The sequence below is a fragment of the Epinephelus fuscoguttatus genome, linkage group LG14 (assembly GCF_011397635.1).
Source record: "Epinephelus fuscoguttatus linkage group LG14, E.fuscoguttatus.final_Chr_v1".
Taxonomy (NCBI): domain Eukaryota; kingdom Metazoa; phylum Chordata; class Actinopteri; order Perciformes; family Serranidae; genus Epinephelus; species Epinephelus fuscoguttatus.
In genome coordinates, this window is record NC_064765.1 from 19,415,571 (window position 1) to 19,703,928 (window position 288,358).

Here is a 288,358-nt window from a genome sequence, read left to right on the forward strand (position 1 = left end):
TGGTATCTACAGCCCTGAACATGAGGATCTGAATACAAGACGGATATGAAAACAAATGCTCTTGTGAAGTTTCCTTGAGCAAGGCATTGAATCCCCGCAATCCACTTACTCTGCATGACCTTGACCTTCCTGAAGGACAATACAAGATTATTGAATTTTTTTCCCTACTGACCTCAAACACAGTATTTTAGTTTCCACTCTTTTAAAGCAGAAAAAGTATTTCAGCATCCATAGTTCAGATGTGTTACTGCCACTGCACACATCCTGATGGTTATCAATGAATACATTTAGCAAGACTCGATCTTTTGCATGCCCACATAGCAGTGTGTCTTCTTTAGTGTTAACAGGTTCAAAGGCATCACAAATTCAGCTGCATTAATCTCAAGGCTACTACACTTATGAACTGATCTTCATTACAGATTATGGGTGACTGAAAACATCCTCATCCACTCCAGTAGCCCATAGGTCACAGAGTTCACATTGGCACAGGAACACTGGCAATGGCACTTTCACTGCTGCAGGTCTAGTAGAGTGGATCACACCGATAATCAGCCCAGAGTGGATTTTCCCAAAGAGGAGCGCCACGACAAACATGACTCTAATATTAGACTGTAGCCCTGAGGCACTCGTCTTTCTCAGCTTTCCAAGGGAAGGTTAAAAGTTGGAACCGCACTGGAAAATAATATCAGAGGTTTTTTTATGTTATCTTGAAAAAAAATTGAGACATATAGATCTTATACAGTCTTCAGGGGAAAATACAGTATCTACAAACAAAATTAAAAAACAACAACTTTATTTTGGTATTTACAGTCATAGTTAGGCTATAGGAACTAAATTAGCTCTGTCTACCTGTCTGTCCACTAATATTTACAGTTTATTGAAATAATTTGATGCATCTAAATAGTAGGGCAGCTTGAATTTTTGATGTATTTGTAGAACACAATCACAAATCACCACAAAAGTGGTAATTACTGACTTTACAGAGATTCATGTTTTTTAATTTTTTATATATATAAATACAAAAAATTGCACAAGCAGTAGAGTCCCCACCTGCTGGCAGCAGAATTGAGTGTGTTAGTGGTACTGACTAACTTAGAAATAAAATGGTGTCCGTTAAAACTGATAATGGACACCACGTAAGTAGCTCTGGTGAAACTGTCTGTTCACTATTCCAAATTAATGCACCGGTTACGTAATAGTACCAGCATCTGTAATGTGTTCACAATTAATTTACAACCATAGACTGTAAAAATAACGGACGTGGTTTGTGGACTGCCGTTGTGAAGCCTCGAGTTTGGCGTTTCGGCCGTCGCCATCTTGGATTTCTGGAGCCAGATATGCAAATCTATGCAAATTTTAGAGTAGGGGTCGGGGTCATGGAGGAGTGCGCACGACCACCTACACCGGCAACCTGACTGAACGCTGCACTCGCCAAACCGCTGCTAACAAAGGTAACTTCCATAATTCGAGGCAAACTTTATAGGTAAGTATTAAAATAATGTTAGTAACGTTAGCCAATTGCATACAAATCTACATTTCTACATCTACTCTACAATATTATATACAAGAGGAGTGACGTTAACCTGGTAACGTTAACCTTATTGTAGCGTTAGTTGACGTTACCGTGTGTAGTTAATGTTAGTGTGTGGTGTGAGTTTAGCATAATTGCAATAATATGGTGGTTAAGACGATATGCGTTCTTTCTTTCTCTGTCATAAACGGTAACAGCTGAGAGTAGTCATTCAGTGTCTTATCCTCTGAACACCACAGGAAGGAGACAGCAACACACCCTGCAGGTACTATACCGCCCCTCTGACCTGCAGCTAACGTCCCAACAGCTATTTAACTCTGCCGACAGTTCGTGAAAATTTTGGTATTGATTTGCTAACAGTGACACGGCTGGATAGCTAGCCGGTCTTATTGTGAAACATACTGTCAAATTATATCTACTGTTTGTCAACTATATGCAATGTTATTGACTTTGAATCTTGCTAGCATAACGTTAGCTTTCTGGCTAATAACAGGGCGGACTAGAGTATCTCCCGTTGCTAGGTCGTAACTAAGGTTAGTCCTATTAAGTGGAGAGGTGAATAATGTTTCCATTGCAGAAGAACTTAATGGGGCGGCAATGATTGTTCCAGGTATTAGGTAAACCTTCAGGTGTTACCAAGAAAATTGAGTTAAAACTGTTAGATTTTGACTTCAAAAAAGCATAAAAATATGAATGAATAGTCTTGCTTTTTATTTCTTTGGCAAGTGACCATGGTACCAGCGGGATAATGTCCATGGAGGTGTCCATTAGCGTTAGCTCTTTTTAACGGCCTTCCTGAGGCAGACGGTTCACGCCTCGAAGTCAGCCATTAAAAAGTTATAACTGACACTTTGTCCATTATCCCTTACTTATAATACAACTCAGTAAATATAATAGTTTTAAAATTATAGTTGAAATCACTTGGCTTGAGAGTCACACTGGCAATGACAAGTACATCCAGTGTGGGGTAACACTGTGGGCATGCCCAAGGGCTTTGGCAAGAAAAGCTAACAATTTTGATGCCACTTGAACTGATTGTCTGTTGTCCCTCTGCAACTTGACTGTTTGCCAAGTGCTGTTGTAGTCAATGATTGCCTCATAGTTGGCATAATTATGCAGCCTCGGATGGTCCCATTTTCTGAGTTGGGGGAATGGTTTTTCCCACAGCCGTAAATTTGATCTAAACAGCTCTGGTTTTTCTGAATTTGGTGTGTTCAAGAGCTTTGAGTCACGGTGTGGAAACGACACGGTAGCTACAAAACGTGTTAGATTTTATTACTCAGAGAATTTAAAGAACACATGATAATGAGGTGATTTAGTCCCAGACTTGCTGTTGCACCAGTGTGTCCTCTTAAAGTACTAAAATATTGCTTTACCTGACAGATGCTAATAAATAACTTCTCTAACTATGTAGGACAATCTACACAGACAGCCACTGGTTACAAAATACCATAATACAAATTACATATGAGCAAAAATTTAACATGCAATTATATATGAATTAATAAAAAGTTTCTTACCGTCACCTGAACATTTACTTTTGTCTGCTGTATTTATGCATTTATGGAGTCAATTCCGATTATTCCAACATCACATTAATTCAGGACTAGTATTTCTATGACAGAGGTCACCATGAGCAATGTGGAATATTTTCTACAGCACAAACAAGAAAGTCTGAGTTTTGAAGAAAAATCTGAGGTACAGTAACAAACCTCATGCCCACTAGCTGTGGGATATGGTTTTAATTAAATCAGTGTGCAGATAAAAATATTTAGATTTAATGTGGAGTGGTTCTCCAGTGAAAAAGGGGCTAACTGCTATTTTTTTTTTCTCCTCGTGTTGTATTCAGAGAGGATGGTTCCTGGTCAAGAGCAACCTTTCAGGATCTCAAGCATCTTTCTGAGAGGATTACTAAACATGAAGGCAGCAGTAAAGAGGGCTCAAACTGACAGCGCATACAAACAGGGAACTGAGCAGCACCTTGACGAGAGCAGGTATGTTCCCAGTCTGAATATCACCTGTGGTAAGTAAAGTGTGTGGGGAAAAATGAAATTGTGCTTAAAATATCAATTAGTAAAATGTGTAATTCTGTCTAAAGTCGTTGTAGCCCCACCTAAAAACCCCACTGCACACAAACACGATCTAGCAGCTACAGATCGTGGATATAACAGCAGAGGTGTCTTTTGCTGTGCCAGACTCTGCCAACCAGAGACACCTAGGCTCTGTCCCTAATGAAATAACCTCTTCTGACAGATGGCAAGTACCACTTTCCCTTTGTTGCATAATTAAAACGGACCACTCTAATTGGACAATGATTCAAGTCATCAGGCAGTGGGAGAAGGTCAAGCTTGTCCGAGCAAGATTCTGGTCGAGACTGACAAGGATTTGTTTATTTTGGGAAAAATATCAAAGTGAATATACAGCGAATTTAAGAATGCATTATTAATCTACAAGACTCAGATACAAGATTAGACTGCTGTTATGCATAAGTGATGCTAAAATTCAACAATGATGTTGCATTAGTGTCAGGTTATTTCAGGCTTAAACTTGATAGTAATGCTTAGGGCTGAATGTCAAAGTTTTTTCTTAATCCTCACTCTGAAGCAAAAATCTATGACTTAAGCTTGACCAAGACCGATCTGTGACCCTGACTCTAATCCTGAAAGATATGGGTCAGGGTCACATACCGCAAAGGTCAGGTTTGATTGATTATACAACAGCAAAACATATGCAAAAGAGTGCAAGTGAGGACTCGGCAATCAACACTTTGTTGATACATATATAGTTTAATAGTTAGTTTAATTTACTTGGGGAGGAGAATTTTTGTATGTAAATTTGAAAAGGAGTCCTCTTGAAAAAGACAGTCCTCACAAATGTCAGCGTGGGTGTACTGTGGCCTCTTTCAGTTTATAAATATATGTGAAGATGGTTTTATAATCTTCTCAAATGTGCTGTGATGAGAACAGTCTGTACCTGATGTTACCTTGTCGTCCAGTGCAGAGAGACATTTATTTCTGTGCTTCAGCAGAGTTTGTCTGCTTTTGCAAAATGTCAGTCATGCATTAACTCAATAGATTGATCAAAAGAAAATTTGATGCTATTGATTATATTGTGATCACTTCTCTCATGTCAACTGAGATTATTGTCCCAATAAATGTTTTTTTTTCTGACAGCTATTTTGCATCATGAAATCAAGGTTAATACTGGTACTGTGGAGTTTCTATCAACTGTATTCTACCAGATCCTACCAACTGCGGGAGAGTAAATACCCTGACCACTGACAAACCATTAAGAAGGTAAGCAAATTGTATCCCTTCGTAATCAACACAGAATCACACAAAATATTTATAAATACATTTAAATTTACCATATAATCCTGGATTCGGTGCATGTATTGGCTTTCTGATTTTAAAGGCACATTTAAGGTACATTTTTTAGACTAACAATAATATAAGTTTCCCAGCAGGAGTATATTAACAATAGAAAAGCTGCTCAGGTGCAAAAACATGCAAAAGTTAATTTGCTTGTAATGTACTAACACAATAATTCTTTAATGTAACAGACATGTATACATAAAAATAGCTCTTCAAAGTGGGGCTGGATGATGGGGAGAAAATCAAATATCACAAGGTTTTTGACAAAATATCTCAATTGATATTTTGAAGCTGTTGTAGGGTTGGTGCGTTCGGAACATATTTACACAATGAGATATTTGGATATGAAATCATCAGTAATGTACATATAATTAGGAAGTGGGTAAAGACAAATAATAGAACAGTTAGAACAGTCTAATGAGGTCAGAAAATAACATCACTTTACTGTAATGCAGGCTGTAAAACCAGGAAAAGACAACACTTATGCAATATTATTGATATATCCAAAGTCACAGAGCCCTGACACACAAGGCTGACAGTCAGCTGTTTGTCAATGTCAGGCTGTCAGTGAGTGTTTGTCACCCTAGATTTTGCAGTGTGGAATGTGAGAGAAGCAAACAAACAGCCAAAGTGAGTGAGAATGTGAGATAAACACTTGTTATATGAGGTAAGATTATTTTTTTGTAGCCACTGAGCTCTTTAGCAGGAACGCTTCCTAATGATTTGCATTATTGTTCACTAGTGCTCAGTGAACATTCTTTGTTCTTTCAACATCAGGTTGTGTTGTTAGTGTGCTACTTAGCTAACTAGCATCTTGAATCTGTCCTCTTGGTCTCCTGGTTTCCCTTTTCAAATGACGAATTCAGACTACTACCACCTGCTGGTGTGGAGAGTTATTTCCTCTCAGGCAGGCGTAGAACGTACCTGCCAGTTGGCCGTTGGCTGTAGTCTTTGCATTGTGTTCAAATGCCCTTTTTGGGCTGAGACACAGGCAATGTGAAGCAATGCAGCCATCTACGGCAAAAGTTCTTTGATGTTGGTTTGGCATTTCAGGGCCTTCAGACATGGTACTACTATGTTGCCCGGCCCTAAATCACAGGTTAAAACTCCATTCAGCAAAACTAGCCAACATATAATCTGGATGTGTACATAGGCATTTGTTTGCTAAAATGTTAGCCAGTATAGCTTTTGTCTCCATGTGGCCAAAAAATTGAATAATACAGCTTCAAAATGTGCCACTTGCAATGTAGCCACAATCATTAGTTAAAGGTTCAGATTACTGTGTCAGAACGCAGCCTGGGTGGATTATGTTGCTCTTGAAGAGGCTTATTTACTGCAGCAAATTGTTAACAACCAACAAGCGCAGCTAATCCTCTTCACAGGAAGAGGCAAGGGTGGAGACTAACAACATGGGGCCTTCCCACCCTGATACGCCATAACAGGAGAGGCCACACATGCCTTCACTGTCTCTGCTTACTTCTTCCACCATCTGCAACCACCACCACCTCCAGCACCTAAAAAATAAACTAAAAGAGAAGAGAGGCGATATAGAGGACCAGAGACTTTCCTGATCCTGCTTTTTTCTGCAAAGTCAAATACCTTTGGATGAGAGAAATAGGGAATAAGTGAGCATCAAAAAGACACCTCAGGAAGTGGAGGTGGGTGAATTTTTCCTCCATTTCACAGAAAACCGTGCAAATAGCGGAGGAGGAGGATCAATCAGGTGCATCTACAACAGCCAAAACACAGGGGAAAGGGGGCAGGGTTACATGTAGACACTGCCCTTACAGTCAGAAGAGAGGCCTGAACTTGGCTGTGCAGCTCAAATAGGAATTAGACACATTGTTTTTGGTAGCTGGGTGAATAGCACAGAACAACACTGCAACCCTGACCTCACTTGGCACCCAAAATTGCTGGCCTGGGAGGCAGGGATTTGCTGTGAGCACCCAGGAAGGAGGAATCCAAACTGAGAGCAAGAAGAGGATGAGTTAGAACATTCAAACAGTGACACATAGAGGCGGATAAGAACACACAGAGTCTGGGTGTCAGTGATCAACTTTGGGGCGACTGTAGGAAGTAGTTATCTGATCTAGGCTGGCTGGCCGATCCCCAAGTTTGTGCAGCTGACAGATGAGGGTCCAGAAGGTGGCTAACAGGATGAGGCCGGGCGGCCACGTGGCCCCGCACGGATTACAAGCAGCAAGAAGAAGGTAAAGAGATTAGACTCAAAACAGAGCCTGCTTTTTTAACCTCGTCACTCTTGTCACACTGACAGCGTAGAAGGAAACCTCCTGAGCCAAAATTCCACCCGTTCACCGTCTCTCCTTCCTCTACCTCTCTCCTCCCTCCCTCGCTCCCTTTGCTCATCCACCCATGTAGCCACCTCACTTGTCTACAGGGATCCAACAGCATCCAGGAACTAACTGCTGCTGAAGAACTGAGCTGGAGCACAGATAAGAGTGGACTGGACACCCTCTTTTGGCACAAGCTGAAGACCTTGTCAGCACAGATGAGGACACTGTTGCACCCTCTGCTTATGGACTCGTGACAAAGAGATTGTGGATTTTATTGTTGCTTGCAACAGCCTCTTTACAAATGACAACTCTGGGCTTGAAGACCACATAAATTAGCCCATCATGCTTTTGAAGTCAGGACTTTTCCTCACTTTGTGTCTGTTTACCCTCCAAGCAAGTCGAATCAAAGGTAAGAATCCTGTGGGAGACTGGATTTCTGTCAACATAGTTGAGATTTTTCACCCAGTAATTGCCTTTTATATTATGATTGGAGAACGAGATGTTTGTTTTCACACAGAAGGTTTCAGTAGTTGCATATTTGCAAGTTTGAACAATCTACCTCTTTGAGGCTGCACTTGTAGCAAGGGCAGATGTAATTCTGTCAATAAAGTAGTGATATATTTCTACACACCTTTTTTATACACTTGCCTCAAGAAGGACCAAACTTTGGAAAAAGGTCACTTTATGTTTAGTTACTGACAAATAATTATTTGCTGTGAAGACCTTCCTGCAGGTTTTCTGTCAATGAGGTTTGATTGCATGGCGAGACTTAAAGAACGGGCAATCCACTTCAAGGGCAACGAGGTTTTCCAGTTAAAATTGTGCGTGACTCTGCAGTTTGAAGATTTCTCTCTGCAAATTACAAATTGTTTGCTCATGCTCACTTAGATCTTTGATTTTTTTTAAAGAAAAAATGTCAAGCAGTCAGCAAACCACTTTTGAGGTCATGAATATTCACCATGAATTAAACGGGCAGAGACATAATAGATGTTCACTGAGAAAGATAGCATCACTTCACCAGTGATAACATTTGCGACTGCACTGGTTGTCTTGTTCAGTTTGATGTGCCCGGGCGAGCTCATTATCCTGAAGGAAACAAAAGCCATTCTGTTCCCAGTGTCGCAGGACGCTAATCTTTTCTGGCTTGTAATTCTGCTGCGAGGCCTTTTTGTGGCTGCACCAGGCATTAAGGCCCGCTCAAACACTGCCTCCTCTCGCTCAGGCCCTCGTGTCTCTGCATGTGCAAGTCAGGCTTCAAGCTTACCGATTTCCAAAAACCCATTTAAAAGGTTGTCTCGCTGGCGTGACTATTAATGGAGGCACGCATGATTTGGCTAAATTTCAGGCTGCCTTCTGACCTGCTGGAATGGAAGTGGAAGGTTTGTCGGGTGAATGGGTCTGCCTGACAGACACTAAACTGGGGGATATTTGCCCACAAAGCTACAGGCTGTAATGTCAATGCCCACACATTCTTTGCGTGTTCTTGGTGTTGGGCCAAGTTTGGATTTGAGAAAACAATATTGTTCTTTGTAGAGGTTGTTATTTAGGTGTAATACACTGATTAACACATTTTATACTTGTCTTTCTCCACCACTCATGTCAAGCAAAACATCAATGAATGCCTGTGTTTGGGGCCCTTTTTCAGCTCTTTAATTCTAATTCCCGAATAAAGGCCAGTAGCACAGCAGGCATGCACATTCCTACTACAGCTTAAAGTAGGTGGACACAATGTGATGCAACAACCACCACAAACCTGACCTATAATATTTTATAAGAGTGAACGTGCATCTCTGTCCGTCTCAACAAAATCAATTACAAATTTCACAGAAGTAGTTTGCATGTTTGTTAGCATTCCCAGCTATTCCACCACAACACATATTCAAGTGACAATGATATTATGACATCACAATGTATGAGCGATACCATAGAGAGGCACAATTCCTCGTTTTTCCTTTCTGTTTCCCCCACAGGACATTTCAGAAAAAGATTTGTGCAGTAGTCATTGATTAGAGACAGATCATTTTTTGATCATGTTTGAATTGTGCCATAAATTACACATGAATTTCACGAGTGGTTTGTTGTCGTACAAGTTTGTTTAGTGTGAAACCGCTCAGTGAATTACATCTCTTGGCTCGCACAATATAGCCTGCTTCATTGCCATATTGTTGCTAGGGCAACAGATATGGTCTTGTTTACTTCCTGTCATCTGATGACAAATCATGTAATCTGACACCAATATCAAGGAAAACGAATGAGCATATATAGTTAAAAAAAAAAAAAAACATCAATCAACTTTAGGTAATGTGTGGTTTTGTATTCAGTGGAAACATTTTCCAGTCAAAGGTTTTGGTCGTAGTGGGACTTGACATGCCTGACCCATTAACTTCAATAGTGGTGGCACCCAAGCCTTGCACCAATGCAAAATTCAAATGCTGCCCCTGATGACCCTTCCGTCTGTAATAATTTGCTTGTCATCTACTGCATCAACAACATTCCAATAGGATTAACACTTGGACCTATGTCTAGTTTGAAACGGTTTATACTTCGCCAACACCAGCTAGTTAGCTAGCTAGGTGACTTAGCTATTTCCCACACACAAATGTAACCTTATCTGACCTGATGTGCTTAATCCAGTGACACCTCCCTGGTCTTTTTATCAGCTGATAATAGAAGAACGAATAAGACGTGTTGCTGGAGTTAGTGCATTCCCATAAGAACCACACAGGCATTGTAGCTTCAGTGAGAAAGAAACTACTGACTTCACTTACGTGACATGTAGTCTACTTCAACAGTTTCAGGGAAAACTGCGACTGTCTTGACTTACAAAATTATGTTTTGAATTGACAAACATCACATGTGTAATTCATGGCAAAGTCATAACGGGATCTGAAAATAATTTGTCTGTCGCTTTCAACTATCACACCTATTTTTTTTTACAAACCTAAGGTCCCATGGTGGATCACCAAAAGGGAGAGACTTCATCCCTCTATGATGTTTCCATGTTTCAGCACTGAGTTAGTACAACAACATGCAACATCTCAAAACAAATACAGCGACACAAACAAACTCTGAAAATAAATCTCTTTAAACTGTAGTAATTATTGAAATTCCAGCATATCTTTTTCACAATTACTGTTAGTATTTTTAATATCGTCATTATTATGACCATAACAAATTATTGATTTCATTATTAGTTAAAAAAAAAAAAAAAAAAAACCCTCTATATATTAGTTAATGTTGCAGGGCTTATGTGTTGCATAAGCTTTTACACATGTTTATGATGTTGTGTCAACTCTTGGAAAATGAGACAACACACAGCTGTAGAGCTTCTGAATCTCTGGACTCTACCTGTATTGTTCTTCATCTGCTTGTGGTCCAGTGTTCACCATGCTGGACATGATTATGCTATAGTTAACACAACTTAATGGCTGTCATGGAGATGTGTATTAATGCATGAGATTGTCCTGTTGTCATGTTTATCTTCACAAAAATGCACCATCGCCAACTTAAAGCTCTGTGTCTGATGCCGGTATATCAGTGATTATATTGTTTACACTCAGTTGCTCTTTTCATTTCTCTGTTACCTTCATTCTCCTCCCTAATCCAGAGGAGGCACAGTCTATTATTTGGGTCCGATGACCTAAGTCTGTTTTTGGGGCTCATAAATCCTGGCTTATTGTCTTAGAAAGTCTTCTGAGGTTTGCCACCTGGCATCACAATGAGTTCCTTTCTTCTAAAATAGCTTTGTTCAATGGTGTGACTGTGTTGGAGAGCGTTGACTGGCACACCGGCTTGTGTTGTGGTGTGGAATTACCCTCCTGTAATGCCTCACCGGGGTGGCTGAGCTTGTTTTCTTTACTAAGGTGATCAGAAAATTAGGGCACTTCTTCTCAGTGTGTGCAGCATCTCAGTGTTATACTTTATGGAAAAGTCCTGTGTCTGTGTGTCTGTTACTGTTTGAATGTTTTTATGCAACCAAATTGTTTTTGTAAAATCAGCTGGGTATCCACCTGCACCTCATTTTAATCTCTTTAAGGTTTGCTGTGCACGCACATCCCTTTTCAACTGTAATCCTCATGCGTGCATTTCTACACATTCACACCTGGACGCTGCCCAGCACACTGCTGGCCACTGAGCAGCTTCAGTGAAGCCATGTGGGGTCAGGTCGCCCAAGGGCATCTCAGCAACCATTCCTCAGGGAGAAGCGAGTGTTACTCATTTGCTTTCGCCACACATCTGTGCACTTTGCCAGCATTTGAAATGACAATGTTCCAGTCACAAACCAGCTCCTGAAAGCCTCAGGCCCAAAACGTTTTTACACTACAGTGAATTCAAAAGCTCAAATACAACATTGCACCTTAGAGGGACACAAAAATTACACATGCAAAGGATTTATTGACTCTCCGGGACCCTCTGTGTTTAAAATACTTTTCACTGCAAAGCCAGATGCTATTTATGACCAATGGCAGGGCAAGCAGCAGTTAACTTACAGTAAGAGGGCTGATGCCATTAGGTAACTTGTTGGATTAAGTATCTGTCAAATCAAGTACTCCTCAGTGGTTGTTAGTGTTATCTGCCTGATACCTGCGTACACATTATAAGACTACCAAACATGGGCATTTCAAGGGAATTCCAGTTTCCAGAGTTTCCAGAATTCCGCCCTAAAAAACAGTTTTAGACACGTTTGTAAATGTTTGTTAACTACATTTAATAAAATTCTCCCATGCCCCATATGCTGTTACAATCACTCCTGCATGTGTGGGACGCCCAGTAGCTCACCTGGTAGAGCAGGTGCCCCATGTTCAAAGGCTATGTCATTGCCACAGTAGCCGTGGGCTCAATTCCAACCTGTGGCCCTTTGCTGCATGTTGACCCCTCTCTTCCCCCCTCATGCTCATCCTGTCCGTTCTAATAAAGGCAAAAATGTTGTAAAAATAATCTTAATATTATGACTCTAATATTGCTTGTAAAAACTATTGATACACTATTAACAAGTAGAACGCAGATACAAGTAACCTATTCTTGTGTGTGTTGAACTCTGCAATCTCTCACCCCTAGAGTTGGTGTGCATGCATCTGCATTTTGTTAATCCACCTGAAAGTGCAAATTGACATTTTATCCAGTTTTAAGCCATAATGTTACCATGCACTTTTTAGATCCTTGTCATTTTTTACCTAAATGTTTTAACCAGTTAGATTTTAGCATTTGGATGCTTGGTTCTGAAGTAAACCAAGTGATCGACAACATCTGTGCCTGCCGGACACCATCACTAAAACCCTGCCAGATTGTCATTTATCTCAGTGGGCCCAGTATTTGGGCCCGTGCTAGTAAGTTTGATGCCTTGGAGGACCTTAACCTGCTTTTATCTCTATCAAAGCTAAGATAACGCTGTGAACTCCCATATAAGTTTTTACACTTTGTCTCTGCAAATTAGCTAAACCGGGAGTAGCTGTCTGAGCTTCAACACTCACTAGGCCTTTACTGCTGTAGCCGCTTTCTCTGTTTCCCTAGTTATCGTCTGATTCCAGCATGCCATCACTCACCTCTCAATCCAGGTGTGATCGCTGCCTTCATCTGACCAAAACCATTGCCAAGTTGAAAGAATATATCTCCAATCTTTACAAACTTTTCCCAGACTCCTTGGTTACAGTGGGTGCTGCTCCCATCGCTGCTGCTGAGGCCGAGCTAGACTCCAATATCCTGGCTGCTCAATCCAACATGGAGGATCCCTGGCTACAGCAGGGAGCTAAACCAAAGAAAAAGGCTAAGGCCACATCAAATCCAAAAATCCACAGCTCCATTTTCAACAAGAGCCTTGGTCCATCGTACATCGGAATAGCAAGGGGAAGATATTACCCCTGCTTCCTTCTTCTCCCTGTGAGCTTCAGCTCCCCAACTGGTTCAACATTCTGGATGAACAGGACTTCTCCCTGCTGACAGAAAACCTCCGTCCCAACTAGTCCTTGGGACTAGTCAATCCGACTGGTCCGTCAATCTGATTGAAGCTGGCTGTCATTCCCTCAAAACCAAGTGATGGACACGCAGCTCCTTAGGCTGTGACCTTATCTTATTGCTACAAGCCTTCACTGCACACTCCTACATCTCTCGTCATTTGTGATTCCATCATAAGACATATTAAATCCAAAACTGCAGTGACCCATTGCATACCCCGTGCTAAAGTCCCACAGATCCTGTCTCTGGTTAGCAAATATTCCCATGTCCATAATGTTATTGTTCATATTGGCACAAACAACACCACCAAGCAGCAGTCTGGAATTTTAAAAGATTTTGACCATCTTTTAACAAATTAAAACAACTGTGGAAAGTTCGTCTTCATCTCAGACTCTCTGACCTCACTGGGCCGAGGCATCATGGCTGCAGTCTAATCAGTCATTTGTGTTTTACTTACAATTTAATCTCTTTTGGTAAAGGGTTTCCTTTTTCAGCAGTTTCCATGACTGGAGAAATTCTGTATTTTTGGAGAAATGCAGACGAGAAAGAGCTTGTATACATGAAGATGCCATGTCAGTTGTGTGGATATAATACAAGACTAAACAAAGCTAAATGTAAACACCGTCAGAAAACAGCAGAGTGTATCGCAGCTTCTACAGAAGCATTCATTGCAGTGTGTGTGTGCGTGTGGTAAGCGAGGAGAGAAAGACTTGTGTGTCTGCATTCAGGACAGGCAGGTGAGCTGGTCGTCAGGTTATCAGTAAACCATGAATGTAACAGTGTGAGCTTCAGTTTGTGAGACCAATCAGACCAGTGAAGCTATTTTAGTGGTGCTTAGAGAAACTGCCTTGTGTGTTTGTGTCATCTGATCAGCCTTCAAACTATTAAGAACGACTGTCAATTGGTAATGACTGGTGGCTGATTGATCAGAGCACCCTTATCTGAGGGTGTTCGATTTATAATCCTTGCTCCTCCCTGTCTCTCATTATACCCACTATGCCCATGCCAAGACAAGCTTTCGGCTAATATTTAATAGGTCTAAAGCCCAGGATGAAATAACTAATGGCATTATTGTGACATCATCAGGGTTGTTGCTGTTTTCACGGGATAAGTATTACATCCTGTGACAATTATACTGATTTTGTGCCTCTTTCAAACATCTCTTGCTTTGCTTGTGATAATGCAAACCTAGTTTTGTTGCCAGCAAATAGTATTTGCTTTTTTTCATCTGTAAAGGCAAAGGCAACATGTTTTTAATTAATGGCAACATTATTTTGTGTTTGCATCATTTATATAACAAGTAATTACATTGTGAAGCTGTTAATATTGCATTTGCCACAGAAACAAACTCCTACCTAAGGCAAATCATTCACCTTAATGTAGGAATGCTTCATGTGCTACTGGAAAGAAAAATTATATCTCTTCCTAAACTTCCAACTTCACTGACTGCTCTTGCAGACCTTCATGACCACGGTTTTTCTGGACTCAGGGATGTGAAGTACCGACACTTCCTAGAAGCCTCCCGACCGATCAGACATGCCACAAATGTCAGGGCAGAGCAGGACGGCCATCGGACAAAGAGGTCGGCGCTCCTCACCACGGGGGTCAAAGTGTGTCCCCAGGAGACGATGAAAGCAGTCATCGGCAGCCATCGGGCCTATTACAAGCTCAGAGGTAAACTGTGAGACTTTGATGTGAGCTTATACCGTAGATAGACTTTTTTAAGTTTAACTTTTATGCAACACCTTACAGTGAAATTAATAAGCCTTTCCTAAAACATTGACTCTGTGTCAGATGAGAATAAAGCTCTTAGGCAAACAGTTGGGTAAACAGCTGTCTGCTTTGATGTTTTTGTGCATGTTTCTTTTAGCAAAGATGATTAAAGATATTCTAATCCTCTCAAATGTGTATGATTCTCTAAATCGTATTAATTAATGTACATACACATGCATAGCTTAATACACTGTAGATGTTTGTTATTTGTCTCAATTGTTTAGAGCCTAGTGAGGCTGACACGATGCCACAAAGCGATGCGCTGAAGCTGTTTTCCTCACTGTAGGGATACACACACACTGAAGCACTTGATATAATGAAGTTATATGCAAATATTCTTTGTCCAAGAGAGATGAATTGTGGATGATTTAGGAGGCAGAGATTGCCACCTTGGCTGTTACAATGGCAGAGTAATACAAATTGTTCCACAACAGCTGCCGTGGCGTACGATGTGGAAATGAGGCAGATTAATTCGGTGTATTGGAGGTAATCGCTTCGCTCCAGAAATGAGTTTGTCAGAGAATAAATTTCCCACAGGCATCAAGATATTGGACACTGTGGAGCTTGTTTCCCCCACAGTGGCAGATAAAACATACTGTGGCTTCAGGGTGTCTTTGTGCTCATGGTTTTCATATTAACAAAAATGTCATGGACATGCAAAGACTTGAATACGTGGTTTGACATTTACTGAAAAGGCATTCCTACCTTTTTGCGCTGTCCCAATTATATCATGTTCAATATGTTATGTGATTTATTATAGCACTGTGGCATTGTACGGTGTAATGTGCTGAGTATTCCTATGTGAAGCTGCAGTGTTTGTCTGAGGGAGATAATAATCTTGTAGATAAATCCCTAAATCAAAGCAAACTCCCCACATGCAGAGATGCCAAGATCAATACCAACAATCCTCTTTATCCTCAGTCATTTGATTTCCCTGTGCTGTAGCTTCCACCCTGTCTGCCCATATTGCAGATATATATAATGCCATGTCTATTTTTAACATAATTATACTCACCTGTGAGGTTGGTGTGTTTTCTTGTTATGATTTCTGAGAAAAGTCAAAAGAACACATCCACAAAATGACCCTACATGTCCTCAGTTTGTCAGGAAGCAATCTGGGAAGCGTTTCGGATCTTCTTGGACAGAGTCCCAAACTCAGAGGAGTACAGAGCCTGGCTCTACACCTGCCAACATGAAAACCTCTGCATGGACGACTTGGCCCAGAACTTCAGCAGCTCTCAGGAGCACCTAGACATGGTGGCCAGAGTGAGTTTGCAGCTGAAATACCTTCATAGAGAAGTCCAAATTTATGGCTTTTATATATTCATACTGTTATACTGTCAATCTCTAGTGTAAGTCTGTGTTAATATCTTGCTTCTTATTTCCAGAGAGTAGCCGAGCAAGCTGAAATTGAAGGGTATGTGTGAACTTCTTTCTCAAGTTTTGTGGTAAATGTGAGTTTCCTGTTTTATAATGTGCTTTTAGACAAAAAAAAAAAATGTTCATAAGAAAAAAAGTCAGTTTCAACAGTGCATAAGTGGTAAATAATTGATAAATAATTATCAGTGCTTTCATTTCCAGAGAGGCAATTTCAGTAAGCATCAGAGGAGCTATTAACACCTCTGCTCAAAATGTTCAAAAGAGTTGGAGTCAACTTAACCTTTAGCACCCCAGCCAGAAAAATGAATATTCAGGGTGTTATGCAAAATGGTTTTAAAGGTCCAGTGTGTAGGATTTAGGGGGATATGTTGGCAGAAATGGATGTAATATTCATAACTGTTTTTCATCAGTTTATAATAACCTTAAAATAAGAATCGTTGTGTTTTCATTACCTTAGATTGAGCTATTTATATCTACATAGTGAGCGGGTCCTTTTCCACAGAGTCTGCCATGTTGTTTCTACAGTAGCAGAGAATGGACAAACTAAACACTGGCTCTAGATAGGGCCATTCACATTTGCTTGTCATCTAATGTAGTTCTCCAAAATGTTTGGCCCACAGGAGAAGTTTCAGTTTGCTCCAATCTGCAACCTCACCTCTAGATCATGCACACTAGACCTTAAAGCATGAGGCTTATCTTAACAAACTCTAGTTAATGTTCATTGTCGTGTAACCAATTTTTTAAAAACATGTTATTTTGTTTCCAGAGTTATCCCTGAAACCCCAGGGCCGGAAAGGGATTGTGAGTTGAACACTACAGCACCCACACTGTTCAATGAAAGCATCTGAATTTCTTTAGAAACATAGCAGCTATCAATACATCTTCATAACATCATATATTAACTGGTGAGTTCCTGTTTGTCTCAGGCACCTGGACGCCCCCACTGATTCTGCTACCAACCGAGGCTGACGCAGTAAGTTGACCTACAAAGTTTCAGAATTGTATTTTACTGTTCTGAATATTTAAAAGTGTATCTAATGGTGGCACTATAGTCAAACAACATAATTTGGCTTTTTCGTCAGCTTGAAGAAAACCCCAACATGATTAAAGAGAACTACGAGGAGTACATTATCGAGTTCAGAGTCACCATTGTGGACCCGGCGTACAGCAAGCTGCTCAGGGACCCGGAGGTAGCACAGTATGATGACATCACACAAGAGCTCACAGACAAGGTGAGGACCAAGTGTGAGTGCACAGACCCACAGTAAATGTTAGCTGTCTGCTTTACCTTTCCACAAACACAGGGAGCCTGATAACAGAGCTGTGAGAGGGATACAACCCTGAAAGTCTACTGGAAAAGAAGGAAGTGGGATCCATTTGTATTGTCTGTTTTGTCACTTGCAACCTCTTTGCTGAAAAAATCCTTATACAGCAGTGTTGTATTATTATGCACAATGCTGTACAATGAGATCAATGTGAATGCCAGCCTCTGCAGCATTGTATTGTTCAGTGTAAATCTCACCCGATTGATTTAACAGCTTTAAAGTCGCAACCAAAGGACTTTAGGTAAGACTCCTAAATGACCACAAGCCTGAAATAGTAAGATCTAATCATATAGATTATCTCTGACTAAGAAGGCATTGACTGAGGCTCTCAACACCGCACTTAAGAGTGACTTTTGCTGCTGTGAAACCAGTATGTCATTTATTTTTTTAAAGAACTAAATGTTGTTTCTAAGAATTGAAAGGTGAAATTTACAGCTATGCTCTGACGTGTTTTCTTTTAACATTGTCACAGCAACGCTCAACTAATGCAAATCTTAAAACTTTAATATCAAGCGTGCACATATAATTAAAGTAATTGCACTATTTAACACCTGTTTAGACATGCACATGTACAGTAGCTTTTTATGGTTACCACGACTGACAATCCTTAATATCACTTGTGCATTTCTTTACCTGTTGTCAATTTGCCAGTCACTAACTCTTCCTGTCATTTCAGAGCCTGCTTCCACCCTGCCCTGCAGTGTTTCCACCTTTAGCTGTCATCTGATCTCCATACCTGTTCCCAATCCCCTAATCAGCTCCCTGGCACATACACAGGCCACTTCTCCTCACTTTCTGCTTGTTACGGCCTTATGTCTGCATCTTTAAATTTATGTTTGCCTGCCTGGCTTTCCCCTTCTGCTTAGTTTTCCTTTTCAGATTAATTACCTATCGACAAACACTTTTTTTTTTTTTTAAATTTCAGACACAGCAAACCTTTGAATATTACCTCTCTGCCTCTATGTTATGCCTTAAGGTCTAGTAGGCCTTTTTCATTGAAGACATTTGGACATGTTACTGTAGGAAGCACAGGCGTACACAATGAAATTATCAATAGCTGAATTCCATTTAGCTGCTTTGATTTCAGGGTCCTGGTATTGTGCATGCATGCTCACTGAGAACAGAGCCACCAGTAATGTCATTAGTAACACCTGTGCTTTTCCAACTATGGCAGATCAAAATGTCTGCCGTGAAAAAGATCTATACTGAGCCTTTACAGTAGCACATGTCCTGCAACTAATACTGGAGAATACCTGGCACAATTTTTCTAAAGTCCAAAGTGATGTTTTAAAATGGCTTGTTTTGTCCAATCAGCAGTTCAAAACCCTAAGATTTTTACTTTGCTGTCATGTATGACAGAGAAAAACAGACAGATTCACACATTAGAGAACACTGGAGCCTGGGAATGTTTGCCATTTTTGCTTAAAATAGTTGCCATAAATGTTCTTTCGATTATTAATTAATAAGTTGAGCAATCTTTGCAGCTGTAGCGTACAATGCAGCAAATGTACTATGTTGTTTCTATTGACTGATGTGCTAATATCCAATAAAAACATATCTTCAAAATGTCAGCTATTTAATCCCTCAGTTGTAAAATAACTTAATACAGAGATACATGTTGGGGTTTTTTTTACTGGACAGCAAAGCCCAGTAATGCAAAGCAGAATGATTGAAGAGAAACAGTTCATGTTTCTTACACACTCCTGTTTTTCTTTTCTTCAGATGCTTCATGTGTTTGAAAAAGTTCCAGGATTCAAAGAGATTCGTATTCTAGGATTTCGGTGAGTTCATTGTAATTGTTCTTTGTAATGATGATTGACTCTGACAAAACAACACAGTGGATGAGACAAGAGACTCAAAACATAAATTTCTTATACTTTCCTCTGAAGTGACTTTAAGTGAAGTGTTTAATTCCTCAAGTCTCAAGAGAAACTGTAACATTCCCTAAAATATCCTCTTCTGGGATATGACTTAGAAATGTCTGCCTCAGCTGACATCCATTACCAGTGAGGTCTGTCTGTTATGAGGGTTTCTGACATGACTTGTTGTGTTGATCAGCTCAGAGGATGTGTCCGTGCGTTACGCCGTGGTTTTTAATGGAGAAACAGAGCTCAGCGATGACCCTGAGGGTCTCGAGGAGCCTGAGACAGACGAGGATGTGAATGCTCCTAAACTGAAGCACATCATTGTAAAGGCCTTAAAACAGGAGCCGTCGCTACCGCTGGACATAAAGACACTCAGCTTTGAGGCTGGTGAGCATAATATCACTGAATAATAGTATGTTAGTCCTTAGATTCGGGTTTAAAAGCTGTATGAATTTTTTAATTCTTCCTTTTCAGTCACCACAGTTTATCCAGTTGCGGAGCTCGGCATGAACCCTGCTGAGGACATATCTGAGGACGACACCACACAGATGCCGACAGCGGACAGCACTCCTATCCACAGTTTCTTCCCCACTGTGCCGGTGATAGAAAACTCTTTGGAGGCTTATACAATCGAACCAGAAACACACACCTTTGTGCCTTTCATCCCAAACATCCTCCCAGAAAGCACCTCTGCTGTCACTGATGAGACTCCTGTAATGTCAGCAGTAGAGGAGGAATCCACAGAAGGTACTGCTGAGGAGCCCAGTGGCATTTTAACGCCAGAAACAGAACAGCCGGAAGAGGAAGCAGAGCCAGAGGTGGAGGAGATACCACAGACTGAGCCTGATGCCGGAGGTGAGGCTGAACCTGAACCTGAAGAACAGGTGACAGACGGTAAGGCTACTTCAGGTTGAATCTTTTTTGTAAAGCAGTATGTTGAAGTTCAATCAGGAGACACAAGTTCAACAATTCAAAGCTTTATTGAGCAGCTAAACTTTAGATTGAGGTTTGGACTCCATTTAGAGGTATTGACAGAAAACAGGATCGAACCACAACTTAACCCACACTTTGCCATCATGTTCTGGTTTCTGAGTCTTGATTAGATTGATGGTGGGAAAGCAGTGGGAGGATGCTTTTATGGTCTAAAGACTCAAGAGACGGGAACAGCTGATTAAGGTTTATAAAAGGAACACATCCCCGAGAGAAATACACTTTAATATTATTTGAGGGGATGATACCAAAGAAATTACATAATATCTAAAAGTAATTGGATAAAAGAAAGAAAGATGAGAGTGGAGGAAAGTATATGAAAAACAATTAAGCATTAAATGCTTACTGATTGAACTTAAACTGTGCTTCATTTTATTTTATTATAATTTAACATCCCTTTATTTGATTAGTCTAGTATTGATCCACAATTACTGGATGGTGAAGAAGTTTTCCCCCTTTTTTTCCCTGTATGTCTACACGTTATTTAATATTAGTCCCATTTCTAATATTAACCCTGACCCTGAGAGTAACTTCAACTGGATAATAAATGTTAACCCTAATTTTATCACAAATGTCCCATGAAACTCTAGAGTCGTTCTAGTGACACATTAAAGTCACTTGATAGTAAATATCAGCACTGGACTGTCCAATAAAAAGTGACCCATTTTTTTTTTTCTTTTACTAATACTTATCAGCACAGAACACTCACCTCTCATAGGAAATGGAAATTAGACTTGGTGGTTTGGTTTTGTGCATGGAGATGCTCCCTGCTGAGGCAATACACCATATTAAAACCCATTAACAAACAGCGGCCTGCTTGTGGTCGAGTCATTACAAACTCATGCTGTGCTTCCAAACTTTGTTCAAACCTGCAGAACTTCAGCGTTAACTCTTGTATGTATCAGGCTTGTCAAGCTGAATATGAGGTGTATAAAATGATGCGCAACACATACACTGTATTTTACTGTGCTGTCAGACACTGGGACATACCATAATAGATAATAATAATACATTTTATTTGTAATGCATTTTACATAAAAAACAAATCTCAAAGTGCTACAGAAGGCAGTGCAGATATGCTATGCTAAGAGCTAAAAACAGACAACATGATAAAATACATAAAAAGGCTTTAGTAAAAAGGTAAGTCTTTAAGTTGCGTTTAAAAGTGTCCACAGTCTGCGGTGCTCTCAGGTGGTCAGGGAGTGCCTTCCACCGTCTGGGAGCGGCCGAGCAGAAGGCCCGGTCTCCCATGGTGCGGAGTCTGGTCCTGGGGGGGTTGAGGAGGTTGGTAGTGCAGCCGGTGTGTGAGGAAGTCTGAGGAGTGAGGAGTTCTTTAAGATACAGTGGAGCATGTCCATGAATGCACTGATGTGTGATGAGGGAGACCTTGTATTGAATTCTGAGTTCAACGGGCAGCCAGTGGAGTGATTTGAGGATGGGTGTGATACGGTCATGCTTGCGTGCCCTCATCAGGATCCTAGCAGCGCTGTTTTGGATGTATTGAAGCCTCTGGATGCTTTTACTAGGGATCCCGATGAGGAGCGCATTACAGTAGTCCAGCCTGGAGGAGACAAAGGCGTGGACAAGCTTTTCAGCATCTGCCGGGCTGAGTGACGGACGGAGTTTTGCAATGTTCCTGAGGTGGTAAAAGGAAGTCTTGCACAGGTGTTTGATGTGGGTCTCGAATGTAAGGTGGGGGTCCATTTTAACACCGAGGTTGGTGACTGAAGTAGACAGGGGGATGTTCTCGCCGGAGAAAGAGATGCTCGTGAGGGTTGATGATCTGACCTGGTGTGGGGTGCCAACAAGGATGGCTTCAGTCTTGGGCTGTTAAGTTATAAGAAATTTAGCTTCATCCACGCCTTTATCTCCTCCAGGCAGGTAGTGAGTGAGGCAGATGGCAGGAGTGCAGAGGGGGTGGGATCTGTCCGCAGGTAGAGTTGTGTGTCGTCCTCATAACAATGGAATGATATGCCATGCCTGCTGATAACACAACCAAGGGGGAGCATATAGAAGAGGGTAGGACCCAGCACCGAGCCTTGAGGGACACCACAGGTGACATAGTGAACGTGTGATTTTGCCTCTCCCAGTGCAGCATACTCAGTTTGCCAAGTGAGGTAGGATGTGAACCACTTGTGGACGGTATCAGCGAGGCTGATGGTGGAATGCAGGCGGTGAAGGAGGATGTTGTAGTCCACAGTGTCAAATGCAGCTGTAAGATCCAGAAGTATGAGGAGGGATGGGGAGCTGGTGTCCGTTGTCACCATTATTGTAAAACCCTTAGAGCTGCTTAAAGGACCAGTCTGAAATTTTGGGGAAACAATTATCTCTTTCTGTGTGAGTGTTAGATGAGAGGATCGATACCACGTATGTGCCTTAAGTCTGGAACTAGAGCCAGGTGATGGTTAGCTTAGCTAACATTAGCACGAAGACTGGAATCGGGGGAAACAGCTAGCCTGGCAATTCCACCAGTCAGGCTTGTTGGGGATGGAGCACCTGCCACAGCAAGCGAACACACTGTCTGCGGTCATTTTGACTTGACCAGCAGACTTTACTACAAGCCGACTGGCTGTAGAAACAGGCGACATGCCTTACATTGTAAAACCGGCCACTGCGATTTGACCAGCTGAGTTGCAGGTGACACCATCAGCTGGCTTGAGTCGAGCTCAGACGGCCAGTTCACACCTCTGCAACTTTTCTCTGAAACATTCTAAAAAGGATTCGTCTTGTCATTTTTGGTCTGAACTGGGCTTGAAGCTCAACTGTTGAATCTTATCTGTTTGATTTGTACACATACGGTAATGTATAATTACAATTTGTTAGGTGATTGTAACTGTTTATGTAGAGATGCTAGTTGCCAGACAGCCTCATTGTGATGACTGTTTGCCTGTTTCCAGTCTTGATGACCCCTGGCTCTGTTTTTAAAACACTAACATGAGGGTCTAAAGAGGGTAGAGCACTGAAAAAAACTTGGTTCTGAAGCGGAAATTCTTCTGCACGAAGTGAATGCAAAGTGAGCTGTCATATTTTGTAGCATCAGTAGTGGATCAAAATATCCTAAAAAAGATGCATGGCATGCTATGACTCATTCAGTGAATGCTGTATTTGGAGAAAAGCACACAACTGATGAAGTAAATAAAAAAAATAAAAGGATCAATCTCAAATCTGAGGCTAAAAACATATTGTGAAGCAGAGAAGAAAGACACTGACCACTGAAGGAGGCAGGATTGCCCTTGTCACTAAATAGATCTACATGGTCTTGGAAGACGTGCTCCTTCCTCAGGACACGGTCTGCAACAGGCCATTCTGACATACACAAACATATCAGAGCTCAAATATGAGTAAGAGTCAGAGATTCTGTTATTACCTAAGAACAAATCCCAAATAAGAAAACATTGGTGAATATTTGTGAAAAATGCAGAAGTAGGTTTTAGAAGAAATGTATTCAGTTGTCAGATGAGGCCCAATCTTATGTGACTTTGGGAAAAATGTTCAAACTCCTAAACCTTTCGTCAAATCATCAAAGTGCTTGAGTGTCCTGCCTGCAATGCCTTTATATAACAATTACTGTACCTGTATAATTATTTTATACATAAAATAACTCCGTCTGGTCCTAACATGCCTTTTTTGATATACGTTTTTTTACAAGAACCTGAACCAGCTGATGGGATCACTGAAGAGCTTCCAGAGCAACAGAACGAGGACCTTCCCTTAGAAACTCCAGACTCAGAAGAAGTCATTACTGATGCACCTGCTGAGGTTAACTTGGACCTGCCAGAGTCTACAGATCCCATTGTTACCGAGATATCTGTTGTAGAAGCAGCAGAAGCGGTCACTACACCATCATCTCATGAGGATGTCGTCCAAGGCATTGAACCAGAAACAGATGTGGAGCCTTTGCCATCCCCTGCAGAGAGTGGCGAAGCCCCCGAGGACGGAGACGAGCCTAGTGGAGGGCACAGTGGAGTTCCGCCGGTCTCAACACCCTTGCCTCCTGAGAACTACAACATACAAGAGGATGTAGGGTTAAGTCAGAACAGGACCAGCGTGGAAATGATTGAACCTCTGGAAGAAGACAGCGGGAGTGGATTCCCCTCAGAGTCTGACGAACGTCCGTATGAATCCACGGCTGCACCAGCCATGAGACAAGCCAGCACCCCTCTGATGACTGCAGTGGATAAGGGCAAAGAGTTAGTGGTTTTCTTTAGCTTGAGGGTCACTAACATGATGTTTTCTGATGACCTGTTCAACAAGAGCTCCCCAGAGTATAAATCACTGGAGAATACCTTTCTTGAGCTGGTAGGTACACAAGCTTTTGTGCTGGATATCATGCTTTTGCATGCTTCTTTCTCATATTTGCTTTCGTAGTCTGAGCTGAAATGTGTGATAGAAGTACATCTGTGCAATATATGCTGTAAATTGTGGTGTTAGATGATGTTTTAGTAAGAGTGAAAACATTTTGCAGTAGCCCTAAGTTGGTGCTTAATCTAAATTTTGTTGTCCTGCGCAAGTGAGGATGCACTTTAAGCCTTGTCCTCACATTTTTTAATGTTAAAATTAACAGTAAATTATGATAAATATATTTTTTTCTTCAAAAAATTTTATTTTTTTATTCAAGTGTTATAAAGTGTGATAAGGCTTTAATCAGTCGCCAAATTCTTGATCAAATCTGCAGTATGCTGATGCTGTAATTTCAGAGGAGCCATTGTGTCAACAGTATAAAGAAATGACTCTGTTTCACTTAGACACAGCACTCTGGGTCCAGAAACTCGCCAAACCCTGGAGCTTCCAGTAAATCTGGGCCTGGGAGACAGAAGACTTTAGCCTCCATACCGGTATTTTTTTTTTCCATATTGGAACTACATGTCCAATGCCTCAGAGAGAGCATGACCTTTCTATTTCTTAACTAACCTTTTCGAAATGCAGTATCTAACAATCTGAAAGCACCTAACATTTCTGAAGTACTCAGCTTTAGTTTTTAGCTTTGCTTTGTCCTTAAATTAGACACTAGACCTTCCTGCTGCAGGTGCTCATGTCTGTTGGTTTTATCTGTGAGTCTGGTTGTAATGTTGGCGAGCTTGGTTTTGTGTGTTTTGCCTTAATTTTTTGATTTGTACTAAAGTTTTGGCTTTTTCAAGAATTGTTGAGATTCTGTTTGACTTGTATTTCAGCTCCTCATTTTGTACAGTTTATGCCTGCAAGTGATTTGTCCCAATTGTGGGCTGTAAAATTGCTATTAAGTGGAATTCCAAAGAGGTAAACATGCAAAACAGTGAGGTAGTGCAGATGAGAATATAGGTAAGGGCTGCACAGTTATCAAAATATTGAAATTGCAATATGGCGAAATACAATATTCAATCAGAGGAGTTGCAAGATAAAATGTGTCACAACATACCATTAAAAATGAAGCATTGTGGTGCTACGGTGATGCTCTGGCCTACAAATCATATTCTAGATGTAAGGGAAAACGTTTGTTTGGTACAGACCACGGCAAAGTCATATCATCATCTTTTTTTCTTAGTTTTTTGCAGCCCTTATATTGACATCACTCTCATATCTGTACCTCCAATACATAGTTGGAGCCAACAGCTGGTTAGCTTAGCATAAAGACTGGAGAAAAGAGGAGACAACTAGCATGGCTCTGTCCAAAGGTAACAAAATCTCATTACCTGCACATCTAATGCTCTTTGTGGTCCTTGATAGTGTCACAGCTGGTTGCCAGACTTAACAGCGATAACAAGACAGCCAAGAAATAGTCTGCCTCATAACCCCCTATGAAATCACGAATTGTAATTCTTTGCTTTTTGGAAGTATGTTTTGTCACCTTTGGACAGAGCCAGGCTGGCTGTTTCCCCCTGTTTCCAGTCTTAATGCTAAGCTAAGCTAGCTGGCTGCTGGCTGTAGCCTTAATTGGGATTTATACTTCTGGGTCAGCTCTATGCAGAGCCTACGCCGTAGCCTATGCACGTGGCCTACGCCGTTGTGAGCATTTACACTTGTGAGGTGGTGTGTCTGTGTCACTCTGAAGTTACACCTTCAAAACACTAATCAGCGGCGGAGTTTGTGTGAAGTGCTGTAAAGTTTAGTTGATTCAAAACATACATTAAACATGGCTTAAACACAAGCACACAAGTCAGCTTCACTATAACGTGAAACATTTACAGACAAAGCACTTGTCTTTTGCTGGACACATTTTCCCCACAAATACAACATGCTAGCGTTATTAGCACAAGCCTATGGCATTTTACATTGTATAAATTAGCCTAGCGATGAGCGGAGATTTCCTCTACTCATATGAAGCCAGGATAAATCACACACAGGACTTAAAATGCTGTTTTGTGGAGGCTTTACTGTCTTCACAATTTATTGTTTCTTATCTTTTAGAATAAAGTAAATAAAAGGTTCCTTTCCACTGAGGGAAATGGTTTCCAGCATACAAGAACAGGCAAGAGGTCTGCGTCACCGCAACTTGTAGTTATATTTCTGGGGAGGTGTATGTCAGGCTAAAGCGGAGGGTACGGCGTAGACCCTATTTCCCCATGTTTTTGTGTCTCAGTGACTAATGAAACCAAAAATGTTTAAAATTTGTGTATTGACCAAGAGGCTGCAATTTTACCATTCAGGGCAATAGTGCAACATCAATGTACATCCACTGCTTGTTTTTACCACTGACTTGCTCAGATTGTTAATTTAAGTGTCTGACAACATTATGGAAGGAATCCTACAGGGAACTGAAATGTTTGTCTTTACCTTTTGCTGATCTGATCTGTTTGTTGGTGTGTATAACCAAGTTTCACTCAAGCAGAAATATCACTTCGACATCTTGTAGACTTTTTCACATGGTCAAAATCAGCCAAGTATTCAGCAATGACAAGTTCTTCCTGACACTCCTCTCTCCAACTCTCACTATCTTATTCACTGTTAGCTTCCTGCAACAAGTTGCCTCTCAAACAACAAACAGACTGCATTAAGCGAAGGATAAAGAAAAAGTTTCATTTCCTTGTAGTGTACTTTTCATAATGTTGTCAGATGTATCGTTTTAATAAAAGTCTGAGCATGTCGGTGGCAAAACAAGCACTTGTAGTGGATGTAAATTGATGGTGCACAAATGCCCCAGGTGGTTACACTGCAGCCTGTTTTGCCACTGCAGCTGCAGCACTCTCTCAATACTGGACCAGTTTCAAAACTAGTTGTCTCCATTGGTCAATGAGGCACAAAACATGGGGGAAAGGGTCCAGGTTGAAAAGTACTTTAAGTGGACAGACATGAGAGTGGTATCAATCTTCTCATCTAACTCTTGGCAAGAAAGCAAATGAGCATGTTTCCCCAAAATGTCAAACTATTCCTTTAAAGAATGGCATTGTAAGCAAAACATCTGTTGTCTTTTGTTTGTATAGACAAGCTCTATGGTGTGATATACTGCTGCTTGTTGAAATTGCTTTGTACCCTGATGTAGCATACACTCATTATCTGTCTATTGTGAGTCTAAAAGTTTGTGTTTACGTGTCCGTCTAGTCAGGCTAATTAGTTTCTGACCAACAAAATTCAGAATATATTTTTGTACATGTGTTGCTCACATGTGTGTTACAACACTGACCAGTGTGTTCGTGCATGTTTTGAAGCCTTAAAGATAAACCTGCAGAGTGAGTGAATGAATAAATGAATTTATGTGGAGCACAATAATGTGATAATAGGCTTAGTAATGCAGCTTTATGCATTTTGTGTTGCTTAAACTGTATTGCTTTTGTACATGGTAGAGAGCAAACTAGCCCGGGGTAGTCTGAATCATGAGACCCAGGTCTGCCTTAGTCATTGTAGGACTCAGAGGTTTGTGACTTGTGGTAAGAAGCTTTAAGTAATTCTGGTCAGTTCCAGCACCACACACACACACGGTGCTATTAATGGGTCCAATCTGCTTAGTGCGACATCAGTCAGGTTACATCTGTATGGTGCAGCAGTATTACTGTGTTGGCTATCTGGAGTTAGAGATAGTATTTGTACAACTGTAGGCGACAAGACGATGAAATAAAATAGCTCACAGATTGGTCGAGGTTGTTTTGGAGCATTTGTGTGTAAATTCATGTTTTTTTAATCGATGCTGGAGTGTTTCCTTTTGTTCCATTTTACTACATTTCTAAATTTCTACTCTGTCTCCTAAAACCACCTTATTAGCGTACATCAATGCAAGAAGCATCACTTGACTGCCCTATTTAGTTTCAAGGCTTACCCTGAGGTTGACGGCGGGACATATTTTTAGGCTTGTGCCCTGCGCTCTGTGTTACGTAAAGGCCTCAGCCTCAAACTGAGGAGGTGCATCGATACAAATTGGATTGTGTGTTTGCTGCAGTGCCAAGAAGCAGAGGGAATGTGAAGTTATACAGCTACTCTGGGTTGGCTTAGTTTTTTGATGATAAAGCCTCTTGGGTTCAGATAAATAGTTAATGTGTTTCTCATTCATTTTCGCTTATTTATTACAGTAACATAGTGTAAAAAGTAGAGGTTTTGATGATTTGTGTTGTGAATTTGATCTGTTTTCATTCTGCAATTTTCTCAATTAAGCTTTAAAAGTCCAGTGTGTAAGATTTAAGGGAATTTAGTGGCATCTAGCTATAAAGATTGCAGTCTGCAGCATCATAGTGACTAAATGCACCTTTGCAGATTGCAACCAGCCGAAATTTCTCCTGGTCAGAATCCTTTCAGGTTTTTACCAGGAGCCGTATTATCTGCAGAGGTCTCTTTCTTTTTAAAACAAATGGACCCAGTGAGTTAAGCCAGTAAAAGTCGAGTCAATTTTATTTGTACTGCAGCACATTTAATGCAAAGGTAAAACATAGAAAACATTGAACAATTAGATAGAAAACATATAAAATACTCCACAAAACCATTCAGCAAACCACACAGTGCACACACTTATACACACACACACACACACACACACACACACACACAGACTGCTTTTAATGGATGATACAGTCATAGCAGATCTCAGGTTATCAGGCAGTTTCTATCAGAAAACAGCATCATAATGACTAAATGCACCTTTGCCTGATTTAGATTTAATCCGAGATACATTCAGGAGACACATGCTTGATGATCTGGGGGATCTGGTTGAGCTATAGCTAGTGGACAGGTCAGAAATATATTAAGGAGCCATACCATTTAAGGCCTTGTAAACAAGCATTCGATTTTGTGCTGTACCCATAGCCAGTGGAGTGTTTTCAGTATAGGTGTAATGTGCTCTGTTTTCTTTGTCTCAGTTAGGACTCTCGCTGCAGCATTGTGAATTAGCTGGAGCCTGCCTATTGTCTTTTTGGAAAGTCCAGCAAGAAAGGGCATTACAGTAATCCAATCTGCTGGAGATGAATGCATGGACCAGTTTTTCAAAGTGGTAGGAAGCTGTCTTAGTAATTGTCCTGATGCAAAGTTAAGATTGGTATCAATATTAACACAGATTTCTGACAAGCTCACTGTGGTTTAGAGAAAAAGATAATATTGATAACATCTACTGCCAGTAAAAACACTGAATAAGGCAGTTTCATGCTAAAAACTTATTCTTCTATGCTGTTCAACTCGGAGAGGCTGCTTACTACAGTGGCTGACGCAAAAATATGAATGGCCTTATCTAGAGCCAGTGTTTAGTTTGTCCGGGCTATTGTAGAAACCAACCTAGTCTCACTCCGAAATCGTTGAAATGTGGCACTTGGGCAGTGGCTTGTGGTGTCAGACACTGACGAAAATGCTGTCCTTAAACATTGGCAGCCAGTTGACGTTATAGTTTCGGCAGCGTCAGGGTGGCAAATGTCGGAGTAGGGCGGGTGGGAGTGGTGGATGGGTCCAACAACCAACGGGCTTTCACCTGGGTGAGCGGTGTTGTGTCTCGTAAGATTATCAAGCCAAACCCTGTTATTTTTCCCAAAACCTAGCCACGTGTTTTTTTTTGCCTAAACCCAACCACATTGGAGGGGGAAAAAAAGTAAATTTGTGTTGTTGTACTGACGTAGTGAGTTTATTTTGAAAGAGACTGTATGTAAACATTAAATTTCCTGTGAAAACGAAGTGTATCTTGAAAGAAGACAAAGCATGTAACAGGCAGAACTTGACACGGCGTCCAAGAACGTCAAAAACCAACGCACCCAGGGTACCTTGCACGTCTTATCTGGATGTGGAGAGTCCATGACCAAACGCTGATATGTGATGAGGTCGGAGTGAGAATATTTTGTACTAACATGGCGGTGAAACATGGCAGACTACATGGACAAGAAGACGCTCCCTATGTAGATATAAATGGCTTATCTAAGGTAACAAAAACGCAGCTATTCTTATTTCAGGTGATTATACACTAAAGAAAACAAACCTATTACATTATGCTGCACTTCTGTCAATATATCCCCCTAAATCCTACACACTGGACCTTCAAGTTTCCAATTAGTTTTCTTGGCATAAATAAAAACAATCAATGTCCGCACTGGGTCAGGGATATGAAGTATTAGGGATACATATACCCAGAGATACATATTATGAGCAAATGTCCAAAACAATAATGAAACTATCACTCCATCTCCAATCTTTAATGGTTGCCCAAACTGTGGTTACTGCAGCTTTCCTCATTAATCAATGTATTTAGCTTCCTGGCAAAACTAATGTGGTCAGACGTTTGAACTGGTAAGTATTTACCGTATACTCTCTGTTCTCAGTACCCCATTAGGAATAGTCAACATACTGTATCTTCCTTTTAAATGGGCTATTTAGGCACTGAGGGGCACTTTGAAGCAAATATTTCAAACTGGTCTGAGGTTTATAGATCACTGAGCAGTACCAGGAACATCAATGAAAAAATGTCACAATACATATTCTACAGCCCATTTAAATGGACACAGTGTAATGCTCTGCTGGATATTGGACCCCATTTGTGATACTGTACATTTACTATCTCTCATATATATGTATGCATATATATGGACCATTAGTTTGCCCCAATTACTCCTGTACCTACTGGTTTGTGAAGCAACCAATAAAATTGGACATGGAGGTTGGAATGACTTTATTTGCCACAGTAAATCACAAAAAAATGGCGGCATAATATTCCTTGTGACTTTTCTTTTTTTTCGACATCAGAGAAGGGATGAGGTTTTTCAAAACAAGAACCAGTAGATACATGTGTAACCTCAGAGAAGCCTATGTGATTGTGCCAAAGACTTAAATTATGGTTGTGTTTGTGTTATGCTGTCTACATTTCATAGGCGACAAAGGAATCTACATTATTGTCCTTAGTCCACAATACAGACTGCACTGAGGTTTGTTGTGAAAGAACTCGGCTTTGACCTTGTGTGGAAGGCAACAGAGCAACAGATTGGTATCTAATCTACAGTGTAGATGTAATACTTGACACTTTGCATTGAGACAAATGGACGACCAAGCAGCAAGCTGTATGTCCAGTTGTACTGCAGGCTGTCGCCCATTTGTTCAGGATGTTGGACCCTCTCGTTCTTTCTCAGAGACTATTAGCTACAGGGAACTAGCCCCCAGTAAACTGTCCGCCAGTGATAAGTGAAGTAACCCGATCAGAGCAGAGCTCCTTAAGGCCTCTTATCTCCCGCTCGGCAGCCAGGCCAGCTAAAGCATCGTAATCTCTCCTTCTCACACTGCGGCTGTTTGACGTTCGCTTCACCTATAGTGAACGTGAAGTGGCTGGAAGGAGAGTGGTTCAGATCGATGAACATTGATGCAGGTCCATTACTTGAGCTGGTTGACTTCCTCCCCGCCTAAATATCACCACAGTCATCAGTCTGAGGCCACAGTCTTAAAAGATTGGTTTCTGGGTTATCTGAGCTGCAGGTCTGAGTCTGTGGGAATATTTTTCAGTGCAACAATGTGGAAAATTGTAAGATATGAGTTAAAATGTGGCTGCATAGATTTGATTTTACTGCACTGGTTTTTTTTTAATCAGGAGTTGGTGATGCTGTGTATTGTAAGGCAGAAGACAAACTGTGTGACAGATACAAGTTGTAAGTTAATACATTAATATATGATTTTAAGGTAGAGTTTGCTCAGTCTCAGAACCTGTCAGCTATCTGTCTGATGACGCTGAGCCTCTTGCGGTGAGGAGCAGATCCGGTGTAGCCAGTGGATATCCAACCAGTGCTTCCTCTTGCATGAGACAGTCATTTTGGCTAATCTCTTTAAACAGATTAGGGCTGCAACTAACGATTATTTTCATTGTCGACTAATCTGTCAATTCTTTCTTTGATTAGTCGACTAATCATTTTATCAAAAAATGTGTTAAAATGTTGAAAAATGTCGGTCTGTCTCTCCCAAACCCCGAAATTATGTCATCTAATGTCTTGTTTTGTCCTCATGCCAAAGGGTTTTAGTTCACCGTCATGGGAGGGTGTGTAAAGCTGCCAGTATTTGAACGTAAGAAGCTGCAATAAGAGTATTTTGGGGTACTGTTATAGTACTACTTTTTCCATGAAAAATGACTTAAACCGATTAGTCGACTACTAAAATAGTCACCGATTATTTTATAGTCAATTAGTCATCGATTAGTCGACTAATCATTGCAGCCCTAAAACAGATATCTGTGTATGAAGACAGATTTAAAAGACAAGCTAATATAAAGGTAACTTGTTGTTGGACATAGCTGATGGGTTCCAAGATTGCAGTTCGGCCAATGCGTTCTGCCTCACTACGTGGACTTTTTACCCGCCATTCAAACGTAATTGGTCAATACTACTTGGACTACAAACGGAAACCAAAATCTTGTCCCATCGACTATGGATTCTACATCCATATAAAGAATCTGAGTATAGAAATTAGAGTTTGCTAAACCACATCAAATCCAAAATTCCACTGGAGTCGGTGGCTGCAGAGATGGCAGTTATTGCTATACTGCTAAGCTAAGCTAACAAACTTTTTGCGAGATAAGTTATTTTTACTCCATAATGATTGTATTTTGCATCCGCTGTATTTATGTGGTATAACAAACTCAAAATGTTGTTTAAATTACAGCAAACAGGCAGGCTAAATTGGTTAAATTAGCTTTAGCTAAGGCTACGTCACCAGCTAGCCTTAGTTAAAGCCAGAATAATATATGATATATGATTGAAGAGATGTCAAGAGAAGTCAAAGATTCTAGTTGATATTAGCGATTGAGTTGCTGTGTTTTGGTTTTGTAGGGCAGTGTTGGTGGTATTATACAGAGATACTTGACTAGACAATATAGAGTGCTGCAGGAATGAGTCCTAAAATGTGGAAATTAGTTAGCATTTCGTCACTTCCAGTTCCCTCGTATTGAAGACGATAGGTTTTTTGAATGGGTTTTTGGTTATCTGCCTGAAATAGGTCTGTGAACACAAGCTTAAGAGACCTTTAAATACATAAATATATCAGTAAATGCCCCTATTGTGAATTTTGAAGTTAGTAGGGTGTTTTAAAAAGTGGCTAAATGAGACTACAGAACGTCGTCATGCAGAGCACAGCTTTACAGCCTTGTGGTGTCAATATTAAGTCAGGCAACAGTGGTGTAGTTTGTTTAAAGCCTAATGTTAGCTTTTTACCTCTTGGGATTGCATATGCTTCAAACTATCTATAAATCATAAAAGTGGTGCTTATTTGTGAAGATTGTCATGCTGAATAAAACATTTGTTTGTTTACTGCAGTATTTCAAAATCAAATGGAATAACAACTTTGGCTTTCTACCTAAGGAACCAGGACATCGCCAGCTTCCCTGTCGGCCTACAAAAAAGCATCATCCCTGCAGCACTCTATAGCATGCATATGTTACTGTTAGGCACTTGAGATAAAAGCTTTCATTAAACAGCATATATTATAGATTTATTTTGGACATGCGATAGCTTTGATGCCATGCAAGTCTTTTCATGTGTTCCCGGGCTCTTCCTCAACTAGAAATAGCACGTTCTGTGTTCTTATACTAATGCTTATAGAGCTAACCCTAATTTTGTTCTACATCTAATTACACAGTCTGTGCAGTAATGGCAGGATTTCATGCTTGCATCAAAATTTAATTATGAACTATTCATAGCATTCACACTGTAAAATGTGACCTGAATTATTCAAAATCAGCCGTGCGACGACAACCTTAGTCCTGTCGTTGTGGAAGTGAAACCACAGGTAAAGGTGGTCTCTACCGCCCTGGTCTCCTTCTCGGGGGGACTCAGATCTTTACTGAGACTTGACACCAGCATGAATCTGACATCATTTCATTAACCTAAATATTCGAGGGGGAATCTTTGTCCTTGTGAGATTGAGAACAGTTCCCTTTTTTACCTTGTAAGATGAAATCTTGCTTGAGTGTGGCTTTCCAGGAGCATCATGTTCACTCACTGATCACTAACTACCCAGAAAACTGACATTTTAAATGAGGACATTGAGTACGTCCTCTGAAAGTAGTTGCATGAACATTTTAAATTAGAAAAATATTAATTTGCTTTCCTTTTCCTTTCCCTAAGCTTCTGCCATATCTACAGTCCAATTTAACCGGATTCAAGCAGCTGGAAATTCTCAACTTCAGGAACGGCAGCGTTGTGGTGAACAGCAGGATGAAACTGGACAAACCGGTACCTTATAATGTCACCGAGGCCGTTCACTGTGTGCTCGAAGACTTCTGCAACGCCGCGTCTAAACGGCTCGACATCGAGATTGACAGTCGCTCCTTGGAAGTGGAGCCAGGTGAGATGTCCTTCCTTGTGCGTACCGTCTTGTCCTGTGTGATTACAGGATGCGGACACCTCATGCAGAAAAAAAAAAAATCTGTTCTTGCAGTGATGTTTATTCATGCTACAAGGTCAGAGCACCACACGTCCCCATTTTGCTGTCTTTTTCAGTCTGTAGGTGATGTGCAGTTTAAATGTGATGCTTGGAAGAGTTCACGACTGTATGTGACCTCATTAAACACACCTTAGTGAAAGCAGACACCATCATTCACATCAATCAAAATGCCCTTTAATATCCCCTCTGCATCAGTGAGTGACAGGTGGACACCGCTTTAATGCTAATAAGCTATCACCTCTCTCTGGTCTCTATCCACACCTCTCTTCCCATTCCTCCTCCTCCTCCTCCTCCTCCTCCTCCTCCTCTTCTTTCCCCCTCCTCTCTCCTCTCTGTTGGGTTCAGCTGACCAAGCAGACCCCTGTAAGTTCCTGGCTTGCAACGAGTTTTCACGCTGCGTGGTGAACAGTTGGACCGATGAGGCGGAGTGTCTGTGTGATCCAGGCTACACCACGGTGGACGGCCTGCCGTGTCAGAGCACCTGCGCTCTGCAGCCGGACTACTGCATGAATGGAGGCCTGTGTGAGATAATCCCAGGGCATGGAGCCACCTGCAGGTACGCACAAGCTGACAAATCAAAGAAAGCACAAGAGGCATGACCTTAACTTGTTTAAAGTTTCCGCATTTTTAACTAGAGAATGTGCTAGACTGTGCGTTAATGCAAAACATTAACACACCTTAAGTCTTTAAACATTCTTTGTGTTTGGCAGACATTATTTTTCATTCATTTCACTGCTGCAGCAATTTTTATTGTGTTGTAAGACAGCTGAATGCACAAGCAGGGACTGTAGTGAAAACCCTTTAGTAGTGAAGCAGTCAAGGACATTCAAGTTTTGGAAGTTGACTGCTTGTATTCTAAGTATTTTATCACACCCAGAAGATAAACGTCAAGCAAGTATCACTGCTGTGGAGAGGATTATCACCATCTATTAGTTTCTCACTATTATTATTAGTGTTTAGCAGCAGGCTCTATGTTGAATACACCAACAAGAATTAAAGGTCCCATATTATAAAGTCAGATTTCTATGTCTTTTTAAATGTACAGGTGCTATGTAAATACTGTCAAAGTATCAAAATGCTCCATCTACTGTGAAGTGCAAACCGTCCGTATTTCACAACTATACTATTATAAAGGTACAAAGTGTTGAAGGTGTTGCTACAGTGTTGTGACAGTAATTCTCTTGCTGCAGTGATAGTGCAGACACAACAAGAATGAAGATAAAACCTTGAAACTAACTGACTAATCAGAGCAGGCTGGGCTTTTTCATAAGGGGGTATATGGCGACAGGTTCAGACAGAGGGTGGATAAGGTATATTCAGGCAGACAGTAAAAGAAAAATGTTTTTTGACTATTTAAGCATGTAAATGTGTTCTAGTAGAAACTCTAAATACAAGTATGAACCTGAAAATGAGCATATATAGGACATTCTTTAAAGGTATACTATTCAAGATGATTGTTTGCTGGTGGTGAACAAGCCTGAGTGAAAGTGAAAGTAAAGGCCAACCTCAGATTCACTCCTGTTTGGTGTTTCTACTCGCTATATTTGTGTTTATTGTCAGAGTGGGTTTTCTCCAGGTTCCTCCCACAGTCCAAAGACATGCAGGTTAACTGGTGACTCTAAATTGTCCGTAGGTGTGAATGTGAGCATGAATGGTTGTCTGTCTCTGTGTGTCAGCCCTGAGATAGTCTGGTGACCTGTCCAGGGTGTACACCGCCTCTTGGCCAATTTCAGCTGGGATAGTGTCCAACTCCCCTCTGTGATCCTGGACAGGATAAGTGGTTACAGATAATGATCGGATGGATAAGTGATAATTTGATTGGTTTCATTTGATTGTTGATTTTGTTGATTTTTGTTGTTTGACATTGATTTTCTTCTCTCTAACCTATATATGTTCTCTTTCAGATGTCCTGTAGGTAAATACTGGCACTACCACGGAGAACGCTGCAACGAGCTGGTGTCGATGCCAGTAGACCCTCCGTTAATTATAACCTGCCTCGTGGGAAGTCTCTGCTTTGTTTGTGCCATCATCGGCATCTTGATATTCATTAACAAGAAATGTATAAAGACCAGAAAGGCTGTAACTTTGGTGTAAGTACCAGTCCTTTTTATTCTTCATATTTAAACTGCTTTTGTTTCAGGGTGTTGCTTTTTCAGTGATTTGTGATGTTTGGTTTGTGCCTCATCTCCTTTACATTGTAGGCACACCCTTGCTCCCTATGCCTTTGAGAATACTTTGAGGGAGAACCCCGTATTTGAGAACGATGACGGTGTCTTAACTCAAGTGTCCACATTGCCATATCCGTCAAGTTCTGCTTCTTCCCAATCCCAGCAGTCTGAACAGGAACATTTTGCCTCAATTGAAAACATACATCTGAGTATTGAGGTACACTGTGCTGTATGTGCACAAACGACTAAGCTACTAACCTCAAACCTGCGACTACAGTAAACTAATACGCTCTAACAAACTGTCTGCGGATAATTGGCTTGTTCCCCTCACTCATACGCTTCACAAACTGTCTGATGAATCCTTTAGTGTGACTTAAACACTGTCTAGTGTGGCTTTAATGGTAATAAACATAGATCAAGGTCCTCGGGTACCTTCAGTAGTTGCTCAGAGGCCTTGATCCACACAATAAAACACATTTTTTTTATAACTTTTGAGGTGCACACCATCCCCAACTTTAAAGATGTTTTGTGCCAAATCTAACAAAGGTGTATCATGTTAACTCAGAGCTCTGCAGTAGCAGCTGTAGGTATAATCTCCTGTGGTAGATCTTTCTTCCTGGCAGCTCCTTACATCGGTTATACTACCTGCTTTTGTTCACGATGCCTCTGGTTCTATAATATATTAATGAAGCACACTGTAAACACTGTCTGCTCTGTCTCCACAGATCCCCAGACAACTCTACACAACAAGATCAGAAAAGTTAGTCTCAGAAATGGTTGACTTCCATCACTGTATACCACACAATGAGGTGAGGACCGCAGGGTAACATCTGATTGTTGATTTTGTAAAGTTAAAGACACAACGATACACTTCTACCGTAAATCCCAAAACATCCTACTGGAAAAGTTCAAGGGAAACTTAAACTCACTTAAAGTGAAACTCACCACCTTTTGTGTGGATGTCCAATCAGTGTTGATGATAAATGTGGTTAATTATAGCAATGAATTCCTATGTGCCATATTGACCTAGAAAGCTGTGTTCTCTTTCTCATAACTGCTCACGAGTCGTGCCGGCAGCGCATATATGCACGGGAGCTGCTAGCCTATTGAGGAATATTTAGGAATTTAGAAAACTCTGGTTCAAGGACTATCAACTCAATGGTGTTCCCATTCCTTTTCAGTCTTTTATTTTGAGGCAGTTTGAGCTGCTTTGTATTTCATATACTCAGGGTGCGTTCAGAATCACATACTTTTTACTTTGAGTATGTACTGCAGCTGCCCTTTAAAAGTATGTACTGTTGCATAATCAGGACATACAGCTGTCTCATAACTTACGGTATAACAAAATGCCATTTGTTCAAAATGCCAGAGACGGAGATCAACCCGGACAGCTCTGATTGTTTTTTGCAATATTAAAACTGCATACATTGTAGATTCTAATATATTATATTCAGGATAGTTGAATTGCATAGGCTATACATTAATACTTGTGCCCTTTTGTTGGTTATATTTGTGATTATTTTATTCAATTAGACAGTTAATATTCCGTTCATTATCAATCGACTGGTCATCAGTCACCTGAATGCGCTGTCATCCATCACTGCGACTTCTGACAGCTGTCAATCAGCTGTCAACGAGCTGTTAAGCTGTCATCTGTTTGCGGCTCAGTCGATGTGATGTATCGTCTGCGGTCCAGAGGATTGTGGGTCAGAATAGCCAAAAAACACGCTGGCTTTTTCACTGTGACTGGATGTAGTAGAACATCCTGGTATTTTTGGCACACTGCATTTGACATACTATGTATTGGGTCATACTAAATCTTAATCTGTCATACTAAAAGGTAGGATAAGGCTGGTCCACATGCTCCTCTGTTCTCCAGAGAAAAAGGGCCACTACCTGTGAGCTGTTGCTACATATAGACCTTGTGCTCCACCCATTCAGGAAGAGAGAGGCAAGTAGGAGTGGTTGGGGATTTTTAATGCAGGTAGATGGAGACAGGTAGAGGGGTGCTTGGATTTTCCACACCTATAGTTATTACTTTGTTGGACAAAACATAGTGTAGCTGAGGTGTAAAAGGTAACAATATAAAACACAGGGGCTCCTGTAGCCTGAACCAGCTTGAACAAAGACGGCGACACGGTTTTTTTATTTTCACATTGTCCAGGGCAGCACATTACCACTTTACTTTTTCAGTTTTAACCCTTCACAATAAAAGCCCAACTTAACTCACAGTAGTGATAGGTATCATAAACACTCACTCAATAGTCATCTGTCCTGTCCACCCTGCTGGTCTTGGTTGTCTTGTCCAGTTTGTCGTCTGGATCCTGAAGAATATCTCCAGCCCGTCCATGTCCAAGTGAGAAGTAAAACTTTCCTGCATAGTAACACACACACAGGCTCTCCCGGTGTTGGTGACAGCACCCAACAACACTGCCAATTCATTGCAGCAGAATGATTTAGTTTCTTTTTGCATCAGAGAGCAATTTGATCAACTGCAACACCAGTCGGTGTTTGCTCTCCGCAGCTCAGGTTCTGGATTGTTCCCGCTGGTCATATCCTCTTGCATGGCAGCTGCAGTCCTGGCTGCTCTCCATTGGATTACTTCTGGCGTGTACTCTGGTTCAAATAAGTTCGGCTGAGTATCTGAGTCAGCCAAAACACTACAAAACGTATCCTCGTCCATAACATACTCTGTAGTAGTTTGATTATACAGGCAAAGAGAACAAGTAACGGTTTCGAGTGGCATCTGGGGCATGTTCTCTGGCTACCTGGGGGTGTCAAATGACAGCACTGAATGCAGGAAGAACAGATTTTGCAGCTTTCTCTGTCAGTACATCACACACTGAGGAATTTATTACTTCACTTGACTACTTCACCGTGGACACTGATTGGACAGCCACATAAAAGGTGTCTTCAGAGGCCTCGTACTTTTAAAATTCACTTTGAAGTGTTCCTGATATTCAATAACAGTAACCTTTACATCAAATGTCTTACAGCTCTATGATGTGTGCAAAGGTAAAACACCTGAGCGTGTCGTAGCCATTACTGATTTCTCACGTTCTCACAAACCAAATCACTGTTGACTGTTTGAGCTAGATAGTTTTAACGTGATCTAACAAACAGAGATGGGAAAATGATGAAATATTAACCTTGGGATGATTTTTATGTCGAGAAGTCTCAGTGTTGATGAAAAATAGTCTGTCTTGAGTTTAGGTAAATTGATTCATACAAAGCAAATATCTTGTAGATATAGTTACAAGAGTATTCTGTCATGTATTGTATAATTCCCCCTGAAGCTATTTTTCATCCTCCCTCTTTGTCTCACCTAGACGTGGCGACCGCCAAATGAATACAGAACATGCTGCCTTCTGAGGGCATCAGATAACGAATGTTTTGAAGTAACAGTCCTTTGATGGCACCTCGTTCGTGTGAGGAGCAGCCGACACAGGGAGACGGTGCGAAACACGAGGTAGCAGAGACAGAAGATGCTGTTTAACTGTTTATGGGATGCTGTGGTACTGACGCAGGTACGGTAGACGAGTCACATGGTGTTATAAGTGTTGAGATTAAGTGTTCATAGTGATCAAAGTGTCTTGTTAGACAGAGAGCTATGGATGTAAGGTGGACTTAGGTTGTCTGAACATGGAACCTAATATTTATTCTATATATTGAATGGTAGGAACATTTCCTGTATACCCTTGGCAAAGGTTGTTCTTTCCTCACAATGAGGTATTTATTATTTACAAACTGATACACATTGTGGTATCTTTAGACTGTAATATGTTGTATATTGTAATGTTATACTTGTATATATACCATACCAGTGTTGTGTCCCAAAAAGAGAATGAATGTATAAGCTGTTGGGTCATGACATATTGTCTGTAGAGTCATCGCCTGCTGAGCTGTATTTATCACTTGGTCCTGTTCAAAACAACTCTTCCCACTAATCGTGTGTTTTGAGATTTGGATTTTTTATACATTTTGCAAGAATAAAATGCTTTTTGCATAAAAATGTGATGTTTTTTTTTGGTTTGTTGTTGCCGCTACCGGAGCACTTAACGTTTTCGTCAGAGCGGAGCAGCTACCAACAACACAGGACACTCTGCATTTAATTTTCTACAGCTACATAAATTGTTCCACTGGGCGCCAGCTTCGCTACTGAGGATGGTATCTGCAAAGAACGTGCATTGATACTCTTTGGTTACTGGTGACAGCTACCAGCAGTTCTGTCCACATATGACAGTGACCCTGAGAAGGTCCTGTGAATGTGCCAAAGGGCAAGCCAAAATCTCAAGGCACACATGCATTTATATCTGTGCACAATAGCTTCTGTGACAGTGTTGTCACTCTTATCACAGCATTAGACAATAAAAATAAGAAAAAAAGACGACAGGCAGCTTTGGTGATACTGTCTACTGACAGTTTTGTTTTCTTTCGATGGTAGGTTGTCTTTGCTGGTGCTTTGTCGTAATTTGCTCCGTTTAATAAAGTGATCCATTGTCCCACTCACAGCTCTCTCCTCGTAATTATCATCCCACACACTGGCTGCAAATCAGGGCTTTTGATGTGTCACACATTTATAATTCCCACATGTGAATAGAGACGAATAGGTTCCCTATGAAGGATTTTTAAATTAAAGTGAATTAAGTTAATTTAGATTAAATTAAATCCCACTTTTGGCTAGAGCTTGGCCCTTTCATAGGAAATGTGTGCACACAACATACTGATACAGTCAATTAAAAATTCATTCATATTTTTTGTATAGGCTCAGGTAATATTGCAATAATAATGTGTGGTCATCACAAAATTCCAGGGCACACCTCAGTCGGCATCATGGCACACCAGTGTGCTGCATCACACCAAGTGAGAACCACTGACTTATATCAACCTACCTCTTGGCTCGTAATATTAGCTGTAATGTTAGCTTTCTGGCTTTAGTTCTTTTCTTTTCAGTCTGGCTGGGAACTAGCTTCCTTAGCGGGAATTGCTGCAGCCTAAGAGCTGGCTTGTAACAAATATTCAGCTGGGCCTATACATTAAGTTACGAATACTTTTTAAATTGACTTTATCAGTATGTTGTGTGTACGCATTTCCTAATAAATATGCAAAATCTAGCTAAAAAATGTAACTTAATTTAATTTAATTTAATGGAAAAAAAATCCTTCACGGGGAACCTATTTGTCACCATTCACGCGTGGAAAATATAAATGTTTGACACATCAAAAGCCCTGATTGGCAGCCAGTGTGAGGGATGATAACAATTACAAGGAGAAAGGCGTGAGCGGGAGATTGAATCACTTTATTGTACAGAGCAAATTACAACAAAGCACCAGCGAAAACGACCTACCACTAAAAAAGAAAACAGAAAAAAAGTAGACAGTAAAGCTACCTGTCTTATTGCTATCGTCTTATGTTGTGATAAGAGTGATAACAAGTCATAGAAGCTATTGTGCACAGATATAAATACAGGTGTGCCTTATAAATTGGTTATCAATGCTTGTATTTTAAGGTGAACATGATTATTGCTGGCCTCCATGGGGCCCTCCAGTGGCTTGTCCCTAGAAAGGTTTCCCCTTTTACCCCTTTATGTAGCTACTGATAGCTACTGGAGAAAACAAAAACGCTTTCCTCTACTTGCTTTTGTTGCATAATGGTTGGAAGCATGTCCTGTGTGCCGTAAAACTTACCTTCATTTTCCTGGGAGATGGAATTGCATATTGAAAGCAGGCTTATAGGGAACCAAACTAAATGCAGATGGTTTATCTATTATTATTATTATTATTATTATTCTGTAGCCATCACATTGTGTGATCATTTACTTCATAATGATAAGTTAAAGAAAAAACTTCTCTATTTCTATTTCCACTTTACAGGCTGACGTCAGCCAGCTTTGTGGGATGAAAGTACATGCAGTGTTTTCATTCAAATCAAGGACACATCAACTTACTGATTGTTACTGTAAGTTCAGAGGAATAACTAAAAAATTCTTAACAATGTTAAACTGTGCACTGAAGAGGCTCCTAACTTCAAAACATGTGCGCAGTCAACTCGAGGTCTGCTTATGGGTCATTAATTTTTTCATACTCGTCACTGTTAATTTGCCACAAAAGCAGAAAGCATCCAGAACACATGGACAAAAGAGAACCTGAAGTCGGTTTTAATCCACTTGATCACTTAATGGGAGCGAAGCCTCAGCTCAGTGACGACATCAGCTGCATATTAGCTTCTGCTGTTTAATTAATCTACACACTAATCTCGTTAGCTGCTGTTACCGTCAGGATGTCAGATCCATTTACAGAGCACGGCCCGCTGCAATAACTCACTCTCACTCATCAGCTATTTACAGTAACTCAGCAAGAAACAGCACCAGGAGGAGGACGGGGGCATACATTTATTGTCTACAGTGTTCCAGTGCAAAGGCCGACATACAACCAGATCCAACAGGGAGCAATGAAACTGAACGGTAAATAAGTGTGAGCCTAAATAAAGGTATTGCATGATCGTCCGACGAGATGCTCCTGATCTAACCAACACACGAGTCAAGTAATCAGCTTAATAAAACGATACATGAACACACAACACACACACACATTACATTATTATCTGTAAAACAACCCCAAACCCACGAAACTGCAAACATGAAAACTAATGTCTACATTTCCCTCTTACATAACAAATAAACAATACAAAAAAAAAATCCCTTTTAAGGAGTTGTACACGCAGCAGGAAAATAATGGATGGATAAAAAGACAAAACTAAGATGGTAATAAACCCAGCACTTCTTTAAATGGATTAAAAAATACATTCTGTGACTATATGGAGTGAAAATGTTGTGAAAATGTTGAATTTGTTGCTTTATTTTGTGAAAAGTGAAGCAGATGGAGGACTGAAAAAGAAATCTGAAGTTCTATACTTGAAATAGAGCGTAATATAACAACAGAAATATGTGTATAAATATAATTTGTTCACTTTCTTTTAGGTGTATGATACTCATTTATGATTTAAGTCGTTTTCTAGCAAAGCCGACACAGAGAAGTGTTTTCTTATCGTCCCTTTGAAGCTGCATGTGTGTGAAAACTTTCATTCTTACTAATCAAATCAAGTGTAGATGAAGAACAGTACTTAAAGCCTTATTATCCACATGACCATAAAGCTTTACTTAAAAGACAAAGATAATTAGACACTATTAAAAGCATGTGTCACAGTCTAATTTATTGCAGACCATTAAGGTTTCAGGTTAATAGCTAGATAAGCTACGCACCAATTAAGACTTCCTGGGTGTAGTGCAGTTTATTATTGCAGTTTAAGGCCTCTCAGTGGGATACTCCATTCAAGCACAGATACAGAAGAAGACAAATGCTGACAAACGCTACACCAATCAGGTGTTACACTGCAAAATAAAGATATAAAAAGTGGTGTTTAAAATGAGATGAAACTGAGTGCCTACGAGCATCGTTCTCTGGTTACTTCCTTTTCCTCCTACAAACAGCAGGCACACCGCGCTGCCCTTGAACGTGTACGCTTATGTTCTTGAGTCTTGTGTATTCCATGCTCGAGGATGCTTATCTCGCTGCTGTGGTTCACTTGAGGAGACTCTGAAGCATGGCGGTGGCGTACGTGGGGCGGGCCTGCTTGTTCTCAATGGCTTTCTTGAGGTACTGGATTCCGTCGCAGCGTTCCCAGATTTCTTCAAACTGCCTGGGCAGGATCTCCGCCCCCCTCTTCCTGGTCAGACCAGTCTCCTCCAGACTCAGCTCGCACATCTCCATGTCGTCTTTACCTGAGTGTTGGACGAATGAGGACAGAGGTTTACTGAAAGGACACATAGGTAGGTACCTGTGCACTTGAGTCTTCCACTGACATCTTTTTTTTTTTTTTTTTACTCTTTTCTGACAAAACTAAAGACTAAACCATGAGTCCCTGAAGATTGGGAACCCTCGAAAGATGATTAAGGCCAAGAACCATCTGACTAAAAGATTAACTGAATAATCATTACAACATGACAAAAACCAAAAGCTGCCGACTCACCTGCGACCAGCACAATGGGTCGTTTGTCTGGGTGCAGCTCCATCTGCCTGGCTATCCAGGGCCCGTCGAAGTGGGCGTACCACCAGCCCTTCTTTTTATTCTGCGGGTCTTTGTACTGGTCCGCAGGCCGGATGAAAGGAATGCGGAAATATCGCTGCTGCCGGTTCATGGCCACTTCCTGATGCTGGGCCGTCATCGGAGGAGCTGGGTTCTGTTCAGCTGCAGAGGGAGTGCGATCATTACAAGATTAGATTTGTTTTAAAAATGGAGATTGATGTTCATCTCCGGGGCAGACAGAAGAAAGCATCTGTCAATTAGTCTATAATAACCTCATAATGCTCATGTTTTGCTAACAGTGGAGAACAAGTTAAAGGGACAATTTGCCATTAAAAAAAACCCACATATTTTTCCTCTTACCTGTAGTGCTATTTATTAGGCTAGATTGTTGTGGAGTGTTGGACTCAGTCACAGAGATGTCTGCTTTCTCTCGGACATAATGGAACTAGATGGCACTCAGCTTGTGGTGTTCAAAGTGCCAAAAAATACATTTGAAAAACTCAACAGCAATGTCTCTTTCCAGAAATCATGACCTTGTTACTCAAGATAATCCACAGTCCTTGTTGTGAGCAGTTTCATGTAGGAACTATTTTCTTTCTACCGAACTACACCCACCAATCGTATCACTGTGCAGAAAGAGTGCATCTACTCAAGGACAAGGGGCTTGTGCTCGTGCAACCTGGTCTCACTCTGAAGTCATTGAAATCCGGCACTTGGGCAGTGACTTGCGGAGTCAGACACCAACCAACAAAAGCGTCTTTTAACGTCGACATGATGCATTGCCAATTGCTGTTCTAGTTTAACGGCACCCAGCAGCGTTAGAGGGAAACATGGCGGGACAAGACCGTAAGTTTAGGCAGCAGGGTGGTGGATGGGTCAAACAAACACCGACCTTCACCCAGGAGAGCGGTGTTCAAGTCCCATCAGACATGGAAAGTCCATGACCAAACATTGATATGTGACGAGGTCGGAGTGAGTATGTGTTGCTTGTGACAGAGGGAGATGCAAACATCAATGGCGTCCTCTTCAGCTGAGCTGTACTGTTAGCTAGCTCAGTGGTGCTATGTGAGCAAGCAGTGGACGTGCACTTCCTTCTTTGTCATGATACGACAAATATAGTTCGGTAGTGAGAAAATAGTTCCTACATGAAACTGCTCACAACAAGGTCTGTGGATTATCTCGAGTAACTGGGTCAGGATTTCTGGAAAGAGACATTGCTGTTGAGTTTTTCAAATGTTTTTTTTTTGGCACTTTGAGCACCACAAGCTGAGTGCCATTTTGTTCCATTATATTTGAGAGAAGGCAGACATCTCTACGGCTGATATCTCCAACACTCTGCAACTCACATCAGAACAATGTAGCCTGATAAATAGCACTGCAGGCAGGAGGAAAAATGTGTATTTTTGATTTCTAGGTGAACTGTCCCTTTAAGTGGGGCAGAAAACAAAATATAAAGCTTTCAAAACCAGCCAGGAAATGCCCAAAAAAGGACCCAGAAAATGCCCAAGTAAATATCATATGGAGAAACCAGGTAAAGCAGCTTTTAGCCTCTTATGAAATGACCTTGATAAGACCCAAGCTGCATCAGCAGAGGCCAAGAACAGGATCCAAATATAAAGCAAACAAAGCACAGCACAGCCAGTACGGCTTTCAGGAGCTATCATATCAAAAGAGAGAGGCGAGTTAATATAGTGAAAGCAGGAGCAGCAGTGACTCCAATGTTCCCATTCCCCCATCAAACTTAATATTTCTTTGAAAGACGAAAAAGAGGGGAATGCAGAACACCAGTAAGCTTTAAAGCAGCTAAATAACATTTGTGTGTATGTGTGTGTGTGTGTTTGTGGCGCAGAGCATGCTTGGTTGAGCTGAGAATGAAATGAGCAAAGCAGCGAGCTGTCACGGCAGCAGCTACTGAACCTGACAAGGCATGGCTGGCAGTTACTTGCTAATTACAACAAATATTTCTGACAGAGGCAGACAGAAGGCAGCTGCATTCTCAGGCCTCGCCGTCTCATCGGCTAATTGAATGTTAGGAAACACAGGCAGGTTTATTTGTGTGCAGGTCATTATTTTCTGCCAATGACAGCGGGAGGCGACAGTGGAGAAACTAAACACTTGTCACCTGTAACTTAATGTGCCTGGGGCGGGGTGTGCATGTGTGAAATAGACGGGATATTCATGTGCTGTGTTTGTAGATATACAGATTTGTATTGATATCCACAGGTGAAGCATTAAATGACAGTAATTTAGAGAAAGAGGATGATACAGGGAGTAATATCTCGACTAACCGTAGTCTGTGACAGATTTAGGAGCCCTCTGATCACTTCCATCATCGTTGCGCTTCTTGTTTTTGGACTTCCATGCATGATAGACCTTCAGACGGCGGTGGAACTCCTCTCTGCAGGCCGCCAGCAGCTCAATGTCTGTCCACACAACACAACAGTTAGTAGTGCTCAAATGTTGACTGTTCTCAAGAGACTTTCTCTACATATGTCACTTGTTTTCAAGTCCAAGTCTGGACATGTAAAATGTGATATTACATACTTGAAAAATACTTCCGAAGAAAATGTATTATTTAAGGGCAGACACTACAGGTGAATAACTTTTGACAGATATCATAATGAAACGTTTCAGGTTGAGTCCTTACATGAAGACAATTATTTTTTGTTATAAAAGTTTTCTGACATTTTATGTTTAAATATGCAAATTATGCATTACTTAGTTAAATATGTGGTTATTTGGACAATATTCCAGAACAGAAATCTGAACACTGAATAAAGCCAGGTTCAAAGTTCCTCTTCATTTAGTTGACATTTTAGGAGTCAAAGGTTTTTGGAGAGGGAAGTTTGGATATCTCTTTTTATATCTTTTTCTTCCTTTTTTTTTGAGTAAAATGTTATATAAATCAGGCTATGAATGACATATGAACAAACACCTTTGTAAAAACATTCAGAATATAAATAGGAATAAAAGTGGAAAATGGAGATTTATGGCTCATAGTATGAGTAAAAAAAACTCATTTTAAGTAAATGGCCTTAACATACTGTATGTATTGTAAAATTCCGGTCATTTTTAGACAACAAAATAAGACACTTTTGGTGAATATGGAAACATTTTTAACTAATTATATATCGCCATGAAACTAAGCTGCGGTTAGCCATTACTTTAATCTTCCAAACCAAAGATAAGCCCAAGCAGCAACTTCCAAGGCTGAAAAATGAAGCCAATGTGGAAGTGCCGAAAAACTGCAGTTCCTAACATGGCCACTTGAGGCTGGCTCCAAAAGCAAATCAATCCCAAAAGACCCCCATGTTTGAATGCCCAACTTTACAGCAGAAATAAACCTGTTTACAGCCTGGTACAAAAAATGGTTTTAGTCTCTATAGCTAATTTTCCCCTTCATGACGACCGTACGGGGGTCGAATTTTTTTTATATAACTCAACCATTTACATTTTATGAAGGCTTAAAGTTACACATAATTATCGCTCCAGCCTCTTGCTCAAATATGGTAACTTCTGGCTCCAAAACACAAACCAAAGGATGATGTCACGGAATCTACGTCCAATATTTTCACAGTCCATGGATAAGCCATAAAATTACAATTCAGTATCTTTGAACAAAACCAATTACAACTACCAATAATCATACTCATAAGGAAGTTATATTGTCAAAATCAGACAAATAAAAGATTTAATCCCTAGGGAGTTACATTAGCATAACGCTAAATGACAGTTGTTACACTCGTCTACAGGACCCAGGACCTAGAAAAATCAAACAAACAAATCCAACAGGACAAATTACAAAAACGAAAACCATTAGCACAGATTTGCACGTTGAGTGTCATGATCCTGGGGTTTGTTAATATTCTGATATATTGTGGACTTCCTTTTGGGGTTTTCTGTTTGTGTTCTTCCTTGTTTCATATTATTCACTCCTGTTTATTATGTTTCATGTTTTATTTTATAGATTCTCTCCTCATGTTTCATAGCTGGCTTTACTTCCTGTCTTTGTGTGTTTTCCAGCCTGTTTTCTGTCACACCTGTGTCGTTAGTCCTTCCCTGTTCCCAGCATGTTCCCTTCACACCTGTTTTGTGTTAGTCCTGTTTGGTCCATCCTGGTGTTCCCCACTACACCCTTGTTGTTCGCCAAGGACAATGCCATGTCCTCCTGCTCCAGCTGTGTCTCGTTCTTGTGATTAGTTTTCTGTGTGTATATACCTGTGTGTTTCCCTTTCTTCCTTGTCAGTTTGACTGTGTCACAGTGTTGTTTCAAGGATTTCTTTATCAGCAATAAAGCATGCTTTTTTTGTTAAACCTTCAACCTGCCTCCTGCTCTGCGTTTGGGTCATTCCTGACCCGATTCCTGACATCGAGTTGATTTTTTTACCATGTATACCCAGAGGGCCTCCGTATGAAACGTTCCCAATTGTTAACTGATATTAAGACAGTTATTTTTTTACTCTACAAGCTTTCTGAAATTTTCTTAAAATAGACAACAAGACACATAATTAAATATGCATGTTTTGCGTACATTTCCAGAACAAAAACCTGAACTAAAATGTGTATTTTGGACATTTTCTTTCCACACAGAGTCTTGTTATGGATGCAAAATAGCCCAAAATCCAAAAAAGTATGTTTTCACCTGTTGTGTCAATATGAAGCTGGACTGTTTACAGGTTTAAATAGTCTGGCACATAACCTACATGTATTTAAGCTTAAAATATAACGGTGTAATGAGGAGTGTAGGGTCTCGCATTGTGTTTTCTTCCCTACAATGACAAACAAAACATTCACAACATAACAGTGCTTCTCATGAGCATAAGGCTATAATCAGTTAGACTTCAAACACGGCTTTTTGGTATCACCACCAGCACCACCAAAGCAAATGGGTTCCACAAATTAGCCAGATGTCCTTGGAATCCCACAGGGAATATCAGAGTCCCTAACACTGATCAGAGCACTGTATACAGTGGCAATTAAAAAGGCATCGACAAGTGTGGAAGCAGAAAGGCATCTGCTATTCACGCTGACTGAGGAGAGGGTTGGCTGGGAATGACTAGGAAGGGCAGTAATGGTGATAATTTCCTCTCCCCACCAATAAAACGCATGCTGATGAGCCACAGCAGCTGTGGGAACATCCTCACATCGCTCCTTTTTCATCTTGTGTGCACACTTTGTACAGCTGCAGCGGCAGTCACTTTGGCTATTCAAAAAAAAAAAAAAAAATGACGGGGAGAAAAATGACAGAGTGCGCGGATGAAAAACGTTTCTGGGTACCAAAAGTGCCGAAACATGAGCTTCTGCTGAATTATTTAACGTGGGGGCTGAAAACTGTAAATAAAATTGAAGGAGGGAAAATAGTCGAATCACGAGCTCTGCCGCCTTGATCTGCTTGGAACGGCTGGTTCGCTGCACACACACACACACACACACACACACACACACACACACACATACACACACACTGTTTAGTTGATAAAGGCGGCATCATGCTGAACTCGTTCGGGATTTCTCACCACAGGAAGTGTTGATGACATCTCGCAGCTCAGCATACTTCCACTTGCTGAGGTCATACTTTTTCACACCAGCAGCAGCTTTGGTTGCCTGAACTTGAGGACCCCTGTAGCACGGAACAGATGAACGTGGGTGTGTGTGAGAGAGAGAGGGGGGAGAAAAGAAAAAGAAGGTGAGTGTGAAGACAGGTGAGGGTGTGACAGCGTGGGAGTAACACGGATTAAGGGTTCTATTTTTTGACGCTGAATAAAATTTTAAATAAAAGTTTTACAATCAGGGAGGTGTCAGCGTCTAAAAGAACATGGCCACACAGCGAAAAGAGCAACATTTGATCATTACACTGGAATTTTAGTGTGTGTCGTGGAATTTTAACAGCAGACAAAACACATGAATATTAAAAGGATGCAGGATTGATTAAGTTCACCGCCCTTGGTGGGAAATGAAAACAGATGCCCCGCTTCTTTCAAGCCCTCCTCTTTGTCTCAGCCGACTGAACTCACATTAGAGGCCGGGCAGCAGGGGAGCCAAAGAGCAAAGTTTGTCCATATCCATGCAGCCTTTCAACTCCACTTAAAATGATGCAAAGCTCCTCTAATGATACAACTACGCAGGCTTCAATCTGCTGGTATTTCTTTGTTCAGGAATGATTATGCCAAACTGTAATACATGAAACTGGTGCTGCAGAGTTTCAGCTACTTAAACGACTGCTGCACCGAGTCTGAGCTCGTGTCTCCTGCTTCCCTGCTGAGTTGAGGCTGCTAATTCAATAATGCGAAGGATTTACCTCCTCTATTTACAGTCGGCGTAGCTGCTAAGAAGAGGATTAGCAATCTACGAATCATCAGCCAGATTACCATTACCGTTCATAATTCATACTGACTGGAAAGATGATTCGGGATCATCGTCAGTCTGGCTGAGACGTGTGCCAGCGTGTGACTTTGCTTTCGCTGCAGCCAGGAAAGAAGGAGTGGAAGCGAGGCCACGGCCAAGGCTTTCCTGTTTGGCAGTAGGTAAACAGGAAATGGATGGCTGAGGCGGTCCTCTGTGCCAGCGATGCCAGCCAGCGTGTATGCTTCTACTGCACGCATGGCTTCATGTGCTTAACCTCTGCGGTGTGCACATGTGACCTTTGGAGCTTCTTTCTTGCATCAGATCTCCTTTTGGTTTCCAGGAGTCAGCTGACTTACAGGGATAGTATGAGACATGCAACATGGCTCCTGGATGCCCGAGCCAACGCTGACAAGATTACAGGCTATTAGATCAAATGAAATTTTGTGCTCGCTGAACCTAGGTAAGAGATGAGAGTCCATGCACGATTTGAGAGAACTTCTCCTGGCTCTATAACACAGAGTGGGGTTATGGAAATTCACTCCCACTGACACTGTGCAGTCAAATTGATATCAAGGTTCAGGAGTATGATGTGGGCAGCTATGATACACTGTATTTAAATCTCTCCTTATTCACTACATACTGCACTACTGAGCGTCAACAGTGAATGAGTGAACATGGAGTGACTTCAAACACAGCTCATGTACAAAGTGCGTTAAACTGTTGGAAACAGCACTATGCACCATGTTCCTGGACACAACCTGTTACCTGTGGTGCCCTTACACACATGAGACTAAATACAGAACCATTCTGTACCATTATAAACACCATATTTTATCGCAGTAGTAAGAACATTTAAATATTGTGAGGTGTTATCAGGGAATAAATATGAAATAACAGCTATCTTCGCTTGTAGCTAAGACTCTAAATACCTGGTAATTAAAGCCACTGATATTAATGAGATTTAAAGGAATGCTTCACCACAAAATGATCATTTGTATTTCAATTTATTTACCCTGTGTCATGTCAAATTCTTGAAGAAATCTTTGTTTTTCTTACATGCTGCCACGGTAGACAAGGAACCCATACACAGGGACTGTTCTTGATGAATTGAAGTCATAGGGGTCCACATTTAACAACAGCAAAACTATATCAAAACATCCGCTTACAAACTTTCGCACAACTCATGCAGTGTAATAAGTTTCATTTATCCAGTCGTATGCTCACTGTTTCCCAAACACATGCATTTTTGCTAAAACCTTACTATGTCAAACACATAAAATGTCCCATGGACGGATGGGCCACACGCCTGGGCATACATGTGTTTGGGAAACACTGAGTATATGACAGGATAAATTACACTTGGCTTATACTTAACGATGTCATGATCCTGGGGTTTTGTTTATATTCTGGTATCTTGTGGACCTTGTTCTGGGGTTTCATGTTATTCAGTCATGTTCAATCTGTTTCCTGTTTTATTTTGTAGATTCTCTCCTCATGTGTCGCCAATTTCATGATACTTCCTGTCTTTGTGTGTTTTCTGTCACACCTGTCAGTTAGTCCCTCCCTGTTCCCAGAGTCTTGCCTTCACACCTGTTCTGTATCAGTCTTGTTTGCTCCACCCTAGTATTCCCCAACACACCCTTGTTGTTAGCCAGTCCCCAATTCCCTCCTTTTGCCTGTGTCCTCCTACTCCAGCTGCGTCTTGTTCTTGTGATTAGTTTTCTGTGTATATTAACCTGTGTGTTTCCCTTTGTTCCTGTTCAGTTTGTCTGCATTCATCCTTGTGTTCTTGGTGTCGTTCCGTGCTCTGTTTCCTGCCTGATGTCTTGTGTTCTGTTTGGATTTTTTATGAGTTCATCGTATTATCCCGGTTGGTTTTCAGTTTAATTTTGGTGCTTCCTTTACTTGGACTCTCAGTTACCTGCCTGTTCTGGAGGGGTTTTATCAGCTTTATTAAAGCTCGCTTTTTATTAAACCCTCAACTTGCCTGCTGCTCTGCATTTGGGTCCTTCCTGAACTGATTTATGATTCAGGAGTTGAGTGACAGTTTTTAAATCGATGTTTTGATATAGGTTTTGCTGCTGTTCAACGTGGCCACCTTTTACCCCAGTGCACTGTGAATTTTTGAGTTTTTGGATTCTTCGTTCACCGTGTAGGCATGTGAGAAAAGCAAAGTTGTCTTCATACATTTAATGATTGATATATAAATGACCATTCTGTGGATAAGGATTTTCTTTAAATTAGGGGAACAGAAGAGTGAGGTTCAGACCAACAATGAAACTTCTTATGTTATGGTCTCATAAATACACATGCATCCAGAAAACATGGGCACCTACAGATTCATAACAACCTAATGTATGAATCAGGGGAAGCACATAGACAGTCATGGTGTTGTGCACCAGCACTGCAAAGGACACAGACAGGCTTCATCCACGGCAGACCCATGCGGAGCCCATTCAGATCAGCGAAACAAAACGATCACATGCTGCACATTCTGATCCACCTCTCATGTATGATTTGATGTGCCATACCAGACATCTCAATTTGACTGATGATTTTTGAAATCAAAGGATTTTTTAATCGGCTTTGCAATGCTGGTATAAATCTGTATCTATTTTAAGGTGCTTAGACATTTCTGACTACGACAGAATGAGACAGACCGCGAGGGAGTGACTGATTATCATGATTGGTGTTAGGTACACGTGGACACAGGCAGTTATAGAAACCTGTGCCGGTATCTTACATGGCTCTGGCTGAGGATGAGGAGATAGGAAGATCTGAAAAAGGCTCATCGCTGGGAGGAAACACAGCAACAGGAGAAATGCAGTTACACACGCATGCTGACAGTTTGTTTACCCTGAATTGTTGTGCACACTGCTTGTTGACTGTGCACTGCAGTCACATATACAATACCTGCGCAGGCTTGGGTCCATCTGCCCCTCCTCAGTGATGAGCTCTGCCTCGCTCTGAGCGATCCTCATGGCTAACTCTCTGTCTCGTCTCTCCTGCTCCAGCATGGTGCTGCGCTGGACCTGCTCCTCACGCTCCAGAGCCAGCTGAATCTCCAACTCTGCCTGTAAACACACACAAACACACAATAGCTTTTAATGTGACTTTATAAAATCCACATAACCCCAGATCCTGCCTAAATACTGACACTGCCGTCTGTGCCAGACCTTTCATAACAATTAGAGCTCTGCTGTGAGCCCAAGCCTGATTAGACATATTTATCCAGGGTGTAGAGCTGCTAATGAAGCTTTACTGGTCATTTGTCTAGACACAACAGGGCATAAACACTCAACACCAATCAGTCCTGGCATTCTTAAAGTTTGACCCAGACTAAATTTTTTGTTTTTCACTTTATAGAGCAGAACAGAATCTGTGACTGGCTCATACCTCACTGTAACTAGCCAATAGGCATCTAGAGGGCATACTCTACATATTAAAATAAATCAATAAATATATATCTATTTGTATGTGTAGGGCTGCAACTAAGGACCGTCAATTGCTGATTCTTGATTAAAGGAACAGTGTGCAGGATTTAATGACATCTAGCAGTGAGGACTGCAGATTGCATCCAGCTGGAACTCCCCCCATGTGCTAAATGTGAACTGCTAGTTCAGATTCCATCAGTATTCATTGTTCAGAAGGTTTTTAACGAAGGCCAAATTATCAGCAGAGATCTCTTCCTCTCCAACACAAATGGACAAGGTGGTTAAAACCCTGAGTTAAGCAGTTTCACGTAACAAACAAAAGTGTTTCTCCTATGCTGTTCGGCTTGTCGAAGACAGGCTGCTAGCCCAGCACCTTTTAATGTGTACTCACCTTTTCTCTCTGATAACTTAAAGGATAACTTCGGCAGTTTGTTGATTTTTTGTGGAAGCAAATTTCCCTTCGGGGACAATAAAGTATATTGTATCGTATCGTATCGTATTGTATCGTATGACATCGTATCGTATCGCATTTTTCAACTTGGACCCTATTTGCCTGTGTAAACTGATCAAAGAGAGTGATGTGAACAACATTTTTTTTAATGATTCCAGTATTAAGGGAGCCAGATGTCCATTAAAAGTGGTTATTTTTGCCACAGAGCAGCTGTTATTCTAAGTATCTGAGGTGTCTCTTTACCTTTCCCTTAATCCAGTCTGTTTGTTTATTTAACCTTTATTTAACCAGGAAGTCCCACTGAGATTGAAAATCTCTTTCACAAGAGAGACCTGGCCGAGGTAGCAGCCGATCAAAACACATTTACAATGCAACATATAACACAAAAATCCACAATAAAATAACTATTCAAACACAGTGGCCTCTCAAGAAAAACAAGCACATATCTCTATCACCACATCCTTTATGATGCCCTTAAATGCACTGATAAATGTAAGTGTTTCTAATTTTAGTTTTGTTATTGCCTCCCTATGCTGAAGTCACTTTATGAAATATCGTGAGATGTCATAAATAAACCGCTTTTAATGGACGCACATTGACAATGTTTAAGTGCCCCGTGTGCCTCCATTGCAGCTCATTCTGTGGCTGCCGGCTCCCTCAATACTGGAACAATTTCTAAAACTGTTGTTCACATTAGTCTCTCTGATCGATTTACACAGGGAAATAGTGTCCTGGTTGAAAAATGCAGAAGTTATGCTTTAAGATCCAGATATTCAGGAAGATTTTAACTGGGAGACGAATCATCCGCAGAGGTCTCTTCCTCGTCAAAGCAAACAGACCCGGTGATTTAAACTGGTAAAAACTGAATAAGCAGTTTCTTGTTGAAAAAATCTGTGTTTTCCCAACACGCTCATTGTGAGGGGCTGCTGACTACAGTGGCCAACACGAAAATGCATTGTTTGGTTTGTCCACTCTGGGCTAATGTAGAACATCACGGTGCATTGTGGCGATCTCCGTAGATTAGGACCTACTGTAGACGTAAACAGCTGATTTTAAATTAACAAAAGCTGAAAAATTTCACTGACAGGTGATTATCTGCTAAAGAAAACACATTATATGAAATTCTATTTCTGCCAATATGTCCCCCTAAATCCTACACACTGGACCTTTAACTGATTAGTTGCTTGGTCTATAAAATTAATCGATCAGTGTTTCCCAAAGCCCAAGATGACGTTCTCACATGCTTTGTTTTGCCTACAGTCAAAAGATATTCAGTTTACTGTCAAGTGGAGTAAAAAAAAAAAAAATAAATTATTCACATTTTTTCTTGAGAAAGTTCCTCAAACCGATTAGTCAACTATCAAATTTCTTGGCGATTTATTAAATAGCTAACAACTAATGGATTAATTGTTACAGCTCTACTATATACTGCATATTCATCCCCTATCACCTTATAGAAAGCCGCTAATGAAGTCCACAATGGATACTTCTCTCTGAGGAGCTTTAAATATAAATGCCTCTCCAGTTGATAATCTATTATTCATACCGTGTGACGGTCCAATTGGCAGCTGGGATACATGGCCAGGATGAAGCGTGAGAGCCAAAACTTTAAATTGTGACGGCCTCAGTGTGAAAGTTGAGCTGCTTTATAGCAAGTGGAAACATGTTTAATAGACACCCTTGCATTCTGCTTACAATAAATTCATGGTAAACCCCAAATCACCACTGTAACTCTGAATTTGACTGTCTTCAGAAACACAAAAGTCAAATTACTTGAATGATGGGAATAGTACACCAAAAGTCTTCCATTTTGTGAGGTTCCCCTCTATGGGAGGAAAAAAAAGAGACTGGAAGGTGTGCAGTAATATAAGGTTAGGTTGAAAGACACCATGATACAAAGTTTGAAGGGAGGAAGATACAGTGCTAGACTAACCTTTGACACAGCAGAAAATAGCACAGAACACAGAGTAAAATGCCATCTAAGTCACAGCAGACACCCTTAGAAAGTTTACCGCTGCAGCTTTGAGCCTCTGAGCTGTGGATAAACAAACTCTGCAGAGAGTCTCCTGAGACGTGTGGCTTATGACAGCCTGGTGTCAACTGTCTCACTACGAGAAAGGGAAAAAAATGACAGCATGCAAATGTCCAACTGGCCTTGTGTGAATAAAAAGAGCTTTAGATGTACAGAAGGTGCGATGTACGTGTAACAGATAGATGAATGGGCAGTTAAAAAAGGCGAGGCATAATGGGAAAACTGGAGCAGCAGGTGTGTGTGTGTGTGTGGCGATACAACCAGAGGAGAAAGATTAAGGAAAGACGTAGCGACGTGACAAAAAGGTGACAAATGAAATGTGAGTGAGAGAAACAGGCCGAGATGGATAAAGGTAGTAGTAAAGGGCGTGATAATAAAAACAGGGAAGCGCATGGAGGGATAAAGTAGCTTAGTTAGGAGAAACTCTGCAGAAAGTGGAACCATCAATCAAGACCCAGAGGGAAACCCGCAGGGAATCCGACCAATGTCATGACCCAGCTGTTGCTGTGGGAGACCAAATGAACGTTTCAGTTAGAGAAGAGAGCAGGCAGGCTGCCACTGAGAGGAAACATTACAGCCATAACGATGGGTTTGTGTGATTTTCCTCTGCTGATTAGCCACAATACAAATACTTTAAACTACACTCTGAGCAGCCTCGTGAGTCATTTGTATGGAGGACCATTTCAGCCAACGTGATCTGAAAAAAAGATCCTGTAAGTCGTGCATTGCCTGGCATTATCTTAAATACTACCTCGCCATTTTCAGAAAGGCTACTAATTATTTTGAGATACTTACTCATTCTTTTGAGAAAGTTTATCATTATAATGACTTGATCTTTTTTTTATCACATCTGTGAAAATGGGCTTCCATATTTGTAAGTTTAGGATGGTTCCACGTCCCCAGAGCCAGTCTGCAGCACCAGGGATCAACACGCCCTGAGCCCCGCCCCTTCCTGCTGCCTAGCACACAAGGCACCAGACCCTGATTCCTGTCCCTACGGGTGGTTGGCACGGCTGAGGCTGCGTCTGATTGGGCTCCATGGCCCAAGGCCCAGCCACCAGACACTCACTGGCGAGGTCCCCCTTCAGTACCTTGATGTCCCCATACCATGCTCAAAGTCCAAATATGGCATGTCATCAAGGTCTTCTTTAATCGCTCTTAGTCTGGCCCCTCCCCTGGGACCACTTTGACTTTGGATACCCTACTAGGAGCTATAAGCCCCGGACAACACAGCTCGCAGTTCACAGGGATGTGTAAACCCAGGGATGACGTTTCTCTGTAGGCCGACATGGAAGTTAGCGTCGACCTGGTTCTCTTGTCAAAAAGCCCATAGGATTTTTTCATCGGATTTTCAATTTGCTTTTCTTGTTTCCTCTCAGTGCCAGTTCATCTTAGCTCCTTGCGTGTCTAATGTTACAGCCTTTTGTTTCCCAGTGTCCTTTTCTTGTTTTTGTTTTTTTTATTTAGCCTGTTGACTGACTCTGCCTCTGCCTCATCCCTGTTGGATTTGTTGCCTCCATTGAGGCTCCACTTGTCCCTCTGTGTACCAAATCTACCTTTCGACCAGTTTTCGACCAAACTGTCTCCAGAGCCGTGAGTTTGAGTCCACTCTCACCTGGTTCAACAGTTGTTACACAACGAGGCTGTAGTCATGTTTGTCGTGATGATCTTCTGTGGTCTAATTTAGCTATTTGTTAGCAACCACCTTTTTTTAAGACACAAAAAACTTCAAATTCACGAGTGGTTTATCTACTGATGTGTTTTATGTCGTAGAACAAACTATGTGAGTCTCTATAAGCTGACTGACCTTATTGTAGACATATAACCAACAACCCACCGACTTTAAGATAAGGAAACTACGTGTACTAACAGTGTGAGTGCTAACTAATTTCTGGGCTTTAGGACTCATTCCTTTTGGTACGCTCCTCTTAGTTGTGACTGTTTTAAAAACATTTGTGGTGTGTTCAAATGCTTATGGAAAACTTACAGTCCATGTTTGACTTTTGAGACTGATTTTTCTACAACATCCTGTACTGTACTGTTGCTCCTGAATGCATCACTTTATGACAAATGGTTATGAAGTCTAAGATGTCGGAGCTTCATTTAACGTTAACGTTAATTTAACATTTTGGCTGCTACTAATGGTTACAATTTATTTTCACTGTGCACCTAAGTATCAAGCAAATCAACCTACAATAGAAAGTTTTTAAAGAAGTATACAATATACACAACTTGATATTCATCCTAAAATATGAGCGTTGATTTGGAGGTCATTTTCTTACATTTTTATTTCTAAGGCTCTGCAACCTTTGAGCAGGAGAGTACACCAGTAGACATTTTAGGGTGATCCAAACCTGTATAGCTTTCTCTTCCTCCTCTCTCTTTTTTCTATCCTCCTCCTCCTGCTTCCTCTTCATCTCCATCTCTGATTTCCTAAAATGTTTGGAAAAAGGAAATTTTAACTCAGACTGGCACACAACCTATAGTTTCAAACCTTTACCACTGCATTTACTATAGTTTCTACTGACAATCCTCCTCTGCAATCACTCACATTCTTCTCTCCTGTTCCTCCTGTTTGCGCCGTTGCTCTTCCTTCTCCCTCCTCTTCCTCTCCTTCTCCATCTCTTCCTCGATATGTTTCAGCCTCTCGGTCTCTTCCTCCTCCTGCTTCTTCTTTTGCATCGAGGAGAGCAGCTGCTCCGAGCGTTTCACCAGCACCTGATACTCTGTGTCAATCTCCTTCCAGGTCATTACTGTGGCCTAGGGGTCAAGACAAAGATCGGAATGGAAGGTCATGGTCACAGAATGAAGACATACTTGTTATTTCTTCAAACTATTCAGTTAATTCTCAAAGCCTTAAGTTGCCTTAAACACCGTGTTTATGACAGAAAAACCTGATGAGACTCCCTTTAGGGTGACAAACATGCTATCCTGAATTTTGTTTACTTTCAACAAGGCGAGGGGACATTTTTGAGGTGTGACACCGAGTGCACTTATATGTGCCTGACTCGGCACACACTCCACCGTTACCACGGCGCAACCCTCCCATGTGGCAACGAGAGAAGACACTGACTGACACCGTGACTGTCACTTGCACACTGCAGCCACAATGCTCAATTCCCCACTATACTTGTCTGACAATCAGCGGGGGGAGAGGAGGTCACCGTATTGTGAAGATTCATTAGACTGAGTCTCTAACAGTGACACGGGGAGGGAAGATGACAAGGTCTTGTCCCCAACGCATAGAAGTCTGAATGACAGCCATCGGCATCTCATGCATTATTCATACAGAGACGCCGCGCCAGGAGCAATTTCTAAGCACTCAGGACACCATGAGTGTCGACAGTGGGGCTGCTAATATGCTAACAGAGGACGATAGGGGAGTGGGAGAGGCTGATTTGGGGGAGAGGGGAGAGAAAGGTGCTTCAGTGTCAATCAAGACACCCAGAGGAGCCTATGAGCGCTCTAATCAAACCTGTTGAATGCATACAGGTAACTACACAGCACCAAATCAACACTATTAGGCAGTCAGAGCCCAGATATCATGTGGATGTGTTTGTGATGATCCGCCATACCTACAGGGTCCAATAAGACGGGTGCTTATTGCACAGGGAGAGCTGGGATTTCACTAACCGAGTTTGATCATTTAGCAAAACAGCCTCTCTAAATTATATTATTGGAGAGGAGAGGACTTCTCCTTCACCTAGCTCTTCTTTTTTATCCCGAGGTGATTGAAAATATTGATTCTGAGAGGAGGAATGAGAAAAGGGCACAGCACACTTAGGAAAGGGCATAGTGTACAACAGAAGACTGGCTGTGCCGCCGAGCTACAGGTGTGAATGCAGACAGCCATATAAGTCTGAGGCAGTCATGCTTAAAGCGAGGAGTGTGCTCGGAAAATTCTTCCGTGGATAAACACGTATAAAGACAAATAGCAAAATGTTTCATTGCTCACACTGTATCATGCTCAAAGCACCTGGAAAAAAGTGTTGACATGAGCAGCTTTAGGATCAGCAGAGCAATAATTCCTGGGTGATATGAAAGAGGTGAACACAGACTCGCCTTTATCTTTGCTAACAGAGCGTCTATGGAGGCAGCCAGCTCCTGGACCTGTTTGGCCATCTCCTGCTTTCCCTCCTTCAGTCCGCTCACCACCTCGTTGAACCGCTCCATGTGCTTCTTCAGGTTTCGAACCTTCACCATTCCATCAATGCTACGAGAGAAGAGAAAAATGCAAATGTTGTATGCAAGAATGCCTCAGTAAGAATGAAGCATTACATTCAAATGGCCAATGTTTATAAGAGGTGACCATTAGGCCTGCCCCCTAATAGTCATCCAAAAGTAAGTTGACCAGGAAGGTCATTAGTTGGCAACATTGTATATGTCTGGATCATAAGGGAATTCATTTGAAAGGACAGACACAGAAAGTGGCGACACTCAGCAGTCAGACAGGAGTGAAGTTAATTTCCAGGGCTGGTACCTGCGGTTATTCCACAGGCTAGTTAATAACATGTCGGGCAGGAAATCCAAAGTGTGGGATCATTTTGAGAAGGTGAAGGACGAACCCAAGGTGATATGTAAACTCATCTTCATTGGTCGACTACAAACATGACGTATCATCTGAAACATGTCAGTAGCTACATGCCCATTAGCCACTTAGCACAATCATTACTGCTTTTTCGACAGCGTCATTACCAGGCAGCTCGCTCAGTGTGTGACGTGCACTTGTAGATAAAATATAGGCCTATATTAATGAAGGTTCATTAGTACAGTTTTGTATTTCTCTGTAATGAAGCACAGTGTTAACAATGTTACTGATACTATTCTTTCTCACACCTTCAACTCAAACCATTGTGTTGCCCCACCCAAAATATATAATTTAATAATAAAATTAGTATCATAAACATGCAGCAACTAGTCGACTAATGACCCTAAATGACGACTACTGGTTGACCAGGAAAATTCTTAGTTAGGGGCATCCTCCTCTCCTTCCTTTCTGTTAAACATTTCAACATGTTTGAGGACTTACGTTGAACACAGATGCATAAACATGAATTATTTTACTTAATTTTGATTTGGGATGACAACTACAGTATAAAACAGAGTTATTATAGTTTTGTATTTTTAATTTTATTTTATTTATTTTTGATTATTTTATTAGAATTTTTGTTTTCAGTTCTTGTGTAGTTTCAGTTAGATTCCAGAGTGAGTTTGCTTGTTTCAATTTATTTTTTATTTTTTGGTTAAAAGTGTGAAGTTGTACTTTGGTCTTTGGTAGTCTCAGTATTAGTTTTATTTTTTTAAATTATAATAATGCGGTGTATTTGTCAGGGGCGAGATTCAAGAAGTTCAGTATGGGTATTTCAGTTGACTAAAATATTTTTTCACACTTATTTTTAGTTTTTAGTGTAATTTTAGTTAACTATGATAACCTTGGTAAAACAAAAAATTTTTTAAAAAATCCAACTTGACTGTTAGCTTGTAGATTACAGTAGCTAGCAGAGCAATATTATGGGTCAGAGGTGTGTGTTTGGATCTCAGTTAGCAAAAACTTTGGTTATATATCTTGAAATGAGCGCATGGTTGTGTTCTGATTTACCCACTCCCCCCCATCCTCCACTTCCTGACTGTAATGCAGATGAGGGAGGTGTGGATGAAGGCCAACATTTCTTTACATTACTGTGCAAATTCGTATTCGCCAAGCTGCTCCCAATATCGAGCACTTTAAATATACCCTTCACAACTGACCACATCCTGACCACATATTCTGTTTCATTCTGCCTTTAACATTTCCAATGCCTTTTTCCTTTTTTAGGTTTTTACTAAAAACAGATAAATAACTGTTAGGAATGACCCTCTTCATACTGAACTAAATGTGCATATGCTGTCATAAAACATTTCCTCATATATCTATATACACACACTGCCACTAACAATCAAAATCTGAGTCTAAAAGAAAAAACTTGAAACTCATCATCTGGATGGCTGCTTCCACAAAGGCCATTTTTCCAAATGCAACCCAATACAGCGAGACACGCGGCATTTCCCAAAGCAGTACAGTGAGACATCAGTTCTCCGCAGATGACTTTCTGAGATTGATTTGAACTCTTAAATGCACAATGTGGGTGAAGCCATCAAAACCCGCCAAGCGTGAATCAGTTTAAATAAAAAGCACAAGAGAGTTCAGGGTGAGAGGGAAAAAACATAAGAGAGCAAAGGGCACAGACAAGCAGGAAGATGGTAGAAATGATGAATGTGTGTGAGCCTGTGTGTGTGTGTGTGTGTGTGTGTGTGTGTGTGTGTGTGTGTGTGTGTGTGTGTGTGTATGTGTGTGTGTGTGTGTGTGTGCGCGCGCGCAGGGCACCAGAACCAGGAGGAGACTCACCGAGGCTTATGCTTCCTCTTACACAACCACATGCGGACAGTCTTCTGAATCTTAATGCAGGCCTGAGCTCTGTAACTCATCTTGTTCCGAACTGTGGAAGACGAGGAGAAAAAAGAAGAGGATACAAGCAAAGATGTAGAAAAATAATTGTAGTAAGAACTTTATTTTTAAAGATGAATATGTACCTGAAAAATTAAAGCTAAAATTATGCCACAGCCAATGTCACAGCCTTGTATAAGCTGCTATAATGGGTAATATTGATGAGGCACAAAAACAGGCAGTGCAGAATATCGTACACACACTACATCTCTCTCACACACACGTATATGAAAGTGCGATAATAAGGTGAGGTGTTGAAGGAAATAAATGACTGAGACCGAGGACATACATTTCCTCAGGTCATTTATGCAAGAACTGCGTGGTCAAGCAGAGGCGTCGTTCTCTTCTAACGCTAATGTAATTTCATTTGATGCTTTCACACAAATAATCAGAGGCCTGCCTGCACTTTGTTAAATGGTGGAAATCAATAACTTGGCACAGAGCATAATGGTTCAAGGAACTGCTTTTAGAGTACTATTCCATATTGCTAGAGGCTGCCGCTCTCAATATTCAGAATGAATGGGAAAGCGTGAAATATGATTTAGTGTAGCTATCAGAGCTATATAATAAAACTGTGGGGGAATGACAAAGCATCTTATACATCATGCAGTGGAAAGTGAAATAACTTGACTAATAAAAATAACTTGTGCTTCTGGCCTTTCTTCAATTATTCTTTTTTTTTTAATTCATTTGCACATTTTGTGTAGAAGTCTTGAGGGATGTAGATATGGCTGCATATTAGAGACACCCATACACTTTTTTTTAACCCGTTTAATACCAGTGGTCGTAATAATAACCACCAAAAAAAACTTTTGAGTTTTAAGGCTCTAAAAATGCTAAGGAATGATGTGTCAATGCATTTCCAGTAACAAAGGGTCTCAATGAAATACATGCAGTGTCACATGTTTAGTATAAATTGTCACATGACCAGTGCCGTTTACTTCCTTGTTGCACTATGAGGCAAGGAAGGCTGCATCAAAGCTCCCAAACAAAAGGTCAGTAAAGTGTGTTAACATAAAGAAAGGACAGACATTTTTGGTACACATCATCTTTAAGGTGTTGAGTATTGATATATGCATTTGCAATAACTCATCTTTGTTCATTGTGGTGACAGAATTAGTGAACATGTTGACGGCAACAATAGTGACTAGTGGGACAACACAGCACATCTAAATGTACATGTACTTATACACATACATAGTTCTTGTTTTAGGTTCACTTTGAGTAAAATATCGGATATATGGGATCTAGGTAAAAGCCAAGGCAATGCATACAACCTTACAGTTGTCCCTCAAAATAAAAAAAAAAGAAGCTGTCTCCAGTGATAGTAATGGGTCAGATATAGACTATGAGGGGGAGACAGGCCATTTGCTGAACTTATGCAAACAGACCATGACAGGAATAACCTTATCAGTGATTATGACCTCCCCCTCCAGCCCATTCTCATTCCTTAGTCATCAGATACTACCCCTTTGTCAATGATTTGGACGTCAGACACAGGAAAATCAAATGAAGTTGGAAGTTGTTGCGTCTCCAACTATAATTTTTGACCCACACGTTTGTGCATGCTGCTATGCGTTCTTTTGTTGACGACTGCATAGTTTTTCTACGAAATAAAGTCATCTTTGGTATCATTTTTCCCCAACTGGAGCTCAGTAGTTCTTCATGGTTCTCTCCTGCAACTTGATTGGATGATTTAGGATTAGTTCAGACAAAGTGGATGTTCGGGAAATGAGTTGATTTGTGGCACACTTGTTAAATGAAATACCCTTTCATCTTTGGGTTCAGGGGAAGGTATCAACTATTTTCAAGTCAAAAGGTTTAAGTCCAATTGAAGTTACAAGTCATTGGTGTTGAAGTGCAAGTCAAGTTGCAAGTCTATTTTGATTTTGAAGTCTAAAGTCACCAGATTTGTGACTCCAGTCTGACTCAAGTCCAAGTCAGATGACTCAAGCCCACACCTCTGGCATAATGACAGACACACAAACAGTTCATCAGGCTACACATACGCTAAATTCTTAAAAATGGAAGTTAATCATGACTTTATAGGAAGTGTCTGTACCTAAAACAGACATAACCCAGGCAAAGACCATGTTAAATGATTACATATTTTACTCACGATCCTAAAATACACTAAAGCAGGCATACTAAAGTTGCTGTGCCCAGGGACCATGTTTGCCAAATGACAGTGGGTCAAGGGCCAGTTAATAAACAAACATTAATATTATTTATCACATAAAGTGAATAAGAGGTAAATCCAGTCACAGCAGCCCTGTATAGGTCAGCTGTCCACAGGGGCATTTCTAGGATGAGAGGAAATTCATGGCTTAGCCTGGGGGATCTTCCCCTGGCACTTTTTTTTTTTTATATATATATATATATATATACAAGCTTTATCTTAATGCCTTTTTTGCAGCTGAAGGCCAAAAAAATTCACAGTGGAAATTAATTTATTTTCACTGTGAATTAGAAATTGGTTGGCTGGACTCCTGGAACTGTATCCTGGGCCAGATTTGGCCAGCTCAGGATATGGTGCCTATGTTAAGTTGAGCATAACCACTAAAATTGACCATTAGAGAAAACAGAAAGACCACCAGAATCATTCCCTCGCTACACTGCAGATGCTCGTACCGAGGCTGCTTGACTTATACATCACAAGATCTGTCCGTTAGATCGAACCTACGTTTGATGACAGACAGGCTGCACCACTGGACCTTCTTCCAGCGGCTGCACACCAACCACGTGTTGACTTTCTTCAGTAGCTCTGCGAGGTGGTCTGGATCTGACTTCATGATCTGGTCAAACTCAGCAAACTGATGCATGAACACAGACACAAAATTACTAAGTTAAAATATGATCCACGTAGTTTAAGAAATATTCATCGAGTTCTGTACAATGATCTGCGTTCTGTTAACTTCTCTGTACCTTTCCCGGGCGGAAGAACACCCTGGTCAATCCAAACTTGAAGTCATTGTCATTTAGTCCCAGAGCTTTGAACAAAGCCTACAAAAATACAAATACACATTCAGTGACATAATAATATTGTATAAGTGGTAAGAACGTGGGGCACTAAACTGTTGATGGATCAGTGTAGCTATAGGCTTTTTCTTACCCAACTAATTGGGCTTTACTTTAAACAGATTACATGTTTGTCTTTCTCCAGTGAAGCAGAAACATATGAGTTTACGTAATCCTACCTTGCAGAAAAGTCGTGGATTCAGGCGTGTGAGCTTGTCAGGCATGTACTGTTTATACATGTTGTAGAGCTCATGGAAGGGGGCTCTGGAGGGGAAACCCCCCTGCATCAGGTCCAACACTGACACCATGCCTGATCAAGACAAACACACAAAGAAAACAGTGGTCTATTGAAGAGAAACTGAAACCATGGAGTAACAATACAAGCTCAAAGGTAACCAGCCTATCAAAGGAACACCATGAGCCTTAATGCAACCAAGCTCAAACCTGCAACATACATTATTCTCTTAGCACCTCATCAGTGTCTGATTTGTGTTTGTGTGTGCACGCAAGTGTGAATGCAATGCATGAAAGAACAATGTTGCTTTAATGCAATCACAAAGGCGGTGGCAGGGTCATATTAACTTCTGCATCAATCACAGTAGCAGTATGTAGTGACGTTAGAACACACAATTTAGCACCATTTTATGCTGTTGTTTTTTTTTTTTTAAAGCAACATGAAGAATGAACAACGTGCCCCAAAGTGAAGGTGCAGCATTTACAAAACCCCCATAATTAATCTAACGTGACAAGGAAACCATCTATAAACTTGACAGTGTCAAACAAGGACAAACTGCACTGAAATACATTACCACATACAAAGTCAAATGCCTCCAAAGGCTTTTCCAGTCACCACAGTTTAACATAATTCAACCTTTGTGGGAAGCAGTGGGAGGAAATGTAAATTTATATAACCTGCATTCTCTAAAGAAACTGAGGCTTTCCTTTTTAAAGAAAGGTCCAATATAGTTCAAACTCTGAGGTTCTTGAGTATGTCATATCCACGTTAGAAATATATCATGCTGCAGTCTTCGTAGTTGAAACACATCTCTCTGTGGTTTTGCCTCTTTGTGGTAATTTTGTGTCTCTCTGTAGTTGCTTTACTATTCTTTTTTTTTTTTTTTTTAAAGATATTTTTTGGGGCATTTTTGCCTTTAATGGACAGGACAGTTGAGTGTGAAGGGGGGAGAGAGAGAGGGGATGACATGCAGCAAAGGGCCACAGGCTGGACTCGAACCCAGGCCGCTGCGGACATGTACATAGCGAGCCTGCTCTACCACTAAGCCACCGATGCCCCGTTGCTTTACTATTCTTTGCAGTCATTCTGTGTCTCTAGTTTTTGACCCAATTGACCATCAAATTCTGCTGCAGAGACTGGATCACTTAATTGGCTTAAAAGGTTCAGCACTAAGCTGGTTTAAATCTTATTTATCTGATCGTTTTCAATTTGTTGACGTTCGCAATGAACCATCCTTACGTACTAAAGTTTGTTTTGGAGTTCCGCAAGGTTCTGTGCTCGGACCAATCCTGTTTACTCTATATATGCTTCCTTTAGGTAACATCATTAGAAATCACTCTATAAATTTCCATTGTTATGCGGATGATACTCAGTTGTATTTATCAATGAAGCCAGAAGAAAGCAATCAATTAACTAAACTCCATAATTGCCTTAAAGACATAAAACTTGGATGAGCACCAATTTCCTGATGTTAAATTCAGACAAAACTGAAGTTATTGTTCTTGGCCCCAAACAACTCAGAGACTCTTTATCTGATGACATAGTTTCTCTAGATGGCATTGCTCTGGCCCCTGCCACTACCGTAAGAAACCTCAGAGTAACATTTGATCAAGATTTGTCTTTTAATTCTCATTTAAAGCAAACCTCACGGACTGCATTTTTTCATCTGCGTAATATTGCGAAAATTAGGCCTATCCTGACCCAAAAGATGCAGAAAAATTGGTCCACGCTTTTGTTACCTCAAGGCTGGATTATTGTAACTCTCTATTATCAGGTAGCTCTAGTAAGTCCTTAAAAACTCTCCAGCTAATTCAGAATGCAGCAGCACGTGTACTAACAGGAACTAAGAAACGCGATCATATCTCTCCTGTTTTAGCTTCTCTGCACTGGTTCCCTGTAAAATCCAGAATTGAATTTAAAATCCTACTGTTAACTTATAAAGCTCTAAATGGTCAAGCTCCGTCATATCTTAGAGAGCTCATAGTGCCATATTATCCCACCAGAACACTGCGCTCTGAGAACGCAGGGTTACTCGTGGTCCCTAAAGTCTCCAAAACTAGATCAGGAGCCAGAGCCTTTAGCTATCAGGCTCCTCTCCTGTGGAATCATCTTCCTGTTACGGTCCGGGAGGCAGACACCGTCTCCACATTTAAGACTAGACTTAAGACTTTCCTCTTTGATAAAGCTTATAGTTAGGGCTGGCTCAGGCTTGCCCTGTACCAGCCCTTAGTTAGGCTGACTTAGGCCTAGTCTGCCGGAGGACCCCTCTATAATACACCGGGCCCCTTCTCTCCTCTCTCTCTCTCTCTCTCTCATATCCTATTACTGCATCTTGCTAACTCAGCCATTCTGGATGTCACTAACTCGGCTTCTTCTCCGGAGCCTTTGTGCTCCACTGTCTCTCAGATTAACTCATATCACAGCGGTGCCTGGACAGCGTGACGTGTGTGGTTGTGCTGCTGCCGTGGTCCCGCCAGATGCCTCCTGCTGCTGCTGCCATCATTAGTCATTAGTCATACTTCTTCTGTTATTATACACATATGATTATTGTCACACATGTATACTGCCAGGTATTAATACATACTTTCAACATATTGTACCGCAGTAACCAGAACTATAACTATAATATTATTACTTTCATTAATGTTGTTGCAAGATTCTGTCATTACCTGCATCTCTCTCTCTCTCTCTCTCTCTCTCTCTCTCTCTGTGTCATATGGATTACTGTTAATTTATCATGTTGATCTGTTCTGTACGACATCTACTGCATGTCTGTCCGTCCTGGAAGAGGGATCCCTCCTCAGTTGCTCTTCCTGAGGTTTCTACTGGGTTTTTTTTCCCCATTAAAGGGGTTTTTTGGGGAGTTTTTCCTTATCCGCTGTGAGGGTCTTAAGGACAGAGGGATGTCGTATGCTGTAAAGCCCTGTGAGGCAAATTGTGATTTGTGATATTGGGCTTTATAAATAAAATTGATTGATTGATTGATTGATTTTTTTGTGTATGTGGTTGGTTTGCCCCTTTCCGTAGTCATGGTGCATGTCTTTGTGTCTCGTCGCAGCTGTTTTGCATCTCTTTGAAGTCTTTTTCTGTCTATTAGTAGTCATTTATGTCGTTTTGTGGTTGCTTTGCCACTTTTCATAGTCACTGTGCATCTCTTTGTAGTCATTTTGGATCTCTCTGTAGTTGCTTTATGTCTCTTAGTAGTCATTTTATCTGTCTTTGTGGTTGTTTTGCCCCTTTCTGTAGTCATTGTGCATCTCTTCTTGTCTCTTCGCACCTGTGTTGCATCTCTTCGTAGTCATTTTATGTCTCTTTGTGGTTGTTTGGCCCCTTTCTGTAGTCATTGTGCATCTCTTCTTGTCTCTTCGCACCTGTTTTGCATCTCTTCTGAGTCATTTTATGTCTCTTTGTGGTTGTTTTGCCCCTTTCTGTAGTCATTGTGTGTCTCTTTGTGTCTCTTTGCAGCTGTTTGCCCTTCTTTGTTGTCATTTTGGATCTCTCTGTAGTTGCTTTAGGTCTCTTTGTAGTCATTTGATATCCCTTTGTGGTTGTTTTGCCCCTTTCTGTAGTCATTGTGCATCTTTTCTGTCTAATCGCACCTGTTTTGCATCTATTTGTAGTCATTTTATGTCTCTTTGTGGTTGTTTTGCCCCTTTCTGTAGTCATTGTGCATCTCTTGTTGTCTCTTCGTACCTGTTTTGTATCTCTTTGTAGCCATTTTGTGTGTCTTTATGGTAATTTTATGTCTCTTTACAGCTGTTTTGCATCTTTTTGTAGTAATTTGTGTCTCTCTGTGGTCCTTTGCATTACTTTGAGTGACATTTTGCAGGTGAAGCCGAGGGGGACACTTTGAGGCCCTTGGCTTTCGCCCGGTGGACCTATCCATTAATCCATCAATGATTCAATGAATACACTTTAAGTGGGGTGACCCTGGAATTACTTCACTTACAGTAGAGCTACTAAGATATCCTTAGTATATTCACTGATCCGAAAGATTATAAATGTAACAAGTCCTGCTCTAAAATGTCACAGTACATTCTGTACACACTGTCCTTCGTCCTACCTGAGCACTGCAGCTGTGAGAGAATCAAAGCTCCTTCAAACTTGTGGCTGACCATCTTCAGGTTGGGTTTTACACAGCGGATGAAACTTGAGCCCTGTGCACACATAGATTAATAAGGACTGAGTGATCCTGAGTAGGAAAGTATATACAATAAAACGGAGATAAAACTAACATATTACTCACTGTACTGCGGAGCTTTTCCAGCAGCAGGTTTAGCTGGGTCTGTGTGCGCAAGCAGACGAAATGAGATGGTTATTGGTTTATTTATAATGTTTAATGAAGGTAGCCCAGACAGTAATTTAAATGAGGTAGTAGGGAAGGAAGCAACCAGAGTTAACAGTCATGGATAAAGGCAAAACAAGCCAAATTATTTGTATATCATCCTTCAACAATGAGGAAAAACAAAGTGCTTTATATAAAAGGCATTAAACTAAATAAAAAAGAAACATAAGGCAATATAGGAGGTAATATAAAAGACACATTCACAAGATATAAAGGATCCAAACAAAGTAAGATAGAAGATTACAATTTGATAGAATAGAATAAAGATTAAGTAAAATAGAGTAAAATAAACATTACAGTGGAGCTACAGTGCAGTGTAAGACATTAATGAATGGTCCCAAAATAATTTAATAAAATGCAATGGCAAACAGTTAAGTCTTCTGCCCTGATTTAAAACAACTGAGAGTTGGAGCAGACCTCAAGTTTTCTGGGAGTTTGTTCCAGATATGTGGAGCAGAAAAACTAAATGCTGCTTTTTCTGTGTTTAGTTTTTACTCTGCAGACACTAAGCAGACCTGTCCCAGACGATCTGAATCAGCTGCAGCTGTCTGATCAGCGTTACAGTGGGTGAGCCGACTGAGGATAAATGCATGGAAAAGTTTTTCTAAATCCTGCTGAGGCATAAGTGCTTTAATTCTTGAGGTATTCTTAAGGTGAAGGTAAGCTGATTTTGTGACGGTCTTAATGTGTATGTTAAAAACACAAATTTCTGGCCTGGTTTGTGGATTTAAACGTCCTGAATTTAAAATTAAGCTCAGAACTGACTTTTAAATCATTCATCTTTGGCTTCAAAAACAATAACTTTAGTTCATGACCACTTTAAGTCAAAGAAAACTTTATTTCCATTTGCGGTATTATATTTGCTCTGTTCTGGGGCCTCTCTGCAGCAACAGTCAGCAGGCCAGAGCAGTTTAAATAGGGCGCCCTGAATGAGATTCGCCAATTGGTTGCATAGAAGGGAATCATGTGATCTATCATGGCCTTGGGGGACTCCACATGCCATAAATCTGTTTGTTGTGTGTGTAATTGAGATATTTTTTTGTTTTTCATGTTAAATAGGACGGAGCCTTGGGGTGCTCCACATGTAATTTTTGTGCACTCAGATACTGTATATAAATACAAATCAACACAAAATAGTGTCCTTCAAATAGGATTCCCACCAGTTTAGTTGTGTGCCAAAAAGACTGAGCCAGTTTTCCAGTCTGTCCAGTGATATGTTGTGGTGAACTGTGTCGAATGCAGCACTGAGATCCAATACTACCAACATGCAAACTTTTTCACTGTCTGTGTTTATGTGGATGTTATTACAGACCTTAACAAGAGTCTTATATTTCACATTACATTTTACAGACTACTTACTTTGACAGAATGTATCTGTCCTAACATGTTTCCTGGTGAAGAAAATAAAGACCACATTTCCTCTCCATACAACACACTCTAGCTATTAGAGCCTTTTTGAATCACACACACATCATCTTTGTGCTTGAGTCTATATCCGGTGCATTAGTGATAAAAGCAAAGAAGCAACATTAATGGTAAAGAAACCTCAAATCTGAGGATGGAGTTGGATTTTTTGGTTGTTGCTGGAGCATGAGACACAACTGAAAGGTGTGTGCTTCTGGCTCACTCAGCACAGTTTCGTGTGTGAGTGTTTCATTCTTTCTTACTCTTATTTTTTCACTCTCCTGGTTTTCTAACACCTCGCTTTTATACCTCAAGCTGACTTTATCCAGCTTTATCCACCAAGGAAGGTTTTCTCAGAGGAAAGAGGTGGGAGATGGAAGAAATCTAAGAGAGGGGAACCCTAAATACGAAGGAAGGACAGAAGGAGAGTGGAAAGGTTAAAAAGTTACACCAGAGGTCTAGGGATAACAGTTAGAAAAGTCTGAGAAGAAGCTGAAAAGATAAAGGAGTACCGTGAACTATCTTACAAAATTGTACTCCTCTAAATCAGTATGCAATACTAGACAGCAAATCAGTGTATCTAAAAAAGTACATCTACATAATTTTGCCTGGAAAACCGCATATCAAATTAAATTGTTGTATTTTGCCACATGTACAGCTGGCCAAAACCTATAAATATACTGTAAATATACTGTAATCTACATGTCTTTGACAATAAAAGACATTAACACAAAATACTGTAACATCTAAATGTTTGAATTTGGTGAAGTAATCCTTAGTATGAAAAAAACAACTGTATTTGCTCAAAATTACCTACTGAACTATAAACTGAAAAGTACAAATGAGCAGGTTTTATTTATTTCTATTTATGTTCAGTGATTAACAATGAAAAATGACCTTGAACTTGTTGCCAACGCTGATGAAGCTGAGTTTGCCCGCCTTCTGTTTGGAGTCCTTGTTGGTGATTGAGTTCTCAAACAGCTCTCGAACAAATTTGTCTTTCGATTCAGACACTAAGCTCTCCAGGGACATGTGGAGGGCATCGTTATTCTTCTCCACAAACCGAGTCTGTGGACAAAAACATGCAAATGCATACATTTATGTGAGGGGAGACTTTCAGAGAGATGTACAAGATGCAAAAACGAATGGAGAAAGCCTAAATCCCTGCAGACTACATAACACATCACCAAAGCAACTTATTTAGTTTGTTTTTTTATTTGTTGTTTTTCCTTCGCTGGTAAAATAACGTGACAGAAAAAGTGTGACATGTATACATATATAGACAAAACATAATAAAAATAGAAGCAATGGACAGACATATTGACAATAACATTAAGTATGATCATGTATATGTGATGATGTGATAAGAAACCAGGTGTAGAGCTTAGATTAGATTGGGCAAGGCGTGTGTGGATGTTTGGATGAGAGGCAGTGATAAGTATATGTTAAGTATACTGTGATCCTGGATAGGTTGATGGGTGGAGCAGGGGTAGGCTATGGGTTGTGTGACAGAGAGAAAGAACAAGACGATAACAACACAATAAATGACAATAAATATATGGTGATGCAGCAATATCATTATAATAGTCATATAATATTAATATACATCCATGTCTGCCTGAGCTCATATGTAGCCATGACAGTAAGTAGACAATGCCTCAAAAATGTGTTTTGTTTATATTCTAGTATCTCGTGGACTTTGTTTTGGGGTTTTCTGTTTGTCTTCTTCCTTGTTTCATGTTATTCCTTCGTGTTTAATCTGCTTCCTGTTTTATTTTGCAGATCCTCCCCTCATGTGTCATGTCTGGTTTTACTTCCTGCTTTTGTGTGTTTTCCCGCCTGTTTCTGTCACACCTCTTGTCCACCTGTCTCATTAGTCCCTCCCTGTTCCCAGAGTCTTCCCTTCACACCTGTTCTGTATTAGTCTTGTTTGCTCCACCCTAGTGTTCTCCACCACACTTGTTGTTAGCCAATCTCCATTTCCCTGCTATTGCCCATGTCCTGGGCGGCACGGTGGTGTGGTGGTTAGCACTCTCGCCTCACAGCAAGAGGGTTGCCGGTTCGATCCCGGGCGTGGGAGCCCTTCTGTGCGGAGTTTGCATGTTCTCCCCGTGTCAGCGTGGGTTCTCTCCGGGCACTCCGGCTTCCTCCCACAGTCCAAAGACATGCAGATTGGGGACTAGGTTAATTGGTAACTCTAAATTGTCCGTAGGTGTGAATGTGAGCGTGAATGGTTGTTTGTCTCTATGTGTCGGCCCTGCGATAGTCTGGCGACCTGTCCAGGGTGTACCCTGCCTCTCGCCCGATGTCAGCTGGGATAGGCTCCAGCCCCCCCGCGACCCTCAAGATGATGAAGCGGTTAGAAGAAGATGCCCATGTCCTCCTACTCCAGCTGTGTCTCATTCCTGTGATTAGTTTTCTGTGTATATATACCTGTGTGTTCCCTTTGTTCTTTGTCAGTTTGTCTGTGTTCATCCCTGTGTTCTTGATGTTGTTCCCTGCTCTGTTTCCTGCCTGGTGTTTTGTATTCTATTGGATTTCTTCCCTGAGTTCATTGTATTATCCTAGCTGGTTTTCAGTTAGGTTTTGGTTCATCTTTCTTTTGGACTTTCAGTTACCTGACTGTTTTTGGATGTTTTTTTATCAGTTTTATTAAAGCTCACTTTTTGTAAACCTTGAACCTGCCTGCTGCTCTGCATTTAGGTCCCTCCTGTACTGATCCATGACAAAAATGGATGTTGCTGCAAAGAAGCTACATAGTCTTAAACATGGATGCTTCACACACATCTTCAGCGCCACAGCACAGAAGATCTATACAATCAGCACAGTTTCAAGTTGGACACCGAGATTAGTGTCACCAATTCAGTATCTGACCAAATGTCTGTTTTTTGTTCCTGAGTTATGACGTTGAATAATGGCCAGAAAATGATGATGTCACAGTAGAGATGACCTTTGACCTTTTGGATATAAAATGTCATCACATCATCATTTTATTTCAGTAGACATTTACGTGACATCTTGTCATAATTGGCGTATGAATTCTTGAGTTGTGGCCAAAAACATTAATCTGTTCATCGTTGAGTCCAGGTGGACGTTTGTGCCAAATTTGAACAAAATTCTCTCAACACTTTAATACATTAATACCAGGGTATCAAACACATAAGAGCTTTAAGCTAGCTTTAGCTGCTAGTTACTCCACTGTGTTATGTAACTAATCAACATGTAGATGTGTGAATGTGAAAACTACCTGGCCCCAACATCCCTGTATACAGTAATAAGATCTTACTGTTTCATAGCAGACTGCTCCGGCAAAGTGCCTGATGATGAAGCCCTCGTCATCCCGCAGATTCCTGTGAATGGTCAACTTCGACTTCCTCGGAACCTAAGTGGAGAGAGGGAGAAAGCAAATCGAATGTAATGACAGGGCTAAAACACATACATATCGATTTCACTCTAATCCTATCCATCACCATCTCTACAGCAGAATTGTGTTTATCCACACCACTATTGAATGAGGAGGGCCGGGTTGGAGAATGAAACATTAAAATCTATGAAACACAGTGAAATAAAGCCAAAAAGACAGAAATTATGTAATAAATATGGGCGTATTCTCGCAATCTCTGAACAAGGTAATTTGTGGTTATTTAACATGTTTACTTGCAAGGAAATAATAGCGACTTTTTAAAGCTCCATTAATCTTATCTGGCTCAAGTATTATAAAGGACCCAAAAAAATCCATTACCAGAAACAATTCAGGATAAAGAAAAGCAGTGGTACCCAGCATTTTAAGCTCCATTAGCTTCATCAGTGAGGGGAACCATAATAAATTACCCTTAAAGTGTGAAAACTGTACAGCAGAAATGTTAGCTCATGGCATATGCAGGCACTTTAGATTAAGATTAATGTCTTTCACCCTATTAAATGTACAGAATAGTGCTTATTTGAGTAATAACTCTCCCCGCAGTATAGAGGGTGGCTGCAGCCAGCCAGCTGTAATCTTAAGCCTGAACTGGTGTCAAGGCTACATTTCTAAAAGGATTTCATGCTTGCACAGATACAGGCAGAGTGACGAACAATAGCGACAATGACAGAGACAGAGGGAGGGCTCGGGACTGTGCGTCATCCCCAAAACTGCTGTTAAAAAACAGGCAGAGTAAAAATGATCACAATGACTAAACCGGTGTGCGGTTACGTCACTGCCTCGTCTCACAAAAGAACTTTGTGCACAAAGAAAGAGAATAATAGCAGAATACTGGGGAGAAAGCAATAAGCAGACAGCGAGAGAGAATAGGAGAGATAGTGGGAGACGAGAGAGGGTGGGAGAGCACGGCTAAGAGGTCTGACCGTCAGTCTGAAGTGGTCTTTATGCTTGCTGTGAACAGCCAGAGTAAAGTGCTGGTCGCTGGGCTGAGGGAGACGGTTCTCCTCATCCAAAATGTCCAGGACTCCCACAAGCTTTGCTTCCACGAGGTCTGCAAACACCAATTACACATGTATCAGCAACATCATTATGATTAATGTTTAAAAATTATTTCACTGCTGGAAAGATAGTCTTTACATAAAACTGTGCAGTAGGAAGATGTAGGGAGGAGGGGCTATGGCATTTGCTTTTGTGCAAGATGTAGAAAACCTACAACTACCAGAATGCACTGCACCACATTGGACCAATAAATACTCCAGCTGGTGGGTGATTTAATGCCAAGGCTATAAAATAAAGGCTGGGACACTGTGACTTCACGGGAGCTATGGGGTATGACACATGTGCCAAGTAACTGGAGCTAGCTGGCATTAGAAAAAAGGGGTGGTGTCCACTCAGGTGCTCTTTGGGTGCACTTGTTTTAGTCTCTTTGAGTGTGCTCAGCCTGACAAACATTTTTGGGTATGTGTAGATTTTCAGTGTTCAGAACCTTTTCAAATAGAAAGCATTTGTTCATTGTCTTTGTTTACACCTTTTCAGTAATTGCATAATTGTAGTTCTCACCCATATATTTAGCATAGTGTTAGTTCAGGCAGGACAAGATGTCAAGCTCAACTCACATCCCAGCTACACCAGCTGATCTCAAACAGCCAATCAACTGATGGAGCAGCTGGTTGATGGAAGGGAGCCAGCTGATAGATCCTAGCCTCGCGTCACCAGGCTCTTCAAGCAAAGAGCCTGGTGTCTATCCACTCTGAATTTTGTCTGGATTCTGGTTCCGGTCTAGGTAGCGGATGCGGTATTCACCAAATTCACCAAACTAAAAGTGTCTTTAAATTCTGGCGCACCATCGATTTGGGGTGATGAGGGGTGTAAGAAAATCGATTAACTTAATGGCTTGGGGCTTTTCTTGTAAATTATATTCTTTAAATTAAAAGTTTCACCGCATTTTTATTAGCTTGGTGCTTTTATTTTTATGGAAAGGTACATCCATCAAATTCCGGATCCTGTCTCACTCGTCCTGGTTCCGTTTCCTTACCAAAACGGCCACTAACGGCCCCAGACTAGATAGATCACATGATTCCTTTCTTTGCAACCAATTGATGAATCTCATTCAGGGCGCCCTATTTAAACTGCTCTGGCCTGCCTACTGTTGCTGCTTCCTCTGCAAGCCACTTTGCAACCCACCTCCACCCCAGCTTCTCCTTTTGCTGTGTCTGACTTATCAACGTCATTTCTGTTTGTCATTGATGCTGCTCTCTTCTGTTCCCGGGGAGTTTTTGCTGCTGCTCTCCCTGCCTTAGGCTTTCCATGTAGGCACATGGAAGGGCAGGGAGGTTTGCTCTCTCTGCCTCAGGCTTTCCTTGTTTGCACATGGAAGGGCAGAGCGGTGTGCTCTCTCCACCTTAGGCTGTCACCCAGCTATTGAGCCTTCCAGCAATTGGAGACTAAATTTTACTGCACATTGTGTTGGTGTTGTACCCCAAGGATACAACCATATGACATTGTGACTTCTCCTCTTTTTAACCTCTTTGCGTAATGCAATCTTGTCCATTTGGACTTTTGCAATGTGTGTTCGAGAAAAAAGCAACACAGCAACAGAATCTTGGTTCATATCTGATTGGCACTGCTTAGTTTTATAGTTTGATCTCAGTATTTTCAGCCTCCGTTTTTACAATACAGGAAACAGTATGGCACCCACTACCTGATCAGAGTTCTTGTATTACAGCCAAACAGTGCACTAAAATATGTTTCTGAGGACATTTTAGGTGAGATATTGGCAATACGGGAATAGAATGTTGGTTCATATTGATCATCGCTGCCTAGTTGTACAGTTTGATCTGTGTTTGGTCTGCACTTCTACACTTTTTTGTGTCCGTGGTGGCAGGTATACAGAAATGCCAAAGTAAAGTCTGTACTTCAAGCAACAGCCAAAGCAAGATAAGCAGGGAGATCTGTGTGCTGGTAAGATGGAGGGAAGTTTACAAAGTTTACATATCTGGTTGAAAACTGGCAAAGCATCTCTTTAAGTACAACATGACTCAAATGTGCAGGGAAGCTCCAGTATGAAAATATCCAGTGCCTAAGATGTCACGTTAGTCGCCAAAACCTAAAATAATTCCTCTTAACATGTCCACACTGTCAATATTTCCAAGCATCAGATGCTGACAGACATATTTAGTGACAACAACAAAATAGACAAATCCCTACGGAGGTATTTGGGAGGGGGTGAGGTGGGAACCACAGCGGCTATCATTATGCAGGAGTTATAAAAGCACTAAACATTCAGTTTATGACATTTATTGGAAATTTCCACTGTTTACTGTTTCTGGTTGTGAATATTCAAGGCACAAAACGTGTTCATCAGGATGCTCATTTAGCCATATATCTGAATTATTCATGCAGCATGCTGTTTGGAATATAATCTAATAGCCAAGGACCTCTGAAAAAAAAAAAATCTGCATGAACAAGCACCTGTGCATAAATCCCCCGAAGATTGATGAGTGAATTAATGGCCAACCCAAACGGTCATTTGCAAGTCATAAATGTTATTCACGGCTGTCAGTTAACCTCGCACCTGAATAATCACAGCCTTTGAAATACAAATCAAACTGCTTCACCTTGATACACTGACTACTTCATCCCATTAATTCGAGGATTCACTCGAGGACAGACACAACAAAAACAAGGGGGTGTTATTTCGCCAGGCTTCCCGTTGCACAAAAGAGACCATAAAACCCACAAATACTCATTACGCCTGCTCCCGTCAGACACACGGATATGCCATCTCCTTGGATAATGAGAAGTCGGTATTTTTGTCCCCCTGACAGGTGTATTTTCGCTGCTCTGACGTGTAGCCCAGAGCACGAGGAATGGCCCAAATGAATGCCATGTGGGTGAGCTGATGTTGTACTTGAACCATCCTCAGTGCACTTGTGGTGTGTGGGCTAAACAGACAGCCACAGTTTGTGCTTGCAGAAGCCCTCAAAGGCCACACTTCATCTTAATGATGTCTCTGAGTGTCACTCTATGTACCTGTTTTCCCTTCCGAAGATCACCCAAGGTGCACATACATGTAGGTATCAATACAAATACTCCCACATGTGTATACCATTGATATTAGTCATTTGAAACCAGCTCAAGACAGATATCTTATCATTGAGATCATTTGAGTTAGTTTGAGTTTCTTAAGTTTTAGTTTAGTCTCCAACTTAGTTTATTACTTTTCACATTTAAAGGTTCGGTGTGTAAAGTTTAGGGGGATTTAGTCACATCTAGCAGTGAGGACTGCACATTGCAACCAGTTGAAACTTCCTCTGGTTAGAATTCCTTCAGTGTTCATTGTTTAGAAGGTTTGTGCCAGGAGTTAATTATCAACAGAGGTCTCTTTTTCTCCCAGAAAAATGGACCTGGTGATTCAAACTGGTAAAATCACTCAATTAACACAGTTTCATGTTATAAATCAGAGTATCTCCAACACTGAGCAGAGGGGCTGCTAACTACACTGTAATGGCAAAAAAGTGAATTGCCCTATTTAGAGCCAGCGTTTGGTTTGTCAGCTCTTGGCCACTGTAGAAACATGGCCGTGCAACATGGCGGACTCTGTGGACAAGGACCCACCCCCTAGGAAGATATAAACGGCTCATCATTCTAATGCGGTATTTATACTTTTGCACTAAATCGAGGCCATACCCTACGTCATAGCCTGACATGCACCACCCTGGAAATGTAATTACATGTTGTGGCAACGCAGACCTCCTGTCTATTCTTGTTAGCTGAAACCATTTCCCTCAGTGGAAACGAAGCTTTTATTTACTTTAATGTCACAGATGATAAACAATAAATGGTGAAGACAGGCTTCATATGAGCAGGGTAAATCTCCGCTAGGCTAATTTATACAATGTAAAATGCCATAGGCTGGCGCTAATAACGTTAGCATGTTGTATTTGTTTTAGAAACGTGTAGCGTAAGACAGTTGTTTTGTCAATGAACCTTGTGAATTGTAATGGAGCCAAATTTTGTAATGTTACCTTTGTTAAATGTTACTGTTGTCCCTGGCTTCGTATGAGTAGAAGAAAAGTCTGCTAGCCGCTAGGCTAATTTATACAATGTAAAATACCATAGACTTGTGCTAAAAACATTAGCATGTTGTATTTGAGGGGAAAATGTGTCCAGATAAAGACAAGTGCTTTGTCTGTGAATGCTTCGAGTTACAGTGAAGCCAATTTATTTATCTGCATTTGAAAAGTCATGTTTAATGTGTGTTTAATGTGTGTTTTGAATCAACTAAACTTTACAGCACTTCACAGAAACCCCGCCACCGACAAGTGTTTTGGAGGTGTAACTACAGAGTGACACAGACACACCACCACACAAGTATAAATGCTCACAACTGTGTAGGCCACGTGCATAGGCCATGGCATCGGCTCTGCATAGAGCTGACGCACAAGTACAAATCCGAGGTAACATAAACACAAAGACGCTTATTTTCAGGTGATTATAAACTAAGGAAAATATATTAATTATATAAAATACCATTTCTGCCAGGTTATCCCCCAAAGTCCTACACACTGGGCCTTCACATAAAAAGATCTATAAAAGGAAAAAAAGAAATAAAATCTAGTATAAAATATGAATGGGGTTGGGGTTGGTCTGCTTCCAATTAAGTAATACGAGTCTTCTGGCTAAAAGACTAATGTAAGCAATGCAATTTGACTGCACCTTCGAGAGATGATTGTCCTCACACTGAATACCAAAATGTCTGTAAGAGGATTTAGATATATTGTTCCTCCAAGTGTCTTAGACAGTGCTTCAAAAATGGGGGACCAGTAAGCAGAGAGCCCCAGGCAAGACCAGAATGTATGAGCTCGTGTTGCAGGTGAATTTTAGATATTTTTTAAGTTTCAGAGAGGCGGTACATTTTTGAGAAGTGACTGCGCACACAGTGAAGTAGTAAAATTATAAAGCTGCAGAGTTTGAGGATCAACAGAGTGCGAGGAGGGAAGACGATATAAACTTACCTATACAGTCCTGGTTGTCAACATAATGCACCTCATTGACTCCCAGGCCTTCCCTTTGATACAGCTCTTGCTCCTGCACAGACATGACCAAATATCAAAACTGAAAACAGATTCTGAAAATGTCCTGATGTAAAATTAATTTACACCTTTCTGAGTGGTTTCAGAGCATCAGCCAACTCAACAAAGCAAACAAAAAAACACCAAACTGGCAATACCCATTCAGATAATAAGAAAGAGGCTTAAACCAGAGATGTGACACATTAATTGGAGACCTTGGAAGGGAATAACGTTAAGAGATCACAGGAGAGAAGCACGCCTCATTGTGTCCCCTGAGAAATTAGCATTCTAATGAGAGGGCGCAGGAGAGACGGAGGACAAAACAAAAGTGAGAAAGCAGAGACGAGGAAGACAAGAGCGTGCCAACCGCTTCCTCCCAGCTTGTGAAGGAGTCGGCGAGTTCGGCTTGTGAGTGACACGACACGGCCGGTTTCCCAGGATAAAGGAGTAAAGCACACCAAATCACGTTAATCCGCACGCTGCTCACCCACCTCTTTGAGAATGCGCTCGTTGAAGAACTGCTGCAGCTTCTCGTTGCAGTAATTGATACAGAACTGCTCAAAGCTGTTGTGCTCAAAATATTCTAAGAGGGGAGACAAAACAGGGGAGGCAGAAAAGTCATATATTTCAATTAATTTTCCAAATTGAACATTTTTGCAAAGCCTGTGTTAATTATGCAGTCTGGGGAAATTAATTCTCAGGCAGGAGCCTTGGTAATGAAGTGTGTGTGTGTGCATTAGGGTACATATATTAAGAAACATGCTGCAAAGACAAGTGTCTCTTTAGTGGGCTGAATGCTAAGCAAAATGAAAAATGTGGGAAGTTATGTTGAGCTCAATCTACACGTTCTATTACAGCAAACACTAACTGCATTGTATTACCAAACCCAGCGATGTCCAACACCCCAATAAAGTTGGAGGAAGTCTCAAAGGGGAAGCACTGGTTCACTCGTTTGACCACATGATCGAAGAGCCGGCTGTACACCGCCTTGGCCAGGGCATCGCGAGCATTGTTTGCTTGTTCAACCTTTAGAGGCACCCTGGGGGACACACAAAGTGGGGCAGTGAGAAACAGTCCATAACTGGGACATGCTAGCCTCTTATTAAACCTCTCTTTTTTATCCCCCCCCCCCAATCAACCCAATTTTCACACGGCAGCAAAAGTTTAGCCGTGTTGATGTGACACTTTTTGCCGCATAGTTTCCCTTTTTGATCTCTGCAGTGGAGGTAGGCGACCGTTTTCAAATGAGGGTTTCTGAACCGGAGATGAGGTATTAAAACTAAAATGTGAACCTTGAACTCTTCTAGACTCTCTCATGGTGCTTTAACACAATATATTTTTAAATTATTTACAGGGGTTGACTGTAAGGACAAAGTGCAGCTCCACAGCGACCCAGAGTTCAGCTCACCTGTCCCTGCTGGGAAGGAGGTGAATTTAAAATGAAAAGGTCTGTCTCTTGCTATGATAGATCGTTACCCACTTTTTTCTTTTGATATTCTACCCATCGAGTCCCTAGAAGAAAAAAGAAAAAACCCTCATCCATTACAAACAGGAATAGCCCACCTATGTTAAGACCAAGGCAGCCATATTTTCTCCATTTCACTGTCCCATGAGCTAAATGCAGGAGTTTTAAAAAGCATATGAGTTCCTTTCATTTCATCTCAATGACAAGCATTTTTATCCAATGTAATGCTCCATATGCACGCTAGTTTGAGACTCAGTCACCCCCACCAGCACCACCACCACGCCCCTCCTCTGTAACCCTCAACCTCCCGGGGGTATAGGGCGGATCTGTCTGGGGCTTAATGACAAAGCCAGGCCCCCTTCCCTCCACCTGCTCCCCAGACACCAGGCCTTTACTGTACTGCAGCCATGCTCGCCTGCCTCCTCAGATACAGGCTGCATTATTTATGTGGAGAAAACACTTCCAGGCCAGGCCAGCATCTGGCCCTCCTGAAATATTAATCTATCAAACCTGGCCCCATCACTCAAACGCCACATCATCACCAAAGTACACGAGGGCAGCGCCAATAACACTGCACCACATTCTCCTCTCAATCTGCACGATCGTGTACAAGTGCAGTTTATCCAAGCAAAAAATCCCTCTATACTTGTGTCCCTTTTCCATTGGAGCCCACTGAGAGTGGTTTAGACAGACACAGAGGGCTCTTGCCTGCAAGGAATAATAAGATCTATTATACACTCTTTATGATAAGATCATAAAATAAAAGGCTTTATTGTGCAGGATAATGAGATTAAATCATGACACTGAATTGATACTTTGCAGGACAGCACCAATAAGCACAGCAACAACTGCTTCGCCACTGCCCATGTCGATTAAATTCTACTTGGTTAATCTCTCTCCAGGATTATTTGCTATTTTCAGACCTATGGTGGATTTACTGCCTTCACACACACAGTTCATCTGCCATTAACTCTGACAGCGACTTCTGGAAGAACTAAGAGGATCATTTTTTGTCAACAGTATCAAAAGAAGTTGCAAAGAGTCGCAGATCTTGGAAGTGCTTTTGAAGCGTGCTGTTGTTCTTACTTGATAACTGTTCCTTTGGCGCCCCCTGCTGTTGTGAGCATGACTCTGGTTGTGAGGCTGACACGCAAATCATCCTGGTCCAGACCCAGCAGGTTAGCACAGTACTCCAGAGACTGGCCGGACTGATTCTTCAGGATACAACCGCCTGAAACACACAGCAACACCTTGAAGAATCATCCTACTACAGTCTGTGGTTCTCTCTCAATACCCAGACAATGGAGACACAACTACAGTAAGATTCTTAGAACATAAGCAGAAGTGTGTCTTGGGTGGGAGAGCAAAGGGTGAAAGATTTTAGCTGTGAATGGGTGACATCAACAGCCTGATACAGAGCTGTTGGGTGTAACGTACAGTATATGAATGAAGGAGAAACTTCTGAAAACTGCCCTCAAGAAAAGTTTCAAAGTACACTTATATTATCCCCAGAGACTTTGATTGTAGAGAGACAAAGAGAAGGAATGAGCCAGAAAAATAATGAGAGCTGGATCACAGTTACCAGGGTAACAGAGGTTCTCTTTATCATCACTGGAGACTAAACAGTGGCGACATCCAAGGACAGCTGAGCTATTCTTCTGTATTTTATATTGATCTAATACTGTAGCACACATCTGTGGAATTCAAAAAAGTGTTGATGCCAACTTCTTAAAAAAATGGCTGCATAAAGGATTTTACAATTTATGTTTTAACCCACGTTGTCGAGGGCTTTTCAAGTCTGGCACTGAAGTAAAGTTTTTCTTATTTCCGGCAGCAGAAGATACAAACATGAGAGTCCAACACCAAAGATCTCATCAGAGCCAAAATATTAAGAATCTCAGCATCTGTCTAACCTGAGGAACTCCCTGTTTCTTCAAAGTCGATGTTGCCCAGGTGCAGGACACCGGCAACCACCCTGAACAGGTCCAGCTTCTCAGTGTCGTCCAGACCGATCTTCTTCATGGCCACACACATCCTGTTGAAGTCGCCCAGGTCGTCGAGAAGAGGGTCCTTCAGAGCACCGACCTTTCCGTGCTACAAAACACACGACAGCGTCAAAAATGTGGAGATAAGGAGAAAAACAAAGTGTGAGAATACAATTGAATTCATGATTTACTCTGACACTATTCAGAAATGGCTAATTTTTTAATAAATAGTCTTTAAATGTTGAGTAAATCGGATTTTAATAAAACGGGACATGGGCCCAACAGCCTCAACAGTAATAGACACATATTAAAGGACTATTTCGACCACAAAATGATCATTTGTAAAACTTCATTTGATAGCCCGGGCTATTATTTGTTTAAATCACTGAATTCAACAGGTCTATATTTGGGACAGGCCTTTAATTCCTTTCACACATAACTGTTGCTCAGCAAGAATTGGGCAATATAATCAAGTTATTTATTTAAACCAGTATGAACATTACTTGTCGTCTTTGGTGCTCATACTATAGTTTCAGTAAAACAAACTGAGTGAATTGTGGGGAATCTAAATGAGCTAACAATATGTAGCATCTCCGTATTGACAAAACTTTCGACATTTATATTTGTATGTGCGATCAAAGCAGCTGACTAACATGAGCTCAAGTTTAAACAACGTGTTTTATACGTACAAAGAACTTCTATAGAAATGAACTGCTTGGCAACCAGACCAGGCTTCTAATTGAGACAGGCCTTTATTTGTCAAAACGTGTTGCTACACCAGGCTAGTGAAAGGGACTGGGCTTTTAATTGAAGTTGATCAGTATATTAATTACTCACCTAATGTTACACTGAATTTGTGAGGAAAATGTTTTTCTCGCATGCCTCAGCAGTGAATGAAGAATCCAGAAATGTCAAGTGGGTTGCATTTAACAAAAGCAAAACTATATCAAAACATCCATTTACAAACAACCATAATATTCAAAACACTTCAGCATAAACACTTGAATGCACAGATGAGTACCGCACCCGAACAAGCAAGTGCACTTGAAGAAGTTTTGCTGTTCATAAAGAAATTTCTCTGTATTTTTGGATTCTTCGTTCACCATGGAGGAATGCGAGAAAAAAGAAGGTTTCTTCACAAATTCAAGGAAACACAAGGTGAGTCACTATGACCATTTTGTGGGTGAAGTATTCATTAAACACAGACTTTGCACTCAAACAAAAATATTTTACACTCGTGAGTTGAAAAAGCCTCCACCGACAGCACACAGCAAACAGCAAACACTATAAACTACTGTAAGGCTGCTCTGCTACAGCAGCTTTGTCTCCAAAGTCTTGACAAGTACTGTATGTATGTACTTAAAGAAAAGAGCTTATATAATATTGAGCAATCTCTCAGGGATATAGAAAACAGGCATGCAATGAAAGACTGAACAGAACACTTCAACATCTATTAGGAATCAGTATTAAACAGTGATAATTACCAAGAGCTGCACAATTATCAGTGAACGTATACTCCTGATTATAGTGTAAAATAAGAGAGCAAAATGCTTCAATTGCACCTTCGTCATGTTTTATTTGTGTTTAAATGTTGATTAGCAAAAAAAAACTTTGACAATCTGTGCACTATGGAAAATATACCGTAATTGTGCAGCCCTTTATAATATGACAAGCAAACATCCTTTGTATTGTATCGACAGCGCCATCCAGCCCCGACCCCGCCCAAACCTGGCAGACACATGCAGACAAAGAGGAAGCATGCACCCTCATTTCCTGTTTGCACTACAAACAGCAGCATGTAAATCCTGAGAGTCTCAGTGTTTACTCAAGGAAAATACAGGATAAGAAGCACACAGCACAAAGCCCTGATAAGAGAGGAAACATCACCTTATTGTCCTACATAACAGACACGTGGAAAGACAAGACAGTGACTTAATTAGCAACATGGGAACAACACACAGTGTGCTTACAACCACACAGATTTCACATTTCATCTGTAATCTATAATAAAAGCCCTTTTTTCATTAACAGAAATCAAACATGAGAACATATTTCAATCTGCATGTGGTTTTTGAATATTAATACCAGAGGTGGGACCGAGTAATGGCACTCGAGTCACAAGTCATGACAGGTATGCCCCAAAGTCAAGTTCTACGTCAAGACCTACAAGTCCCGAGCACAGACTGCAAAAATAATGGACGAAGCTGCCGTGACATCAGCCACTGGTTCATGGACTCCCATTCTGAAGCCAGTTTGAAGAAGTTTGGTATTTCGGCCATTGCCATCTTGTTTTTTTTGGAGCCAGAAGTGACCATATTTGGGCGAGAGGCTGGTGCTATGAATCTGACGCAGATGCCTAGGGCACTATCGGCAGACGGCCCCTCACTCAAAGTGGCCCACTACTGTGTAACTTTAACCCTTACTAAAATGTAACTGGGTGAGTTATACAAAAATTCACACGCTGTACGGTCGTCATGAAGAGGGAAACTAGCTAAAGAGATCAAAACCGTTTTTTTGTGCCAGACTGTAAACATGTTTACTTCTGCTGTAAAGTTGGGCATGTTAACAATGGGGTCTGTGGGGATTGACTCGCTTCTGGTGCCAGCCTCAAGTGGCCATTTGAGGAACTGCAGTTTTTGGCACTTTGGAGTTAGCTTCATTTTTTAGCCAAGTTCCAAGTGCTAAACTTTAAGTTTCGAGTCCTAAACAAGTCATAACATGCCCTTCACCCAATGTCATGCCATTTTCACAACAGAGAAATTTCATGAATGCTTTTTAAAATGTGTTCTTATTTGTTAAAACAAGTTTGTTGGAAGAAGTTGCATCTCCATCTGTAATTTTTGACCCGCATGTTTGGCATACTGCAATTTGTTTTTTGTTGATCGACGCATAGTTTTTCTAGGCAAACAAAATTAACAATAAATTGGTATCATTTTTTACAACTGGCACTAAGTAACGTAACATTAGTTCTCTCGAGGTTCCCTCCTGCAACCTGATTGGATGCTGTCAGATTGGTTTAAACAAAGTGGATCTAGGGAATTAACTGTCAAATTGCTGGGAATGTATATTAATGTTAGCTGATTCTGGAAATGGAGGGAAATGAATTGATTCGTGGCACGCTTTATAAATAAGATAATCTTGGAGAATATTTTGGACCCAAAGTTTTTATTCTAGGTTTACACCTGACAAACATCTTGCATCCAAGAGAATTATCTCACTCTTTCGGAAAAAGACTGGAAAACCAAAGCTGATTCATTGGATTAGAGAGTTATCTATGATTCCAATTTTGGAAAAGATGACATATGCCATTAGAGGGAAACAATAAGTCTTTGAAATAATTTGGGGTCCTTTCCTACAATACATGGAGAATGTTGATGTAAGTATTGTGATGAAGTAGTAGTGGTCCTCTGCAGTTGTCTGAATCATTTAAAATCCTATTAATACTTGACTGTATCAGTATGTTCCATGTGAACTCTGTCTTTAAATTTGAAACAAGGCACAAACAATGAAAGCATGACATGGCTATAACAATAGGGGACCCCCTTTGGAAAACAGTGTTTATCTTATCATGTATAATTTATCATTATTATTTTTGTTGTTTGCATTTTGTAGTCTTTAAATTGTCTGACATGTAAGGGAAGGACAATAATCTGTGTGCTTTCAATATTCTTCTGGATGAGAACACGGTTGCTTCCCAATACTTATAAGGTATTTGAAAATTAATAAAGAAAAAAAAAGATCTCTGAGCTCAGGGGAAAGTATCAAGTATTGTCTCAAGTCACTGGTGTTGAAGTCCAAGCTGAGTTGCCAGTATTTATTTATTACTTTTTAAAAATTTTGTCCAGTCGAGTCTGAAGTTATCAAATTTGTGACTCAAGTCATTGGACTCAAGTCCACATCTCTGATTAATACATAGAGCAGTTAAAAACCTGGACTGAGGGGGTGACAATGAAACCAAAGCACAGCTAATCAAACACCAGCTGCCTCTGAACGTCTACAAATAAAGTATGACTAGTCCATACCCATTGAGTGCACAGATGCCCACGTACAGTTTCACATGGTGTGTGTTTGGGATACAGGTCATAGGAAATTGCAGATTAAATAGTCAGCTGAACGCATTAAGAAGAGAGACAGACAGAGTATTTTTGTGAATTTGATGACGATTGCAGCCACAGCGATCGGTCGCATTTTAGCCATTTATAAGCATTTTTCTGTTGTTATAGCGCCACCCAGTTGCCAATTAGAGTTAAAGTTCTCCAGTCACCTTGAGGCGTCCTGTTCTACATATCTACCAAGTTTAGTAAAAATCGATATGGCAGTTAGGCCTAGATAAGAAATTAGCTCTCTAGCGCCCCCATTTTGTTTGATGGGGTCAATAATGGAGGGGTCCCCTCAGATTATGTGTGGTCATATGCCTACAAAGTTGCGTGGTGATCGGTGAAACCCTTGAGATGTTATACACCTTTATGTGATGAGCCACGCCCTCTGCAATATTCATTGCCTTATAGAAGCTCAGTTTTAGTAAGTTTTCCAACTTTTGCCAAGAGGGAACTTTAGATATTGGTCCCTAGATTATGTTCACCGAGTTTCATGCAGATCGGTCAAACTTCCTAGGAAGAGATCGATTTTAAGTGTTTTTCAAAAAATTCAAAATGGTGGAAAATCTATATAACCGGAAGTTATGGGTTCTTGAGGCAAATTTGTTCCTCATGAGGAGAGGCATCTCTGTGCAAAGTTTCATGTCTCTGCGACATACGGGGCATGAGATATGCCCATTCAAAGTTTGCAATTGGTTGCTATAGCGCCCCCCTTTGGCCAATTGATGTAATATTGCTTCATTCGCATCCTCCCATGACCCTCTACCACTGTGCCAAATTTCACATGGATTGACCAAGTCAGTGAGGAGAAAAACGTGGAACAGACACACACACACAGAGTTTTCGTCATTCTGTAGTAAGATGTTGCTGGGGAAAAAAGTCTTTTCATCAGGGGTAAAGTATGAAGTACTGTCAAATCAAAAGGCTCAAGTGCAAGTTATCTCTCAAGTCACTCGTGTTAAAATCCAAACCAAGTTGTTTTTTATTTACAAGTCGAGTTTGAAGTCATCAAATCTGTGACTCAATTCTGACTTGGACTGAGTCCCCATCTCTGATTAATACATAAAGCAGTAAAAAACCTGGACTTAGGGGGGTCACAGTGAAGCCAAAGCACGGCTAATCTCACACCAGCTGCTTCTGAACTTCTAGAAATAAAGTGTGATTACAATATTTCAGAGAAAAAGCAGAATACAGAGCAAATTAAATTACATATAAAAATCAAAGAATACAGTAGCTTATGATTGGCCTCTAAGGTAAAAACAAAAGTTCAATCATTGCATTTCTCTGAACGTACTCGGCTAAATAAACCCATTAATAACAACTGAAACCACTTCCTTTGTTTACCACTTTCTCACCTGATCTCCCTGAAACTTTGATCAGCATTAAAGAAGATATTCTATCTTAGAAAACAAGGAGTGAAATGAACATGTATAATTAGTCCCTGAGAGAGAAACATGTCACACTTACTCTCCTAATTGTTTCATGATATTAATTACACATCTCCTGCAGGCTGTGCAGCCACCGCTTCTTTTTCATGTCATACATAATTCATCAAATACACAGACCTGAACTAATTTCTTAGCATGAAATATTCTTCTTATTCTTCTTATTCTTATTGACCAATTCCTGCTTGGCGTTTCATGTCTGCAGCTGATTTCTTTAAACGTGTGTCTGGGCTTTGCTTTCAGTGCTTACTCACTGTTATTGGGGAAAAGATTAATGCACATGTACTGTATCTGTAGGATTTATTGCACAGGAGAGAATCAAAAAGTGCAGCATTACAATACAGTCTTTGCCTTTGCTCCTTAACTGTAATACAAGTGTCCAAAGTAATCATGTATCGTGGTTGGAGTGATGAGACCAGAACAGAACGTGACATTACCTCGGGGCTCTTGCGGTTCTGCATGATTTGCTTATCAGAGTCCTTACTGGCGAAGTATCTGGTGCATCCTCGGTTCAGGTACTGCAACGGAGAAAAATCAGCTTAAAAAACATTTAAACACAATCAGTGTTTTGATAAATTAAATTCAGGCACAGTGTAAATGCATTTCACTGGTGGCGACAAACCTGCTGGGGATATTTGTATTGATTTCCATCGTCTAAAAGATTTACTTTGTTGTCTTCCTAATATTGCTCCACAGCTGACTAGTGGTGAATCACGTGAAGTAATTGCCTCTGTTGATGTGGGTGTCACCTCGGGGACCTGATATAATGACACTATGATAAACATCTTAAGGAACAGCTTGAGCTGCTTGTTGTTCCGGTAAGTGTTGTTTTGTCGAGCATGTGGAGGAAAATAAAGGCTACGGTAAACACCTTTATGCTCTCTGACTTTGCCCCCGCTGAGCTGATAATTGCATTCAGAAGGGAAAGAAGTCAATTGAGAAATATTTTGTCACTGAGGGGGATTTTGATTTCACATGGGAGGACGTGTTGACATGATGAAAAGATAAGCTTCTGTGACATCTAGTGGGCTTCCTCAGAACTACCAACCTACGTGCACTCCAAAATACTATTAAATGCAATTTAATTACATTAAAAGCAGCTTTTAAAATAATTTCTGTCTCTTCCAAAAACAGGACCATAACTTCTCACCTTCATTTCACTTTGGAGTGTCACAGCTGAAATTCTCTTGGGTCACAAAACAGTAGAGGTCTACAGAGACGCCATTATGTCTATCTGTAACTGTTCAACCAATATAATAATATCTGTATTTGTATTTGGATAGAGGACTGAAAGTGGCCATGGTTTATACCGTAAGTCACGTTAAATCAGGCAGATGTTGTATTTTCTAACCTAAAACTAGTTGGATGCATCTGTTGTGCCTTCATCAAGTTGCTTTATTAAAGGCGTATAATACATTAATACATTGTCCCCACCACATGGAATACCATTTAAGTCAATATTGAATAAATACATGAATAAATATGGCCATGAAATAAATCCTTGAAAAAAAGGAAATAAATATACAATCACATAAATAAATGTAAATATAAATATTAAAATAAGTCAGTATATTTTAACATATAAATAATGAAGATTTTCAATAAAACTTTATTAGATATTTAAAGGACTACTTCTATTTATTTCAGGGGATTTTATTTCATAATTCCACATTAATTTCCCAGCTCATTTAATTTCCAATTGTTTATATAAACATGAAATATTGGTAGGGTAAATATTAACTGAAATATAAGGTAAAACATATATAATTAATATAATTATTTGGGTAGCTTTTATTGGACAGGACAGATCAAGCATGTCAGGAGGAAAGAGAGGGAACGACATTCAGGAAAGGGCATGGTCTGGAATGAAACCCGTGGCCATGCCGGCCGCGCTACTGGACACAAATACAGCTAAAGCTGCAGATTCTGACTTTCATTTTGATGTATAATTTGCAGGGATTTGAAAAAAATCCAGCTGCCACACCAGGCTTTTGTCTCGGAACTCCTGCACATGAAGCTTCCTTCTCCACGGTACCTGGGTTTCACTGAGTGATAGCTGGGAAAAGTGAGCTCTCTGCCTGCTGTGCACTGACTCAGTGGGGGCAACAAAATAAAGCGACGAGTTCATCACTAATGTGTGGTAAATGAGATAGCTAGTTAGTGAAATCAAAGTTCTGTGTTGCAAATAGAATGGACATATTCATCTTGTGGCCATCCACAATGATATGAACAACTTAAAGAAACAATGCACGAACATGTTAATCATGGCTTTCTTCCAAATAATGAGAAATTTTGGTAGAATAATTATCTGTTTCCATCACATTATTTGAGCTTTCCCAAATAACATATTCGGATTCAGGTACATCTGTACAATACAGTGGTCAATAACATGTGTTCTGCTTCTAAAAAACGTTGGCACTGCAGACTCTGGGGACTGTCTAAGCCCACTGACCCTGAAGCTGTCTGGAGAGTCCAGGTGCAGCTTCTTCTTTATGTCCTCAGATGCTCCGGCACACAGCCTGTAGAAGATGTGGTAGTTCCTCTCGTCGTTACTCTGCATGCAAATCCTCGACTTCTCCAGCAAGTAATGTGAGACAAATCCACCCACGACTGCATTCTGGTAACACAAGAGAAGATCCAGATCTCAAAAGTCATGTTTCACACACATCAAAGTATAGAGGAGCCTCGAATGGAATCAGTGACCATCTGGTACCTTCTCGTTGAAATGGATTTCCACAAACTTCCCAAAGCGACTGCTGTTGTTATTTCGGACTGTCTTTGCATTTCCAAAGGCCTCCAGGAGGGGATTTGCTGAGATTTGAATACAGAAAAACAATCAGGATCACCTTGCCTCCATTTGGTACATACTGTACTGATAGTTAGTTACTCATTTATTACCTTCTACAATTCTCTCGTCAATATCTTGCCCACTTCCATATGTTGTGGTGAGATATCTACAGGACGGAGATGAAATAAGGAAGACATTTACCATGATAAATAGATTTTAAAAAGTAAGACAGAAACACCAAAACCCAAATCACTGTTCTCACATTATAATGACAATAACTTCCCTTTGCGAAGAAGCTACATTTTTGCTACTTAAATTGGCAATTAGATCCAGTTCAGTGTTGTTTTACTACCTCCACAGTTTATCAGTTTTCATTAGATATCTGAAAAGGTATGAGCAGTCAAAAGGTCATGTCAATGGTGAAATATTTCGGTTTGGACCACTTTATATCCTGTGAAGGGAGGATGAATATGGGATGTAGGATGATACTCATACCTGAGAACAAACTTGGTGTTTTCAGTCTTTCCAGCACCGGATTCACCAGAAACTATGATGGACTGGCTCATCTTGAGAACCTTCATGTCCCTGTAGGCTTTGTCGGCTAAAAAAAGACACATTCTCCTTAAAAAAGTAACCCTAAAGCTCTTAGTACCTATCAGTACCAGTAAAATATATCATCAGTAATGTGTTTCACATACAACTCTTTTACTCCTTAAGTGCTGTGATATTACTTAAGTTTGTAGTTCTGTACATTTCCCCCTTATTTAACAGGGATTTTATTCCTCTCAATTGTTATTGAAAAACATTCAAATATACAAACATTGCAGACGTGTACTCATCATAATCCTACAAATAAACAAGAGCATCAATTTAAATGAATAAAAATTAAATAATAATAAAAATAATTACAAAAAACAGAATTGGGAACTTCAACATATTCAAATTATAATAAGAACATATGTTATTCTGCTTTAAAGAGCTCCCTGTACAGATTGACAGTTTTGTATTTTTTTTTCTTAATTTTAAGAGTCTTAAATATTCTTTAAATTCGCATTAAAATCCAGTGAAATTAGAGTACGGTACGTTTTTTTTAAATTTACGATACGATACGATATGATAAGAAATACTTGATCGTGCCCGTAGGGAAATTTGTCTTGGACTCAGGAGCTGCACAAGTATTGCTGCCTTACAATAATAGTCCAGAGGAAATGAAAAGCCTACTACCATAAAAAAAAACACATAAAAACACTACTACATAACAGTTTTGCACATCAGCCACTCATATATTGCACATAATACCAGAACCAGCACATTTATGTATCTGAAACTAACCATGTATGATCAATAAGTTTACAATAAATTCACGTCACACTTGTTATACTCAAAATGTATGCGGACACTGACATTTTTAACTAACAAATAATATTTTATTCAAGTCCAAAGACCAATTAAATGTAGGCTATACAATGGTTAAATAAAAGCCTTAGAGATTTTGGTTCAGTATTGCAAAAATTACATTTGTTTCCAACAAGAATTTGGATCATATTGGTAATACAGGACTGTCATGGTTATAGCAATACCCGACAAAAATGTTGTTTCCTAGCAGTGATAAGAAGGTTTGAGCTTTCACCTATAGCGTAGACATGAGGTGGCAGAGTTCCCAGTGACTTCCCCCGGTACGACTTGATGGCATCAGGGCCGTAAAGTTTGGGGATGTCATAGTAAGGATTCACAGCTATCAAGATATTGGCCACATAAGTCTGTAAGAGATATGAAAACATCTATGATTAGAGTCGCTGTATTTAGAGACAGTCAATAACCAGCTAAAATACACATGAATTATTGAATAATGAGAGACAACAGAGGCGAAAACGAGACACACCTTAACTTGTTTCCCTGTCTTGCTTTCCCTGTCTACCAGCTGTTTCTCATTTCCTAAGTGAGTGACTGGGATCAGGATTGGGTTTGCCAGTCTGACTCTGTGACCCTTCTCTAGCTTCCCTCCCCTCTTTACCACCTGGTGCTTTCCCCCCAGGGAAACAAGGAAAGGGATCCTCTCTCCTGCTGTCTCCCAGCTTGTCACTGTATCTCCTGATGCAGCTGGATAGAAGTGACTTTAAAGGGACAGTTCACCCCAAAATCAAAAACACATATTTATCCTCTTACCTGTAGTGCTATTTATCTGTCTCGATTGTTTTGGTGTGAGTTGCTGAGTGTTGGAGATATCAGCCAAAGAGATGTCTGCATTCTCTTTAATATAATGGAACTAGGGGCGTCGGTAGATTAGTGGATAGAGCAGGTGCCCCATGTACAAGGCTTTTGCCGCAGCGGCCCGGGTTCGGCTCCGGCCCGTGGCCCTTTGCTGCATGTCATTCTGGCTCAAAGCGCCAAAAATACATTTGAAAAACTCAACAGCAACGTCTCTTTCCAGAGATCTTGACCCAGTTACTCCAGATAATCCACAGACTTTGTTGTGAACAGTTTCTTATAAGAACTATTTTTTTCAACCCACCTTTACACACCAACAAAATCAATTTGCAGAAGGAATTGTGCATCTACTGCTAGCTTACCTAGCACCACTGAGCTAGCTTATGTTACAGCTCAGCTGAGAAGGACGCCATTAATGTTTACATCTCATGCCGTCACAAGCATGAGCCTCTCATTCAAGAGTAGATGCACGCTTCCTTCTGCACAATGATAGCAGGTGTAGTTCAGTAGAAAGAAAATAGTTCCTACATGAAACTGCTCACAACAAGGTCTGTGGATTATCTTGAGCAACGAGGTCATGATTTCTGGAAAGAGACATTGCTGTTGAGTTTTTTGAAAATGTATTTTAAATTTCAAAAAAAGTAATTCCTATATTTCATGTAGGTGCTATTTTCTTCCTACCAAACTTCACCCGCCAACCATATCACTGCGCAGAAGAAAGCGTGCATCTACTGCTAGCTCACCTACAACCACGGAACTAGCTAACGTTACAGCCTGTTGTCCATGAGTAGATGCACGCTGAGCTTAATATGCTCACATCTGTGGATTATCTTGAGTAACTGGGTCAGGATTTCTGGAAAGAGACATTGCTGTTGAGTTTTTCAAACATATATTTTTGGTGCTTTGAGCACCACAAGCCGAGTGCCATCTAGTTCCACTATACTCGAGAGAAGGCAGACATCTCTACGGCTGATATCTCCAACACTCAGCAACTCACATCAAAACCACCCAGATCGATAAATAGCTCAGAGGATAACAGCAATAATATGTAATTTTAATTTGAGGGTGAACTGTGCCTTTAAGCTATTGCAAGAGCACTTGAGCAGAAACTTGTGCTAATATGCAGACAAGTATAGATGGAGAAGAAAACATACATAGATGTGGTCTTTATTGTACCGCACTCTGACGTTGTTCAGAAGAGTGGCTTCATTCAAGTACATAAGGGAACCTGAAAATAGAGGACACAAACAACAAACAAGACAAATAAAATAAAGCTATTCATTAAATGTGCTAAGATTAACAACATGATTGTAAAAGCCACATGTGTTGACTTACAGTTGTCATCTACATGTTTGTTGACATCATCCTCTGCTGGGAAGACTTGGCTCATCGGAGCAAGAAAAGTCTGCAACGAAAACAGTTTCCATTATTACAACATTCACATGATGTAATTTCCAGAAGAGACAGACATGCAACAGGTGGCACTGTCTCTATTCATCCCTCTCTATTTATCTTTGATATGACACAAAACAAGTGTTTATAAGCATCCCAAAAAAATAAAAAGCGTGGGGGGAATATTAGGCGTAATAACAAGCTAAGCAAGAATGCATAAACATGAATCATTCATCATGGTTAAAGATCACAGTAATGATGTTTGGTGCGACATGTTCCCAGGCTGAATTAGTTACTGATATTCTCACTCTATTGTTTAAGAGTCTGAGTTAATGGAAATAAACTCAATGGAACAAGCCGGCTGTGAGAGAAACAAGGGGAGACATGGCAGGATAATGAATAATTTGGTGGGAGAGCAACTGGATCCGAACACCTGAGTGAGTAAGTGAGTGTATGCTGTGTGTGTGTGTGTGTGTGTGTGTGTGTGTGTGTGTGTGTGTGTGTGTGTGTGTGGTTGAGACAAGATGACGGCAGGGCTCTGTGCTGATCTCGTAGGAGCCAATCAAGTCACAAACTCCACCCTCGACATTTAAACAGGGCGTGCACTGCGCCTTTAAGAAGGTAAGACCACGTGACGTGATTACAGCAGAACTATAACTGTGTCTGACCATTCCCTGTACAATATATATTTCAATAATAAACACTCTTTTGCTCCATTTACAAGTTCCAATACCACTGCTTGTATGTGTGTGTGTGTGTGTGTGTGTGTGTGTGTGTGTGTGTGTGTGTGCGCGTGTGCCCCAGTCTGTGCTGTGATGCATGGTTTATTACTGCAAACAGGCTGTAAGCATAAACAGAATCTGCTTTGTGTGCGTGCTTCAGTACTTTGGCTCAATCTGGACATCCACAACAATAATAACCATGTGAGAAATGTCTAACCGATAAAATTGACAAAGAAGAAGAGGCGGCCGTGCTGAGGGCTGTGCGCTGAGCTGAGCCCCTAATGAGCTCCACACAGCAGTAAAAAAGAAAAAAGAAAAAAGAAAAAAAAAAGAAAAAGAGAGAGACACTCAATAGGCCTTTCATTCCCTCACTGGACAGGAGTTTACGCCTTGCAATAAAGTGATCATGATCATTCAAAGTTCACATGTATGCAAAATGAAATTCACTGCAAACTACCCCAGCTCAGTGTAGCAGAACATAAAAATATTTATGCATTTATGCAGAGTCTTAATACACTCATTTCCAATGCGACTTCGATTCAGAGGGTCTCTGGTATCTGGTGACATCTTGACATTAAAATAAAGTTCAGTGTCAATTATGATTCCCTCAGACAAATTTTAAAGTGATTCTCAAAATAGCTGGGGTATTGCAGTGCAAACACAAGGTTTTCTGACAACTTTACTAGTATTACAGTACTTTAACTGGCTGTTCTCGCGCACTCACAAGCTCTCTCACAAGCCAGTAATTCGTGTATAACCCACATAATTTGGAAGGCTGTAATCACATCAGAAATACTTTACTGATCTCCGAGAGGAAATTGTAATTAGCTACAGTCGCTCCCATGTGACGAACAGGGAATTATAATAAGTAAGAATAAAAGTATGAAATAGAAGTATGTAGAAAAAGAGTATTATAATAACATGGAAATAAAAATGTGCATTATGTTACAATACATACAACTAGTACTTAATATATTAAGAATAAAAAATAAATATATGACATACTTTTTTGTGCTGAATCTGTAAGGAAGTAGTATCAAGAGATAAAGCCTGTGAAAAGAGGCAAGTTGGGGTTGTGGATGGGTCAAACAAACAAAGGACTTTCACCCAGGAGACCAGTGTTCGGGACTGGGTAAAAACAAATGAACTCTGAGACACGTCGTCACCATGTCCTTTTTCTTAAAGATTTTTTTAGGGCATTTTTGCCTTTAATTGATAGGACAGTCAAGTATGAAAGGGGGAGAGAGAGGGAGTGACATGCAGCAAAGGGCCACAGGCTGGAGTTCAGCCCGGGCTGCTGCAGCAACAGCCTTGTACATGGGGCACCAGCTCTATCCACAAAGCCACCAACAGCCCACCATGTCCTTTTTCTAAGCCATGTCTATCTAACTTTACACTAGCTACTAAACTTTACTCTAACCACGTAACTTTACTTTGGGTAATGTCATTCATAGGGTGTTAATTCGTTAGATATCATACGGACCATTGTATGAGGTTACAATGACTTTAACAAGGATAGACATTTTTGGAATGCAAGGAATTTATATTAAACATGACTTCATTTTTTTTTTTTTACCAGAAAGGCATAAAAATTTCCAGAATAAAAGATCAAAAGTAACATAAAACTATCAAACTTAGTTTGGCAAAGTCGCCTTCATGTATGCAGCTCCATGTGAAATCTTTGGCAAAGGGATTTAAAGTTGCACTCATTAGTTCCTATAGGCCGTTTCAAAGTAGAACGCTGTTTGGGCCACATTTTCCTGACCGAACCCCACCAGAGTCCGAGACAGTTGTCACCAGGCCCAGCCCGACCCTGACAGACTTTCTGATTTTTAAGTCCGAACCCGGCCCAATCCCAATGCAGTTTGTTGCCTGACATAGTTATTGTTATAGACAGTATGTAAATGACCATCAAAAGACTGCTGTTACGCACATTCAAATAACACCGCTCTCACAGCAGCACAGCACAGCACTGTACACACACTCAGTCGGAGAGGAGCCTGTGTTGCGTTTCGGCGTTGTCACGTAAATAACAAATTGCAGCACTTGAATAGGCCATAGCACAACACAGCAGCATGTTAAGTGGGCCGAACCCAAACAGAACCCGGGGAAAATTTCTGATTTGTTATTCGGACCCAGCCCGATCCTTCGGGCTCTGACGGGTCCCGTCAGGCTTGAGTCGGGTATCCACACTCTGTTTCAAAGCGCTGTTGCAGAAATTATGTTTGCCATCATTAATATGCCAATGTCAGGGTGTATTTTAGCTTGACTTTTGTATGGTTTATAGTTGCCCATTGTCTTGTTTGTCTTATGGTTTGCTTGTAGCATTTGTCAGCATACTTTTTAGTTTTTCTTCATAACAATGTCATTTTATGTTTGAAATTGTTCACTTTTGTGTTGCATATTTGATGATGTATTTTGTTCTATGTAATCTATGTTGCTGCCTGTCAATAGATTTAATCTGGTTGAATAAAGGTTAAAACAATTAAAAAAAGAAAATTAAAAGACTGTTCTTCTAGAGGACATTTTGAACCTTGCAGCTAATAATGATAGCATTCCAGTGTAGGTGTTCTTGTACAGGGGCCCTGGCTCACTTTAACAAGTCAAAATGTCTGAGGCTAGAATGGTCTGTAGCTGTGGTGAAGCATTAGACGAAACCAACGCAGAGGCAACTGCTCTAGTCCATGCCTGTTGTAAACATCAGAGGCCTGCTTGCTGGGGACACGTGACGGCTCAGGTGTAACAGGTGGCCTTTACCTCCTAATGAGCAGCTCTCCCTCTAGGCAACACTATCAGCGCAACTGCTGCTGCGCTCTTCATTTATTCATGCCTCTGTACATGTGGTCTCTCGTGTTTCTCACATTTTACACATTGTTGTGCTGACGCCTCTCTAATCGCACCTTAGACAGATGGCGACAAAACTACAGAAAATACTTCAGTTCGCACACACAGCATCGTAATTCTCCGTGACAGTCTTGTAAATGAGTTTATGAATGTGTGTGTTTGTGTATGGTGTGAGCATCCTCCTGGGATTATAACACCTAGTTTATGTGTGCCACTTAATGAATGAGCAATCCTTACATCAACTGAGCCACATGAAAGAACAACAAGCCTCTCACACATATCCCCAGCTGGACTTTCTTTGCTTGCAAATGGAAAGCCTGTGTATGTGCATGTGCCTGTGTGTGATGACCCACCTTGCCCTTCTGGTTCAGTGGTTCTATGGTTAGCGTGTCGGCTCCTATGTCAACGATCATCCCCAGCTGGAACCCGTCGGCGGGGTGGGGCGCCCACACTGGCTTCCCATCCTCCATGGCTTACCTCCAGTCCAGCACAACGACACAACTAAAAAGACAGAAAGGCAAAGAAAGGAATAAAAGAGAGCAACGTGTGGCTTAAAATGAATATGCAAAGTACAGTATGCAGTTTTGCATTTTGACTAAGGTGCTTCAAACAAAGTGGATTTGCGCCTGAGCCGGTCCCAAGGCTTGCATTGCTACACAATACGCATTTCACCTTTTCTTCACAGCTGACAAACAAAAGTGGATGTTGACACTGCTGATTTAACTACTACGAAAACATTAATCCCCAGTGAGGGCAATTTCTGTGTTCCATTTTATTGCTGAGCACCTGATCCTCATTTGCATGGCAGTATTTTCCTACATCCCTTCATACCCCACACACTCCTTACTAGTATCAAAAATAAATAATGGTAACACTTTACTTGACACTTTACTTGACATGGAGACTAATATCAAAGTTCAATGGCTAGGTATGACTGAAAGAAGCTTAAGTGAAACAACACAAAACCAAAGATGAGAATGACTCCATTGTCAAACTGAAATACAGTGTTATTCCTCACGACATGACTGGGACCTGACCCACTGATGCAGTCTGCTTCGCTTTCCTTTAACCTATTATTCTTCCTACTGATATTTTAAGAAAGGATTTTCCACTGGGACACGACTGGAGGGAGTCCTGCAATCTCCTGTGAGGACAACACTACCCTGAGTGACCTGACGTAAACTGCCTGGCCAAAGAATCCAGTTCGGAGCATCTCAGGTCTGTAGGTGCATGTTGGGACTGTGCGGAGTCCAAGCTAAAGCAGGTAATCCTGAGACAATGCTATTAAACTATGACATGTTGTCGTACTTTGTGCATACTATCTTTTTTGCAATTAACCAATTAACCGGTTATTGAGCTTAAAATTGTGACGGTATTTTTAGTCATCAACCATCTATGTTTAAGTTGGACGTCAATCTAAAACAGACTCTTTTAAAGGGACGGTTTACCTCAAAATCAAAAATACATATTTTTCCTCTTACCTGTAGTGCAATTTAGCAGTCTGGGTGGTTTTGGTGTGAGTTGCCAAGTAAATACATTTGATAAACTCAACAGCAATGTCTCTTTCCAGAAATCATGACCCAGTCACTCAAGATAATCCACAGACCTTGTTGTTAGCAGTTTCATGTAGGAACTATTTTCTTTCTATTGAACTTCACAGACCAACCGTATCAATTTGTAGAAGGTAGCGTGCATCTACTGCTAGCTTACCTAGCACCACTGGGCTTGCTAATGCTACAGCACAGTCGAGGAGGACGCCATGAATGTTTACATCTCGTGCTGTCAAGCACAAGCCTCTCGTTCATGAGTAGATGCACACTTCCTTCTGTGCAATGGTATGATTGGAAGGTGTAGTTCAGTGGAAAGAAAATAGCTCCTACATGAAACTGCTCACAACATTTTACTGTCTCTTCGAGCACTACAAGCCAAGTGCCATGTAGTTCTATTATATTTGATAGAAGGCAGACATCTCTACAGCCCATATCTCCAACACCAAAACAATATAGATTGGTAAATAGTACTACAGGTAAGAGGATATTTAAACTGTATATTAAAATTGTACAACTTTATTCTGTAGCTGACAGCAGCAGTTAGACCTTGGAAGACGCAGAGTACAAAGTGAATAATTTCTGTCCTAATCTTGTGCTCACAATATCCAAGCATCTTTGATCAAATGTGAAAGCTTGTATTTTCACATGCGTGTGATTAATGGTTCTTAATCCTACAACCACAGAGTTCTTCAAAGCAAAAGTGCTGACGTTATGCTTGATATCCCATTAGCCTCAGGGATTGAGGTCAAATGTCAGACAGAATAGGTGCTGGAAAGTGCTGATGCAGCCTTCAGCAGCAAGACTCAAAGTTCAGCAGGTGCATCGGCTCAGCCTAATGGCGGAGCATTTTATTATATAATATTTGTGACTGAACATCATATTCCTTTGTGTTGCATCATAACTTCCATACAAGAGCAGTCAACCATTTCTTTCTTACTAAACAAATGATAGGCCCTTGCATGATAGTGCTTAATAACCACAATCAGGCTTTTACAGCTTCTTTATCAAGCACACGTCACGTCTGGTCAACACACTTACATTTGGCTTTTCTCAATATAAGCTATGGAAACTTCCAGGCACTCACTCACTCTGAGGACTTTGTAACATAAGGCTCAGATGTTAAACCCATTAAAATTAAGATATAAGCTACAGTAGCTCATATCACTGTACATCCTGTTGCAAACCATGAGACTGAATGTCCTTTAAGATTTTGAGAATGTCTGCGAACCTGTGCTAAGAAGTGGTAGGCCTACTGTAAGTATGAATGAATGAAAGCCTAGTTTGCACCCAAGGTAAAGCAGGGCTGAATGTTATCACTGCTTCCACTGAAAGTGAATGTAACATGAGACACACGGCGTGCTGTTATCTTTATTATTAGAGCAATAACCTTTGTTTTCAATAGATGTCTTTGCCCCGGGTGGAAAAACAGCCGAGTAGGAGGAGGATTTTACACATCAAGGGGCCGACCCACCGTCAAGGCTGAAACTAGAACAAAAAACTCAAACAATGCGCTGAGAGGCAAAGTTATAAATGAAGTTATAAATAAATAAATGTGATAATAGAAAGTTCTTGAACCAATGTATCGTCTTCACATTGGCAAGATGCAAGCTACAATCACTTAAGGCTGCAACAAGTGAAAAGGACCTGTCTGTAACTTTAGGAACTGTTTGTACAATAAATGGAGGCCATATCCATATTTACAGTGGTGATAGTTTGATTATTAAGCTCTAAAAAACATCCAAACATAAGCAGGAGTGCAAGAAAATCACACCATAAGGAGGGAGGATAAAGATTACTTTCCCAGTCTGTTATCTCGAACCTTCAAGTGTGAGATCAAGGCTAGGGGGATCTTCAAGACTGATGACTGATAACCACAAAGCTTTCCCACAGTGCAAGTTTAATTAGAGTACGTCCACAAAGGAAATACGCTCAGTTCAGGAAAACCTAAATGTCTATACACATCTTGCTATGACTGACAATTCGTGCTTACCACCTTTGTCAGACACTAAGAGCAGTCTATGTCGGTCTGCCGCAAACGCCACACACAACACATCTGTCTTTGTAATACAGCACTGCTCAATGCATCAAGAGCTTTGAAATTATCATGCTACTTTCAATGCAAACCTCCAAAAAGTCTGGTATATCACTCACGGAGAGATGTCCTTGAGCCTAAAAGTCTACACCACTGACTCCTCTCAACAAAACAGACACCGGCCCATCATGAATAACTTTGACTCTGCAGCCCTAAATCCTCTTAGTATCTGACCCTAATCCAGACCATGAGGTGAAACGCTTCAAGTGACACCTAAGCCTCACAAATAAAAGTCTGTGATCGGTTGTTGTGAGACGAATCAGAAGGGAAGCAGGGAGACACAGGAGAAGGAGAAATAAACGTGCACACAAATGAATGGACTCTGGCTCAGAGCAAAAGCAGGACACACAAACACGCCTCTTGTTTCCTGCCTCTTGTTTCCTGTTCTCTACTATAGGCAAAGGGGACATGGAGAATTCTTTGGAAGTAGACAACAGGGAAACAGGATGAAGACACATGTCGAGACGGATCACACTTTCAAAGGTGCATCTTTAAAAAACATGGACAACATAGAGTTTTGGTTTAAGAGGGATTTAAAGTGGCTGAGGGGTGGCAGCATGACAGAAATGAAAGAATTAAGAAGATTAGCCAGACAAATAAAATAGGTGCAAGACAACCTCATAATTAAATGGATTTAAATATATCAGCACCTTCTGTAGCCCACACTGAGCTCCTTATGAATAAACCATTATGACTACTTCAGGTGTTTGTAGGCAAACTCACACTGTACTAATGCAGGCAATGCTTGTTAATAATTACACAATATTATAGGTAGTTATCAAACGCAATACACTACAACAACTGCACAAACTCCATCTATGTACCTGTGAAGACAATATAAAACACCTCAGGCTGTTTCTGACTCTCACTCTCATCAGCTATAAAAGTGTAAAAGTCAGACACACACTTACGTTCAGGGGGTTAAATTTAGTATCAGGACGACAGGAAAGAGTTTTAAGTCCCTCATACGGATGTGTAGTGTAGCAGTAGTCCAGCTCTCTCACGCTTCTCCCCGGGACAGTACAGTACAGCACAGGACAGGACAGGACAGGACAGGACAGGGCGGACGGAGCAGCGGGCTGTCTGGATGACAGGCTGTGCTCGGTGCTCCGGTGAGCCCAGGTGACGTCACTCCGACTGTACACTGCTGAAGGTGCGTTGAAGTGCTGCTCGGAAGATCCTGTGTCAGGTCGTTTTCACTGGCTGTGTTTTCACACCATGCAAATCCAAGTGTGCCGTGGGATTTTGTGATAACCTCACATTATTACTGCAATATTCAACTGAGCCTAAACAAAAAGTTATGAATAAAATTTTAATTAATTTTTTTGAATTCAACTGTCTTTCTTTTAAATCACCCATTTCTTAATAAAGAGGCAAACTCTATGTAAAATATGTAATTTAGTTTAATTTAATTTAAAAAAAAACTTCACAGGGAACCTGATTTCCCATTTCCCCTTTGAATTGATGTGTTGTTGGTGCTTTGATGTAATTTTAAAACATTTAAAATTAATTCTTAAATCATTTTGGTAATGAATATTTCATGAGTAATAATTGGCTGTCAATTGTTATTTGATGCCAGTAAATAAAAACAAAACTTCATGCTGTGATAAGAGTCAAAACAGGTTATTGAGGATATTGTTCACAAATAGAAATACATGTGTGCCTTGAGACTTTGGCTTTCCTTTGGTGTGCCTTGGGCACGTAAAATTTGAAAACCAATGTTTTCGGCTAACCCCCCCCCCACACACATTTTTTCGGTGCACAGGAGCAGAAAACTGATGTGAAATTTCAAACCCATCTACAAGTAAGTCCTCTACCAGTGACTTTGTTTTTTTACTTTTTTATGCTGATGAGAAAAAAAATATATAGATAGATAGATATAGATAGATATAGATATACATATACATATATATATAGCCTACCACACATATTAATACATCTGCGTGCTTGGACACATGTCCATATAAGGATGTAACATTCTGCGTTTTCTGCATCTTATACTTAATTCTACTTTACTTAGACCTGCTGTCCTTGTTCGTGGACACTTTTTTGTGCCACCTAGTGGTAGTGAGACCACAATACACTAATCCATTTAAAAACAAGATGGCTGCCATGTTTTCCAAGTCAGTCTGCAGCTGATCCGACACAAAAGTGGACAAGGTCCAAAACCTGATCACATTTTATGGTTGAAATTTGTTTATTTATGATTAATACTGTTTGTAGTTTGATATGGCAACAAATATGACCAATATTAGCAACAGTGACAAGAAAAAAAATTCTGTTAAGTAGGCAGTGCTTGTCTGAGGACGTTCGGACTTTATGTGAGGACTTTACATTAGGACGTCTTGTTTGAGGACATTGGGACTTTATTTTGGTCAGACTGTCTCCACAAACAAAAGGACATCCCTTGCTTGGAGTATGGCACAAAGAAAACTGATGCAGAGGTTTTAAAAGAATAAATCACAGACTTTTATATTAATTTCAGTATTTGTAATTTTGTTTTTACACACGAACGTTCAGACATTGAAATAAACATTTTTATTCTTTATTACACACAGTGATTATTGAAAATAAACCCAACATCCACATATGAGGACATCTTTTTTTTCTTCTAAAACTACTTCCTGTTCAAAGACAGTTTTTATTTATTTATTTATTTATACCATTAGATCCTACTGATCCCAAACACCTCAGAGACAATAAAAATGTGTACCAAACAGAAGCTGAGGTCTCAGGAGGATACAGCCACATGTCCTTTATGCTTTGTAAATTCATTTCAATATATCATCATGAGGAATATTTCATTTTACTGCCCACAGTCATGTAATACACTGTATTAGTCTTTCTGAGCAGACACCTACACTACTTCACCAGCTGCAATGAAAAGACAGCAAATGTTGCCTTGAAAGTCATGAATATTTCAGAGGCAGGTAATCTAAAACTTTTGGGGGGGATTTTTGAAGGAGACATCCAATCCACCATTGAAAGCCGCCACTGGGTTTGTAAATCTAATTAGGATATCTGATACTCCTGCACTGGACCGTATCTGATTACTGACACTAGATGACAGCATGTAAACACTAACATGACATTTTTTTGTTGTTGTTCGCAAGTTAAAAGTCCAAGTTGGTATTTGCGTGGCGTCATAAATAATGCACGACAAAGACAAGCACCACTTGATATCAAACTGTGACATGTTTTATTTTGGGGATGCTACAGTACATCCTAATCTCCAAAGAAAGAATTGTACAGATATGACCACCATCCATTCACCATCCGTTTTGTTTATTTTAAAGTCATCTTTATCACACTGGTCAAGACAAATAAACACTGGCAAATGCTGTGATTTAAAATCTGAAAATATATAAAGTTATTGTCATTGTAGTCACTGTAATTCTGACTTCAAGGAAAAAGGATGAGTGATGTACATTAAGGATCCAGGCAAGTGGAGGGCAACTCCACTCTGCTTGTATGGACAATGGCTCCCTCATGTGGCCACAAAGGGGAATAGCAAATCTAAAATCCCAAGACTTGCCTACAAGAAGGCAGAGAAGAGTAAAGAGCAGCAGCAGTGAAGGAGGGGATGTACTGGAAAGTTGCATCACAACAAATACTGCTCTTGACATGATAGTGGCAGAAATCCTATACAAGTAAAGTATCTTATTCATGTAAAATACCAAAAGTTCAACTTGGACTGACAGAATAACACAAAACTTGCAGTCAAGTCTTAGAAACTGCAAACATAATGAAAACTCTACACTTAACTCGTCATTTAAAATAAACTACACAACATGGTAAGCATTATGGGCATTTCACAAAATATGCTTTTCTTCAAGTAAATATCTGATAGAGTTTGAGGTTGAGTCAGTGTATTTATCGGGCCCCTCCACCGTCAATCACTCGACTACTTTCCCAGCCAATTATCTGCGGGGCCCCAGCTGCTTCAGACTTTATCTGCGAACTGTTTACGAATGTCCTATCACACACATTCTGCCGTGCCTGCGGAGGAACATGAAATGTTTCTGTAGGACCACCAGTGTTCAAAGCTACTGCAAGTCTTTTCAAGCTGGCTACACTTCTCTTCTCCTGTCTGGAAACACCTCTGCAGGTAGGACGTGCAGATTTTAAAACGGGGTATTCTGTTAAACCCATGTTTTTCACAGGGGATGTAGTGATTTCTGATAAAGGTGTGGCCAAGTTTGTAACAAAAAGTTGAATATGTGTTTGGTTTAGGCAGGTTTCTGCAGGTTCAAGCCTGAATTCTTCTAGATGATATGTATGGATAGGTTTAAAACAATAATTTCTTTCTTAAACTTGTATCTACTATTTCAAATGTGTGGCATTTCATATTGAAACTCCTAAAATTTCTCAGGATGAACAAATATTGCTTGAGCATGCTCTCTCTGGAATTTAGTAGCCCGCAAACTGGATGATTTGCAAAACGATTTCTCTAGTGTTAATCTCTCTCATTCCGTCAGAATAGTTCACCAACCAGCCCATGTAAAGGATGATAGGAGACAAGCTGTTATTGCCCATAGTGCTGATGTCTGTGCTGAGTTTACTGACACTACAGACATCGTATGGACAGCATTTGACAGAGGAGTCCTGCACTGTTCAGATCCTTGTCCCTGGACTCAAAGGCATGCCGTTCTACATATTCTCTTACACCATTCATCATAGATAGAAACCAAAAAATAGAATTTGTCTTCATATTTTTGTCTTATTTTTTCTGCCTTGTTGTGCAAAAGGAGAACCAGGGGAGAAAGGACTAAAAGGAGCACCGGGGCGCCCGGGAAGAGTCGGTCCTCCTGGAGAGATGGGTATAGAATATCTAGGTTTCTCAATGCAAGCATTAGCCATGCACCCAGACTTGTACATCTCGCTAAGCTGTAACAAAAAAAAAAAAAAAAAAAAAAAAAAAGAAGCTGGGGTAAAGTTCACATTGCTCAGGCTGATAATGTGCTGTTACATCACTGCCAGGCCATGCAGAGATGGCCAAGTGTTTACATTTGGGTGAGAGGTTGGCGGAGAAATGATCTGAAGAATCCACGGCTGTGGACAAGTGTTTACTGAAGACATTAATGAGGAGTGGAGGGTGGAGATTACACAGACACTGCATCCTAATAATATACTTACTCACTGGAAGTAATTTCCAGTATTTTCATCAGCTATAATTTGTGGAGAAATATTGTCTAACACCATGCATACTCTTTTCAGGTCAAACTGGGCTTAAAGGTCAGAAAGGCATAATGGGACGTTATGGAAAAGTGGGTCAGAGTGGAATGAAAGGTAATCGGAAAATGCAGAAATGTGCTTGCACTTGTTTGCCAATGAGGTCCGTATTGTTCGTGCTTTATGGATAATGCCATTTCATGTCTCAGGGGTAAAGGGAGACATGGGGGATCCAGGTCCAAGGGGCCCTAATGGAGACCCAGGTGAGATATTACAGCCCTAAGGCTAACTATGGTAGCACTGAAACAGAGCAACATGGCTTCAAAGTTTTTAAACTGTCCAGACAAATGTGTCATAGGTAGAAAAGTGGTAATGTGCTCATTAAATAGGTATTCGTAGGTCATAGGTATTCGACCTATGACCCCAAACATGCAGTGAAATTGTTTCTGTGCTTGGCATTCAAAGGGCAGATTAGGCCTACACTCTGTTATTCGGTTGGTCAAACTGATGATTGCCTTATTAGACAGACACATTTGGTGAAATTTGAGCCGAACGTGTGGTAATCCTCCACATTTTTGTCTTATCAGGTGTTCCGTGTGAGTGCACACCCATGAGGAAGATGATTGGAGAGATGGACATTCTCGTGGCGCAGCTTTCGTCTGAACTGAAATTCATTAAGAATGGTATGATCTTAGCATTTCTTGTTTGCATCCCTATCAGCTCTTGTCTATTGTTTCAGCTGTTATCCTCATAGAACTGCAAATGCTGGGCATGTCAATGTGAAATTTATAGAAATACAAGTGCTCATTTTTCAGCACTGCCCTCCCCCGCAGCTGTTGCTGGCATAAAAGAGACAGACAGTAAGGTCTATCTGTTGGTGAAGGAGGAGAAACGCTACTCGGACGCTGAGGCCTACTGTCAGACGAGGGGAGGGCACCTGGCCATGCCCAAGGATGAGGGAGCCAACGCAGCCATCGCAGGGTACATAACGGAGGCGGGCCTGAACAGAGTCTACATTGGGATAAACGACCTGCAACATGAGGGTGTTTTCACCTACGTGGATCTCTCGCCCATGACCACTTTCAGCAAATGGAGGAAGGGGGAGCCCAACAACGCCTATGATGATGAGGACTGTGCTGAGATGGTGGCTTCTGGGGAGTGGACTGATGTGGCCTGCCACCCTACCATGTATTTTGTTTGTGAATTTGACAAGGACAGTGTCTGAGTTCAGTCTGCCTATAGAGTGAGTAAATATGATGGGTTTGTGCTTCTATCTGTAAATAAGGTGACAAAATGACAAAGAGGTGTGCAAACTAGTATATTTTCTACTTTCTTTTTACTTCTCCTCATAAGCCCATAAGCTATTTATTTTCTTAACTCACCAAACAGAGTTCTTGTTCTTTTGTGATACTTACTTTAGGTACACAGTTAATCTCATACTCTGTGATTCATTAGTGTTTCAAACAGCATGCCAGGCAATGCATTGTGTTTCTATGTTATGCAAACTATCCACGAAGCAACATTTGTAACAGGGCTATCAACAAACGAGACAAATAAGAAAATGTAGAGGGCTGTAGATTGTGCATAAAATATGAAATGAAAGAAAGATTTGGTTTCCAGTTGTTTGCTTTAATCAGGGAAATGGGATACGATAAGCATTTCATATCCATGTTCACATGATAAGTTATGTGGCGGTTGTTGTAAAATAAAACTCACTGATGATTTAAAAGATAAAGAATTAGTCTGTGCATTGTTTTTCTGCCCTGGAGCAAACCACACTTATCTGGTGCAGCAGCTGAACCATGTCCTGCAGTGTACAGCAGTCTCCATCTAGTGGATGGAAATGGTACTGCAATGTAACAAACACAATCACCCTGGGATGTAAAGACAGTGACATTTACATTGAGGATGGCTGAGTTTCATAGGAGGATTGTGAGACAGTGGGCCCCTGGGATACAGCATAGTATCACGATATTTTGTGTGGCAATATTGTATCGATACACAGACACTAAGTATTGATCTTTAATTATATACATTATTCACTAACAAAGACCACACCCATAAGATAAAGATTTCTAATGGTTTATTGTGTATGATGGATTATGGGTTCGGAGGAAAGCGTGAAGGGGTGAGGATCTAGGGATTAGAGAATAAAAGGACGAGGATGGAGGGATGAAGGAATGAGGGTCGAGGGCCAGATGGATGAAAGGTTCGGGATGACAGGATAAGGATGAAGAGTGAGGAATGAAGGGATGAGGGTTGTTCTCGAACCTAGTTATAACACTACATTTAATTTTTGCAAGTACACTCTTTAATACAACATTTGGTATTTGAGTCAGATGAACAGTCTGAAAACTTCTCTTATGATGTAAAACTGATGTTGACAAAGTTTTCCTTTGGGGAATTAATTTGCAGTTGGAAAAAAGGTAAGAAATTGTTATTATTTTTTATATATATTATCGTAATATTACAATCGTATCGTGACCTAAGTGTGGTGATAATATTGTATAGTGGGTCCTCTGGTGATTTCCACCCCTAGTATCTTTTAGGTAATTTTGTGTCTTGGATTTTTTCGCATCTTTTGTAATCATTTTGTGTCTCGCTGCAGTTCCTTTGGATCTCTTTGTGGTCTTTTTAGTCATTTTGTGGCATCTTGTGTTTGTAGTTGTTTGGGTCTTTTTTTTTTATCTAATTTTGTGTCTTATTGTGGTGATTTAGTGTCTATTTTAGTAAATTTTGTGTCTTTTTGGGTTGTTTTACATCTTTTGCAGTTCCTTTGCATCTCTTTGTGGTCTTTTTGTGTCTCTCTGTGGTCATTTTGAGTCCCTTTCCGGCCAGTACGTGTTAATTTCAGTGACATTTTGCGAGTGAAGGCCGGGGGGCACCCTGACATTTTGGACCCCTGGGCCTGTGCCCGGTTGGCCCATTCAGTAATACATCCATGGTCAGTTTATTCAAGCATCCCAGTAAGCCATGATGCAACAGTGTGGCAACATGGACAATAACAGGACCCTGAAACTGAAAAAAATCAGCCGTCAATAATTTGATTTTGTACACATGCTTTTCCTGCTGTTAGATGTATTGTGTATAACGGCCTGTTATTTGTCTGTTATTTGTTAAGGGATATTTATTTAGACTGATTGATGGAGATTTTTGTATATCAACATTTCTTTTGCTGAAGTCCATCTGAAGCAATGAATTAAATGATGACATGGACTACACACATTATACTGAGTTAAATTAGTACTGTCAGTTTGCAGTGACATGTGTATTATTTGAAAAAAATAATGTACCCTCAAAACACAAGAGAGTTTATAATAATAATAAATTAATTACTCTTGGTAACAATGTGACAGCACAATATTGGCTAAGTGACAAAAACAAGACATTACATACCTCAGGTTAATATGGCATTTTCATCTTTGAAAATCCTCTACGGTTTAGTTGTGTGATTAATAGAAGTTGTCTTACAGCCCTGCTTGCTATTGTTTTTAAGGATGGGCATCCCAGCTGAGATGATATCCTATTGAGTCCCTCTAAGAAGAGGAAAAATTTGAATATGCATGATGCAGTTCTCCTAATAAAGCACAGTTCCAGTCCCTTAAGAGATGAATAATTAATGCTGAGATGAATTATGCATTTAATTGACCACGAGTTGTCTGGCATAAACCAATTAGGTGCCATTGTTGGTGCAATCTCTGGTTACCTTTGTGGTAAACAATTTGGGCAGCTCTGTCTGATGGTCGACTGGCACTGGTGAAGAAATGGCCTGTAAATGGTAGATATGGCTACAGTGCATGGAAACGAGGACACACACCCTGCATCTGATGTTTTATCCACTTCTATATCCAACACAGGAATATCATGTTGGTGCTGTAGTAGTGATGTTTTAGCTTGTGCCTGTAACTGTGGACTTAAGTTTAGCTCCAAATCGTTCAAAATTAAGCAGCTAGACTTTTGACTGAAACAAAACCATCCTCACAAATCACACCTATTTTGGCTTCCCTGCATTGGCTTCCAGTCTCTTTCAGAAACCATTTTAAAGTTCTTTTAATCACATACAAGGCTCTCAATTATCTGGCACCAGAGTATATAACTGAGCCTCTCATACTGTGCCATCCAAGTCTGGGTCTTCAAACTGTTCCAGAGTCCAAATCAAAGACAAAGAGTGATGGAGCATTTTCAGTTCCTGCTCCTTGGCTCTGGAACAGCCTCCCACTGAGTATCAGATCAACTGACTGACTGAAGTGACTGATACTTTTCTGGTCATTGTCTGACTCTATAAACCATTTTGTGTCTTTTTATAGTCATTTTGTGTCTCTTTGTAATTATTTTGTGTCTCTTTATTCTTGCTTTGCCCTTTCTTTGTTGTTATTTTGTCATAACTTTGCAGCTCCTTCACATCTCTGTGGTCTTTTTGTGTCTCTTATGGTCATTTTTGTCTCCTTGTGGTTTTGTTGTGATTCTTTGTAGTTGTTTTGTGTGTCTATGGTTGTTTTGCCTGTTCTTGTTGTTATTTTGTGTTTCTTTGAGGTAATTTTGGTACTTTTTTGGTCATTGTCACTTTGTAGCCATTTTGTGTCTCCTTGTGGTTGTTTTGTGTCTTTTTGTAGTCATTTGGTTCTTTTAAAGGTAATTTTGTGTGACTTTGAGGTAATTTGTGTCTTTTTTGGTTGTTCTTTATAGTTATTTTGTGTCTCTTTGTGGACGTTTTGCCCTTTTTTATTTGTAATTTTGTCATTGCTTTACAGTTCCTTCACATCTCTGTGGTCTTTTTGCGTCTCTTTATGGTCAGTAAGCCTACTTACATTTGTGTCGCTTTGAGGTCATTTTGTGTCGTTTTTATTTGTGTCTCTTTGTAGTCGTTTGTGTCTCCTTGCGGTTGTTTTGTGTCCTTTTGTAGTCCTTTGTGCCTCTCCCAGGTAATTTTGTGTACTCGTTGGTCATTGTGTGCTACTTTGTTGTCATTTTGAGTCTCTTTGTTGTTGTGTTGTGTCTCTTTGTAGTCGTTTTGTGTCACTTTGTAGTCATTTTGTGTGTCTGTGGTTGTTTTGCCTGTTTTTGTTGTTATTCTGTGTTTCTTTGAGGTACTATTGGTACTTTTTTGGTCATTGTTTGTCACTCTATACCCACTTTGTGTCTCCTTGTGGTTGTTTTGTGGCTTTTTGTAGTGTTTTGGGTCTTTTTAAAGTAATTTTGTGTCGTTTTTGGTTGTTTTGTGTCACTGTGTAGTCATTTTGTGTTTCTTTGTAGTTGTTCGGTGTCTCTTCATTGTTGCTTTGCCCTTTCTGTGTTATCTCGTCAAAACTTTGCAGTTCCTTCACATCTCTGTCATCTGTTTGTGTCGCATTGTGGTCATTCCAAGTGATATTTTGCAAGTGATGGCCAGGGGCCTCCCTGACATCTTGGGCCCCTGGGCCTGTGCCTGTTATGTCCATTCACTAATCTATCCATGCCTATCTTTACAGACCATCTAACTATAAGTTTCACATGTACAGTACCTGTTGCTGGGCTCCGAGTCATTTACATGATTTATTAGTGTCTTCCAGCTATTGTGCGATTACAACCAAGAAGCCTCAGAGTAAGAAAAAAGACCATGTAATAGCCTACCTCTATGTTTGTTTGGTCAATAAATAAATAAATACATAAATAAATAAAATTACAAGAATAATACTGTATCATTCTGAAGTACTAAAACCCAAACCAATTTCACACAAAAATTGAAAAAAATACATAAAAATAAAATAACATGTCTAATATAGGGTAGATGTGATCTAACAACCCGTTGCCAAACAACGGATTAATTTTCCTTAGTGGTTGCCTTGGAAACGCTGAAGTTTTGGAAGTTACCGTTTCATACAAACGGAAACTAGCAAACAGCCGCAACACAGCCGGGGGGATAGCTTTCTTAATGCTACACCTCTCATGTGGAAGAATTGGTTTCCATATCAGATGCTATCTCCAGTTACGTCTCCGGAGGCTGCGGACACCTGCCACTGACACATTTTGACACCCAGCGCCATTACTGTTTGTTTGTTTGTTTGTTTGTTTTTCTGTTAGCTAACGTTCAGTCAGTATGCCGGGCACAGCAGGGAGAGGTGATTTGCCACCGACCAAGACAATAACTGTCTACAGGAACGGAGACGCTTTCTTCCCCGGAAGAAAAATAGTGGTAAATTTGCGGCATTTGACGACCTTTGACCATCTGTTGACCTTCCTGACCAGACTGATCGAGGCTCCTTTCGGCGCTGTCAGAAGGCTGTACACTCCCAGAGAGGGCCACAGGGTTCAGCACCTGGACGACCTGAAGCACGGGAGTGTGTATGTTGCAGCCGGAAATGAGCAGTTCAAAAGGCTGGAGTAGGTACCAATGCTGTAAGGGGTGTGTGAGTGTGTGTAGGAGGGTGTGTGGGTCATAGCAGGGAGGTCAGGCCACTGTAACCGAGGACGAGCTCCATCCTGGGTCATGAGAAGGTGCATTTATTTAAGCTAATGTTAGCTACATGGTCAGCAGGTGGGTTGTCTGTAATGTTTGATGGATATTTAGCTGGGTTTGTATTGCACAGTCCTTAAAATATGTCTTCATCACATAACCTTAATTCTCAAGGGTTTCAATAGTTTACATTTACAGATACATGTCTTAAATAAAGTCTAAATTTTGATTTGTAGTCTACTATTGAGTTGTAGTGTGCTGGTATACTTGTAGTCCTGTTAGCATGATGTCTAGAGCACTTTTTATTTGACTCTCACCTGTAAAAGCAGTGTTTTATATTAACTGGTATTATCAGGTCTAGAGATGTCTTCCATCTATCATCATGGGCGGACTATGAGACAATGGGCCCCTGGGCACAAATATGAACAGGGCCCCTCCACCTTTCCTAGACAGAAGCAAGACACACAGACTTTGTGCTGGATTTGTGTCTCTTTTCTGTGTCTTGTGGTTGTATTGTGTCTATTTGCAGTCATTTTGTGGACTTTCTGGTTGTTTTGTATCTTTTTGTAGTCGTTTTGTGGCTCTTTGTAGTTATTTTGTGTCTCCTTGTCATAGTTTTGTGTCCATTTGTAGTTGTTTGTGTCTCTTTGTAGTTATATTGTGTCTCCTTTTGGTTGTTTTGTGTTTTTTTCTTCATCTGTGTCTCGTAGTTATTTTGTGTCTCCTTGTCATAGTTCTCTGTCTTGTGTAGCTGTTTGCATCCCTTTGAGGTAATTTTGTATACTATTTGGTTGTTAAGTGATGCTTTGTTGTCATTTTGTGTCTCGGTAGTTGCTTTGCCCATTTTTGTTGTCATTTTGTGTCTCAGAGATAATTTTGGGTACTTTGTGGTCATTGTCTGTCAGTCTGTAGCCAGTTTATGTCTTCTTATGGTTATTTTGTGTGCTTTTTTTGTAATCGTTTATTTTAAGGTCATTTTGTGTGTCTTTGAGGTCATTTTTTGTCTTTTTTTTGGTCATTTTGTGAGTCTTTGTAGTTATGTTTGTCTCTTTGTCATTGCCTTTCCCTTTTTGTTGTTATTTGTCATAACTTTACAGTTCCTTCACATCTCCTTGTGGTCATTTTGAGTCTGTTCCTGATCGACAGACCTACTTGTTAATTTGAGTGACATTTTGCAAGTGATGGCCAGGTGGCTTCCTGATACTTTGGGTACCTGGGCCTGTGCAAATTAGGCCCATTCAGTAATCCATCCATACCTATCTTTATAGACCATCTAACTGTAGGTTTCACATGTACAGTAACTGAGTCATTTACATGATTTTTTTATGTCTTCCAGCTATTGTGCGATAACAAACAAGAAGCCACAGACTAAGAAAAGAGAACAGGTAATACCACTTTGTGTGTTTCTTCAGATATACTTGATATGATTTAACAAAGTCTAACCTACATTTTCAGGTGCTTTATTACTTGTGACTATAATATGATATGGAGCCTTAGGAGGCTGCAGGTGGCTGAGGCCGAACATAACAATCCTGCTATCACTAGAGCTACACACAAAGTTGATCACTTGTCAACCATTAAATCAATCACCAACTAATTTGATAACTGATTAATTGGTCTGAATATTTTTCTTTTAACCCTTTTAGATCACATCCCCAGTCAGATCTTAAAACGCTGTTTCATGAGGACTTTAAATGTGAATATTTGCTGGTTTCTTTACTCCTCTGTGACAATAAACTAAATACTTTTGAGTTGTGGACAAAACAAGACATTTAAGGACATCATCTTGGGCCTTGAGAAACACTAATCAACATTTTTCACTATTTTCTGACATTTTATAGACCAAACAACCAATCCATTATTTCATCTACAGACAGTGAAAATAATCGTTAGTTGCAGCCCCTAATTATCACATAACATCAGAGTTGGAGTCATACACTTAAAAATGCCTCCTTTCTTATTTTCCAGCAGGTCATGTTCATTTTCTAACCCTTAGTTTTGACATTTTCAGATCCGACCTGTTGTTCACAGCAGAATACTAGTTTCTGCTCGCTGGAAGAGATCTGTGGATGAGTCCTGCACAATAAAGTGAGTGTTTATTTTAAGATACAAAGTCATCCTGAATGTAAAAAGGTTCATGTTTTTTTCCAGTTTACTTTTCAGCAATTAAATAATTGTTTGTATCTTCCATTTTCGTTGTGTTTCATAGTGTCTTGACCAATGGAGAAATCTTGGTTCCTCCAGTTCGAATACGGATCCCAAAGCATACTCTCAGAAGCTGGGAAAATGTTTTAGCCATGGTGACAGAGAAAGTGCGACTGCGCACTGGTGCTGTGTTCAGGTGATGTCCGACACCAGCACACTATAGTAGTTTAGAATGTACCAGTGAGGGCAAGCAAAGGCATGTTCTTCATCGTGTTTTTTTTAATGAAATCAAACCAGTCAACCCATTTTTTAATCAAAAATGGTGTACATTGCAAGAATTTTAAGTTAACTAGTCACAATACTGAATGTCAGCTTCTGTAATATAGATTGAGGGAAATATGATTAGTGGAGGCTTTCCAGTCCGTTTAAATGCAGCAACATTCAGCAGAGCAGAAGAATTTTTCTAATTAATTAGTGATTTAGACCATGTCAAGTTGTGATGGGCCCACAGGAGTTAATCCAAAACTGCTTGTTAGGCAAACACAGCTTTGATGAATTTTTAAAAAATACGCTTACATTAAGTTTAACCACTCAAACAATATTTAAAACATCTGTGTCTCTTTTATTATCCAAAAACACCGATTGTATAAGAATAGTTGAAACAATCACAAAACATCGCTCCCATTTGTATGATCTCTCTATTTGTGTGCCCAGGCTTTGCACGTTAGATGGACGTCCTCTCTCCGGCCCCAGTGAACTGGAGAACAACCAGTACTACATCGCAGTTGGTGCAGACAAGTTTAAAGATCTCCCATATGATCGCTGCAGGCCCTACAGGGATTTAATTAGGGAAAACAACATCATCAAAGGGTATGACACCTGTGATTTCAAGTAAGTTGTTATATTCTAAATAAACACTGGATTCTATTCTGATGTGAAAGTGAAAGAGAAAATGTGTCAATTTTGGTTTCCCCTTATATGCCCTGCAGCCAAGACATCCTGCCTGCTATTAGAAAGACAAGACATCCAAAGGATGCAGTGAGTATTATTGCTTCAGAGTTGGCTGCAGTTTGCCATCTGGTTGTTCACTTTCTTGCGACATGCTCAATTGTTGTTATTTTTTTTTTTCTCAGATTCCCTCTGGTTTATTGCCGTAACACCTTGGCACTATCACAGTCGAGAAGCGTGTCTTTGCACACACAGCATTTCAATTAACATTTCCCACGTGTGAGACTTGTTGTGGGGGTGCAATTCGTTATGAAACAGCGCTATCATCAATCACTGTCTGCGGGAGGCATTGAGTTACCTTTGCTTTCCACTTTGATGGGTAATCCCCACAGAGAAAGGCTGGCCCACTTGATCAAGTGCAGTGAGCCTCATAGACAGATCATATGCACCAGGGGGACTTCAACGACTGAAAAAAAAAAAAAAAAAAAAGAAATCTCTTATTCAAACCAGAACCGGAACAATTTGTATTGTGATTAAGTAGACAGTGAAGTGCTCTGAATCCATATGAGGATTGCGCTGCTGTGGGCCTGAGATGAACACCAAATCACACGGTGAAGATGAGAACATGCCCACTCAGCAAGTTGAGGTGGAGATGGGGGGGGCTGTGAAAGATGTGTCTGACATCTGATTTTTCTAACCATGAAAGATGACAATGCTGTGGCAGATGCCAATTTTTTTCAGATGGAGAAAAATGCCCCGTGCCTTATCTGTGGTGGACCGCCATTATATTCAGAAATATGATGAATATTTATTAGTAATATATTAGAATATGTTAAGATTTCTTCATCTTATTCAAATGTGTCCAATCATAAAATAATATATGGAGACCACACTGCTCTGTTATCAAACTTTGCTTAACTGAAGCTCAGTCTTTAGGTTGGAATATCTGAATCAACACTGCTCAGATCATAGCATGTGCCATTCAACTTAAGACCATGAGGTGGAGACAGAGACAGAGCCATGGCTTTGTTTTGCATCCACCAGCTCATTGTAGTATTAGTCATTCAATGGACATGATGCTGCCGCATTTTACTCCCTCTGCCTCCACGTCTGAACCCTCATGAATTTGTAAACATGATTTGACCAGTTAATAAGGACCTTTCAGAGAGGAAAGAAACATGTGACAAAAATTGCCCACTCTGTCTTGATCTGTCGCCTGTTTAGCTTACTGATTACACATACATTTATAGGGTCATGTCCGTCATTAATTTCAGTTTGACCTCACAAAACAACAGCAGTCTGGTTTGAAATGCCTGTAAAAAGATCCTTTAAACATGCCCACTGAGGCTGCGTAAAATGTAACCTTGCTCTCGCAACCTCCCCCTGTATGGGATCACTGTCTGTCCTGTCCTGTCTGCACCAGGCTGCGGAGTGTTTCTGCGCCGCTGACTGGGACATCTGGTCTGGAGCAACCACTGAAGTCTAAACTGACGGCTCTGCAGAGTGTAATATTGAATCTCTCCAGCACACCATGTTCCCATCGGGAGCGAGCATATATGCTGAGTTAGGTGTTCGCAGACATGATGAGGTAGAAACTTTTGAGGTAGACGTCGCATAAAGAAAAGATTAATGGGGGGGGAGGGGGGGGGGGAGAGGAATGCAAAGGGAAAGAGAGAATAATGATGTGCATCAAAGCAAAGTACTTTTGTATGATAGTGATAATAATGAGTGGTGCAATTGTGCTTCACATGTACTTCACACGGAGCATCCTGTGAAAACGGCCCAGAAAGGCTGACTAAACCTTTAATAGCTGCACTCCCTGACATCAGCGATTACTTGCTGCCGCTCTCCATTTCTCTGCTGTTTCTGGATGATGTCATTGGTGAGGGGAAGTAGCAATGCCCCGTGGAAAACTATACCTCCTGGCTGCTGCCAGCATGTCTGCTCGCTGAGGACCCGGCCCAGGGAGTGGCTCCGACTGATACCACAGCCAGCGTGGCTGGAGGCTGCTTGGTCCAATTGGTTGGGACCCCCGTTTTCCCCTGGCTATCATATCACAGTGTCCTCTTGTTGACTCCTGTTCTCTGCCACTTGAGAGGGCCACAGATTATTTGCTGCTCGGTCCCCCTGAGCCCCCTTCACACTAACTCCAGCGCTCTCTCTCTCCTGGTCTCTCTTTCTCTGGGGCCTCCTGATACACACAGTTGTCTGCTCCCACAGGACATGGTACTGTAGATATGTAATGCAGAACGAGAGGAGAGATGACCTCAGCTTTTCCACAGCCGTGTTTCCAGTTGCGCTGCTACTTGTACTGTACTCTCCTGGCTCTGCGGCGCCCCTCGTCCTCTGCTTTCCTCTCCCAGAGTGAGACCGTCTTGATTTAACTTTGTTGATTTAAATAAGATCTATTTACATCTCACCACCAGGCTGTAAACACAGAAAACAAGCTGTTCAATTTTTGATTGCCCAGATGTATTTGGATTTTGAACTTTTCGGTGACGTTTCCTCACATCACTCACAGACGAATTAATGTTACGGAAATTAGCAGCTTACCACTGCGACAGCGCCACCGCTCCCCCCATCTTTGATCTGGTGCGGTTGTGTGGACACTGCAGCGATAAGAGTGTGAACTCTGTTTCAACTCTCCTTTCGCAGAATATACCAGGCAAACTTCACTCTTCTTTTGTTGTTTTATTTTTCTCCCTCGGCCCACCAACGGCTGTAGAAATTCAAAAGAATATCAACAGACTTTGCCTCTGCATTAAAGAAAGCAAACAAGTGAAGAAACAACGCTGCCGTTCCCCAGAGGCCATGTTAGTGAGCTTGCAAACACCATTGCCAGAAGTGTATTCTGGTGGAAGCCTGAGATCACTACACTATCCCCGGAGCCAGCCCAGGGATCCAGCCAGGCAGCTGCAGTAAAGAGCACTGTAGCTGAAAAGAAACATTAAGTCTGCTCTATCCCGCTCTCTGTGTCTGTGTCTCTCATTCTCTGTGAGGGAGACATACCTCACCTTGCTACCTACAGAGGGGATGAGGAGCCTGTGAGGAGAAAATTGCCTTTTGTGGAAGCATTAATTCAGATGTGTACCCTGCTGTCTGAACATCACTCTGAACTCTCCCCACTGCTCTGTCTCTCTTTTTCTCTCACTTTCCTCCCTCGCTCCTTCACTCTCCCACCATGCAACTAAGTCCCAAGCCTCCCTTTTTTCTCTCTCCCTCTCCATCAATAACCTTCTGCTGTCTACTGCTGAAGAATAAGTTATTCCCTACGACTCCCTCCCTTTCCCTTTAAGCTTGTTTGGATTTTCATTGTTTGATCTGGCTTGATAAATAAGACAAATGCAGTTAGAAATTCATGGCTGCCCCATTTCATCAATAAATGATTAGTTTGCCACACTCCCTAGTGATTGATAGGTTGTGCACGGGATGTATTGGAACCAGATGAATTCAATACAGTAGGAGTCACGGGGGAGCTACAAAGCATATCAGCTCATGAAAAATTGAGGCCAATGGAAAATGTAAAAAAGCGTTGAAAAGAGGGGAGAAACAAGTTTTGCCCCGATGCGTTTTGTCTTTTTTCTTCTTCTTCCTCTTTACAAAACAACAGCAAAAAGTCGATGATGAATCACAGAGAAATCTGAGGAAATACGCCTTAATCTGTGCCCCTGTTTTCTCCTCTCTTTTGTCTCTTCATGTAGTTTGCTCACACAGGCTTTAGAGAGGACCTTGAGCACACAGCCAGGGGCCAGATGAAGAAACAAGCCAAACCGGAGAGAACCAAACAACAGAGGCAGGTGTCCAGAAACCCAGTTCTCTTCTCGACAGGGGGTAAGCAGAGCAATTCTATGGAAATATCTTTCTCCATGTCTCTCTCTCTCCAGCCCCCTTGTCCTCAGAGCGTTTTTTTTTCTCCCCCAAACACCTCCTTTCTCACCAATAAGAAGAATCCTGTTTGCTTATATGTATATGTGTTACTGTACAGTACTCCTTTGCATATGTAGGGCTACATTTGGGCACACATGTAGGCATATATACTGTTATACATTCTTCTGTGTGTATGTGAGGAGATATGTGTGTGTTGGGGACATAAAAAAAAACATTTGGCAGGTGAAGGAGCATCCTTTGGATTCTCAACCTGTTCTTTTTAAGTCCAAACAGAAGCCAGCTCCCTGCTCTTTTGAAAGAAATACCAGTCTTTTTCTGTGAATATTAAACAGAACAAGACTTCAAACACCGTCGAGGGGGCTTAAATCATAGATGAATTCAATCAGGCCATTTTGTTGAATATGTATCCAGAAAGCCTTGTTAACTATGTGTAGGGAAAACAAAATGCTCTAATTTTCTGCCGATGCGGGGATCAAAATGGTAATAAGTTATTAATCGCAAATAGCGCTGACGAAAGAATCATAAAAGTGACAAAATACTCCTTTAAATTGATGGGCTTGAGCATTGTGGCAGTTGCGCTGTCTGAGAGCGATACTGTGTTTATCATTAATACACAGTAATTGTGTGTTTGCTTCCTCTATCCAATTATTCAGTAGTTGTTTTCATGGGTGTTTGTTTTACCATCTGTGCACAGTAGTACAGTGCCTTGACTTGAAAGTCTTATTCTGTATTGTATCATATACAACATGGATAGGCTAATTGTCACAAATTAAACCTGCCATCCTTTCGTATCGTTCCATCCATCTATTTTCATCTGCTTATCCAGCCTGGTCGCAGGGCAGCAAGCTTAGCAAAGTATTCCAGATGTCCCTCTATCCAGCAGTGTCTTCCAGCTCCTCCTGGGGGATCCCAAGGTGTTCCCAGGCTAGGTGAGATATACAATCTCTACAGCATGTCCTGGGTCTGCCCTGGGGGGCCTCCTACCTATGGGACTTGCCCAGAAAACCTCTAATGAGGGTCGCCCAGGAGGCATCCTTATCAGATGCCCAAACCAGCTTAACTGGCTCCTTTCAATGCGAAGGAGCAGTGGGTCTACCCCGAGCTCCCTCCATATGTCGCGTCAGCAAGAGTGTCAACAAGACCCCAAGATACTAGGGATGTTCCTGGCGACTAATTTCCCTGTCGACTAAACGAAAATTTTTATTAAGACTAGCCGACCAGTCTAAAAAAGGAAAACACTCAGAAAACAGTCAAAATTTTGCACAGTGTATTGTTGTTTATTGTATTGCCTTTAATCACAATCTTCAACAAACGTGTCTGATTTTAAATGCCGCTGAAGTACGAGACACTTTGCGGCGTACGGTATGAACATGAACATGACAGCAACTCAGTCAAAAGTTAATCATTAAAATACCTTGTTTTTATTTTCTAGATCAAAGTTCTGCAAAACACAACACTGGTTTTGTGAGAGGACATTTCTCCAATTTCCCACCGTGCTGTTTTAAAACTCCAGTCGACTTGAGCATTACCGCGGGGAGGGGGACAGCTTACTGACGACTCTGTAGCACTAACTAGTGGCAGGCGGCTGCATGACAGTTAAGCAGCCTTGTACATGAGTAAAACACTAATTGGTTTAATCGACTGAGGGGGCGGATGTTTAATTGTTTAGATGTCTAATCACGTGCATCCCTACAAGATACTCCTTCACTTGGGGCAGTTACTCACTTCCTACCCAGATGGGGCAATCCACTGTTTGTTACAACAAGATAGCTGACATTATTAAATAGAAGTGACTATTTGACTCTTATTGTGCCCATGATGATGCTGTTGTTTGCAGCCACACATATTGGACAATTGATCATACCTATATTAACGGTTTTGGCCCACAAAACCCTTCACTAAAGGTCTTAGAGTTAGAAATCTGAAATTCACAAGTCTTCAAATCACCTCTTTGAACCCAATCGCTCTGAGTGTTCACAAGCATCATCTGGTACAGGATCAGCTTTTGGCACCAGCTTTCTTCCATCATTCTGCCTTTTCTTAACTAGTGTGAGTTTAGAAAGAGATCCAAAAGTGTAATGCCTGACTGAAAAACATAATGAACTCTACATGTTTTGAAGCTGCATAATTGCCTCTTTGAGCTATTAACCATACATGTTTCTATACATTGTTCCTTTGTCTTATCACTGATTAATCTACCATGCTTTGTTATTTATTATTTAAATGAAATTACTTAAGGCTATTGAAGTAGATTCAAGCTCAATAGTGTGTTTAATTATTCACATCCCACCCCGTCCAGCAGCCAGAGACAAAAAAAAAGGAGTTTGTTTACAAGGAAAAACAGTGTGACGTTGCCATATAAGCTATTCCCCACATGCATCAGCAGCAACCTGTCACTGTCAGGAACTAACCCTTGGAACTGAAAGTTCAAGCTGGCCGGCCATATTCGTGGCAGGGCAGCTGTGGCTTTCAGTGGCCCTTTCGTCTGTGGGACCACTCTAAATAAATAAATGGCTTGACAGCGACATTGATCTCTTGTGAAGTTGAACAGGAGAGGCAAAGGGAGAGAGGGCAGTGAGGGATGGAGGGGTGTAGAGAAGGGAGAGAATGAGTGTGCAGAAGAATGAGACGGTGGCTGCCAGCCGATGAGGTAATTGTGATTAATCACTTTTCTCAGAGGGCAGCGTGTTCAATGCGCAAAACAAAAGGAGTGAGATGGCAGGAGCGGCGGAGGTGCAGGAAGACGGCCAGTTGAAGGTGGACCTGCCTATTGATCAGGTGAAGCACAACTCCATACTGCAGTGCAACCTGATGAGGTCTTTAGCATACAGCCTTGGTCAACTGCTTGGTCCTACAGTATTTATCTGACAGGAAGCAAGAATTCATTCCAGTCTAAAAACACTATTATCAGCATCACTATAGATAAAAAAAAATGCCACCTGGCCATGTGCTGGGTCCATTTTAGTTCAGTAGTCTATATGCTACTAAATGAGCTCATCTTAATTTTAGAGCTTAATGACAGTGAAGACAATCATAAATATTAAAGCTCATGAATGTCACAACAAGCTTAGTTGGGTTATATGGATAAGTGTCTGCCGCTGTAGCATCCTAGCCCCATTTTCCTCTTATTAAACTTGAACCGTTCTGTGTTTTTCAGCTTCAAAAAGAATCAAGAATACACTTCTAGTACAGCAGAACATTTTCTGCCCAGAATAAGACCCATGAATGCTCAGTAGAACAAGTTGCATAAATATATAAATATTTAGCAAAATCAATACGGCAGCACAGTACAGTGTAAGCCAAGAGGGATCTTGTTTTCTCCCTCCCCGCAGGTCGAGGCCAAGATAGTTGACGAGGAGTACGAGGATGGGAGTTGTTCTGCGAGTCCCTGCAAGGCCTCCCTCCATGATTCAGACAGTTTGTGTCTGCAGAGGTCTTTGTCTGCAGGTTCCAGGAAGGATGTAAGTACCTTTATTATGAGCTCCATGTAGTTCCTATTTCATGTTTAGTTCATTTTTACTTTATTATTATGTCCAATTGTTTCATTTGCTTTGGGATTAGGTCATAAAAATGGTCTAACCAGCAATTATGGTGATCACCATTTCCATAATTGCAAGAGCGCCGCGTAGATGTGCTTCCAGCAACTATACTTTTGCTTCATTTGTGTGCAAGTTGTTTTTCTGTCTCTATGGTGCTCTCTGTGCATTGCATGCTGTGCATTTACCACAAGGAGACACAGGATTACAGACACCTGAGCCCCAGGTGCAACTTTACAGTATGTAGTATTATAGAGTTTATAGAGCTCAGCTGTAGCCACAGATACTGCAGCATCAAGCTTAGGAAATACACAGAAGTGTGCATTTGTGATTAGACCAGAGCCTCATAACAGCATGTGGCTGCATTTGATGTCTGCCCTTTACTCTGGTGATTGTGTGCGTTCGCAGTGATGAAGTAGGCCTGAGCTGTGTATACAGATGTTTTTGCATGGATCCGTGGTTCCTAGAAATTACACTCATTTAAATACACTTATTTTTGCTCTAATAATCCTCGAGGGACGGCAATATGAAGCAGTGTAACTGTGATGAATGCGCACAATAGTTGGGTGATATTACTATTCCGAGCAATTTCATTCGGCTTTGAAATGAGAAGATATTGAGTCTTATTTAAGCAATCAATAACCTTGAACATTTTGTTTTAATGAAAACTATAATTTCAAGCAGTGGCAATTACACCATAGGGGAATGTTTTGGTGTGGTGATGGTTATGCTGCCGTATGCACTTTTGTAATAAAGATATTCTTATCGGGGTAATTATTGACTTCTTGGGGCCAGTTATGACCCCAGCTAAAGACCTCATCAATAGCTTAATTCATTGCTTATCACTTTTAGTCATACAGAAATGTTGCTGATTCAGATTGGCTATAGATTGCAGGGAGAGACCATTAGATAATGGAAAATAATAATAATAATCCCTGGTACGAGCTCAGCTACTTTTTTGCAATGATCATCTCGCCAAGCAGTTTTTAGATTTGACACTTAACAAAGACTGACATAAGAAGGTAGGTAGGTAGAATTGTGTCCTCACTAAATTCAAGGATGTAATCTAACCCTAAAGTATGGAAAGTTGCAGCAGATTTTAAAGGAAAGCCTTGATCACAACACCTACTTTACCAACATTTCACTTTGCATAAGAATGAGACGGTTGTATATTCATAGAAGTTGTCATCAGAACAGAATTAACGATGCTGCAGGTGAGACTTACCGAACTTAAAATATAACACCACTGATGCATGCTCTCCTATTTTCCCTCTGAGGCCAAACAGGCTGTCGCTGTCTCGTTGTCAGCAACCTCATCATTTAAAGGGCTGTGAATAATAACGAGGGATAACTGCACCGCTATGACTCATACTTTGAGCCGAGTTCGGACAGATTTCCTTCCACTCTGGCGCTCATACGTGCTCGCGAAATGCCCCGTGCACTCGCTATATGTGCATGTATATAGTAGATATTGATGACCAAATTCAATTACATGATTACATTTTCAGCCGAAGCTTTAAATGATTTATTGCATTGAATTTAAATAGTGAATACATTTACAGACAGCACACCGGTGAGGCAGTCGTGTGCGCGCGTGATATTGACCTGTGCGGTCCAGGCCAAATAAAGAATAACGAGATTCAGCATCTCTGCCAAGTGGAGATGTCCGCTGGGAGTGAAGGCAAGCTATCTCAGTGGAAGAGAGCGAAGGATGGCGGGCTGGAGCCTGATGCACATTTATCAAAGCTTTTCTTATAATCACTTGACTGACTTTTGTTGGGCTTTCTGAAGGTTGGGTTTTCCTTTAGAGTGCACTCTGTTAAGGAGTTGATTGATTTCATGAGGGGGGACTCTGTCTATGTTGTGGATGTCATACACTTTGAGGAAATGTGGACAAGGGTAGATTTGTGCTCACCGGTTCGGCATTGTGTTTACAACTATCATTTGTTTTGATTTAACAATATTGGCTGATTTATCAACCAGTGAGCTAGGCATTTTTTCTTAATTAATATTGTTAGAAATGCCAATACAACTAGGGATGTTTGATCAATTGTCTTCCTCTTCTTAAGAATTTTGTGATAAAAAATCGAATCATTATTGAGCGCCTCATTGATCCATTCCTTTCCTTTTCCAATGCCAGTCCATTTCATTTGTCTTTCAGCTGTTTTTCCGTGCTCCTATTCCACGGAGCTTAGGTTAGCTGTTTCAAAGGCCTTACTCTCCCCATGCAAGGTCAACTATAATCAACTGGAGACAATGTCACCGCCTTGCATTTCCAGAGAGAGAGGCAGAGGAAGACGACTCCTCTGGGCTTTTAAGGACCCACTGCATTATACCATTCAATTACTGTTCATTAGACAGTGTACAGCCATTAATCAGACTGAGATGTTCTGCTAGTCCTCAGCGGGGACAATGAACTGGGGAAATTTATTCTGGTTTCCTGTCTGGGCCACTGTTTAGTGGCAAGGAGAGAGATGACACTTTGGAATGCGCTGAAGCTTTCAGTACAGAGACATCCTAAACTGAGCCGCTACTCCAGTGTCTGTGTCTTCTTTCAAGCGAAGTTCTCTGCTTCATGCAGCCTTGTCTTTGAATTTTTAAGAAACATGGGCATTGTCAGAGATTTATTGCAGATGTGGGAGAGTATTACGAATCTGATATATCACTAAAAGGAGAGATAGCTGACAGATTTACCGATTAGAGCTGCATATGCATTGAATATGACTAGATGATGATATGAGAAACTGATTTATGTTTTCCAGGAGGCTAAAGGCTGGGGTGTGTATTCCAGGTTCCGCAGAATGCGATCAGGGGTGTCCCAGTTTTTCAAGGGTAGGCTCATCAAAGCATAAAGCCTGGTAGTAGCTCACTGGCAGCAGTGGCGGCGGCCCCCACGTTCCCCTCCACGGCACCTAATGCACCCATAAAGAGACCACTAATACACTCTGCATTACCAGTTCCTCCCTCACATTGCATGTCACCGGATCCGCAACCACCTCTCAACATCTGGGAGAGCTTTACGCCATGCTTTATGGAGACCATCTGGTTGAGTGGGTTTTTTTGCCTCCCCAATCTCAGATGACTTATTCTAGTATTAAAGACACCTGCGCATCAAGGTGTGCCATGCTGAGAGCCTGGGATTATTCACTACGCTTTATATTTCCCATGTCGTTTGTAATTTGGAACCACTCAGACAGAATGAGAGGGATATGTACCTTGTTACTATGAAAATCCATTTTTTTCCCTCCCTGACTTCTTATTCGAAGTAGAATTGCATGGTCTGACTTTTATTTGATTGATCTAGAGAAGAACACATCTGACAAAATACAAAATAAGTGTTAGACACATTTGATTATGTTGGGGGGGGGATAACATAGCGTTAAAACACAAACCAAAGCAATGATGTGAGCTCGACATTCTCTTTTGTTGGGGGAATATGCCTTTCAGCTGGATCGGGCAATTTCATTGTAATTGCCTACAAAACACAGGGTTTGGTAGTGAGGCATCCTCAATTGTTCCTTGTGAAAATTCCAAAGCTGGCTAAATGGAACGGGATGTGAATCCCTGCACGTGGTTATCACTGTCTGCCCTTCAATCTGAGGTTTGCCCTGTCAGTGTGACACCGGGAAAATGACTGCATCCTGCGCTAACAGCAGGCTCCCTACCTCTCTCACGTGTCATTCACGCTATCATAAAAGTACACAAATACATGTGCAGGCACATATGCGCAGAGTTACCTAACAGACAGCACTTCACAGCAAGTGTTTTTTTATACACATGTGCATGATTTTTATGTATGTACATGTATTCTCTTTCAATTATCCTTATATTGATAGTACTAGAGGTTGAGATGCAGCTTTATACAATCTAGCACTGGCTCTGATTTCCCTGCAGAATATCAATGGACACTGCGGGGGGCATTTGAAATAAATCACAGCACATTATTGCTTGCAGACTCCAGGCCCACATACTCGTTTTTCTGTCCCTATCACATTATATTGTTGTTGCTGTTTATGAATGGTTCTGCATCATTCATGCCTCACATTCCCTAGCTGTCACAGTGGATCTGCAGATGACACAGATGCAAAGCTTAACGGGAGACTCAGAGCCGTAGAGGAAGGGAAGTGGGATGTGAAAGGAAATGCAAGCGATCTCTAACAGAATCAAACCTGCCTGCCACCTGCTTTGCATCAAAATGTCAATATCTGGGCCAGTTTTTATCCTTGAAAGGAATATGTCAGCTGAGTGAAAAAAGGAAGGCTTTTTTTTTTTTTTTTTTTGAAAGTAAATCTACCGTTAAAGTACTTCCCTTGCCCCCTTCATATACTTTACCAGGGGTATTGCATCTTGACTTCCACGCATAACAGCCAGAGATACCACCGGGTTCAGTTTGGCTGAGATTCTCCTTCAAAAGTTATTGGCACCATGTACAATGGCCTTGTAATTTACGAGAACTGTTAGGGCCTCTGACAGAAGTTGTAAAGCATCTTGACTGATTGGGTAGATATGAGATGTGTGCAGTCATGGCACATCGTCGCCTATACGTGCGCAAGACACGCAGAGAGTTGCATGGCTTGCTCTGTCACAGATAAATTACTCCGCACAGTCAAATTAAGTTGTTGTAAATCACCCTGCGGACCTGAGACTAGTCCTGAGTGACGACCTTTACGCCTATTTGACTTTAAGTCTTATTTATGTTAATCACATCTGTATTATACCGACAGTAAAACTGTGTCATATCCTAAAAGGTCATTGTTTTGCAGAGCAGCATACGACAGGGACAGAAAAACACACGGGGTTTGTTTGTTACTGAGTATAAGAAGTGTTGAGAGGATGGTGTGACTCTCAGTGTTTACATTTTTTTTTTAATCTTTTCTTTTTTGCAGGGAAAATGAAACCTTATCATTCATTGCTTTGTTCTGCATGACATCTTTCTGAAGGTATGTACTATTACAAATAATATCTCATTGATTTAAAGGTATACTTTGCACGATTTTTCTAAAGAAAAAAAAAAAAAAACAATGCATGAACTCATATGTGTTAGGGATGTTCCTGGCCACAGCGTGCAGCTGAGGTCGGGACTTTATAAAATCAGGGTGTCTGCAGGTCCTTAAAAAGTCTTAAAATGCATTACATTCAATGTTACAACATGTTAAAGTCCACATTTCTAATGTAACAAAACTTTAAAAGCTATAATACTATCATTGTACATAGTACTTGCACTTATCTGTTGACAAAATGTCGATCAGCTTAACTCACTCTAATAACCATATTCCTACATAACACTTACCTCTGCACTCATAGGCTATGTACTACTACCCTGCAAGCAAAACATGATCCGTCCAAAAATTTGTCCTAAATTTGGTTAAAAGGTGTCTTGAAAGGGACTTAAAGGCATTGAATTGAACTGTCTGATAGCTGTAGACACCCTGAAAATGGTAGCGATCAGCAGGCTTCTCAGAGAAAGCTACAAAAATCACAGACACAACCTAAAAAATGGCAAAAATATAGCAAGTCGAAATGCCAAATGAAGTGAATCTGCGGTTGCTTTTCACTTAACCTTTTGGTGGTGATACTGTTCACAAACAGTAACCGACAATCCCTGCATAGTGTACCTTTAAGTCTTAAAATTAAATAAATTCAATGTCACAGCAATAAGGTCCTAAAAGCCACTGAATAGTTTTAAATTTGAATTTCTGAGGTCTTAACTGCTATAAATAGTTTATCTAATTTCATTGATACATCTTTTAATGTATTTTTATGAAAATGAGAGAAGCTATTTTTACGTAAAAGTCCACATTTCTAATGTTACAAACCTTTAAAATACTATAATACTGCCATTTTACCTCATACTTTCACTTACCTGTTGGCAAAATGTAGATTGACTTCACTAATTGGCTATGTACTGTTTACCTGCAATGCTTACCTGCAATGCTCAGATAAGTGAAACATATTTTGTCCAAAAATCTGTCCTGAATTTGGATAAATGGTGTCTTGGAAGGGTATTAAAAAGTATTGAATTCAACTATCTGATACCTGTGTACCCATGAAGTGGTATCAGTCACATGCCAGACTGTAAGCAGCAGGCATCTCAGAGGAAGCTACGAAAATTGCGTGCACAGCCTAAAGAAATTGCAAAAGTATAGCGAGTTGAAAATGAAGTGAAATAAATCTGGGGTTGCCTTTCACTTTTGCTTTTGTTGGCCATACTATTGACAAACAATAACCGGCAGTCCCTGCATAGTGTACCTTTAACTTGTGATCTCAAATGCATGACGCACAATGCAGAGTGTAGTAGGGCTCCATACAGAGCACAGCAGTGTTCAGGAACCATATGGGGATACAGCATGTGCCATATTATTAGTATAACAACTTGTGAGCAGTACAGATGCTTGGTGTGGACATTAAGTGCTTCTGAAATCCCTCCACAAAGAGCTCTGTGGTATTTACAACACTAAAGTAATCACATGTTCTGTGGATGTTAGTCCTCTACAGTACGTCTTATGATACAGAATACATATTTATCCTCTGCTTCATTCACCCATTCTCGTGGAGCAAATGGTATCCTTGGGGATGGCTTCTCTGTGGGAGAATGAAAGCCTTTGTTAACTACAGTAAAGTTGGAGGAAAATGTATGCTTTTCTTCTCATTCATCATATACATGTCATGAAAGGGCCTTCAAAAGACAGCAGCTCCCAACAGCAATAAGTTTCTTCTTCTTTCTTTTTTCTTTTTTACATGTACATGGTGAGAAATAATAAGTTCTCAAAGAGCGTATGTTGAAAATCAGCCATTGTGATGTGAGAGAGGCGTCTGCGTGTGATCTCCGCTGCACTCGACACGACAGGCTCTGTGAAGTGCACCACTGCCCAGTTACACATTAGCTTTGATTGCCAGTTTGTTCTGCGCGTAGCCCGTATAGCTTTGAACTGCATCTCAAGATGAAAGCCAACCTTGTCCACATAGTGTGTCCACTGTGGACTGCTGCTGTTGCTTATTTGCTTCAGGCACCATCAAGGGCTTCGGGACTTCATTTTTTTTCTATAGTTCTTTACCATGCTGGGATGAGCATTATGTATAATTTATCATACAATACATCCCGAGACAGCACCTCGTCCGGACTCCATTTTGATTTAATGCCTCTTCTTTCTTCCTGCATCTTGTGTTGACTGTGGTCAATGTATGATCCCACTAAGGTACGTCTTTGTTGTGTCCTGCAGATAGACTTTGATATTAGTGGTTCCCATGGTGAACACATCACCACTCAGTGCTTATCTCCCTCTCTTTCTCTCCTCCTCTTCCGAGCCGCAGAACACAGTGTCAGACTGCTAAAGACCAGACGTCCTCGTTTTCTTCTGTCTCCAGAAGCCAGCTGCTCATGTATAAGATGAAACAGTGTTATAAACCAAATAAAAATGTCTTGCCTCTTGACAGCCCCACCGTGAATATATGGCCTCTTATTTCAGTGAATATATTGCATAATTATGTATGGTTATGAATATTACATGGAGCCTCACACTGAGTGCATGGTAAGATGCCTAATTGCGGAGTTTAATTATTAAGAAGCAAAGGTCCTGAGCGGGTTTTGTGAGAAGCACTTTTGATAAATTATTTTTTGCAGTTTTCTGATGAATTATTTTGGGGGCTTGCGTCTAATCAGCAGGCATAGTGGACGGCGTAACTGCTCTTGAGAGAGACTTATCTTCCCATGGAGAGGAATTACTATGCTGATTAAATCCACTGAAATCAACTAATAACTTAATGATATTGGAGTGGATCAAAAGAATGAATCATCGCCTCTCATAGTGGCAGCTATGAAGAACACAAGGGCACAGTGATGGGTGGAATGAGGGCTGTTGCCGTTGACCTCGGGGCACAGCTTTAATATTTCTGTGTAACATGAGGGAGCGACGGAGAGCGTGTGTGATGGTATGTACTAAAGCAAACCAAAGCACCTCATATTAAACACAGTGTAGTTGCGCTTTACTTTATACTTCATATGAAGCACTTCAAGGAAAAAGTCCAGAGAGGCTGACTAAACAAGGAATAATAAACTAGATCTCCCTCAAGTACTGCCAAAGCCACTAGACACAGCTGCTTGTGTAACTACAGTACTATTGCTACTGCCACTTCTTCCTCTCCAGCATGTACCATAACTGAGGCACCCACACATAAAAATATGCCTCCCTAGTTATGTATTCAGTTCAAGTGCACTTAGTATGCAGAAAAGTTTAAGGCTTGACCTCGGTTTTGCGTTGAAAGAAATTTGAAAATGAATAAAACAGGCCTCTCTGCGTGTTACTTCAAATATAGAACTTGCACGCGTGATGTATTCTTCCATAAAAGCTAATGGCTGCAATGCAGACAATAAGAATCATTGACCCACTTAATCGCAGCTCTGTGTCACGCTGTGACAGTGCGAAAGTTAGCTCACCACAACTGTAGGATCAAACACAGGGTAATAGCTGGGCTCCCTCTTACAAAATGCATGTCGGTCTGGCACTTGTGAAACGCGGTCGGGCTGCCTTTTTTCACCAGCCGGCACAAATATGTGAATAATTGATTGATATCGATGTGAGGATCACCTTGGTGGATCCAGTAGTTGTTTGGTTTAGAAGTCTCCTGTGGAGGGCCGGAGACTGGCCATCTGTCAATAACACGTCGGTCGTCTCACATGGCGGCCTCTGACCGGCTCGAACGCTTCAGTAAGCAGCCGAGCAATTGTTCTCAACGCGGTGTCAAATCAGCTATTCTGCTCTGAGAGGAGGCTTGAAGCTAAAGTGGTTCAGGTCTGTTTCGGTCGGGGGTCCATAAAGTTAGAAATAATGTGCACATGCTAATTCCATTCTCTTGCTGCGATACGATTACAGTGATTATTAATGGCATTTACTCTATAGCACTCAAAATAATATGTGAGGCATGCTTTACACAGAGCACATTTCATTTTTAATTTTTATCCAGGTAAACTAATCACAAACACCTCTTTACAGCATGTACAAGCTGCTTTTGTGCAGTTCAGGTTTGGTGCCTTGCTCAAGGGCATGTCCTGACTGCTATGGAAGTTTTAAAGGGCACTTCAGTTACAGCCTGAATAGGACAAAAGTGCGTATGAACTTTTGTATGTTGTGTAAGTGAAATGAAAATTGCCATGAAGGTCATTTTATACAGAGGTCTCCACATGCCTAGAGACTTGTATCGAGCCTCCTTGCGGGCGAAATGGACAGGTGGTGTTATAAAAAGACCTTTTTGCCACTGACATCATCCGTAGCCACCAGGAGGCCACTTTTTCCCCTTCTCTCCCTCTCTTTCTGTCTCTCTGTCTCTCTCTCTCCCCGTTCCAGGCTGGTAGCTGCCCACTGTCTGAAGCTAATGGCTGGAAGCACAGCTAAAAGCTCTCAGTGTGATAAGGTAATGTGGAGTCAGAGAGAGGGAAAGAGTGAGCGAGGAGGGCAGAAGAGTGCTATATCAGTGAGGCCATATATACTGATTATACAGTGATGAGGAAACAGTCTAAAAATAAAAACAAATGGAGAATGCGAGATGATATCACTGCACCCAGATTGCTGACTGCAGTGTTTGCAGTCATATCCAGATGGTTATGAAGCAGGGATGACGGTGGGAGCCGAGACATACTGCTGTCCTCTCGACTGACCTTGCTGATGTCATGCTTGAAAATAAAAGAGAGGAGCAATCTGTTTTTGCAAATACATAAGGGATTATGAACAAAAGTGTGAATATTAATGAAAACATTCTCATAAGGGTCCCACTTTTATCCGTAGTAGTTTGTAGAATTAAGCCTGAAATGTAGGGGTGGGGGAAAAATCGATACAGCTATATTTTGCATGGTAATTACACGGACGCCAATTATATAAATTATTTATATTGCAAATAGAAATTAAACTTTTGGTCGCCCTCTAGACTAATTAAATCAATTGTCTTTCAGTCCAATAGATACATTTTGCCACAGTAAAGATGATTAAAGTGTGACGAACAGACTGAAAACTTTTCCTAGGGACATGATTTGCAGTTGAACAAAGGTCATGAATTGCAATATTTAGCAACGTATGTTATGGTATTCTCATGACCTGAATGGTGGATGACAGATCCATCATGCAGCACTTGGTGTCTGTAGCCAGGCCAGTGACTTTTACTTATGTCCAGGTGATATCGTTGCATCTCATTGAGAACTTATGCTGTCTTGGTGGTCTTGTACATGGTTCGGACATTCCATGTTCCAAGGCGGATCTTGGATTTTGGCCCGAGTAGACCCTCTTTCACACTCCTTATTTTCTTTTGGCTTATATCAGGAGTGGACATCCTGCCACCGTGTTGGTTGCTGGGGTCTACTAAGTGCTTGATGCCAATAGTTTGCTCATTGGAGTTTCTGTAACAATGTCTTTTTCATGGGGTGGCGTCGTTAGCGCCAAGCCCAACCCCAAAGCCTGGAGGGCCAGTGTGCTGACTTTCGTCATACCAATCTGGTAAGGTTGAACCTACCAGGGGCAGCCTGAAGTATGTTATGGCAATACTCAGTATATTGCACAGTGTCTAAATGACAATAATATTGTATCATCAGTGTTCAACATAACATTTGAACACTGATGAACACTTAGGACAATAACTAAGGAGTCCTCTCCACACACAGTAGCCTATCTGGTTGGCGAGCGTGCGCTGTAGCCTACCTCCTGCACGTTGGCCTGCGGTGGGATGTAAACACCGACCAGAATGAATGAAGCAAACTCACGGGGGGAGTAAAAAGGTTTGCAGTTGATGAAAAAAAGATTCCAGATCAGGAGAGCAGTGCTACTGGATCACTGTCACGTCATTACACTAGCCACTGTTAATATAAGCTCAGATACCTCCACCTTTAGTTTTGCCGGAGAGTTCTGTGTTACAATCCGCTCAAGATTTGGAAGCCTGTCAGCTGCAGCGCAGAGTCCGTTATCGATCCATACATCCGTGTCTCCGTGAAGCACAAAACTGCAGGTGTAGAAAAGTATCCGTTTTTCACCATCAGTAGCTGAAGTTTATCCAGTTTACTGGCCAGCGAACGCACACTGGAGAGAAATATACCTGCGTGGCAGCAGTGTGCGGTGTCCACGTTGGCGGAGACGCACAAGTGCACCGGCACGTTTACCCCTCCTCCAGTGTTTCATTGCACAAGCAAAGGTGAGGGCACCTTTGGCCAAAAAGCCCAATAAATCCACTGAAGACTCGAGAAAAGTGGGATAAAAATCCGCTGGAGTTGTTCCCCTGACAAAAAAGCCTTACAGTGTCACTGTGACCTGTCAGTCAACTTGCCCAACATACTTTTTGATTGGCCCTGGGCCATCGGGCTATCGGGCCATCGGTTATGTCGAACCCTGATCATGACTGAGCAAAAAACCCAGGCTCCAGACCATTCTGAATAGTCTGTTTCCACTTTGGCTACAAGATGACATCAAATCGTGAAGGATTTCTTTACAAAGTCATCTGCTGCAGGCACGCTACTGCAGGTGTTTACAGTAGTAGCCTACACTGCTACATGTAGCTACATGCTTACGTCAGGGAAATACGTAATCTAGGTAGAAATGTTGTTATTACATCCCCGATTGTGGATCTTGTTCTTGCTTAAGCATGTCTAGTTGTGTTCTAAAGCTTTTATTTGTGATTTTTCAAGGAAGATATTATTGCTATACACAGTCATTCACCAGCTGTCAGTACACTGCTACATGTAGCTACATGCTTATGTCAGGGAAACATGTCATCTTGGTTGATGAAGTTGTTAATTATTCCCTGATTCAGGATCATATTCCTGCTGGAGCATGTCCAGTTGTTGTTTTTTTATGGTAGAAAGTGCCACTTTAAAGGGAGAAATTGCCAATATACTTAGTCAAGTACACTGCTACATGTAGCTACATGCTTATGTCAGGGAAAAATGCAATCTTGGTAGATGATGTTGTTAATTATTCCCTGATTCAGGATCATATTCCTGCTGGAGCATGTCCAGTTGTTGTTTTTTTATGGTAGAAAGTGCCACTATACTCTGTTTCAGTCATTCCCAGGCTGTGATGACAATGCAGAAATGCTGAGATGTAGAAGACCCGGAAACACTGACCAATCAGAGCAGACTGGGCTTTTTCAGGAGGGGGCTTAAAGAGACAGGAGCTAAAAGGGAGAGTCTCAGACAGAAGGGAAAAAATACAGGTGTTCCACCACAGAAAGTACAAGGAAAATATTTTTTTAACCAGTAAATCTTGTATTTTGGAATTCTGCTACAACATGTTTACAAGTTTGAACGTGAACATGAGCATAACGGGTCCCTTTAATGTCCACTCCAGGCTTTTGTACGCCTGCTAATATCACAGCATTGTGAGAGATAACACTTTCATATTGTGGTTATGTAATTTGTTCAGCCTTCACTGTCTGCAGATGGTGCCACCAGTCTAGATTACTGTTACATCAACTGCTCCCTTCTCTCTGCTCTCACCTTGTCTTCACTCATTTGCTCCTTTGCACCTCCCATCCGCCACCAACACTGTGCACACACACACGTATACAAGTTTTTTTCCCTGTTCCTTCCCTACTGTTTCCTTTCCTCTCCCCCTCTAACTCTCTCTCTCTCTCTCCTTCTCTTCACCCCCTTGTTTTCCTTTATCTGCTCCCAGACTGGCTTGTCCTTAGTAAGATGGATGTGTGCATTCCCAGGGCAGATGGCCCTGTTGTTACTCTGTGTACCCGGCTCACACTTTAACACCCGGCCTGCTTGTCTGGCCTGACGGGCCATTGCCTGGGGAAAGGAATCTACTTCTACACCGTGCAGCAAACATGTGTGTTGTGCAGCTAACCGCATGGGTGCTCGCACCTTTTTTTTTGTAAGGGAGTAGACTCCAGCAGACTGTGTGCCAAATACACAGATGGGTTCTTTCTTTAAGGATCACACGTTTTGTTGTAGGAACGCTTCAATATACATACATTAATTTACATAGTGAGTCATTTATTTTGTTAACATTTACCCTGGAAACAGTGGACACATTGTGATATATTCCAGTGTATTTAAATTCAATGTAGCAGTTGTTGTTTTTTTAAAACAATAATAATAATTTCTTGCTAAGGGAACTTCAGCCTTGACAACCATATCTCAGTGTCAATACTGAGTTCAGGGTCTTGATCTTCTGAAGATTTTTAGACCAAATTAATTATATCAAACCAACGAGGTTTGGCCACTTTAAATTCCTTCCATAGTGTATGACGTCATACATCAGTGCACTGTCGAGATGGAGCAAAGACTTTTAACACTGTACAAATGCCTATGATTTGCGCTGTTTACGCCTGTTCCAATTAAACAAATTGGGAAAACACAAGGGCCACTTTAAGTAAGAAAGGACTTAAAGGGAGAAGTTATATTTGAAAAAAGAAGTCTGTCGTGTCGAAATTTGTCGTGTTTTTAGCCACAACCCAGATGTTAAACAGCGTTTCACCAGACTTCTGAAAACAGTTCACTTTGTACGTAGAAAATAGTAGCTAAAGTTATCTAAAGTTACTTAGCAATGTTAAGTCCGGTCCAGACCAAAGATTCATGACGAGACCAAACTATTTTAGAAGTTGCAGAGAAAAGTTGCAGCAGTGTGAGCTTGCCATCTGAGCTAGATTCAAGCTAGCTGATGGTATCACCTGCAACTCCACTGGTCAAACCTCTGGCTGCTGGTTTTAGCACATAAAGCTCGTCACCTGTTTCTACAGCCAGTCTGCTTGTAGTGAAGTCCACTGGTCAAGTCAAAATGACTGCAGACAGTGTGTTCACTTGCTGTGGCACGTGCTCCATCCCTGCAGAGCCCTCTGTTTCCGTCCTCATGGTGTGTCGGTGCACTACTGACCTATATTATTGTGGCATATTTATTATGAATACAGTCCATCTGATGCTCGTTTTGTTTTTGTCTTTCACCATTTCATAACTACTCCAAATGCAGCCGAAGCCAGTATCTCACATCACTATTTTAAGAAACTGCAAATTATATTCAGCCACAAAATAAGTCTGAAAAGCTGGATATCAAAACAGGAGTACAGAGAGTTGTTGCATAGAGATGATACACCATCTCATCGAGTTGCATTGATGTGATCCGGCAGGTTTTTAGAACATTGCAGAATGGCGCAATGCAAGTAGATGCCTGTTTTAACTCGTCTCGTCCCGAATCTTTGGTCTGAACTGGGTTTTAGCTTGACAGCGGTGCATCCACGTACAGAGTTGGAATATAAAAGACAGCTATATTCACACATTTAACACATTTACTCATCAACATTTACTCAAAAACAAGATGGTAGTTGTTTCAGTCATGGAGCCAGACTAGACCAAACTCTCTTGTACACTTTCATCAGCTCGCCATGTAATGTTTGTATGTTAGCAGGTCTGAAGGACGAGGCAATTTGAGCAGAAGCTTCCAAATGTTTATCTTTCTTTACTTAGCAGAGACTCATATGAGATTTAGGCTTCCCTTGAATATTGTATGCGGTCTGTTGATATCTTTAATTCCCGTTTCCAACTGCCTTTTACTGCTCACACTGAAACAACCACACTTAACCTACCATGGTAAAAAATAGTCCACTTAAAGTGGGAAGTAGCATCCCACATAATTAACCTGTTATTGTACATAGTTTCACATGTGGATTCAGTAGAGCACTTAAACTCTTAACAGATCTCTGCTGTTGTTTAGTCTGCTGTTAAACTGACTGGACCGCTTTGTATGGACATCTTCCATACCAGTACATTAACATTAATTATCAGCACATCTGGGATGCTTCATGAACTAACAGATTAACTGTTTGAAACGTCCTGTTCAATACTTCCACACCACTTGCCTTTTTCAATTGTAAGTATTGTAATTGTTTTCAACAAAGACTGCTGTTGTTGCTGCATGCATGTGCTGCATATATTCAATCTTTTTTTTTTTTAACCTCCTACCAAATAACTGCCTCTGATTGCGCATCGTTTTGCATGACGGCAACCTGTGCCTTTTTGATGGATTCGTTCCATTTCATTGCCATGATAAACTTTTACAACAGCTATCATTTACCGGCAGCATGCATGGACCTCTTTAGGAGATCTGTGCTTGATTTCTACACAGTGATCTAAGGATGATAAATCACCGGGCACGCATAAATTATATCAGCGGAATCACATGCGGCATAGGCCTTTTGTGTGGACATATGTAAATCCAGCCAGGGATGTTCGGCTGTGCGAAATTGCAGTCTTTGTCTACCCTCTAACCATACAATTTCTTTCATTTCAATCTCAGCACGCAATTGGAATATTGTCCCTTAGCTGCTCCTATCATATGTAATGAATGTGCTGCCCCAAAGGTGAGAGCCATAATTGATTAAAAACCATAATGTTTTTCCATGCCTCAGTGTAGTCAGTGATAAGGATATCTGTGATGTGTGAGGTGTCCTGTATGTGTATGTGTGTGTGTCTGTTTGTGGGTCTGTGTGGACAGGACGGGACATCAAAGTCGTGTGCGCTGTGGCTCTGTTTCATCCTGGCTAATGAAGACGCTGTGAGTGTGCTTCTGGGTCACAGTGGGAACATGCACAGCGAGGTCACTTCAAAGGCGGGATAATGACGGATTAAGTCTAAATCATGGCGGCGCTTTAGTCGCTGTCTCACATCTAGCCTGTCGCTTTGCATTTTATTAACAAATCATCGCAATATGATCTGGTAAAAATGTGCCTGCCTTAATTTCCCTTGTCCATCTTACTCTGGGCAAATCCTCTACATCCAGATTAGTGGATCGTGGTGGGCAGAGTGGTGGGCCTTTTTATAAACCCTTGATGGCGATGAAATATTCTTTCATTAGTGTCCATATATCTGCTCATGTATTCATGTTTTAATGCACTGCTCTCTCTGCAGTTCCTTATTGCTTTGTGTTGTGTCAGTGACAGTGATACAGCTTTTCATTTATGGTCGCCCTACAGCTTGCAAGCACGATATTCTATCCTTGGCTGGTTCTATTCTGCATTTAAAATTAACCTGCACACCCATGGGCCTCAGCTCACAGTCGATGAACAGGTAAAGCAGAACTTTCTGTATCATAAAGCGAGGAGTCATAATGCGCCAACCCTTTGAACCATACGTGAAGTAGAAATGGTTTAGAAGGGGGGGGCGCCACTCTAAGATTATAGAGCTCTTAACACTCTTATGTGTAAGAGGATGGCACATGAATATACTGTTTCACTGCCATTCATCTTGTTCAGTGCATAACCCTCACGATCTTTGACCTCAGACCTGCTGTGCCTGTGAAGTTACAGGTATGTAGGAAGCACTCAGGGAAGTCTAATTGCCGCTGGAGTGATTTATCCTCCCGTAGAGTCTCCAAGAGCACTCGAACGCTCAGATACTCTTGTCAACAACACCTTCCAGCAGTTATAATCACTGGGACCGAGCACAGGCTCACCGTCGAAAGGCTTGTTTGTGATGAAGAGGTACAGTGTCAGGATATATTTGATCAATCTCAGCAGAAGTTCAGGTGAAATGGGTTCGGTGTTGTTCAAGGTTCGAGTGACAGACTGCACAACACTCCTCCTGTCAGGCTGCTCCCATTTACTGTTCATACCTATGAAAAAATGCACTATAGTTTGTGTATGATGCACTTTATTGTGAGCCAGCAGGCTGTAATCATGTGACTTACTGTATGCGTTGCAGACTGTTGTCTGTGATATCACAGGAGCAAAGGAGGACGTCAGGTCATATAAAGAACGACAAAGTCTGTAAAGGGAAGAAGGTTTGGGGTGATTGACAGGCCAAGCAAACATAGAACTTTGACCCAAGAGACCGGGGTTCTTGTCCCGTGTGAAACCAGAAGTTAACAGTTAGCCGAGCTATGAGCTGAGCTTGACTACTGCATGTAAACGTACTGACTGAGTTATTTTAAGTTAAGTAAGAACGTATTGACATGTCTCCCAACTATGATTTTTTTCCTAAACCCAACCTAGTGTAACTAAATTGAAATTATATCCTTATGTTTATGGAGAAGTTTCACCAAATCCTGATTAATATTGAAGAACCTTTGTTTTGTTTTCGTTCAAGGTGTATTTTGTAACCTTTTCAAACTTAAGAGTTAATACACGTACTTTCACTTTCACTTTAAGAGATCGCAGTTTTTGACGTCAGGCAACACTACTCTCAGTCCGCGCTGCGCTAGCTGAGAGGAGAGACATACAACCACCATACAGAAAACATTAAAGGAGCAACCAGTTGTCACTTGTGGTCCGGGTCCTTCCTTCAATCAGCACAGTTGTAGAACACAACGCAGATTAGGGGTGTTGAAATTAATCATTTCTACGATGCATCGCGATGCGGATATGGACGATTGTGCATCGATGCACTGACTGAGCATAATCGATTATAGCATCCTCACGTTGCTGCTTGATTTTCCGGTCGCAACTGGTTAATAAAGTTGTCGATTTCAAAATAACGTCGTCATAGTAACATCACATTGAATTGTGGGAGAACAACATCAGTGCAATATGGCGGAGGCAGACGAAACTCATCGAGAGCCAGTAATAAAAAACGCACCTAGTATTTTGAAAGCGGACATCTGGGCACATTTCAGATTTTATGAAATTACCGGGAAGCACGAACTGGACAAGACGCACGCTGTGTGTAAAGTTTGTCACACAAAAATTAAATATCTTGGAAATACAACTAACTTGAGGAATCACGTTAGCCGTTTTCACTCCGAGAAGCTAACGCCTGCCACCGTGAAGGAAAGACCGGATCCAGCTCAGCCAAGAATTGATGAAAAACTGTCAATTTTGCCGCCGAATGCTGAGAAAGCTAAAAGAATCACCCAGTCTGTGGCGGCTTTCATAGCTAAGGATCTACGGCCTTATTCGGTTGTGGAAAACTCCGGTTTCGCCACCTGTTGAAGACGCTGGAGCCACGGTATAAGCTTCCTTCACGTAGCCACTTCACAGACAAAGTCATACCTGCACTCTACAATGAAACTAAAGGCCAGGTAATGGCGTCAATGAGCCAAGCTAGTCGAGTAGCCATAACATGTGATTCCTGGACGTCTGTTGCGACCGAGTCTTATTTAACAGTAATGGTGCATTACGTTAACGAGGACTGGCAGATTTTGTCGCACGTGCTGCAAACGAGAGCCGTGTACGAGTCTCACACAGGTGCTCATCTGGCCGAGCTGCTGTCTCATGTTGTGGAAGAATGGCAGCTGTCAGAGAAAGATGTAGTGCTGGTGACAGACAACGCGTCTAATATGATTGTTGCAGCTCAAGTCGGAAAATTCCCTCATGTGAAATGCTTTGCCCATACGCTGAATCTCGCGTCCCAGAGGGCGCTTCAGGTGTCCACGCTCTCCAGGCTTCTGGGCAGAGTGCGACGGATAACAACATTCTTCCACCGCAGCACTATAGCGAACCACACTTTGAAAGTGAAACAGAAATGTCTGGGCCTGAAAAATCATAAGCTGCTAACTGATGTTGCCACAAGGTGGAACAGTGCATACGACATGGTCGAGAGGTTCTTGGAGCAACAACCTGCAATCTGTGCCACCTTGCTGTCTCCAGAGGTGAGGAGAGGACAGTCAGACCTCTGCACTCTCAATGAAACAGATGTGTCAAATGCAGAGGACGCTGTGAGTACATTAAAGCCAATGAAGGATGCAACCACACTGATGTCAGAAGAGAGCAACCCAACAGTGTCTCTCATTGCTCCAATACATGCACAGCTTCTCCAGAACATGACAGACACCATCGGAGACTCACCCATGATCCACGAGATCAAGAATGCCATCAAGACAGATCTCCTGAAGAGGTACAACAGTGAGGCAGAGAAGAAGATCCTTCATACAGCCTCTGCCCTGGATCCCCATTTTAAGGGACTGCCCTTTCTAACAGAGGAGAAGAGACTGGAGATCTACAGAGGAGTGACCGAGGAGGCTGCATCTTTGGAGGTAATTTTACCAGGTTTCATGTAAAATTTATTAAAACAAACTTAAAATGCTCATAATAGTATTAATAGTAGTTACAAAGAGTGAAAGTTTTTATAAGACAGAAAAAAATTATCCTAATAAATGTGAGCTTGACAGAATAAGTGCTAACTGTTAGTTTAATGCAATTTTCTTTTTTGTGTTCTTTTGTTCAAACCAAGGATGAGAGGACACTCAGGAGGACAGAAGTGGATAAAGCGCCTGGGGAATGGGGACTCTGGAAGAAGAGAGACACACAGATGACAGCCCCTATTCTCCAAAAAGAAAGGCCCCATCATCACTGCTTGTGAGTTTGCTGGGACAGTCCTTCACTGACACTGAAGGTACAGTAGAACCAAAGACCCCCTATGCCAGGGCTGAAGAGGAAATGGAGAGATACTGTAAAGCCCCAGCTCTCCCTCTAACTGAGGATCCTTTAAACTGGTGGCGTGTCCAGGAGGTCACATTTCCCCTCCTCTCTCAGCTGTCAAAGCGGTACTTGTGTATCCCAGGCACAAGCGTGTCTGTAGAGTGAGTTTTCTCCACTGCAGGAGATGTTGTCACTGCAAAGAGAAGTGCTCTCAAGCCAGAACATGTGGATCAACTGGTGTTCTTACAGAAGAACCTACAAATTCCCAAATGCTGATCAGTGAGCCATGTTTGTGATATTTGGCACATTCAGGAAGTGCCCTGTGTCCAGTGCTGCTATTTGAAAACCATTTTGTAGATTACAGCACTAGAATGCTTTGTTTTTGAGGATTGACCATTTCCACACAATGGGTAGGCTAGGCCTATACTCTTTATTTCAGTTTACAATTGGATTTAATATTAGGAGCTTCTGTTAACATTTTTGATATCATAAAACAGTACACTACACTGTATAAACTAGTAGTTCATTGCTACCTGTGGTTTGTTGTGTTCAGACACATTGTGATGTTTGCCACATTCAGGAAGTACCCTGTTTTACAGTAGAAGACAGATTTATGTGTGGTTTAGGGAGGATGACCATTTTCACACAAAGATTATAGGTAGTAGGCCTCTACAATTTATTTTGGTTTAAAGCCTAATTTGCTGTTCATACATTGACATTTATGTTATTTGTGTTTATGTTATTTATGTTTTTGAAGAAGAAGTACACTGTGCTTTATTGATGCTGTTTTAGTATTTACTGTTAGAAATACTGCTGTTGCTTGCTTTGTTCAGACTCAAGTCATATTTCTGATGCTTGCCACATTCAAGACATTCAGTGTCCTTTTTTGAGTATCGGACAGTTGCTAAAGGTTGCAGCTGGCCTGCAGAAGTATTTGTTTTATTTAATTTAATTCATTTATTTTGGTTTATTAAGACATCGATGTTACTTACCGGTAATCCTGAAGCACTTTCTAATAAAGAAGGGAGTTCATATTTATCTGACTGCTTGTATTAATTGATTAAAAAAGTAACCATGCTCAGTAATATAGGAAATTAAGAATGCAGTGCATCGTGATGCATCGTGATGCATCGTGGAATCGAATCGAATCGAATCGTTAACAGGATAATCGTAATCGAATCGAATCGGGAGACCAGTGAAGATGCACAGCCCTAACGCAGATCACACAGAAGTTAATAAGTGTGCATCCAGCCAGATATGAGAATGACGCAGGACAGGCACTCCCGCCCTACACTGACTTACTCTGATTGGTTAGGCCAATCTTACCTCTCTTACCTAAACCTAACCAACAAAGACAGCAAGTACTAGCCAATCAGAAGGGCAGTGGGGCAAGTCATACCTTTGCCATCCCAGAAACAAAATCTTTTAGCGAAGTGGTAGGGGTGCTAATTTATAATTCAAATCTTAAGGAAGTTGTTCTGGAAAGTATTAAATATTCATGACTACTAGGCAACACCCAGAGTAAAAGTTTTTGGTATTTTTCATTTCGAGTTTAACACTTTAAAACTCAGTACAGATGAAGCTAATCTACATCATCAGGGCTGTGTGGGTGTAGTTTGCTTAGAGTGACTGCCAGCTGGCAACGCAAGAAAACAATTACAATGAGATTTTGCTTCAAATATTGCTAAATCCTAACTGGTTTACAGAAGTATGCGACATCAAGATATCCCAACCAAGTTATATTTACTTCAAACCAGTTAGAAGCACAACAGTAAAAACACAAATGCAGATAAGCAATTAGGAACCTGGGAAAAAGGATTTTCAGGGACTTTAAGTCATTTAACAAGCAAAATTTGAGGATCTGCAACTTTTCTATATCACTAAAAATTAAATATCTTTGTGTTTTGGACTGTTGGTTGGACAAAGACATCATTGCAGTGGGAATTTTTCGCTGCTTTCACACGTTTTTATAGAGTAAACATAGGATACTGAAAATAATCATGCATCACAGCCCTAATCCTGGCTACTCTGGATGTTAATGTACACATTCTTGCTAAGTTAATTCACCCGATACAGACACATAATCCAGCATACTGTACATACATTAATAAGATACACTGTATAAGTGTTCAAGTGAATACTTAGCAGAGGATTAGCAGAGCTGAAACTGGGTTGTCCAGCTTCTGTCCAGAAAGGGAATCAGCAGGGCCTCATTTGTTGGAGGCTCTGTGGCAGCTCCCACTTCACCTGGGCTCTCCCGTGTTTAATTGGCCTCATTATGTGATTAACTTAGCAAATTTACCCCTTACCCTCAAGGCACAGCTTTCAACACTGGCCGACCACAGACCCTCCCAAAGTCACTCCATCACTTGAAAACACAATGTCAGCGTTTAGGCTGGCCATCTCATTCCACTGGGAAGTTTTCATTTTCCAGCAGAGATGCCTGTTTGCCTATATTAACCTCGGCACCTTTGACTCAACGCACCGCTTTTAAACATGCAGTAATTCATTCTAGGATGATTAGCAATATATCATTGTTTCCTTAGAAATGCTCAGTATGCATATTATGTTGCTTATCACACTTTATATGCCTAGCATGATTTCTGCAAGCTCTGTAAATTGTTGTATTATGCATGCCCCGTGTTGGTGTTTGCATTCAGACCTTAGCCTCGCGCTTTCAAAAAGTGAGAGGTTTTATATATGAAACATAAATCTATTTTATTCCAGGGTACAAAAAAAGTGCGTGTTGTAATGTGGCAGTCTGTTCGTCAGAATAGATGGATATAGGTGTTGCCATGGAGTGAGTGGAAAGAAACAGTAGATTGTCCAATCCAACACACAAAATCTAATATTTTGAAAGCTCCGGTTGTTTGTTTGAAGGTTTGTAGATATTGGTTTCGTTTTGTTGATGTCCTCGGAGGGTAGTATGGAAAATGAAAGGAAGATGAAAAACAAAGTCCATGATGTTAATCTATTCTGTCATCACTGAAATCTCACAGGTCCTCTGTGGGCTCACTGACAGTCGGATGAAATGGCCAGTAAAGTGCCAATTTTACCAGACCACTTGTTATTTGTCAGCAAAAGTCATGGGTTCGCTTCCTTGTTTAATAACCAGGGAAGGAGAAGGTGATGAAGGAGGGGGATGCGTGTGTCCGTGTGTGGGGGTAGAGGAGGGGAGGAGGGGGCAAGCAGGGTAGGGGAGAAGTTTACAAATGGGATCCATCATTTTTCATGCACAGGGGTGACATCCCTCCGTCAGCCAATTTCGCTCCGATAGCCCAGTCCCTTGGTTCATTGATATCTGCATTAGGGACCTTTGTTAAAGGTCTCATCTAAATGCATTGAAAAACGCCTTGCTCCCTCTGTGTACCTCCTTCCTTTAAAACTGTGTGCGTGCATGCATGTTGCTTGCGCAAAGATTTGCCGACTTGGCTTTGTCTACATTAAGGTTAGTCTTTGTGGCAGAGCGACGTCTGAACCTGGAGAGGGGAAGAAAAAAAACAACAGCCGCTGAGAAAACCATCAACAAAGCCACAACAAAAGCCAGCTGCTCAGAGTGCTCTCACCAGTGTTTTCTCACTCTCTTGTCACTGAGTACGTCTATAATGTAATGAATTTAATAAATCTGTCCAAATTAACAGCAGCGAACGGAACATGACCTTTGAACTTGTTTCAAGAATAGGCCAGGAGGCATTGTGAAGGAGCACGTTTCAAATTGATATAAATATGACAGTGCCTTGTGTTTGAAGTTGGTTGGAGTAGACCCATTAACCAAAACACTTCACAGCCACTTCATTTTATTCCACTAAAAACACCACCCTTCATGTCGCCGCACTTGTACAGTCCTGCAGGTTCACACCAACCTGACTGTACATCCCTTGCTACCATTAAGAAGATTTAATTTGCTATTCCTGTCCATCTACTTTACAGAGCCATAGTGTGATATAGCAGAGGTGCTGAGGGGCTAATGTCGCTGTCAATCCACCATCCCCTCAGCTACAATCTCATGGCTTAATTTCCACACGGATCCGAGTACCCTCGAGCTTCGAGAGGTCTCATTCACATACTTGAATCAAAATTGCCCCCAAACTCTCTTGTCCAGTAATTTCACAACACTTTGGTTATAAGCAATGTTGCACTTTGAATTTTAGCAGCTGCGCCTCCGTTTTTTTTTTTGTCCACGAACTTTCCGGTAAAAGGCGAGCCACACACACACCCAGCCAATCTCATTAATATGTTTAATGTAAATGTATGTGGAACATTTCATTTGCAGCTTTTAGGTAGTTAGGCGATATCTCCTGGCACTCTTGTAAGATATATTAAGAATAGTAATTAATAAACTTGATAATCTGAAATTGACTAATAATTTGGTGCTTGAGGACATCTCCACAGTATGGTCCCATAGGGATCCCATTAAAAGTCCTACTGACTATAATCTATAGTTGCACTATATGATTCAGCCATGCTGCCCTTGCAACAATATTGAAATCCACTTTCAAATGACTTTGGAATTAATAATTTACGTTAAGTTTATAGACCTTGTGGTGCATGACAATAGCTGCTCTGACATGAATACTAGTGTGTCCCAGAATGTTTACAAAGACAATTGCACTGGGAGCGTCTGTCACTGCCTGTCACCAGTTTGAAGAGAAAATGTGAGTGTTTGACACATGCTATTATGTTGTTGTCCTATTTTCAGATGCGCTGCAGGAAAGGACAGGTCTGTGTTAGTGTTCTTTAGTCAGAGCTGTTTGGGCTTTCTAAGGATGAATTAAAATGTGATTAACAGCAGCGAGGCCTTGACCCTGGCTTGAATAATACTCTGTGAATCACAGGGAGTGGTGCGCCATTCTTAATGCTCATGGTGATGCGCTGTCTTTTAAATAAACTTATTGCCGCCATACTCTTTTATCATGTGAGGCGGAAATGTCAGCGCCAACTCAAACAGGCCCGGCCAAAGCTCCCGAACATGGTGAGATTGGATGTGATATCAGTGCAAGGGTCACTGACAAAAGAAATTGGGTTTTATGCAGAGCGTGCCTCAATACACAACACTCCCAAACCAAAGGTAAAAGCAAAGCCCTTACCCGCTATTTTCGACCCATCATTATTTCTCATAAATCCCAAACTAGCCAAGACCAGTGCCTTTGACAGCATGACTGATGAGTTTGCCGTCGTGAATGTCAAGAGAAATGGTCTCCCGCACCTTATCTCCCCTATTTCTCATTGTGAGTGAGACTTGGGGTTTTTATGGAGAAAAGCCACGGCCGTTGTGATGAGCATTACCCGGTGATAATGAAGGGCACGCCGCTGTACTGTCAGCCTCTGCAGACAGACAGACAGGCAGGGGGAAAAGCAGGCAGGCAGGGACCTGCTGGCTGCTGAGAGACGTTGTCCATTCATGCGTTTATGTGCCCTTATGTCTTTATCTGGAGACCAGGATAAATGAGCATATTTATTTATTTACACTATGTCAGCGCAGTGATTACCTTATCTGCCGCTGCCTTCATTCATGGAGGGAAATGTCAAGAGGTAATCAAGTCGAATGTGCCTTTTGTCAATGCTATTCACGGATCTCAAATTGTATATTGAAAATATTGGGGTGATGGGTCTGTAAAATGCTCCTCTCTGACATATTTGATTTAACTGGAGATGTTTCTGTACTGTTTGATTATTCATATCATCCACCTTTAGACCACATATAGCTCCATACAGTAATGGAAAAAATAGAAACCATACATACTTAATGTTTGGGTTTTCACTCTGAAAGTCTTACTGCTCATTGAACAATTATGGTGTGTTTGAGTGCGTTCGAAATTTAACCAAGTCAAGTGGAGGTTTTTTTTTTTTCAACACCGCTTATGTTTTTGGAAAAAAGGGGGGAAAATGATTTGATGAGCATGCTTTCTAGTCCCAGAAGTGAGCCACATATCCCACTGAGGCTACCGTTAAGGGGCTTTTAGTGATCCTGCCTGTAACTTGGCATGCGCACCTGCCAGTACAGACGAAGGATAATGAGCTCGGACCCAGGTCTGAGCCGTGGCTCTGAGGCAGGAAGCTGCATATTTATGACGGCTTTAAGGAGCATTTATTGCCTAGTTTCCATCAGAACATTGTCTGCAGAGACCTGACAGCTTTCTTTAGAGATTAGTCTCAGATACCCCCTGTTTGGTGGCAGTCTGGCCAGAGCTCTCTCCCTGCTGGTCTGCTTTCCTTTCCATCTTTATCATCTCCTCACCCCCTTCCCTCTATTCCTCTCCTCCCTTGTTGTATTTCTCTCCCCTTTCTCTGCCGCTCCCTGAAGTTTTCCACACTTTGTGTCACCGCATGTCCTCTGGTTACACTGATACAAATCGGGGTTAAAACATTTGTTTACTGTGAGGAAAGGCAGAGAGGGAGAGAGAGGGAGAGAAACAGCGCTGTGCTAAATGTCAAGGATGATGAGGTGGGTCAGGCTGGCAGTGCTGTTGCGATTACGGCTGTCTTCGCACGGCATCATCACAAACCCTGACAACCACGCATCGACTGCACAATTTATGCTCGGGAGGGCTAAGTCCTTCCAGTTCCGCTGTTTCACCAAGAAATTAAATTCACATGTTATCTTTGAGAACATCCTTCCTCTTTTCCTCTCCAATACCAGTGTCAGGAGTAAAGAAATGTGCGGTGTCAAACTGCGCTGTTCAAACCGAAGAATAATGGATTCTGGCATAAGGAATCATTTCTGTCTTTCTGGGCGAAAGGCACACTCATCTGCTTGCTGTTGATGTGTGCTTCCTTCAATAAATAAACAGATATATAGGCACTAATAGGCTTTCAAAATACGGAAGAAAAGTTTGATATCATTTTTTAACGACTTTTGACCACAGAAAACCAAGCAGGTTGTCAACTATCTGCCGCACGGTATGACAAGCTTGAATGTGCTCACGCCTACACCCCACGCCTGTATGTTTGCCGAGCGCCTTGTGTATGAGCTATATGATTCTTTCATGAGCTGTGTGGTGGCTGGCCTTTCATAGGCGTGCTCTCATTGAGCACTTAATCAATACCTGTCATCTTGAACTCATCCTCTAAAGTAGGCCCCTGTTCTTTGTCTTCCCCCCGTAATCCATCTCCATACAGCTATTTGAATTTGTATTACGCACTAAGAGGACCTTCTTCACTATCAGAAGACTTAACAGATTGTTTAAGGGCCCTCAGTACGTATTTTCATAAGCACAAGACCCGGTTTATAAAAATCTATACAAGGACCCGAGGACCTGGGGCACTGTGGCAAGCAGGGTAAGCCAGGAACGTGCAGAGAATTTCAGATTTGGAGGAAGGCAATTTCGGTGTCTTGGTTTTTCTGATTGTTTTGTTAAAGCTGGTTTTATTGCTGTTGCTCTGCTCTTCTGTCTGTCTATTTGCTTTGGGTTTAAGGAGTCGCCAAAGGTAATTTATAGTATTTCCCCCCTAGGAGAGTATTTGATAAGGCACTTCTAAAGCCGCCAGGCTACAGGCGAAAAACGGGGAGACACGCTTTGGATTCCGTGTGGTTTCTAAATCACTGGCAGCTTCTTGTGATTGTACTTTTGTGAGTCTATCTGTAGTAAAGACTGATCGTACTCTGGGCGCGACACTCGAGTGATTGTAGTTTGTGAGTTTATCTGAAGTAAACATTGATAGTATTGGAAGACACTACGCATTTAAGTGCTTTTTTTTCCCTCCTCCTTTTACTCAACTTCTATGTTCCAGTCTTGCAGCTCAGCCTTTTCAGAAACAAATGTGCAGTGATCCATGCTCTTAACACAGTTAAGAAAATAGTTTTTCGAAAATTGGACCTTGAAGAATTCAGAGCGGGTGAGTAATTGGAGGTCAATAGAAAGCAATGCTCCACGACAGAGCTGAACTCGCAGAGAGGGAGAGAGATAGGGAGACGCAGGGCGGAAGACAGAGAGAGGGAGAGAGAGAGAGAGGAGCCAGCAGAGTGTCAATCAGTCTGCGTTTTGCCCGCATTGCCCCTTAATTTAATCACTGTTTAATTACTGCTGTCCCCTGAGGGGCGCTCTGTTAGGTTCAGTTACTGAGCTTTTTCCCTTCCTCTGCCTCCGTCTCTGGGTGCGTATTTAGCCCTTGGACACTCTCTCTAAAGCAGGCCACTCTCTCAGAAGCCTCAGCAGTATTTCAACCTTACCTCGGGGCCCCCTGCACAAATCTGCTGATGATAATGTCAAGGGCAAGCACATATGCATATGTGTGATGAAAGCTGCCTGCAGGAGGAGAGACACCACAAACACACAACTTTATCCAGCGGAGCAAGGGCAGGGGAATAAGGGAAACGTCTTGAACTACCTACCCGCTGCCCAGTCCCTTCAAGACTTCCCTGTATAAGTCTCTGCACACAGGTTTGGGATGTAATGTGAAATCCAGCCCATCATTTAAAAAATCACTGCTGGAAGGGATGGTCAGGTTTACATAAATGCTCCCTGGCACTGTACGATGTGTGCTGCCATATCTGTGGCCAAACACAGTGCACATGTTGTGGTTTCTCTGGATTACCAGCAGCCCACCACCACAGATCCTACACAGGGGCCGCGTCGGGGGAATAGCTCACATTTAGCTCTTAAGCTACAGCAATCAATATAAATTTAGCATGGTAATGATCAGGTGCAGGGGGTGTAAGTCTCCCGTGCTTCTCTCTCTCTCTTTTCCCGGTTCATGCCACGGCGCTCCTGCTCCCAGAGGCCTGTGGGTAACACAGCTAAGGCTCCACGCTGCACGTCAAACCTCAACTGAGGATTACAGCGGGGAAACAAACAAACAAGGCTGTCTCAGAGTCTTAGCGACAGGCACAGGCAATAGCCGGCGCTGGTAATGAAGCCACTGACGGCACACACTTATGCACAGACACACACACACACACACACACACACACACACACACCTCAACAGCTCTCAACCCTGCACAATTCCCTTCCTGGTGCAGCAGAGGTATTTTAGACTGTGTTAAGGATATAATGGGACAAATAGAGATGATGTGATGAGGGGGCTGTGTGTGTGTGTGACTGATAGATGAGATGCTGTCTCTCAGGAGAGTGTCCGCGATGATGACTATCGCCAGGGGAGGAGAGTTGAGACAGTTGTGGCTCCTGGGTATTCAGATTGGAGTGTTGACAGGTTTATTATTGAAGTTTTTTTCCCATTCTTTCTATCACTGGCAGGGTGGTGTCGGGTGTGATAGTCACTGTCTTCTTCTGTACTTTCCGTCTTGACAGACAACAAGTGTGCTGTTCCTACACCAGCTGGTCTCTTGCCACTCTGGCAGCCATCTCAAGGCATCCGGAGGAGACAACAATGATGTAGATTAATTAAAACGACATAACACTTAATGCTTTTCGCCGTCTATTTTTACACCCAAAGTTGTAAAGAATTTTTACACTGCGAGGTGCAGCATTAAGGCCAAAAGCAAATTGGCTGGAGGACCGTGCCAAATGTAATCGCCTCTACGCTGGCTCGCTCTCCTCGTTTGTGTCAAGCAGGATGCCTAGCCAGGGTATCAAGGCCCGTAATGCAATTGACGACCTGCTGCCTCTGACATTAATAAAGATGGAACATGTACAGGAAATTAAACTCTCACTTTCCTATTGTAATGAGATCTTATCCATCATGATACTGTTTACCTCACAATCAGATAAAATGATCAAATTGAAGCTCAATCAGAGCCTCACACAATGCCATCACTGTAACCTGCTGGCATTACTCTTCTAAATGGATGGAAAAGTGAATGAGATTTAAATAAAGACTCTATATGTTAATGGGCAGGGTTTAGCTCCCCTGGTGATCCACTTTCTACAGAGAAGAGGGGGAGAAGCAACGAGGGGGGGCATGTAGCCAGCACTGAAGATGAATGTCAGTAGTTGTTGTGTTATACACATAGCTAATCTCCTTCTTCTTGTTTTAAAAAATGCAAGAAGGAGGAAAGTGAACACGTTGACCTGAGCAAGCGTCTCAGGCGTCTCTGTGTCCTGGTTGGCCACAAGAGGGAAGTAGCTAGCTACAGAGACAGACCACAGGCCACAGGTCCATAATGGAGAGATGTGAGATATATTAACTAAAGGGTATTATCATCTGCTTTACTTTTACAGATCACTGCATTTTTTTCTTCATTACATGAGTCTATGATCTCTGATACAGAAGAGGGGAGAGCACTATGGACAAGGAGATGAGGCAATGCAGACTTTAATGGTATTGGCTTTTATACGTAATAAGGGGGCACTGATCAAAGGTTCACAATACTCAAAAGCAGCTAGGTTGCACTCAGGAGGGGCACCAAGTGCTCTCCAGCCAGGCTGAGTAAATTGCCAGATCAGCTAATCAGAATTCAACTGGAAGATGTAAGTTAGTGGAGACTAATTGAAGACAGATTTAAGGGGCATCCATCTGGATATGGCAACCCTCTCCCACTCTCCTTAGTAATTTCTGGTGAATATTAATAATGTTTTTTATATAATAGTGTATGTGTGGAGTGGGGAGGGGGAAGGAAGGGTCCTCCAAATGAAGCAACTAAAAAGCCTCAAACGTACAGGGTGAAATTACTCCGAGGATATCTCAAGCAGACTATCCATTTACTTGCCCTCTTGGCTCCTCCTGGGCACGGGGAGGGCGATTGGTGGAGGAGCCACGCACTTATGAAAAACAGCACATGTGGGATGTTATCAGCACCTGCTCAACATGGGTATATGAGCCAATTAAGCAAGTACGGTTGTATGTTGTCCTCCACTACATGATTAGAATCAGAATCTGCGGCTGTGTGGTCCTTCTTGACCGACTCACGTTAAGATGGAATATTCCCTGGAAAAAGGTTCACTTAATGAAGAGTATTGAGCCACAGTATGATCAAGAAGTAGGAAGGATGGATGCAACCGCAGATTAATGAAGTCGTGGAGATAAGAGCGGGTTGAATTTGCATAAGACACTCAACAAGAATTAGTAGCATTATATATGTAATGTAGGCAGTGTAAATGCTGCAGAATAAATGGAGTTTTAACCTGTAGATTATAGTGAGACACACTACTGCAACCAGTGGTGGAAAAAGTGCTCAGATCCTTAACTTAAAAGGACAGTACACCCTAAAATCAAAGCCACATATTTTTCCTCTTACCTGTAGTGCTGTTTATGGGTCTAGATTGTTACTATTTTCTTTCTACCAAACTTCTACCAAACTACACCCACCAACTGTATCACCATGCAGAAGGAAGAGTGCATCTACTCATGGACGAGCTGGTCATGCTAGTGACAGCGCAAAATGTAAATGTTAATGGCGTCCCCCTTGGCTGAGCTGTAACATAAGCTAGCTCAGTGGTGCGATGTAAGCTAGCAGTAGATGCACTCTTCCTTCTGCACAGTGATACAGTTGGCGGGTGTAGATCAGTAGAGAGAAAATAGCTCCTACATGAAACTGCTCACAACAAGGTCTGTGGATTATCTTGAGTTACCAGGTCACAATTTCAGAAAAGAGACATTGCTGTTGACTTTTTCAGATGTATTCTTTTGTCACTTTGAGCACCACAAGCCAAGTGCCATTTAGCTCCATTATATTTGAGAAAAGGCAGACATCTTTACAGCTGATATCTTGAACACTCGGCAACTCACACCAAAACAGTCTACACTGAGAAATAGCACTACAGATAAGAGGAAACATATGTAGTTTTGATTTTGGGGTGAACTGTCCCTTTAAGTAAAAGTAGAAATACTAGAGTGCTCCAGGAATGAGTCCTAAAACCCACAAATGAGTTAGCATTTTTGCATTCCTGCTTCCTGGGAGTTAGTTCATTTTTTAATTGGTTTTTAGTTAGATGCCTGAAATAAGGTCTGTAGTTAACAATTTAAGAGACTTTCACGTTTTGTTCTGTGATATAAAATATGTCATTATATACTCCACTCATTAATTTTAAAGCTCTTAGATACTAACAAGTGGCTAAATGAGACTACAGAACATCACCATGCTGAACACAGCTTTACAGCCTTATTGTGACGGCGACATTAAGTCATATGACCTCAGTGTAATTGCCTAATATTAACTTTTTATGACTGGAGATTGCATTTACATTTCAAAAATCATAATAGTGGTGTTTATTTGTAAAGTTTCTTTTGCTGAACAGTATAAAAAAAGAAAAGTGTTGGCCTCAAATCTTATATTCTCCAATAATCCAAAATTCAAGAGGAAAATATTATTGGATTTTTGGCAAGGGAACTATGGTGATACTAACTTCTGCATCTGCCTACAAATAACTCTATAGTCTATAAATACTCCTTTACAAGTGAAAGCCCTGAATTCACAATAGTACCAAAGTAAAAGTGCATCAGTGTGGAGCCAATAGATACTTTGTATACTGCTGGGTAGATCAGTAGTAGAGTACTGCATCATGTCATATATTTCAATGTAAAAAATAACTAGTAGCAAAGTGTCAAATAAATGTAGTGGAGTAAAAAGCACATTATTTCCCTCTGAGGTGTTGTGAAGTATAATGTATTGTAAAGTGAAAATACTCAAGTAAAGTACAAGTATGACAAAATTTTATTTTAGCACTTGATTAAATGTACTTAGTTACTTTCCATAACTGACTACAACCCTCAGTTTTAATGGCATGTTTTTCCTTAGCTGATAGTTGTCACATTAAAGTCACAGTGAAACAACAGTGACAGCATCTTAATCTTTGTGGACGACAGCAGGGTTTAGTTATGAGAAAGATTTAAATGAAATTTGATGGCACTGTGAAAAAAGTGGGTGAATATTGTGAGCTGTGGGACTGTTCACATCTAAACCACACCTCCTTCACCTGTGTTGTTAGTTCAGGAGGATGATAAGGTTTAAACGAATAAATTAGACCTCACTAACATTCATTGGCAATGTGAAGAACATATGATGATACTGGCCAAATACAAATCAGTGGTCAAGTGCTGCTCAAGATGAGTCATCAGAAACATTTTTATGTTTAACAGGAAGAGATTTTTATTTTTATTTTGCATGTAAAACAAGACAAATGACTAATTTAACACAGGGACACAGAAAATGTGTTTTTTTATTTCACTCTGTCTTGTGTTTTGGAGCGTTCATGCTGTTTAAGCCACAAAAACACATTTTTCTTCACATGGTCTTTGTATGATCCATGTCTTCACTTTTCACGGATTCAATTCTGTGACCCTACGACATCATTTTTTTTCTTCCTTGTGCTTTGCAGTGGATCCAGATCTCGCAGTGAAAACACCGGGGCAAAGAACATCGTCAATATGGCATTCACAACGGCTGTTATTTCCCCCAGGACGTGGAATCACACATTTGAAACAATTCTCTGGGGAGATATTTAGACAACAGACCGATCCAAACTGCTGGTAACTCAAACCTCGCTGTCACACCGCTGCCTTTAACAGACTTTAAAAAGGGAAAAAAGACAGAGAAATAGGTCAATAGATGTATCAGCTGCCACAATCTGTGATTTTATTTGTCTTTTTTTGCACAAAAACATGTAAAAATAGACACACGAACAATAAAACTGAAAAACAATACAATAATGTGAAAGTACAGTATGTTTAAGACCTTAGGGTCATCAGAGAGGTCCTACGTCTCTTAAAGAAATGCACTGTTCCACAGATCCTCTGTACCTCAAAAGAAAGTGACAGTACTATACTATAAAGGTATTTAGAGAAAATGATAAATCCTAAAAGCTGTCATCGTGGTGATTCCATTTAGCGTATGATTACTGTCCCAGATGTCAGTGATGATGGAGGCAACAAGGAGGAGTGTTATATTAGTCCCCAAAGCCTGACAACCATAATACCTTTCCTATTTTACAGCCTAACTTTCTCTTACTCCACAAGGAGACATTTTCACTATGCTGCTTTGATATGCCTTGCTGCTTGGTAGCTGTTGTAGAAAAAAGAAAGAAAAAAAACCCTCCCACCACATCGACAGGTGTCTGATTTCTATTCCCACGGCAAACGCACGCCACAGCTAGATGCAGATTGCCTGTGGAGATCACCGTTTGTGTGAAATAATAGTGTATGTGGAAATACTGGCCCGGGGACAGTCTGCAGGCCTTCAGATGAGATGTGTGTTTGAGAAGAAATGATACAACAGTGAGGGAGCGATTGCCGTAATGATAGATCCCTAACCAGACATTTTTCATAAATGGAAACTTGGGTTTGGGCCTGAAAAGAATCAAGAATGGGTATGTCAAAGTGTGAGACAATTTAGAGAAAATGTTTTTGTGCTAAATTGCTGCATCATGGATACTCGGGACGCTTTAAGGTAATGGAGTTCACGCCTGGGTAGAATCACTCAATCCATGAAAGTTTGGAAAGACTCTTGTTGACAGACGAGAAGAAGTCTGAGCAAGTTTCTCATCTGACTTGCCTTGAATGTTTTCTTTTGATTGATGGGTTTACATTTGACATAATGCACCGCTGAAGCATGAATAAATGGAATACTTTTTACATATATTTAACACTTAGGGTATATCAAGGCTCTCTCTCTCAATGACATTTTCTTCTGGTATGCAAAATGGAAGGTCTAACCTGAGGGTATGACAATATGATTAGAATGGGAAGTCATTCGCCCTCCATCCTCACGGCCACTGTGATAAAAATATAAGAAAGTGATTAGGGGGTAGAGAAAGCTTTAGTTCATTTATATTTTATACCATTTGAAAAAGTAATCTGACCTATAGACGCTGTGGCTCACACTGGATATGGAAGTAAGGAAGCAGACGTCTGTATAAGACTGCTTAATTTCAGTGGAATCACTGCATTATTTACGTCATTAAAAACCAAGACTACTGTATAACCCATATTCAGGGGACAAAAGCACTAATACAAGGTTGGAGATGAAAATAAGGTGACAGCGTGGGCACTCTGCAAAGATATATCTTAAATCAGCCTGATCAGTCTAGCATAATGTGATGGTTATTACATTTAGGCTGTATATATGGATATCTGTCAGGGAATATGGCATGCTGTTAGTGTGGGATCACATCACATATAGCTAGAGAGTTTGACATCAGAGAGACACTGGATGAACTCCATACATTATTACTGCTGCGATGTGTCAGTTTCAATTTTCATTACATTTCCCCTGTGGTTAATAATTAGATGTTTTGCAAACACTTTTTTTTGCAGTCAATTAGGAAAGTGTCAGTTTTTCACCCACCAATTATTGTTTCAAACATTCAGCAATGAGACTTTGAATTTTTTTTTAACCCTTTATTAACTGATTTTTGGCACTTACAGGCAGCAGAAACAAGCTGCAAACACAACCACTGACACTGTATCACCTTTTTGCTCTGTTTTTGGTCTCCACCACCACCTGAGGGAAATTTTGGCTAAATGCTTCACTGTGTTCACCAAATTATAGCTTTGTCTATCAGCCATTTGGTGCTGTTATTGTTGCGCATATTGGGGTTTTTAAAGGAGGGATGTGACATTCTGGGCTGATACGATACCCGTGTTTAAAATAACAATTTGGTTGATAGCTGATACAGATGTTATTCAGATCTGTTTTAAAGTCATGCAGTCCTTCATTACACTACCTCTGTATGGGCACAAATTCAATCATACACAGTTATGAAATAATCTTTAAAATAATCTTCTTTCAGGTGGGGAAAAAAACTGCTTCAGAAGTCATTTTCCTTACCTATAATGTCATAATTCCCTCTGTAATATCTATTTTAGATTGGTTTGTTAAACATCAACACATTTCTCCTTCAAACTACTGTATTTATTCAAGTTTCTCGCAAACTACATTTTACAAGATTACATTTGAACACATCATGAAAACTTACTTTTGCCCAATGCTCATTTTTAATGAGGAGAGTTTGAACGCATCATAATTTAACTCCATCTCCATCAGCAGTTAGTTAGCCAAAATTAGGCTAACTTTAACTAACTCTCCTCGTGCTGATGTCAACACGGATTTGTCGTTCACCATGTAGCATTATGGTGTGTCCCCTGGGCAAGCTGTCTGTTAATCTCAAACATGTTTTCTATCTTCCCCAGGACGACGGGACACCATTAGGTTCAAGCCCTGCTTTATAGCCTGCGTGAAATTGATGTGACACAACAGAAAAACGTCGGCCACTGCTAAGGATTAATGTCATCTTATTTGCCGATACGCCAATGGCAATTCACAAAGCGAATATCGGCTGATACCGATTTGTGGCAGATAAATTGGTGTATCCCTATTTTCAAACTTTTTTGCTGAAAAAACAAAAAAACAAAAACACTAACAAAAAACAGCTGCCAGCTGTGGCTGAAACTGACGCTGATGAGAACTGTGAGAGTGAACCAAAACAGTAATGTTGTGAGGTGTAAAACCAAAACAGCGGACAAAGAAACACCTAAAGTGAAAACAGACTAATGGTTTGTGCTTGAGTTATCATTATGAAGTATATTTTGATTGCATGATGTAATGGCCATATCATTGGCATTTAGATTGGTTCCCATACAATATTTGTTTGCCACAAGGTAAAACATGAAGGCTCGATATACAGCGCAGAGGAAGTGCATTAACCATTGTGCAACCAAAACGGGATGTGGATAGCACTTTTGGTTTTTTTTTCTCCCAGTTTTCTTATCTGTAGCTATCCCTAGTTACCAAGGACTATCAATAGCCTCTATTACAGTGGCTGTTTTAGGCGGGAATACTGCACCGTTATTCTACCTCGCCAGTCTGTATAATAGGTACGATCATGGAATGGGGGACGGAGTTGTCTCGCCTTTAGACCGTAATAGCACCAACAATCGACATCTGTGTAAAATGTGAGCTAGTGGGACAGAAGGAGTATGATGTTTTGATGACTTACATGTGCAACCCAAAACCAGGAGATTTAAAAAGCAGCTAGCAGCAGTTAGCAGCTAACACAAAGCAGAAGAACAGCAACCAAAAATGTTCTTTGTGGCAGTATTGTGGGATCTCTGTATAAAAAAGGCTACTGTAGGTGTCCCCAGTGGCAGAAATGGTGGACAGTGAAACAACCGTAGTAACTGTGCAAAATGCAGTGTGTCCTGTTAGTAGTTGCTTGACTTGGAGGATAAAGGACAGCGATACGATTGTTGTAGCAGTGGCAGCAATAGTACCACTTTGAAACAAAGAGGGGAGAAAAGTTTAAAAAGTTGTCTGTTTCCACTTGAAATGTTTGGAGCTGAAAGAAACTGTAGATTCTGGAGATAATTCTTTGTGGGTTTGTCACTGTAGTGGCTCTTTTATGTTTGAGTAGTTATGTTAATATAAACAAATTGATTATTGCTGCTTTATTTTTATACCTTAACATACACATGTAATTTTTGCAACTGTTGTTACTGTAAACCAATTTAGTTGTAACAGTGTGCTGCTGTTTTTCATGCAAAAAGCTATTACAGTGTTCAGTATTCTGTTTTAGTGTCACCACCCCCATACACATTCTGCTCTACATCACCAAACCAAGGTGAATCAGGATACTGACATGCATTAACTTTGACCCTGCCCAAACATTTACATACACAAAACACAAACCACGTCTGTTGATGCCCCCATAAACATGACACATATGTGATGTGCCTGTCACACACGGGCCATGTCACTGTGACCGTGTGACATTGTGACAGAGCTCGTATGCCTATGTGCCTATTTTGTGTACACATGTGAGATGGGAACATTAGTGGAAGGGGGGGGGGTACATTTTCGGATTTTTGATGAGTGTGATTGTGTGGGTGCGTTTATGCTGCCTCACTTTGACAGCGCTGGTCCGGCTCCATCCTGCAGGTCAGCTGGGGTTTAATTGTCAACCTTAAATATTCATGGGCACATTGAGTAGATAAATGAAGGTATAAGCACACTGTAAAATTTTCAATAGGTCAGGTGTCACTGACTTCACCGGATACAATTTACTGTATGATCCGACATTCGCTGCAATGCCAATTAATATGTTAAGAGCATGAAAAGAAACCCTAATGGCATTTTCCATTTATGCATTATGAAGTAATCCACAATGAGATGGATACCGTTAAGACTAAAGGTGCACTGCAATAAAAAGGAGCGCTTTATGAGGGTGTTTTATATAGGTATGAATCTATATAATTCTAACATAGACTCAAACCTTTGATTCTTGCAGTCATTACTTTTTACCTGAGCAATGTGTTCCCTCTTGATAACCCGAGCACACTGGTCAAATTATTTTACAGTTCATCATCGTACTCTTGGACAAAAGTGATCAAAGCATCTGTTCTGCAGGCTCACCAGGAGTCAGCTGCTCCAGCGCTTTGGAAGTTCAATCTTAGCCCAGTTAGCCAAACTGCTAATTAAAACCAGTTGTACCACACAAAAAATACTGTAGGTCTTGGACAGAGATTAGATGTTGGTTGATAATTAGGCCCAGCAACTACCAGGCCTAACCATTATGTGGCTTACAAAATGCCAGCTTTTAATAGTTATTATAATTATAATAATATATGACCAGTTGAGATTGAAGGTTGACATGTTATAGTGACTGTGGTCCACATGTTGAATCATACTATAAAATGCTGTTTAATAACCAAGTAAATGCTGTTAATGCTGTTTAATAACCAAATAAACTGGGAATATCTCAAATTACATTCAACAGAATTAACAAAACATACCTCTATTTTCAAATTATTATGCTAATGACAATAACGTAGCATCGGGCCGGTTCAGACCAGGGTCCAACAACAACACAGCTGTGCTCCATTGACTCTAATGGAATCGTTTCAGATTTCCTTCATTTTCAGGCTGGTTTTGTGGATTTGAAGCTAAATGTTGTGCCTGGGGCACGTCGTGTATTAAAAAAATCAGACCCTGAAAAGTGTAGGGTTAGCTAGCTAGCTACTGAAGATATAGCCTACTGAATGTATACACATGCTGCTTTTGCTTTTTAATGATTCTAACAGTGAAACAAAGACCAACCCTGCTGTACAGGAACCAGTGAAGGGAAGCAGGGGAACTTTGCTGATATTCAACCAGCTCTGTGTCATCACATTGTGTCAAACACCGTTCATCTGCACACACTGTGATGCCACACAGCTGGTTCAATATCAGCAAAGTTTCCCTTTATATTCATTGTCTTCTGTGATGATCAGCAGTAATGTGGTGGTTCACTTTTATACTGTGATCTGTAGCCTATAGTTCGGCTTTAGCTTCTAACTATCTTTGTCTTTTTAACCTGTTGTTGCTGCTGAGTCAGTTTGACATCCTGGATATATCCTTCAAACACAGACTGTAGACCCCTCTGTCTGCTTCTCTCTGGAATCACGCTTTCATTTTTACAAAAATATGATAATATTTCTTCAGGGAGTGGAGAGTTAGGGAGTTAGTTACAGCGTGGGCTCCATGCTTACTGCAACAGCTTGTCAGACCATCACAAAGGGGTGGCGCTTAGCAAAAGATCCGTTGGAAAGGGCTGTCTGATTGTCTTGTGTCTGATTTACAAATTACTAAAATAATTACTAGCTGAGATATTTCTTTAAGTTTTAATAGTGCAACCTGATTAAGTAAATCACCAGCTTGAGACTAGCTTGTAGTTACTTACTGTAGGAACTTGCCAGCTGGGACAGTCACAAAAAACACTGCAGAATGTAGTGCAACATGTTATTCTTCGGTTTTGTCTTGTAAAAGTGGTAAGTTTTTTGCCAATAATTTTTTGTCACAAACACCACACTTTCCAGGCATTAAATGTTTACACATGACCAAATTAGAATCAGTATCTTAGCAACACAATCAAAGCCAACTTAACCCAACTCAGCCACCCAGCTGTCCCTCTCTTGCCAAGGTTAGCATCCCCTCATCCAGTGTGCATCCATCCTTCTCCTTAATGGCTTATTTGACGATAATTAACCCTGAATCCTACAGAGACGGGCCGGTGAGAGATTGATGGCCTCGTCGGCCCGCTACACCTGTTCTGCCACAAGGCTCACAGTTACCAAACCATGGCCAAATATGACTGCCCTGGAGCCACGCATGTTGATGTCAAAGACAAACACAGGTCCTCCCCAGTGGCCTGGGTGTTCTGTATAGGGCAACATTGTGACCACAACCTCTGATTACACTCATTATTCCACTCAAGGCTGGCTCCTCTAAGGGGCCTCTCCTGCAGTCCCTTTTGTCCCAATTATCTACACTGTCCCTTAAAATGTCTATTCATCTGCAGCTACACATCTTCTTGCATACAGATGCGCAGACTAACCGGAAAGCATATTTCATCAGGCCATCCTTTCGTCAGTGAATCCATTTAGGGAAGGAAACAAGTGCACATTTGGGAGTCTGGCCGCACATGGGGACAGTATAATTGACAGCTGGAGTGAAATGTTGGCGGAAGTTCTTTCATTTTAACAGTTGTTGCTGTTTTGCAGACACCCCTGTTCTTTCTATATCGAGTTAATATGAACATTCGTTTGCTCTTTTGCCATCTTGCCATCTTGCCTCCAAACATGCATGTGAAACCACAGCTCAGAGAAATATACTAACACGTGTAGCACACTTGATTCTGTTGTCAGTGTTTATCAAACTGTTTCTTGCTGTGGTAGATTACTGCTGTGAAAGCAGATCATCATGCCAGTGCTGAATGGCATTTCCAGGCTTCACACATGTGCTTACTATTACCATGAACAGATGTTAATTACTTCTTCCCCCCCCCTTCACTTTACTTGAGATGTTCCTCACTCCCGTAGGTGGAGGCTCTGGTCTTTTTCTCAGCATGTTTGGGGTGAAGCATGGGCCTCTGTCATGTTTGCTGCAGAGGGGCTTTCGGGAGTGGGGGAATAATCGAATGCAGAAAAGTGTTTAATTTTTCATAAACAGAGGAACCACCGAATGCACACAACTAACAATGTACCCCAAAGCAGATGTAGAGCGTTTTTAATTTATGGAGAACTGAGCGAAATGGGCAGATGGAGCAAGAGGAGGTGGAGGCATGCTGAGGGACTCCACTTTTCTCTCTTCTCACCTCACAAACAAGAGAAGCCTGTGAGCGTGTGCCACAACACACACAAACACACTCCCACACAGCGCTCAAAGACACGAGCGCATGCACGAAAGCAGACATGTACCACCCCCACCATTTACATGCACACTTCCCACCGCCTCCATCACTTCCACCACACACAGACACACAAACACACACTTTGTTTCCCCCCCCACCATTTGCAACACAATCCCACTCTCCCCTGTAACCCGCAACAAAACACACATAAATACATCACCCTCTCTCCCTCCCACACACCCATACACAACCAAAAATGATCCCACCACCATCAGCCCCTCACAGACCCACACATTTAAATCCTCAGGGTTCGACTGGACCCGATTGAGAACACTCAGTAATGAACTGCCTCTTGCGCTCTACAGAGTCTGCAGGAAGTAGACAGGCTTCATTCTGGCGGGCCATATGTAGGTATGAATATGCATGGGAATCTGTCATACAGGCAACAAGCACTACATATATATGATGCCAAAGGTCGCCAGTGTGAGGAGTGAAATTAGCTCTCTGCTGGGCATTTGGAGACATGTAAGACTGTGTTTGGAAGCCGTGGGCGGACTGTGAATCATGCTAATGTGTGAATGTAGTCCTTGGCTCACTTTTAGAGGACAACATTGATTGAGAAGTTTGGCCACTTAGTGTTATTATTAGTTTTATTGGAGGTAGAGGAAAAATGTTCAACCGGTGCGTGCTGCAAATGCACCAAGGCCGCATGCAAGACACGGTGGTCCACAGTTTTTGTCTTCCTGACACGATTGTTTGCGTAGACTCATTTGCATTTTTAAAAGCCAAGGTGATGCTGTATGTAGAATTTAAACACGGGCTTAAACCCGGAAAGTATCTGTTGCATGAAAATTACATTGCTGATAGACTATTTGTAATTTGGGGTGAGCAACACCAGAATTCCCAAAGGCACAGGAGGATGTGTCATAGCAACCGTCTGTTTGGGTGGAACACCACATAAAAATGATCGGAAATTTTAATGTTTTACATGTGCTTATATCAAAAAATCAAATACTGGCCCATTTACCATTATCTTTTTTTTTAAGCTCCTAGGTGTTGGTAACAGACTCAAACATCTCATGTAAAGCTTTAAGGCCCTGATACACTCACTCACAACCCGTTAAATACCAATGCTTGGACAATCATGATGTTTTTCTATAAACCCAACCATGTGCTTTTGTTGCTTAAACCCAAGGAAGTAAACCTAATTTTTTTTTTTTTTTTTTTAACCTATGTTCTAAGTTTATTTTGAAAAGTAACTGTGTGCATTTATTAACAAGCAGAAAGTGTACAATCCGAGTGAAAACAGATATTTATCATGATAAGAGACGATGAATGAATGAGCATTTATTGACTCCAGGTAGCCCTACCTAGAGTGCCATAGTTTGACGTTTAGGGCCACTGACCAAGCGTCCATATTTGACGAATTGCAGGTGAGAATGTCTGAGCTGACTGTTGGCCATTGGCCAATGTTGGGCCGTCGGTGAGCATCTATGACCCTAGTTTTTGTTGCGTGTCCTGCACTGCTGGCTCTTGTCAGCCTTTGTCGGCAGCTTTTCAGTTGATTGAGCTAGGGGTGTGCCATATCATTTTGCTTACGATAATACCGGTATAATTTTTGATATCAAGAAAAATTCATATTGTGATACTAAATTACATTTTGATGTCATACTGTTACCCACGGCAACAACAAGCATGCCTGAAAGCAAAATTATTACCGACTCCGCGGTGGTTCCAAAAAGAGGAGCAGCTTCAGCAGTGTGGAATAAACTGTGACATCCTGAATGTTTTATGAACAGCCCCGGATTTCTCAGACTCTTTCAGCGAGTTACCGCTCAGAGGGAACTCATTCAGCGGCTCCTCTGGCAGCAGCACAGCATCTCTCCCTCTCCTCGCAGTATGCAAACAGCAGTCAGTGTCGTCAAGTGATTTTGTCATAAACCTTTGGTAATGTAAACCTACATGACGCTTGTGGCTCAACAAAAAACTACATACATGTGAATGTGTGATAGTTGTGGTATCATAACAGCCTGTCACAGGTTACAGCGTGATGATTAGAGGAGAAATGGCAGAGCGTAAAGGTCCAGGTGGAAAAAAAAAAAAACAACTCATTTAAGATTTTGCTGAAAGAAGGAAATCACCTGTTGATTTATATATATAGATCCCAGGGCACATTTTTTGTATTTGGGAGCTGTTTAAATGTGTAATTTGTGGTAGATTTTATTTTGTTGAACTATTAATATTGTATACAGAATCTGAGTCTCACTCTAAGTTACTGTTGTTGTTCGTTGTTTAATTAATAACAACTTTACTTTTTTTTTTTTTTACTAATTTGTCATATTGTCAAGCATATTGTTATAGCAAACATACCCTGAAATATTGTGATATTATTTTAGGGCCATGTCGCTCACCCCTAGATTGAGCACGTTGAATCCATGACAGAGCCGGTCGGTGAGAGAAACCATTCTGATTGGCTGGTCAGTTTCAGCTAATCAGTCCACAAGAAGAGAAACTGAAGTGAGGAAAGCAAACGAACGACTCAAGTCAAGAGGACATGCACAGGCGGCTCGTTTTCATCTTCTTCTTATCCGATTATTCCAATACACAGATATTTCCACAATAACATGACCATCTGGAATGAAGCAACTGAAGACCAAGTGGTGAGTGAGATGGTGTGAAAATGGTTGGCAAAACCGCTTTGTTTCATGTATGTATCATAACAACAGTTTGTGTATCAGCAGTCTGAAGTGTTCTGCTTTCCCGTTTTGAATGATGGATACAGACTACCGCCACCTGCTGGTATGGAGAGTTATATCCTCTCACACAGGTGCAGCTGTCGGCCACAGTCTTTGCCATGTGTTTAAGTGCAACTTTTTGGCCCAGACACATGCAACCTGAGGTGACCTAACAGTCCGCCTTTGTTGCTGTCAGTTTATTAGTGTTGATTTGGTAAAAAATATGAAACAGTGAAACTTTTACAGCCTGTCTTTTAAAACAAATGTGCACAGAGTACAGTATCTGCTCTCTATCGACATGATGCCAGTCAAACTGAAGGAGTCTGAGCAGTTTTGCTTCATCTCAGCATCTTTTTTTTTTTTTTTGGTTTTCTTTTATTGCCATTTGATTGAACAACTTCCCCTCGCAGGCTCTGCTGCTTGACATGATTTTGTTAGAGTAAGATTTGGCCCTGTTACAGATGTGTTTCATCTCTCCCAGCTGACTTATCACTTCATTTCTAAACCCAAATTCTTCTAGTAAAAAAAAAAAATAAACTAAAGAAAGAGGATGTGTTTTTGTGAGCCGGGCTGCAGCTCCAACAAGCACAACTATCTCCAGCTTGTTAACTATTTATTCGAGGTGACATTAGACCAGCATTATGCTTCACCAAAACACATGTGTCCCCAGGCATGGCCCAGACGGCCTCACTGTCCCGCAGTCTTTCTGCTGTAAATTCCCCACTTAAAATTTCATGATCTCCGCTCTGCAGGATACCACTTCCATCATGAAAGAGTTCTCAAACCTAATAACCGTTACTACTCTGGCGGAGCCATCAAAAACCTATTTGTTTCAGCAAAAGCCCTCTCCCCCATGCAATGCTGCTGGGTAATAATGCCAGATAGGTTTTAAGGGCAATGAATTGTGGAATTACCATTTTCTCCTCTCTCTGTCTCTGTCTCTCCCTCTCTCTTTCTTTCCTTTCTCTCTCTCACATCATTATATTAAACACTTAATTATTCATTGGTAATGCCTGTCATGGTGAAATATTGTCCTCTGCCAATCTGAATGCATCATACTGCCTGGGCCTGCCTCTCTTCCCGAGGTTAATGGCACAGCCCTCACTTGCATTAGCTTGGCTAAATGCAGTGCACCTCATAAGTCAAAGTTCCCTAAGTGAGTGGAGAAGTCATCACCTCGAGCGCTCTCTTTTTCTTTCTCCTTCAGCATGTGGGTCAGTGAGATCATCCCCGCACAGGAACCAGCTCTGAACGCACGCACACGCGTACACACACGCATGTCCACATCGGATCTTTATTGTTTTATCTGAAGGATGGTTTGGGCTTGACAGAGCGGTTGCAGCAGAATGGGGCTTGCCATAAGGGCTTTTAAAGGTGAGGGGTGAATGGATCACTATTCATGCAGTGCACTCATGGACTGAGCATCCATGGATGGCCTTCTATAGGGTACGGAGTATTATGACTAAATTATGAGACTGACATTAGTCATTCCATACGGCATGTTCAATTTGGACGGACATAAACAGTATTAAACAGATTACAGGAGATAGTGGTGACAAGATCTCTCAGGTCTGATGCGAAGATGCATGGCGTCCTCTTTGTGTTAATACACTCTGGCGTGCAATATTTCTTCAGCAAATATGCAGTGCTAACAAAAATGATAGTTTTGTGCACTTAAGCAAATTGCATGTTGATTACATCTCCCTGATATTGCTAAAATGAAATTTATTTTATCATCGGTTAACAGGGTATTACACGTAATAAGAAATCCTTCCGGGATAAAGAAAAAAAAAGAGCAAACATTTAGTTTTATGCCAATAACGTGGAAATGCTGACATATGGGTAAACATTTCACCAGCATTACAGCTTTTTCCCTCCATGGCAAATAAAATGAATACCAAAAACAATTAATTTTATTTGAAGGGAGGTCAATCTGCTTTAACCCCCGCTGAATGAAGTGGCAGAGAAAAGGGGGCAAAAGGATGCCGGAGATTAATACCTTGTCTTGAAAGCCAATATGGATCATTATTTTACAGCCTTCTATTACCTGGTTAAACATGTATGACTTTATGTCAGCACATTATTAAAGGTGCTGGTGATGCTTACCTCACCGCTAGGGCGTCCTGGAAAGATCACAGGAAGAAAAGTTATTGGAAAAGCATGCAGCAGATTGAAGACTCTCTCATAATGAATACAACATGCCTACATTTATGATTGTTAATTTGCTGTGATCATTTAACACCTTTACGGTCATTATATGTTCTGAATTTGACATGTAGACAGGACAGAATCGATTCCTGAAATGGAGCAACTCACTTTTTTTACCTTCATACTTTCAGATGCTCATTAAAACCGAAAGAGGAGAGAGAAAGTCTCAAGGGGCCAACAAAAATACCGTAGCTGCTTCCTTTAAATCATTTGTTTGTTATTAGTTAATGACTCCTGAAGTCCAACAGCACATTTGGATGATGAAATCTCTGACCTTCACTTCACAGTTGACTCTCCTCACTGTAGAGCTCATTAGTGAACCATCTAATCTCATTAGACGACGCCGGGCTAAGGTGGCACGGCGACAAAGTAAGTAACCACACTCACTCTCTCTCTCTCTCTCTCTCTCTCTCTCTCTCTCTGTCTCTCTCTGTCCCTCTTTGGTTTGGACCAGGAGCAGAAACAGGTGTGGAAGCGGGCGTGCAAGTCTGGGACAGGCAGAGTCCTCCCTAACCCTTTCTCCTCTAATTGCCGCAGATGCCAGTATGCTCTCGCTTCTGCCTTTCATAACAGTTGGTGTTTGGCAAAGAGGCTTTTATGTTTGTTTTAGCTGATGCTTTGCTACTTATTGTGTCTCTGTCAAAGGAATACTTTTGCATCCTTAGTTGAATTGAAACGCACACGTCCTCCCCCCGTGGACGTGCATGCCAACTGCTCCGAGACACATTACAGTAACACAGCCACTTTTGAAACTTCTCGCAACAATCTGATGTTGATTTACTGTCTTTCTGGAACTATTTACAAGGAACTTCTGCACATAGAGGAAGAGACGGAGGCGCTGCAGCACAGCTGTGGGGATTAAACAATGTGTGAGCTCCTTAGGCCTTAAGCATATAGGGCTAGTTGCTTCCATGTTGACAACAAAGATAATCATTTTTTTGCTTGCTTTAACATGTTAGTCTTGCAAGTTTGCCATGTTATGAAGCAAGTCTTAAATCATTCATGTAATTTTCTCTTGCATTACACTTCTGGAGTCTAATCTCACTGCAACAATGAGCTGGTTTTCCTGATGCACCTTAGTGATATTTCTCACTCCCCACCTCCGATAACCTCGTCTCCAAACTTAGGATTTACTCCTCTGTCTGCACATTTTCTCCGCCAGGCTCATATTCCAGATCATGTGGAGCCGTATTTATTGTCGCAGCTTATTTAAATAATCACCGGCATGTCAGCGCACATTATGGCCCTCTGTCAAGGTAATAACACATTGTCATTGCTGTTGGGAAGCAAATATTAAACCATAGATCAACGTTTAACAATGCATAATGGACTGGATCTGCATGTTTCCGTTTCCATTTCAGTTGGCCCTCGGCTATATTAGAATAATTTAATGCTCCAAATAATATGAAAAAGCTGTTGTTATTGCTTTTTTGATAAATAGTTAAGGGAATCAGTGTTACATGTATTATAGAATATGAGGCTGTTTGCATGTGACACTTGTTTGACTGTGATGTTAGTGAGCTGCGCCTTTGTAGGAACAGCAAAGCAAGAGCACATATATATAAAAAACTATATATGTATCATTCTCTTTGATTTATATATATATGCCTGTGCTGCATATTTAAAATGACACAGTAAGGTGTTAGTAGTTTTAACTGTTTGTTCTACTGAGTCCATAATATGGTGTTTTTTGGTAATGTGATATTCTGGGCATTGTGGCAAATGCAGCACCAAATTCCCAGGATATCTAATGTTATTATTCTATATGTAACATTTGTGCAGCTAGTCCTGAACTTTGTCTGTCTGCTGTTTGGTGCTTAGCAGGTAGTGAAGCCTGCTACCTCACAATGTGATGCTATAAAAATGGTTTGAGTGAAGCAGTGAAGTGTCTGACTGTCTACGTCCAGGTACGTGGAAATACGTAAAATGCTAAAGGATGGCTTTCTTGGTCAGTGTCTGACGCAGTCCGTCGTTGCCCAAGTGCCAGATTTCGACGACTTTGGAGTGAGACCAGGTGGGACCAAAAGGCTGAAACTCATCAAAAGGATACTTTCAACCAGCTTGTATTATGACAATTTGGGCATCATGTGTAAACTTCCCTCTATCTTGCCAGCACACACATCTCCCCATTCCTCTTTCAGCGGCTTATCTCCCAGCTGGCAGCCATATTGTTTCCTGTGTCGCATTGCATTACCCAGCCGACGGAGCTTATTAGTCTAGTGCATCGCAATGCATTCTGGTAGTTGGAGATTTTCTACTAAACAATGCCACAACCCTTTTTCTCTGTTTTCTCTGGTCATGTTGCACTCGTTTCAAAAGTATTTGTGTCATTCTGCTGCATGGACATCGCAGATTTATGAGAAGACCATCTTTTCTCGCTCCGAAGTCGGCGAAATCCGGCACTTGGGCAGTGTCTTGCAGCATCCAAAACTGTGTTCATGTCCTGTAAGATTATAAAGCCAAAGCCTTTCCTTTTTTTCTAAACCAAACCATGTGCCTTAGGGAAAAAAAGTCAAAGAAGACAGGCAGAACTTGACACATCATCCCGTGGAAAGTCCATGACCAGATGTCGATATGTGACGAGGTCAGAGTGAGAATGAGTTGGCAGAGTTGGGTTGCAGTTCTCTGTGTATTCCTACGAGTGACCCCTTTCACAAACAAGTAGTTTTTTTTTTGCATGTCTATTTATTGTTTTTATACCTGGTGTTTCTCCACAGCTACAGATAAAGATCAGGCTACAGGAATATTATGAGTATAATTTGTAGAATAAGATTCCAATCGCTGCTGCATAGGATTATTTCTTACTTGTGTGATCCAAACATTTCCACTGTGAAGTCCAAAAGTCAAACTGTATTGAAAAATGTTAGATGTAATCATTTCCAAAATTCACGACATGTTTTTATCTAACAAAATATTTTTGCCTCAGTCCGTATTTGTTGGCGTTTCACCTGTCAAAAACATTTTCGGTGCAGTCAAAAACAGTTTGCTCTCCTGCTTGCCACACAAACAGGTGGTCTACCAGCAAACTAACAGCACCATAAATTACATTTATTTATGAAAGAAACTGATTTGATAATAAAAGACCAACTCATTTAATCCAATAAATAATTTTATTGAAGTACTTTTTAAGGGTGACGGACAATAAAAGCTTCATTTGAAAACCTCAACAGAAGCTTTGACTATAAAAAAGAAGTAGGTAAGTTGGGTAACTTCAGGGTGAGTGGGACAGTTTTCGGTTTTCTGCATTGTATGAGACTTCTGGCTATGGATTTCAAAAAATAACCCAACATATGATACATTTCTGTAATGCTGAAGATGTTACCTATCCATTTGAGGAGGAAAGAAGATCTGATTATGTTCCATGGATGCATAGCATACCCTTTTTTGTGAACTGACTAAAATTCGTTTTTGTGTGTGAGATTTGGGTGAGTGGGACAACACATTTGTTTAACTTTTTGTTCTCTCCCTGTACTTTTCTTCTTGCCTTCTCATTCGCTCTCTGCCTCTCTGGTGCCATTCTTTCTGCAGTGGATTAATCAGGATTAGTTTGGAAAGAAATCAAGTCTAAACTTTGTATAGGTTGACACTTGATGAACAAATGTTCCCTACTGTTGTTACTTTGAAAAGCCTTTACGTCTGCATCTAGTACACATATTATCTGATAACTGTGTTGCATTGTATTGGCAGGGGTGTGTGTATATGTGTGTGTGTGTCTGTGTGTTTGTGTGTGCATGCGTGCAGTTTGTATTGGCTGGTGTGTGTGTGTGTGTGTTCCTCTATATATCCTATCATCAACAATAGGCTTGAAGAGTTGGGGACAATCTGCAAATTAGATCCTGAGAAATAATCTGTTATCATGCATCCCTAGTAGGCTGGGTACACTTGCTGTTTATGCTAGCTGTTTTGCTTGCTAGGTAGTTGGGCTAGCAGTAAAATTGAGGTGCTCCATCAACAATTGTGTGGTAGATTTTGGGTCTGCACACAAGAAGGTTAGGAACTATTAATGTGGAACATATATAATGATTCCCTATGGCAGGATTGATCATTTTTATTCATTAAGAGTGCCTTTTGGTGCTGTCCCACTCACCCAAAACCATGCTGACAAAATAAAAATAGCCTAATTCCATAAATGTAAACATAATCTCAACATTTTTTTCTGATTTTATTGTAGAAGTGCATCAAATTCATGTTTCCAGCAAATATTTCTGCAATATCTTGGCGAAAACATTTTTATAACCTTATGATCATAACAATCAAAATCTTATGCCATTTTCCTCACCTTGGGTTATGCAGGGTCAACTTCCTGATTGATGTTGGCCCCGCTCCCACATGTGACATCACACCAATGAATGTAAGCAACTCTGATAATGTGGTTTCACAGCAAGGCTCAGCAAAAAAAAGTTTTTATTTTCAATGTCCAGGGGAGAAAATACAGCCAGTTTACTTATACTGTCCCACCCAACCTGATGTCCCACTCACCCTGAATTAACCCCAACAAGTAGTCATGTGATCCATTGCTAATATTAGAATATTAGATACGCTTTCTTCAAACTCGCCATTCACTTGGAGAAAGCCTGGGGAAGAGGAAACGTGACACCTGACAAACCTTCAGTTTGTGAGGGGTCGTCATTGCTTTGTTTGGTGGGAAAACTATACTGTGTAAATGTAAAAATTCATGTAAATCACAGAGAGATGTCTGGATTTTTGTTGTTTGAATTACAGCGGGGTCTTGTGAGCCCATGTGGGTTGGACCAAACGAACTAACTAACTTTAGCCATTCCAGGTGCACATGTACACACACACACACACACACACACACACACACACACACACACTTCCTTATCAGTGATTCTTCTCGGGGTTCAATGAACCATCAGCTGGAAAATCTCCCCGGCTGATCCTGAGTCAGTGTGTGTTGGGTGCCAGGCCTGCAGCGTTTGCCCCCGGGGATTCCTTCTTGGATCAGCTGTTGCTAGCTGAGCCAGCGGCTAACAGAGCCCCGGGGAGCTCCAGGTGGGCCTGATTAGCTCTCCATGGAAGACAGGGGTCAAGGGAAGGCAGCTCGGGTTACCTTCACAGAGGTGGAGAGGAACAGAGGAAGGGGAGGGAGAGGCGGAAAGCAGTGTGTGGCGGACAGGCAATGAGTGGTTGCGGAGCACTGAGTGGGGAATTAGACACATGTCGGGCCGAGGTCTCAATTTTCCTGCAATCAGCACGACACCTGGCCTCGTCTTAATTGGTCAGGCTACCTCACCTAATCCATCGCCCGTCCTCCTCAGTGTCTGGAGCCCTCTAAGCTCCATTCGGCACTGAGGCGAATGGACAAAAGCCAGGGATGAGAAAGGGGCCTCTCTTTGAGACCTAATCCAATTAGATAACTGTTAGAAAACCGTGAGTGGAGTTTCATGTCCCTTAAAAGTAGACACGAACTCTGGCAACCTCTGTGACCTCGGAGAATGCCATCTTGTTAAGAGTCGCAGCAGGAACTCCTATCCCCCTCTCTTGATCTCTCTGACCAGAGGGTGTGTGTTTTGTGTGTGTGTGGGTCTTAGAAATAGACAGAGAGAGGGATAAACGGTCCCGACTCATATAGCAGCTAGTCTACATCTCATCCAAGTCTAAAATAAATCAGTGTCTGAAGGGGCTCTCCTGATAGTTGTGCAATGGTGCCTCTGTTTGTTTTTAGTTTAAACTTAATTAACTCTTTAATACTCTTATGTAAACAAAACAAAATAAAACAAAACAACGCAAGAGCCACTCTAGCATATAAAAGTACAGAAACTGCACTACAGGGACCCATCTGATTTATTCATATTTACAGAATCATGATAGCCTTAGGTGATATCTTTGCCAGTAAATACATGAATATGTATCGCTGCTTTTTGAGACATGCTATGACTTACATATTTCCCTCGCACCGCCCATTTGTATTCATACAAAAAGGTTTCAGGCGCCGCATTAAAAGCCCGGCGTTCTCCCACTTTTGAAACACATCTAAGTATCGTAAACTTGTGATGTGCCCTGCCAGAGTGGCGTGGCCTTGGAGCCTGCCCCTAAATGTTTGCTGAAGGGGGGCACCGGCTGGCCCTCGTAATACCCCATAATGTCCCTGCATAGTGATCAAACAATGAAATTTAATCAGTGGCCTCCAGTCTACTTCCCATAAAAATGTGTTCTCTAATATAAAGTTCATTTCTATGAATATTAAAGCAGCATATCATCTGTTGAATATTTCATTTGATCTCCACCTTTAATAATGCAAAATGAGGAATAGAACATTCACCCCCTTTTTCCTATAGATGATGACTTTGTCCACTTTTGTATATATCACATATTACATTACAAGCCGTAGTGTCTTTAATATATAGGTGTAGTTAAAAATGGTAGTGGATATTATGCCACAGCTTAAGGCGTTTTGGCTGTCATTGAAATACAGAGCATCAGAATGATGAAGGTTTAAGTAAATGTCTAAAGTGAAGCATTGCTTGACACCTGCTCACTTTGAATGAACTTTGAATCAGCCACAGTAGGTAACTTGACAGTGCCGGACATGGAACATTCTGTGCCCTGGGCAAGCTTCCATTGGTGCCACCCCCCCCAACAAATGTTTTTTTATATTTATTGTATTTATTCATAAACACAAACAACAACTAATTACAAACAACACAAATAAAAATTAAGCTAACAGAAAATTATAATAAATATTGAACAACAAAAGAATACGATGTGTGCAAATTTGGATGGCTTTTACCTTTTCATTTTTTCTTATGCTAATGCTCGTCACTCAACCATAAAGGCCAATTCCCAGTTTGTCTGCAAGGGCCCATTTTTTTACCGTGTAATGTAAATCTCGTGCCGGCACAGTAATGCAGTGGTTAACATTGTCGCCTCACAGCTCGGTTCAAACTCCAGGGTGGGGGAGCCCTTCTGTGCGAAGTTTGCATGTTGTTCCCATGTCAGCGAAGGTTTTATCTGGGTACTCCGGTTTCCTCCCTCAAGTCACAGACATGCAGGTTAACTGGTGACTCTAAATTGTCCATAGGTGTGAATGTGAGCATGAATGGTTGTCTGTCTCTATGTGTCAGCCCTGTGATAGTCTGGCGACCTGTCCAGGGTGCCCCACCTCTCACCCAATGCCAGCTGGGACGTTTTGGTCATGGACTTTCCGCATCCACATATGACGTGAAAGGTACCCTGGGTGTGTTGGTTGGTGACGCTCTGGGATGCCTTGTCAAGTTCTCTATTAGGATACACTTCTATTTTTACAGGAAAGTTAACATTTACATACAGTAAAAACACGTGGTTAGGTTTAGGCAGCAAAACACGGTTAGGTTTAGGCAACGAAAGGAAGTGGTGAAGTTTAGGAAAACAGAACAGGGCTTGGCTTTAGAATCTTATGGGACGTGAACACTGCTATCTCGGATGAAGGTCGGTGTTTGTTTTACCTATCCAGCCAACCCTCCCACCCGTTCTGCTTGGACTTTCGCTGCCTTAACTTTTATCCTTGTCCTGCTGCATTTCCCCCTGATGCTGCCGGGCGCCGTTAAACTAAAATGGCAACCAGCCGCATATCATGGCGATGTTAAAGGATGCCTCCTATTCTTTAGATTCTGATGTCGCAAGTCACTGCTCCAAGCGTTGGATTTTGACGACTTCGCAGTGAGACTGTGCTTGTACTACGTTGCACAGGCAGATATTTCCCTTTGTTTTTTTTTTTATTCCATTGCTTTATATAAATATATATATGTATCTCCTGTAATTTCAGTAACTTGGTGGGGTGGGGGGTGAGGGGTGTTGCCCCCCCATGAGTTGGTCACCCATGTCACCAATAAGAAGATCTGCCTCTGTGGCTGGAGACAGGAAGAAGAAGTCAAGCAGCAGAATCTTTGCAGATACTGAAGGTACCGTCAGACATAAAGATACTAAAGTAGTTATGTAAGGGCCGCACAGACTCCCCACACAGCTTTGGATGCTTATCTAGTATAATTGTGTGACATTATAAGGATGCAAATGAAGTGTGTAGACATGGCAACCCTGTTGGAAAAAGCCTTGAGGCTGTCTCCCCTTTGTTTCCTTCCCCTCTCAGCCATGTTCTAATTGTATTATCCCCGTCATTTTAGTTATTTGCTTCGCTCTCGTTTGCTGTCTCCCTCCTCTGAATGTCTTTGTATAGCACAATCATCAAGGTGATAATTGCATTGCCAGTCCCCAGTAAGAGACATTCTTAATTATTTCAGCATTAGGCGGTAGTTATACAGGCAATTAATGCTTGACTTCACAATTATATACTTTGTTTGATTGCCTTTTATCAGCAGGATACAATGGGCTTATTTGCGGCTGACAAGAGGAGCACCACAGTTTTATACAAAAGATAAGTGATGTGACATTCCCTGTATGGCTCCCATTCACATGCAAACATCGCATGTTGCGTTGAAGTGCTTTTAATCTCACAAACACCCCACGCATGAAAACAGTTGCATGGAATTGTGTGGACGCTGAATGAGCTGTCAAGCCATGAAAAGCAGTTTGGGTCAGTCTGTGCTTTTGAAGACTTGATGCCTTCTCTGCCAGTCTCACTTGAGATCGGTCTGAATTGTTGACACCTCCTTTGGAACACACTTTTCTCGCTCATATGGATCGCTCAAGTGCCATGCTTTTTATGTGCGGGGGAGTTGTTTGAACCTCTGTGCTTTATTGTTAGTCGGCGAGGTCTCTCTGTATCATTCCTCGAGCATCTGAAATCTTAGTAACAGTAACACACTTAAAGTATGTTGCTAATAAGTGACATTAGATTTTATATGCTGCTTTATAATTCGATTCAGGCCTAATTATACTGAGGTGTACACCTGGCACTAGCCCTCACTACCACATTCCTCTGTCTTTAAAGTCTTGGCCCGGGCATCAAAGCCGCCTGGTTTTGATGATATTTTGGCACTGCTCAGTGTTGGCTGCAACTTAAATGGGATTAGAGTGTTGCATGTTTTAAAAAAAACAGGCCGCTGCTCTTCATCTCAGCAGAACAGGATATTATAAGTACTTTTCAATGTCAAAACTTATAGGGAAAACTGTAACATATTAAAGGAAACTGCAAAGTAGAAAAAGGTCCACAGAGTCTCTACCAGGCCAATCTGCAGAATTAATGTTGGCATTGTACATTTTGACAAAACATGTATATGTTACATTTTTACATGTAGCACATTTGTATTATGTAGCAGTCACATGAAAACTTTATGTCTCTTTAAGTTACACCACTGCTGTGGTTAACATGTGGTTAGGTTTAGGCACAAAAAGTACTAGTTATGGATAGGAAAAGATCATGCTTTGGCTTAAAACACTCGCTCTTGGTGGCACAATCCCCAGTGGAAAGGCAGCTATGTGTAATTAAAAAACAACTGCTTTAGGTGGACAATCCCCTTCTCCGATCTCCTTCAAAAAAAATAAAACAGGTGGACAATCTCCTGAGAGAATGCTGAGATGTCCTGGTAAAAACAACCGCTTTTGATAGCACAATCCCCATTAGAAACGTAGCAATGTCTACATAAAAAGGCTGTCCCTTTTGGTGGCACAATCTGCATTGGAAACACAGTGATGTCCTGATATAAAAGAAATGCTTCTGGTGGTAAATAAGCAGCTAGACCAACATAGCATCAGGTCACTAAGAAACAGTTGTTTTGTTTGGTGGTCTCAAACAGTGGTCTGAAGCTTAGCAGTCATCTCACTGAGGTGTCATGCCATCCACTACTTCACTTTAGAAAGATTGGTTTATGTATGAAATGTACAAATGTAACAAAGCAAGGATTTGCAGAAATGTACAAAGCACACATAAACATTTTTTAATGGCAACTGGCTTCATCACACCATGACCTACAGCAGGCACTGGGGCGGTCGGGATGAGAGTCAGCACCTCCAAATCAGACGCCATAGTTCTCTGCTTGAAAACGGTGGATTGCCCCCTCTGGGTTGGGAGAAAGTTACTGCCTCTATCTCAGGGTCTTGTTCAAGAGTGAGGGTAGAATGAAGCATTAGATGGATCGGCAGTGTGGTGCGGCTTCTGCAGTGATGTGGACGCTGCGCTGTACCGTAGTGGTGAAGAGGGAGCTGAGCCGGAGGGCAAAGCTTTCGATTTACTGGTCCATCTACGTCCCAGTGGTCATGAGCTCTGGGTGGTGACTGAAAGAATGAGATCACGGATACAAGCAGCCGAAATGAGTCTCCTCTGTGGGGTGGCTGGGCTCAGCCTTAGAGATAGGGTAAGGAGCTCGTACATCTGGAGGGAGCTCAGAGTAGAGCCGCTGCTCCTTCATGTCGAAAGGGGTCAATTGAGGTGCCTCAAGCAACTGATCAGGATGCCTCCTCGGCACCTCCTGTTTGAGGTGTTCCTGGTGCATCCCACTGGTAGGAGGCCCCAGGGCAGACCCAGAACACACTGGACAGATTACATATCTCATCTGGCCTGGGAACACATTGGGGTCCCCCAGGAGGAGCTGGAAAGTGTTACTGGGGAGAGGGACATCTGGGGTGCTTTGCTTGGCCTGCTGCCCCCACAACCTGGCCCCAGATAAGCAGATAAAAAATAGATGGATGGAACTGAGCTGTCTCTACGGTGTATTACCATCAATGTTATTTACCCTCAGCTTTTCTAGTGCATAAATATTATAGACATATGTACCACACTAGATTTAGCACATCTCTTTCAACAGACCAGTCCAGTAAGTGTCCAGTCGAGTGCACACTCATTGGACAGAACCTTACCAGAACATGCCAACATTATCACAGGCTAAATTGGGTAAAGATGCTGCTAGCCAGCACACCAGATGTCTATTCAATAATAATAAAAACAACTTTTCATTTTCATGACACCTGATGATATGGGCAGAACTTGCAGAAAAGTGAAGGGTAGAAGCCAGTGTTCAAATAAAGGGGAATTCAGTCCACACTGTTCACAGATGTGCATTTACAATGTTCACTAACTGCCTTTTCATGGCTTATTCTGTTCTTAATTATTGTCTGTAACTGCCAAGCTGGGACACTTTTTCTCTGTATTATTGATCTACAAGTGAGGCTGGGACAGAGGCAGCATGAAATACTCCATCTACCTTAATGACTGTAAAATATTTTTAAAGCATTTGTTCATTTCTGACCACGAGATCACTGGTAGCAAGATCCTAAAATAAACTCACAGAAACACAGCTCAATGTAGCTTTGGCTCATCAACGTATTGATCTGCGATAAGGCTGGAACAACACTACTGATGCAACATGAGCACACATGCAAGAGCCAGAGAGAACATGCTGTTGAAGAAACATTTCTAGTCTCCTAACAAATGTAAGCCCAAATTCACTGTCTTAGGTACGATTGATTTGTACCATGCCGCAAGTATCCCCAGCCACTCAGCTTTCACACAAGTAATGTTCTGTACCTGAGTACACTTGCTTCATCATCCATGTGACATATTTTTGTTGTGCTACAGTGTAGAAAAGGGCGCTGAAGATGGACACTGCCACTCTGGGGACCGTACTCAGTGGGTGCTGGCAAAGCAGTAAGGCAACACTCCTACCCAGAGGAGGAGCTGCTATTGTTGGACATGGAGCACTCCGCTTTCAGTCAGAGCTCTGACTGCAGGTCAAAGATGGCAGCGAAGATGGATCTGGGCAAGCTGGTCTCACTCCGAAGCTGGCAAAAAAGCTGAAAAAAGTTGTCCTTTAACATTGGCATGTTATGCAGTTGGTCACTGTTATAGTTTAATGGCTCTCAGTGGCATCAGGGGGGAAACGCAGCGGGACAAGAACGAAAGTTAAGGCTTTGAAAGTCAGAGTGGGGCAGGCTGGAGGAGTGGTGAATGGGTCCAACAAACACTGACTTTAACCCGGGAAAGCAGTGTTTGTGTCCCGTAAGATTATGAAGCCAAACCCTGATCTTTTTTCCAAAACCTAACGACCTGCGTTAGTCGTTGGAAAAAAAACAAAACGTCAATTCGTGGTGTTGTACCATCATAGTGTGTTTATTTTGAAAGAGACTGCATGCAATGTAAATTTCCTGTGAAAATGGAAGCGTATTTTGAAAGAAGACAATGCATGTAACAGGCAGAACTTGACATAGCGTATCAGAACGTCAACAACCAACGCACCCAGGGTACCTTTCACATCGTATCAAATAACCAAATGTCAATATGTGTCAAGGTCAGAGTGAGAATGTGTTGATCTGGGTCTGTCTGCAGCGGACCGAGCTGCTGTCTGATATAAAGGCATCAGTATTAAATTGTGACTGTTTCATGATTGGTTACAAACTCTCTGTTGTCATGGTAAATAGCAGTCCACTTTTTGTGTTTTGTAACAGTTGGAGTTCACACCTGATGCATTCTCTCCCGGTGTACACATGAACATCGGCTCACCTTTTCCAGTGGACGCAACACACTAATCAAGCAAACTGGACTTTGGAGTCAATACTCAGATCCAGGCCTGGGTCCATGGTGTGAAGACCCCCTTTAATTCTTATGGTGCAACAACTCCTGAGAGAAAGATGTACGTCTATAGCTGCCATATCGTCTATCCATTGTTTTAACTTATTAGTACTTGCACTGTTGCTTTATTATTGTTGCTGTTTTGTTGTTATATTTGACATATGTGTCTTTACGAACAAATTGTTACAATGAATAAATAAGAAATACAGAACCGTTAACAGTAATGATGCTTCTGCTGCACAAGCCAGAGACGAATATGACAGATCCTGTGACTGCACAAATAAAAAAGGCTTCAAGAAAACAATGTGTCTTGTATAATTTACTGCAGTTTCAGTGTGTGTTTGTTTTTTATATGAGAGGCTCCTGTTTGTGCTGTTTATTTACAAGCATCATTGAGTCTTTCTCAGAGCTACAGTGATGGAATAAGAGTACAAATAGGCCAATCAGTGTTGAAACGATTTCTCCGCAATTAATATGCAACCCATAGTTTATGTATGCAACAATTAATGCGCTTCATTATTGATAACTAAGATCAACTAGCTTCCTGCTGTGTTTAAGAAGTTCTGTTTTAGAGGCAGAGTACAGATAAATGGTTATGCTGCAAACATTTCTGATCTCTCTGATATAATTATCACGGAGAGCAAAGTCTTGATTGATCTATAAACATGTCATTCTGAGCGCATGAATACTTGATATTTTTCCTTTAATTTTCCCAGGGAGTTCAGTTAGTGAGCAAATCTGATCATCTGAAATGAACATGGTCAACTGAGTGTGCCCCAAAAAAACATATGGAAAGGAAGATGTAAGGTCAAGGAGTGAAGGGGGCTGATCTTGTGGAGCTTCGTCATCATGGTCACAGTAATAAGCCACATAATATGAGTGTATGGTAAATGGGCTGCACTTGTATAGCACTTTTCTAGCCTTCCCCAGGTACAGCTGTGGCTCAAAGGTAGAGCAGGTCATCCACGAATCTGAAGATCGGCTGTTTGATCCCCGGCTCCTCCAGTCCGCATGTTGAAGTATCCTTTGGCAAGATACTGAACTTATAGCTGTTCCACTGGTGTGAGCGTGTGTGAATGGCTACAGAATAGCAGTTGGCACAATGTGCGGTCGCCTCGGCCACCAGTGTGTGAATGTGTGGATGTGACATCTAGTGTGAAAAAGCGCTTTGAGTGGTTGGAAGACTCGAACAGCACTACACAAGTGCAGTCCACTTACCATTTACTCATATCATGTAACTTACTACTGTAACCATGATGACGAAGCTCCACTAAGGAAGTAGTCATTTAATAATAATTTAAAAAAAAAAAAGAAAAAGTTCAGCCTCCGTTGCACCAGTGCTTTGTGGTGACGGACTCATATTACTTACTATACTTTACACACAAAGAGTTCTCTGAGGAAACAATGAATGCTTATTGTGGTCACATTTAAAGATACTGAACACTTTGCAAAATATTGTCAATCAGTAGCATTTGATTTGCAAATGGTTTGTAAGGCAGATGAAAACTTAACCTGCTTCCCTAATAGCTTTCTCTTTAGTTCGGTGTGGTGACGCCAACATTACGACACAGAAATGAAAATGTATGCGCATGTGAGGAGTGGACTCACTGAATGTGGAAAAACAGTCATATTGTTGAAATTGCACTTATTTTTCTGAGGACATCTCAGGCTGTTTATCATCTGTTTTGTAAAAGAATGCAGGGAGAGGTTCAGCCTTTTTTAGATCAAATTGGGCTGTATGTTGCCCATGAGCTAAAACAAGGTCTACAGCCCTGTTCTAAATGTAAATCTTTACTGACCGCACCAGCTACCAGATGTTTGGATTAAGCATTATTATAAGCTACCTTAACGGTCCCATCTATCTTACAGGTCCAGTGTGTAGGATGTAGTGGCATCTAGCGGGGAAGTTTCTTCGACTTCTTCTTCTTCTTGTTATTATTATTATCAATATTATTTAGGACAGAAACTTCTCCTGTGTGCCAAGTGTGTAGGAGGAACTACGGAGGCCGATGTGGAAATGTGAAAAGGTGAATGGACTAAATCATCACTAGAGTCATGTTACATGGGTAAGTTTTTCATACACAAATGGAGATAGTTAAAGACTAATCCAAGTGTAGACCATTGAAAGAATAACTTTAAACTCTTGAGTAAATCACGGAAACTTCTGAAAGACAAGAAAGCTCGTCAAACTGTATTCATTACTAGATATGTTAAAATTTATTTAAGATAGCCCTGTTTTTGTGTTAGTACGTGTTTTATTTTTATATATATCTCTTAATTTTCTTTTGTATTTCTATCATTTGTGTCTGGTTTTAATATTTGTTTGCTCAACCTGAGGCAGAAGCTATTTGATGAACAGGACTTGATGATTGTTTGTTTGTACCTATAAAGTTCAATAAAGAATTTAACTAAGTAACTAACAAAAAAACAAACAAAAAAAAACTATCTAGAGCCAGTGTTTGGATTGTCCATTCAGGGCTACTGTAGAACAACATGGCAGACTCTGAAGAAGAGTTCCAGCTCTGTATAAAATGTGAACAACTCACTCCAAGGTAGGGCTGCAACTAACCATGTTGAAAAATGTCAGTCTGTCTCTCCCAAATCCCAAAATGATGTCATCTAATGTCTTGTTTCGTACTCACGCCAAAGGGTTTTATGCTGCGTTCGTTTTGTACTCGGAAGTCGGAAGCTGGAAGTGGGAATGACGTCACCTCTGAGTTGACAACAGTTGTTGCATTCTCGTTGACAACGGTGGACAAGTTGGAAAAAAACATGGACGTTATCGTTTTACCGTTGGGCTAGCCGTAGCCACTGTTAGCAATATCATTTGATAACAACGCTCTACGTGGCATTTTGCACATGCAGACAGCATAGCAACATGCCCACGGATAAAAATTTAACAGTGCTATGGTGTGGCTGACCTAATGTAAAACAAATAAGATATAATTGTTATAAACAGTACTTTAGCAGAGTGTTTACTCACTATGTATGTGACCGGCAGCCATCATGAATTCGTAAGTCGGGGTTGATGTGGTTGCTCCAAGTTTCCGAGTTGGAAATCCGACCTCAGGGTGCGTTCGAGTTTAAACTTCTGACTGGGAACTGGGAATTTCCGACCTCTGAGTACAAAACGAACGCAGCATTAGTTCACAGTCATGGGAGAGTGTGTAAAGCTGCCAATATGTGAACGTAAGAAGCTGCAATAAGAGTATTTTGGGGTACTTTTATAGTACCTTTAAACGAAAAATGACTCAAACCAATTAGTCGACTACTAAAATAGTCAACGATTATTTTAATAGTCGATTAGTCATCCATTAGTCACTAATCGTTGCAGCCCTAGTCTAAGTTAATGAAAACACAACTATTCTTATATTCATTTGATTATAAACTAATGTAAACATAGTTATGAATATTATACTCATAACTCCTACATCCAACACACTGTACCTTTAATTTAAAGTTAGCTCGAGGCGCCAGCAAACCTGCTAGCTAAGTGACTAAAATCAAACACACCTACTGATGTCGCGCGACCAACAGGTGCAGCCGGGCCTGGCTAATATGCTACATGCTAACACGCTCGTTCATGGTGGATCCTTCAGGTGACTTCTGCCTTCACTTGGGAACTTTTACCTTCAGTGAGGAGTGTGAGACCTTTCTATTTGTGACAGTAAACTCGTGTAGACTGTGAGGAGCGCAGTGGGACCACACAGGCTTAGTGGACTGGTTATAAATACACAGAGGATGGAGAGCAGGGAACTTGAACCTGGAGCTTTACAGAGTATCTTCACACAGGTAAGTGAAACAACACACTGACGCTGTTGTCATCTGCGCAGCTTAGCGTTGTGTGCTTGTGTGCACTGTTACATGTTGTGCAAAAACTGCGCTGCTTTCTGTTTGCTGTAATGTGTGTGTTTATGGCTGCAGCTTTATACTTGTCCATGCTGTCTGCCTTGGTTTGCCTTTGTTTTACTCTGCTGTGCGTCGCTATTTGATTTCTGCACCCTGATGATGCTCTGCTTCACCCGCCGTGGTGTCAACAGCTGTTTTCATACTATACTGGTTATGTATTGTGAAATTGTCTGAGCTGTGTAGGCCTACTGTGTCCTGTCAGTGAGGCCACACTGAGGGATGCTGCTGTATTGATGATGAGTTGTATGCACAGACTGCAAAATGCTGTGTAAAGGAATATAAGCTGTCATAGGTTTGGACCATAGAGTGTATCTGTGGTGTGATGTGTAAACTTTGACACCCTTTTGAAGTCTGATCCCTTTCCCTTATAAGAACAGTAACTTTTACTCAGAGTACAATTTAACTAACTTACTTTTTACTTTTATCTTCCTGTAATTGTGCTTGGACTTGAGTAAATTTTCTTCAGAGTACCACTACTTTTACTTGTTCACAATCATAGTTAAAAGTAGGACTGCAGGATATGCTAAACAAATAAATGACAGCTATTTTTGGCACATATTGCAATGTGAGTGGCAATTTTTGCATTTAATTTTCACTGAAAGTAATAAGAAGTGAATTAAGATAACATAGATGCTGCTGGGATCTGTACCAAACAAGAATGTTCTCTTACATCTGGAATATGATTTTGCAGGCTGGGTGTAGCACCACAATGCTTCTTTTAGGGTGTTTTCACATGTAGTGCTTTTTAAATAAACCATACTCAGCCCTCTTAACGTGCACCAAAAGTGGACCCACTGAGAAGGGAAAAGGGACCAAAAAACTCCTTGTCCTGCATTTAAGCAAGTGTTACAGGGCGATGTGGTTTTGTCAAGCGTCCCAGAGCAATAGCATGTGATCTAGAGGACAGTATACAACAGCAAAAAGCAAAGTGAACCTGGAGCATTTTTTGTTCACAAGGCACAGGTTAAGTGAACTGCACCACAGACTTGAAGCAAACCGAACTCAGACCACCTCCCGAAGTAGTCTGAGAGTGTTTTCACATATAGCCTAGTCCTTTTTAAACAAACCGAACTCAGTCCTCAGAAACTGCACCAAAAAGTGGACTTACAGAAAAGGGACTCAATTCTTTTTGGTTTCACATTGTCAGTTCATTTGAAAGAGGACTCAGTTCTCTTTCTGGTCAACTTTAGCTCTGATGGGCCCTCAGTCTTCTTTCTGTGCACACTATATATAATATATATTGACATAGTTTATTTTTCACTTTGACGTGGCATGGCAGTGTGGTTATGAAGCTCCTCGCTATCAAATGAACTTAAAATTGGAGCTAAACCTTAGTGTTTCTGTGCTGTAGACTGTTGCTGTTTAATGTATTCTACATTCCACATCTGGAGATGTGCAGTATCTTCTTGGACCAAACTACTGCTCGTCCTGCGTCCTTGCAAGTGTGACATGCCGACGTGGTTTCACCTGTTTTTTCAAGCATCCCAGAGCAATAGCATATGATCCAGAGGGCTAAATACAACGGCAAAGAGCAAAATGAACCTGGAGTGCTTTGTGTTCACAAGGCACAGGTTAATTGTACCGCACCATGGACTTGAAGCGAACCATATTCAGACCACCTCCAGAAGTAGTCTGAGGATGTTTTCACATATAGTCCTTCTTAAACAAACCGAACTCAGTTCTCTTCAAGTGGACCAAACTACTCCTCGCCCTGCGTTCTTGCAGGCATTACACGCTGATGTGGTTTCATCTGTTTTTTCAAGCTTCCCAGTGCAACAGCATGTGATCAGGAGGGCTAAATAAAATGGCAACGAGCAGAGCAAACCTGGAGTGCTTTGTGTTCACAAGGCACAGGTTAGGTGAACTGCACCACAAACTTAAAGTGAACTGAACTCAGACCACCTCCCAAAGTAGTCTGAGCACGGTTCGCTTCAGAGTTCTCTTGGAGTGTTCACATATTCGCAAAAAATGCTGAGTCACCACTCTGAGTCTGTTTAGAGGGCTAAAAAGGACCAAGTGTGAAAACACACTTATGTTGTGACACATTTTAGCTTAATCCAAAAATTGCAGCTCCTGTGATCTGGATATTGCACTGCGATTTGAATAATATTTGAATTAATAGTGCAGCCAGCTTTGTGAAAGCAGTAGGTCATGATAACAACTTCAATTCATACAGGAAGAATAATAAGAATAATAATAGCAACTTTACAATATAAGTTACTGTTAACTGGTGTTCAGTGCAGTGTAATCATTTCCTCATGATTGCAGAGTTCCTCCTCAGCTCATCCAGTACAAGTTTTTTTGAGGTCACTGACGGAAAGAAATGCTGACACAAAGAGCCAGTCATCGCTTGTGGCTCCTTCACAGTCAGACCTTCTGTAACTTTGCTTTTTGCTTACCGAGCTCCCTTTCAATACAGTTAATAATGATTAGAAATATTATTACTGTTTACTCATTCTGCACTAGAGGGGCACTTCAGTCAAAGAGGGCAGCTTGAGCCACAATAGCAGCTATTATCTGCACCTCCCTGCCTGACATCTACCCATACACAGCCCTCGCACACACTGGCATCCACCTGCACACACACACTCGCTGCTGTACAAACACATGCACAGCAGTCATTGCCCATGCAGCAGGACATACATCAAGACCGCCGTGTGGACATCAAAGATCAAATTACACCTCCCAGTATGAGACACATTGATAACCCTGATGTCAGTAGGAATCCAATCAAAATCTAAATTGTGCCCCACTAAAACGGCCCCCTTGATTAGTTCTCCAATAAAATCCATTTCCTGCCCTCGTGCCTATTTTAGGCAGTTTATTTCCCCTGTGGTATCAGGCAATAGGCCCTACCCAGGACTCCCATCTCAGAAGGCCTGGTGTGATGTGTGTCTGTCTGGAGTGCTTTACAGGAGCTTGATGCTTCTGTCCGCCCCCCGACCATTCCCAATGATTATACATGCCCTACCGTTAGCTTTTCCAATATTCACCGCTGGCTCAACCTTTTGTGTCCACCCTGGGCAGAACTAAATGGGCAGTGCTTTCAGAAAATTGTGGCACTTTTTCGTGCCCCTTCTTTTTTTTCTATATTACAGTCCTGAATTGTAGAGCTATCTTGCAGAGAGGCAGAGAGAAACGGCACAAATATCCATCTCGCCTCTCTATCGCAGGGATGGTGGCGTGATTCATTCACCCACAAAAAGTCTTATCTCCTGATAAGTACTCTTATATTTCAAACAAGTGAACAGAAGTCATGTCTGGATCTGTATTACCATTATTACATGCTGCAAGTTTTATGTAAATCCAACTGTAGCACTTCCAAGTGATATTTCTCTTTTGGTGCGCTTTCATATTTATTACACTTACCTCTTTGTTATTCCTCTGGAGCCCACATTATGTGTTCCCTGGAGTGTGTATTTGCCATTGATGCTTCTTTTTATTCCCGACTCTATAAATTGCTGTTAAGCACAAATTATGTCTTGAAAATGACCCCAGAGCGCACGACTGATGGTTCAATCAACATTCTTTCTTTTAAAGTGAAAAGGAGGCTTTTGGAAAGAAAAGAAATATCTGATTACTGTTTGCAGTGACATGTAGAGTTGATGGTTAACTGTAGGTATGGGAGTTATAGTAGGCTACAGTGTGAATTCAATAGTACTGTATACTTTAAGTTCTCTGTACTATCAGTTACTATACGACTACTGTGGAAACTTCTGTAGCTCTGGAAGTTTCTTAAGTCTTAAAAAAATTACCCATGTCATCAGCTCAGCTAAGGATCAAGACATGGAGTTTGGAAAAAAAAAAAAGTAGACGCTTAAGCAGGATTTATACTTTTGCGTTGCTTTGATGCACTACCTATGGCACCTCCCCAGAAATGTAACTACATTTCGCAGCAACGCAGACCTCTGTCTATTTTTGTAACTGAAACCATTTCCCTCAGTGGAAACGAAGCTTTTATTTACTTAAATTTCACAGATAACAATAAGGCTAATTTATACAATGTTAAATGCATTAGGCTTGTGCTAATAACATTAGCATGTTATATGCATTTGGAAAACGTACTTAGTATAAGACAGTTGAACAGTGAACCTTGTGAGTTGTAATGGAGCCAAATTTTGTGCCGTTACGTTTGTTAAATGTTGCTGTTGTCCTTGGTTTTATATGAGAAGAGGAAAAGTCCGCTAGCCTCTAGGCTAATTTATACAATGTAAAATGCCATAGGCTTGTGCTAAAAACATTAGCATGTTGTATTCGTGGGGAAAATTTGTCCAGCAAAAGACAAATGTTTGTCTGTGAATGCTGCGAGTTATAGTGAAGCTGATGTGTGTACTTGTGTTTGAAATCGTCGCTATTAAGCCACGTTTAATGTGTGTTTAATGTGTGTTTTAAATCTTTAAACTTCACAGCACTTAACAGAAACCCGACACCGACCACACCACCGTACAAGTATAAATGCTTATAACGGCGTAGGCCACAAGTGTAGGCTACGGCGTAGGGTCTACATAAGGCTGACAAGTCTAAATCCTGCATTAGAGGGCTAATGAGTTGCATTGCAGTATGGAAACTAAGTATGGACTTAGAGCACGGCTTGACTGAACAGTTTGAACATCATAGAGTCATAGAATCATAGAGAATTTTAAAATTTTTAAATCTACATCTGTGATTGGTGATTGGTGTATGAGGGTCCCTGGTGTGGAGTTTGCATGTTCTCCCCGTATCAGTGTGGGTTTTCTCCGGGTGCTCCGGTTTTCTTGCATAATCCAAAGACATGCAGGTTAATTGGTGACTCTAAATTGTCCGTAGGTGTGAGTGTGAGTGTGAATGCTTGTCTGTCTCTATGTGTCAGCCCTGTGATAGTCTGGTGACCTGTGCAGGGTGTACCCCACCTCTTGCCCAGTGTCAGCTGGGATAGGCTCCAGCCCCCCCCACGACCCCTAACGGTTGCAGAAAATTAATGAATTAATGAATAGAGTCCACAACTGTAAAGCATGGTAAAGATGCTGTATTTTTAATTGCTCTATATCTGTGACTGAAAAATAATGTTTTATCAAACAAGAAGCATACATTTAAATTTGTTCATGCATCGGTCTCATAGCATAAAACTGTGAAACCACAAACAACAAGGAAGTAAAGACAATGCTAAAAAGTTACAAGGATTAAAAAATATTTGATGAACTAACAACTAAATACCTCTGAGAACAACATAAATATTAATTTTAAACCTTCAATTCCAATGTTGCTTATGTTCATTTAACCAAAGGGCTGAAATCCACTGTTTCTGCCCAGCAACACCAAATCTAGTGTCCTATTGACCCTTATCTCTTCTGAGGCAAGGCAGTGAAGGGTTAAGCGCCACTAATCCTCCATCTTCTATAGAGGAGTTATTTATCATTGGACTTGACAAAAGGTGATTTGTTTACTTATAGATCCGCCCCTTTAGATATACATCCTGCCGCCCGCTCCAGATTCAATCTCTCTCCATCTGGTGAAAGTATGTGACAACTTGACAAGTTGACGCGTGGATGTAATTGTGTGTCACGCATATAAAGTTTACTAAAATGGAAATTGACCATCCAGGGATGTTTTACAGCAGAATTACCTAATTTACTGTATTGACATTATTGACCCCTTTACAGGCTGGAGAAGGGATTCTGGTGACCTCAGCCAGTAAACACATCGGGGGGGGATCAATACGACAAAGTCAGAGTTCACTCGGCTCCCCCGGCCAGGTTGATTGCGGAATGAACTCCATTAAAAGTTTCCAAGGCCCGAAAGTCAAACATCATTTGGCTCAGACGTCAGAAAGCGTCTGCAGGAAAACCAAAAGACACGCCGGCGGTAATGGAGTTTGTTTTGGGGGCTTTAATTGCAGGTGCAGCCGTGCCAATAACTCAACGAGTTGTGCACAGGGAGAATTTGTTAAAGGGAGCAACTGTGTCTGAGATTAAAGTCAAAGGACTGAACTTCACTAAGCCCTGTCCAAACCACAGATTTCTGGCCCGGTGACATCTGCGTCACCATTGACAGCTGTCCTCTTAGATCTGTGGCTGTGTCGCTGCAGCAGAGCACAAAGCTCCCAGCGAGTCAGCTCTCTGCAACTCACTGTTTTACTTGTCATAGCCGTCGCGTCTCTCAGAGAAGTTTTTGGGTGACACCTCTTTATGCGAGGACACCTGCCATAGTCATTACTCTAATTGTCCGTTTTGTCTCGTGAATGAAGGGCACGCAGAATGAAATTAGGCACTTGAGTTGCCACCACAGTGTTGATTCGATTCAGTAGTCAGACTTGGGAGGTCTACAGTAATTGCATTCACAAATTGAGCCCCCTCCTCGCACCCTGCCATCGCCTCCTGATGAAGGCGGCATTTCTGGAGCTGTCCCCCCCCTCTCTGCTGCCACTCTGTGTATCCTTCCCCCTTTTTTCCCCTTACCAGCCACAGTTCCACACACTCCTCATCAGTCACCTCACCCACTTCCTCCCCTCCTCTCCGACTCCTCCGTCATCCCTTCATCCCTCCGTCCACAGCCAAGACTCACTTTCCCCCCATTTACGAAGATAAAGCCATAATGGCTCTCTTTGTGCCACTGACGGCCACTCAGCCGTGGCAGCCCCCAGTCAACAGATAAATATTTCTTTTCTCCGTTTTTTCTTTATCGCGAGCTCGCTTCAATTAGCACAAGTTACAGTCGTTTAATGAAATTCCTCTGTGACCTTTGGTCCGCTCGCCTCCTTTCAGGGATTTGACTAATTTGACTTTGTCTGAAAGCTTCGCTCCGTGCTGCCGCTGGATGTGTGTGTGGGATTCAGGGATGGAGGGTGTGACATGTTTTGTTTGCTGACTGATAAATGGATGTATAATGCAAGTAGATAAAGGTTTGCAAAGGGGATGGGGCTGAGGCTGGGATGGGAAGAGGCAGAGAGTACATTGCCCCCCCTCTCCACTCCACCCCCGCTTCCTCCAAGCTGTCCAAAGCTGTGACATGTGGGCCGACACTCTGTCCCTCTCTCCGTTTCCCTCCCTCCGTCTCCTTCCTCCCTCCTTCCCTCCCCCTCCTTCTGTAGATAGATATTTTTATTCCTTGGCACCTCAGTGCAGATAGGCCATTGGGCTCCTGTCTGCTGGGGCAGCTGGCTGGGGGTTGGAAAGGGATGAAGGATAAGTAGATTCAATCGGGCGTTGCAAATCAACTTTTCCACCAGCATCCTGGGAAGACCTGATAATACAGGTTTCTAATATCTGACCTGTCTGGCAGAAAGAGAGAGTGAGAGGCAGGCAGAGGGAGGGAGGGAGTGAAAAAGGAGGAGAGCAATGGAGGCAAGAGAGAGCAATGAACACATTGATTTGATGCGGCTAATAGTTCTGCAGTTGATAAGCACACCGGCGCCAGTCACAAAAATGAAAGGCTAGCAACAGAGTGAAATAAATTGGGTCTAGCTTCTTTCTTTTTTTTTTTTGTCTCACTCCCGTCAGAGTTTTGGACATGTATCAGAGGGGTTTGGCAGACAGGGCATCAGCAAGGTTTCCTGTTTGTGTCTCTCCACCTGTCAGCCTTCATCCACTCCCCAATCTGAATACTGTTATCATCGCTGTTTCAAAAACTCAAACACATTCGGGGGCTGCTTATGCGAGTCAGAGTCAGACCTGTGAAGGAGAGAAAACAAGACAGTGGGAGCACAGCGGTGTGAAACATGCAGTATGAGCTGCTGTTGACAATATGGCACCACTGTACTGTATGTACTAATGTGTGAGGGACACTCTGTCAGACTGGCGTCATTAACACGCACGCTGTGTTTTACATCCCTGATGCTGATGATGTACTACAAAACAACTATAGCATAGGTTTGCTCCAATAACAGTCAGTAAGATACTGAGCTTGTGAAGTGGCTTTTAAATATAATTTCAAAGGTTGTATATTATATAATTAATGTTTTTACAGCTTTACAGCAGGTAATATGGAAACCCATTTCTGCCAGTGGGATGAGGAAAAAAAAAGATCCTGTAAGTCATGATAATGAAAAACGTATTGACACTGAAATGACTTACTACCTTAAAATAATGACAACTCTCTCAAACTAAGTACCTACTTATTTCAAAATAATAACTTGGTATCTCAAACTACTGAGAAACATTTTCAACATGATGATTTAGTATATTGATATTGAGTCAGTATTTTGTGAAAGCTTCTCATATTTTGAATATTAACTTGTCATTTTGAGATACTAAGTCATTATTTTGGGAAAGTTTCTTATTATTTTGAGTTATGAATATATTGTTTTGAGGCACTTCATCATTTTGAAAGTTTTTCATTATATTGAGATACCAAGTTATTATTTTTGAAATATGACAATATTATTTTGAGACGGGTAAGTCTTTATTTTGAGAAAGTTTCTCATTATTATTATTTAAGTTTTTTTTTTTTAAAAGTTCTTCATTATTTTTGAAAGTTTCCCTTTTTTTGAAAGTTTCTCATGTTGAGAAAGTTTGTCATTATTTTGAAAGTTTCTCACTCTGTTGAGAAAATTTCTCATTATTTTGAAAGTTTCTCATTATGTTGAAGAAGTTTCTCGTGTTGAGAAAGTTTCTCATTATGTTGAGAAAGTTTGTCATTATTTTGAAAGTTTCACATTATGTTCATTCATTCATTCATCTTCTAACCGCTTCATCCTCTTGAGGGTCACGGGGGCGGGGGCTGGAGCCTATCCCAGCTGACATTGGCCGAGAGGCATGGTACACCCTGGACAGGTCGCCAGACTATCGCAGGGCTGACACATAGAGACAGACAATCATTCACACTCACATTCACACCTATGGACAATTTAGAGTCACCAATCAACCTAGCCCCCAATCTGCATGTCTTTGGACTGTGGGAGGAAGCTGGAGTGCCCGGAGAGAACCCACGCTGACATGGGGAGAACATGCAAACTCCGCACAGAAGGGCTCCCACGCCCGGGATCGAACCGGCAACCCTCTTGCTGTGAGGCGAGAGTGCTAACCACCACGCCACTGTGCCGCCCTTTCTCATTATGTTGAGATACTAAATTAATATTTTGAAGTGAATAAGTTACTATGTGGAAAGTGGTCTTATTTTTAGAATGTTTCTTATTATTTTGAGGTATGAAGATATTATTTCTAGACAGGTAAGTCATTATTTTGAAAGTTTCTCATTATTTTAAGAATGTTTCTTATTACTTTAAGATAGGTACGTCATTATTCTGAAAGTTTGTCATTATTTTGAGAACGTTTCTCATTATTTTCAGTGAGCAGGTTAATATTTTGAGATAAGTAGGTCATTATTTTTAGAAGGTTTCTTAATATTTTAAGATACAAAGATATTATGTGAGATAGGTGAGTAATTATTTTGAGAATGTTTCTCACTTTTTTGAGATACCAAACTATTATTTTGAAATACTGAGTCATTATTTTGGAAGTTTGTAATTATTTTGAGAAAGTTTCTCATAATTTAAGATGCCAAGTTATTATTTTGAGACATGAAGATATTATTTGAGATGGTAAAGTCATTATTTTGAGAAAGATTCTCATAATTTTGTGATACCGAATTATTATTTTGAAGTTAATAAATCATGACGTGGAAAGTTTGTCTTCATTTTTAGAATGTTTATTATTTTGAGATATGAAGATATTATCTTGAGACAGGTAAGTCATGATTTTTAAAGGTTCTCATTATTTTTAGAATGTTTCTTATTACTTTAAGATAGGTGAGTCATTATTTTGAGAAAATTTCTCATTATTTTGAGATAATAAGTCATTATTTTTGAAAGTTTGTCATTATTTTGAGATACCAAGTTAATATTTTGAGAAAAGTAGGTCATTATTTTTGGAAAGTTTCTTATCATTCGGAGATACAAAGATATTATGTGAGATAGGTAAGTAATTATTTTGAGAAAGTTTCTCACGATTTTGAGATACCAAACTATTATTTTGAGATACTGAGTCATTACATTGAAAGTTTGCCATTATTTTTAGAATGTTTGTTTAGTATTTAGAGATATGAAGATATTTTGAGATAGGTAAGTCATGATTTTGAGAATGTTTCTCACTATTTTGAGAAACCAAATTATTATTTTGATGTAAGTAGGTCAATATTTTGAGACATTTTGTCGTTACTATGACTCACAGGATCTTGTTTTCATCACACTGGTGGAAATGGGCTTCCATAGTTTATTAAACTCTGTAAACCTGTGGAAAAACTCAAATTGTGTCAGTGGTCCAAATTGTTGTACTGTTGTTTGAGCCCAAACATTTGCCATGTTAAAAAGGGTATTTTTTGACATAATGTTTACAGCTGACAAGTTGTAACCAAACAGATTGGCTCCTCTCGGAGGTGTCAGTGTAAAACCCTGTGTTGATCAGGCCTGCTGAGACAGACGGGGCTGAGCCTGCTGTGTCTGTCCAGCCTGCGCTTGGTGAGACAGTGCAGACACTGCCACTCTGACCTTTCCTGATGCTACCAGGTACGACGGAGCCAATACCAGCGCTAACGAGACAGTGACATAGCTCGACAGCCAGGGGTGGCACGCAATTATTCCACCCAAGAAAACTGCTTGTCGGCGCGCGCGCGTAGGTGAAGCATTCGTGCATCTGTGAAGTCAGGGAGAAAGACTCAAAAAGTGCACGCTTGTGTCACCATTTCCCGCGGATCCCTGCGTAGTCAGTCAACGAAGCCGCATTGTTCTTATTAATGATTGATGTGTCCAAATCTCGGTAGAACTGCCCTGTCAGATCCCACACAGGTGAGTTTCATCAGCATGAACTCAGTCGCCTAGAATGCCTCGCTTTCAGAGAGGGGTCTGTTGTGATCTCAGAATAGCCTGGCCTCGCCTGCTCCCAGGATCGCCTGATGTGACCCATTTATTGACATCGTTGTCAGCTGAGCTGTTTGAAGTCTTTTGGCCATAAGCAATTTACTTTTTTCCTCTCCGCACTATTGGAAAAATCCCCAACCTTGAGGAGAATGATATGTGGGCTCACTGTGTCCGCACGGATGCTCAGCGTTAGCAGGATGTGTGAATGGTCATACAGTGATGTCCCACACCAGCATCCCTATACGAGTCATCAGAATTCATGTTTTGTTGCGCTTTGCTCGCCATTTACATATTTTTTGTCGGAGGATTATCTCATAAATAGATGATTAGATTGATCTTCATCTGATTAACAGCAGTTAATTAGCTGGATAAGCTACTCAAGCGCGGCACTGGTGTTGTTCTTCTGGAACATTTCAGATGAGGTGACTTTGAGAATAGTGTCAGTAAATCAATTAAGTTCTCAGTCAATAAATTAAACTGGCAGAAGATAATAAGAAATACTGTATATATACAGTCGTGGCACCACCTACTCTTGAATTTGACTTTGACAAATTGATTGAATGATTAAATCTATACCTTTTAAACAGATGACAGTATACATGCCAGGTTGTAATGTTTATTTGTATTGTTTGTTTCTAAGTCGCTCTCCACTCAATACATTCAAGGTTATTAAAAGCAACAGCGGATAATTTGTTGTATACATTACTTGACTCGATGTGAGTCGACATGCTGTAAGCAGCAGTGACTTTGTCCTTTGTATATTTTTTATCCGTAAGAATGAAAAAAGAAAGAAAACAAAGTATTTTTCACAAATCCCTACAAAGAACGGATGCTCGTATGACAAATCCAAAACACGGATACATTTGACACAAGCTGTCTGTTGCGCTCTCTCATCTGTCAGGTCATTGCTCCATCAAATTCCACACTGGCTACAAGTTGCACATAGTTATTACATCAAAGCAAGTGCATAGAGTATTACAATAATCCAAGGGAGGGGGAGACGGGCATCAAACATGGAGGAAACTGCAACAGGGAAGTGGGGTCGGGACCTTATGCTGCTGCCTGGATAATAAAAGAAGGATTTGTGCTCAGAACAAAGGGAGAGAGGTGGAGGACTTGGAAGTGACAGCGTCTGAACAACGTCCAGCAGTCCGTCCGCCCGAGACGACGAAAACACGACGTGTGACAACACATGATTTTAGGAAGACAACAGAGTTAAATTCCCCACTTTTGATACTACATCTGGCAGCACAATTTGGGGCCCCTCATAAGCACGGTCACCACCCATCACCGCCTGCTAAGCGTTGAAAATTATTGTTATCAGTTTGAAGGAATTAAAATCAAATGCAAAATGATCTATTCACTAAAGCCCGTCTCGTCTACTTTGATCTGTATCTCTTTGTGAATTAAGGATAACAATTTTGCTTCACATCAAGCACTTCAATCAGATAGTTAGACACTCTTTGGTGGGAATATGTGCCAACTTCCAAGGGCATAAATCAAAGGAATAAGAGGGAGTTGCTATTCCTTTGTTGCAAAGGCCACTTGGCTCAGATACATCAGTGGCTGAGCTTACTGCAATGCCTCGGAGGACTCAGCGCTCGGCGTTGTTATTGATCTGTCTGTGTAAAGTTTCTGCAGAGTGATTCCGTGTATAAAGCAGCTATGCATTTTTAAAGGCAAGCTGGGGTCCAGACGAGACACGCAACATTTATCTATACCTTAAACCCTAATTATAGCAATTCCACCCTTGACAAATTGTCATTTTCTGAGCTCACCTAGCACAGTGGTGTTCTCAGATGTCCAATCCTTGATGCTCTTAATTCGTAGTCATGTGTTTGTGATTGATGGAAATTTCAGCTTGTGGAATGGGAAAGTGTTGCAGGACTGATGGGAAGCAGAGGTCACTGCGCGAATTGTTATTTCAAATATAGCACGCCATGCTCTTAACGTTCCTCCCTCTCCTCTCTCTATAAGTGCAGTATATTCTTAACAGTGATCCATTGTGGTGCCTATGACAAGAAAATAATGTATTTCTACCAGAGTCTATCAGAGAAATGACTTTGGAGGTAGAGGGAAGAGGAGCTAGATCAATATGTTTCAGGCAGCTGTGAGTGTTTTTGAAACTGAATTTCCACCTTCCTTTGAGTTGTTTTGACCTTGATCTCCAAGAAGATATGTCTCTGCTGCTCCCCAGCTTTCACCACTCCGTGATTATCCTGTACACCATGAAAGATAACCTGTGCGGTGAGCTCCACTTTTCCCCGGCCCCCCTCGCAGCAGCCCTCGCCATTATCTTGCCAATCCGAAAACAGAACAAAAGATGTCACAGCGCGGCCATTGCACACCTTCATCCTGTGCACACCCCTCATTATTATTATTCCCTTGCTGTCTAACTGTTCGCGGTGATAATTGAATTTAAATGAAGAAAAGGCGAAGGAGAATGTTCTTTTTGTGCTGCGTTAACATGCTGTCATTAAAAGCGCTGGTTGTTTTAATGGGCCAGGTCTTAAACTATCAAGACTGTAGAGAACCGGGGAGAGAGGTGGAAAATAGCAACGACAACGAGAGAGAGATTAGAAAATTGGATTATAATTAGTTTACTGCAAATTGCTCAGGTTCTGTAGCACTTTATAGCTCGTGGGGATCTTCAGATCTCCCTGTTTGTGCAGCGCTCAGGCCTCCATATGTGCATATTCTATTTTCAGTCTAGTTTACGATGACACGTGGGGCCACTACTCGGACCAAAGGAAATGGGCATGAATGCATGATGGGATTTCTGCCAAAATAAACATCCAGCGTTGTCCCCCAGATGATTGCTCAAAGAGAGGTGCTCGTTGAGGCGTCAGCCGACAGAAACACATGTTGTGACAGCTCACACGGAGCGATTCGATGCATGCAAAAATCAAATGATATGCCACAGCCAGGGAGCCCTCCCAATGAAAACAAAATCAGGGCATTAGCATGTTTCAGCTGTGCCTCAATCAAGGTTGTCTGTGGTCTCTGGTTTTCATGTCCCTCAGTGGGATTGGAGACAGACAGAGCAAAAAAGCAACACCCGTGTGGATATTAAATGGCTTTTTCGAAAAGAATTCTCTCCCCGTGCTACAGTGCGCGCTCCTTTCAACCTGACTGGTTAGCCAAGCAAAAGGAAACATCTACAGTTCCATATGGTCATGCTGTGCCAAGATACAGGAAAGAGCATTAGTCTGACATGGGCTTTGATCGATGCATGTCTCACATTGGCCTCGAGGCTGATGAGCATTTGGAATTTAGAGGGTACATCTAGTTTTTCAATTTCAGCCTGAAACTCTGAACAACCAAAATGTATATACAATAAAAATGTGCACTCAAGATGTAGCTAAGATTGAACCAAGAGGCTCACAAATGGGTTGAATTGATTTTTTTAAGACACCTGGAGAGTAAGTTCATACATAGCAAATGTTGAAATTTTCTGTTTGTATGTGCATCATTTCTGGGGACAAATTGGGCAAGTTACACAAGTAATATCAACAGTATCGGCTCTGTCTAGAGCGGCAGTGATGGCAGCTGGAACCCAAAATGCATTACATTTTCATTATGACCAGAGCAATGCGGCACATAGTAAGGTGCACTCTTGGTGCACCCCATTTATTCTGAATGAAGAGGTGGCTGCTGCAGTTCAATGACCTCTTATCTGATGGTGTGCCGCTGTCATTGAAGCCATCAGAGTGAAAGGATTAAGCCTGGCTTATATCGATATAAGTCCTGAATGGAGCTAAACACACACACATACACATGCGGCGCACACAAACACACACACACACACACATATGCAATATAGCATGTCCTTCTGAAAAACATTAGAAAGGCATATTAGGTCAGAGCTTCTGGGTAGGAAGATATGTTTTCATCTTGCAAGTAGATGAGGAAAAAAGGAAAGTCAATAGAATTCTCTCAACTAGATATTAAACAAATCAGCCTCAGCCGCCGGTCCATCCCTGGATGTCAATAGTACAATGACATCACATTAAATGTGCACCACAGAGCATTTACATCATGTGTTGGGAAAGAATTGAGGCGGCGCCTGCTTCGCCGCACTGATGGAGAGGTTAGAGGACTGCTGGTATGCATTGATCACTATTTGCAAGGATGCAAATAACTATTATCCTTCTCCAAGTGTGGACACACATACACATACAGTAGACGCACCGTGCATCAGAGCATCTTCACAGTTGTTTAAGAGACAAAGCGACTGTTCTGTCAATACGTTGCCATGTTTGGATTCTATCGGCTTTTCTTTAGAATACTTGACCTGAACGCCCTCCTTTTTCTTTTTGCTTTATTTTCCGTAAACATAAAAATGTGCTGACAACACACTGCAATTTCCTTACACCGGGCTTCTTAGGAACCTTGTGGGGATTTGTTGCAGCAATCAAGACCTGGTCCATCCGACAATTAGATCTGATGACCTTCAGACTGCGTGCTTCTCAAGCACAATGTGGCCCACATGCATCACTCCAGCAGCATATCAAACATTTATGTGCCCTGAAATCCTGAAGCCCTTTGAAAGCAGTTACTCAAATGATGATGGGTTTTAATATTCTGTTCAAAACCTGCTTTAATGCTTCACCATTGTCACCTTGTGGCCTGATAACACAAACAGTCTGATTAGAGCCATATACTGTAATGTCATCTGAAGTAACAGGGATGCCTCTTTGTTGATCTTTCCAGTTTCAGCATGCGTGGTCATAGTTGCATGAAGACCCTCCTTTGAACCTACCTGCTTTAATGTTCGCTAATGCAGAATTTCATCAGATAGGACCAAATTACTTCTCTAACATGCATAATATATTGTTATGTCTTTACACATTTAGCTCAAGATCAAGAAAAATGTAAGGAAAAAGGGTCAACCGCTCCTGCTGAGTTCCCACTGACTGTAACCTATTGTGTTCTTATCCATAAGCCAGCGATGTTAAAGGGATTTAAGAGCTGAAAATTTTGTAGCTAGGGGTAATCATGCAGTATTTTGATTTTAATTTGTTACAGCTACTGCATACTGGTATTTTGATTTACATACATAACCGCTGTGTTTCAGGTTGGGCTGGGTGATATGGAGAAAATCAAGTATCACAATATGTTTGACCAAATACCTCGATATAGATACCTTGATATTGCAATGATAATGAAGGGATATTTAAACAAATTATATTTTTGATAAATAATCATTAGTAATGTGGATATGACTAAGTGGGCAAACACAAATAATACAACAGTGAGAACAGTCTTGTAAATTTAAAAAAAATTACACCACTTTAACGGTAATGCAGCCTTTAAACCCAGGAAAAGACAACACTTAAGATTTCATTCAAAATGTAAGATGATATTCTCGTGCGCTTTTTGTATGTATACCTACTAAAAGTAATGCACAGCGTAGTATATATCCCATGTAATCATGAGCCAGTTATTATTGTATATCCCATGTAATCAGGAAGGCTGCGATCATATGAAAAATGGGCTGATGGTTGTAGGGGTGTGCCATATCATCTTGTTCGTGATACTGCCAGTATAATTTGTAATATGAAAGATTTATATCGTGATACTTCCAGTATTTCGACTTGTTCACAGTCTAGTAAGTTACTGCTCAGAGGGAACTCAGTCAGCAGCTCCTCTAGCAGCAGCACAGTCCCTCCCTCTCCTCTTTTGTCATAAACCTTTGGTATTGTAAACCTAAGTGATGCTCGTGGCTCGACAGACAACTCCATATATATGACTGTGCAATAGTTGTGGTATCATAACAGCCTGTCACAGGTTACAGCGTGATGATTAGAGGAGAAATGGCAGAGCATAAAGGTCCAGGTGGAAAAAAATAACAGCTCAATCATTTAGGATTTTGCTAAAAGAAGGAAATCACCTGTTGATTTATTTATAGATCCCAGGGTACATTTTTTGTATTTGGGAGCTGTTTAAATGTGTGATTTGTGGTAGATTTTATTTTGTTGAACTATTAATAATGTATATGGAGTTTACTGTTGTTGTTTGCAAACTAAAGAAATGGGAGATCATTTTTGTTTAGTTTTTACTGGATATTTGAAGGTAAATTGTAAAACTGTATCACTTATTTTGTTGTTTTGCAATTCTATGTTCTTAAATTTTTTTTTTCTTTTACTAATTTCCTATATTGTTAAGAATTTCGTTATCACAAAAACACCTTGAAACAATCGTGATATCATTTTAGGGCCATATCGTCCACTCCTTGACGGTATTAAAGAAGGATAAATATAATGACTTAAGTCCATGTTAGGAGGCAGGCTGGGGTGGTGGATGGGTCAAACAACACAGGACTTTCCCCAATTGGTAAGCGTGTCCCATGTAAAACAAAGTGAGCTTTGAGGTATTTTAAGGTACGTCCTCACCATTTTTCTTTTCCTAAACCTAATCTATGTAACTTTACGTTAAGTATGTAACTTTATGTTAAGTGCGTTACATCATTTGTGGGGTGCTCATTCATTAGCTATCATCAGAACCATTGTATGTGTAGTTTTGCAAGATATCACGCCAAACATATGAGGATACGATATACAGTCAATATATTACCAAGCTCTAATTCCAGTACTGCAGCAATACAATAGTGATCAGACTCCAAGACTTCTTTGTCATCAAGAAAAACAAAATATTATAGACAGGGTTTCAGGCATTCCTGATTTCAGTTAATCAGCTAATACTGTTGGCCTTCAAGCATATGATCACAGGTTTAAAAAAATAAACAGTGTTTTAAATTGTCAATTAAAGCCTATAGTTTGTGCACAATGACCTAGAACACAAACGAATGTTTAGGTGCTTAAATTGAAACCTAAGGCCAAATTAATTTAACACACTTTTTTTAATAGTTCAAAATATTGAATACTTTTTTTCTCTTTTAAACAGGGACTGTTTAGCTCAGGGCTGTTTGTTCTCACAGATGAGTCCCACAGAGAGAGTTATTGGGCACCGGCCTCGTGGCAAAAAGGAAGGCAATTTTTCAAAAGAACTTTCAGGGCGTGAGGAAGCCTGAAGTCCACCTGTGTGTCTCTGCATGAGCTGCTTCTGATATGACCTTCCTCGTGGCGATTGGAATCACAGTGGTCTTTCTGGAAATCCTAACATAATGAATTTTTCTTTTTCACTTTGTTGTGAAACCAGTTTGTTGTATCAATTCAAATTGACATCAGACACTAATTTTCACTTGGTTTGTCATGCTGATGCCAAGTTTGTGATTCTTTTTTTTGGCTGGTCTGCAGAATGTGAGGCCAGCCCTATACAAGCCAAAGTCTGTCTGTGACTGAGTGAGCTGTGACGTTACACAATTGGTGTCAGTTGAAATGAGTGATGACTTGTGTGCTGGTGTTTCCCCATTGGCCAATGCTCTTTCAAAACTAGTAGGTGCTAACAATTGTTTTATAAATTGCAAACCATTTCTCTCAGTGGGAATTAAGCTTATGAATGAATTTACTTTTATATCACAGATGAGAAACAAATTGGAAAGACCATAAGGCCCTAACCCCACAAAGAAGCATTTATCCCAGTTTCATATGAGTCAAGGAAGTCTGCTAGCCACTAGACTAATTTATGCAACTGGAAATGTAATTTACTTATACTAATAATGTTAGCATATGTTGTATAGACCCTGTTACTGTTGAAGAACTTTACAGTATGAAGTTTTTGGGTGGGCGGGGCTTAGCTAAAGGTAAAACAGTTCTCAGCAGACATTAGCTAGGGCTAGCTAGTGTGTTTTACTGGCTTGTTTCAGATAATGGAGGAAGATGCACCAAGTGGTGCATTCAGAAAATACTCTGAGTGCCAGAGTGCACTCTGACACAAAGTGGGCCGTTTGTAAATCCAGAGGGCTGTTGAAATGTACCCTTACCATGGTTAAGTGTTGCTGTGTTACCAGCTTCATGGGAGAAGGGGAAAAGTTTGCTAGCTTCTAGGCTAATTTATTCAATGTAAAATGTCATAGGCTTTTGCTAATAAAGTTAGCATGTCGTATTTGTGGGTAAAACGTGTTTAGCCAAAGACGATTGTTTTGTCTGTGAATGTTATGAGTTATAATGAAGCCGAATTTTGATTAATGTTATTGCTATTAAGCCTGTTTTATTTGTGTTTTAGGTATGTTAGTTGAATCAATCAAACACAGAAACTCAACACAGTAGCGTAAAATCCCCACTGCCAACTAGTGTTTTGGAGATGTAATTGGTAGGGCTGTCCCCTAATAGTCGACCAAACGTTAGTTGACCAGAAAGGTAATTGTTCGCTTAGTCGTAGAAAAACCAACCAACCAAACAAACAAACAAACAAATAAACGTGAAACTCTATTAGGAGCTGCACCTCATCAAAATAAATCAAAACCTATATGACTGGCCCATGTAGGAATTTAATTTAAAAGGACACATACAGGAAGTGACCACGCTCAGCAGTCAGACAGGAGTCACGTTAATTTCCAGGGCTGGTACCTGCGGTTATTCCACAGGCTAGTTAATAACACATCGGGCAGGAAATCCAAAGTGTGGGATCATTTTGAGAAGGTGAAGGGCGAACCCAAGATGATATGTAAACTCATCTTCATTGGTTGACTACAAACATGACGTATCGTCTGAAACATGTCAGTAGCTACATGCCCATTAGCCACTTAGCACAATCATTACTGCTGTGCTGACAGCGTCATTCAGGCGGCTCGCTCAGTATGTGATGTGCACTTGTAGGTAAAATATAGGCCTATATTAATGAAGGTTCATTAGTACACCTAAAATAATGAAAGTAATATCCTAAACATGTGGGTGGCTAGTCGACTAATGGCTCTAAATGACGACTATTAGTCGACTAGGAAAAGTCTTAGTCGGGGGCAGCCCTAGTAATTACAGAGCGAGCCAGACACACCACTGCACATGTATAAATCATGATATAAATGCTACAACTGTGTAGGCTATGGTGTAAGCTCTGCATAGAGCCTACATATAACTATAAATCAGCATTTACATCACCGGCTGGAGTTGGAGAGGGGAGGCTTGTTTTAAATCCATATGTTAAATCTTGCAAAAGCTATCTTGGGTACAGCTCCAGAGAAAGCAGGTCCCTTCTGCTGTGTGAGTGTGTATTGCTCCCTTTAAGCTGTATTTACATGAACCTTTGGCTGGACTGCAACAGCAAGTCCAGGGCTCTTGTGACTGGTTGAATGTACTTCCTGTTTCAAAGTAAAAGCCATCACTTCAAACAGGGTCAAGCCATATTCTAGGTTGTGACCTAGTCTTATTGATCTTGCCTGTAGATGATGTGTAAAGTTGTGTTCCTCAAATCAGGATTGCTCATTAGCTTGCCAGCTCAACCTTCCTCATTTAAGTAATACCAATCTCAAAGAGAGACATATTGACTAAGACAGAACCTCATGGTGTCATAACTAATAACTCAGCGTCTTGATTTACCATCCATAATTCACTTCAGCAAGGCACTTACTGTCTTGGAATAAATTGGAATATTTAAGCAAACAGATATATGCCTTGTGGCACTTAAATAAATAATACAGCTCCCTCCCAAGTGTTCTCAATTCTGAAAAAAATCCAGTATACAAGTTTGATGCCTCGCTCACCAGAACGAGTGTTTTATTTTTCATGCTTTTGCCATCCATTAGCTGTGTTTTTGAACCAGGTTGACACACTTTGAAATACAGTTATTCAAAATGTTGGGAGTCAAATTGAACATTCATTTGCCATGCTGAGATACAGTACGCAACGATGCATATGGATGCAGCACATCACAGGCTTTGCGTTTCTCTCCACAGAGCAGGTTGGGTCATGGTTAGATGCTGGAAGTATGCAGTTGTGACAACTACTTGGAAAAGCATATGATAGCATCTTGCAAGTCTGAATGTAGTGCTCTCTCTGAGAATGCCTGATCCAGTTATATCAACAGAAATGGTTGCAATTTCTCTGCTGTAGTGTGTTCAGTTCCTGACTTTTGCATAATCATCCCTAATCTTAACCAGCGATATTATTGATATGACTCCACAACATGCTCCATTCAACAGACTTCTGCCTAAAGTGGTGCTTAAAGGCATGGGTGTGGGGGGTGCTTCCACCTCCTCAAAGCTCTTAAGTCACACTCCTGCTCCGACCCATGAGTTACTCACTGAGCTAGCTCCTGCTTGGCTTTTTCAAATGCTAATGACGAGCAGCGCTGAAAGCCCCAAATTGGGCCGTGCAATTCAGCCTGTGGTGTTTGGTGAGGCCCTGCTCATGTTGGAGACCGTGGTCTTTTCCCCTGCCCCCCCTCCTGGTCTTTTGTGTGCTGCGGTAATAGGCACAGATGTTCCTCTTGCTTCACACAGGGCCACTTTCCCCTAATCGCCACCTTGTATGCGGACGGCTTTCACCTGCCCCAGCAGCTCTCTCCTTTTTACTCTCTCTCTCTCTCTCTCTCCAATTCTCTACCTCTCAGCCCCTCCCTTCCTCACCCTCTTTCTGTCTGTGTGTTTTTTTCTTTCCCTCACTCCCCAGACCACTGTAAGAAGGCCTTCCCCGATGCCCTCCAAATTTCAGACGCTACTTCTCGGGCGTCTGATTGTTTAAACGTCAAATTGTGGAAATGGAGAGGCGAGAATGGGGATGGATGGAGGGTGTAAAAAAGAAGCAGGGGTTATTTTTTTGTGATTTGGGAATGGGTTAAAAAAAACGGAGATGGGCGAGCCTCTCCTCGCTCCAGCTGGAGAGAATTTGGAACATAATACCCTTGTAACAGCTCAGCCAAACCTCAATGCTGATGGTGCATTTAGGCTGCCTCCCTCTATTGGGCTAGTGGATTGAGGTGCAAGGGGAGGGATGGAGGGGGAGTTGGGGAGGAGGCGGAGGGTTGCAGCCAGGCTTAAAAATTGGACCGAAGTGCAGTTTGCTTCATGGCCCCTGTGGTGTAGTGTGATTTACCGTCCTGCTTTCAAACTGAGTGTGGAAATGTGTCAAAATTTGGTCTCTGTAGGGACCTCGGGAAAAAAAAAACATATTCCTTTTACTGATGTTTTTCCAGCGAGATAAATTTGATAAGTATCTTAATCACCTTGAAATGAGACCATGGCAGGTGCCAGTGCAGTGTAATGGCACATTTGCTATGAGTTAGGTTCGAATTCAAAGGAGGGGAAAGACACCTTTTTCAGATGATCGCATTACATCACATTTTCTTTTCACTTTCCGTCCGTCTTTCTGACAACCTTGGAGGCCTCGCAAACATTCAGGCTTCGCTCTTCAAAGGTGCAGGCTTATTTTCACAGCTTAATAGCACTGCCTGTATTTATATTACAGTATGTGCGCTACATTAAAAACCAGTTGTTATCCACAGTCTCCAGAAAGAACCACACTCTCCCCAGTTTGGTAGACGATTGGAGCATTAATGCGGCTGAACAGCCAAGGATTAGATCAATGGATTCTCTTTGGTGGCTTAGTAGAGTGAGTATCGTCTTCATAGTGTATCGCTGTTTGGGAGGGAGGCTTCTAAGAAACGTCAGTCGGAGGCCAAATAATTGATCATTACTGTGTGTGGCAGGATAGCAGCAGAAGATGTTTTAAAATCAGTGTAGTTTTTCTGTCCTCCAACACATATTCATTCAATACAATATTCAGCCGGTGTCAAGTTGAAGAAGTGATGATTGCTCGGAGAGGAGAGTGAGAGTCTTATTATTTTTGTTGTGATGTTGCGCGTGGTGCATCTGACACATTTGTGATGTATCCTGACAGTTTTATGGTTCAGCAGAGACCTCTTTATTGCGTGTCTTCGTTGAGTGCATCATACAGTAATCATAACTTAACCACGACCTTGCCCCAGCTTGGGTGGGAAAATGGAAGCCGTAGCATCGCTTATGATGCAACGCGAGGCGAGATAAGAGCTTGCGGAGGTCATTGATTCGCTTTCTCACACAGGCTCGGAGCGTCTTTGCTTTTCTCTCAACTAAAGCCCAAAACAAACACTTTCAACTTGCTCGATTTCATGTGAGCGCCGAGATCAGTGTTTATCACCACACGTATTTAAACCATGTTACCCTGTTTAACCCAACGCCGCTGCGCTCCCGCCTATAAGGCATCTGACAAAATAATGTGAGCTTTACCAAAGTTGATGCACTTACAGTATTCAGCAGCTCCCACACACACAGACACACACACACACACACACATGTGCTAGGCCCAGCACATTCGGTGCAGTGTGATTATTCAGCCTTTCGTCAGCTGTTTGATTGCCTCTCTCAAAGGGCAAAGCCCTGCAGTAGCTTGCATGCAGGATAATTAGTGTTGTGATTGTACTCAATAACCACGGGTGCCTGTCTGCAAGCACCCATAGGCCACTTTGGTCAGTTTTGACTTGATGCGCACCAAAGGAACTGGCGCTCACTGAGCCAATCAAGCGAATTATTGCAGGTTACAAGGGTTTTGATGATATATTTATGCAGCATATGTATGACAAGACTGCTGATTCTGTTACAGCAACAACAGCCGCACCTTCCATCTGCTGAATAGTCTGATTCACATTCTGCCCAGGCCCCAAACTTCCAAAGGTTGTAATACAAAACGTTGTCATCTGATCACTTTTCACGCGTTGAGTTAATTAGATTTACCGCTCTCACACAGCGTTTCAGTTTAATTGCAGCTCATTATTTCGGATCGAATTTTATAAACTTGATTGTTGATGCAATTTGTGAGCTTTTCAGAGAAACGCCGCCTCGTGTGTGCGTCTAGGCGTCCCGTCTCTGCCTGTAGCTACTTTGACCAAACAGCTTCGCTACACACAAGATGTGTGTCAATATTTGACCATGTTTCCCCCGAGGGGAAAACAAAGACTCTTCTTCTTCTTCCTCTGTCGTTTTCTGCTGTCTTGTTCTTCTAAAACGTTGTTTCTTCTCTTCTTCTTCCTCTTCTTTTTCTTCAGTCTTCATCTCTGCTTTCCCTTCCTACTTTGATCTTTTATTTTATTTGTCTGAAAAAATACTGTTTCTTCTTCTCCTTCCTCTGTCTTTTTCTACTCTCTTTTTCTTCCAAAATATTGTTTCTTCTTCTCCCTCTTCCGTTGTCTTCATCTGTTTTTCCCTCTTGTTCTTCAAAAATACTTTATTTTTTTCCTTCTTAGTCTATGTACTTTTATTTTCTTTGTCTGGAAAATACTGTTTCTTTTTCTTTTCTTTCTTTTGTCATCTTCCATTTTCTGTCTTCTTCAAAAATATTGATTCTCCCTTTCCTTCTTCCTCTTCCTGTCTTGATCTTCTTTCCTCTTCCTCTGTCTTCCTCTTCCTGTCTTCTTCTTCTTCCTGTCTTCTTCCTCTGTCTTTTCTGCCCTCTTTTTCCTTTTCTTCCTCTGTCCTCATCTTTACTCTTTTTTTCTCTTTTTCCTCTTCTTCCTCAGTCTTAATCTGTTTTTTTCCCTGTTGTTCTTCAAAATACTTTCTTCTACTCCTTCTTCTCTTCTTTTATTTTATTTGTCTGAAAAATACTGTTTCTTCTTCTCCTTCTTTTGTCATCTTCCATCTTCTTCAGAATATTGTTTCTCTCTTTCCTTCTTGTTCTTCTTGTTCTTGTTCTTCTTCTTCTTCCTGTCTTCTTCTTTCTTCTTCCTCTGTCTTCTATGTTGTTTTATTTTTTCTGTTTCTTCTTCTTCTTTTGTCATCTTCCATTTTCTTTCTTCTGTCTTCTTCAAAAATATTGATTCTCCCTCTCCTTCTTTCTTCTTCCTGTCTTCTTCCTATGTAATCTTCCTATGTAATCTTCTTCTTCTTCTGTCTTTCTTTCTGCCATCTTCTTCAAAAATACTTTCTTCTTTTTCTTCTCCTTGTTCTCCTGTTTTTCTTTTTCGTCTTCTGTCTTTTTCCTTGCTTCTTTTCTTTAGTCTTCTTCTTCTTCTGTCTTCTTCCTTCTGTTTCTTCAAAAATAGTTTTTAAAGTGATAGATCTTTTCCCGGGGATGTTGAATCATTTTAGAGATATTTTAAAGCATGTCTTATTTAGTGTATGTTTATTATCAATTCTCAGGGAATTTAAAATGTCTGCAGCAGAAAAAATAGAAGACATGGGGATGGATCCGTGATCTAAAACATACTAAACTATGTAATCTTTATGAAGTTCATTTATGTTTTTCATTAAGAATGAAGGGAACACTGTGTGGTGTCCACTTGGCTTCACAGGGACAAATTTGCATTGCGTGATTAGGTGATCGACATATTTCTCTGACATCCTTGTGTCAGACAGCACATTTGCAAAGTCTTTGCAGGCCGTAATGAATATTGAGTGTTCTATCTCTTTTGCCTTCCAATTAATGAATAGATGTTGGTAATTATTTGACCAATGCCTCTCTCTCATGACATGTCCCATATCCATCACTAAGTTAAAAATAAATTAAAATCAATACAGCCGGCAGACTCTTAGGACAGTGTCAGAGCTTCCTATGGAGGGACCCATGCAGGTCTGAATAACAACTATTGATCCTCCTTGAGGAATATTCTCTTTTATCACCTCCCCTCCTCTCCATGCACACACATGCACACAAGCACCCACACAAGATAAGTGTTTCTTTTCCCTTTTCTCTCATAGTTGCGCACATTGGCAGCCGCTGACAAAACCTCATCTTGTTTGTTCTTATCGCCCCATCCCACGATAAAGGATGCAAAAAGATCGGAAAGACGACAACAAAAAAAAAGGCAGAGCCGTTGCCGATAAAAAGCTGGCAACGCTTGTGATTTATATTTCAAACGGCTCCCTCTCCCGTCCCTCTGCCTCTGTCCCCTGTGTGGTAGGTGGCCATTGTGTAAACAGCTCCTTGAAAAACAAATGGCTCCCTAAATCGTTGTAAAGAGCTGTGGCAGCTCGATCCGACCGGAGGCCCGGGGAGAGAGGGGACGGGAGATAACGTGTGTCAGCAAACATTGACTGGGCTTTATCACAATGAGGTTTCTGTGTTGGAGGAGCTAAGAGGCTGGCCAGCTAATCGTCCTCCGCAGAGAGCACACATTCCTACAGGTCAGGGCTCAGGGTTGTACGTGTTTGTGTGTGTATATGTGTGCCGAAGGACTTTTGGTATGTTTATGCTCGGCCCGATTTGGCGACTCAGAGGAAAAAGCTGCAGTTTTGTCAATTTTTTTTTCTTCCTCACTCCACTCCCCCCTTCTGTCCCTACACCGTCGGTTAACTTTGTATGCTGTGACCTGCGATAAGCCCGACGGAAAAGCGGTGTTTGCAGTTATGACTGTGATGACTATTTGTTTACCCTTATCTAAACTGTGTGATAAATCACAGACGAAAAGTAACATCTGGTGCGTTAGGAGTGAAGAGGAGGGCTGTGTGAGTGTGTGTGTGTGTCTTTTTTCTTTTAGCGGAGGGGTCACTCTCAGCTGCCGGGTTGAGGGAGAGAGTTTACTGCTCAAGGACAGACCAGGGAATTAAGTTTCACACAAGCATGAAGGGGTTTACTCTCTTAACAAATGACATCCGAGGAGAAAGGCACACTAAAAGCACTCAGGGTGATTCCGCTTCAGCTGTGAGGTTAGCCTGGAGGCATCTTTTCATCTCGGTTCATGACTCGGGGAGTTTTGCCCCCTTGTGTCTCTTTAAGTGTTTTCTGCTCTGTTCTTCTAGGGCACCAGTTCTCAACTGTTTCATACCTCAGTGCAATAACACCGCCTCAGTCTCCCCTGCTGGTCCAACCAAGACCCACTCGGCTGCAGTTACGAAGCCCGGCCAACAGATGTCAGCCTTTCCAGTTGATTTCATTTTAAGTGTGGGTTTGGGGGGGAAAAAACAAATCATTCAAATCCACAGCCTCAAACACAGCACTGAGATTTCGAATTAGCAATGCAGAAGACACGCTGGTCTGAGATTTACTTTGATATACATCATGTATGTTAATGTAATTCTTTATTGATCCCCTCAAGGGAAAGTCTCTTTTTGCCTCGCCCCTCTGGGGAGGTCAGAGCGCGGGGTCAGATGCAGCATAACCCCCCTCACCCACCCCCTCCTGTGTCACCCGGAGCTGGTGGGGACCAAGTGTCTTGTTCAATGACACTTCATCAGGGTGAATACGTCCTGACATGGGGGTCTGAACCCTGCTCATGTGACTGAAAATAGCCTATAGATTATGCCACCTTGCCATCTCACATACAGGGAAATTAAAAAAAAGGGGTCAACACTGTCCTCTGCTTAAAAAAAAACCCCAGTGCTATTCACTCTGCATTGCATAAAGACAACCGTTTAATCCTGTTTAGCCGTCAGGCCTGTGATAACTTCTGGGGAATCGCTGCTACCCTTATCGTATTTATCCAGTGATGACAGATTAGTGGGCGTTAAACGCACTTCACATACAGTAGACATCGCCCCGGATTGGTACAGCTGAGTTTCAAGCGAGGGAGGGCTCCAGACGCCGAGTATCTTTTTTGTTGTCAAAAAAAAGATGAATGAAAATCCACTCACCGAGCGGGGCTGCATACTGGAACAAGATAATTCTTGGCAATAAGTCTCAAAGTGAGCGCTGTAATAATTTACCAGCAATGCACACACAGATAAATGTGGCGTACTCTGTGAGTGCTGCATCTGATTGTACCACAGTTTGCAGTATTGCCCCCTGTTTTTTGATGGAGAAATATATCCTATAGCACATTTGCCATGCACATATTTCAGGGGTTTGCATGGCAGCTGTTGGTTTTGCATGCTGCAAGGGTTTAAAAGGTTCCAGTGTAGAGCTGTGTGCTTATGCTGTTCAATTACTATAAAAAAAAAAAGAAGCTGTTGGGATAATGCTCCCACACACACTCTCTAAGTAGCTGAGTGTGCGGGGTGAGGCTGTTCCTTCCAGGCAAGGGCTTGTCTGTGAATCTTCGAGGCAGGCAGGAAGGCACAAGGTGGAGACCTCTTCAGATCTGGCTGCTATTAACAGTCTTGTGATCTGCTCATGTTTACCTACTCTCACAACACTGGTACTCGGGGCTGTGTGGAGCATGGGACGCGGGGCCCGGCCTCTTTGATGTGAAGTTGATCCCTCAGACTACGCTCTTGGTAATTGCACCTTCTCTCTCTCCCTCGTCCCGGACCCCCCCCCCCCCCCCCCCCTTCTCTCTTACCCCCCCTCTCCTATTTTCTTTCTCACTGAGATGAGATTTGGAGGATGCAGATGGGGAGCTTTTAATGTGATTGTGTGCCTCTCATCTGAACCAAAAGTAAAATGTATACAGCACTTCGAAATGCTCAAAGGTAATTTTTTAGCAGTTTTAACACGGAAAAAAACATCTCAGTTATAAACGCAATCTGAGGGATTTTCATGCGAGAGAGCTTATCGGCGTCGCGTATACTGTACTCAATCTCCCGCTTCTTTTTTTCCCTCTGCCGTAGAGCTTAAAAAAATCATGTCTTTCCTTCTATAATTCACTCTACCAGATTTAGATTATCATAATTGAAAAGTGGAAGCAAAGCAACGTGAACAGACGGAGCATAAAATGTCCATGTTAAGCACCAGATGACAAAAAATGCCATTTGTTTGTGCACTTACTGTCTGTCGATAAAGTAGCCGTAATGACACTTGATTTGAATTAGTTTTGTTTTTTTTTTTTTGTTTTTTTTTTCCCCCCAGACATGTTTACTCCATCCACTGTCACTGGCGAGTGCTGTGTTCAGTGGCGTGCAGCGTGGAACACCTGTGTGTTGTTGTAATTACTTTGATTATACCTACTATGGGGTATTACAGCAGTCTGGAGAGAGGGTCCAATTTAACCTGCAGTGAATTTCAATTCTAACTGAAAACAAGAGGGAAAAATTGCTTTCTGGAATACATGATCAGTGGAGAGACATTCATATGGTTGCATGCTGTGTGTGTGTATGTGTGTGTGTGTGTGTATGTGTGAATATAATAAGCAACAGGGATGCATATTGGACTGTGAAGTTCAAGGTTTGTTCTTTCCTTTGCTTTTGATCAGTTTGCCGTGATGGGTATTGGTCTGCATCCAGACATATGACAGTCCGGGGGGCCTCGTCGGTGAAGCCTGCTCTCCCAAAAGATGCCAGGTGCCTGATTCGGAACAAATGCTCACAAACAGAAACACAAACACACCAGAGGGACCCCTTTTTGTGTGTGCGCACGCTTGTGTGTGTGTGTGTGTGTGTATTCCTCCCTTTGACGAGGAGAAGGGTGAGGATGGCAGGTATCGAACTGCGTTGAAGTAGAACGAGCAGCCATGGGCATCTCCCGGTTCATGACGCTAGTCAGAAAACTGACAAACCAAAGCTGCTTTTTATTCTGCAGCTACAATGTAAATGGAGCTCCCTCCTGTCCCTCATGCAATCACCCCAGACCCACTAACTGTACAGACAGTGGTTTGGATCCCCTCTCTCTTTCTCTTTTTCCTGTCTGTCTCTACAGCACTCTTTATATATCTCTCCCTTCCTGTCTTTCTCTCGCCGCTTTGCTCCCCCTTGTCTAGTTAGAGGGCAGATATACCTTTCTCGCCAGACAGGAGAAACCTATACTTTATCACTGCCACATATGGGGAAAGGTATTTTCTCCCAAAGGGAAAACTGGCATGCAATTATAATGTTCTAGCTGCCCCAAACATCCTTCAGAAAATATATAGCATCCTGTTTTTGACTTACATGAGTTTATGATCTCTTACATGGCACCGCAGTGTTGCACGTCTACCCTGGGTGTTTCCCTTTATGTCTCTTTATGGTTGATTTACTCAAGCGGGCAAAGCACTAAGGCTATTTAAATTGACCTCCAGCTTTTTGTTTTTTTCTTTCACCAGCTGTGAAAAGTTTAAGACAAAAAGCAGTGCTTCACATTGACAGTGAGAGTAAGTGTTTTTCTTGGACAAGACGGACTGAAAACAGCTCTTGAATTACTTCTAAACAACTATGTCTGTACTTTTATGTGTGTTTTATCCATATAAATATTCTCAGAGATAGTGCAAACACACCTGCGATTAGTTGTAGTAAAGCGCGGACAAATAAATTGAACAAGTAAATGCGCAGAATTGCAGATGACAGCACTTTGAGATGTCTGGAAGCAGTTTCTAAGCCCCCGCACACTGCTGCAGTGTTGCCCGTCACACTAGCTGTCTCTCTACCATCAGAGTGGTAAAGTGGGACAGATGTTGAGGGTTAGAGAGGCCCCAGTGGGATATTGAGAATGATGGTTTGGCAGGGAGTGCGGGACAATAAAGGGAGGAGACGGGAGAGGCCGGGGGTTCTCCTTTCACTACACCTGACCCGATCATGCCCCGGGACCTGTTCAGCCTCATCTGAAATGAAAGAAAGGTGTCCATTGTTGACTAATTTACATTTACACGCGGAACAAGGATTCCCCAATACGCCTCGCGAGAGTGAGGAGAGACGAACGCTGGTGAAGCCAAGGAGGAGTGTGGGTTTCAAACATTAAAGAGGTGCGCTTGCGTGGAATAACATCCCCCTAGAAGGATGGGAGTGGAGAGCTTCAAAGTGCGAAGACATAAAAGTGCATTCTGAAGTGTCCACTTATCAATTCCCGATTCATTGAGGGACTGGATCAATAACTGTCCTCCTGAATTTCAGGACAAGCCTTTGAAGTGAGCAGTGGGGTTACAGTGGGCTCCTCAGACTTCATAAACCAAGTATCAAACTTCACAGGTTTTTATATTCCCAGCAGGTCTCCAAACATACCTAATAAATGCAGCATCAGTTACTTGGGTTTGGATGTCTCAGTTCGAGCTTCAAATTGCAATATATACATAGTAATAGAAATGGGCGCGCGAGGTTTTACTGATGTATAACTTTTCTTTTTGAGGATAAAAAGCGTCCCGTTTCTTTGGTGGAAAGGCACTGTTTTGTCAGATTGGTATTCAAGTTGTCACCGGATGCTGCATAATTGTAGGCTGCAGCTGCCAGCGCACAGCAGACCTTCCATTGGTTTTACATTTTATGAGAGTTTACATACGCTATGTTTCTTCAAGTGGAAAATTGTTTTCTGCATGATGCCAACAGGTGGACTCATTAGAGAGTCAACATAATCATGGCAATCATTCCTCTCTGCAATTAGAAATATTGATCATTTACATATTATTCCAAACCGCAGTGGAGTTTATTGTTTCGCTCACTCAAGTTTCTAAAGCCAAACATCTGTAGTACACAGCAGTCAAAACTGGTGTTGTAGACTTGGACTGTTCTTGGTCCTTAGAATGAGATTTTGAACATAAAAAAGGAAGAGGGCTAGATTTATATTTCTCTCTGAAAGTACATTTTAGAAGTGTTTACTCCCAAAGATGTAATCCAATTGAAAACTGTCCAAGTTGTCTATAGATGGAGATACTGCAGCTGAATTTTTCATATGACTATTCTTCTGTGGTTTGAGCATTGCAGACGAGATTATTTCACCTTTGTTTTATAGAGGTGTCAGAGGTGGATATCTCACTTTGACCATATCATATCTGTGTGTATGGCTAGATAGTGTACCATTAAATGAAAAAAAAATTCTTTATTAATACATGGGGGAGCCAACATTCTAATGATGCCATAATGAACATGAATTGATGGTCTTGACTTCATAAACCTGCTTCAGAATCTTAATTTGAAAGTGTTTTACATTTGTCCACCTTATCATTTCCAGCAACAAAGACGTGTATCACTGCAATATTGCTACAGCATAGGATTTTTTTGTTCTGAAAATTATTAAACTTCAAGTAGCCCACTAGAATAATGTAATCACTTGCTTTTTCAGTCCACTAGACACATTTTGCTGCTGCAAAAAATGGCTGAAGTGAGATGAACGGACTGAAAACTTTATCTTATTAAATAAAACAGGTGTTGACAGAGTTTTCTTTTGGGGATATAATTTACAGTTAAAAAAATGGTAATAAATCACAATATATTTTATCGCAACCCTAAGCATATCGCACAATTGCAATAATATTGTATTGGGGCTTAAGTATCGTGATAATATTGTATCGTAGATCCTCTGGTGATTCCCTCCCCTAATATATTTATTTATATATTAGGGCTGCCCCTTCAAAGTCAGAGATTTGAAACCCCTTAGTCAACTGAGATTGCTTTGGTACAGTCAGCTGGGGACGTGATGCAGCTAGATGCAATGGCAAGGAGGAGAAACTTCACCATAACTATACGTTCAAACCTACAGTGACCAGAGCTTCCAAAACAATGGAAGTCATTCATTTTCAATGAGAGCCTGGTGACTTGGGCGACCTGGTCGTCAGACGCGCATCTTGGGCTACCAAAGCGACCGGAGCGGTCCGGAGGGGGAGTAAAACTCATGTCACTTTATGGTAATGAGCTCTGACGCGGTTCAGCAGCAACCAATCAGAATGCTGACATGCTTCGATGAAGCGGGTCCCAGAGAACAAGCCATGTAACTTTGGTTATAACAGCACATTTGTTCCGACAATGGATACCGAGAAGTTTATTACTTGCATTCGCGCCCACTCAGTCCTTTATAATGTGTCGCTGTTCGGTTACAGAGACCAAAATAAAAAGAATGAGGCTTGGGACCGTGTCGTGGAGGTAGCTGGTTGGTCTGGTGAGTTTTAAAGTGTGTAATGTTAGTAATAGAGAATTGCAGGCTAATGTTGCAGCGTAGCATACAAGTCTTCCTTAGTTGGTTTGAATGGGATGACATACGTTTTCTATTTTCATTGACCAAACATAACTTTCTATAGGCCAAATATATAGAGCCAGTAGTCCGCTTTGCAGCTCCTTTAAATTGACAAGCACGATCGGACTTTCAATAATTCACGTGATGAGTGACTAGAGCGACCAGAGCTGTCACAAATATTTTCAGTTGTGCTTCTTGGGCGTCCGCGAGAGACTTTGCCTCTTTGGAAGCTTCTGGTTTGAACGTACAGTAAGACTATAAGATAACAATATCTTCTCTCTTCTGCTTGGATGTGGTGAATTTACAGCTCACAAATACTTACTGTGACACAGTCTCTGGCTTTTGCTTGATAGGTAGTGTTGTTGCACATTCCGATCTGTCATTAGCGCCTTTAGCTTGTTTACTATATTATGTGAAGGCCGCTGTCACACTGAACGTCCCGCTGAGCCCGTTCAAACTTTAAAGCTTTATATGGAAAAAGACATATGATAAAACAATAAAATAAAACATACATGATTTGCAGGAACGCATAATGCCATCATTTTCTTGTGACAACTGGGCTGACATCCAAAAATTAAGACATCTGCCGGTGTAATTCTTTTCTCCTGTGCTCACCTTTCAAATGGTTTATTGTAGTCATCATCAAATAATAATACATTTGTCTGAAATCATTTTTTCATTAAAAGAAATTAATGCAGTTCATGTTCATTCCTCATCCTAGTACATGGAAATGGAAATGATAGTGGCCTGTATCCACAACACAGCTCGATGTAAGGAAGCCAGTTGTGGTCTGGACAGCCAAGGGTTGAGTTACCACGTCCACTTCCCCATTTCTGTCTTCCAGCCCCAACGGCTTGCAGATGTTGACCAAGGCTAAAGGTTGGCTTGGGGCATTTTAGTTCACCGCACTTTGTTGTCTACCTCTCACTTTGTGAACCAAACCTCTCCGGCCCGGCCTCCCAGGTCAACCACAACATCGACTCGCTCCCAGCTTGTCAACGTGTCAGGGTGCATGCAGGCGTGCTGGAGAGGATGGAAGGGCTGAGGCGGGGAGAGAGAGACAGACACATGAAAGGCTTGCATGTTGTGAAGATGGTGGTTGAAGATGGCCCTCTAAAACATTGTTCGCATTATGCTCTGCCTAAAGAAAAAAAGGCAGTCCAGTGGAAAAGAAGTGACCCCTCTGGACCTGCTGTCATGTGACATCTTTGTTTTCTGAGCCTGTGATGCAGCCAACATGTAGCTCAAACCAATCCCAGCAGCATGACTCACATTACCCCTCTTAATCTATTTTTGTTTATGGCTTTGGCTTAAAAATTAATTAATTGCAGTACTATACATACTTGACAGCTATGGATCATCATGTAAATGCTCCCACAGCAGCTATGTGAGCCTTGCAGTCTACTGCAGCCGTGGTTTAATCTCTACATGTCTCGGTAGACACATTAAAACTGTTCTCATAACAAGTCCTGTCATTCTGCTTCAACCAAAAAACATATTCAGCGTCACATCACATTAGATCAGCGAGCAAAAGAGACACCGCACGCTAAAAACATTCCTCTTTTAACTCTTCCCTTCTTGTGGGCTAAAGCAGGGATTTGAATCGGGAAACATTTAAAGAGGATTTTTACCACAGGGAATCAAATCAGTCTTTCTGAACAGGTCTGTTTAAACTTGTGCTATAATAAGTCCTGGCCTCTCATTTACACCACAGTCACACACAGCACTAACAGATGTTGTCCTGGCCAGTAGGGACAGATGCACTGGTGGACGTAACCAACGTGTCCCCTATTTCCATACAGTTTAAGTCACTGTCCAAACAGGATTAGTGCCAGCTTCCAAGTGTCAAAGCAATTACAACAATGACATCAGCGTGGTTTGGGGGTTATGGCTGATAGAGTGTAAATGTCTGTGGAGATGAACGCCTACCAGCTCTCAGTTGTCACCGCCCACTCTCCACTTCCATCTGCTGCTTTTCCTGATTGGACTTTTTTTCTGACAAAAGATGCACTGGTCCATCGCAGTCATGGAGTTTGAGCTGCTGGGTCGATTAAAGATAGCCGTTGGTCATCAGCAAACCCTATTCAGTACTTCATTTCCAAAATTGCAAATGTATTTCTGTGGTGTGAATATTTTTCTTATCTGATTCAGGGGACAAATAGACCATTGCATTAAACAAATGATATGTGATGCAGTAACCTTTGTAGTATTTATGGTATAGCTTAACAATGACAAAATGGTCATAAAGTCGATGAAAAATAGTCTTGTTGCTTTTTATTTTTAATTTAATTATAAAAGAAAGAAAAACAACAACTATAAACTTAAACATGGTGTAGGGTTGGGCGATATAGAAAAAATCCAGTATTACAATATTTCTGACCATATACCTTAAATCGACATTGCTATGATATAGTAGGGTTGCCTGTTGGTGCTTTCACAACACACCTATAAAATGAGACTTTTGATAAATAATGTGGATATAATGACTAAGTGGGTAAAAGCAAATAATTGTACAGCAAGAACATGCTGGTAAGTTTAGAAAATTACATCACTTTACTGTGATATTGCCTTTAAAACCAGGAAAAGGCAATGCACATGATATTAAGAATCCAAAATCCAAGATGGCAGCCATTGTTAACTCGGTAAATCAGCTGGTGATAAAGCCAGCCAGTATCCGCCACAGACATTCATAGATATAGAAACGGGCCACAGACGTCACAATGATGTCATTTTATTAGCTGGAGGCAAAACATGACTCACCACCACAGGGCTGTAGGCTACGAAGGAGTCTTAAAATGTCATCTTGTGTTATTGGGAGCCAGAATAGAAGGAGTCATTGCTCAAAATTGCCCATCTGCCCATCAACAAAAACGAAGACAACTATGGTTAAATGCGATATGATGAAAGGACTGGACAGAGGTGATCATCAAAAATGTTTGCATGTCATATCAGGTTAAGGAACAAGTACTGTTGCGGGGATGAATAACGTTATGTGTATTAAGGGCTAGCATGTCCACATAATCAGACAGTGGGAAAGTATGAAGAGGAATATTGGATTTCTCCATAACGCTAACTTTTTAGCGCGTTAGCTAACGTTAGTTTAGATAGCAAAACAAACAAGAGGAAACCGTTCAATGTCGTTTGTAAGACTGGCATAGTAATCAACCACAAAGCTTCCTGTGATATCTTCCATCCACTGAGTGAGAGCATACAGGTCGGCCGGTCAGGTCCTGTTGGTCAGTGTTCCCAGAGTGTGAGTGACCTGACATGGTGCGTTCATTAATTCAGTCTGACACTCGACACTAAAATGAGAGCCCTATTGTTGCAGAAATGCACCATTATATTTCTATATGCATTAATAAAGAGTTGAGTTAATCGCACATTGACTCTTCTCGGCGCTCTGCTGCTCCATCTCCCCAGACAGAGTTTGCTCTGCCACTCAGAGGTGCTCTGGATAACCGAACGGTACATTGCGATAGTGCTTCGAATTTACAAACCATCCAGATTGTGCCAGCGTGTGCTCCGGCACTTGGAATGAGTATTTCTGAACGCACTACTCGCATCATCTTCCTCCTCTGTCTAAAACAAGCCAATAGAACTCATTAGCTAGCGCTAGCAAATGCCTGTAAGGAATTGTTTTGCCTCCAGCTAAGCCCCACCCACCTAAAACGTCGGGTCTATAGCAAGTATTTATTCCGGCGAGTGACAGTCATTAGTCAAATGTTGGCAATGATGCTCTGCCCAGTCGTAATTTGCCAAGCAGAAGAGGACAAGCTGCCAGATCTTGGTAAATGGACTTGCACTTGTATAGCACCTTTCTAGTCTTCCGACCCCTCAAAGTACTTTTACACTACAAAGCCACATTCGCACACTAGTGGCGGAGGTTACCATACAAGGTGCCACCTGCTGTTTTGTTAAACATTCATACCCAATCACACACCATTGGCTGTGGGACAATTTGGGGTTTAGTATGTTGCCCAAGGATACCGCCGATCTTCCGATAAGTAGACAACCCGCTCTACCACTGAGCCACAGCTGCCCTTCTTGGGAACGTCATTTTGATTAAGTGCAGTGTTTGATTTGAGACAAGACTACCTTGTCAAAATTTGTGCACTAGGCAAGTACATACAAAGTGTGCGCAGTGTACTAGATGTAAGTGTACGAACAGAAGTATCTGATTTGAGACACAGCATAGGTCATATCTTGATGTCAATATATTGGTATGTTGCCCAGCTCTAACCTGGTGCACATCCAGCAGAGAAGAACACTTACCCACTTGTAAGGATGTACAGTATGTAATGCCATCAGAAATTGCAGAATATGCCTTTTTCCCCCCTCTGTGTTAATCTAACATACTTGAACGTTCCTTGATATATTCTGTGGGGGAAGTAAGTTCATCACTCGATGAAAAATGAATTGATGAAAAAATTTACCTTGAGTGTCCTGGACAAATACATCCATAAGCCACTTACGTAGATAAGCTAAGTGGCAAACCGTACTCACTCCTTTTAATATGCCTCACTGGTGCTCAGAGAAAGAGGGAAAGCAGTACAGATATGACGTACCCTCTTGCTCCCCCTCATTAATCTTAATAAAACAATTGACCCCTGAATAGCTTATTCCTGCCCTGGACCATTAGGCTGCATGACCGAGGCTTTAAATATTAAGCAGGCTTTGAAAAATTTGATAAAATGTTTAGTAAATGGCATAAGGCACAGTGCACTCACGGGCTTTTTTCTCTTACCCTGTGTTGTAAATGATAGATATGTTTTTATTAGACAGAATGCTGTTTTAAGCAGCATTGTGGTATTGATATTTGCCTTCAGCATGCATGATTTAAGATGGCAGATACATTGCAAGCCCGTCCAGCTTTTACCTCCTCTACCTTTCACTACTAACTACTCTGACATAATCTAGCAGCGAATGCTCATGATTTAAAAAGACAGTGAGCATGTGAGCTTCACTCGCTGCCTGCGAGGATACTATGCCGTTTCTCGTCTGTGTAAAGCCGCGTTATTTTTGCCCCTTTGCCCCCTCAGACTGCGGCGATGGAGCACAGTACACCACACAATATACAGTAATTTGTCTCTGATTAAAATTTCTGCTGAGCTTTGAAGCCCATACTGGTGTTCTGTGCTGAAGTGGTCTTCCTCGTCTGGTAAAAATTGAAAGCCTTTTCATCTCAGAGGGCTTAAGGGGTCAAAGGAACACCAAATAACCCTCCCTGTTGTGTTTCTTCTTTTTTTTTTTTCCTCAGAAGCTCGTAACAAACTGCACCTTTGTCGGACGCGGCCTCTGTCAGGCCAGGGCTGGGGGGGACTGCCCTCGGGTTCAGGCTTTGGAGACCCTGTCAGCTTCAAAATGGGGTCTGCTTTATTTCACCCTCTGACCCCAGGCCCAAAAAGAGCCACGCAGGAAAAACAGAGAGATATATGATACATCAAGGCCTAGTGAAACTCCACGGCTGGGAAATGAGGAAGCTGCAAACTGCAGAGTGAGCAGAAAATGAAGGAGCTTATTGTAGGGGGATTTTTAACACCACAATTCCTATTTGGGGGTGAATCAAGGTTGCTACATTGTGAGATTGAAGCCCAGAAGTTTTGCCTTCTGATAGTTATTTTACTGCAACACTGTGATGTATTGATACAATATATCTACTCTGTAAATAACCTGATGTAAAAGTGAGGTCTGTCACAAGCTTTGCATATAATTTGCACCTTCCCTACTTTCAATCATTCACAAATAAATAAATAGATAACACTGAAACAGCAATGAGGTAAATTCATTAAACACGCCGGGGAAACTGAGTGGCGTCCAATTTTCTTTAAGTGTAAATTTAAAGATAATGAAGTGCAACATTTGATCAGAGCTACAAAAAAGAAGAGAATACTTGTTTGCGGCTGAATTGAGATTGACAAAACCATTACATGTAAGGTTCTCTATTGTTGGGGTGGAATTGAAATCCATGGATAAATTCTCAAGTTTGACGCATCTGCATTAAATGAATGAAATTGATTGACTTGGAGATGTTGCTGCATAGCCAATCAATCTAAAGAGGGACAACACGGGGGGCGTCCATGGGGATGCAGAGAGGAAGGGCCTCCTATTGTTTTGGGGCCCGATGTCAGCCCAGTCCTTGACCTTGGGGGGGGGGGGGGGGTCCAGGCCTCCGCACTCAGGCCTGGGTGAGAATACTGGGACGAAGGCTTGGGATGCTCAATATGGGAGAGCTGGGCTTTCAAGCTCAGGGTCACGGGGTCAGCGTCAATGCTCAGGAGTATTAATGAGTGACCTTCGGAAAATGGTGGAGGAGGACGGAGGGATGGATAGAGGAGGTGAAAAAAATGAAGGAAGGGGTGGGCGGGGTGAGTGGCAGAGAGAAAACTGTAAAGCCCTGAGAGAATGGAGGCTGAGACCTGTTTCTCCAAGATAACAGAGATTGGCCTATGAAAATGCATCCATCACAAGGCCACTAAGCCGGAGCCTTCTTTTGTGTGTTCATGTCGGCTAAGAGCGAGGGCTGAGGGGCGGGGTGGGGTGGGGAGTGGAGCAGGGAGCTATGAAGGGGGGGCTCAATCTGTGGAGATGGAAACAGGGGTTAGGGGAGGGGGGGACAGGGGGGAGAAAGGGTAAGGGAGGGAAGGGTCGCTCAGGCCAGCTTGGCGTGGACAAGTGAAGTGGGAACGCTCCATTGCTTATTCAACAGGGAGCAGATTTCTAAGAAGATAGAGGCCCACCAATCTTTTGAATGGTGGTGGCGTCGGGGGGAGATTTCTAATTTCGGCAGCGAGCTCTCGGCTGAGGGGTTTGTGACAGAGCAGTCCAGATGAGCCGAGGATGGAGCAAGGTGGAGAGGAAGAGCTATTGCCGTAATGCTCTTTAAGGGTAAAGGTTTGGGAACTTCTCTTTGAATAAGAGTATGTTCGGAGGAAAATTATAGCATCAAGTGCATGTAGTAATTAACCTGCTCTTATCCTTGGTGTTGAGTAGATTCTTTTTTTATATATGAGGTAGGGATGTCAGGGGGTAACCGTTAATCGGTCAAACTGCAGAGAATTTTTTTTGACAAATGTTGGTTTATAGGTTAATTTTGCTGCTCTTCAGTTTACTTTACCGTGCTGTGCCTGGGTCTCGTGGGAGCTAGCTAGCATTATCATTTGGTAATTACTGCTAGTAATGCCATCCTGACAGTTGCCGTGGAAACATTGTGCCCACCGTCCTCTCTCCCCTCAGATTGCCCCAGGAAGTAAGTGGCTCAATTTTGAGCCGCAAATCTCCTTAGCATTGTCAACTTTGTTAGCTCTGTTAGCATTGTTAGTGCGGCTAGTGGTGCTAACATAGTTAACAGTGCTGAAGTAGTCCTGTGGCTCAAAATGATCTTCTTATTTACCGAGGCCCAGGGGAAGACTGGAGGGGTGCCACCATGTTTCTGTAGCAACGTTGTCCCACGTTACCAGCAGTAATTATGAATGAGTGGCATGTCAAACTAGCTTGTACCCTAGGGTGGTGCACAGTGCAGATCTGATAATGCCCTGTTTTGACCGAGCAGTAAGGTACGGTACAGTTCAGTTCGGTACGCTGTTTTTCCGTTTCCACCTTGAAAAGTTCTGGATGGTGCCGATAGAACTGTACCGTATCGTCCCCAGTTTTGGTCACCCCTTTGTCAGGTTACCGAGCACACAGATCCAGAAGTGAGTGCTGGATGGAGCAGTGAGTGACAACAACCCTACGCATATTCAAGAATACTGTTTGCGGAGGACAGACTAGGGTCTAGGTACCATGTCTGAAGAGTTACTTTTGGTTCCAAAGGTACCATACCGGAAGTGTTTGGTGGAAACAAGGCCTAAGGCCAAAGTCGGCAGCCTGGGCAATGGGTACTGTGTTTCCATGTGAGCAAAGCTATTCAGCTGTTTGTCAGCAAGGCTAACAAAAAATAAAGTCAAAGGAAGACATTTACAAAAACATACTAGGGCTGGGCGGTATGACAAAATTTTCATATCACGGTTTTAAGAAAAAATCATATCGGTTTCACGGTATTTCATGGTATTTTGCTCAGGTTCAGCCAACTTGACATGCTGCTGTGTTGTGCTATGGCCTATTCAAGTGCGGGAATGTGTTATTTACCTGACAACGCCTGAATGCAACACACGCTCTGCTCCATTCATTTGGGCTCCACTGACTGCGTACGGAAGCAACACTTAGAGAAGCCAGCGGGGTTGTTTACCGTTTGCCTAGCCGAGAGGCTGCATGTAGGCTGCATGAAATGTTAAAGGATTTTCCACCTAAGTTATTACATACTGTATATTTGAGTTATCTACAAGTGTACTGTACTGTTTGTCATCTGCTCGCTTTCAAATGTCCGCCACGGACATTTACACAATGTCACAGATAAACATAGGTAAATGCATGAAAAAAAATCATCACATATCACCTCTGATAATGGTTTATTCATTTAAAAACACACTGTGCTCGTTTAGCACACTATTTCATGTAGTTTTTATCTGCTGGAGGGTCGCGTAGGGGAGCGTAGCGCGACAAAAATAGAAGAGCCGCATAAAATAGAGCGTTGACGCGCCGCTCCCGTTGCCAGTGGAGCCTCTGATTAACAGGGGGGCGAGCTGCTACGGGACTCGCGCTGCAGACGTGTTGCGCCGCTGACGTGCCCAGTGGAGCCCGGCTGTAGCTGTCTCGGACTCGGGACGGGTCGTCTTCGGTCAGGAAAATGCGGCCCGAGCCGTGCTCTAGTGTGCTTACCTGTGTGTGTGTGTGTGTGTGTGTGTGTGTGTGTGTGCGTGCGCGCATTGGGACGAAACTCCACCGTGTGCGATACAGAGGGCAGAGGAGAATTGTAAACACCGCTGCTAGTTGCATATAGGGGAAACACTGCTCTTTTTGGTATGAGTTCTTCTGGGTCATCGTGTACAGTTGCTTTGCTTTCAGGACTCTCTTCAGCAGCCATTCTCGCCTCTAAACTTTTCTATGCTCTCACTCTCACCCGCTCAAGCGTGCCTGTGGTGTGCAGCGGTGAAATGGGTCCCCGCTGAAACACTTTCCCGCCGCGCACGTTCCGGACGTTGTTTGGGCTATTGACCGGTATGGCGGTATATGAAAAATTCATATCATAACGAAAATAAATACCGGTTTTCGGTACAAACCGGTATACCGCCCAGCCCTAAAATATACATGAAAGTTTCACCACCTTTAAATGGATTGTGCTTTGAAATGTGGTGCTAAAGCTCACTGAGTTAATAAAGCGCTGGACAAAAAGCAAAGGCTTCTTGGATTTCACATGATTTTGCATTTTTTTTCTTAAAAATTACGTGGTTAGTTACTGGTTAATGGTTGTTGCACTATCGAAAGTAAAATGAACAAAAACTGACTTCCCTAATAAGAGGAGCCCCCTAAAGCAGCGGTTTTGATTTTATTTCAAATAATGTTTTTTTTCCACCTCAGTTACAGTAAACTTTAAACTCCACACCTTCCTGCTCTTCTTATGTTTCGCCTTTCAAGTGCACTGTTTGCGTCTTTCTAACACTTTTCCTTTACAATGGTGAGCTTGTCATTCAGACTACAGTGCATCTCTATCTCCCTTTACATCACAGATCAATGCTATCTGCGGGAGTGCCGGAACAGGATTGCCTGCTTTATACCGACTTGTGTTTTCCTCCCGTCACCTGCTGCGCTCTCCCGAATTTCCAAGAAGACATTCTCCCTCCCCTCCATGTCACCGTGTATTCACTTCCTGATGTGAAGTGCAGGTTGACACAGATGAGCAACAGACGAGAGATAGAGTGTGTGGAGGAGGATGGGGCGGCGAGCTCTCTGCCCGCGCTGATGACTTCTATTTTGCATTGGAAGTGGCACATTGACGCATTCAAATTAATGTGACTGCCTACAACTTTCCGCTTTTTCTATCTCTGTCTCTTCTTTACCCTGAGGCTTTTTAATTTTCACCGGTCCCTCCGTCCATCCTGGAGACAGATGCACCATAGGCACTTTAAAGCTCTGTAATGTATACATTATTCATATCACTTCACAAAAGGTGCTCATTAAACTATACATGGCCAATGGAGTAGGCAGCTATAGATTGAAAGTGTTGCCCATATCACAAATGTCACTGTGGATTGACAGAGAAAGGAGCGAGCGTTGCTGGAGGTTTGATTTGAAGATGGCTTTGATTTAACTCCAAGGTTATTTGCATCCGGCTTTATACACCCCCCTCTGTTCAGTTCACTGTCTGGTGTTTTTGTGCACTATGTAGACATCAAGGATACTCGGATATAAATACAAATTTTATGTACAAAAATACACTTACTGAGGATTATTAGATATAAATGTATGCTTTTACAGAATAATAATATACCGCAGGAAGGAGAGCAGGAGGTTTGTGTATGTATGTATGCATGAACCCTATACGCAGTAATTCAGCATCAAATGCATCTTTAAATCTGCGTAAACCCCAGCAGTGTTAGTCACAACACAAACAAGCTGCCACGGAGGGCCCTTTGGGTAAGACCTGCACGCTTTCCTTTTCCTTGGCCAGGGTCTCTGCAGAGCATTCATCCCTTAATAATACAACACTTAACCCTCCTGTATTGTCCATAAAAGGCCGGGCAGGCAGGTACAGTAAGCTGGTGGGACTAACAAAAGCTTGGCGGCGAGCTGAGAAAAACATCCACACAGGGAAATGAGCTGTCATTACAGTAGCAAGGCAGCACTCAGGCACTTCTCTGTATGCGCTCATCTCTTCTGCTTGCTACCCCCAAGGTCCTCTTCCACTCATAAATACATAATTACGCCCACCGCCCGCCATGATGATTTCTGTTTTCATCAGCTGTCAGAAATGACCTGAATTACCCATCACTGTTTGACCCAAATGCAGCCGTCAGATATGTTAATCACAGCTTACATAACCACTCAGCCCTCTCTCCACCGACTTAAACTCTGTGTACGCGTGTGCCTGAAACCCCTTTAAATAGCACCTGTCACCAACAGAGCAAAATAAAGAAAAAACGAATAACAGAGATTCAAAACTCGAGATGAGGTGTTTTGCATCCATAAATTAACCTTGACTTTGACGTGTCTCGGCGGGAGGCGTGCTGAGCTGTACCTTTTTAATGTTTAACATGACAGAGAAGACAGAAAAACAGTAAAGGCTGATGTCCCTGAAAGCTATGACCTGAACTTATCCAATATGCAGAGTGAGGAGGAGGAAAGCAAGATACATGTTATGTTGACTATTTTATTTTATTTTTTTTTTTACTTTTCTGCCTTTCAAGAAATATTTTGACAGCCGTAATTAAATATGTATTTATGTAGAGAGTGTCACAATGGTATTAGAAGGATTTAAACAATTCTGTTTTCACTTGAAACTTATTCTATTGAAGCTTTGTATTTCTTTGGCACAAACAATCCTGCCAGCACAATGAACTTGGGAGACTCCTTAAATCCTGCAGGCTCACGGTACAGGATCTGTTCACTTCCATTAGTCTCCTGATGCTTCTTGTCGTGTCTCACACTCCACCATAACCTTACCCTGAGTGTTTTAAAGTCAAGTGTGTTTGACATTTTAGTGTTTGAACTCGTGTAGCCGCGCACAAGAAGGCTGCTCTCTTCAGACAAAACATGGCCGAGGTCACCCTGGGATTTGTAGGTACAATCCCACAGACTGATGGCATTAATATTTCCTTGTAGCACATTTATACAACTAATCTTAACTGCAGCCATGAGGATTTACATCAATATATTATGACAAAATTATGTGCCTTTTTTTGAGTCCACATGAATTCATAGCCAGCGGTTATTTGCATTATGTGCAAGATGTTTGCATAGAGTAGCTAACTGATCATTTTGTAAAAATACCACATTACATTATCTCACTCTTAAATCTGATGTATGCAGTTGTAATTAGACACGGAATTTTATCAGCTAATCAAGAGGAATATACAAGTAAGAATATTTGCTGTCAGCACAAAAGCGTCACAGCAACAAGTTGCAGTAAGGGCCTTCTTTTTTTTTTTTTTTTGCAATGTTATCTCATTAGCGGTAATTATAAGAGATATCATCTTGTATTATTGTGTGAACCAAAATACCCCCAAGCTAAAGTCCTTCCCCCAGCCCAACGCCTGTTTCCACAGAACACTGGATAGGTTTCTCTCTGCCATCTTTTCTTTGCATAAACAGTGCCTGCAGTCAGAGTCTGCTCTGATCAAAGGGACAAATCTATCCAGGAGCAATCAGGTTGCTGTGCTAGCCCGGGCTGCTGACAACTCCAGGCTCTTTGATCAGAAATACATCATCTTCAGCAGGCTGCCTGCCTGGATGCCTTTGTCTGGGGCCAGGAAATAGGGGAAGTGATAGCTCCCTCTTGGTGCTCTTCTTCACTGCTACGCCTTTTGGCAGGCAAGATGAAAGCTACCCCAATTATAAGTGAAAATACCCCCAATGAACTGAGCTGAGCTTCTGGGGTGCAGCTCGAGCCACCGCCCCCACTATATCATCACTAAATCTCTATACGCTGTCTATGCATGATGGTACAAAAGATATTGTCAATTTCTCTTTTCTCTTCCCGCGTCTTTCTCGGTGAAATGAGACTTTGGTTGAGATAGTGTGCCACTGCAATTGAGGTCACATCCAAAAGCATCGGTCTCCCTCCTCCCAATTTAGTAACTGCAGTTCTAATAACATGGTCTTGTCGGCAAGGAAAAAGAAAAGTGAATGTCTGGGCCTCTAAGCGCGCCTCCTTCGCTCCCCTCCCCTGCTTTCAACCCCTTGACTGTGAGCTAAAACGATTTTTTTTTCTTCCACCCAGCTTCAAGAGGTGGAACAGGAGATGTTGAATGATGGACAGGTGTGCAGGCATTGTGCTGTTCTGCTCTGCACTGAAGGAGATCATTGATTTGCATTACAGTCCCACACATAAAACACAACCCTCCACACACACACACATAGAACGCACCCCCATCCACATCTTACTGTTCCACCCCTATGACTGCACCGCCTCCCACATGGCAGCCCACACCCAGGCTCCTAATCAAGGAGCGAATGTTTATCTCACTTCCTGTCTTTTATAGGGGTGGAGTGTTATCTCCGGCTTCTGGTACCACCTCACCTGGGCTGACCTGAGAGGGAAAGCTATCACGCCTCAGCGCTGGCTTTACAAGCCCGCTCAGTTGATGTCAAAACCATACATTACCTCACAGAGAATATACATCTGGATGTATTAAATGAGGGTTACTGCGGGAGACTTAACCTTTCTCACTGTCACGCTTGGCTTATATCTTGGCTCAAACAAATCAGACCAATTGCATTTAGAATAGATTACCCAAACAGTTTTTTTCCCCCTGCTCTTGAAGTACACAGGAAAAAAAAAAAGCAACAACACGCAGGGAAGCCGCTGCTGCTTAAAGGTGTAATCCCCTGCGTCAGTGGCCTCAGGAGCATATCAGGTGTCTTTAAGCTCATCCACCTGTCAGTGAGCTCTTCCAGCAATTACACATCTGTCAAGTGTCACCTATCTCAGCTCTCACTGACAAGGGTTATGTCAAGCAGTCAGCCATTACGGCGGCCCAAATGGAGTCTGCATTGTTTAGAGCCAGCAGGAAGTGACTGTGGCATGGAAGAGTGAGCAGGGTCTCCATAGTGTGACTGTGAAGCCAAGCTAACAGTTAGTTTCGGAGATGGGGTAGAGGAGGTGTGTGTGTGTGTGTGTGTGTGTGTGTGTGGGGGGGGGGGGGGGTGCTTCTGTCCAGATCTTTTTTTCTTACAACTCCTAATATTTCTCAGAGCTGGGGTGCACGGGTGTTTTTTGTTAGCAACACCGAGCCTTGAGACTCATCCGGGCTGGTTAAATCTTTGCCCAGGGCAACGGCTTTTATATGCATGAGCTTGATTTGACCTGTCTTCAGGCTGTGAATAGGGTTATGCAAAAGAGAAAATCAGGCAGAATATTAAATATGACATCAGGTTTATCCTCACCACATGCTTTAATATTGTCTAACAGTCTTATTATTAGTTTGAAATTAAACTGCGTGTATTTAATGTTTTCATTTCCATCTGTGGAGTTTAATTTGCCCCGTGGTGGAGGAAAGAAACCTTCAAGTAAGAAGTTGCCTCAAAGAAAAAGTTTTTATCAGGTGGTTGTTACTGACAAACTTAAAGCAATAGTTAAAGGGGACGTATTATGCTTTTCATTATTTTCTGTCATATGTATAAATTATGTTATAATGTCAGCTGGACATATTAAAAGTGGCCAAAGTTTCAAATGATGAGGTAAATGTATGTAAAAGTAAGTCTTACGAGTACTATTTTCGACAAACTGATGTCAGCTTGTGACTAACTTCTGCTCCATGGATGTTACTGAACATTACATTATGTAGCCTACAATGCTACACGTAGCTACATGCTAACGCCAGGGAAACTTGTAATCTTGGTTGCCAGTGTTGTTGATTTCTCATATTCCTGCTGGAACATGTCCAGTTGTAAAGACTGGATTTTTCATGGTGGAACGTGCCGCTATTCTTCGTCATTCACCGCTTTAAATAACAGTGCAGATGCCAAATTCGGAAGACTTTGAAATGCCGATCAGAGCAGACTGGGCAAAAGACAGGCAGTAAAATGAAGCGTCTCGGGGTGCTTTCAATCCGGCCCTGTTTGGTTCCATTCAATCAAACTCAAGTTCATTTGCCCCCTAAGTGTGGTTCGTTTGGGCAGGTGTGAACACAGCAATTGCACTCAGGTGTGCACCAAAACAACCAGATTGAGACCTTCTTGAAGAGGTGGTCTCGGTCCAGCTACAACAGTGGTGCGGTTCGTTTGTGGTGAGAACGTGTTCCGACCTCGATCCAAACCAGCTGTGGTCACATTACACATTGTTTTCTAGTTGGAGCCGCGCCTTGTTTTCAAACTGTATGGTTTGACTAAAATGGACAATGACAGCAATATAGTCCACGATGAGCAGTGCTACCAGACCTCCATTGTGACATTAGAAAGTGTCACATTTATCTTGCAAGTGTACTCTTCTTCACCGTTTGCTTTACTTCCTGGATTTTTCCTGCATGGAAATTCTGACTAATCAAGAGCAGCTTTCTCTAATCTGGTCCGCTTGTAAATGCTGCCGTGAGAACACGAACCAACTCTAGGCAATTATGCAACTTTGTAACAAAATTAGTCCCTTATTCGGACCAAAGGAAGACAACTCTAGGTCTGAAAGCACCCTCAGACAGAGGGTGAATACAGGTCTTCCAGCACTGACAGTATGAAAACAAAAAAATATAAAAATACAGTGTGTCTTGAACATTAAAGCATGTAAACATGTCAATAGAACCTCAAAGAACAAGTATGAACCTAAAAATGAGCATGATAAGTCCCCTTTAAAGCAATAGTTTGACATTTTCGGAAATATGTGTTCTTGTCGAGAGTGAGATGAGAACATCAATGGCACTATCAAATTTTTCTGATAAACATAAGGCTAAAGCCAGCAGCTAGTTAGCTCAGTTTAGCTGTTAGCTCAGGGGAAGAGAGCTACCCTGGCTGCTTTCCAGAAGTAAAAAAGATAACATAAAATCTAAACCTTCTAGTGCTGCAAAAGCTCACTTATTAAGATACAGTCACTCTCTGATGTACAGTAAAACTTCAATTAAAAGCCTAGTCCCAATTAAACGCCCAGTCCCTTTTACGAGCCCGGTGTGGCTACACATTTTGACAAATAAAGGCCTGTCTCAATTAGAGGCCTGGTCTGGTTGCCAAGCAGTTAATTTTTTATAATAGAAGTTCTTCGGATGTATAAAACTGGGTTGTTGACTACCTCAAATTATGTGTCCATTCCTTGATTATCCTGTAATTTATTTATATTTCTTTATCATTTCTTCCTCTGCAAAATGATCCGTAATGAAGAGTTACCATCCCTGATTGGAAACCCTAGAACGTTGTTGAATTTAGGCTACATAGCAACATTACATACTGTTAGCTAACACTGTGCATGAGATTGTCACACATATTTTTTAAGGTCTTCAAACACTACCTCTGGACACCTCTCAGCCCTCTTGAATATTTCAGTGCATATTACAGTCTGAGAGGATCATCAGATTCGTTGGCCTGGCCTGTTGTAATGGCTGTTTACCCCCCCCCCCCCCTTTGTCTTTGTTGCTCTCTCAACTGAATTGTGAATCACAGGTGCTATGCTCAGTGCAAAAAGCTTGCAAAGTAAAGAAAGAACGATTGAATCTGGGTCACTTTAATGCTCTCGTCCGTCACACCGCTACATCTCCTCAGGCCTGAGACGCAAGGCACATTGTCAAGTATTAATGAAGAAAACGTCCCTGTAGGGCTGGTGTTTGTCAAACCAAATTACATACATTCAGTTGGAAAGGTGAGGATTAATCTTTCAAATCCCTTCTGGATGTGTAGGATGCACACTGAAAATAACCCCCCTGACGGTGACGCGAATTGGCTGAGCAGAAGCATTGTGCTGTTATGGTATACATACTGCAGGGCGTGATGCCAGTAAACTAGTGAATATGCTGACAGCAATACAGTAACTTGTGTAGCTGCAGCAGCTGGTAAATATGCACACACTTAAGCAAAAACTGGGACAGAATACATTCCAGCGGTGTGCCAGCGATTGTTTGGTGTTTTTATGATTTGTGTTTTCCATTTTTGGCTTTTCATCGAATGAATAATTCTGACTGGTGATAGAAAATTCAGAGAGACAAACATAACAGAGGAGCAGCGCTGAATTTGAGGGAGGCTTTAAAATAATAAGAAATAAGAGGGAACCTGCGTGACAATAATGTCTTGCATAGGTGGTCATACAGCTGCAATCCTTTGTGAGAACTTAAAACACATGCAAATGTTGCTTTTATATTTATTATAATCACATGAAGAAGGAGCGCATGACAAAAATACATAGTCAAACCCACTCATGTAAAACTACCAGACAAATAAATAGGCAAAAAAACTCTAAACTCCATTCTTGCGTAGCCAACTGTATGTCAATAGCTCTGTATTTTTACTGGCAGAAATGCTTTACAGTGGTGGTTGGAGCTTTTGTCCCACGTGGCGGTTTTATTTGGATGCGCAGAGAGAAAAATAATTCTCAGTCAATTAAATGCCATTGATAATACAGAGACGTTCTGCTGTGAGAAACGGCAAAGCGATCCACATCCTCGCTCATTTATAGTGGGGATTTGGTCTACCATGGGAAAGAAGCACTGGAGGTGGATCTGCAGAATTCCCCCCTCCATCTCTCCTGCTAGTGTCTTGCTGAGATTTAAATAAGCCTAAAGATTACTTGAGGGCCTTTAAATGCAAATTTTGGTGAGTGTGCAAAGCCCCTCCTGTAAACCTCAGCCTTATCATTTGCCTCCCAGATTAGGCCCCTCTGAGATGGGAAGCTGGCTCCAGGCCCCCCAATAAGCTGCAGGCCAGGGGCCACTCCAGAGAGAGATGGATGGAGAGGGAAGGGGCTTGCTATGGATATGTGCGCCAAGGTCAGTGGTGGCTGTGCTCACAGTAATCAGCAAGTATCAAGAGACCTACATCTGGGGGTTTGCTTATCTCCCCATGTGTCTCTGCATGCATGTGTTTGTGTGTTTGTAGCTACTTCAGACACGAGCGCAGCTCAGTCACCAGGGCTCTGAGCCAGGATCTTTGACAGATTAGGCAATAATCAATTAACAAATTAAGAAAAAGTAAGCATAACTGCCTTGTATCCCATGCATTATAAAACACTTTGGTGCGCAGCTACAGCGATTGGCCCGGTGTCCTGCACTTTTTGTCGGGCAGGGGGTATAACAGATGTTGGAAATGGCTTTGATAGGTATATTGGCTCTGAGGAAAATCCAAGAGTATTTATAGTTGGAAACATGAAAGGATCCTGGCTTGTGGATGCATTTATATTTGAATGGCACCCACTTCATTACTTAATGATTTGAAAAGGCTGTTAGGGAGCTGAGCTGGAGCCAACGAACCCATGACCCTGCTGAGTCAATGTGCTAAACAGACACAGGCTCGGCTGCAGGCAGCTACACTTCTCACACCATGGAAATATGACACATGAGTATGGAAAAAGAAGGATACATTGGATGAGATTGAAATACACCAGCTTGTGTATGGATTAAATGTAATTTAAGTTGGTGAAAGTAGCCATATTCAATAGTTTTATCATGATGATGGAGCAAATAACAATGTGTTACGTGAAAGGGAATTATCACCAGTTCTGCAGTTTCCTCAGCTCTACAGAGCATTATACCATCTTTGAGTTCTTTGTTTTGGTATCCTACCTGCCCAGTGCGAAACAGCTCACACACAAAATTAGGCACTGATCAGACTGAGGTTATTTTAACAGCCTGGAGCAGCTTTTTGTAATTGTTTTCATTGAGAGTAAAGCAGTTGGCTCACTGCTTTTGCGTTGCCAAGCACCTAGTGTTTCCCCGCTGTATACGCTTCACATTTTTGCAGGAGTGCCTTGAACACGTTGAGTTGAAACAAACTTGGAGTGGGATAGCACCCAACATCACTGGCATTTTTTCCCATTTTCCAGTCAGATGAATTGAGAGGTGGACCTTTTGTGGTGATGATGACAAGTGGTAGTGTATAAAGTTCATGGTTTTTAGCCAACGTTAGCTCACTTTCAGTGTCGCCCTGGTCAAGCTACAACACATATCTGAACACATTGTAGTCTTTCTGGCATTTGCCAACTCTTACTGATCCTTCCATCCCCAGAGTTCCGCCCCCAGATGCAGACTGGTCAATCATAGTGTAGCATTGGGCCGGCTCAGACCAGGGTCCGACTACAACACAGCTGTGCTCCATTGACTCTAATGCAATCATTTCAGATTTCCTTCATTTTCAGGCTGGTTTTGTGGATTTGGAGCTAAATGTTGTGTCTGGGGCACATCGTGTATTAATGATACTCGTTACCTGGAGAGGTTGGAAAAAGATATACGTTTCTTCCCTGTTCCAAAACCAAAATCAAACCCTGAAAAGTGTAGGGTTAGCTAGCTAGCTACTGAAGATATAGCCTACTGAATGTATACACATGCTGCTCTGGCTTTTTAATGATTATAACAGTGAAACAAAGACCGACCCTGCTGTACAGGAACCAGTGAAGGGAAGCAGGGAAACTTTGCTGATATTCAACCAGCTGTGTGTCATCACACTGTGCCAAACACCGTTCATCTGCACACACTGCGATGCCACACAGCTGGTTCAATATCAGCAAAGTTTCCCTTTATATTCATTGTCTTCTGTGGCGATCAGCAGTGATGTGGTGGTTCACTTTTACACTGTGATCTGTAGCCTATAGTTCGGCTTTAGCTTCTAACTGTCTTTGTCTTTTTAACCTGTTGTTGCTGCTGAGTCAGTTTGACATCCTGGATATATCCTTCAAACACAGACTGTAGACCCCTCTGTCTGCTTCTCTCTGGAATCACTGATTCATTTGTCCAAAAATATGATAATATTTCTTCAGGGAGTGCAGTTAGTTACAGTGTGGGCTCCATGCTTACTGCTACAGCTTGTCGGACTATAACAAAGATGCAGGGCTTAACGAAAGGTCAGTTAGGCCTGTTGGTTGGCGAAGATTGTCCCTGACCCATCCTTAAACAAGCCTTGAGCCAACCATCATCGACGCAAAGCTCCTGGACCAGCTGGTGGTACTCCCATTCATTTGTCCTCTTCCTGAGGATCTTATGGTTCCACACAGATCTTTGTTTCTCTGTATCCAATGTACTATTTGGGCACATCCTCTCACCTTCAATCAAAGCCAGAGCCAATGCCCCCAGCTTTATTGTTGCCTAGCAACAATACAAAAAAGATGTAGCAAACTGCAAAAATACTGTCTGATTGGGGCAAGCTTCAACAAAAAAGCTCATGAACATTAAGCAGGAAAGTACCAGGAATTTCTTTTAGGAGGTAGTGAAACCAAAAACAGAGCTAAAAGCAGACAGAATATTGGACTTACATTCGTGAGGTGGCACGATCACAACTGTTTTGGTGCTCAATGGGTTTGGAAAAATTACTTCAAAAATTGTCCCCAACATGCATTAGAAGAGAGGGGCAGAAAACCTAATTTGAGGCTATGATGTATTGACTTCATATTTTCAGGGGAGTTTTTCCTGTTTGCTTCAGTATAGACTAAGTATTATAGTTTTCTTGGAGCAGGAACACACCAGCCATTACTTGAACTGCAGCTTAAGGCAATTCTGCATCGGCTTCAGTGGTGAACCGTAATGGTTACTGCTCGCTGCTAAACAGTATGACTCAAGCATTTATGTTGCTCAAGGGCACTACCATAGTAGCTATTTGGGAGTGGGCATTTACTTTCCCCGCTCTGATGTTTCTAGCTCGGCTCTACATGCCCCCACTTTTCAAACCACTATAGCTACCACTAAAACTCTGCAGAGCTATCCATTTTACCTCATATCAGACTATCTGAAGCGCTGAGGTCAGTGAACTGCACCGCTATCCTTCACTGTGCGTGTACGGTAAAGCACATTATGTCACTCCATCCTTTGATTTTTCAACCTCACCGTAGCCTACATTCTGTGCATCTGGCACAGTGTGTAGGCACAGCTGGTGTCAACAAGGACCTCTGCTGTCAAAAAGCACCAAACGCAGGTCAAGGTCATGGAGGGAAAAGTTAGTGATGTTGGGAGGACGGGTGGTGGCAGTCCTGACTGATGTTGTGGTTGACTGCTCTCTCTCTCTACAAACCCCCCCAACAAACACACACACGCACACACACACACACACACACACACACACACACACACACAGGACCCCTTTCATCCCCTTTTTCTTTACTACATCCCCTTGTCATACAGCCTCCCCTCCTCCCTCCCAGGTGCTCAGAAACGATGTGGATGAGGTCGAGGACATGAGGAGCCCACCGGAGAGAGAACAGATGTCACATGCCTCTTGCACCACGCTCAGGAATATGTGTGTGTGTGTGTGTGTGTGGGTGTGTGTGTTCTGTGCTGTGACAGGTAGCGTGTTGTGGTTGAAAGGTAAAGCCGGGCCCTACTCCCAGAAGGAAACGGAATGAAATGGGGGCCAATAAGGGGGGAAGGGGCACCAGGATAAAAAGAAATGTATGAAAAATAGTTCCTGGATGTCGACACCTTGTTGTCTGGTGTTCAGTGTGAACTTTACAAAAGGCTGTCAGTCGAAACGCGGACTGTAAAAAGTCACCTCGTATGTGGGATGTTTTCAATCTGAGCACAGAAAAGACCCAATAATCAATAAATAAACAATAAAATGTGTATTTAACGTAAGTCACCACCCTAGAAGGAGCTGAAGTAAATCACTGAGACAACCATCTCAGAGTGGGAAGTCATTTACTGCTGTTACAGCTGACAAGACGAGGTCTTTTGTCATGGCAGCATGCATGCTTTCATTTATCATTCATGGGTCATATTGTTCTAGATTGGTGATTAGACTGTTGGCAGATTCAGAGCTACATTAATGGCCCCAACATATGCACGTACACAAGCACACGCATTGATTAGAGGTTACCCTTTTTTAAAAATTTAATGTGTGAGCCTTGTACCTACCAGCTGCACTATTTGAGTGCTGGTAAATTTAAAAGTAGTGTATGATCTTGATCAAGATAGCGTCACCTTTTTGCTAATTACGCTCACACACACACATGGTCTGCTAACTCACCTGTGTATTAACTCATTAGAAATCACACTGATAACAGACCTGCCATGTCCACCTACCACATGGAAAGTGATCCACTGCGTCCCCTGTGATACCTCCCTCTGTGATAATGTACATATTCATTATTCAACGCGACCTGTCAGATTAACAGAATATTCGGCAGATTAGCTGGTTAGCTGTCTGGTGGTCTCGTCTTTTATCCAGCGACTAGAGTGCCCCTGACTAAGCACATCATAATGGCAGCGGTCCCAGGTGGCGCGCAGTGCAAGAGGAGACCTACTTTTGATCTGGTCTTGAGTTTCTGAAAGGTTTGGACGGATTACGCCGCCTCTATATGTTTGCATTAAACGTTGACTGATCTTAACTACACTCATGTATGTGTATGAATATTTACATGTCATGTTTTGCCACGAGGGAAAAAGGATTTATCCTTCAGTTGGAGTCAGAGGTATCTGTGAGCCAACATCTCCTATACCTTCCAGGTACTGACGCCTATGTATAAACCGACAGAGCTTAAGTGTTCAAAGCCACCTTCATGCGGTGGCCGCTGAGTCCTGCATGATAAGCAGGCATCTTTCTCCTGCAGCAAAGGGTCTCTGTTGGATGATGAAGACATCAGAACGGAGCAGGGCCGCCTCCTAGAAATGCTAGCTGGGGTAAATGCATGCATGTGTATTTGTGAATGTGTTTATCCAAGTGTGTTTGTGTGTCCTAACTAAGCTGTTTAATCTGAGCCAGCCATTGAGGTTAGCATGGTTTTGGCAGCTTTTTGTCTTTCGTTTGAAGGTGACATCACTCCGAGGATTCTCTTGAGTGTGCATGCTGTGTGTGTGTGTGTGTGTGTGTGTGTGTGTGTGTGTGTGTGTGTGTGTGTGTATGCGCTATATGAGTGAAGCTACAGAGTGTATATGTTGCACATGTGCTGACAATTATCAGTCAGTTTCCACAGGGAAACCAGTGGGCAGGATGGAAAGTGTATTTGAACCTACATTACATAAGTCTACAATCAGTGGGTATGGGAGTGATTCAAACTATGGTAAACATGTTGGCAAGAACTAATCAGGGAATCTTTCATCTTCTAGTGTTGCAGTTTATTCATCATTCTGGCACAGTATGTATGTTGAGATTTAGAGGGGCTGCGATGGGGTGTAATGTGTGTGTGTGTGTGTGTGTGTGTGTGTGTGAGAGGGAAGGAAGGAGGGTGAAAGAGTTTGAAGGTGCACAAACGTGTCTATTCTCATGAATAATTAACATCGCCTATTTTACAGCAGCTTTACAGTTTACAGCCTTTTTTCCAGAGCAGATGAGGCGAGATCCTCGACAACCCACTTATTCCAACAAACACTAAGGTTAGAATCATTAATTTGTGGAGCGGATTTCATCGGACAGCCCTTTATTAATGTTTAACAAGCGGATTGCCTCATTCTCAAATTACCGTCGGGGCTGAGTCGCTCATTTGGCCTCTGGTCTGGGACCAGTGGAACCCTCTTCTCAGTCCCATTTGTCGGGCCCCATGAGTGTTTACAGTTGCCTTCCGTTGTAAAAATGGTCTGACTCTCCCTGCGGTTGACTTTTGTTAACTATGAGGTACCATGTCCCTGTTCTGTATATAAGGGCGACGCAGCCAAAAAAGCACCGCGGGGGCATCGTAAAAGAGCCTCACAGGATATTGAAATAATGACCCCTGTTTGCGAAAAACAGGATAGCCCAACTCAAATCATTTCCTCATGTATTTGTCCGGAGCGATCATAAAATCTTCCGAGAACACTCAAACTTGTCTGCGGTCTGCTAATCCAATATGGAACGGGGCACACAGAAAAGAAACATTGCCTCTAACTACCTAGTTATCTGGCCGAGTCTGCCAAGCAGCCCGACTCTGTTCTGATTTTTGGCCTATCAGTCTGGAGAGTGAGGGAACAGGCAGTGAATTAATGGTCAGGAGATTTATTTGTTTGGTGTAATAAGGACTGTAAAACAGTAAGAGCTCTGTGCAGCCTTGCAGGCCCCCTGCCCCGTGGGTACAATCAAATGTTGCCAGTAAATCAATAGAGCTGGAAGAGGTTTTTATAACCCGAGTTTAACACCAGGCTCTAAGTGCTCCAGGTGGCAGGTCATTTGTTCATTATCCCAACTTATCACAATAAACAATGGCAACTCTGATTGGACTACTCTGCTACCACGAGAGGAAAAATTGGAGGGGAAGAAGACAAAAATCTCAGGTGGGCAAGGGAGGGCTAATAAGGAAGGCAGAGAGTGGGCAGGAGACAGGGGAGAACCACAAGATTAACCACTGTAATTACGCGCAGGAGCACAGAGGAGGACTGGGACAGTACGAGTAACAGATAGCGCGAGAGCTCTACAAGCTGTCAGCCTGTACCGATGACTCCTCTGATGCCAGCGTTATAATCACGCCTTTCCTCTCGGTGCCACCAACAGGTCCGGCCTTTTAATATTACAAATACAGACACAGCCGCCTGTCCTTCCATGGCAGGTTGAGACTGCACATCTCACTGTAAAAAGACAGAAAGAGGGCTGTGTACAGATGGAAGATGAATTGCTTCAATCTTTTTGTGGCCCCCTTAAACGTGTCTCAAGCCGGTCCTGAATTATATTGCAAAAGTGAATGAGAAGTATCTAATGGTCACATATGAAAGCAGATCATTAAAGCCAGCCGTGTTTAAATCACGATCGCCGCAGAGATACGGCTCAGGTACAGGCATCATTTGTGCTCAAACACTTACAAAGAAGAGAGATTTAAACATGATGCTGGAGCAGTAGGTAAAGCAGTAAAACAACAGGCCTACATGCTGTTTGCAGATGGCTTTACCCGAAGGACCTTACAGTAATGCGAGTGCATTTTTGTGACCCCACTGGGAGTTGAACTCCTAACCCATGACAACCACATGCTTTATCAAGTAGACTACACCGGACCACATGCTTCCGCACCTTGTAAAGGTGGGCAGTTTGTTTGCAGAAGACGCAGCATATAGGAAGCACATGGATTATCATCGCCATACGGCACGGTGCAAAATTACTCCAATCTTAGTTATTCAAATTTTGTGTGCTTAATTTATGACTCCTGTACAGGAGCGTGGCAGCTGGAGTTTGTAATTATACAACACACTCTTTCTACTCTGCCGCCGACACACTACTGCATAATTTACATGTCTATTAGCTCATCAATTACAGTGTAATTACTTAGATGCACAACTAGCTTTTTACCATATTATAAAGCAAGTCATCAAATGGATAAGTGAACAAACAAACAAACAAGGCGCTGAAGATGGAGCAAACAAACAGATGTAAATTGAAAGGCTGGATTTTCACTATGTGACAAGAAGTCACCCCAGTTCCTCCAGCATTGTTTTCCTCCCCTCCTCTCCTCTCTTTTAGTCTGAGAGGGCCTTATCCTCGGCTTATCATCTGCATTTGTTTACTCCTGATTCCACTGTTCTGCAAACCGTCTCATGATTCATTACTGTGATTAATAAGCCTATCATGTGAAACAAAAATACTGTGGCGTTGCATCTCAAGACTCATTGTCTCCCCCATAAGCTTTTTTCAGGGATGCATAATCTAGCAGCATGAATCTGTCCCCTCTTCTCTCTCTCTCTCCGTCTCTCTCTGTTGCGTCTCTCTCCGTCCCTCTCTCTGTCACTTTTTGATGAATTAATGACAGAGTGATTTTAGAAATGCATTATGCAGGACTAGAATTGCTTTGTAATGGAAACAAACAGAGACAGTGGTGTAGGTCGGGGTGGCAAATCTATTGACCATCAGCAGTACCTCATCCAGTATGCATTACTTATAGGGAATAGATTTGTTTTTGTGCTGTGAATACTAAAACTCCGGCCAACACTTGATGCTTAAAGTGTTGATGAGCCTTTTGCAATTTGGCAGTACGGTTTGAATTAGGGGTGTCAGTCGGTGAACCGCAGAGAATATTTCTGACCAGTTATCCATATCAGTCTATAGCAAGGGTGTCAAACTCATTTTGGTTCGGTGGCCACATAAAGCCCAATTTGATGTCAGGTGAGTTGGACCTGTGAAACCATCAATAAAATGCTTGATTTTCAGTATGGGTGTCGTGTGAAATGTCCTGAACTCAGGAATTATGGACCCACTTTTTGTTTTTCAAAAAGTGTGTAGTGATGATACCAATAATGAGTAAATATCACAGCTTGTTTCAAAGAAAGATCTGTAGAAGCATTATGACAAACTAAAGACAGTTGATGAAGATTGTGGACAATGAATACGACCAAGATGCGCACATCTCTTTCATATAGTCATCCAAAGGGCCGGATGAGACTCCCTGGAGGGCTGGTCCTGGCCCACGGATTGTACGTTTGACAACCCTGGTCTACAGGTTAAGTTCTCCTCAGTTTATTGTACTGGGCATCACCTGGGTTTGATGGGAGCTAGCAAGCATCCTGACCCAACAGTTTTGCCACGGAAACATTTTGCTTACCCTTTGCTCTCCCCCTAAGGTCACTCCATTGAGTAAGCACCTCACTTTCAAGCCACAAACCCCCTAAAGCATTGTTAGCTCTGTTATCACCGTTAGCAGTGTCAGTACAGCTTGTGGTGCTAACATAGTCAACAGTGCTAAAGGAGTTTTGCAGCTTAAAATGAAGCTTCTTTCTCACAGGGGCTATCTGGGGGGAGACCAGTGGGTGGCCACCATGTTTCCGCCACAACTTCGTCCTGTCACTGGGACAGTGTTACCAGCAGTAATTGCGAATGCGAGGCACCACTAGCTCGCTCCCACCCGATTTGGGCAGCGCACAGTACAGAGTGACCAAGGCTAACATCAGCTAACCAGTGGAGACAGGAGGGCGGGCAGCAGGTTCTACGTTTCCACGTTAGCTGTGCATTCCCACCAAAAGCTTCATGAGTGTCATAAGCAGCTGGCAGCCATTCATTTTCAATGCACGCTGGCAACGATGGGCGTCAGGGGCCTTGGCTTCAGCGAGCGGCGCGATATCAGCGCCCAGAGCGTCAAGTTGAAGTTGAGAGAAGCTGTACTTTATGCAAATGAGCAGCGCCGCCGCCGAAGCAGCAGCCAATTTCAGACCGAGATTCTCAAGCCTAGATGACGCATCTGCCTGCCACGACCCTTTGGCCGCTGCAAGCGCCTGCTGGAGCTGGCAGTATGAGCAATGTCAGCAACCTGAGCGCCCGCAGGCAGCCATGAAGCTTTTGGTGGGAATGCACAGTAAGGCAGTCAGCTGGCTGTCTGTCCGCGAAGCCAACAGAAAATAGAAGGCAAGACATTAACATCAAAGATCAGTAAAATTTCACCACCTCTAAATTGATGGCACTTAAAAATGTGTTGCTAAAGCACACTGAGTCAGGCTGCTTGTATTTTGCGTCACAGTTTTTTTTTCTTCCTAAAAATTAACCACATAATTATCGGTTAGTGGGTCTAGTTTGTATTCTTGTTACTTCAATAATGTTGATGGATGAAAGACGAGGCTCTCTGAAAGCTTCAAACTGAATCTTCAAACTGGAATAGGGTGTGTAAAGAGTTATGTTGGGAACACATTCACATTCTCTTCCTATTTGTAATTGGTGTGAGTTTCAAACAGGCTCTTAAATGTCAGTGTCAATAACTTGGATGAACCATCAATAACTTTGAATAACTGTGGATGAAGTTAAAAAGAAATAAGTGGCAGTACTCCCATCATCCATTCACTTGGAGCACAGCCTGAATCAAAGGCATCTTTTCTGCAGCTTTCCCATGTTGCGCAGTCGTTCTTTCTCCAAACATCTATCCTCATACACAGACAAGACTGTCTAGACTCAGAAACTCTGTACAAAAGGTATCCTTGAAATATACATTTAATAAACAATAGGCCTCATTTCTGTGCAGCTTCGGACTTCCATTGAGCCTAGAATAGCACATTCAGCATTCAGTGCATTCACACTGCTGTTGTTTTGGCTGCTGCAGGTCATAGCTGTGTTACATCTGGGGAAGTTAGCCTTGGTAATGGACTCCAGAAGGGGTCTGGGACTTAAACAGTGATGAGCAATGGAAACTGTGGTCAGCAAGAGAGCAGCTGTAACCCTCTAACAGGCATGGACAAGATGGGAGGAAGGAAACAGCCAAACGTTCAGAGGCCCAGCGATGGGTCTATTTTAGGAGAAGGCTGGAGGGAGAGGTGGAGGAAGAGGAGGAGGAGGAGGAGGAGGAGGAGGGGGGGGTGGGGGGGTGGGGGGGGGGATCCAGCAGAGCAGCAGTTGAGCAGCAGCACATGTGGGTATGCTGCAGGCGGACTGTTGAAGAAGCAGTGAGAGCTCAGCAGGAGAACAAGAGGACTGGAGATGAATTGCTTGTACGGAGGCACTGTTAACTCCAAAAACTAGTTTTTAATGTTGGGTGTGCCTTGAGAGTTTGTGTAAAGGGTAAGCGGAGCTACACAAGTACAGCCCTGGAAAAAGATATGTGGCAAGCCACCGTTGCATAATCCTCTAGAGAGACATGGTTAGAAACTAGCAAAGGCAAAGAAGCTATAAAGAGAAAGAGAGGAAGACAGAGAGAGTAGCCTGCTGCTTTTTTTGTCATTAAGGTCTGTCAGAAGTGCTCTCTCAGGTTCTCTCTCCTTCTCACCTTTGACCCCAGAATGATCCTCGATTAATGCCATTTGTTGAGCACAACAGATTCTTTGTGAACATGCAAAAGAAATGGCTCAGGTATTGATATGTATATTAGCCCCTGTGGGCTGTGTCATCTCTGCAGCTGAACAGTTCTCACTGACGAGTATTTGCTGCCTCCGCAAGTTATTGCCTAAATAATTGATCTAGTTGATCAGGCTCAATGGAAATCAACATAACCACTGGTTTAATAGGTGAAGACGTTTCTCGGGAATCGATACTGATTATTACGCAGAGCGGGGCCGGGCTGTTATTGCGAGGTCATCTTTCAGATGGCCCGAGCTGTTTACATTTTAATCTGGCTTTTATTTGTGTTTTGGGTTCCAGAGATTCTTGCCATAAGGCTGAAATCCCCTCGTCTGGCTTATGTCTTGACAAAGTAAATAAATGATTCAGTCCCCTCGCCGGTCGGGTTGGAATGTCAGAGGTCAAGGGGTCAGGAGCTGCGAGCAGACAAATTAGGTTTGAGGACACCATACGCTCAGTTCCCCTCTATTTGATTACCGCCTACCCATGTGCCCTAGAACATGGACAAACAGCCCAAGCAAAGCTCACTGGTGAGTTTAATGTTGGAAATTTTGAAGGTGAACACAGGCATATTAAGTCAGTCACCTTCAACATCTAACGCTGAACTTTTCAGCGGAGCAGTCTTGTTTTGATTGAGACCTCATGCAGTTCAAACAAATGCCGGGGTTGAAGAAAAGCAACCGTGTTTAGATGGTGAGGTAAAGCACTTGGCAGCGCGTGGCGTCTTGATGGGGGGAAAGAAAGAGTTCTATGTGTCTGTTATTGTTGAGAAGTTCGGACTTCTCCTGTGCAATCTGTCATTTGTTTTCAGGGCAGGAGACAACCCACAGGGAATGGATCTCATTTCAAACATTAAAGCGTCCGAGGCACTTGAAGTAAACAAATTAGACTTGGTGGTTCAGATGGCTCAAATGACAATATTTCTCAATAATTGGAAATGGTAAAGAACGCCTTTGATATGTTGGAGACTTCACCATGTCTAGAAAGCAGTACGAAGGGAAGCCTGCGGTTTCTGCTTCACAATCTCAGTCTCATTATAAACCTTCACAGCAATACACTTTATAATGCTGTGTTTGGCTGAATAAACAGTTGTGATTTGGCACAAAACAGACGCCGTGGACGCCTCGACTTCAGCGAACTGCCAGCCTCTGTGTGTACATGAAAAACAGGGAGCCAAGGAGCCTCTCCGGTGGAAATTATGAATATAAAGTCATGCATTATAGATTTGCAGGTGAATTTATTTATTCTCCTGCAAAAGTCGGAAATGTAAGCCAGCCAAATCAATGTGGGAGAGTTCATCTCTGTCCACCTAATCATTTGCTAATGGCTACTATCAATTGTCTGCCCACGGCTCCTGCATCCAACCCTGTTGCAATTAAAGTCAACAAGCACATACTGTACTGTCGACTAAAGGTGCTTTAGCGTGGGGATTCCAGGTTAATGTATTGATTATCTTCTGCATGGTAAATTGGATTTATTCCACATCATCAGTCTTGTTTATTTATTTATAATCGTGCCGTAATTTATCAAAAATGAAAGATTTCCTATCTCGCTGATGGGGGAGAGCGTTAGCTGTCAGGGTAATCAAATGTATTGTTTCATTTTGAAGTATAACACCCTTCTTTTGATTTATGCACCGAAGGCTGTTAAACAATAAAGCAAATCTGAGGAAACAGGACACGTGAAAAAAACAAAAAAAAAAACCCAAAAAACCAAAGTGAGTCTTAGGAGAAAGAATAACAGACCTAAATGTGCAGCGCTGTGGGAATGCAACACTGGACATAGCTTGTATGTCACACCGACTTAACAACAGTTTGCACTTTTTGAACACGTTACTTATTTATTTATTTGCTCGCCAGCTAGCCAGCCCTGCACCCACATTCCTGTGCTTCTGCCAGCATCGACAAATACTACACAATACAAAGGAATGCTTGCTTTTGGAGTATGATTATTTATTCATGATGCCCTGGAGTCTTCCTGTCCATTCCAGACATTGTTTTAGTGTTCCTGTCACTGTTTCTCTCACTGTTCCTGCACAGACAGTGACACTGGTCTAACTACATCTCCAGATCACAAAATGAGGCAGGTAGCATTGGCTGTGTGTGGTGTGTGGCACGTGCATTTGTGTCTGCACCTGTGTGTGTGTGTGTGTGCATACATTACCGACACATAGTGTATAGTAATATCTGCCTGCATTAGTGTGTGGTCTTTTGTTTTGGCGATGAATTCCTCCAACAGGAATCCATATGATTAACATTCAAGGGGAAAAAAACTGAACAGCCTTTTTGCATTTGTTATCCAGGTCAACTCTGAGGAAATATCCATAATGCATAAGACAAACAGCGACTTATTTTTTTGATATTATTTATACTCTCAGTGTATTATAGTTATAGGTTTGTTGGTGGGAGTGAAAGCAGGATTCTTAAGTCACTCCCGAGCTCAGGGGAGCGTTCCTGTGAGCATAACACAGTGTGTGGGGGTCCACACTGTAAGCTCTCCACCTCTGGCATTGATGTACACTAATGTACTCCACCTCCCCTTGGGTAGACCTGTCTGGATCATCTCATCAGAATCCCATCCATCCATCCATCCCATCCATACGCCGGTGTGGTAATAAAATGGTCTTAGCGGAGAGAGGCTGTATGATTGCTACTGGCCAGCAAGGCGGCTATTCAGTATAATATAATATTCCCCCTGTAGTCTGCACTTTAAACCTGTCTCACACTGACAAGCGCGCATCACCCTGTGGGGTCAGCAGGGTCTCCCATCACTGTCCAACCACCTAGTCTGACTGACGCAAATCCTATAGAATTGCCTGCTTTGAACGCGAGCACGCGTCCCCTCTTGACACTTCCAGCACGTCTGCAGATCTCCAGTAACAATATCACCTATAGAATCAATCTGGGCGCTATATTTGAGGCCCGTGGAAGCCATTGATCAGCGCTTTGATGTCACGGCCTTTCATAAATTGCGACCTTTTTAGTATTGGCATGCCCCGTCACTCCCGGAGATGGTCCCGCGCGTGCGAGTCTCTCCAGTGGGCAGAGCAAGAGAGCGGGAGTCAGAGGCAAAGCGGTGTCACAGGTGTCAATGCAGCTGCTCCTTATTGACAATTAGGCTCCTCTGGAACCCCTGAAATGAAATAGGAGATGACAAGACCCTGACTTTGATCCTGATCTTACATCTCATTCCAGAAATATATAATCGCAGCCACGCTGGGGAATTCATTTTTTTTTTATTAAGAAATAAAAAACGTCAATGCCGGGGTGGATTTTTAAGGGAGGGTCATGAGAGAAGATTGGTACTATAGTGTCACTATATAATCATTGCCATATATTTAAAAAGAGATGTCCAACAGACAGCATTATGACTTTTATGTGCTTGTAGGCCTTTCCAAATGACACCAGGCCATCTTGTGCTATTCTTTTCCCTCCGATGCTCCAAGCAGAATGGGTTTTCAGGAGAAGGCAGCAGTCAGAAGTGCTTTAGCTTGTTAAAATTGACCATAAACAGCTCATTGTTTTAAGAGGGCCAGACACGGTCATTTGATACCAGCACTAGACTGGCTTCTCGCCCCTTAGCTATCCTGTTATTTCACTCTAGTGGTACACATGGGGTTCTACGGATGAAATATTGCCAGTATAAGGCGAGCACACACTGCTCGGGAGAGGATGTGTGCGGAGTATTCTTTTACGCTAGGGGAAATGTTAAGAGCTCAGACTCAAAACTCATGGTGGATATTAGTGTTGCAGTGCATTATAACAGCTTCATTTTGCTTTCATGTACAAGAATGTCAGTTGTGTCAGAGATATTTTTTTCCCTATTTGCATTTTTCTTTGAAATTGTGCTGGTTAAACAAATGAACTTAAAGCAGCATGCGGCAGAAACACGATCACTAAAAAATAAAATAAACATTTATTATTGGAAAAAAAAAAATGGAGTTGTTTGTTTGGATTAATGCAAAAAATTTCTGTGAAGATAAAAGAGATGGTGCTTTCAGTACCCACCTGTCTCTTTCCACAGTGCTGTCCCTCCACACCTCCCCTCCTCTCCCTGTTTCTCTCTTTCATATTCAGCCCATCATCGGCGCGCCTGACGGCAGTCTGATGTGTTCTCAGCGTGCTCCTTTACATGCACATGTCAGCGCAGTTGAATGAGTCACCCGAACTGACAGCAGATGGTGCTCTTTGGGTACGAGAGGCCTGATCCATCCGCTCAGCCCACTCTCTATGCAATCTATCATCATTCTCCTTCTCTGTCTTCTCCCCCAAGACCACTGAGGGGACTCTGGACCACCATCCTCTGTGCCATCATTTACCTTTGAGCAGGGGAATGTCAGCCCGCTCAGCCTTGGGCTTTTTATCCAGGGAGCTGGCGGCAGCTAGTCGACGTGCAGTTTAGACAGCGATCCATGGGGCACTTCTTAATGATGTGGTTCAGTGATAAACCTGGGAAGACTGACTGACTGAAAATTGTCTCGGTGTGGTAGGAGAAGCGAAAAACAGGCACATTGGAGAGACTGCTGGAGGAAAGCATAGTGAGAGGGTAACTGAAGTTCAATGCTTTAAACTTTCAAACTTGTCTCCGTCTCCAAATGTTTGCATTAAAAAGTGTATGAATGATAGCTTTCGAGCTGCAGGGACGTTATTTCAACAAATCCTGAAGTGCTGTAGGCTAACTACAAGAACATTGTGAAATAAGGAAGCCCTATCGATCAGCATACATTAACTGAAGACACATTTTACTCAGAGGGTGTCTATAGTGTTATATAAAAGCCATAATGAATTCATTTGGGAACCTGATATACAGACAGTGTGTAGGATTTAGCTGTTCACAAGCTCTCTGACCCATTTCTGCAATGCAAATGTTTTAATATGCCAGAGTGTTGCTAGGAGCCAATCAGGTATATTGCAGTGATTAGATTAAAATCTGATTTTTTCCGTCAACTCAGCAAAGCTGTATCGGTAGTCAATTAAGATCTGTCATAATGTGATGAAGGACAGTTTGAAATGATCCCCTGCTCTGCTAAATGTATGACAAGCTACTACTAAAAGGGTCGCTGCCGTGACCTTGATTCACCAGAGGCTTTAAATACACAATCTGCTGGTTTCAGCATATGCAATATTTCTCCTAGTCTCCAAGTGAAACGTCAATGAAGTGTGTCTGCAGGCGCCTGTGCAGACAGTTCCTTATACATTTCCCATTTTCCCACACAATAGAAATCAATGCACAAGTAATTCACATATTCATTAAGAAAATATGTCCACAGTTCTTAACCTATTTGTGAATTAGCTGACAAATTATTCCCTTTCACATTAGTGCTTTGACTGAGCGGCAGGCGGCGGGATTCAGACTCGGACACTTTTTTTTTTCACTTGGTTAATAGTCCTACTTAATACTCATCAATCATAGCAGTCAAAAAATATTGATTGCCGGCTAGATTAAATCAGAGTTATTCCACTGCGATGGCTATTACAAAGTACAGCTATTACAGTGAAATAGTTCTTGATTTACTATGAGAGAGGATCTGCTGCCTTGTTGTACCGAGCCGTGTGGGTGCTTGTGTATGCAAGAGTATGATGAAGTGTGTGTAGTTCAATCTAGCTGATTCCATCTTTATGCAGTGTTTGGGAATACATTTTCTTTTACCACAGCGTGTATCTGCATTTCCATTCACCACCTGGAGCTTTATTACAAAGTAACTATGCATAAGAATCAACTTTGTTTTGTGAATGCAAGTTGTTGTTTTTTTCAGGGACCACATGAGGCGGATGTTGCACTGTATGACTACATCTTTGCATAATGTGGATGACCTATGAGCGTGTGTCAGAGGTGATGTCATCAGAAATACTCATGGTTGCATTAGTAAGCGAGGACTAACACCTGCGATACTTTGGTAATATCTGCAGTGGCCAGATGAGGCCACTGAAAACCTTAGGTGGGCAAACCAAAACCAAAAGCAATGACTGAATTTTAGTTGATTTTTTTCTGTTATGCTGTTGTGGAAGCCTTACAGTTAATATTATGAATCATCTGATGTGCATGGACTAATACTGGTACTGTTAACATTTTGAGTTCCACAACAGCCCTGTTTTAATGTGTTGTGTGTGTGTGAGGCAATTTATTATTCTTCAAATAGGCTGGTTTTCCTTTTCCTCAAAAAGACAAATACACAGCTTTAATTTGAAGGAGTACATTGATCATAAGGAGCAAAACATTTGCTGGGAACAGGCCTACGTTTAGGGAAGACTTGTGGGTTTGCACCCATTTTTATTTAGATATCTTGAGGTATGAGTTCAAGGGACCCCTTTGAAAATGGCCATGTGAGTTCTTCCCTCGCCAAAATTTAGCCTAACTTTGGAGGGTTATTTAGCCAACATCTATGTTGGCATGGCCCAATGGATGCTCTAAGTTATCTAGTTAAATAAGATAGCACTATGCTAGTGTTAGCTTAAAACAGCATGCCACAGCCTCTTAAAGACAGGGACATCATTTGTGTCAGAGTGACCATCCCAAACCATAGACTATATGAAATAATAAATATAGCTACCTTGACGTCACCCATTGGTTTGTTGACTCCCGTTTTGAAGCCTTGAGTTCAGCCTGTCATCACCTTAGGGTGTTTTCAGACCTAGAGTTGTCTTGCTTTGGTCCGAATCAGGGACTAATTTTGTCACAAAGTTGTATAATTGCCTAGAGTTGGTTCGTGTTCTCACGACAGCATTTACAAGTGGACCAGATCAAATGCCTTGCATAAGAAAGCTGCTCTTGATTGGTCAGAATTTCCATGTGGGAAAAATCCAGGAAGTAAACTAAACCGTTGAAGAAGAGTACACTTGCAAGATAAATGTGACACTTTCTAATGTCTCAATGGAGGGACAACTACGCAGGTTGATTTTAGCGCTGGTCATCGTGGACTATATTGCTGTCATTGTTCATTTTAGTCAAACCATACAGTTTGAAAACGAGGCGCGGCTCCAACTAGAAAACAATGTTTTGATGCATTGGATGTGCTGAATGTGCATATTAAGGCAGTACAGGAGGAGGTGCACATTAATAATCCTCCAGGACTGTAACATGCTCATGTTTAACCCAAACAATGTGTCATGTGACTGCAGTTGGTTCAGATCGAGGTCGGAACACGTTCTCACCACAAACGAACCACACCAGAGTTCATCTGTAACCAGACCGAGACCACCTCTTCAAGAAGGTCTTGGTTTGGTTGTTTTAATGTGTACTCGAGTGCAATTGCTGTGTTCACACCTGCCCAAACGACCTGCACTTGAACGGAGCCAAACAGGGCAGGTGTGAAAGCACCCTTAGGTTTTTTAGAGCCAGAAGTGACCATATTTGGGCGAGAGGGAAGTGATGTGGAGGAGTGAGGAGTGGATCTGACTCACAGACAGCCTGTCCTAAAATATGCGCAACTTTGGGCCTTGATAAAATGTAAATGGGTGAGTCACGATAACATTCACCCCCTGTTCCTGTTCTCTTAAATGTTGAATTTAACAGAGAGCAAAATCTTTTTTTGTACCAGGCTGTTTATGTCTGCTGTAAAGTTGGGCATTTTTAGTGGAGGTCTATGGGGATTTACTCTGTTTTGGGGCCAGCCTCAAGTGACCATTCAGTGAACTGCATTTTTGGCTTCACTTTTCAGTCTTGGAGATTGCAGCTTGGAATAAACTAATATGTGGCAGTTTGTGCTGAGAAACAATGATATTCTCCATCTGCTGTATTCTGTTCTCTGCCACACTGGCAGTATGGATCCACGCTCTGTTGGAGATGTACTGTCTGCCCCGTTTGACCTCTGTTGGCTCCATCACCAGGGAGTTATGAAAGCCCTGTGAGTAGTGGGCCTGTTCTCGGCTGCAGTTGTGTGAGCTAAAACGCCTTCAGACAGGTGCTGCAGAGTGTGCCTCAGTGCACTGAAACAGCTGGGGCCGGTGATCAGCGCTCACTGGAGATGACATCACCTGACAAGTGTTCATCTGACTCATCTCCCGCTCTCTGGCTTCATCTCAGGCCCCTGACACATGCTTCACCTCGGAGGCACCCGCACAAGAAAAGGAGGGCCGGACAGGACGAGGGCTGGGCCGTAGCTGCAGGCGCTAAGTTCAGTCATGCTGTTGCACTATTTGCCAAGATCATGTAAAAAGGAGGTGAGGTAAGAGGGCAGAGGCAGGTGATGCAGTCTCACTCATCATCACACTTTGACAGGTGCGATGCTTTGCTTCAGTGCACCAATAGCCCTTTAATATCTCAGAGAAGAATGCTGCACTCAATGTATCATATATTAGGGCAGTTAGAAAAGAAATAAGCCGGACACAAAGGGCAATTAAAGTAGAGGAGTCAAGAGTAGGAACAAGGCTATTCCACTTTAGTGTGTAGGGTTGTGAATCAGGGAAGGTCCATCCCTGCCTAGGACATAAAACAGTGATCTCTTTAATTACCTAGCATAAAATCCACAGTATAATATTCTCACCCCAGTATTATACAGGACTGGAGTCGTATGATTCTCTGGAGGTGACTGTCTCGTGCTGTGGCAAGGGGAAAGATGAAGGTAATGTAAATGGATGGGCTCTTTTGTAGGTTGCTGTAAAAAGCAATCAATTAATTTGGTAATTTATACATTTCGGTAGAAGGTGAACTGGATGGAATATGTGATTTGCCATTAAACTGTCCAACACATCATTCTTAACTTTAGATGCATGCGCCGAGTGTCTGCTGAAGGTGCTCTGCATTTTCACAACACATTTGCAGCTGTACTACATCGCTGTGGGACCTCCCTGTGATAAATAATAAAGGCGCCCAAAGTGAAATGAAAGAATGTTACATAAGCATACTCTTTAATTTCAACACATCCTGCAGATTAGAAAATAAAATGATAAATATCTGCTGTTCTTTGAAAAGTCTTAAAATGTCTTAATTTATAAATTTAAGACCTTAAAAATCATTCAATACTCTTAAATTCAAATTTGGAAGGTCCTAATTGCTATAAACATTTTATTAAGTTTAATTTGTACGTTATACTTGCACTTACCAATTGGCAAAATATTAGGGCTGCCACTAATAGTCGAACAAACGTTTGTCAAAGAAATGTCATTAGTCGAGAAGATTTCATTGGTTGCTTAGAACCCCCCCAAAACAAAAAAACAAAAACAACGCATTACCAGACGGTTAAAGACACAGCATGTGTACTCCCCCTAGTTTTCAGGGCTGGTACCTGCGGTTATTCCACAGGCTAGTTAATAACCGCACCGCAAGCGATGCGTTCGCGTAGCGCTCGCTAACGGTTGCTGTTTACTCACTGTTTACTCACAGTTTCATTTTGGCAAGCATGTTAACAGGTTAGAGCATTCACACCGCATCCGTTCTATGCGCTGCTCGAGTTGCGCTGCTTTCGCAAGCAAGCTTGAAAATAGAAGAGATGCTGATTTGGGAGCGAATGGTCGCAGTATTAAAAAAAAAAAAAACAACACAAATTTGCGTGTGTTGTGACCTCTCTCGGCCACTGTAAACATCTCCCCCTTGACCAATTGAGACCTGACTTGTAGTGCTAAATATTAATTCTCCAAGCGTTGGAATAATCACTGCCGCATGAACCTGTCCACCCTGGGCTTTGGGTCCAAACTCACTTCTTCTTCTTTGAGGTTTTATTGGAGATTTGCAAACACGAACGCATCGCTTGTGGTGTAAATGAGGCCTTACTGCTTTGCCAACAGCGTCATTAACAGGCGGCTTGCTCAGTGTGTGACGTGCACTTGTAGATAAAATATAGGCTTATATTAATGAAGGTTCATTAACTGATACTATTCTTTCTCACACCTTGAATTCAAACCATTGTGTTGCCCCACCCAAAATATATCATTTAATAATTTAATTAATATTGTAAAGAAGTGGGCGACTAGTTGACTAGTGGCCCTAAATGACGACTATTGGTCGACTAGGAACATTGTTAGTCGGGGGCAGCCCTACAAAATATAGATTAAACTGACTCACTCTAATAACCATATTTGTACAATCTACCTCTGCATGGGACTAAATACATACTACCTGCAATTCTTGAATAAGAAAAAGATGATTTGTCCAAAATTCAGTCTGAAATTTGGTTAAAAATGATCTTGAAAAGCTCTTAAAAGTATTAGATTCCGTGTCTTATACCTTTAGACATCTTGTATATAGAAACTGTACACAAAGTGTATGCTGATGATTAGTACAGTAATCATGCTTACGATAAAGATGATGATGCCTCATAAAATCATAGTGCAGGTGTTATTATTGCATTGGTTCCTCAGCCTCTCTGTTCCATAGCGCATCTGATAAGTGCATGCTGGTGCCGCGCGAACAGCATTACATCATCCCGCTCCTTCCCGGCAAAGTGAGCCGTGGCACGATGAGATCAGAGCCCCCTTGTTATCCCAGTAGCAAAGCAGACTGCTGCAGGACCTAAAGGATCCTCTCCCTGCAGTCAGGGAAATATGTGAAACGCTGTTTGTCTGTGGCCCACACAACCCCCCCCAAAAAAACAGAGCGCAGCTCAGGTTCATCCACAGGTGAATCCTCTATTTCAGGTGCAGAGCAGGGAAAATCTGTAGAAGGCTTTAAATACACGCGCATACAAACAGATAGGCGAGAGTATACACAGACGCTTGGAAACTTGCAAATCCCCCAAAAACACCCCATGGTGTTTGCTGTGTGATCACAGAGCATACAAATCATTTTCTACATCAAAGACTCCTTGTAACTTAGAGAGCTTATTCAGTTTAAGTCTTTTTATATCTTAGTGAATTACTCCCAGTTTCACTGCAAACACAAATCCAGACAGAGCACTTTCATTTATTGCTTAGATTCACTTTGTTGTATAACAAAAACAGATTTTAGCCTCATAGCTGGCTCCTAATGAAGATTTAGCTCTATCAGATGGAAGTTAGTCTGGGCTCTGGTCTGTGTCCTTCCCCTCTGGGTCACCAAGTGCTCAGCTGCCATTTGGGATTCAGGCATATGAAGATGAATGGACAGATGATCTGATTCTTGCGGACCTAGGTGACTCCTGCCCCGGCTACGGTTACACAGTCTCCACCCCTCCGACTGTCCTCCCCGCACCCCTTCTCCCATTCTGGTTATCCTGTCGGTGACACCGTAATGATGACAAAGACTAACCAGTAAACAGCAGCATCCAGCACCACAGAGGACCCTTTTATGGCGCAATGAAAGTGAGGGATGAAGCATGGTTGTCATCCAGGGGAGCGCCAGCAAATCACAGCGCAACAGTCAGGCAGTGGAGTGGAGATGACCGCGGCGGCGCTGGCATTGAGTTGAGCTGTTTGTCAACAATCAGTCTATCTGTCAGCGTAATGCAGCGCAACAAATTAGCTCTGCCACCAGTCTCTGTCCGTGGCCAAGTGCTGGGGGAAAAAAAAGAACTGTGTCACGGCTGCTGGGAGCCGAGAGCCTGCTCACACACCGTGGTATGACTTGGTCTTACTAGTGAGAGGCTGATCCTGCTTTAAAGTGGGGTTTGATTTACAGTTTGAACAAGTTTTACACTTGGAATTGCCACATAAATACCTCATTACATCAAATATATTGTCAATAAATTTGTTTTGTTCAACATTTTTGGCCTTTGTATCCATGCGTGCAGTTTGAGCTTGAGAGTAGAGATGTAATATGTGAAACAGTGGCTTCATTTACATGAATATCAATAACCAGGATACCAGCAGGTGCATTTTGATATCCTTCCCAATGAGTGATGGAATATTGTGAGTTACCATAGAAACTGCATTTGGCACAATCCCCAAAAGCCTATGGTAAACAAGATACATGTCCCAACTATAAGCATCAGGGCTCAACGTAAACACTTGCAGGGACGAGTAAACTTTATGTTCGGGCAAGTGGGATACCTCATGCAGTTTTCTTACGAGGCAAGTAAACAAAAATGTGTCTGACATTATCTGAGTCCAGTCCCTTTTACTAGCCCAATGTGGCTGCACATTTTGACAAATAAATGCCTCTCAAATTTAGATGCCTGGTCTGGTTGCCAAGCATTTAATGTTTATAGATGTTCTTCAGATGTACAAAAGCGGGTTGTTGGCAGCCTCAAATTATGTGTCCATTCTTCGATTACCCTGCAAGTTGTTCACACTCCTTTAGTCGGTAAGGTTCCTCAAATCAGAAGGATTTTTCATAAAAATGAATCCAAGTTGTGAGTATTGTTTTATCAGGAGAAAGTGGTGGTGTGTTGGTATGCTGACTGTTGTAACTCATGTTCTCTTTGAAGCACTGTCTATCGGAACTAGATCAAATGATCGATTCATAATTGATATATTTTCTGAAGCCTAATTTTTAAACAAGTAATATTCATATTGGTTTATATAGCTAATTTGATTATATTTCCCCATGTTTACTGAGCACTTTTGTGTGAAAGGAATTAAAGGCCTGTCTCATACAGACGCCCGTCCCAAATTTAGGTCCAGGCTACTACTGATGTTTTACGGTAAATTGTGCACTATATTGCTGAAGTGCAGCTTCTCTAGCTGAGCTGTACGCATCTGTCTCAGCACCAAGAGTTGAACACTGATGAGAAAAATCTTACATATTGAACTCAATTGAAGTTATCCCAATGGCTGACAATGTCGTTGACGTTATTCCTACTAACCTGGTACGCTGCATGTGAGACTTGCTATTTTTTGCCCAGATACTAACGTTCGTGGTTATGCCTTTCTAACTAGGGCTCCATCGCATTTGTATCTATTTCGAGCTGTTAATTGAGCATTTAACAGCGGCGTCGTTTTGGAGACTTTGAAAATAAATTATTCATTTTCTTGTGATGAAAATCCATTTTTTTCTTAGCCGCCCACTAATATTCACTTAGGTTGAGTCTATCAGCCAATAAGAGGCTGTGTTTAGGACTGTGTGGGGGATATTTAAGTTAGAACTGTCCCAGTGATTCCCAGTGACAAATTCTCCACATCCCTGTATTCCTGCAAGGCAATATTTAAATACCTACGTGCACTTTTTGCTACAGCCACCAGGGCTGTCAGTGAGCCCCCTGAACCAATTCAAACTATCTCTTTTGTAATTTCCTGATTATCTGGTGCTCTGGACTTGTTGATCTTTTTTCAAAACATTCAGCAAAGAGGATAAATTAAAAAATGCAGCCTGACAGCTTGCGGATAACCAAATGTGTTTTTTTTTTTTTTTTTCCCTTTCACGCCCCAGTTGCCCATGCACTGATGCCTACTTTTCCCTTTTGTCGCCCGTCCCATGCCAAGTTTCAGCAGCTGTGACAACACAGGGACCGGAGTCTTAAAGAGATATATTGTTAAACACAAACCCGTCACGCACGCTGCCATTCAAACACTCCGTCTAACTAGATTAACATGTTGCCAGCACTCTCAACTTGCATACTTCTCTGCTATGGGCAGAGGGAGCAGGGGGCAGTATAATGACCTCATGCAAAATGACTAGCATGTGCACGCTGTGCTCAGCACTGCGCATGCATGCACACACTCAGTGGCCACGCAGGGACACAGGCACACACGAACACACACACACACACTGCTTTTTCTTCATGTGCATGAAATCAGTGCTCAGACACTGTGGCCACGCTTGCAGTTGTCCCTTTTCAGTGCTTTTACTATTGTTGAGTAAAGCGCCATTGTGAGCTCAAAAAGGATTAGAAAGCAGGGAATAAAGAGCATGCTGCACACATTTTCAAACTCCTTTAAGAAGCTGCCCACAGTGATACAATACACTATTGCCAGTACACAATGTGAGCGAGAGCTTTGGGGGGGAGATGTAATCCCTCAGGTCACCAGTTACACATGGTAAGACATTCTTAAACACACACACACTCACCCTTTTATTTTGTAGCGCGGATGTGTGTGATTTAATCTGTATTGTCAAGTGCGGGGTGGCATATAGTTATCAATATTAATCATCAGCAGAGCATATGGTCCTCAATCACTGCTTGATTAATCAATATATTGACATTATCACACCTGCGTAAGATAAATCACCCATGAACATGAGCTTGTTGTGCAGTTCATTCAATATACATGAGGGAATCATTCAAGAGGCAACATCCCCGCGGTACAGCTGAGGACGGCCTGAAGGTGATGCAGCATGTAGGAGGTGTGTGTGTGTGTGTGTGTGTGTGTTTGTTCGTTTTACCGATCACCAGAAACACACACATGCACTGGAGGAGACACGCATGCAGCACAGGAGACAGCATGTGGAAATGCATGCTCCGCTCTGATGACATCACCGTCTTGGCTAGGTAGCAGGGGCATTTTCCATAGGCTGTCCTCTGTTGCTGTGGAGAGGCCTGCACCAATCCCCTCCCCTTCATCCTTAATGTATACAACACCGGCTCCATGAATGATCCGTGACATCACTTCCCTGGGCCGATCCAAAGTCAACATTATGCGAACCCCCCCCCCACCACCACCACCATCAAACCCCTTCTTTAAGCTTTCGAATCACCTGATGCGAGGTGTTTAGGGCTATTTGTCGCGTACTGTGTGAGCAGAATACTGAGCGGGCCTCATGGGGCTCCGATATGACATGTGACAGCCCCATCATCTGAGGGTGTTTATGTTAACTAAGCATTTCCATTTAGCTCAATCTCTCAGTCCTGGCTCATACATATAATAAAGGTGTTCCGCATGTCAATTTGTTTGGGGATCTTAAGCATGATACAGTAAACATTGAATGCAGCAGCCCGGAAAAGAATTGACCAGCTTTGTATACAGTCTGTGATTTAACACTGAACAGAGCTCATAGGAAAAGCCGGGCAGAGAACTGCTGACAACACTCTCCATTACTCCAGCCTCTCTGCAGTCCATGCACAGTACATGAAGTGTGCATGCTATAAATCCTCGGCTGTTTTGCTCGATACCCATACCTGACACCAGTTGAAGATCTATACCTGTCTTGAAATGTCTCTCTACCCCCCCTTGTCTCAATAGCCATGTCCCTTGGTAGACATTTAAAGAGGCGTGGGCAGCTAAAGCATTCTTTCTCCGGGGCTTTCGGAGAAGAAAGAGTTCAAGAGGTCAGAGATATGTGTTATTTTCCCACCGGTGCGACTCTCAGGATGTGTCAGAGCCGTGTGTCAGGGAATGACAGCGAAAAGAAAGACGGCAGGAGAGGTAGATCTGGCAGACAAAGGCCAGACTTCACAGAGAAAGCTTGAGATCAATGGATTGGCAGGCTATGCACCCTGTGCTCGCGTGCACACATGTACACACTCCCAACAAACACTCAGTGCTGCGGTTTGATGCTAAAATTGACCTATCTGGGGCCCGTCAGAAAAAACTTGAGAAAGACGCACAGACAAACATATAAACAGACACACGGAAACACAATCAAATGAAACACTTCCACCTCTATACCTCGCTCAGTACGTTCAGGGTGCTCCTCAGCAGTCCCCCTCCCGAAGCTTGTCATCTTGACGAATGGATCTGGGTAACTGTCAATTAAAATGAAATCCCATCTGTGGAGTAGAATGAGGAGGACACATTGAATCAAACACACACAAACACACACACTACAGTTCTAGAGATCAGTGTAAGCTCCTGCCCAGAGACGGGTTGATCCACACGCTGGGCTTCATATGGGCAATACATCAAACAGACAACATTATCACTGACTACACCTCTGAAAACTTCAACATGATTAATTATAATTAATTAGTAAAATGCAACGTGTTGGCTAATTTATCATATTTGCATTATTCAAAATCCATCATCAAAATGTAGCCAGCAGCAGGCCCTCTTGTTTTTTTCTTTTATTATTATGTTGCAACATAGTGCTAAATCAGCAAGTTGCAATTTGTGCATTTTCACTCACTCCCCAGAGATGACTCCAGACAGTCGTTCCTAAACAATTTAGTTTCAGCCTTTGTGGAATTCCAACTTGGACTAAATGAATCTGTTTATGATGCGCGCGTGTGTGTGGCTGCTAATTCATTTTAAAGCACATTTGTCAGTTATATTGATTACTGATCGACATCTTGTGACCTTGCTGAATAAGGTGCTCTGTGCTGTTTAATAAAGTAAAGCATTTACATGTCTCTAAGACTGTTTCTGATACTGTGTTTTATCAAAGAAAAAGTTGAGCTGACATCATTAATTTTCATAAATATTCCCTGAAGTATCCTATAAGCATTTATAAAGAGTCTGCAGCTGGTTGCACAAAACCCCTTTAGTTAAGATTTGCCTTTAAGTGCAAGTTAGGGTGTCAAAACACAAAACGGTTACTTAAGTATTAAAGGTTTTCTCCCTGTCTTGGTCTTATAGATAAGGATAGTTTGAAATTAGTTAAACTGTTGGACAAAAGACCTTAGCACCAAAGTAAGGAGAAAAACCCAAGGTACCCCTGACTCTTATCTTAAGCACAACACGGCCAAGTTTAGTGATAAATGAATAAAATGTACGCATCCTGAGAAGAGTGTTTCGTGACTGGAGAACCCAATTAACAATAATCAGTTCATTTTACACTATAGATGTAACCAGCAGTGAGTTCATGATTTGTCTGACAGTCTAGAGTTGGATCATTCTACTTTCCACAGCCGGGCACTTCCAGCCCTTTGCACTGTGACTGCGGTGCTGCTGTCGACACCAGGAGAACGTTTGTCACTACGTTGCTTTTCAGCATGAGTACTTTGGTGACACCCATATCCACCTCTATGAGATTGGAGAAGCAGTCCTGGGAAAAATGATCATTGTAAACTGCGGCTTCAGGCCAGAGATCACAGTCTGGTACCCCCAGTGCTTGCAACCACTGGCGCCAAAATGTGAGGTCAGCTGGAAAGCGGTGCAGTCCAGAGGTGTTTCTGCAGCTGGGAAACCAACAGTGCCAAACTAACTAATAAATACCAAAACTGACCAACTAACGAACCAACAAAGCAACCATCTAACAAACTGACTAAGTCAATAACATTAATGCTAATGGATAATCACAATCACTACTCTCAATCCACGTAATCCGCTCAATCTACCACTTGCCACCACTTGGTTGGTGATGAAAAGCGGCCTCAAAAGATATACGTCACTCGGCACCAGAACAGCCAATATCAAATTTCATTTGTAATAGCCAGATTTCAGCCTGTAGAGGGCAGTCACTATGCATATCTTTAACATTATGTGTATGGGTTTCGTTACTCTTTAATAATTGCTCTCTGGTTTTATGCTGCAAGATCTTTCCAGTCAGTAATACTGTAGTAATTTTTGTTGCAGTTTCCTCACATATGTGCTTGTTTCCTGTTATTTGTGGCTCAAATTAACTTTTTAGTACCCAGAAGTATAATCTTTCCTCCTCTGAACAAACTGTCCCCATGGAAACTGTGGAATTTTACTGCTGTAAAATCTCACAAAGTGCAGTAAATACCCAACATTTTACTAAAAGTAGTTGATACCTTAAAAATAACTTGTTTCATATTTGCTGAAACTGTCTTTGTATTAAATCATCTTTAATTCACTGCCTTGTAGTGCTTCTAATGGCCTCACTGCATGAGAACGAAAACAACCAATCTGAGCTGAAGAGTCTGTAACTGCATTGCCTATTTCTTGCTTCAAGTGTGTACAGAAACATATTTTAGTGTACTGTTTAGATGTAAAGTGAGAAGAATGGTCCAGTAGGTGACTGGGTCACAAACATTCTCTGTCTGCAGCTAAACAGTACACTAAAATATGCTTCTGAAAACACTGGAGGTGAGAAAAAGGCAATGCAGTTACAGACTCTTGAATCATATTTGATCCACGCTGCCTGGTTTGACAGTTTGACCAAAGGTTATGGAGTGACTGACATGACTGACAGCTGTGTCAGAGAATCCTCGACTCCAGCAGGCAGTAGGAGGAGGAGTGGGAACCTTATTTTTTTTCCACAGACTATTTGTCTTGTGCTTCTTTCAAAGTATAGTGACAGTTTCAACAAATATACAACTTTTTTTTTTTTGCAAAATTTATCAAATATAGCATCAACTATGGGAACTTTTTTTTTTTTTTTTACCTTACATGATACAACAGCCCTTCCCTCCCACCCCACACCCATTCTCCTATCCCCAATTTCTCTTTCCTTTAAATATTTCTAAGCCACAATATCTAGCATTTAATATGCAGAGTAGCAACATCCATGGAGTCAGATTTTACTTTTATTTATCTATATTTTTTGTATTGTCAAGGGTTGAGTAAGAATGCATTGAGAGCTGATGTTAAGAAAATGAGGCAAAATGGTTCGTTGGGTCTTATACATTTTTTTTCCTCGGAACCACTGGCAGAGAAGTGCAGCATCTCTAAGTTTAGGCAGGACATTACATCTCGAAGCCACTGGCCAGATGTGGGCGGAGCAACCTCCTTCTATTTGAGCAAGGTGGCTCACCTGGCCGAGAGCAAAGCAAAAGTCATCCTACGGTGCTCTGCAGATGTCAGGTTGGGGTTGTCTCCACCAGCAATGCCAAACAACTAAGGAAACATGTTAAGCGATTCTATGCAACACCCCTTAATTAGTGCCTCAGCTAAGGAGAAAAAAAGCCTTAAGTGTCATACTGCAGAAGGAAACTTAAGGTGTTTTGTGCAACCAGTCACTGAGGCTGGGCAATGAATCAATATTACATTAATATTATGGTATGAGACTAGATTTTGTCTCAGATTTTAGCAGTATATCTTATCCAGGTTTTAAAGGCTGCATTACAGTAAAATAATGTAATTTTCTAACTGTACTAGCTGTTCTGTTATTTGCCCTTACCTGCTCATCATTATATCCACCTTATTGTACAAATATTTTGTGAAAACACCCATAGTCAACTCTACAATATCACTGATAGATGTCGAGGTTTTTAGTATGAAATATTGTGATAGTGGATTTGCTCCATATCACCCAGCACTTGTGGTAAGCTGCTTAAAGTATTCCTTTTTTAAAGTGGAACCAAATGACAACCATACATTACTAATGACTGCAGCTGGGACTCCAGCCAATCCCGTTTATGCAAAATCATCACTATATGATTGAGACCAAAAGTGGTGGTGAAAGTCAGTAGGCAAGCCTCATTACCCCAATTAATGGCAATTCTTATTGCATAAGCAAAACTCATCTGAGGGTAGAAGTCAATACCTTTGTCATGGTTATGATAATGGCCTTAAATGCTCATCTGTAGTGATACGCACAGGGAGAACTTTGGAGTCTGACACTGAAGGACATCAATGCTGCAATATAGGTAATTAAAATGAGTGCATCTCGGCCATTGCAATTAAACAGGGAAAAGTGTGTCAGGGCCTGTATATGATTTGTGTCATTAATTTTCATTACCAAGTGTTTATTAACCTTTTTATCTTGTGTAGTCCTGACGGCGGTCCGCTCTGTGTACATCACGACCGTGGATGTGTGTGTGTGTTTGTGTGTCTCCTGGTATTTCTCACCGCCTACAGAATGTTCCGATCATGGGAAATTTCATGTGCGGTCCAGGGAACTGTAAATGTTCATGTTTTTAATACACAGAGCATTCATCAGCGGCAGGAAACTGCGCGGCATTAGCAGGCGGTCCAATGAAGGAAATATTATGGCTCGTAATTAAATTTGAAATTAAGTGATATTTCATCTCTTCTCATTAATTAGAAAAGAGGTCTTCTGTGATATAATTATTTATTTCCAGCAATGGGAGAGGACAATCGTAATCCTCTTGTGTGAGGTGTTATTAAACAGCAGGTGAGGTGGTGGTGGTTTTTGAAATTTGAGATTTATTTGTAGCACTTTGCAGGTTCCTCGTCTTCTCTTGTTTAAGCAAGGTTCCAAAGATTTCCTGAGCTCAGGGCCATCTATTTTTGGGTATTAACAAACGTCAAGCTGATAACATCAAAGGCGTGATCCTGATTCAATAGACTACAGGACGAAAAACACAATTGAAGGGGATCTGTTAGATGGCACTCGCATTAATCAGGCTATAATGATATTACACCACTTCCTTTTTGTGCATCTGAGAGGGAAAAAATGTTGCTCAGTGGTGATCACTATCAAAGCTTAAAGCAGCAATCCCTGTTAAAGATGCATAGAGGTATGGATAGTGGCTGGTAAGGGATTAAGAACACAATCTCTCATTCTGGCCCCATACATTCTAGGTAATGTCAAGAGGGGATCTGGGGAATAAATACCTTTGCCCAGATACATGGATACCAATGCCACCCCAGTCACCTGGCCTTAACTTTGATCAGTAATTTTCTAGTAACGAGATTTCTCTGATTTCATTAAATAGTCATTTCGCACCTGGAAGCCCAAGGCTTTGCCGTGAGATCAATGATCTAATCATGTTACCGTTAAGCCAATTGGCTTGAAAGTCCTTTGTGATATCCCTTTACTGTTTTAATGACTTAGTTCAGATTAAACAGGTTTTAGGAGCCAGGGATTAAGGGACACATCCATTGAGGTGGAAAAAGCTTTTTCTGATGCATAATTTATTGCAAAGAAAGGGAAAGGATTAACGAGGGCCATGTGCCCGCCACTCAACATCCACTGGTCAGTGATTAGAAGCTAGGCCTCTGGACGGCAGAGACAGCACTGGCATTAAAATATTATTAATATTGTCTGTTCTTCCTTTTGTGGTCAAAACAAAACTTTAATGAAAAATAACTTTTTGTCATAATTGCTGAAACTGTCACTGTCTCCTGACAAGTACATGAGGCAGATAATCCTTGAAAAAAATAATATTTCTCTGTCTCCTCCTCCTGCTCATAATGGCATTTGCAGGAATACAGCTGTCTAACGTAGCTGTCAATCATGTCAATCACTGCTCGGTCAAACTAGGCAGCGCTGATCAAATATGAATCAACATTTTGTTACTACATTGAATATGTCTCACATCAAATGTTTTCAGAAACAGAATTTAGCGTGCTGTTTTGTAAAATGATAAAGTTTGCTTAATTGTGGCCGCGTCTTAAAAGTTCTCTCTTTACAGCTAAACAGTACACTAAAATATGTTTCTGAAAACACTGGACACAAGAAATAGGCAACGCAGTAACAGAATCTTGATTCATATTTGTGGTTTGCTTTATCAAAATCAGTCAGATGTCACAATAACTTATTCCGAGGTAAACATGGATCTTGACTTTTGGTCATTATGGGATTTATTTGATTGTAAATAAAGTCTTGGCTTTCAGAACAAGAAACTCTTATCGCCCTAGTCAGACGATAAATAAAATTTTGAAGCTTGTAAAGGTGTTATGACAAGCTAGCAGTGAACACTTGTCAACTGCACTCTGTAAAAGGCAGGTTACTCTAGTTACAAGGTAGGGTCTTGGATAGTGAGCGTTTGTCTGATTTTAAATAAATAAAGTCCTGCCTTTCAGAATATTGAATCCTCTTAAAACCCACCGGGTCACAACCGGTGACCCGTTTCAGCTAACATAAGTCTAAGTGGCTTAGCATCCTGCATCAAAATATATGACATTAAATATTCAAACATTTGTCAATATGGACATGCTACACAACGTTAGCTTGGTTAGATTCTCAACAATTCAATGGTTCAGCGCCTTTTATGGAAACAAGGAGCACCAAAGTGTCAGTCCTTCAGATGTACCAGCATGGTAAGAGAGGCGACTTCCTAGCTTGTCCAAAGTCCAACTATGGGTCCTCAAATCAAAGTAAGTTTTCATAAAATGAATCCAGTCGTGAATTTTGTTGTGAAGTCCATCGCTAACTGTACGCTAACTTGATTCATCAAACAGACCGAGGTTATTTCAACATAGGTTCCTTGTCTCTCTGCAGTGTTGTTGGGTATTTTCTTTTTGTTCCCATGCTGGCTACAGAATCAAAATGTCCCCAAGCTTTTCTGTGTGTTGTTGTTTTGTTTTTTAACCTGAGGCACCTCCTGAAGTACAGTATGCACTCTCAGTTTGGAAGGCCAATGTGCTCTGTCAAACTTTGCAAACTTTGAAGGTCATTTTCTTTAGATCATAGCTTTGTGAAAGTTAATATCTAACAGGACGTATTTGGCTTAATATTTACAAAAACAATATTTATATTGTTAGAACGCTAAAATCTAACTTTTCCAGCAATGCATAAAACTCAATGTATTAAAGGGTCGTTGTGACTGAAAATGATAGAGCAAGTAATATTTGATCAGCACTGCCTAGTTTAACAGTTCGGCAGCAGGTGATTGACATGATTGAGAGCTGCATTGGAGACTCCTTGGCCATGATTGGTTGATTCGTTCAGGTGCGGTGGATTCATGTAAATGCCAATTGAAGCACTATAAAGAGTCAGAGGAACATGATTTTTTCCCCCCAGAAATGATCTGTCTCATGTACTACTGTCAGGATGTAGTGACACTTTATCAAACATGACAAACACTTTAATTACTAACTACAGCTTTAAAATCGATGCTCCAAGTATCTCAGAACTTCCGTTTGCCCCTGTTGGTTCATGACTCACCACTTCATCTTCACAGAGCAGCAAGAGATGTGTTCAAGCCCTTAATGAGTCAACATCATTAACCAGCAACCCCCAAACAATGATTTACTAACCAGATACAGTAGTGGGTGATGATTGCCTGACTCAGTGAGAGATCCACAACATCTAATTTGCACAATTAGTGTTTTATTAGTCACGTACCTAACTTACCTGATGGCTGCCTGAGGTGTTACAATTAATATGGAAATGGCTCGCTTCATAACATCCTGCTTTTTAGTGCTGCATTCGAATGCAAGAGGCAACAACGGAATAATCCAGACATTGTTTCAGAAATAAAGCACATGATTTTTCTGTCCAAGAAAGCTGCAACTCATCTACCATCCATTTAGTCGTAGAAATGTCTCATATGTGAGGACTGCTGCATTTCTCCCGCAGACAGAGTGTGTGCTTGTTGGCCCGCTGGCAACATGTGTTTCTTCAAACTACCTCATGTACGGTTGGCACCGAGAAAACATGTAAATAAACATAATAAAACGCCGCAGAGTCACATCTGCCAGTGAAAAGGAATAGCTCCACTGGCACGAGCCCCACTCCCGTAGCTTTGTGAAGGTTCTAAAAAGTTAATTATGAATTGGAGACATGTGGTTGAACACTTTCCAAACATATTTTGTCTCTCGCTGCCACGCTCCTCTCCTCCCTGATTTTTCTGGCGGTTGCTTCATCCTCTTACCAAAAACTGTCTTTTTTTTTCTCTCTCTCTCTTCCAGCCCTGTTTTATTTCTTCGCTGCGGTAATCTTCCTCAGGCTCCTCAATTATGTGTCCATGGGCAGGAAGAGCCATTTGCTCCTGCTTGAATACCGTGAATAGCAATAACGGCGCTTCAGAAACACATTACCAAACACAATTAGAGCAGACAATGCTTCTATAACATGCAAGGCCACTAACTCACAGCCCTGTAAACACATATTTAGTCTTAAATGAAGTTTATTCTGTCTCCGCTGTTTGGGATCTGTTTTCCATCTCTATCATAAAATGCATGCATTTCCCTCTTAAGACTCATTTTTAATGTATGTTATTGGCTGGAGTGGGAGTGTGGGGGAACGGAGGCTTTATGAAATAAGATACAAAAAAACTATAGCACGCCTCTGGTCGGCTCTTTTCATGCACTTGCCGTTTGCAGATGAATTGCCACTCTGTTGGCCTGAGGATACCAAAGATGAGTTTTTTTAAATTTTTTTATTGGCTCACCTGGTGCCTATAAAAGCCACTGGTAGGCTGTTACTGTGTCAGTGACAAACGGCTGATTCACCATGCACTGACTAATCCAATGCAACCGAGAGAGGGTGAAAGAGAGAGAGAGAAGGCCTGAGAGCTTCATCTCCTTCAGACACCCTTCTCTAGTAAAACACTCCAAACACGGCCCCGGGCTGTGCAGGAAGTGAGGATTATGAGTATACACTCTGATACTCCTCTCGCTTTGTCTGGAAGTGTGGGAGAGCTGAAGCAAGCGGTGGAAGTGAAACATGATTATGAAAGGAGTGGTAGACTAATTACACATGTTAAATGTGTGGGTCTTTTGTTATTTCTGACACAGAGATGGCAGGTTCACATATCATGACTAAAAATAACAGCTTACACAGAGAACAGGGAGAGCACCGTGTTTGGATGAAGATATTTCTCATGCTGAGCATCAGCGTGTAGGAAAACTGAACTTTTCACACTAACTAGTTATTTTACTCTGTCGTTACTTCTCCGTATTACTTGTGCAAAGGCGTTCTGTATACGACATTCAGAGCATTAATAAAGCAGCAAACCACTATTTGCTATGTGGAGTAATGGCATCCTGAGCAGAGAATGAAGTCACACTCCTTGTTGGTGTGTTGTAATTCGAGCTTCTCTGTTTTTTGTTGTGGTAAATGGTTCACATGTGTATGCTCATGCATGTCAGTCTCTGTGTGTGTTTACCCAAGTGGCTTGCTTATTGGTGCCACTCTGGACTGTGTGCATACGGTGGCTACCGCTAATATAGCATCCATCCTCCAGTTATTCCCCCCACTTCCTTCGGTTAGCCTGTTAGCTGCTACCTGCCTTCATGACCATCCTCATATTGAGAACTGTGTGCAGACAACCTGAATCATAGATACGCTCTGAATATCATATGGAGCTTCTGTAATGTTCATTTTCAAGAAAAACTCCAATTTTGGTCTGTTTTAAAGAAGTCATTGGGTTTTTGGTTCAAATCCAGGGTGGGGAATTTGAACCAGTGTGGGTTTTCTCTGGATACTCCGGCTTCCTCCCACAGTCCAAAGACATGCAGGTTAGCTTAACTGGTGACTCTAACTTGGTCTTGGGTGTAAATGTGCATGTAAATGGTTGTCTGTCTCTATGTGTTAAAAGGCTAGTAACCAGTGCCTTTTTCCCCAATGGACAAGAACAATGTCTGTATACATGGTAGCTGTATATGCAAAACCTAGCGGACAGCTGTAGCCTGTAGGTTATAATACAAATTAATAATGCTACTAAATTTCTTCTCAACCAAAATCTCTCTAGGTTTGTCAGCTTGGGGCTTTTTATGCTGCCTTTATGTATGAAAATAGATTCGTTCATTACAACCGCTGTAATTGTCACTGCTCACATACTTCCATGCTTCTTTCATGTTGGCATTGATACATCCACTCGATCAGTGGTTCCCAACTGGTAGGTCACAGTCCAAAAGTAGGTCACAGGTCCATTCAGAATGGACTGCAAGTGAGTCACAAATGTATCATGTTTGAAAAACACACTTTATTGTAAAATTAAGTGAATTTACGGCACTGAGGTTTTATTGTCAAATGCTGCTTCCTGCTGATTAACGAACAGCTTCTTGACTCAGACAACAAACTAGCTTGATGACATGGCCAAATGCAAGTATGATGCTGAATATATTAAACTGTGTGGACCTTGAATTTAATGACAAAGGAGAAATCTGGACCCCGTGGCTGGACCTGTTGGGAACCACTACACTAGATGGCACTAGAGAGCAGAGTCAAAAGTTTCTGACAACAACAAACACAGCGATGGTGGAGGAGGTTAGCTTGTAGACGGCAGTGATATACAATGCTATTTAATACATCATGACATGTAGATGGAGAATTCTTTTTGCTATATTAGCGATTTGTTCTGTTGCACCATCTTGTAAATGTCTTTGTTGTGTTTTAGGGTTGTGTTTTGTTTGAACTACGACCCATCATTTTTTAGCGGTACTGCTCTGTTTTGTCCTTATATGTAAGCTTTCAGAAAACGTGCATAAATACGAACAAAAATAATGCAGAGTAAGTTCTGTCATATCTGTAGAGATATCTAACATTTAGGGTAAATGAGCTTTTAAACTCAAATGACTATAATTTATGTGCACATGGCAAAGGAGTAAGACTAAATCTAAATCAGATGCCACACTGGTTTAAGAGAGTAAACAACAATTAAAAATGTTAAGTCTCTTGTTAACACACAAATGTAACAAGTATTAAAAGGTGTTACAAATCAAATCCAGTATGTCTAAGTGTAAAGGTAATTCAAGCTGCTTATTCTCTGAAAACCACGTCTGTTCCCAGCAAAAACATAATTAGTAAAGGCCGGGCTTAATCCACCTCAGGGAACATAGCCCAGGATGTACTATTAATGGAGCTGTTTTTGCTGCAGAGCACACCTGCTAATTCTGTGTTATCATATAGTGCAGGCGATTGTCAGACTGCATTATTACACCTGTCTGAGGAGCAACATACAATAGATGTGTAAGCCGCCGCACATCGCCTTCTGTCTGAGCATGTGAGCGCTTCAGCTTATCATGATTAATTATCATATCCAAACGTCCAAATGTCAGTGTTGACTCTGAGAAACAAATATGAGTGTGTCTTGGTGGTGCAGCAGAGTTTGACTCACGCAGTGAAGTTATTAATCTGTTCTCCCCAACTCATCTCATTGTCCCCTGTATAATGATAGTCTGCGTTAATTGTGACTGTTTATAAAATGGAGCTCGACGCCGGAGCCAAGCTGCGCTAATCTCATCATCCTCGTTTTCTTTCTCTGCACCACTAGGTTTGAAAATCAACTATTGATGTTCCTTATTACATTAGGTGAGCTGCTTGATGGCAACACACAGCTGCAGGCCGTTTGTATGGATATCCTATTGATCTGATTTACATATATAGAGAGTTTGTTGTTTGTTGCTGAGCAGACACTGTGTGTCTGGAAGTGAACTATTGAAAATGTGACATTCTCTGTCACTTTGAAGAGGTTTTTTTTTTTCCTTTAATGCAACCGGTGATAAAAGATTTATCACAAAAGCTGCTATATTTTAGAAAAATGTATCTGCAGAGTAGCTTAAAGGAATGCTTCAGCCCACATATGACCATGTGTGTATCAATTACTCTAGCTGTCTCCCCATGTTGAGTTTGTAAGAAAACTGTTTTTCTTGCATGCTTCTGGTGAATGAAGAATCCAAAACCGGAGAAAATTCTTGATGAATTTAAGGGTGCTTTCAGACCTAGAGTTGTCTTGCTTTGGTCCGAATCAGGGGCTAATTTTGTTACAAAGTTGTATAATTACCTAGAGTTGGTTCGTGTTCTCACGGCAGCATTTACAAGTGGACCAGATCAAATGTCTTGCGCGAGAAAGCTGCTCTTGATTGGTCAGAATTTCCATGCAGGACAAATCCAGGAAGTAAACAAAATATTGAAGAAGAGTACACTTGCAAGATAAATGTGACACTTTCTAATGTCACAGTGGAGGGACAACTACGCAGGTTGATTTTAGCGCTGGTCATCGTGGACTATATTGCTGTCATTGTTCATTTTAGTCAAACCATACAGTTTGGAAACGAGGCGCAGCTCCAACTAGAAAACAATGTTTTGATGCATTGGATGTGCTGAATGTGCACATTAAGGCAGTACAGGAGGAGGTGCACATTAATAATCCTCCAGGACTGTAACATGCTCATGTTTAACCCAAACAATGTGTCATGTGACTGCAGTTGGTTCAGATCGAGGTGGGAACACGTTCTCACCACAAACGAACTGCACCAGAGTTTGTTTGTAACCAGACTGAGTGTGAGTGTGATTGCTGTGTTCACACCTGCCCAAATGAACGCACTTAGGGGGCAAATGAACTTGAGTTCGATTGAACTGAACCAAACAGGGCAGGTGTGAAAGCAACCCAAGTCGTAGTGTTTCACATTTGACATCAGCAAAACTATATTAAAATCTGTATCTGTTAACAAACTCTCATGTAATATAATCCAGGTCAATCCAGGTTGAGCTGATACACTGAGTATACAAGAACTCTTAACATGTGTTCAGACTGATATGGTAATGTCTTTGCCTCAGTTTGCACTGTTGACAAGCTTGTGTTGAGAACTTGTGTCTTTTCTAGTCTAATGACATCGGTAAGAGAAGAGAATTCCCACATACTGCCCTACTACACTGCTCCAACAAAACGAAGTGAACACTAAAATCACACATCATATCTTGATGACCGAATTATTCAAGTTGAAAATCTTTACTAATGTACATTGTATAATTTGTTGAGAACAAAATGATGTGACGACGGTCAATGAAAACAAAAATCATCATTTCATTGAGGGCTGGATTCAAAATCACACTGAAATCAAAGTAGGAAAGTGAAATCACAGGCTGATCCAACAGGCTGTATGGCCCCAGCGTATGCACTCCCGACAATGTCTAGGCATGCTCCTGATGAGTCAGCGGTTGGTGTCCTGGGGGATCTTTACCCCAGACCTGCATCAGGGCATCATTGAGCTCTTGGAAAGTCTGTGGTGTTACTTAGCGGTCTTGGATGCGCCAATACATAACGTCCCATAGGTGCTCAATTGGATGTAGGTCAGGGGAACGAGAGGGCCAGTCAAGTAGAATCTATGCCTTCATCATCCAGGAACTGCTGACACACTCTGGTCACACGACGCTGGGCATTGTCCTGCACCGAGAGGAACTCAGAGCCCACTGCACCAGAGCATTTCATCCTGGTACCTAACAGCAGTCAGGGTACTGTTGGCTATGACATGGAGGTCTGTGAGACCCTCCAAGGATATGCCTCCCCAGACCATCACTGACCCACCGCCAAACCAGTCATACTGGATGATGTTACGGGCAGCATTATGTTCACCTTGTGGGGTATATAAAAATGTGTGCAGGTGTCCTCTTCTCTTACCTATGGACAGTTTCCTCCTATGTTCCTGTCTACAAGTAATTGAAGGTTTGCACGAGCCTCCACAGTCTTGTCTGATGACATGAAAGCGTCATTTTCTGTACTGCATCTCAAATGTCTCGATAAACCCATTAAGATGGTTGAATTAAACATAAATCAAACATAAGAAAGCAAGGAAACAAAGACAGTTTCGCATGTTAAGTTCTCATTAACCACTTGAGTTTAAAGCATTCAAGCGTTAAGACAGTAAAATACTGCTCAATATACTGTATAGACACTTTTAGAAGCATATTTAACTTTGCATTAGTTTGCTGCTGTGATCTGTTGCTAGTTGTAAACGATGCTGCCCTAATTTCATGGCTTTCCGGGGTGAGCGGAGGAATCCTGCCTCATTTGTCTCTAATTTGTTCCCAGTGCACATATGAGAGGGGTTATAAATACATTAGTCCTTTCCATAGCGCAGCGCGCTGGGGGGCCGCCGGGCAATCAAGCAGCTTGCTGTACGTATAGTGCTGCTTTTTACCCAGTCCAACAGTGGCGGCATGGAGATGGGACAGCATGTACCATCTACCTCATGCAGTGACTGTAAGCAGGTTGCGCCGTCCCAGAGGCAGGCTGCCTGCGCTGTGCATTAAAGCCTTGAGCGTTGGACAGATCGGATGCGAGCCGGTGCAATAAAGGGAACTGTGGGCCATGGAGATACAAAACTACTCATATCTCTCATCCCCCTGATGTAATCCACCGGTGGTTTGAGTCAGTGGTGCGGAAACATCAATTAAAACATGACGATTATCACTAAATTTGTCATTAGCCCTGAGGAGGAAGCAGCCACGGCCAGAATTTCTGTCTTTTCTCTTACAGACTCACACAGAGTATTGCCTGCGGGACTTTACAGAGCGAGAGATAGGTCTTAACTTGTTCTCCACTTGGGAGAAAATCAAATCCTGGTGCATTTTCATCAGCTGTCAGTGTCAGACAGATATTTCTGCCGGGCTGGGCAGGAAATTAGGCTATTAAGCTTTTCACAAGGCCCTCGTCATTTTGCCTGCTTTCCTACAGATGTTCTATCAAAGTAAGTCATTGTAACCATCTATCTTTCCCGTAGCTAAATATCTTCTTTCAGTCGACCCAAAAAGCTGTCCAGTTCTTCCCTGTCTCTTTTGTTTTCTCACTCTCACTCTCTATCTCCCTGTCTCTCGCTGTCCGCTGATGTCTTGGCTTAATTTGCGCCTGCTTTGGGTTCAAGCGCAAAATCAATTCCAAAGAGGTCAGCAGGGGTCAGTGGCCAGGCCAGAGCCTGAGCAAAGTGGATTACTGATTATCATGCAGGCAACATGGCTTCCATATTGGGACATCCGCGACCTAGATATCACATCTGTATTATGCACTGAGAACCAATCACAAGATTTGAAATGTGGAGAAAGAGTGGGAGCTACTGTAGCATGGAAAACCAAAACACATTCATTCACATGATTCAAACCTTATTTTCAGCCCAAGAAATGGGTGTTGCAGTAATGTTTTTCATTCCAATAAGAAGTAGGAGGCAGAGGTATGAATTCCCAATGCTTGTTTCAGAAGAAGAATGATGATGGCTTTTTTTTTCATTTGGAGACAATGCTCAAAACAAAATGTGAGTCTATAAATTCACCATGTTATCAAATATTATGGAATAAAAGGTTCTGGGACTATGATTGTAACTCTCTGATAAAACTGTCACCACACATTCACACACCCTGCCATTGAATGTGACACTGGAGACAAAAAGATTATCACACAGCCAACTCATAGTTAATACTATACAGTACTTTTAGAAGCATATTCAATGCCATCAACTTGAGTTATGCTAATGTGCAAAGCTGTTGGACAGTGATGACGGGCTGTGCCAAAGCAGATGTCACCATCAGAAAAGTGAATAATTACAGCATTTCTCAAGAATATAATATTTTACTGTAGCCATTTGCAAAAACACAACAAAAAAGTCATTCAGTAAGATGTGTTGAGAATAATGCTTTAACTTGTCATTGGAGTAAAAGAGACTACATGTTATGCACACACGCACAGAAGTATTACATCTTAGACACACACATTGTTCCCAAAAGGCAGTGAACAAAGCACTTTCTTCTCACTTTAAAGCAGTAGATGAACATTTTGGGAGATGCACTTAGTCACTTTCTAGCAGAGTTAAATGAGAAGATTGATACCACTCTCATATCTGTATGATAAATACAAGGCTACAAACAGGAGACGGTTAGCTTAGCTTAGAACAAAGACAGGAAACAAGGGAAAACAGCCAGTCTTACTCTGTAACAAAACCCACCAACAGTACCGCCACCTCTAAATGTTGTAGATGTAACATGTTGATTAGTGAGCTTTGAAAGTTATTGTAGATTTTGCTAGCTGAGTCAGGCTAGATAACTCTTCCTGTTTCCAGTATTTGTGCTAAGCTAAGCTAACCTCCTGCTGGTTGTAGACTTAAGCAGGATTTATACTTATGCATCAGTGCTACACAGAGCCTACATTGTAGCCTATGCACAAGGACTGTACCATTGTGAGCAATTATACTTGTGTGGTGGTGTGTCTGTGTCACTCTGCAGTTACACCTCCAAAACACTAGTTGGTGGCAGGGTTTCTGTGAAGTGCTGTAAAGTTTAGTTGATTCAAAACACACACAATAAATGTGGCTTAATAGAGACCATTTCGAACACAAGTACACAAATCAGCTTCACTAAAAACACAAACAAACACAAAAACAACATGCTATTTTTTTAGCACAAGCCTATGGCATTTTACATTGTATAAATTAGGCTAGTGGCTAGCAGACTTTTCCTCTACTCATATGAAGCCAGGGACAACAGCAATATTTAACAAAGGTAATGTTACAAAATTTCCTTCATTACAACCCACAAACCCCTTAAAATGCTATTTTGTGGAGGCTTTATTGTCTTCACAATTTATTGTTTCTCATCGGTGAAATAAAAGTAAATAAAAGCTTTGTTTCCACTGAGGGAAATGGTTTCAGCTCACAACATTAGACAGGAAGTCTGCGTTGCAGCAACGTGTAGTTACCTTTCTGGGGAGGTGCACATCAGGCTACAGCATAGGGTACGGTGTAGTCTTTATGTCGCCGTAGGTACGGCATCGATTCGACGCAATCCCGAATTATATTCAATAGACAGACGTGAGAGTGGTTTCAGTCTTCTTATCTAAATCTTGACCTCAGTGACAATTAAGTGCAAAAGTTGGACTATTCCTTTAACTTGTTGAAAGTCAGTGCCGACATCTACATGCACACTAATATTCTACTATTATTCCATGTATGACAATATTCTGAATTTGATATGGGTCATGTAAACAGCATTTTCAGTTTGGGTATCTCAAATTAGGCCTTATTCTGAATTAAGCATTTTCTGATTAAGATGTTGGCTATGCCGGTATTATATGGGTTTTCGGAATATTCTTTGGACATGTATATACAGCGTGCATTCGGAACATTGTCTCAATTGGGTTTTTTACCACAGTTCGTGACATATGGCCTCTTGCCTGTTTACAGTCAGCTCTGTGCGTTGTCATGGATACATTGTGCACAAACTAGCCAACACTTTGCAAGGCTGGAGTAGTGATGCATGCCTAAAAGAGAAACTCACATTTCTGGACGGAAGAAACCCACCACCTTTTAAACATTATGAAAGACACACATATCAACAAGTTTCTGATGTGTGCACATATCACAACTCCAAAGGTAGTTCAAGGACTGAAAGATAGAGATTGTGTTCGCAGGGTTGGACAAGTCTGCGACCGCTGGGAAACTTTGAAAAAAATAAAACTTTGATGCAGAGGAGCAAAATGACACAAGCAGCTCCAGTTGTTCCACTTTTCTATATTTAGATATGATAAATGACATGTTAAGGCATGTTAATCAGAGTGTACACGAGTACATGTAAACAGCTTAGTAGGAATATTGTCTTTTTGGAATGAGGACAAAAATTGGAATATTTTGTGCATGTAGTCAGTAATTGTGCGGGGATGCTACTTGTACAAAATATGATCTTCGGAAAATGAGACATGCATTATTTAGACAGGTCCTCTCTCTGGACAGTGTCTTTCTGAACTGATGTCATCAGACATCGGGGAGGTTTGATTGGAAGATACAGTGTTTGACATCAAGCACCCCAAGCATCAACAGCAGATGTGTTTGTATATGTAAATTGTGACATTCTTGGGGGCTGATTTATGAGTTTATGAGGGGACAGAGTACACATGATAAAATGTCAATTGCAAGATTTACACACATTCACATGCCCATCATTCCTACTATTCCTTAGAAGCCCTGACATGCTCACTTGAGCGCTGTGTTTCTCGAGCTCCACGCACTTTCATACAGTCTGTTTTGTAGGCCACACACTGGATAATTGATTTGCCTCGCTTTTTATTTTTAGATTTGAATGACATTCCAGGGAATTTTTCCAATTGTCATGATCTCATTTGTACTTCCTCCTTTGCTTGCCGAGATGTCGATGGGGGATCTAGAGGTACCACGGCATTTCAAAAGGGGGGCACATTACGCAGCACTTTTATCCGAGCTTGATGGAACAGCTGCTGTTCCTTGGTTTCTTTTTCTCTTTATCTCCTTCTCCCCCCTCTTGTCAGAAACCCTCTCAACTAATCTATCATCCTCTCTCTCTACTTAAACTTGACTTTACTATTGGAAGGCAAAGGTAGAATGAAAGGGAAATAGGATCTCATTATTTCAGACCCACCGCTCACTGTGCTCATGATTGATCATTATCAAAAAAAAGCCCATTTGGAAGCAAGTGATTTCTGCTTTAGAAGAGAAAGAATACATAGGTCTATTTAAAAAATCATATTCAAAGTCCTCACAGAATAAAGGAGAGCGTACATTTCCTCTGTGCAGGTGCTGTGATGGAAATGATCAATCTTTCACCATGCACATAAAACATGCTTTTGAATAAGGCGAGTTATTGTTTTTATGAATGTTAAAAAAGTCACTGCAGTAGGAGCAACACTCAATTTAGAGTTAAACTGTGCTGCATCTCAGGGAAGTATACTGTGCTTGCAGTACATGGAAACACTGTTATGTAGACGATAAAAGGGTAATCTTCTAAAATAATGTCTTTGATCTTTTATATTATGGAAAGCTAAAGTCTTGTAAACCAAAAATTGCTTTCACAGTTCAGTACAGTGATTCATTTCACTGAAAAAAAAAGTGTGTGAGGAAAGTGTTGTTACAAACTCAGTGTTCTCTATGAGCAGATAAATGCATAATACGCAAACTCTTTTGGCAGCTTAATTTGGGTTAATTTGTGTCACACTGGCCACCAGCCTAATGTCCTTGGGAATTAGATTTATATTAGACAATTCCTCACCTCCTGAAGGTGGTGCAGGTGGATGAGCATGTAAAATATCTCACAGACCTGCAATCACTGTTCGGCAGCTTTATACTTATACATCAGCTCTATGCAGAGTCTACGCCGTAGCCTATGCACGTCGCCCATGCACGTCGCCTATGCATGTCGCCTACACCGTTGTGAACACTTATACTTGTGTGGTGGTGTGTCTGTGTCACTCTGCAGTTCCACCTCCTAAACACTAGTCAGCGTTGGGGTTTCTGTGAAGTGCTGTAAAGTTTATTTTATTCAAAACACACATTAAACACACATTAAACATGGCTTAATAGAGACAATTTCCAAAACACAAATACACAAATCAGCTTCGCTGTAACTCGCAGCATTCACAGACAAAGCACTTGTCTTTTGCTGGACACATTTTTCCCCACAAATACAACATGCTAACATTACTAGCACAAGCCTATGGCATTTTACATTGTATAAATTAGCCTAGCAGCTAGCAGACTTTTCCTTTACTCATATGAAGCCAGGGACAACAGCAACATTTAACAAAGGTAACGTTACAAAATTAGGCTCCATTACAGCTCACAAGGTTCACAGACGAACATCTGTCTTATACTGAACACATTTTCCAAACAAATATAACATGCTAACATTATAAGCACAAGCCTATGGCATTTTACGATGTATAAATTAGCCTAGCAACTAGCAGTTGCAAAAAAAAAAAAAAAAAAAAAAAATTTACAAAAATTTGTGCAGGCTTTATTGTCTTCACAATTTATTGTTTCTTATCTGTGAAATTAAAGTAAATAAAAGCTTGGTTTCCACTGAGGGAAATGGTTTCAGCTTACAAAAACAGACAGGAGGTCTGCACCGCGATGTGTAGTCACGTTTCTTGCATGTCAGGCTATGGCATAGGCTTCAGCCTAGGGTACTGTAACCACTCAGGATGTTCTCATGCAAGTAATGCACCACAATTAGTAAAAAAAACACTCATTATCATGAGCCACCAATTTGTATATAACCCATGTTATCATGAACGCTGTGATCACATGACCAATGAGCTGACAGGTGTAAAGAGGAAAGTAGTGTAAAGAGCAAAGATCTGCATAAGGAGGCAGGTTGGGGCTCATTTGTAAGATATCATATGAACCGTTATATGAGGATACATTGAACCACGACCCCAACCAAGAGTTTTGTTTGCCCAACCCTAACAATATCTCTTTCCCGACATTAATCATACAGCAGTTGTTATGGACAGATATTGTAAATAGCATGACTTTTGAAAATATTGACAATGGATGTGAAGGACTGTCATAACTGAATGAAATCGGTGGTTTTTCAGAATCATCCAATATCAGCATTCTTCTTTGGCAAAAGGGTTAGACAAATGAAAGAACTGCAAACTGAGGGGAGCTTTATTTGATTCAGAATTTATTTATGGCAATATATGTTAAATGGAGCTTTTTCTCTTTGTTGTAGCATGAGCTTTAACAGTGTTGTGATCTGTAATCTTAATGTGACATTACTCATACACACCTCTGAGCACTAAACCTAAAAGGACTGCTGTGATTCTCAGTATATCATCGACAATTTGGGGAGCATTCAGAATAAAATCTGCTCTTTCATCATTAGTTCCTGAGGCGACGCTGCCAAAAAATGTCAGACAAGGCAGAGAAAAGTTGGCTGTAAAGAAGAAATGTCATATTTTCCAGACAGTCTGAACTGAACCATGACCTCTGTTTCTCCCTTAAAGCTAGTAGAGTGAGTCTCGGACAATGTGTTCCCAAACTGGATAAAACATCAAAGCGGGGAAGACACTGATGACAACAAAAGACAAAAGGCCATGTGAAAGAACGGTTTTATAAGCTACTCTGTGCTCTCTTACCTGTCAGATGGGGTTTTGGGGGTCCTGGCCTGTCTGGCAATAGATATGACACGCCATGAGGGAGCACGCCTTTAGGGAACAGTTTCTAACTACACTATTGGAAGGTTAGACATACATTTATACTCTGCACTGACTACCTATTAGTGGGCGCTGACAAACAAGTTAGCTGTTTAGATGATAATATGATTACACAGTAGTTTGGCAACTTAAATTGCATAAATCCCAAGTTGTTTGAGGATCACTGCCAACTGCAACTGCTCGCCGCAACTTCCCCTGATATATCCCCAAAAGTGGATGAGGGAAGGTATTAAATGATCCATGGAAATGGAGCCCATGAAATCCAGAACATAAGTAGCCTCCGGCATGCCACACACTTGCTGACCTCACACCCTGCGCCGCACCCCAGACAGCGCGCACGTATGCTCATTCATGTACGACGTGTGCCTTTGCTGCAGCTTAATTTGAGTTCCCTCAGACTGAGCACAGCAGCAGTCTGTGCCTGAGAGGGAGAGTGACGAACCCAGGTGACTGTTCGCCAGTTTAGAAGAAGTTCAAGCCACTCTGGGAGGGCATTTACATGCGCTCAGCACATCTTTATCCCACAGGCCAGAATTTACAAATAGATTTCAAATTAGAGCCTCTGCTTTAATTTTCTAATGCAGTGACCCATTCTGCAGCAGTGTAATAGCAGGTCCCAGTGTGACAATTAAAATAAATCACGTCTGAACAGAATTCGCCATATGTATTCATGCCTCATCAGTAACTGAATTGACGTAAATGATTTATCCCAGAGAACTTAAATACCAATGCCCATACCACATAGGGCTACCACCCTGCAAGCGCTCAAGTTCTACATGCTTGTCGACAGCCCTGCTGTGAATAATGAAATTGACTTGTCGAAGATGAATGAATGGATGGGGGAAGATAGACAATGGTGGTTTTTTGAACAGTCTGAAACACATGGAACTTACCAAGAATAGAGAACAAGCAAAATGCTTGCAGATACAACCTGTTTTAATTTCATTTTCAAGTTGTTCTTATGCACTGTTTGTATGTTTACTAGAACTGCAAGGGTTAATCAATTACTCGATTGCAAAATGTCAAATATTTGCCTGGTCATGCTTCTAAAATGTGTGAATTTCCTGCTTTGTCAATTATGATAGTGAATGAAGAGTTTCTAGGTTCTGGACTGTTTGTTGGACATAAGAAGCAAATAGAAGATGTCACTTTGTGTTCTGAGAAATTATTATTAGCATATTAAAAAAAAAATACATTTTATAGATGAATCAATCAGTCGATTAATCGTGAAAATGATCAACAGATTAGTCTAATGAAAATAAACATAATTGCAGCCCAAACGTACACCCTGTTTAACCTACATTATCATGGGCCAGTAATTCGTGTATAACCACCATAATCTGGAAGGCTGCAATCTCATGACGAGTGCACTGACAGGAATAAAAAAGGAGGTAGGATAAAAAGTCAAAATGCAAATAATGCAAGTTGGGATGGTGGATGGGTCAAACAAACACAGGACTTTCCCCCAGGAGACAGGTGATCAGGACTGTGTGAAACTGTGTGTGAACTTTGAGTTATTTTAAGGTACATTGTCATCATGTTTGTTTTCCTAAACCTAACTAAAGTAACTTTAAATTAAATATGTAATGTGACAACAGCATTTGTGAGGTGCTAATTCTCTGGATATCATATGAAATAATGTACGTGCAGTTTCACAAGATATCATATGCAAACTAGCGGCTGATATGGCCCTAGAATAATATCACGATATTTCAGGGTATTTTTGTGATACCAGTTTCCTGATGATAGGACAAATAAGTAAAAAAAAAAAAGAAGAAATTATTAATTTATTGACTGTATAAAATAATGGATGTAGCTATCATGAAGTCTCCCATTGGTTTGTGGAATGCTATTTTAAAGCCTCGAGTTTGGCGTTTTGGCCGTTACCATCTTGTCTTTTTTTTTGGCCAAACCTTAACCCTATGAAGAAGTGAGAGGTGGATTTGACTCATAGACTGTAGGCATGCTTGCAGACAGCATGTCACTCAAGCAGCCCCGCCCTTTAATATGCGTAACTTTGGTCCTTAATAAAATGTAAGTGGTTGAGTTGTAAAAAAAAAAATAATGTAATTCTGTAGCTAAATGAAATTAGCAGTTTTTGTACCAGGCTGTAAACATGTTTATTTCTTCCGTATCCAACTCACTGTTGGAGTCGGCCTCAAGTGGCTATTAGAGGAACTGCAGTTTCTGGCACTTCTGCCTTGGCTTCATTTTTCAGCCTCGGAGGTTGTCGCTTGAATTTTACCAGTCAGACAAAGAACTCCTTTTTTCCTCTAACCCAAAAAAAGAAGTAACAGTGAGCAGAGCAGCCTATCGCCAATTAAGCAGCACTATAATGAATAGCCCATATTTGAACCTTACTAGGCCGTAAGGAAAAAAAAGGTGTGATACCACGGGCTATCTTCAGTTTTTATTAAAACTGACAGCTACAGTATGAAGAAATGTCCTTTGATTAAAGTGGGGGAGCACGCTTTGAGCTCTAAATATCATTATGCTCTCGGGTGAACCCACTTACACTGTTTTACTGGCAGGACCCCCACCA

At 41.5% G+C, this 288,358-nt stretch overlaps 4 protein-coding genes across 18 annotated transcripts; 3 read left to right on the top strand and 1 right to left on the bottom strand.

Moving 5' to 3' along the window:
• The first annotated feature begins 1,104 nt into the window (after positions 1-1,104).
• impg1b (interphotoreceptor matrix proteoglycan 1b) lies at positions 1,105-41,351 on the top strand. Of its 6 annotated transcripts, none has more exons than XM_049596584.1 (18): positions 1,105-1,483; positions 3,381-3,525; positions 4,705-4,827; positions 14,610-14,825; positions 16,024-16,190; positions 16,313-16,341; positions 17,071-17,105; positions 17,231-17,277; positions 17,387-17,536; positions 19,352-19,410; positions 19,688-19,881; positions 19,969-20,388; positions 24,134-24,783; positions 34,953-35,172; positions 35,617-35,827; positions 37,176-37,361; positions 38,165-38,248; positions 40,769-41,351. In XM_049596584.1, the coding sequence occupies exons 4-17, from the start codon at positions 14,780-14,782 to the stop codon at positions 38,202-38,204; spliced, it is 2,454 nt and encodes an 817-aa protein (XP_049452541.1). In that variant the 5' UTR covers positions 1,105-1,483; positions 3,381-3,525; positions 4,705-4,827; positions 14,610-14,779; the 3' UTR covers positions 38,205-38,248; positions 40,769-41,351. The 6 variants fall into 6 exon arrangements, with proteins under 6 accessions (XP_049452541.1, XP_049452542.1, XP_049452544.1 ...); XM_049596585.1 differs by having other exon boundaries at positions 1,385-1,451; XM_049596587.1 differs by lacking the exon at positions 1,105-1,483 and adding an exon at positions 1,577-1,586.
• Positions 41,352-43,597: 2,246 nt separating this feature from the next.
• myo6b (myosin VIb) lies at positions 43,598-106,460 on the bottom strand. Of its 2 annotated transcripts, XM_049596575.1 has the most exons (33): positions 106,267-106,460; positions 102,067-102,214; positions 98,091-98,160; positions 97,910-97,983; positions 96,178-96,307; positions 95,043-95,148; positions 94,658-94,713; positions 94,473-94,570; positions 94,212-94,376; positions 92,197-92,277; positions 86,146-86,326; positions 85,319-85,463; positions 83,649-83,806; positions 83,259-83,350; positions 82,711-82,783; positions 77,617-77,744; positions 76,559-76,654; positions 74,170-74,340; positions 71,770-71,808; positions 71,587-71,680; positions 67,468-67,598; positions 67,196-67,273; positions 66,954-67,083; positions 64,172-64,262; positions 61,849-61,999; positions 60,338-60,546; positions 60,141-60,219; positions 54,783-54,943; positions 54,613-54,663; positions 51,041-51,144; positions 47,813-47,947; positions 45,468-45,686; positions 43,598-45,219 (listed from the first exon to the last, which is right to left on the bottom strand). In XM_049596575.1, the coding sequence occupies exons 2-33, from the start codon at positions 102,181-102,183 to the stop codon at positions 45,020-45,022; spliced, it is 3,813 nt and encodes a 1,270-aa protein (XP_049452532.1). In that variant the 5' UTR covers positions 102,184-102,214; positions 106,267-106,460; the 3' UTR covers positions 43,598-45,019. The 2 variants fall into 2 exon arrangements, with proteins under 2 accessions (XP_049452532.1, XP_049452533.1); XM_049596576.1 differs by lacking the exon at positions 54,613-54,663.
• A 2,840-nt stretch (positions 106,461-109,300) lies between these two features.
• colec11 (collectin sub-family member 11) lies at positions 109,301-112,259 on the top strand. Of its 3 annotated transcripts, none has more exons than XM_049596604.1 (7): positions 109,301-109,463; positions 109,839-109,995; positions 110,104-110,175; positions 110,573-110,644; positions 110,737-110,790; positions 111,115-111,210; positions 111,343-112,259. In XM_049596604.1, the coding sequence occupies exons 2-7, from the start codon at positions 109,863-109,865 to the stop codon at positions 111,750-111,752; spliced, it is 837 nt and encodes a 278-aa protein (XP_049452561.1). In that variant the 5' UTR covers positions 109,301-109,463; positions 109,839-109,862; the 3' UTR covers positions 111,753-112,259. The 3 variants fall into 3 exon arrangements, with proteins under 3 accessions (XP_049452561.1, XP_049452560.1, XP_049452562.1); XM_049596603.1 differs by having other exon boundaries at positions 109,302-109,463; positions 109,834-109,995; XM_049596605.1 differs by having other exon boundaries at positions 109,304-109,463; positions 109,834-109,995; positions 111,361-112,259.
• On the top strand, positions 111,689-185,492 carry LOC125901158 (doublecortin domain-containing protein 2). Of its 7 annotated transcripts, none has more exons than XM_049596592.1 (13): positions 111,689-111,770; positions 116,588-116,887; positions 118,297-118,345; positions 118,972-119,048; positions 119,170-119,301; positions 119,820-119,996; positions 120,095-120,143; positions 123,755-123,884; positions 126,619-126,719; positions 127,274-127,402; positions 173,035-173,116; positions 180,513-180,648; positions 181,060-185,492. In XM_049596592.1, exons 2-12 carry the CDS (start codon positions 116,604-116,606, stop codon positions 180,533-180,535), a joined length of 1,233 nt encoding a protein of 410 aa, XP_049452549.1. In that variant the 5' UTR covers positions 111,689-111,770; positions 116,588-116,603; the 3' UTR covers positions 180,536-180,648; positions 181,060-185,492. The 7 variants fall into 7 exon arrangements, with proteins under 7 accessions (XP_049452549.1, XP_049452550.1, XP_049452553.1 ...); XM_049596593.1 differs by having other exon boundaries at positions 181,063-185,492; XM_049596596.1 differs by lacking the exons at positions 173,035-173,116; positions 180,513-180,648; positions 181,060-185,492 and adding exons at positions 132,364-132,417; positions 160,023-160,959.
• The last annotated feature ends 102,866 nt before the right edge of the window (positions 185,493-288,358 follow it).

Excerpts from the sequence above, each read along its gene's own strand:
- impg1b (XM_049596582.1), top strand. The coding sequence starts at position 7,542 with ATGCTTTTGAAGTCAGGACTTTTCCTCACTTTGTGTCTGTTTACCCTC. Across the intron at positions 14,826-16,023 it reads GGCCTATTACAAGCTCAGAG|TTTGTCAGGAAGCAATCTGG; the intron begins GTAAACTGTGAG and ends ACATGTCCTCAG. Across the intron at positions 35,173-35,616 it reads CTCCTTGGAAGTGGAGCCAG|CTGACCAAGCAGACCCCTGT; the intron begins GTGAGATGTCCT and ends TGTTGGGTTCAG.
- myo6b (XM_049596575.1), bottom strand. The coding sequence starts at position 102,183 with ATGGAGGATGGGAAGCCAGTGTGGGCGCCCCACCCCGCCGACGGGTTC. Across the intron at positions 54,944-60,140 it reads AGGAAGAGAAAGCTATACAG|GCAGAGTTGGAGATTCAGCT; the intron begins GTTTGGATCACC and ends GTGTGTTTACAG. Across the intron at positions 45,220-45,467 it reads ACCCATTGTGCTGGTCGCAG|GTAAAGACGACATGGAGATG; the intron begins GTGAGTCGGCAG and ends TCCAACACTCAG.
- colec11 (XM_049596604.1), top strand. The coding sequence starts at position 109,863 with ATGATAGGAGACAAGCTGTTATTGCCCATAGTGCTGATGTCTGTGCTG. Across the intron at positions 109,996-110,103 it reads CCTTGTCCCTGGACTCAAAG|GAGAACCAGGGGAGAAAGGA; the intron begins GCATGCCGTTCT and ends GTTGTGCAAAAG. Across the intron at positions 110,645-110,736 it reads GGGTCAGAGTGGAATGAAAG|GGGTAAAGGGAGACATGGGG; the intron begins GTAATCGGAAAA and ends TTCATGTCTCAG.
- LOC125901158 (XM_049596592.1), top strand. The coding sequence starts at position 116,604 with ATGCCGGGCACAGCAGGGAGAGGTGATTTGCCACCGACCAAGACAATA. Across the intron at positions 126,720-127,273 it reads TGGACCTGCCTATTGATCAG|GTCGAGGCCAAGATAGTTGA; the intron begins GTGAAGCACAAC and ends CCCTCCCCGCAG. Across the intron at positions 127,403-173,034 it reads CTGCAGGTTCCAGGAAGGAT|TTGACTCTCCTCACTGTAGA; the intron begins GTAAGTACCTTT and ends TTCACTTCACAG.